We start from the raw sequence: 259,087 nt of genomic DNA on the forward strand, positions 1-259,087 counted from the left end.
TGCAGCCTTGGAGCGTTGTTTCTATAGTTAATTCACCTTTATTTTGTTTTTGCGCAATGCAGAGAGCTCGCATTCATCCACTGATTGCCCGGATTAAACCCAGACTATAAGAACGCGCACACAACTCTGCTTATCAACTCGACTTGTGATCCATAAACGAGGGCTTGCAGCCTTTTGATTCCTTTTACAGACATTGCACATTCATCTGATAATTAAACCTTGATGAATGTGTTCAAAGACATGTTTTAACACCTTTATGTTGGATTCATATCGGTGAATATTGCTGAGCTGACAAAATTCAAGATACTGTATTTTCCGGACTATAAGTCGCACCTTTTTTCATAGTTTTGGCCGGGGTGCGACTTATACTCCGGAGTGACTTTGTTGTTATTTTCACACTGGCAACCTGGCGCTCTAGACTCTAAGCGACGCAGAAGAAGAATTGCCACTTCCTCTACCTCCGGAGTTTGGGGAGCTGTTTAGAAGTGACACAGAGGAAGAAGAATTCAATGGATTTAGTAGATTTCCCCCCAAAATTTGATTTATACTCCAGTGCGACTAATATGTATATTTTTTTCTTCTCTATTATGCATTTTTTGGCTGGTGTGACTTATAGTCCGGAAAATACGGTATTCATTTCTGTCATTATACATTATTTGGCCCGATATTCTTTAAAGAGCCTTTTATTTCTTTTTAATGCACTACATGGCCTTTTACAAACAGTTTTTAATACAGCTTAGTCCAAATTCAAAAATTCAAGATTAAAATGTGTATAAGCCAAAAAAGATAAAAAACACATCAACGCATTAACACATTTTTCTGTATGATTGTACACGCAGCACATGGTTTTATCTAATGGATTTGTTTCCGACTTACATCTGGATAAACACACGCGTATGTTGACTCTTTGTTGAGTGTCACATGAAGATGGATCGCACCATATGCCTCTTCATTCAGTCTTCATCGTGTGTCTGACTCAGATTCATTACATCAGCGGCATTTCATCACAGTGTCATTATTATAACACAGATGGTCAAATATAGAGTTCATCAGCATTTTATTGTATGTACAGTGTGTAAATAATGTGTGAGAAATGATGCCAGCCACTGTGATGTGTCATCCATCTGTTTTACACAGAAGAGGTGACAGTCGTGAAGGAGGGGTATGTAATTGTGCCACATATATACATACAAATGACAGACTAAGATCACAAAATGTCATTGACTTGTAAACAGTGGTAAACAAAACAATTAGTAATAAAGAAATACAAATTGAGATCTATCCTGGGAAGTATCGCATTGAACAAAAAAAATTGCATACGGATAAATAGAGATGGAAAGAATGAAAACGTCATATCCATACGTTTATGACTGATGTGAAATTAAGACCGTTGCCATAGTGATTAACAATTTAAAGTAGAACTATGGCGATAGAGCTTTCCCTGCAAATCCCTTGTGAAAATACACGGTCAGAAAACATTCGCAAAAGCTGTATTTGATTTTTAAAAACTTTTTTCCTCCTTTATTTATCATAATAAGACAATGTTATCACATATAAAAACTTTTCACATTGGCAAATATTTAAAAAACGAGCCAGGGTGTTGTCTTCAGGTTGTGAGATTGCTCCAACCACTCTAAATTTTAGTCGCCCAGTGGATCTCAGGAGAGGTGAAATTGCTCAAAGAATGCGCGTTATTCAACAGTAACCATAGAGACCATCCATTTGTGAAGAACTACCTGCTGATTACCCGCGGGGCACCCACATCCTGAAGGAGAATGTGCACAACTGAAAGTCTCCACACTGTCTGGGAATCAAACTCCAGACCACGCTCTAACCACTTTGCCACTGTTCTACAACATTCTTTGGACTCTCCTATGCAGAACACGTTTGCATAGTCTTTTACTCTGGTCTTTTTTAGTAGTTAATCTTACTTTCTGGTGCCTGGGGTGTTCTGCGGAGAAGTGAAATGTTCAGCAGAAAAGCATAGGAGTCAGAACATTACACAAGGTTGTAGAAAGAGTCCGTTCCTCTAGGCGCTGGCTAATGCTCTGACCCGTCTGTAAATCCATCAGTGCCATTGTGCTAATGAACTGATGTATGATTTAGAACTGTCTCTGAACTCATTTCCTGCCGCTACACAAAGTGCTGACGGAGGCCCTGTGCGGTTCCCCCTAAACCCAACTGTTATTGTGGCTATAAGCTGATTTGTGTTGCTCATTCACAAACCCTGATCCAGTCTGGCTGCCAGTTGATAACTTAGGTCAATGCCTATAGAAGAACGGAGCACTACTTTTAAGGGAAAATGCTATTATCAGAACTAATGAGGCCACTGAGCCCCCTGCTTGGAACCGCCGGCACAAAGTCTCCCGTGTCAGATAAGCTTGCTTATTTGCAGCGACAACAAACTTCAATATTGGAATCAGCACAAATTCAGAAAGTCACAGTCAACAAAAACATGTGTAACTGGGATTTTGTTTTTCTGTCATTAAAATAATAACGTTTTAAATACTTCAGCAAACATCTGACGGCAAAGTAGTTAAGCTTATGCTGTGTGTCTGTGCGTCTGATTGTGCATGTGATTGTGCGTGTGTCTGTGCGTGTGATTCTGCGTGTGTCTGTGCGTGTGTCTGTTGCATGTGTCCGTGCGTGTGTCGGTGCGTGAGTTGGTGCATGTGTCTGTGCATGTGTCTGTGTCTGTGCATGTGTATGTTGCATGTGTTCGTGCATGTGTATGTTGCATGTGTTCGTGCGTGTGTCGGTGCGTGAGTTGGTGCATGTGTCTGTGCATGTGTCTGTGTCTGTGCGTGTGTCTGTTGCATGTGTCCGTGCGTGTGTCGGTGCGTGAGTTGGTGCATGTGTCTGCGCATGTGTCTGTGTCTGTGCATGTGTATGTTGCATGTGTTCGTGCATGTGTATGTTGCATGTGTTCGTGCATGTGTCCGTGCATGTGTATGTTGCATGTGTCCGTGCAAGTGTCCGTGTCTGTGCATGTGTCTGTGTCTGTGCATGTGTTCGTGCATGTGTATGTTGCATGTGTTCGTGCATGTGTCCGTGCATGTGTATGTTGCATGTGTCCGTGCAAGTGTCTGTGCATGTGTCTGTGTCTGTGCATGTGTTCGTGCATGTGTCCGTGCATGTGTCCATGCATGTGTCCGTTGCATGTGTATGTTGCATGTGTCCGTGCATGTGTCCGTACATGTGTATGTTGCATGTGTTCGTGCATGTGTCCGTGCATGTGTCTGTGTCCGTGCATGTGTCTGTGCATGTGTATGTTGCATGTGTCTGTGCATGTGTCCGTGCATGTGTCCGTACATGTGTATGTTGCATGTGTTCGTGCATGTGTCCGTGCATGTGTCTGTGTCTGTGTCCGTGCATGTGTCTGTGCATGTGTCTGTGTCCATGCATGTGTATGTTGCATGTGTCTGTGCATGTGTCCGTGCATGTGTCTGTGCATGTGATCTGGGGCTGTGGGGCTCCTGTGGTGTGACATTGTCAGGTTTAATACATATGTGAGATTAACATAGCACATGGTGACTCTAATGCATAGCCTTAGATAAAGGACACACAGGACAAACTGCTCATGGCATCAGGAAAAATCCAGTATTAAGTATTAATATTCAGTGCTTGTAGCAATAGTTTTCTCTTCTTAATTATCCACTAAAAGATGTATTTAGAGTTATTCATGCATGTTTGAGTGATCGTTATTCCGCTGTTTTCACCAACCCCTCCACATGCTCTGAAAATGTGATACCTTGAGCCTGAACCTTTATTTAACCAGCTGAAAGCCTGTTGAGATCGAGATCTCTTTTTCAAGTCAGTTATTTTGGCACAAATGAAAAGAAAAAGATCTGCAGGTTCTTTATTGTGATGTTTACAGTGGCATACAGTAAGCGGCAGCTGGAAATCAGCCCTGCCACTTTCAACTGTTGACTGCTGACTTCTGTCTTTTATTCAGTCGTTTTAGATCAATATTCAGTTTTAAAAACCTTTTGTCTGTAGCAATGCTGACCCTGTCCTGGCTTGTGTCTGCATGGATACTGTCGTCTCCACCATCGTCTGCACTTTGGATCACTGACCACCAAAGACGTGCTGGACCCAGAAGCCAGACTTTACAACAGGGCATAAAATATTAAAAACATATATAAAGAGAATGTCTATAATGTTTATTTCCAGATCAAAATAACTGTGTGTCCTCCACACTGAAAACCTTAATCCCATCGTTGAACACACATGTTTGGACACTAGATCTTGGTCACAGAAGCTGCTCCTGGTGCTCGTCCATAGGAAAACATTTAGACAGAGTTCTGTCTTCCACCAGGCTCTGCAATGACGTCCCTCTCTACTTAAAAAGGAAGTAAGTGGGTTATGTTTTTAGCTAGGTAAGTTTGCTGCAGAACAGGAACTATCTGAAAACCTGTTTTTGACTGAGTCAGACCTGATTAATGTTTGTATTAATCTTTTCCTGTATAGAAATGAAAAAATAAATACAAAATAAAAATAATTAAATGAAAATGAAACCTTCCCTTCTGCACCAGAACACATCTATAGTGCACCTTTGAGTGTATCAGATTTTTATCAGCTTGGTCTCTACACAGTATATAATTAATTAAATAACTTGTTAGATTCAATTGGATACGTGTCCTGGAGTTTGCGTTAATGGATTCAATTCAACTGCAGAACATTTGCAGGGCAAATGTCAATAAAGTCTAAAAAAATGACCCCATATGATCTGATATTGAAGCATATCCTTCAAGATGATCCGTTTTGAGAAAGGATCAGTGCTTCAATGTAAATTCAGAATTTTGGGTACTACTACTACTACTGCCACTTTACTGTATGCCATGACATACCAGTAGAATCTTCCCTTTTTCCAAACCCAGAAGCCTACAAGTTCTACACTCTGACATTTGATCAATGGCATGCTCTGGCTCAAGGGGAATATCAATACAATTGTACCGTTTTACCAGGAGTGCACGTGCAGGGTTTTCTCCCCTGGTCACCCTTGAAAAAGAGGTCTCGAACTCAATGGGTTCTTACCTGGATAATTAAACATGAATGAATAAATCAAATAAATAAAAGATATTCTCCTCACGACGAGGCATTTTCATTGACTACGTTTACATGCAGTTAATATTTAGGTTAAAGTTTATGTTACGATTTCTGAAACATTTCCATTTCATAACCTGTTTACATGCGTGAGCTCACAGAGTTACTGCTGATACAATTATCTGTATACATGGTAATTGTTAAAAAATATGGGATATCCCTATCCAAACCTTGACGTACGTTTTGTCGCACAGAGAACATCATGATGTAAATGCGCATATTTTCCCCTTTTATTCCTTTATCCAAAGATAACAACAGCAGCAGCGGCGGCGGTGGCAGCGGCGGCAGCGGAGCAGCGGCAGCAGCGGCAGCAGCGGCAGCAGCAGCAGCATCATGGTGGATAATGAAGAGTTCAGGGCCGGACTAACCAGTACTTAACACTATTCTGCTTCACATTTGTCATTAATGGAAGGCAAGTAAAGAACGTAAATGAAAATGGATCTGGAGTTGTGTCATAAGGTTATCCATGCCTCCCATTTCCACCATAGCCCCCCCAGACACTCTGGATGAAGGTACAGACTGTTCACTTATGGGACTGTTGGGTATCGCCATGTGTACAAGTCTTGTACTAAAAAGACCAAGATCCGTTGTTAATAGAACATGTGCAGAACACAAATTAATGTTCTTTTCAATGGAGATATTGAAAAAGAAAAGGGTCATTGGAGTTAACATGGCCGTGCGCAACTGTTACGTGATTGCTAATATTTTGGTCATTAAAGGGTTTTGACTGCATGTAAATGTAGTCAATGATCACCTGGTTTTCACCTACAGAACCGCCGTGATCAAAGTTAATGATGTGTGCCTTGCCGTTCCACACTATTATTTATTTTTAGCGCGTGGGTGGCAAGGTCAGCGTGTGAAATAGCACAGCTCCAGTTTGAGTGATTTACCTAATAGATAGACCGGAGATGTTGTGAATTGTAATAGCAACGTGTGTGAAAGGCTGTTGCATAACCCAGCAGTGAGGAAGCGAGACAATCTTAACTGCAGTTGCAGATAATGGCAGATGCTTTGATTGCGATGTTGATTCTTTTCACTATTCTCGCCTTTATACTGTCACCTTTACCGAACCTTCTCCATGGCAACGGTCCACACACATGCCGTAGAAACTGTCCGGTGTTATAGTCACGGGCACGTGTGAAGAGTGATTCAAAAGAGTTTGTCACTAACTCATCTAGAGCAGGGGAGTCAAATGAGAGGGTCGCATGTTTGACACCCCTGACCTAGAGCGTGCATAGCTTTGGATATTGCCCGGAGGAATAGAAGAAGGATAAAGAAGGATAGTTTTGCCCAAAGTTCATTGCCACACCTGGAGAGAACCTGTGGTTGCAGATGGAGAAGCTTGAGGGGATTGAAAGTAAATCCTAAAATAAATCACAGATATAAGATATAAGTACGGATGAAGAAGCACAATTGGTAGTGTTCACTAATGGACATAATGGCTGGTGGTCTACTCCCAACTCTCATCAGTCTGTTGCCTTGCCTCGAGTGCCTGTGAACACTGGTATATGAACGTGTGTGTGAGTGCGTGTGGTTTCTTGATGGAAAAGTCCACAATAACAGTGGAAAGAGCTACAGTGTAGATGACTAGTATCCAATTTTTGTTCTACATCACATACATCAATATCTTTCCCAAAATGCCATTGTCTAGACACGGCAATTTTGAGTTCCCATGCACTGTACAATGATCATGGGGAAAATATTTAGTTTTGGATCAAAAATATGTGTTGTATATGAGGTTGCAGGTGGTGGGTGAGACAGGGACAAAGGTTCAATTTAGAACCATCAATCGACCAAAGAAAAGGTGTAAACACATACACACCGTCAGAGTAACACATTGGAGCCCCAGCAATGAACCTATCTCCTCATTTCTTTTGTCTAGCAAGTTTTCAAGGCGCAAAAACATAGTTAGAATATAGTGCTGTAGCCACTGGTAACTGGTAACTTCTACTTCTCTAAAACTTCAGACAAACCTTGATCACAGTCGCAGTTGATTGTGTGGACCATTTTACATCTTTAAATTCCTCACGTCCTGCAGTGTGTCATCCAGCTTTCTAATCGATTTTTTTTTAAAAATAATACCGCGGACACTGGGGTCCACGCTATTAGAATAACTAGTCTCACTCACCAGTAAAAGGAGGAAAATGCACTTGAGCAAAGACAATGGCTATAATTTCACGAGGAGGGTGGAGAGCAGTGTCTACCCATTGAGCTAACCTGATTACAGGCCTTCAATGAGCATACAGTCTAATCTAAAAGCAACACCTGGAGTGCGCGGCAATGCAAAACAGACAGCATGCCAACGTCCTGGCACACCCCCGCCGTGAATGAAAATGGGCTATTCACGTCTGTCTGACCTTGGGGAGGTGTTCACGCTGCTATCCCGTCTCAGAGAAACGCACCAAATACAGTCTTTTATTACAGAGTCAGTGTGAAATTTGTAATGTATGTTAATCCTTTTGGGATTGGGACACGGAGAGCCAGGTTCTGAACGGACACAATGGCTGTTTAAAGAGGAAGACAGGGACAAGAAGAAGGACACTGAAGGAGACTATGCAAAGAATTGGTCTGCTGGTGCTGTCTTTACCTTATGTGATGTTATGTTCAAATTGACAAGGTATGAACGGAGGTTTTTGACCATTTCCTTTATTGTGTTTTATACACGTCACTGACATATGGAGGAAATAATGTAGTATAAAATGTTTTACTTTGTTTTCTGGTAAAGGGTCTGCCACATGAAAACAATGTCCACATGTCCAGGCCAAGTTTCAGATGTTTTTAACAGTATATTTTTAGCAATAAAAGCATTTCAATAAATGCAATACTAGCAATTTAATAAATACAAGTGAGATGCGTTTAAAAACATACTGTGGAACATTCTAAGTAAAGCGATGACATCTCAGGGGAGACGAGCAGAACACGCCCACCAGAAAATCTATTTTACAACTGATAACAAATATTTTTTGTGTGTGCACATGTTCAATAACAAAACCACACTGTGTCTCAAATTTAGTTTCAGGCTGAAAGACGACCCCTTCTGCCTCACATGCTCAACCGATCTTTACAGGGCCGCTCTGCTTGATAGGCCAAGCTGAGCCCATCACTGCTAAGTCTACTTGTTTTAAACTTAGCCCTTTGCTTCTCCACACAGCAGTTCAGCTCAAGCAGCGCCTCTTCCACCCCAGCACCACCTTTGCACCTCAGCACCGTATTTACTGATTTACTGTACTTAGGGTCTTCTCCAGGGGGAAGTTTACTATCATATCCTGCACTGCACCTCCTGTGTATTGCCTATCATTCCCTGCCGGTGTCGATGTGCTTTTGCAGAACAGAGTGAAGGAAACGTGGGACTTCTCCTGTCCGGTGCTGAGCTGAGAATGTGTGTTACTGAAAATGAATGTCATGGAGCAATAGACATTTTTTTGTTGTAAAACTAGATTATATTGCCATTGGGTCTCTCCAGGTTGAAATAGATGAACGTAGCTTGATTGCACCTGCTTGTCTGAGTTTGGCCTGAGATGTGGAAGGGGTGGGAATCAACATCATTAGCACTAGTCTGGCTGCCAGGCGATATGACTAGGACAGTGGTTCTCAAACTTTTTGTACACCAAGGACCATCTAAAAAGCAAAACAAAATTGTCCCTCTCTGAGTACCACCAGATACAAACCAGGTCTAAAACAGAATTATTCTAGATCTAAACTATCGCTAAAAGAGGTCTAATGTAGTACCAGTACCAGTAGACTAGTGGACCAAAAACAGAAGCAACATTGAATTAATTAAACTTAAAAAAGATAAGATAAGATATTCCTTTATTGTCCACACATGGGGAAATTTCATTGTTGCTTCCATTGTTGCAACTAATTAATGCTTTTAATTAGTTATTATCATAAACTAATAGTTGATCTAGTACTCCTTGAGATGGACTGTGCAGTACTTGTCTAAAGCAATATGAAAAATGTACTCATGACTAAATAATGCCACCCAAAAACAAACTTCATCACAATAAAATCATGCAAGAATAGAATAAAGTAGCCGTCTGCATGTGTAAAGGGGTCAGGCAGTGGCGCCAAACTGCAGCATCTCATAGGATCAGATGACTGTTGGTTCCCAGGCTCGGGCCATACTATCCTTTCCCCATGTTTCCTCGGTGATCAGCATGCTCCCTGTGCCACCGTGTCGCCAGGCCTGCCAGCAAGACTAAGTGCCCGGATACTCTGTAATCCACGGCAGCCATGATGACTTTGAGCTTGCTTCTTACCTTAGCGCTCCCTTTCACCTCAGCTGTAATACTGGAGCTGTCAGCGGGCAGAGTTATGCGCACGGCGACAAGAGGGCATTTTGTCACACCAATGAAAAGTGTGGAAAAGGAATGTGAGCAGCAGGGGACTATAAATGTGTTTTATGACAAAGCAGAGCGCAACGCCTGTACGGAGCACATGCTTTTAATTAATGATGGCCCCACCTGAACTCCAAGTGAACATCCAAGAGCATTCTGGAAATAGGCCCGTGTTTTCGTCAAATATCTTTCAAATATGAGCTAGAGATGTTTTTATATTTTGACTCAAGAGCAATAATTCTGTAAAAATGTTCAGAGAAGAAATCAATTATTATACTTATCTTTTTTATGAGAATAGATGAGAATTCAAATGATATGCTCTCTTCAATTTTTTTAAAGTTCTTTTTAAAGGTCCCATAACATGCAAAATCGACTTTTCAGAGCTTTTAACCTTCTTACATTGCTATTTGTGCTTCATATATGTACCCAGAGTGTTTTTTTGATTGATTCCCGCAGTGTTTAGCTATATTAAAGACTATGTCCTTTCCGCGAATCTCCAAACTGACGGGCGGTGGGTGCAAGTCATAACCACAGGCACACGTCACCATCCCCCCTCCCCCCTCTCCACCCCCTCCCGCCTGCTGCCTCCCGCCCCCTTCCCCCCGGCTCCGCGCTGCTCCAGGATCCCGTGTCTTCCCATACAAGCCCCGGAGTTTTTCTGCTTCGATTTACGACGAAACACGGTTCAAAGAGGCCCAAAACTTCATTAATGATATCGCACTCTTTACTATTATTACAATGGTGAAGGTTTATGTAGCAGTTGATGCAATAAAAATAAACGGAGAGAAGTTCTATCACCAGGAAAACCAGGAAATAAGAGCGCAATGGACATAAGACTAGATCTATATCTATATCTATAGATCTATATATCTATATATCTATACATCTATATATAGATCTATATATATATATATATAGATCTATAGATCTATATATCTATATAGATCTATAGATCTATAGATCTATATAGATCTATAGATCTATATAGATCTATAGATCTATAGATCTATGGATATATCTGTTCTGCGCACGCTGCAGAATTAACACCAGATTTATTTAGTCTCAAAGTAGACTCTTTCTCACTCACTCGCGGGGAGCGGCGCACCGCGGAGCTAACAGCACACAGCTGTGGGGCACACACTACGTCACGGGTGGGCGGGGCACACACGCGCTCTGAGACTACGTCACGGGTGGGCGGGGCACACACGCGCTCTGAGACTACGTCACGGGTGGGTGGGGCACACACGCGCTCTGAGACTACGTCACGGGTTGGGCGGGGGAGCCAGATCGCTCTTCGCAAGGGTGGGGGCGAATATCAAACCAAGCCGTTTGCATTTCCGGGTTGGTGAGGGGGTCCAAGGTATGAAGGTATGGGTGATATTTCTTAACTATTATATTAAGGGTGTTGCACAACCCTTATTATTATCAATTATACACTTAGGATGGACTACAAAACGTGAAAAAAGCATGTCATGGCACCTTTAATTTACAATGAGGCTGTGAAAGACAATGTGAAAAAGATGTATTACGTATTGTTATTACTTGTATTGTTTTTAACCATGCAACTTAATAAAATCAATCAAATTAATTTTACTGCCCAATGTCAGCATGCAGAAACCTCTCACAAAAAACTAAAGTTATTGATACACAGTTAAAGCTGGGGTATCCGACTATTCTTGTAAATGAGTTTCTTGCCCCAAGAGTATATTGCAAAAGCCTCACTTTGTGTTTCAGTCAGACCGCATCGAAGTATTTCATTTTTTGTAAACCTGGAGGTAAAGAGCTGGGCTTGACTGAGCTTTGGCAGTTCTCCCCAGTTTTACCTCACCGCATGAAAGCAGCTGATCTAAAGCTGGGCACGTGCCTGAAAATAAATGGATGTCAATATCAACGATGGGATGGTTTGTCTGAGCTTTTTTTGTGAGATAAAGTTATTTTTTTGAAAAATCAGATACCACAGTGACACATAAGAGCTCTATAACAATACCTTAGGAATGCATGATGGATTAATTGAACAAATAAGAGTGATATGTCAAATGAAATTCAAACAAAATCACACAAAAGGAAATGTTAGAATCAAAATGCATCCTTAGTTTTCTTTGTTTTATCATCATCGTCATCATCATCACTGCAGTCCTTTATACAAGCTACATTGGGTTATTATCATAAACTAATAGTTGAGCTAGTCCTCCTTGAGATGGACTGTGCAGTACTTGTCTAAAGCAATATGAAAAATACATTGACTCCAGGTGGAGGAAAGTGCAGGCAAACATCAAAGCCCACGCACAAAAGACTGGGAGAGCAGCTGCATGAAAGATGGATGAGGCACTTAAAACCCAGATTAAAAAAGTGTTGTGGAAAACAAAAAGGAATCTTTTATAAGTCATCAGAAGGAACACAGGGCCTCTCGTCAAATATAAATGGAGGTTTGGAGACCTGGGCTGACCAGTGGGCTACCTTTATGTTCCTGTGAAGGGCTATATGGAGGGTCATGTATAATGGAAGGAGAGTATGGGAAGAATTCCTCTTAAAACTCTTTTATTTATCTTCTTCATTTGATCTTGGCGATTTGACCATTTATATTTAAAACATAGCTCAAGATAAGACGTCACGTAGAACCACAGCTGAGCCAAGAATTCTGCAATACATCACACTTTCTACGTCTAATTATTATTACTGGTCACTGAGGTGAACATTTCTAAGACCTGGTCCTCAGCACACATATAAAGTTCCTCAGTCAAGATACAGGCCGTCTGCAACATCCCCATATTCAGCACTGACATCCATGCACAAGCTCAAGTCTGTTCATCCATTGAAGGGACAAGATCTTGACAGAACCATCTCCACCGTGTTGAGTAGAATATGTTTGTGCCAGTAGAAATGGATGGAGTGATGGAGTATAAGGAATCAAAGAATAAAATCTCTTATTTTCAATGTGTCATGTTTGAAGCCTGGCAAAGTGGCCTAGCGGGAGACCTGCTTTTGAAGATGTGCTTCTATTCTGTATTCCTTTGTCTCATAGGCGTTGGGGGTATTCCATGAAGTGAGATTAATTCTTATCTATCTATTCTAATCTTATTCATGCAATCCAAGATCATAACATTCTCAGTTCTGTTCCACCAACATGACTAACCACAGCTGGCTCTAAGTTAGCACCTTGAGATCAGGGTAAATGTCAAGATTATTATTAGCTTTGTCGCCAAGAACATCTAAAGAAACATTTAAATCAAAAAAATTGCAGTCAGTATATTATTCTCACATAATATTATGTGTGAAATCATTTTTCAGCTTGTGAATACCTGTGAAATAAACCAGTGCACTATTTTTGAAGTTTGTCACTTTTCTGGCCATTCACAGAATTTACCACACCAAATGACTAAATGAGCCCAGCAGCGCCCAAGTTAATGCTAAGACTCTGGGAACAATACAGCCCTTAAAATGACTGAGCCCAGCCACAGCATTGGTGGCTGTTGGGTTAACATACGCATAACAATGCCTCTATGTTCAAAAACAATGTTCATTAACATTTGATCTTGACATTTAAAATAATATTTTAGCTGGTATTAATTGTTCACTTTCCCATTCCTTCATTTTGCACTTAAAATGTTTGTTTATGCACAATTATGTTTCTAAGATTCTATTAATAACCCGTGAGTAATGATTGAGCATGATGTTAAGCTGCTTGAAAACATGGACGTGAGAGGTCAACAAGAGCGTGGATATTTACTCATAAGTGAAGCAGCATTGAGCATTTGTGCATGAAAGTGAATGGCAGAGGTTGTGTCAGTCCACAGCGCTCACTCCGGGGGGTGGACTCCTGCAACTGATGACCTTTAGGTGGCTTTCATACCACACAACAGGATCCCTGCACATGGGGCATGTTTCAAAAGTCAGCCTGGATTTTAAAAATGATCTACATTAATTTATACAACACTCACACATCATTTGAGTTTCCCATGCCTTAGTTGAGAAAAAACTGTGCCTATTTTGAAAATAATGTTCACCTCATTGTACCCATACATAAATATTTGTATTTGACCCATTCTTCTACATGAATCTGGCAAAAATGTCCAGTGGATGACCTATGTCTGAGTCCAAACCAAGCCATCTTCCTAAGCCCACTTTCAAACTCCTCTAAGAAAGTCAACATGAAGAGCTCAAAATAGTAATTGAATTGTTTTTGACAGAATTTCAATTTTTACATTGTGGGGATTGGGGTCCATCACTTTATATGAACCAAATCCTCAGATAAAAGATCAAAGACTAGGTCTTAGTTAAAGAAGATATGGGAAAATGTAGGTCAAGGTTTGGGTTTACGTTAAGGTTGGGTGAATGTAATGACCCCAAAAAGCATGGAAATCCAACCTACGTGTGCGTGTGTATGGAGACAGGAAGGACAGAATGAATATTAAGGAGTCATGAATGGAACTGCACAACCCATTGTCCTCACCCTGTTCTTTTAAATGTCAGCTGAGCAAAAGCCACGTGAGGATTAGACAAAAGACATGTGACAGAGGCCAATCCAAAATCTTGACATGGTACATTATAATACATTTTAAATATTGAAGACCACACAACCAACAAAGAAATATTTGCATTACCAACAGTGAGCAACATATAATTTATGTCCTGGCCATATCACCTACAGAATACTCAATGTGGGGATGTTTTCCACCAGCAGGAACTGGGAGACAGCTGAATGCAGCAGTGTACAGTTACATCCTTGATGAAAACCTGCTCGAGAGCGCTCTGGAACTCAGACTGGAACCTTAAGCACACAAGATAACAAAGGTGTTGCTACAGGACAAAGCTGTGAATTTCCTTCAGTGGCCCAGCCAGAGCACAGACTTGAATCCAATTGAACATCTCTGGAGAGATCAGAAAATGGCTGTGAACTGATGCTCACCATCCAACCTGAGGGTGCTTGAGAGGTCCTGAAAAGATGATTGAGAGAAACTACCCGAAAATAGGTGTGCCAAGCTTATAGCATAATACTCAGCAAAGGCTGTGAATACTTGTGTACAAGTTCTATTTTTGTTTTTGATTTTTAATACATTTAACTAAGGATTAACACAACTTTCTTTCATATTGTCATCATGGAGTATTGCTTGCAGAATTTTGAGGCAAATTAATTAATTTAATACATTTTTTAACATAACAAGTGATAAAAAGTGATGCAATGTGAACACTTTCCTGATGCACTGTACACTGTTGACTGGAAAGTGAGGAATGAGTTTGAACAGAACATATCAACACTGAGCTGAGACAACAATAGAAATAGGCCATTTTGATAAAATAATGCACTGATGCTGTACAGTTGCTTTGCCACACACTTAAAGTCACTATATACTGTCCGCTGACGTTCAAGTAGGTGGTCAAGCGCTGAGTTGGTGGACAAGGATGTAATGTAGAGTAGGCGACATCTGAATAACAATTGGAGCCTCTTTATAATAAAATAGACTTCACACTTCCTGCATTTAGAATATACAACAGAAAAATGCATGTGTGATCTATCGGGCCACCACGTAACAGCTGTTCTGCTACTGGGCTGGCACATTTTCTATGAGGATGAGCACAGAGTCTAACCTTTGAAACAAAGGCCTACTTGCTTTGCCTCAGGCTACATTTGCCACTTTGTTTCTTTTGTCAAAGCAGTAAGAAATCACACAAGAGAGACGTGCGCACAGATGAATAACACTGATGACAAGTCAAAACTCACAGTCTGACAGGAGCCCAGGAGCTCATAGCTTTATATTTACATTCATATTTGCATATCAAATACAAGCTGGGTTTATTTAAAAGCTCTATTTTCCAACAACACCAAATGGAGATGTCTAGCTCAATGTAGAGGAAACAGCCGCAGCACAAAAACATGTCCAAACAAACTTGAGAATAATATGCATGGTTTTATGTGTCCCATATGTGCACACAATGAGCTCAGTCAAGCTAATATTTAGCTGTTATTGCATATCTTCACATTGACAGGAAGTAATGTGTTTTTAGATTCACCAACTGCTGTTCCTTTACGCATATGTGCATATATGTATATGTATATGTATATATATAACAGACTGAGCTTGCTATAACATACATAAGCTCATCCAATGTTAAGTAGCACGTATCTGTCCATGTTTTTCATTTTGCATGACACTAGTCAATTTATTTTCTCTCATGATTTAAACATGTCAAGGTCAGACAATGGAGTTTGAAAGATTATTAAGTGCACGCGGGCAGTCAGGAAGAATTTGTTTATTTGACCTTCCTAGCTTTGATATTGATGAAGCTATATGTTATGGGCAAAGCAGGGAATCAGGCATTCTAATTCTATACCATAGATACAGAAAGGCAAATAGGAAATCAAATATTTCCCACTTTGTCCAGGCATAAACATAGCGATAATTATACAGAATAGAAGGCGTGCACGGTGGCAAAGGCGGTTAGCGCTCTTGCCCCCGAAAGGGAACAAGCGGTAGAAAATGGATGGATGGATGGAGAAGGCGCTCTATGAACTGAAACTGAAACTGTACTTTTTTGTGCTTTTGACCATTTTACAACTTTGCTCCCTCATCAAAAACATACTTGGAATTGTATTTAGCTTCATTCACGCTTGTTTCATTGATCCTGGTCAGAGTGTCAAAAACACCACTCAATTTCCCCAATGTGTGACGTCATAGTTTACCTATACCTATGACATGGCTCCAAGAGATTCTGGACTGTTTTAAGTCATTGCCAGACACATTCTGAGCAGCTCTGGTGTCTAATCCCAATCATTAACATGTTGGAGTTTCTCTCAAATATTTAATTCCCTCTGCAGTCAGTAGATGGAGCCAAAAGTCAATTCCTAGCATGAAAAATGCCAGAGCGACATTTATAAAATCACATTTTCTTTTAGATCTAAAACACGAGATGCCAAAATAAAGGTATCCAAAGGCTTATATAAAGAACAATGATAATACATATAATGCAACATGTTTCCTTTAATCCATTGATGAGAACTGACATTTTTTTCTTATTTTAACCGATCACAATAACGTGTTGTATTGCATTTGTTAAATTTCTTCCATAGCATATTGAGAAGTCCTAACTATACACGTGCTATGACATCATGCACTCGTCACACAAATCACATCTAATTGAAACCTGACAGTCTTAGTTTCCTAATTGTATACACGCATGTTAGTTACAGGAACAGAATCCTGGTGGCCATCGATCCTGTGCCAGTGTGCCGGGAGGCTGAAATGTCTTTATTGTATTTCACCTAAATAGCCCTTTCATCTTAGTTACAGTATCGACAGCGCACATGGAGAAGGGTCGTAAAGACTCACTAACCCACTTTTGTTCTAGTTTCAGCTCATTTGGCTTAAGGAGAGCATTACAGAAAGAGGTGTGTAAAACATGCCGAGTAAATGCGCTTTAAACACGTGTAATCAGAAGTATTTAGTGAGAAGACGAAGCACAGAGCCTTTTGACACTAGTGACTGCAATATATGTGTATGTCAGTTGTTCAGGGACATTCTCACATACACTTTTCTCACTATGTATGCAATACTCAAGATTAGATGACATTTTTCCAGTTTTTCAGTGCTTTCGTTGGAAAAAAGTTTAGAAAGAACCTTCCCACAGGACCTTGGAAATAAAGGATCCCAAAACAGACCAGAGGCTGAATGCATTTGGACTGTTCAGATGATTCTTGCTGCAGCTGGTGCCACATCTTCAGAGAGTAGTTAAGATCTAAAGTGATCTGTGTTTCAGATGACATCACTGTATTCTGTTGTGTTTAATATGGAGTCAAGCTGTTGGTAGTTTATTTGTTGCACCAAATGTAAGGGAACAAAAATGGGTTTTGGTGCTGGTGTGTTATTGAGCATGAACAAAAGTCAGGGGTACTATTACCTACTACAATATTCTGGAGCAGTTTAAAATGGAGCAAGTAGGCAGGTCAAATTATATGGTAAAGTTGTAACTAGCAGATTTGTTAATATCCCTGTGATTACTGAGCCTATCAACATGAAATAAAAACATGCACAAAGTGTGATTCCTTCTTTGTCAGTATAAATCAACAAAAGTAAAAAAAAAAAAAATCACAATGGCTTCAAAAAATTATGCCATTATTCCACCTCGTGATTGTTGTCAATTTAAATAACTTTGAGCGATGGCAAGTTGATTTAAAAAAGGTTCAACAAGGTTCTACATTTGTAGATTGGATATTTCTCTCAAAAACCCTGACTCGACCACAGAGTTGTATAGATCCTTGTCCTGCATCAGGAGTTGGGAATGAGAGCATAGGAGTGTTGACATGTCATTATTGATTGATTAAAACGTGGGTATCAATACTAATATGCAAATATACACTGATCAGATCTGTTGTACATTAGCTTCTGCTTCTCCTTAAATGTTTTCTCTGATCGATGCCAATGATTTGACCCTTCTCAAACATACAGACATCTTTTTCATGACCACGGGATTTGTCTTTCCACATGGTTGTTTCAGAATTAAGAAGCCGCTCACTGCATCAGTTTGGTTTAAATACTGTGTTGCAGCTGAAAGATCACCTGCTGCAGTTCTCCAGTAGGAGGAGAGGAGCTGCTGTATTTGATTAGTTGAATCCAATTAGTGACTTCTTTTTTTCTTGGACAGGCAGTGTAGATAATAACTTAGATATGTAAATAAGGCAATGCATAACTTGTATGGTCCAATTGTTTTGTGTAAAATGCACATCCACAGCAGCAGATTGAACTAATGCACATGAGTCAGTTTGTGTTTTTTAGATTTATATACGTATTTATTTTTTATTGAAAGACCCATAAGGTTAGACTAGTATTGAGTATTGGTGTCGGTATCGGTGTTGATAAAATAAACTAAATTTGGACTAAAACTGGACCAGGACTGGAACATGTATATCAGGACAAAAATGTGCTCAAACCAGGTGTTAATAGGGTTTAGTAATACACTCATAATCAAGATAAAAAAAGAAAAAAAAAAGATTGATAAGTCTTTGAAAAACTAAAGGGAAATAAATAGCATTCAGTCCCCTATTGTACACATAATAGTTCAGACTATTTGTGGACTTCTGTAAGCATCTTATATAAAAGGCAGTGGGTAGTTGGAAGAGGCAGAGGAAATTGAATTTATTTATTGCAACACATCTAAATATATCCAGGCGATGTGTTACCAAATGTGCAAGACCTATTTATGTCAGGCAACATCAGCGCATCCCACTTCCAGACACACAGTGTGGCTCGTGACTTAGGTGCACTGACACTATGTCACACACCTCTTAACCCCGCTGACATGCCGGTTTACACCTGTGCTTGGAGAACGGCTCAGGCACTGTTCACTTACTAACTTACAGTAAATCCTAAGTTAAAATTCTTTGCCTCAAGCATGCATTTTTAACAAGATTTCCTGAATATTTTACACTTCTAGGTAGAGACAAATGGTAGCAAAAAAGAGGAGAGAAATATTTTGTATGATGAAAAGCATTGTCTTCCAAATTATTTGATGATATTATTCATCCGCACAAATAGGAAACGCTCTCTTGGCCACCTTGATTATTTGCTGTGCTGTGGAATAAAACAAGGCTTGTGCAGAGTTTGGTTTCAGGTCTGTTAAGGTGTTTGAACACACATCTTGTTGGCTTATGTTTATCTTTGTCCATTGATGATTAAAGCCGTTATCAGCTTGTCCTGATTTGGCTATTGTGAGGTGCCATAACAGACCCAATGACAATGGACCAGTAACACTTGTTTTGTTTTTGTTGGTCAAGATAAAGGATGTGTTATTCACTCATTCAGCCATGCATTCAGAAAGTCCACCTTGTAGACGAAAACTGTGATGACTGGAGCTAGCTGGAACATATTTATTTATTTTTTATGAAGATTGTGTTTTTCTCAGCTCAAAAATGCAGCATGGCATTTTCACAATTTTGTCATGTCAGAGACTGCACACTCAGTCCTTGTGTAAACAGACGTCCCAGTAGAACAGAATCAGATCATTGCTTTTGAATATGAAACAAGCCTCTAAAACTGGGGCTGCATGGGATAATTGTCTGCATATAAACTCTTAACATAAATGGCATCGCTCAGCCGCCATAGGAACACAGGACAGATATGTCAGCCTCTGCCGTACAATATTAATTGCTGTTGGCAGGATAAGGGTCTGGTTCCTCCCAGCAGGCTCCAGGGCCATCTGGTCCCCAGGGGGCGACAGTGATTGAAGGAAGTAATGCTTTACAGAAAGGACATGCAGCCAAGCTTGGAGGTCTGCAGCCAGGATTCAACATTGTCTCCTTCTCTTTAGATCATTTCCTGTTTCGATGAAAGGCTGTTGTTGTCATGATGTTCTGGCTTGAAGCTTGTTATGCTGTAGTATTAGAATTATGTACGAGAAGGACAAGCCAATGGACAGCTGAAAGAGTAGGGGTCATTTTTTATATTGATGCTGTCTGTTGTATAATTAATTTATTAAGCTGTACAAAAATAACTATTGTAGCATACACTCCAAATAAAATACCTTGTGGGAGGGTTAAATGTGTTAACCACACAACAGGGGACTGTATGAGGGGTAGGACCTTATAAGTTCCTTTAACTTCAACCTACTATTTTTGAGCACCACTGTACTGTTTTCTCACATTATGTACTGTTCAGTTCTTTGAACCTGGAAACCATCTCCAGATCTTGAGCCAGGCTTGGTTGGTCAAGAGGACATTGTTTACAATAATGCCCAGGGACGTGACCAACTTTTAAGTCAAACTTGAATGGAGTAAATAAAAGACAATAAAACCAACCGTATGTGTGTGTGCTTGTGTGTAGGTGTGTAGTCGTGTGTGTGTGTGTGTGTGTGTGTGTAGTCGTGTGTGTGTGTGTGTGTAGGTGTGTGTAGGTGTGCGTGCATTTGTGTGTGAGATTTAAATGCACCAGTCAGTAATGAAATACTGTATGCATAAGTAACAGCTCAAAACTAGGCTGAACATGTATTTTTCTTATAATATTTATGGCTACTGGCAAAAATGCATAAGTTGCTTTCTATTCATAGCCCTGTCTGCTGTGTTTTTGTTAAAAGGCGAGATATCAAAATCTTTGGAGCTTTGATTTATGCAGCGCTAACACTTCAGAGAACAAAGCAGCAGTAGGAGAGCCAGAGGTTTGACGGCACAATGTATTCAGGCTCTGCGCTTGAAAAGGTCATTAATGATAGGCATGCACCCCTTCGGTTCAAACGCCGATATTCTTTCACGGGGCAGACGGACCCGCGGCGGTGCCCGCTGTGCTGCGCCCTCAGACCCTGTGGGTGCCACTGTGGAAACAAGTGCAAACACCAGCATGCACATCTGCCTTCCTCTGACCAGCCCAGAGACCAAAGACTAGCTTGGGGAACTAGGGGAGCAGGAATGCAAAGTGAGTGATGCAGCATTGTCACTGTACAATGACTGGAATGTGTGTTTGAAAAGCTTTGTAACATCCGTTGTCTTCTTAAAAGGTAATTGGGTTTAAGGTGGATCATGACTGTAAGAACTTAACCAAAAGTCTGATCATGATCAAATCAGGGTCATGGGCCTGAGCTGTGGAGCCACTGGTACTGTTATATTGTGGTTTACTGTATTGTTGGTTCTCTGATATAGATTATGCAGTTGACATCACAGTATTCAGAATCTTGTGTGTCAAAAATCGATGAGAGTCAATGGGGAGAAATGAAATTTCTGGCTCAACATTTTGAATCACAGCAGGGTCCTCACTGCCTTTGTTTGTCTTGAGACAGACCGGGAGCACGTGCAGCGTACTGACGCACTGGAGTGGCTGAAATTAGCGCAAACAAACTGGAGCCAGTGCCACTATTCATTTTGCTGCGTTGGGTCTGTAAAACAAAGCTTTTTGTGCGCCTCAAGGTCCAAAAACAGAATGAGCACTTGCTATAAACTTTAGAGTCCAAGACAGTGCCAGTTGAGGCAGAGAGGTCTCAGTGCGGGGAAAACTGACCGCCAACTAGCTCAAACCCTCTCTTTACTCCTCATCCTCACGCTCGCTCTATTATTGTGCCAGTGATAAACAGTTAAAACACCTGTTTAATCCCCTGTAAAATGGTGTTAAGGCAGTCTATAGAGTGGAAGCAGCTGTACTGCCGATGGAGCAGCAAATGTATCGCGCATTTGAACCAATAAGTGAACAAAAGGAGGGGAATTGTATTTCTAAGCCCCAAAAAAATATGTATATTTTTCAAAAATAAATTACAAGGGAGAGATTTAATCTATAATTTAGATGCGTTGAAAATTGTATGATTGTATGCCAATTAAAGGTTGAATAGAGGATTTTTGGTGACCAATAGAGTCTAATTTCCTCGTGTTCTCCCACATGTCAATCATTCTCTGTGTGCTAGTGCACACCTGCAGGCTCGTTCCGGCTCGTTCCCAGGATAGCAGCACGTTCATGCTGCACATGCATGGTTTATATGCCGGTGTGTGTTTAGCGAAGCTAGCAGCGAGTTCCTTCAGTATAGCTCTAAGCTTCGGACCGCGAAGTACAAAATAGGCTGAGGGACGACAGAGAAAGACTGTGTTCGAGCTGCTCAGAAGAGACGGAAACCTGCAGCGACGAGAGATGTGATGCGAACCGTTACACTAATAAACAAACGCTGATCTAGTAGCGGGTCTCATGCATAAGGTTAGATGGAAGGCGGCCTCTCGGAAAGAACAGGGGAGTGGGGATGAGTGTACGCATTTATATATATATATAAAAAAAAAGAACTAACAGTCGCTGATTTCTCAAATCGGAAAAAAGCCTCGCCGGGCCTGGTTTCCCATAATTTGGCTCAGAGATTTGCAATACAATGCAATGTCACAATTTACTACAGTGGTCAGACCAAGACCCCTCACCAAGGCTGTTGGTGCATTTTGGTTATGCACTTAGAAACGCTGTGGAATGTTGTCAGCTCTTTGACAATACAAACAGAACTATTTCAAGAACACTTCAGCCCTTATTCGGGTGATGCATTCCTCTGGTGGCACTGAAGATGTCGAGTATGTGAGCAAATGCTCTGCTGACAACGGAATAAAAATGAGTAGCGAGCTGGGAAAATTCCATCTTAGAGGGAGATGAGGAATCTCTCTGCAAACAAAATGGAACAATTGGCTTATTTATGTGAACAGGCAGTTGACAAAATATTTATAACTCTGTTGCATGTGTCGTACAATTTCCAGTATTCAGTAAAAAACAAAACAAAGAAATGCTCAGTTGTAAAGATGTTTCGAACCACTTCCATTTCCAGGTATAGTTTCTATTTGTAAATGTTCATGGGCCAGACAAAGTTTCAGTGTCACCCCGGTGGTAACATGGCAATTGTAAAGATGTTTCAAACAACATTAATTTTAAGTATATAATATCTATTTGTAAAGATCAATAATTACAAGGTATAGGTCAGAGACAGAGAACAAGAGACAGCTGTGAACCTGGGGCTGCTACTGTCGAAAACCACTATTTCAATTACATGAAGGCAATTGTGTTTAATCTGGAGAGCAGGTTAATGAAACTAATTAGTTTTCACGGCAGGGGCCCTCTGGCACGTCAGATAATCGCCATGGGCTCTGATAGTACCAGTCAATTTGGAGCTTACTGCAGCGGAGCAGCAAAACAAACACTTGCTTATCTCTCATGCAGCCATTACACCTGGGCTTTACATCCAGCCGAGAGCCTCCTTTCACCTTTCCCACTGTTCTTGGCCATTTACATGAGCAATCCGTCGCATTACACTCACAATATCCACTCCATTTGCATTTGACTGAGTGCTCTGCCTGGAAAGTTTAATGTTTATCTGGAGTCAAAGCAGCCCTTAAGAAGCAAAGTCTGTTATCAGCTGAAAAGTGCATCACTTCTGTGCACAAAGGCCTCCTCAGTGATTAAGTATCTGGAGAATATTCAAACTTTCTTAGTCTATGTAGAGTTGCTGAAAGAATAGTGCCATATTAATATCTTGTTTTGGAAGTCATTACCAGCCCTACACATCTCTAACCACTTCACTAAAAATGTGCTGGTCCTAGATTTAGCTCGTCCACGTTATAGATCATAGGCCCCAGGTGAATTAATATAAAAAACTGAGGCCAACAACTTAAAAAAACAACAAAAATAAACATGTATTGTGTGTGGAATAGTCTTTCAACAGAGAGCTTACAGTGGATTCAAAATAGTTTTTAGTTTACATTGTGTTTATTTAAAGTTACAGTTTAAATAAATTATCTCTAGGCACTATTGCAGTTGTATGCTACCTTATGCTATATGTCTATTTTATCATTTACATCTCTGTTATACACCAGCCTAATTATAATAACTGTATTCATGTTTTAAATGCAGTATGTCCCAGTAACATCATAACCACACACCCATTATCATATCATTAGCTCATTTAGCTTCTTAGTAAAAGTTAATAAGATAATATTAAATTCTAATTTCCATGGTAATTACAGATATGTAAACTCAAGCTCGGCTGCTAAAGCACATAATCCCCTGTCTCGGAGTTCTAAGATACAAGATAGATGTTAAAAGATACAAATACATATTGGAAATGCCACATCCCAGAATTAGAATAAGAAGCAGATGATAAAAAACATAAAAACAAATCCCCATTCACACTCAAAAAACAGAAGAGAAAGTAGACGGCAGATTTGTGGGAACTGTCCGTGGTGCTGAATAAGCCTCTCTACTTGGCTCTAAAACGTACAAAGTCAGACTGACAGCATTATTTTCAGGCAGTTTGACAGAAGAAGACTTGAAGTTAAATTGAAAAGGTCAAATCTGTGGCAGCAGACCTCTCTCACGCATTGATCTGACAGAGCATCACCTTGGGTTTCTTGCTTAAACCCACTATTGATTGACTGACCTTCATGTATATAAATGGATAAAACTGTTATAGTGTGCTATGGATTATTTTCCACTTAAATCAGTTTGTAGGAGCTTTTTAGAACAAGGGTTGCAAATCAATACCTTTAACAGCATGAAGAAGTGGTTTTGCAGTATTTATAGGTATAGTATTAATTAAAGATAAGGGATGTGACTTGTTTGGTGTTTATTGCCTAGAATGCTCTGAAGAAAGGCATCAAAAGTATTGTCTACGTTAAAATAATTACACTTTTATAAGCCTCAATACATTTGAATATATGGACAAAGAACTTTTGTTGAAAGTCTTTGTTGAAAAGTATCTTCAATGACAAGAAAATTAAAAACACTATTGTTAGTAAGACATCACCTGGTTATGAAATCTGCTTGTCAAAACCATAACATCTCTTGGGGGCACTAGAACAAAGTGTAATGTACTTTTACATGTTGGCTCCCATTTTTTGTCTGATATAGACACATAATTAAGGTGACAAAGTTATAGTCTTTTGAATGTTGAATCTAGAGGGACAGCAAACTTTGGTGGTGAAGTACACGAGCCCCAACTAGGTCAGAACTATTCCTGGTCTCTAACCATGTGTTGAAAGTTGCTCCAAAGTTCTGGCAGCGGGGGCGGGGGGGTATCAATGTGGCTGCAAATTTATCAGCTCACAGGATGGCTAAACAAACCTCTAGGTGTTTGATGCATTTTAAGCAGCATCAGAGTCCAACAGCTGGCAAGTGATCCTGTTTTCCATCCCTGGGACCGACCTGGACTCACTACAGCAGACTGATGTATCCACCGTGTGTATCTGCGTTAGAGCTGTCGGCCGTATGAGCCAGCAAGATTAAAGTGTGGGGGTAAATTTAGTCTTCTACAACTCATCCCGCGAGAGATGTGATTTAGGAAATAACTTATCATCAACTGTGACTGAAGAGAAGGGATTGATTAATGGACTCAAAAAGTGTAAGGTTTTGTCAAAATCGAATCCATTTGATCCCACAAGTATCCCCATGATTGGCTGGAGTATAGGTGGGATATAGTGTCAGAATATAGCCCTATATCAATAAATATTTGGTAAGAAAATGTGAAAAAAGCGAACTAAAAACCCTGCTCCTGGATTGAAATGTAGAACTTTTAGGGAGTCCATACTAACAGTAAAACTCGCCTACATTACCCAACAGTCATAATTAAACTAATGAAAATATAGCACAGCACCTTTATTTTGTTAAATCAATGTTTAAATAGAAAAATGTGTGTAAATTCCCTGCATTTTTCTGACAGTAGAAGTATTCTGTTTTAGAAGTCAGTGCTGCTGTCACGACCGGCTCAACATCACAACTAAAGATGAGATCACACCACATGATCGAGCTGTTACTTCCTGTATTCTATACTTTTTTTGTTGCATTTTTTCTTTTTTACCACATGTACCAACCCAAGAAAGGTTTCCATGTTTTTGATAACAAGAAAAATATGAATATGCACTATAACTCGAAGAAAATAATCAAATCAAGTAGTTTTCAATTTCCCCAAAGTTGTTCTACTTTTTGAACGATTTGTTTGTTAACAAAAATAATTATTTTGGATTTCCATAGGACAATTTGTCTTCTGCATTTGACCCATTCTTCATTACCACTGGGGCAACTGGTCAGGCAGAGGCAGAGGAGTTGCAATGCAGCATCCAGAGAGTTTCTGTGCATATTTCAGGTATGTGGGGAGACTTGTATTATACACAAACACAGGGAGAACATGCAAAATCTGCACAGAAAGGCCACTGTATACTCCCAGATCCAAGAATTCTATTATTCAAGTATGATTAGGGTTGGTGAAAGCTGGTCTTGCACAGGACATTTTGGGCGTATTTCAAGGACTTGCTTTCCTTTTATCTGCTTCTGAATAAGTGCATTTATTCTTTCCTATTTGCAGCCAATTTACGAGACAGACACAGAAACTACCCACCATCTAGTTGTATACACGCTACACCAGCATGTATTTGAAACTTGCTTTTTAAAATCTTTCCCAATCTACACTCTATGTTGGATCTACGTGTGAATTTGGGTGTGACAAAGTGGCAAATCGTCAGCTCATCACTTCACTTGAGATGTAATAAAAAGCTTCCCTTTCTTTCTTTTAGCCCTCTCACCAAGCACCGTTTAATGAGATATACTATTTAAAGTGTGCCTTTAAATGTGCTCCACCTGACTACGCCTCCGAGCCCACTTTTCCATTAGTGAAATACCTTCCTTACCATTAAAGTATAACAATATCGCCCCATTCCAGCTCAATTCACAAACGATGATCACCACAGAAGTTTTCAATATTTCCACAGGAGAATACGTCTTAAAGTTTCATGCATGGTTGGATATGCTAAGTAGGTAAAGCTTGTGCAGCGAAGAACTAAATGTCATAGAGCAACCAGCGAATCTTTTAGTTCCTTTTGAGCAATCCCTTTCTGACAGACGTTAGAGTTAATCGTAAAAAATGAGCATTTCAATCTGGCTTCTGGGTTTCCCTTCATGATGACGTTTTTGGTCCTGGCACACTAATACATTTAAAAAAAATCTGTTGTTTGTTAATTGACTGTTTCAAGCTGTATTGGATTTGTTTTTGTTTAAATTATACATTATAGTGTTGGCCAGATGTAAATCCATACTTTCTATAGACCGTTTAAAGGTTTGAAAATTAAAAAAATAAAAATGCCGGAGTGGAGGCAAAAGTGAAGTGGAAAGTGTGATTTGAATGGAGAAACCACAGAATATAACTAACTGCATGTGAAAAATGAAGGCAGCAAATTAAAACCACTTTCTCTGACAAAAATGTGACCCCACCTCATCTTTCATTGTATCCAAAGATTTATAACAACACTATTACAATTTCTTTAAAAACAGATTTTTTGTTAGAAAGACTTTAAACTGGAAATGTGTTATGATATACTTACTGTATTTTCCACATTATAAGGCGCACTTAAAAGCCTTTAATTTTCTCAAAAAATGACAGTGCGCCTTATACATGAAAAATTATCAAAAAAATACCATTCATTGCCTTATAGTGCAGAAAATACGGTAATTTTACCTCTAATCGCCTCCATTAAAGATTGAGCATTCTGGTGGTATTGAACTTTAAATCTATATCAACATGTAGAAAACACATCCTTTCTTCTAGGTCTCCAAAGCAGTCAGTGAAACTCGGTGAAGGCTGTGACGCATGGACTGGCTTCGTCTCAGCTCTTCCATTAGTCCATAAGGTGAGCTCACATCTATCATTCTGTCCTGGTTTTACATGAGAACCCAGTGGTTGGAGTAAAAAAATGAGCTGCCACTTCAGCGTCCTAAATTTCAACGCGCTCGACAGCTTGATGCCATATTTACCGTGTGAGATATAATGGTACGAGAGGTGTCCATTAGAATAGATGAAGTGCTCTTTGATCGGAGCCCTCTGCTGCTCACTACTGTCAGAGGAGCTCACGGGGGGTTTATCGGGTCACAGGGTCATGTCTCACTGGACACACTTCACTACAGAAGGCCTTGTGTGTTTGCGTGCAAGAATGAAACAAGGTATATCAAGTATGAAGAGCCCTGGATGATATTAAGCAACACATTATTACATACATACACACAACAGGTGCTTTTGCTTTGATTTTTATTATAAAAGCAGCACTTGTTTTGAGACATAAGGTCATTCATGGCTTGATGTGTGGCGGTTTTAAATGAAGCTGCAACAGGAATAAATAAAGAATGTCCTTAAAATGACGTGAAGAAAATAAGATGCTATTGATGATCAGCCAAGACCACACGGATACAAAATACTTTGCAAAGGCACTTGGTTTGCCTGCCCCGCCAGTCCCTCCTATATTCTGTACAAATACTTCAAATTCAGAACATTCAGAACAATATATATTATTTACTTCCGAGTTTAGTGCATCGCTTGTTGACTCAGCAGACGTCGGCGACATCTCTCTGTCCTCTGTGTTATTTTATTTTGTCCTCATAAACTGCCATGTTTGTTTAGACGTGAACTGACCTTGCCCTTCTCTGCTTGGTTAATCCACCTGTCAAATCAAAGGGTGTGATTGACAGGCCAATTCAATCACTGTTTGTGTCTAAACAAACATGGTGGTTTAGGAGGAAAAAGCGAAACATAAATAACATGTAGGACTGAGAAACGGAGCTGTCTTCTGCATTTGAAAGACACATGCAACTAATCTGCGGCTGTGGTTGGACCGTCCCAAGTTGGAAGAGGTTTTTGACGCCCCTGCAGCCCCTTCTGCTTAGAACAGAATGTAGAAGGGACTTTCTGGTCAGTCAAGACTTTCTGCTCTCTTTCTGGTCATGTTTCTCTTTCTCTGTGTTTGTGTTTATATGTTCTTTGACATTGTTTTCTACTAAGATATGAACTTGTAGGACATCATCTTTATTGCTTTAGAGAGAGGCAATGATTTCCAGTGCACAATGTCACCGCGGACTGTCAACAAAAACAACTCAAATGAGTAATTTGTTATTGGTGAGCGGTGGCATAAATTATGTTAGAAATAAAATGATTTTGCAGTCTTACAGTTTAGGTTTACTTGTATTGTTATCATATTGTTTTATATTGAGATTTGTTTTCAGCTTCATTTTCTACAACTAAATGTTTTTCTATGTGTAACTTAGAAACAATTGCTTGATAAATAAATAAATAAATAATGGCATGTAACATTTCTCCTGTTGAGCTTTGGTGTATCTGAGATTTAACTTTGCCAAAGCACAGCCCAGATACAACTTAGATCCTTGGCATAGTGGCATCTGATATGGCATTTTGAGGCATATATTTTGACAGGAACTAATGGAGAAAATGCCAGAATCTGTTTTTTCATGGAGGAACAATGACCTACATCCAGACAACAGCATGTGGTGCTGTCATACATAGAGAAAAAAAAAAGTTTTAAATGCCATGTTAAGGAAAGGGTCTCTTTAAGTACAATAACTGACAATTAATAAATCTTGGCTGACATTTTTTTTTGAATAATGATGAAGAAAAATAACTAGAAACTGCAATGGTTAAAAGTCATTGAAGAATAAGAAACTCAAAAATGATCTGAGAATAAAAACTAATACAAAAGTACAAAAAGTTCTAAAAGTACAGCAGCATTTTTAAAAATAGGCAAGGCAAGGCAAGGCAAGTTTATTTGTAGAGCACATTTCATACACAAGGCAATTCAAAGTGCTTCACACAGCAGGAAAAATGCATTCAAATCACAAAGAAATTACAGAAATACAATAAAATTAACTAAATTAAAAATGATCAATCCAACTGATTTTCTAAACTAATAAAATCACAAACAAAAGAGAAGAGTGCAAAGAAAAAATCCTTTCAGTCATATGCGCAGCTAAACAAAACAGTTTTTAGCTTAGATTTGAACATTGTCAGAGTAGAAGCCTGTCTCACATCTTCAGGAAGACTGTTCCAGATTTTTGCTGCATAAAACTGAAACGCAGATTCCCCATGTTTTGTCCTGACTCTGGGCACCAGCAGGAGGCCGGTCCCTGAGGTCCTCAGAGTCCGAGATGGTTCATATGGCACTAACATATCCAAGATGTACTTTGGTGCTAGGCCATGGAGAGACTTGTACACAAGCAGAGCTGCTTTAAAGTCTATTCTCTGAGCCACAGGGAGCCAGTGCAGAGACCTGAGAACAGGACTAATGTGATCATACTTCCTGGTTCTAGTCAGGACCCGAGCAGCAGCGTTCTGGATGTACTGCAGCTGTTTTACAGCTCGTTTGGAGAGGCCAGTGAGCAGGCCGTTACAGTAGTCTAATCTACTGGAGACAAACGCATGGATAAGTCTCTCTAAATCTGGTTTTGACACTATATTTTTGATTTTGGCAATGTTTTTTAGATGGTAAAAAGCTGCTGATGTTATTGATTTGACGTGGCTATTAAAGTTCAAGTCTGAGTCCATTATTACCCCCAGATTTCTAATTTGGTTTGTAGGTTTTAGAGCGAGACTCTGGAGGTGACCGCTAACACTTTCTCTTTGTTTCTGTGGGCCAAAAACGATTATTTCAGTCTTGTCTGAGTTCAGCTGGAGAAAGTTGTTTTGCATCCACACACTGATCTGTTAGATGCAGTGACAGAGTGAATATACTGGTCCATAGTCACCTGCCGATAGTGAAACATAGATCTGAGTGTCGTCTGCATAATTGTGATAGGACACATTTTCACTGCGTATCAACTGACCCAACGGCAGCATGTAGAGGTTGAACAGAAGGGGACCCAGGACTGACCCTTGGGGCACTCCACAGGTCAGGGTCATGTGGTCTGTGACACAGCTACCAATTTCAACAAAGTACTTCCTGTCTTCCAGATAGGACCTTAACCAGTTTAGGGCAGTGCCAGTGATGCCCACCCAGTCCTCTAGTCTCTGTAAGAGGATCCCATGATCGACAGTGTCAAAAGCAGCACTCAGATCTAACAGAATTAAGACTGAGGCTTTGCCCGTGTCAGTGTTCAGGCGGATGTCATTTGTCACCTTGACAAGAGCAGTCTCAGTGCTGTGATGAGGTCTAAAACCTGACTGAAAAACATCAAATGAGTTGTTTATTAAGAGGAAATCTGTGAGCTGTTGGTAAACAACCTTTTCAAGGACTTTGCCCCAAAATGGCAGATTAGAGATGGGCCGGTAATGACTCAGGACTGCGGCATCAAGACTGCTCTTCTTTAGGAGAGGCTTTATGACCGCAGTTTTCAAAGACATTGGGAATGTTCCAGATTGAAGCGACATGTTAACTATGTGAGTGAATGGTGCTAACAAACTGTTCAGCACAGACTTTAGAAATCTGGTGGGTAACACATCGAGGCAGCATGTAGATGAACTCAGACTGGTGATGATCTCATGGACAGTTTTGTCAGTTACTGGTGCAAAGTGAGTTAGCTCTAAGTGTCTTGGTGGTTTTAGGGTAATTTTTTGCATTGTGGGATTTATAGCATTTTTAATGCCCTGAACTTTGTCATTAAAGGATAATGCAAACTCATTACACTTGGATGTGGAAATGAGTTCTAACGGCAGCTGAGCTGGAGGGTTTGTTAATCTGTTTACTGTGGCAAACAGGACACGCGAGTTGTTACTGCAGCTTCCAATTATTTCAGAAAAATATCTTTCCCTAGTTCTACATAAGATTAGGTTGTACATGTTCAGCTTTTCTTTGTAAATCTCTTTTTGAACCTGGAGCTTTGACTTGCGCCATTTCCGTTCGGCCCTGCGGCACTCCCTTTTCTGTGCCCTGACCGAATCATCATTTCTCCACGGCGCCTTCTGCTTATTTTTAACCATTTTAGCCTTTATAGGGGCGATGGTGTCCAGAACATTCAAAACACTAGATGTAACAGAGTTCAACAAATCATTTACATTAGAACATGAGACATTTTCAAAGTTTATCATTTCCATAAACAGTGCACCTGTGCCATCACTTATGTGTCTCCTCTGAACAACTGCAGGACTAACCGGAGGTTTGGGAGAAACAGACAGGTCAAAGAAGACACAGAAATGATCAGACAGAGCAACATCAATCACATTAACATTTGAAATATTTACCCCCTTTGTAATTATGAGATCTAGAGTGTGTCCTTTGCTGTGGGTGGGGCCTCTCACATGCTGAGTAAGACTGAAGGTTTCAAGGACAGCATCAAGCTCTTTAGCGTTTCTGTCACAAATATTATCAACATGCACATTGAAATCACCTGTAATGACCAAACCATCAAAGTCTGTGCATATGACTGAAAGCATCTCAGTAAAATCATCAATAAAACTTTGGCAGTGCTGGGGAGGCTTGTATAAAACAATGAAGAGAATGGATGGAGACCGTTTTAGCTCCATTTTAAAGGATACATACTCAAATGATGAAAACACCCCAAAAGACAACCTGCGGGTAATTATTTCATCTCTAAAGACAGCACAGACTCCACCCCCTTTTTTGTTTTCTCGTGTTTCAGATTAAAACTTAAAGTTGGGTGGAGCAGATTCTATCAGAACAACATTTCCTGTGTTTTTGTCAAGCCATGTTTCAGTTAAAAACATAAAATCAAGATTATAAGAAGAAATAAAATTATTAATTAAGAGAGATTTGTTACATAAGGATCTGACATTTAGCACAGCAAGTTTCAGACTAGTTTCAGTGAGACTGGGCTTTATCTTTTCACAGGGAATATGAATCACATTTCTCAGATTGGGCCTGACTCGCATTTTGTTTTTCCATCTCTGTGATGATGTGACTACAGAAATAGCACTAGGGGGGGCTCTTTTTACATAGGGCCCCGGGTTGGTTTGATTTTTAATGTGACAATAAGTCCCGGCAACGCTGAGACCCAGTGCATCCTAGCTATGGGAGATACCAGGTGAAAGGCGAGGTTGGATGGGTGGTGGGGCTTTTGTAGCCAAGGAGAGTTTGGGACCAGGTGAGAGGCGAGGGGGGATGGGTGGTGGGGCTTTTGTTGGTGTAGTCGGCTTGTGCAGGGAAGACATAGCCCTTGCTATATTGGGCGTGAGTGGAGCCATCTTAATGCCTGATTTGATCAGACTTTCAAAATGGCTGGGAAGGCCCATGGTTGAGAGTGGAGATGAGAAGGAGAATGATGAATCTTTAGTGGGAGTAGATGTTGCAGGGGGAACCCAGGGCTGGTGTGAAGGCAGGGGCGATGACAGGGATGTTGTTGGGCTTGTCACAGATGGGTCCAAGGCCTTTGAAGACTGTTCCTTTGCTGGAGGCGGTGGAGGTGAATGTGGAGCAGCTGGAGCTGAATCCTTTGCTGGTGGTGGTGGAGCAGCTGCTGATGAATCCTTTGGTGGAGGCTGAGGTTGTGGTGCTTTTGATGTTGAAACATTGGCTCGGTCTCTGGCTGATGGAGCAGGAATTCTTCTCTCATTCCTCTCTTCTCTAACTATCTGCTCAGGACCCTGTCCAGGCCCAGTCCAATGCCTCAGAGCGTGGAGCAGGTTCTCTGTCAGCACCCTCACTCCACCTCTGCATAGGTGGGGGCCATTTCTCTTAAACAGGTCCTCTTGTTTCCAGAATAGATAGAAGTTCTCAATGTAGTGTAGTCCTCTCGGGGAACACTCTTTGGACAGCCATGTGTTCAGCTGAAGAAACTTGTTTATCCTCCTGTCGATGTTTGGAAGAGGTCCACTTATGAATGTTTTGATTTCCATTTTATCAAGCACGTCGAATAACTTCAAGAAGTCTTTTTTCAAAACTTCAGTCTGTTCCCGCCGCATGTCCACTGCACCCACGTGCACAATCAGCTGTTTAGCTCCTCCATGCTTAGCCATAATATTTGGAAGGAGTGACGTTATCTCAGAAACAGTGGTGCTTGGAAAAGAATGTGTGTTTATCTTTTCATGCGTCACGTGACTTATCGCGCTGTCCCCAACTAAAACAATCTGCGTGACCTTGGCTACTGGCACAGATCCTCCTCGCTGTATTTTGGCCACGTCATCTTTCCTTTTTTCATTTAATTCCATCTCTGAAAGTGGTAAAAATCTGTTGGTGAGCTGTATTTTAGGTGACTTCACGTTATCTTTGTATCGTTTAGGCTTTGCTACAAGTTTGTTCCAAGAAACAGCCTGGTCTTTCTGGTTTTTAGACAGTTTTGGAAACGACACAGAGTCACTGCGGTTTAGGTTGAAAGTAGCAGTTTTTCTTGTAAAAAGTGTGCTCTTCTTACCGTCGGTTGACACAGGAATGGTATCGTGAAGAACTTTTTCAGATTCCAAAACAAATATCCGTGTTTTCAGCTCATTAATTTCTTGTTGATATTTCCGACAGCGTTCACAGTCTTTCTCCCTTCTTCTCCCGGACATGTCGCTGGCGTCAGATATGTCGTTAAAACTGGAAAAATGTTCTTAAAATCCTTGGTTTACTTGAAAAAGTCTAAAGCAAAAATGTTTGGAAGACAAAAACTGATTAAAAATCTCCTCCCGCCTTGACTACTGCAACTCCCTCCTCACTGGCATCTCCTCCCATTCCCTCCATAGACTCCAAATGGTCCAAAACTCCGCTGCCCGCCTCCTCACCCACACCCGGTCCCGTGATCACATCACTCCCGTTCTCCGCTCTCTCCACTGGCTCCCCATCAAGCAGCGCATAAACTTTAAAATACTCCTCCTCACCTTCAAAGCTCTTCACCACCTTGCCCCCCCTACCTGTCTGACCTCCTCATCCCCCACCGCCCCAACCGAGCTCTCCGATCCTCCTCCTCTCTCACCCTGACTGCACCAACATCCCGACTCAAAACTTTTGGCGACAGAGCATTCTCCCGAACAGCACCCCGACTCTGGAACTCCCTCCCCCAACCTGTCCGCCACTCTCCCTCACTCACAACATTCAAATCCCGCCTAAAAACATACCTCTTCACCCAAGCCTATGACCTCCCCTACCCCTAGCCTCCTCTACCCCATTGCCTACACTTCCACCCCCTGTTACATCCCCATCTTTTTCTCTCTACTTCTTCTGTCTTGTTCATTTTATCTGTATATTAATGTGTTCTGTACGTGTTGTCCCCCCTGTCTGTAAATACCCCCCCCTTTTTTATTATGTTCAGCGTCTTTGGGTCACTGAAAAGCGCTATATAAATAAAAGTTATTATTATTATTATTATTATTAAAAAACAAAATAAATAAGGAAAGCAGCGATAGCAAGCGGAGCGAGCAAAAAAGCGTGTGCACTCTTCGGAAGCAGGATATAGTCCAATACAGTACTATTAAACTATAAAAGAGAACACAGAAGTAATATAAAACTCGAAAAAAGTGCATAGTACACAAAGAGGCAATACAAACCACAAAAGTTCAATCACATGTAATATTGTAAAAACATTACTAATTGCAGGAGAAAACAGAGGCTACAAAAAAGGTCAGACTACTTTTGGCCCTGGTTTTGGTCTATGTCTGGATTCTGTAATGTTTAGTTTGTTTAATATATGCCGGCACGACGATCCAGCGGCACAAACAGCAGCGCTAAGCAGCGTTGGGGAGGGGCACCCGCTGCAAAGCACTGTGGGACATGTAGGTCTAGTGATAAGAATGCTATATATTTATCAGAAATTAATAGAGATAAAATATGTTTAGAAGGCCGGATTAAAACATGCGGCATAAAGGGTTGACACATGTAATCAGTGTAAGGAGGTGTACAAATGATTCACATTTCAACCCAATCAGATGATTGGGTTGAAATTGGGTCCTGTGCGTCATAACACGATTTTTCCCAGTCTTTTACTCATCTCGTGGAGCTCTATCACTTTTCCAAATTTCAAGAACCTAGGCGAACCTAGGTGAATTAATTGACAATGTCAATTAATTCACACATCATTAGCAGGTAATGAGGAAATGTAGATTATTAAATAGGGCATAAACATAACACATTTCATGCACAGTTAATGCATCTGTTTAACAAATATATTTTAGTCACATATTACGTGAATGTCACCGTTGTTTTGAATTATAAAATATTATTTTAAAGATGTCCTACAATATCAATCTCATAATAGTGGAAAACATCCCTCAGTCGTCCAGTTGGGATTCATAGTGTAAGAATACGTTTCACAAATCCTCCATGTTGCTTCTCCCGTTCTGACAGGGTTCTGGTAACTACCTTTAATGCAGAACTTTTATTTATTGGGTGATTAGGATAAACATGTACACAAATTGCTCGCTTCCTTGGTGTTTGGTGAGAACATTCAATTAATAGTAAGCTCCTTTGTCACATCACATAAATGGAAAACTTTAGCAAATTAACCAAATTCACCACTAGAGAGTTTTTCCGTTAACAAACAGGTCTGACCTCCGTCTCTTCTGGGATATTACCTGGGGGAGAATAAGTACATGGGGTGAATGAAACAACAATTGAATAAAGTAGTGGTTTCCGGGGCTCGGGCCGTGCTCCATTGTGCCATCTGACAGTGACAGAAGCACAGAACCTTTGGTACGAGCTGGCGTCTAATATCTCACCTGCTGCTGATGACTGCGCCCTTTCTTCCCCTTTTCCCCAGATTCGATTTACAGGCCTTTAAAAATGATTCAAACTTTTATTGCACTGCTCGCTGAACAGAATTCCAACAGACATGAAATATAGGAGGAACAAGGCAGAGATATTTTATTTGAAAGTGATACTGTGTGTTATTGTCACAGCTGGTGGACAGAGTAGGGTCCAGTGTCTCATGTTTTACACGCTGTTCCATGTGTTATAGTTGCGATGAAGGACAGATCGACTCAACAATACAACATGTGATTTATTATTGGAAAAAAATGATGAAAAAAAGAAGAAGATAGAAAACAGTACCATGTTATATGTATACTTTTTTTTACCGATTTTATTTTATTTTACCAATTTACTAAACAATTCCTTCTCTTTCTGATGCTGTTCCTTTATGTAATGACATCATGGTCCAAGTCCCACAATGGAAGGAGGATGGGGACTACAAATATGTGTCGGTTGTTTTAACAGCATCGTGGGATGTGCAAATATGTGTATGAATGGGAATTTCTCCACTAAAGACTATACAAAATATAGAGTTTACATCCACTTCCCCGTCGGGAGTGGTACAGTTACATCAATGACCTGTGGACCCAGATGCTCCTCGAGTCCCTGGAGAAACGGTCTCTACTCCATTTGGAGAGCTTTAATCTGCCTGAAAGAACTTGTCCTCCTCCACTCTCTATCTCAGGGAGATCTCTCCTTCACAGTGGAACTCCTCCAGGTTTCTACTTTTTCCCAAAGAGGTTTTGTAGTTTTTCCTGGCCGAGAAGGACGGTCTAAGGACAGGGGAGTTTGGGACGTTTGTCTAAGGACACGGGATGCTGGGACATTGCCAAGTTAAATGTTGTTTAATCTGTTTTTCACTGTCGCCCCTTGAGGCAACTTCTTTTGTGATTTTGGGCGTTACATAAATACATTGAATTGAGAATTGTACAGTCAGAAGTTGTCCTGATCTCTCTGTAAATAATTTGTATTCAAAGAGACTCTACTTGATTTATTTTGTAATACTATACAAATCTGTTTTCCCTCCGGTACAGATATAATGTAAACGCATCTGTTTGGGTGAAGTTGAGACCACAGCGCATACAGAGCATTGTATTCTCAGTGTGTGAGTGCTAATGTTTGTTAGCTTCACCAAAACTCGCTGTGATCTCAGAAAGTTGTGAAAAGCGCTTCACAAACTCATCGCCCTGAATAATTAGGATGCTCAGAAGGCATTAGGTAAGTGAGTGATAAATATGGACTGCGACAAACTGTTAAAAAATGATCTGGTTCTGTTTTTCACATTTTGAACAGTAAAAATCAACCACAGCACCGTATTTTATTCTTATTCATATTTTCTTGCATTCCGTTATTTGATCATAGATTATATTTTATACTATTACTATTAATCATTGTTTTATGTTACCCTACCGTCGAAGCAAGTTCCTGCTTTGTGAATTTGGAAACGCTGAAGTGGCTGTCAAACATTTCAATATTTCCAAATTGAATAATAACCTGTCTATCTACTATTGGAATTATACTGTGCATGTACCTACTCAGCGCTTCTCATAATATTCTTTTTCCTAGTTTGTGAATCGTTCAGTTGCAATAAAGCCGCAAATAGCACTTCCAGTATCTAGTTGTTATTTTATGTGCGAGGTGACAGGGGTTGTATAAAAAGTGTGCGAATGTTCTCTAATGACATGTTGCATTATGTATATTTGGATAATTATGCGGTATTCAGAACGGGTAAATAGACTGGATAAAGTCCAAGAGAACAGAGGGTGTTCAACCTTGCTCAGGGGCAGTGCATTATATATACAGTGGGTTAGACATGCATAAATGTATAGGGGCAAAGAGGTGGAAGTAAACTGTAAACACCCTTCATTGCTCCCATTGTGGCACGAGCAGTGAGCTAATTGATTTGGTAACGTGGAAAAGCCACACACGGGACTCGCTCTTTGACCTAAATGTTACCTGGACTACTTGAGAGGTAGACGGACAAGCACGGGCGGACTGTCAACTTGCATTTCCCAGGATTGGTGTTTAGGAGCTGTGGCGAACGTGACTGAAGCTGTTTACAACCACAGAATGCTGATTAATTACAGCGTAGTCATGCAAGCGAGGGAGGGAGGAAGTGATCAGAAACGTCATTCATTTAAACATTTTAGTCCTGGACGATATTGTGTATAATATTTTTTGCTCTCGATCACAATAATATTCAAATGATTTATTTAGCAATGCATTGTCTTGTTGAGGTCCAAATGCTGCACAAAACATGACTTTATCGTCAGCTTGCACTAGATGTTTTTGTCTCTTTTTGAGGTAATCTTTGATATATATATAAATGCCTGTGATGCGTGATCAATGACAAAGGTTTATGCCCAATGCCATTATCTAAAGACAGCAAATTTAAATTGTTTATCAGATCAGGGGATTAGTGTTATTGCTTTATTATTTAATATCATTCATATATTTAATAAATTGTTGAAAATATTCAGTTGTCGTCATCTCTAAACCAAGAGTCACTCTCAATCCACGGATCTAGTCTGAGGATGTTTATTCTACTATGGGCTGCAGAAAAACAGGACATTCATAAAAACCGGGCAACACTTTCAAACAAAAAGTGGTTCATCCTAAGAACAAGATGCCAACTCTAAAACAGGCAAAGTTTATTTGTAGAGCACAATTCGTACACAAGGCAATTCAAAGTTCTTCACAGAAAAGGAAAAATGCATTGAAATCACAAAGACATGACAGAAATCACAAAATCATTTGAGACATAAATGAGAAGAGCTTTATGCACAGATAAACAGAACTGTTTTTAGCTTAATGCCTGATTTGATCAGACATTCAAGATGGTTGAATTGGTTGAATTAGACATTTCACTGGCTCGTCAGATTTGTTCTTAAAGGTGGTATGGACAATTTTTTTCAGCATTTTTTTAATCATAATTCCTCGTGGCGTGGATAAATCATTAGTCCTGCCACGTGTCAATCATAAAACGCACCTACCGCTCACCTGCAGCCGCGTCAGGTTCGTCCCCACGTTTCCGCGTGCCTAAGCGCATGGATCTATCATAATATAGTTCCCTCAGTGTACGGGTCAAAATGAAGACAGAGAAAGACAGTTCGAGCTGACGCAGAAGTGGACAGAAATCTACGGGAGACGAGCGATGCGATGCGCTCCGTTGCGCTAATAAACAAACACACGTGTGTGTTGTATCAGTCCGCACGGGGGACCTGAGTTCTCAAATCGCCGAAAAATCGTCCATTGCGCCTTTAAAACTGTAAACATTTTTCTTAAAATCATTGGATTATTTAAAAAAATATGATTCGAAATGCTTGGAAGACAAAAACTGAATAAAAAGCAAAATAAATAAGGAAAGCAGCTATAGCAAGATAGAACAAGCAGGAAAATGTCTGCACTCTTCAGAAGCAGGAGGCAAAATCAGAGCAATGTAGCGTATTCTATCCAAAGCAGTGAGGAAATGAGTAAAGAGCCTTCCATAGGTGAGACTAAACAGTCTCTGCACAGAGAAGTGTAGCTATCATCTTAAACCACAAGGACATTTTCATTGAAAAAGAAATGGAGGTTTAAGGTTCAATTTACTTGTAATATACATTACATTCAGATGGCCATTCAGATGTTGATCATCATGGAAGAGGGAGCTGCAGCCAGCTAACAATAGGATTTATATGGCCAATTACATTGCTGTTAGGGTAAGAAAGAAGATTAGTTTAAGGGGAAACTTAAAAAGTGCAAAAGTATAGATAAACAGGGCCGGCTAATAGGAGGTCTCGCCCGGTGGGCAGAGCTTACTCAGCTCACAGTGGATCTGCAGATTGAGAATGACTCTTGGATACAAGTTGAAACAATTGAATATTTTTCTAGACTGGAAAACTCTTGGACAAATGAGGGGTTACACCAATTTATAAAAATGGTAAATAAATAGACAACTTTATTTGGGACATTAACTTTATGTCCGCACTGTAGAGTGATAGTTGCTAATGAAAAATAAGTTTTCATCGAGGCAGGAATTTGTACCGTTTCAGCAAAATGAGGGCCTTTTATGGGCTCTGTTTATGCACCACTTGTGACATCCCCATTTCCTTATATTTAAATTTGGGAGAGTCACACACTTTGCACCAACTCCTTAAGGGTGTATTTTACAGCTACAAAAGAATGGTTAATTATATACTACGGCAACAATGTGAGAGAGGAAGTTACTGGAAGTGGATACGACCTGTTTTCATTAAGTGTCCGTGGTCTTGTATCTTTTCTTTTACTGTTATTATCTCTGCCGTCTTAAGACACATACAGTCTAGTCTCTTAAGGGCCTTCAACCCTGGCCACTTAAGATTCATCCCATTAAAGTCCGGGGCAGTCAATTTAGCAGCACGCTCTAATAGATAAGTCAGGAGCGGGACTTAGTGGGAGATTGGAGCTGATTATGCCCTTGTTCTGTTCATTTGCACAGACCCTGGTTAATTGACTCGGGAGCAGCGATCCATTGGACACACACTATCTTCTGCCAACCTCTGCCTGACCCAGCTCACGGCAGGGAACACGAGAGCTGCTCTTGTTTAAACAAACTGTTTGTTTTCATCTGTGCCGCGCGCATGTTTGTGTGAGTGCGAGTAATACAGTCTGCGATAACAGAGGAGAGAGAGAAAAGAGGACGCTTTGAGTGGGGTTATCCAGAGAAGATACAGTGAAGGAGGATAAGACGAGGCCAGTGCTGAAAAGAGGGCTGGATGTGGGAGATAGGGGCTGTTAAGAAATAGTAATATGTCTTCTTATGTAATGTTACAACAGGTGACGCGTTCAAACGTCACACAAGGACTATTACAAATTATGCTTGGATTAAATGGCTGTATTGCTTACTGATTATTATATATTTTAAATAGAAGTTGAAAACCATTAATAAGCCTGTTTGTTCTGGCAGTTTGTAAAGAAAGTCAAATAAATGATCACAGCGAGAGTTTTACACTGGCTGTAAAAATGAAACACGTCTTTAAGATGTTTTTTTTTCCAGACTGCTGCAGACAGTAACTGCTGAAGGTTGGAGCAGTAACATGCTTTTATGTTGCATGGATACTGTAGGCCAATGAAACTAAATATGTCTGTGACCGATCAAGGGGAAAAAAACACACTTTATCATAGGGTTTCCTGTAGATGTGTAAACCCGCAATTGTCCAGACTCCAGAAAATATACTCAATGCAACAACAATAACAATTCAATGGGGGATTTTGTCAATATTTCAATATTTCATGTTCCACAGTTTACAAAGGATCCTCTATAACTCCACACACTTTTGAAAAGCTTTAACAATCTACATGTAGACTGTTATGTTACATTATTTTCATTTTTAATTAAACAAAACTTCTTATATATAGTAGAAGTAGGTCCAGTGATGCGTAATTCAAAACTGTGTAGTGTATTTCTGCCTGATCCTTTACGTTACTGTAAATGTCATCGCAATAAAGACTTAAATGCAGGACAAACTTGCAAGAATCACTGTAAATACAACTTTGAGGGAGTTAAAAGTATTGTACCGCTTTTTAAAACCATGAAAGTAGGAAGTATGTATTTAAATATATTTCTCATTCATACATTCATTTATTTACACATTTATACATACCCAAAAGAGAAAAGTTATCTTTTTCATGGGTCCCAGTTAAAACACAACACTAAAATATAGCCGCAAGCAGCAATGATCGGCCCTCGCCACGCCGCCGCTGCCACGCCGCAAGAGGAGGGGGCGCTAACGCGCCCCAATTGTCCTTTTATTACGCCTACTGCTGAATCTGTGACGCTGTCACATCTTCTCCCCTTTGTTTTACCATCAAAAAGCAATTTTATTTTGAATTCTTGGCAAAATGTGCGGCTTTGCCGCACAGACACCGTGACTCTTTGAATAAAAATGTGGATAACTTTTGATGGTCCACCCCTGAAGATGAGTCTCACCAAATTTCAGGTTAATAGGGCTGACGCCCTAAGAGGAGTTTGTGAAAGTCTAAAGTGTAAACATGTTCTGGCGATTTCCCCATTGGAATAACATGGAAGGTTTCGGTCATCGTTACGGCAAAGCCATAACAATTATGACATGGGTCTCATTTACTTTTTTGATGGGTATGACAAAATTGAGTTGTGTGTCAAATTTCATATAATTTCGCAAAACTAAATATTTAACCTATATATAAAATCTGTAGGGGGCGCTGTGGCTCCAAATTAATTTATTTCACTTCAAGTAGGTTTAGGGCAAAGAGTTTAACACCTGATTCTAATTTGACGCAATTCGGACTTTATCTGCGCAAACGGCAGAAATGTTAAATTTGGGAGATTTCTGAAATTCTAGCTACAGTTTGCGGCTTCGCCGCACAGAGACCGTGACAGGTATCAATGTAATTTGGATAACTTTTGATGTCCCACTCCTCAGTAGCATTTTCACCAAATTTCAGCTTTTTAGGGCCAACGCCCTGGGAGGAGTTCGTAAAAGTACGACGTTTGGAAAAACTCCGAAGTCATGTTTAGCCATTTTTGAAGCAATATGGCCGACATTTGGTTGGGCGGACGGCGTTGCCGTAATAATATTTTTTACTTCTCTTGTCACCATCTACCTCTGCGCCAAATTTCATGATTCTACGATCAGATTTTTTTTGGGTCATTTCCCATCTCTCAATGCATTTTTGGTACATTTGGGGGCGCTGACGCGCCAATTTTTTTTTTATTTTAGAAAAGGGAAATAGCCAGAATGTAGAGAGGCACGATTTTTAGAGATGTGAACATTTTTGTGACTTTTCGTCAATGTTCACTGGGTGAAAAATAGGGGGGTTGGTCCCGAGAAGAAGAAAGAATAATATTCCGATGCGAAAACAATGTTTCCCATTTTTCAAATATCATAAACTATACATTTCTACCTCATGGTGTGGGTCCCTGGTCACTGACGGGTACTTTCGTTAATTTTGAGTGGGCTCCGCCCACTTTGTGTTTTTGGCCCTCTAAACAGTAATAATGTTCAATTTTTGCATTACATGCTTATATGCATGGAACATGCAAGAGATGGGGAACGTATTCATGAGGTACTTAGCGGTCGTCATCTCAATGTAAAGTGCTCGTTTAGTGCGCACTTTTGCACGGGCTTCGCCCGTTTACAACGGTAATGTTCCATTTTCCTACTACTAATTAGTATGCACGGGGCGTGCATGAGTGGAGGAGTGCGTTAGTGAGTGTTTAGAAGTGGGCGAGCGCTTCGCACTTTCGCAGCCGTGCTTCGCACGGCCTTACGAGATTAATAGGCCTCTCGCCAGCTTGTGGCGCTCGGGCCTAATAAACGACAAACACAGGATACTAAAACACAAAAATTAACCAATACATAAAAACACATTTACACATACAATATGAGATAAAATTATATAAAACAAGTGCACCGGCACTGCGGGTAGTGAAAGATAAAAATGTCCTGACATCTCAAATGGTGAATACCTGAACTGATGTGCAATAAACTTGATAAATAATCCGGCAAAAAGCCAACTATAGCCTTAAACACAAACAAAAGGCAGTGCTGTTCTCTTCTAGAATCCAATATAATTCACTGTTGCTGTAGAATGCATATATATTTTATCACCATAATCTAAAACTGAAAGAAATGTAGCCTGGATTTCAATAAGAGGAAAACATGTTTTATTTCTAAAGATGAATGACAATCTGGCTTTAAGTACGGTGTACACTGAGGATGTCCTAAAATGTACACTGTATTTAAGATTATTTGTCAGCTCTTGTATGTATTTGTATTAGTATTTGTAATGTCCAATCATTTCACCATCAAGCGCTATATTTTTTGGGTCACTAGAGTTTCTTTTGGAGAACAGCATACATTTTGTTTTATTTGAATTCATAATTTTAAGTTAACACTGTTTTTATTGGATGGAGTAAAATTCACTTGTGCACAAGAATGTGAGCTCTATTTGTCTATTTTTCGAAATTGTCAGATTTTTGTCACAAGGTTCTGCTTCAACAATTTACTCATGGATAAGTAAAACAATAGTTGAGTACTTCAGTGTATAAACAAAGTTATAGTTAGTTAAAGACACTTATATAACTCTTAAATGGCTTTCATCATGTGCAGTTAATTGTTGCAGTCGTGAACAAATTATAGTAAACTATAACCTGCCCGTTTTGACATGATCAACATCTCAGAATCCTGTAAGTGTCGTGAAGATAGAGTAACCGTTTAAAAGAGCTTATCAATGCACGTCTTGATACATGACATCCAAAGCTTGTATTCTCCTTTGAGGTTAAAGTTCAACCGGTCCTTGCAGACCAAAGCCTTGCGTAAGAAGACGTAACCATGGAGATAAAGACTGGAGTGGAGGGAGCCTGAGCATTCCTTCTGTATCATTACTCAGCTCTGGATAAACAAGCCAAACAATAACACATTGTGTACAGTGATACTGAGAAATGGCCTTGTCCATGTTCTTGTGCTGAGTCCAAATATTATTCCCCGCTACTTCTGAACACAACGCTTTCTGAACGCAACTCTCACACACTTTTCTGGATGCAGCACATTGGATTTCACTCATAAATGTTTTAGAAATGTAGCAATATTTATGACCCATCCTCTATTATGGCAAATCTATAGTGGGACCATTAGGCTTGCATTAGTGAGTGAAGTATATTTGACCTAATCCTGGTACTCAGTGAGAAGTCAATAGCTTACATTAAGGGCCGGCTAAATAAAAATATGACCCGGCCGTGTTTTTCGCGGGCGCTATTTCTGTAGCACTTCGAAAGGCTCTCTGTCTCCCGTTCTTGTTCTTTTAATTGAAACATTCATAACAAGAAAACGATTCCTCTGTGGCTTTGTCCAACTGCAGTGCTCCGACACAGAGGCCGGAGACAGACTTGGACCATAACACTATTTGCAGGAGTAAATATGTCTGAATGAAAAGTGCACTCCTCGGGACCTCGCTGTAATTGTGTCTCCGAATGACCTTCTTATGTATGCGTTATTGTAGCTGCAATTGGATTTTGCATTGTCTTATCAAGTTTGTGTGTTGACAATTGCATCAAAGCAAGGGGAAAAAAGTGCATTAGTGGCGCCACGGCAGAGTCTATAAAAACAAGCTAAAAGCCAACTCGGCATCCTACTGAGTGCACGACGGAAGATACAAAGGAAACCCTTTTTTTGTTTGTTTCAAATGCCATGGGCTGCTTTATTTGTTTAATATGCCACACAAAACAAAAGGTCAAATTTGGTCATTTACAAACAAAGGAATAAGTCTTCTATTGTTGCCCTGGTAAAAAGCCAGTAGAATAATGTGGCCATGAGCTAATGTGAGATAAAGAAATAACAACCCTTCATGTCGCGCCGTCCGGAGGGAAACGAGCACGTCACACTATCAACAACCTTTAACAACCTGTAAGTAACACACTGGGTCAACTTTTAGCTCTAAATTAATACAAGAGAATATGTAGTCAGAATTAATTGAATGCACCATTAATTAATTCATTAAAATGGCACATTTAATTAATTAAATGTACAATTCATTAATTTAAGCTTTTCTACAAGAGTGTTTTTAAGTAAGGTATCTGTTTTTTATTATTTACTTCTGTACCTACTTTTTGTTGCAACATTGAAATTTCCCCATTGTGGGACAAATAAAGGCTTATCTTATCTTATCTTAATTGTGTACACTGCGATGATACAATGAAATTCAAGCCTATAGTCTACTTTCAAAAAGAAACAAAGCAGGATGAGGGGGCAGGAGGTAGTTTGGATCACAAGAGGTGACCAATTAGAAAAAGTGGGTTAAAAAAAAGGTTTGAGAACCACTGCTGTAGACTCTACAGCTATAAATTACTTCATATGGTAAAACATAGTAGTAGTAGTAGCTGTTATTTTTGACAGCCTTTTTTGCCTTCAGATCAAAAATACATTCAAAAACTAACATTGAAAAATGCACAACATTTATTGTTTTTAGTCATGTCGAATGGTCGTTAAAATGACACACAAAATGGCAATTTTTCCATATAAATGATCAATATAGGCTGAATTGTTTTTTACCTTAAATTACAGTTTTGGACGTATCAAAGATTAGTAACAACATTGGCTTTGAAGGTTTTTTGTTTTTGTGCAAAAACAGGCCTTTTGTTTTTTTTCTCCCACTTGTTCCGTTGGTGCCATTTCCCCCCTATTGACTTCCATTATGATGATGTTTTTATTGTATAATCATTTGTGGTTTTTCCTTCACATAAGAGACCATTTAAACTCCAGCTTCTGAAAGACATTGTTTCCCCTGTATGTCTGTGGGGCTCTCTGGAGGGATGTGTATTTGATGAGCTGTGTTTAAGTGTCCTTATCTGCAGCGAGATGTGGGTGTGTGAGGGGGGCACAGAGCGGTGTTGGGGGGGCATCTCTGTGAATGTTTTGAGTGTTATTCACAGAAAGCTGGGCAAAATTTGAACAGGCCTCCATTAAACACGTTTCACTAGCAGGGACCACGCCACAATTAAGTATGAAAGAATATTTATTGATAACAACGATGGAGCTCGGCGATGAAGGTCGGCGATGGGGAGAGACGATGGAGATCGGCGATGGGTTGAGACGATGGAGATCGCCGATGGGGAGAGACGATGGAGATGGACGATGGAGATGGACGATGGAGATGGACGATGGAGATGGACAGTCAAGCGACGATTGAGCCACGATCGAGCTACGATGTAGCGACAATGCAGCGACGATCGAGCACGAGAGTTGGCTGGGTAGAGACTCAGGATAGGGGCTCTGTCTCAGGTGATCAGCCCAGCCGATTCAGAACCCCCCCTCCGTAGATGGTGATGTGATATGGTGAAGATGGTAGAGACATGGGGTGGGAGGGTGGGGTCGAGAGAGCTGAGACGACAAGATATGCTGTGAATAGGCCTTATAAATAGGGCTTCTGGGTAATTAGAGGTGTGGTTAGAGAGTGGGGCGTGTTTACTAGTGGAGTATAGGTTGAGGCGTGGTCCCGCTCCTGAACCTCAGTTAGCGATTACATCTCCAACTCCATTCATATGCACATACGCAACAACCCCAGAGACACCCTGTGTGTCCCCCTCACTCACCTACACCCCCCCAGGAAAGTAAATGCCGCCAAATACACCCCCCTGTTTAAAGGTCCAGAGGTGAAGCGTGGGGGATGAATGACAGGCCTCTGTAAAGATTCCCTCTGAATTGACAAATACTTGAATCTAATTCTGGTTAAAGCGTCACAACAGTGGAACAAGCAGCGAAATCAAACTGTTGTTAAATCCAGAGAAAAGCACAGACTTCTTCCTGCGTCTTCTCATACACAAAGCCCCTTTATGTGCAAGATTTAGAAATAACAAAATAGTCCATAAATCTGTTAACATTCCAGCCCTTAACCATTTGTCAAACGTCTTTACCTTTTAACCCTCTATTGTAAATAAATAAAAAAAAACAAGTAAGTGAAAAGTAATAATTTCAGTATGAACTATAAAATTCACACAGGAAAAGGATAGTGATCAGGAAATAAATCAACTTAATATTGGCATTACATCAATCAAAAAAATATCCACACACAAGCCTCCTTTTCAAACCACACACTCTCGCTCCTGCACAAATAAAAAGTCACAATTATAGTTGCTACTAAGCTGTCAAAAACAGTGGAGTAAAAGGGAACAGGCAGTAAATAAGGACAGATCACAAGACTCAAAAACATACAAACACTTAAACATTTCAGTGCGTGTAGACCTTTATAAGTGATGACTTTGAGGTGAAAAGTTGTATTCTTTATGTCATTATCTCTGTGTCAATATGTCAGAATGATCAAATGAGGAACACAGCTCATCGCTCTGCCTTTTTAATAACACATAATTGAACGGTTTCTCACTGCTCTATGAAGTAATTTGTCCACGGCTACAATTCAGGTCAATTAGAGATACTTTTGCCCTGCGACATTAACATTGGGATCGGTAGCAGGCAGGTTAAGTGAGCGATCCCCCCCTCTACGGCGGGTGGGAGATGAGACTTTACGGCCCACAAACAGCAAATAGATGGTGCGACTCTTCCCCCTCAATAAGTCAGGCCTGGCATGAATATAAATGGAGGGCGTTGGAGGGGGGGGAGCGGGGACCGGGCGCGCGCTGGATGGCTTTCGCACAGCGGCCTTCAAAAGCCGTGTTCCCCTCCTAATGGGTTGAGCCTGACTGAATTCAATCATGTCCCCTGATTTCTTCTGAAGAGGATGCAAATTGTCCATCAGCGCCGGCCCAGCCTTGCCCTCGCTCCTCCGTGTCTCCCGCCACACTCATTCCTCCTGATTATTTGGCCATTTTTTTTTACCACACCGCCGTTTTGTTTCCCCCCCCTGTTTCGTGCATCCTGTTTCCATACTGCGTCTACATTTACCCACATCATTTACCCACAATGTCAATCAATAATGGGGAGATATGGTTTATACTCAATTAGACGTTTTTATTTATCTGTGGATTGGAACTCATTGGAGCGTTAAAAGGTGATTGAAAGCGACATTGTTATTAATCAGAATAATGCCTCGATAAACAGTGGAAAGACAATGAAAAGAATAGAATAATCCAGTAATGGTTTTGTTTTAGTGTGAGGATGACATGTTATGATTAGAAAAGGTCAAAGCGTTTATTGGATCGGCTCGTAATGCAATCATAATTCATTGGCTTGCTTTTAAAGCAATCGCACAATGAACGTGGTGGAACGGGGAGAAACAGGGGAGAGAGAATTAGGCATATTTTCTCACTGAATGACAATTTAATCTATCTCTGGGCTTCAGGTGCATTCCGCTCCTCGTTAAAGTGAGAAAAGGTGTTTAATGCAAATTATATATTGCTAAAACAAAGAGGCTTGAAAAGGGTTTTGTGTGATGGTGTTTTTTTTTTTACTCCATCAGTCTTTGTTACACGTCAATTAAATGTTAAAACATTAAAAAGTTAGTTCAGTGACACAATAGTTCTAATAAAGTTTGAGATGTCTTGTTCACTTCAGTTCACTTCAGTCTATTAAGTTTCAGTCACATCACACATAAATATACATAAATAAACATACATATACATATACACGTTCTAAGGGACAAAAAAACAGGCAGGAGCAAAAAGCCTGTATGCTCAAATGCATCCATTTATATTCTACACGTTACCTTTTATTTTCTTATCTATCCACACCACCGATGATCAGGCTCATATAACCTCACTCATTAAACATGTTATAAAATAACTCATCCCATTTTTGTGAATAGAGAGGAAGACAAGAATATCTTGTGCTTTAAAGCTACAATTGATTGGAACAACCAGATTATAGAGCTAAGGTCCATAACCTCATTTCAACTATATAGAGTATCTCTGTATGCAGAGTTAAATGTGCTTTTGTGTTTGCACATTCTTTACATCAAACTTGAGTCCGAGCCAGGACTGGACCCAAGGCTAAACTTGGGCTGGTGTTAGGGCTATGTTCAAAATATCGATATGGCGATATATCGTCACGGATTCAGTATCGATATTTTTTTAATTAAAAAAATAAATGAAATAAAAATAAATCAAAGATTTTTGTGGCCCGTAGGCTTTAAACGAGGTGAAATAGTACTTTTGATCTGCTGTTTGTGCTGCGCTCCTCTCTCGAGAAGGAGCTGTGGACCTGATCAGAAGCTGATCTGTGCAGAAGATGCTGCTGCAGCATGTTCAGACCAGGCCAATTGTTTGGCAAGAAACATGCAATACTTTACTAGAATGTGTTCCTTATATTTCTATTTGGATCAGTTGGTTGGATGTATGAAGTTATTAGAGCAGAATGGATTTATAAATAAGTGCTTTGTGGATAAATATGAAATTTCATACATTTTCTTATTCAGACTAAAAACATTAACCATTTGGTACATTTTTAAGACCCTTTTTTCAAAAATGTATCGGGTATACGTATCGTAATGAGGGAATTGTATCGGAATATGCAAGTATCGGGATACGTATCGTATCGTGACCCCTGTATCGGGATACGTATCATATCGTGACCCCTGTGTCGGGATACGCATCGTATCGTGACCCCTGTATCGGGATACGTATCGTATCGCAAGGGTCTTGGCAATACCCAGCCCTAGCTGGTGTACAATGTGATCAAGTCCACATCAGGATTAAAATGGGTTTGAATGCAGCCTAAATGGGCTATTTTCACGTCAAACTGCTGTTTGGTAAAATGTTTTGTTTCTATATGATGATTGTGAACTTATTGTTTCAATCTCTGAAGCTCAGTGGTGTGGGCCGGGTCGTGAATAACAGGATGTGTTTGTACAGGATTGTCTTGTGGTCGTGTGTGGCTGTAATTTATTTTGTATGTTAAGCCATTTTAAGATCTTCTTGAAAAAGAGACGATGCATCTCAAAGTACCATCCTTAATGAAAAATAAAATAAATCTTACCACAAAATGCATTTACATTTAGTTTTTTGAGGTACATAGCTTTTCTAACAATGAATGTAGTGCACTTCATAGGTTTTACAAGCCACTCAAAGTGCTTCACTCTCGTCATTATTAATTCACTTTATACTCTGTATTAAGTAAGCTCAGCTGCACAGCAGAAGTCTCACAGTGAAAGTGAGACTTACATTCTTCTATCGCTGATCACTTTAAGGCTGATGCTGCTTTTGGCTGGTGGAAAAAGTATGAAAATGAGGTCCTGAATGTGGAAAAAAGCCAGTGGTTGAAAGCAATGAAGTACAATTGTAAAAATACAAAGTTAAATATTTAGGTATGTGTACTTTACTTCTTACTGTATTATTACTACCGGTATGTACTGTCTCTCTCTTCACCAACAGTTTTGCTTCACAAAATTTGAGAGCAGACATCTGTGCTAACATTTTCTAACTGAGCTGAAAAGTAGAAAGCACTTTTCATATGATTTTTAAAGTTATTTTTAGCATGTTCATGGTGAAAAGCAGCTGAAAGCAGGATTGGCTAGATAAATTAAGAAAGACCCTTTGTTGACATAAGATCAGCACAATTCTTTTTCAAAATTACCACACAAATTGCTTTAACAGTTCTCAAATTGTGTGTGAAATACTTAAATTTTTTCCCCTTAAAGTAATGTACATCTTTAAACGGCTATTACAATACTTTTACTTAACTTTAGAGTACTTCTTCCACCACAAACAAATATAGTTTAGTTAAGTTTATTTGCAATTTGCAGTAAAAAAAAAACACATTGGAAAGACAAAAAGTTATAACACACTAAAAGGACCATGAAAAAAGTCAAGTACTAGATCCTAATAGTTCAAGTGTACTTCTAGAGACGGCGAAGGGAGAAGTTTGAACATGGCGATCAGAGTCCTGAATGATTGGAAGAGCCCTGTTAAAAAGTCTGCACGTGTAAAAAGCCTCAAGAACAGGTAGATCACATACGACTATCACATACATACTAAATACTGTGGAAATGTCATTTGTTTCATGTATTCGAGTAATCACTGCATGAATGCCATATCGTTCATAAGCGCTGACAACACCGACAGAAGGACATTGTGTTTGCGCAGATATCAATTATTATGAAGTTGCATTACATCTCCAGCCTTATATTTTTTTTTGTTTTGCCTAATCAAAGTTAAATTTAAAATGATTAACCTACTGATTGATCTCCTCCATCTCTTTGCTACTGTTAGTCATCTACAACAAGATGACAAGGCCTAGTTAGATGAATGCGCTGCAATTAGCCATGATGAATCACGCGGCTCTTTAAATAATTGATTTCAAAAAGCAACATCAGTGGCATCGGCTTTCCAAAACGAGATGCGTCCATGTCAGGTGGGTGATGTATGGAGACCCGTTTGAGAGCCCATTTTACCCGGGTTCCACAGGGAGAGAGGGGAGCCTGGCGCGAGTACATGGCCAGAGGGCAGAGGCAAGGATCTCTGTTCTCTTTCCCTGTATACCGCTCTTTGTCTCGCTTCTTTTACGCAACCTGATGCATTCATTTTTTTCTACAGCGTTCCGTGCCGTAGACCATCTTTCTCCCGCACGTCTCAATCTCTTTTCGTTCGCCGCCTTCTCAATCCTGCCTCTTTCATTGCCGCATGCCTGGTAGACAATCGCTGAAAGGAAGGTGGAATTGGATGCCTCCCTCTCCGAGCTTCCCTTTGAGACTTGAAGAAGGGATTTTGTTTTGCTAGAGTGAGCCGTCACTGCTCTCCGTCTCATCATCGTCCAAAACATCAACTGTCGGTCATGGTCAGCCCGGAAGAGTTCAAAGCGATGGGCAATAAATGCACCTCTGCAACTTTCTAGAGGGCACAGATGTCTCACTGTCATAAGAGAAGTTATCCAAACTTATGTCAATCCGTCTTGTTTTGAGTGTTCCAACAATTCCAATGCTTTTATTCACGCAGCACTTTCCTGACATTTTCAGTTTGATTTAATCCATGTACTTCCATAGGTTTCTATGGGACATTATAACTCCAAAAGCCATTCTCTTAAGATGCATTTTTCTCCCATAAAGATGTATGAATCACCCCTTTAGGTTTTTACTGTTTTTCTGGTCTCGTTTAGGGGTTTTCAAGCCATTTCAAACAAATAAAGAAATACAAAATGTCTGTGCTTCTAAATGTAAACTCTTAGATGTCTCTTAATTGTGTACATGTGTTTATGATTGGTGTGATGTCATATGCTGATGGTGTTTCCGCAACTGGTTCATCTGCACTCAGTATTTTACAGTAAGTGTTTGTGCTTGTGTGTGTGTGTGTGTGTGTCTGTGTGTGTGTGTCTGTGTGTGTGTCTGTGTGTGTGTGTCTGTGTGTGTGTGTGTGTGTCTGTGTGTGTGTGTGTGTGTGTGTGTGTCTGTGTGTCTGTGTGTCTGTGTGTCTGTGTGTGTTTGAAGAAGTACTTTCTGTGAACCATTTTACACAAAGCAAGGAGTCAAGCAGGTGACGGACCCCGAAAAGTTACATTATGCAGTATGTCTATTATACAGCGATTTAAAGCTATGTCACAGTAGTGCCCAGGTTGTGATTAAATTGAGACCATTATCAGTGACACCCAGTGAGTCACTCCAGCAGATGTGTGCCCTTTACTAGAGCACTCTTTCCATCTGACTCATCCCAGATTCTATACAGAGGTGCAACTAAGGCCTGTATCGTATCAAGAAAACAAATTCTCCTTGGTGGGTGGTTGTAGTACATGCTGTTCTGTCTGATTACATGCCCTGAGGGAGAAAAAATGATATACATTAAAGTCACATCATGTTTCATTCAACTAGTCACGGCTTGCTGAGTTAGCCCACTACTATTTTTAATTTGTAGTTCAGTTCAGTCTTCTTTAAGCCAGGGATGTCAAACTCATTTTGGGCCGTGGGCTGAATTTCAACGCTCAGGCCGGGTCGTGGGCCCAGCATAACGTAAAAAATAAAATAATACAAAATATAAGAAATAAATAGCTTTATATCCTCAAGTAATGTTTATATGTGTACACTGTTGCACAAATCTGCAGCAGGAACAAGAATATTGACTGGTGATATGATTTCTGATATAAAATGCTGATATCACAAAATGCTTGAAGTTTAAGCATTTGAAATGTATACAACTGTATATGTTTTTGGAGATTTTTTATAATTAAAATCTGAACATTTCAAAAAGGTATTTGTAATAATTATTAAATAAGATAATATGTCATAAGTTATAATAGGCCCTGAATGATAAGAAAAATAAAACTTGTGACTTGGTTGATGCCATACACTGCTACAAAGTACTGCCCATGTCAGTATCCAGGTTTTTTACATTTTTATTTCAATAGCTGATATATAGTTTAGGTTTTATTGTGACCAAATTTTTTTTATTTTCTTACTTCTGGACATGTCACCCGACATTTAGCCTCGATGGGGTTTATTGGACAGATGTAAGCATGAAATGTAATGAAGATTGGGGAGAGAGATCGAAGACAATAATAACAATATTTGTAAAGATGTTTGCTTTATAACATTAACAAACCCCAATTCCAGTTCAAATGTAAGAGCATTGAGACCGTGCTCACAGCAAATCAGTTCAAAGCCAATGTTTGTCTTGGTCAGACCATGTCTTTCATTGGCCGTTCCACCTTGAGAATGCTTGATCTGGTCCAATCTTGGCCGCCCTGTAGGCTTGGGCCTGATTAGACGTGGGAATACCACTCATGGCTCTTGTGAAAACTGTTTTTGTGTCCTTTGGCAAGGACACTTCACTCTCTTTACCTTGTATGAATGTGGTGTATGTGTAATTGGTGGTGGTCGGAGGAGCCAATGGCACAGATGTGTCTGTTTCTGTTTTCCTTGTTTCCGTTGGTCAGTTGTGACTACCAGTGGCTTACCACTACCACATAAGCAATAAATGATTATTGTAAAGTAAAGGTGCTTGTGAAAGGTGCTATATAATTCAAATGCATTATTATTATTTCCTTGATGGTGTTGTCATTAATAAACTTTTACTATTGTACTGCCATAATACACCTTTAATATTGATATTAACTTAACACACGCATACTGCAGATATATATGTACACTCTTGCTTCTTCCTGTGCCATCTTTCCATGTACTCCAAGGTCGTCTCGGTATACTATATACCCATTGCACCTGTCTTGGAAGAATAACACTCTTTCCTCAGTTTCGACTAAGACCATATCAGGAAATCGGACTGATAAGAAGATCTCGGGGGAAAGCTACTGAGAGGCTGGTCCCAGAAATTCAACCTTAATAATTAATATGCATTTTTCATGTGCGTGAGGGAAAGATGCCACGCAGAGCGCTTGGTGAGCGTCGTGTGTGAGGGATAGGTTAATGCTCAACTATTTGTATTAGATTATACTCTTTTTAATACGACCATTTCATTGTCTTGTTTTCTCAGATATTTAGAACCCGACAATGGTCCATCATGCACGTGAATCTCCAGACTGCATGTTTGTAGAGAACAGGAAAAGCGTGTTGTCTCTGCTGAGAGGACACTACATTTATCAGCAGCTTTACCACACCCAAGATGTGTCACATTATTGAATAAATAATGTGCTGAACCAAACCTCACAGGTTAAAACCATCTCCTCTTATCTCCTCTTTGCTTTCTGAGTGATGGACACAGCTCGTGAGCCCCTGACAAAGCCAGGCAGTCTGGTCAAAGGTCATCGAGAGACATAATCCCCACATGAATCTCCCCCAGTGAACCTTGTGGAGGCTCAAGTAGAGTTCAGAGTGCATGTGTCCCTGCTCTGGCATTGGCTGCAGATTGTACCTTTCTATACTCAGCTTTTCCTTCACAAAGCCCACAGCTGCATAGCTTTTGGTGTTGGAATTGGTTGAGCCGTGAATGGATGTCTGAAAAGGTGCTGTTCCTCTCGCTGTCCCCCAGCCTTGTTTTTCCCACTTGCACTTTTATCGACATCCACTTCCTCTCCGTTTACGAGCAGGAAATTGAATCTTATATGTGTGTGTGAGCTGTGTTTTAAAGACAGAGCGAACTGGCACGGTGGGTGTCGGTAAAAGGGATCGTGCCCCTTTCCACAGGTGAGGAAAAGGTCAAACTGGGTCAGCAGAAGACCATCTAGCAGTTTATTTTCACCTATGTAGTTAACTTTTCAGATAGACACATAGTCTGTATGTGAGTGCTATTCAAAACTGTATTACAATTTGAAAATAACAGACAAGTGCCTCACAATTTACTCTTCGTCTTCAACATAGATTTTTTTTTTGCAATAAGATTATTATTCCATCCCTCTCACGCAAATCCTCTCAACTATACAGTTTATAATATTTGTAGAAGATGGCAACCAAAACAAAACAAATGTAACAAGAAGGGATGTAACTAACACTTTTTTAAGTAGCTGTAGTCATTATTTTTCCAATTAGATGTGAATAGTTTATTGTCATTTTGGTTTCATAATGGCACCATCTTTCTTATACAAAAAAGGTATTTCTGTATGTTTTAGTGTCTATATAATTCAGGTAAAAAAAACTACGATTATCAAAATACGACAAAACATTTTTCACTGTCAGTTAATCCTTGCAGCCATGGGCAAATACAGACAAACAAAACAACCAACGGAGATATCTGTTTTTTGCAAATGAACTCTTCAAATAATGTTTGTGACTCCAAACCAAAAACTGAGATTGTGTTCTGATGTGGTTGACTTTTGGGGCAAATCATGTGCGACACTCGTACATCTTTTGCCTTTATGGGAGGAAAAAAGAGACACTGCTACGCCTTTTTCTGCAGTACAATATATTTCACTGCTTTCACTATCTCTAATGCATGAAAACAATTTGATGTTGTTTCCGGCATGGACAGTCATTTAGAGCAACAGTAAGAAGGCACATCGCACAAACGTGAACGTTCCCAAAATGCCGTGATTGCTTTTGATGTCAAAAGGGCGCAAATCATCCACAAAATAAAAACACATTTCGACTCAACTACTAGAGAGCGACATTGCCTCTAATTTCGCTCCTTCCATCCGTTTTCTAACAGAATGCAGCGAGTCCCCTGTCTCATCAGGTTAATGGTGGAGTATTGAGCAACGCATTTCAACAGGTGCTCTCCACGGCCCACTGTCCCCGCTCCAATTACAGCTGGAGGCAGAGGACATTTTTATTGGTCCGTGAGGGGACATTTCCATGGCCGCCGCCGTCTCCCGCAGTGGAGTCATCGCGTGCTCAATTACTCCCTCATTCTGAGCCGACACGTGTCCCCCCCGGTGAAAGTGGCCAAAGAACTGAAGAATTTCTGACCCACTTCAAACACAACTTATTACCACGGTGATAAACTGTGTGTGATGGTAACATAAATTTGTTCCTGTAGCGGGCAGAGCGGTATTCAATTTTTACATTCCAGCGTTTCGTGTTTTTGTAGTTATCGTATAAAGTAACTATTGTAAAAGATGCGGAGTGAATTTAAAGTCACACTATGCAGCTTTTCCGGCTCGTTTCCATGGAGATGTTAGCGCTTCGTCGAGAATGTTCATTTAACATGTCGATCTGGCACTTAATCAAGTATTATATTGTTGTTGCAAATACAATGAAAAGCATGCATTCTGTGAAAAGACTTGCCCCTCCACAGATCTGAATTATAACTTATGTTGCATCACCTGCTTATTTAGTGCCATCTATCCCTCATAATACCGCGCAGAAAACTTTAAATGGTGAAGAAATGGTTAAACTCTCACCTGTTTTAATTGACAAAATGAAAATGGGGAGAACAAGCATGAACCGATGTTATTTAATAAAGTACGAGCTGAGGTCCATGATCCACGCACCTTCTCACTTCTCACTAACTTATCATAAAGTAAATACATTACAAGCCATTTCTTATACATAATTTATTTCAACACTGCTTGAGCTGTGTTGCTTTTTAGGAATGCCCATGTGCATGTCTTATGAATCTGAAAAAAAGAGAGGGAGAGAGAAAAAAAGCATGACATTTTGTTTATGCTGCAAGATATATTGTGCAGCCAGCGATATCGTGGGTGCATCAGCGTTCACAAAAGGCTCTGATTTGAAATCTCATAAAACGCCTTATGGAGGATAGGGGATTAGAAAAACGCATCTGTATTTCTAAACATGTTGGATTATGATCTTAAATTTTCCATATTTTGCATTGTACAGTATGGTTGATGGTACACTTCATGTTGTGTTTAGAATACCTGCACCACAAGTCTAACCAGCTGTTTTAGTATAAACAAAAACTGAGTTGGAAGTCTACCATTTAACTGAATGGTATAAAATGCTGCTTGATTCTTACGCTATGTCTGCACTAAACCCATTTAATAATGATGTTCTAGTATTGATCCATGCAGGTGTTCTGCACAGGCTGCTAAATCCTCATGCATTATGCATAGCAGCGTGCCTCAGAGGAGATTTTAGGTGCATTTAATGGGGAAAAATTGAATAATTTGGATTTTTAAATGAAGAATTATTGGGGAACTGGATGTACATGAGACTGACTTGACTTTCACAATTAGACCTATTAATTCTGGCACACACATATTCAAATATTTGCATATCGCTTGTTCCTGTGTTTTAATCCACAAAAACAATCTTCTGCTGACTTGATAAAGGCACTGAACTCGACAGGAGCAAATGTCAAGGCAGCTCCAGTGTCGCGCCATGGAATGTGAGCCGCTTGTATAGACTAATGGGACGATAATGGGCAGTTTACTGAAGGAGAGTCACACCAAAGGATGGATCACGTTTAAACTAACCTCCTTAAGGCATCTCATAAAAACAGCCAATAATAAAACATAGCCCAATTACAGAGAAGTGCGTCAAAGATTAACGGGTTTCAATTAGCTTCTTAATGGAACCGAGAAAGCAATTACAAAATGTGACACCAAAATTATTTATGTCTTGTACAGTAAAATTGCGAGTTCGTCTGTGGAGCAGAATGTCGGTCTGTGTATTCTATTGTACCAACGATAATACATTTATTATGCATTTTCCTCTCAGAACAATCCATCACACGCAATTACGGTCTTTACAATGCTCTTAATTACCGGGCACATTTCTTACATAATTCAAGGCTAACCATACATACAGTAAAATCCTATAAAAGCCATTCGTGAGCAGAAAAGCTTTGTGTTATGATCCGCTTTTCTTGCTTTTCTTGGTTGTGAACCTGTTGATCTTGTCCAGTCCAGTTTAGCATGTATATACCAGTGCAATACAGAAGAGGAGGAAATGGGTACAGAAATGGGTATTGTTGACTCGTAGTGTTCCTTAACCTTGTCTCTGAGTCTGAGATGTCACTACCTCCGAGTAAATGGTTTGCACCTCTACTGCACCCGTATGTTGGGCTCGGTTTCGAAGTCTTTGCGCCGCCGTCTTCGTGGGCTCAATTTTTCTCAGACTCGGTTTACGTTGCTCCTCCGTTGGCGTCAGAAATTCGATCAGTTAAGATTGAGTCAAGACCTGCTACATGGCGTTTTTCGTTTGCAGTACACCTCATCCAATTTGACGTACTAAATGAAGTACTCGAAGGAATGATGAGAAGTTGGGGGGGATATTATGAAGTTGGCGAAGACTGTCCTGCAGGTCAGCCTTATGGAATTATATATCCAAGCCATTGTTATTATCTAATGATAATTTCACTTAAAGTTTAAAAAATTTAATGATCTTTTCTTGAATTGGAATATACCGTATGCTAATGTAACATCTTCAGCTACATGTCGCACAGACAACGAACTGTGGTAAGTGTCTGGTATGTTAATGTAACATATTAACAGTTATTCAGATAAAAATTGCATAAAGAACATGCTAACAAGTTTACCAAAGCATCAGTATTACCCCAAATCACTAAATCCATTGAATTCTTCTTCCTCTGTGTCACTTCTAAACAACTCCACAAACTCCGGAGGTAGAGGAAGTGCAGATTTTTCTTCTGCGTCGCTTAGAGCCTAGAGTGCCCTCTTGAGGTTGCCAGTGTGAAAATAACGAATAATATCACATATAAGTGGCTCTGGAGTATAAGTCGCACCCCGGCCAAAACTATGAAAATGGAAAATACGGTAATAGACTCTTAGCACCAGCATCTTATTCATCCATGGTAGTTTTTTTTACAATGCAGCGACATCTATGCATTTCTGAGAACACAGAACACCTGTAACCAAGACGAAACGCATGCTCTGATAAATCTGATGTGAATGATGACAAGAGTTCAGCCTCCCTCCATTTCATTAATCATCCTCTTCCCTTCACCGTCCGCTGCTAAGCAAGAGTTGCCAAGGCATTTTCTTCCAAATGAATTTTCTCTCTCACTGCCCTTAATCTCAGCTTCTGTTTGCTATTTCTTCTCTCCCTAGATCTGTTTTTCCAACCTTTCAGTCTGACACAATGCTTTTCCGAGACTCGGTTTACCAATGCGGCAGCCTATCTCATTTGATGAAGAAATGCTTTGCTAGAGCGAAAACTTCTGAAATGTAAGTAGATAGAATATTCAACCCCAAAAAAATAAATCAAATGAATCAAAGATGAAAGAAACACAAAGGCGTGACAGGGGTTTAATTTTGTCCTCTTTTCACACAGCTTGCAAGTGCACATTGACGCTTGTTGGCTGCACTGAAAAAGAAGAGTTTTATTAGCTGTAAAGAAAGAATGACATAGAGTGGGGAAGGAAAATAGAGCGGTATTGGCAAGTGATGCGGCTTTACTGGCTCGCCCCGATCCAAGCTTCCGAGTTGGCCCGCGATTGGCCGGTTGATGTTGGCGCTTGGCACGACCGGCAAACGACAGCTGTTTGGAAAATGATGGAAGCCCCCGTGTAAGGGAGACGGGGAGAGGGTGACATTCTGCAGGAAATTTGGTTCGCCCGGCCGATTTGCACACATCAAAGAATTACAAAAACATTAACTTGGAGGAAAGGGAAAGGAAAGCGCAACTGGACAGATTACAAATGTTGATTGAAATTGGATGCCTTCAATCGTTCCCACTGAGGGTGTTGTTTATGAGGCTGTTTCATTTCACGGCTTCAGCTGAGTCCAATGGGGAGGATTGTTAAGGCTCCCGACAAAATGAATTTAGACCGTGAACAATAATTTGCGTGCTTACAAAAGAGAAGAAATGGTAATTACTCATAAATACTTTTAAGCCTTTTATTGGTCATATTGGAGGAAATGGTGGGTGAAATCCTCTTCGGCGACTACTTTCCCGCACATGGTACCGGCCTTAGCCCTGAACAAAATGGGTTGTATATACAATTTGCAACAACTTGATACATTATAAAAGGAGCGACTTAGGGCCAGCAGAGTGCTCCTCCTCTCATCCGAAGGTCGGCATTATGAATCCTGAAAACAACTTTAAAAAAACAAACAGTCAATCAAAAAAAAAATGGCCCACCAATGTCCAAGGGTCCACCAGTTTCCGGTGCATTTCTTACATAACAGTGGTACTATTTGCCATTTTTCACCATTTAACTTGGAGTCTCTCTTTATTTGATATGTAAATACAAATTTCAACATTTTGGATGGTTTAATTTAATGCCGAGGATCCACGAACAAAATCCACCAGTCGTCCACCGTTAAAGTAAAGTTAAAATAGTTTTGAACACCTGAATAGAGTACTGGCTATACACTACTGTGCACTTTGCTTCAACAAAACCCATTCACAAAGGCTTGATTGGTATCGAGGATCACAAGGCCACTGAGCAAATGTCAATGCATATGCCTATTCCCATATACCGGCCTCAGAGCACACAATGGAGAAAATAGACCCCACAGCCGCTCAACATACGAAAGCATAATTTGGATTGGAACCTCGTTTTGCTAGAATTCATGCCATTTATCGGCTTTCTGAGCTCTCGTTACACAAAAGGTTCTTTGCGTTATGTGACAGGATTATAACACAACCATATGAGGAGCTTTCATCTGCCCTGAGATGATGAAACCTCAGCTGAATGTACAATGCTGTTTTATCAATCATAACACAAATAGGAGAAATAAACAGACGATTGTTCAAAACTTTCCCTGTGTGCTAAAAGAGTAATAACTCTGCCATGTTTTTGAAAGCTGTACTTTTCCTTTTTTAGCTATATAAAAAAAAGTCCTGAAAGAAACACATTTAAAGCTCATGCACGCACTTTCTGAACAACTCCTTTCCTCAGAATTTAGAGCGCGATGATTCATGGAGCGATTTACTCATGTTCTCTCACTCATCCCGAGACAGCTGAAGGCTACGCGCGCGCGAGATGCCGTGAGCAGCCGGTGCACGGGGATGTGTGACAAGCCCGCCTTATTAAATCACGCAGATGATAAAGAGAGAGAGAGAGAGAGAGAGAGAGAGTTGATGCAGAGGCAGGAGTGGGCAGTCCCGCTTCCCAAAGACATGTGATCGCTCCCTCTCTTTACAGCTGGGCTACATTGTAATACACGCGCGCGCTGCCAGTTGCGCGCACCGGTCGGCTCGTTTCTCCCCTCCACCACCACCAACACCACCACCACCACCACCACACGCGCACACACAGTCACAGTCTCCGCACAGACAGGGAGCTCACACCGGTGTCAGCGGCGGCAGTGGCGCCTTCTCAATGGGGAGACACGGCCCAGGAGCGACCCATCCGCAGGAGCCGCCCGCCGCGCGCGCCGTCACCGTTAAGTGAAAAGAGCGCATCTTCTCAGCGGTGGGAATAAAGGAGGAAAAGTGACCGCGCCGTGTTGTCCCGTCAGCCCCACTCCAAAGCCCGTGGTCGTCTTAAGGAATTATTGAAAAGCTCGTTTTTTGTCCCCTTCCTTGGATGTTTTGGCTGTGAAGTGAACCCCGATTTCGGAAAAAAAAAAAATGGATGGATTTAGCGGAGAAGATTGAGAGTGCTGGAAAAGGCAAGCGGTGACTGGTGACTGTGACAGCTTATCTTCCTCCCAAGCATCAGGTAAGTGGAGACTTTTGAGGAACACCTATGGGGAGTTTAGGGGGGGAAAGGTGCGGTTTTTGCGGGATGGACATGTGTTTTAATGGCAGCGCTTTACATTACACCGGGACTCTGGCGAAGAACTACGTGCGTGCGCTTTCTGGACGTTAGATAAGTTGAAGAAAGAAAGGTTTAGATTTAGCTGGCACACAATTTGCTTCTAAATTGTGTTACTTTTTGTGTGTGCGTAATGGCGCGTCGCGTGCACGAGGTCGTTGGGGAGCGAAAGGACCTGTAACACTTGGTGCGTGATTTCTCTCACCAATTCTTTCTCCTTTGTCATTCAAATAAGTCACCGAATCCTTATCTTTTTTAATCTTATTTTTCGATCATATATTCCAGATTGCAGTTTTCTTTCACTTGGTCACGCGCATGTCCAACGCGAGGTCAGCGACAGGAAAGAGTTCGGGATGACTCTCTCCCAAAGCTGTCATCGTTGTGTCCAAATTGTAAAACTTGGATGAGTTTTGGGAGTGAAGCTTTGGCTCACATCGGAGCAAAAACATGTAAAGAAAACCCAGAGTGCTGCGTCTCGTTTGTTTTTTTACGCACAGCAGTAATGAAGCTACAAAACTGCATAAATAATCAACCGCTTAATTAAAGACGAGTCCGTCATATCCACATCACGAGACACGTAAACATTTTAATGAATCATGACTGATAGTGGATAATAAGCAGGCATGGGAATTTTCAATGCACCAATAATGATATGCTTAATTTTTGCATAATAAGTTTGATTGTCTCTGAGGGCAGCGGCCTAATCAATCTTGCATAGAGAGAAAGAGAGACAAGAAGTCAGTTTGAGGAACAAGCTTTGGAGCTAAAGTATTCAGCTTTTATCTTGTAACATTGAACTGAAGTTACGTCCCATTTTTGAATTAGGGAAGACACTGTTTTTTGTCTCATAAACAATGCATACAGAAAATAATTTGATTTCTGATAATTGTGTTAGGTGATTGTGACAGTATTGATGATTAAGGTTTTACCATTTACATTTTGACAGTGTTGATATATATATATATATATATATATATATATATATATATATATATATATATATATATATGATATATTGAAATTGTACATCTCTTCACATGTTTTATTCATCTGGTTTGATATATAACACAATTTTTCACAAGCTGGATACAAGACGTGCGCCATATGTCCACAGTGAATACATGGGAGCTGACGATTTTAAAAGCAGATATTTATTACTGCTGCTGTCACAAGACTAACGTTTCAAACTTAATTTTGATACTATGGAATTGGCTCGTTACTTGATACAGATCTTGATACCAAAATGATGATTAAGACAATAGACATAAGGCATAAGGCATCTGTATCATATGTAACATTTGCACATTATCGATGCCGTCTCTAATGCTTTCAAATTGGTTTTAAGGCTTTAAAAGACATGAACTCAGTCAATTTCCGGTCTTTCTGTAACATATTCCAAGCAAAAGGAGCTGAAGTTGACAAAGGCTTTCTTCCACAGCTATGATAGGTCCAAAGGGACAGAGAACAACAGCTGATGGTTTGATACGCGTAGCAATAGTAGCAATAGTAGCAATTCAAGAATACATTCCACTTGATCTGTGGATGTGACCTCTTTAAGACTATTTATATGTTGAATTGTTTGATGGATAAACCCCTCCATCTCTGTCCCCCGCAGTTGTCTCGTGCTATGTCGTGGTTGTTGGCCGCGTGGTTTTGCCTGGGCTGGGTGCTCCTGTGCCAGGCCACCCTCTACCAGACCATCCAGCAGCACCACGTGACCCGGCCCGGTCACACCGAGATCCTCACGCTGGGTAAGTCCGCGCTTGCCTTTTCAGTGCGCTCCGCTTGTGTTTTGGCTCGCACACCCGCTGCAGTACGTCAGAATGATTTAGCACAGTAGTCTTCCAGTAACACGGTGATTTATACCGCTCCCTGTTATTCACGATACAACTACTTGTAATTGCATTCTAGGAAATATCAAGTATGAGTCAATGGCATTCGCATTCATTTGCAGCGGTTCTTTTCTGGGCATAGATGGGCAAAGAGAGAACCCATCGACATTATGTGCAAGTATGGGATATGTTTGTGCGTGGAGAGGGATTTGTAACCCTGGATTTTGCAGGCAGACAGTTAGGAAGAATGCAAGCTGTAGGCATAAATCCCTATTACTGCTCTGTGGTAGCCAGGGGAGCTTTGATCATTGTGGCTTAGGCGGATATGACAATTACAATTCACCCTTTTTGCTCTGGAAATGTTTGGCAATTATGCTTGAAGCCGTGTGCACTGTGGGGGCAAATGGGGAACGCTATAGATGCCGAGGCGGATCTAATTCTGTGATTATGAAGAAAGCTTACCAGCATTGCTTTTGGTGTATGTGGGTTTATGGCGGGAGGAAGTCAAAGGCTTTCTTAAGCTTCTAACAATGAGCATGTTCGCATCTCTGGGAAACAGTGAGGCTTTGACTTGGAGCTAAGCACTTGTTAAACATTGATTGTATCTCTTTCTCAGTCTTTTCCGTGTTGCGTGACAGAGAGTACGGCGAAGTGCAGCTGTAGAAGATGCAGCATCTGATTGTCCAGGCTCACATTATAACATTGATAACACAAAGTAGCATGTCAGACAATTAGATTACTTTGGAGAAAAAAAAATCTTTGCTATGCTAGAAAGTTCTCAAAGTGTTCCAGTGCGGTTAATTGGAACGAGAGGGGTGAGGGATGAGCAACAGAGGGCTGTGGATGAATTTTTTAAAGGCACGCCTTCTAGTTTTGCTGTTTTGTGACTGGTTGGCAAGTCGAGCTTGGTGCCAAAGATGTACAAGGAAGTGCAAGTCTCAGTAAGTGTCTTTTGAATAATGCATCGAGTCCAAAGGGAAGAACAGAGGAATGGAAAACAGACCCCACTGCTGCTAACCATCACTCCGGGACGTATGAAGCGGCGTCACCCATGGCTACGAGGAGTATTTTAGGTTCTCCTGTCATAAGGATCAGCCGACATGTTTACCCCGTTCAGCACGTGCACATCAGAATAGCTCTTCTTCACTAAGGCCATTATGGCGGGGCGTTTTCATGGGGCCCTGGGGGAAACTGGAGCTGCGTTCAGGACACATCAGGTCTGAGAAAGCAGTAAACATAGACTCTGGATGGGATTGTATTTCAGCGTTTATCTGGATCTTTTAAGACACAATCAAATCACAGGAGGGTAATAAAGAGAGCAGAGGTGCAATTTATTTATAGTTTTTGCTATTTTAAAGATAGATAATAACAAAGCCCTTCTTTTGCGAATTTCAACTCATATCCAACTTATCTTACGTCTCAAATTTGTGAAAATATTAAGCCAATCCTGCACAGTCATTGGTGTGAGTGACCTGTGAAGGACCCTCTTCTACATCCAAGAACTGTCCCGTTTGTCTAGGTTCTAACAGCTTGATTGTTGAAAGCTTCTAAAAGTTCACACATTTCCTCACTTTAACCTACTTTAAGGGATGTGAAGATGATTAGGTTGTTTTCCATGTGATTATTCAGGTCACAATATCATCCTAAGTGCTAAAAAATATAATCGTGACCATTTTAGAAGCACTATTTCATTTTCATTAGACTTTTCTGATTTATCTGATTTCATAAAGCTGTTCACAAGGAATAGAAATATGTTTACACAATGGGTATAACATGAAATAAAATAAAGATTTCCCTTCTGTTTGGTCACATTCTCAGTACTTGTGAATAATTGTAGATAATAATAACAGTTGCCATCCCTACCTACAATATGTGGCAATAATATACCATAGTAAGTCTACATTTAAATGAGTTTCTTTTAGATATCGGTTGTGCAACATCAAATTCATCGAACTCCAAATTTGAAGATTGCTGCATTTCATATTATGAGTATAATGAAGTATCAATACTAGATTTAAGTGAAAACAACTCATAACATATCTTTCTGCAGCTCTGTGATTGTACAATTTACGGCATTTCATGTTTTAAGAGGATTAGGCAGACATCAATCTTACTGCGTGGCGTCAACCGATCTGACCAGAACAGCCTTCTTGGAATTGAAATGCTGTGATGAATATTTGAATTAGAATTGATTTTATAATTTGAGCAGCGCTCTGGTTTCATTGAGGCCAGAACGCTTAGATATAAATAGATAGAGCAATGTAGGACACGGTGAAAAAAGAAAGACATGTTTTGCTTTGGTTTTTAATGCTTTGTTGTTTTTTATAATTAGCTGCATTGGCTGTTGCAAATGGATAATAAAAAGATGTGATGGAGCATCTGGCTCACAGTAAATTAAGTTGTAAAATGTGTGATGAAGCATGGTTTTTAAAATAGAAAAGGAACTTTGAAATAATGCTTTCATTTATCCGTTCTGACACTGAAATTGATTGCACCCTAAATTGCCTCATGACAAGGCATCTAGGCATCTACCCCGGGAACGCTGAAGTGACACGCTGGGGGGGGTGGAAAGAAGAAGCGTTTCTAGTCAAACGCCCATAGTTTGTAAGAAAAGTTGTTCCGAAATAGATTTGTGTCGCCGCGGTTGGTTGCCGTGTCACCCAGCTGCCTGTCAGATGGTGCAGAAATGGTCCCATGCAGATTAACATACACTCAAGGGGGGATATACTTATTACTTTATGTGCACTAGCATCTTATTGCAATATCAGCAAATGGATTATTGCCTATATAGCATCTGCATAGATGATTATTCAGTGCTGCTGCGTTAAATGCAGCAGCATATGTCTACTTTTGCCCACCCATTCCTCCAATTAGTCAGCGTTCATCATATTCTGGGTTGGAATTACAGAAAAAAAGACTTGATTAAAAAGGATTTGAGTAGAAACCTCTTCTGTAATCTCCTAAACAAGAGTTTAACATAACTGCTGCAACAATTACTCAGCTAATTGTGACCAATCAACTATAAAAATCAACCAACTATTACACATACAAAATTATGTCTTCAAAATAAAATAACAAAACCAGTCACATTATCAAATCAAAATGTCAAAAAAGAATAAGCAATTGTGGATTTTTATGAATATTACACTTTATTTGTTAAATATGTATCCATCTACAAGCCTTCAGTTTATTGATAATCTATTTTAAAAGTCTCAGTGTACAATATAAATAATGATTTGACCAATCGAAAAAAAAAATATCCCTGATTAGTCGACTGCTAAATAATTGTTTACCCCTTGTATGAAGTTGTGTTTTTATATACAATTATAATTTTCACTTTTTGTGCAATACTTAAGTCTCAACAATATATTTTAGCACATATTATCCTGAGACATTAAAATATCATCTGAATATCGTTATGGAGATAATGCAAAAAAATATTGAGATATGAATTATTGCCAATATTGTGTTCAAAACTTGATATTAAAAATAAAACTGTGAAATAAGTAGTTAATTAGAATTTTGCCTCTGTTCCTGTTGACTATATATTCAATGATGCTGTATAATATAACATTCCCTGTATATTGCGTAGCCTTGCATCGCGTTCACTTTTCTCTGTGGCGTCAAATCGGTGCAACCAAAACTAAAAGCAGGGATTGACTTGCTTAGTCAGACAGAAGCTTCTCTCTCCCCCTTTTTGCCCCACGAGCCTCCGCTTCCTCACGTACAGCCCCCGTGCCCTCCTTGTGTCCTGCTACTGTGGCTGGATGATTGATGACGGCCTAAATTTCGGGGCCGCCAATTCGGGTCTCTCAAGGAATAATCCAGTACGCTGACAGATGAGGCGAATGCGACATGACGAGCTGCCAGACTCCGCACCTGCCCACGTAGCCGGCATAAGTCAACACGGCTCGGCGCGGGCTGGACACAAACCAGGGCATTTGTGACAGCAGACAGCACTGGACGGCACCATCCAGTCCGCACAAGCTGCTCACTGCTTCTACAGCCCTTTGTAAATATGCTCTGGCGCACAGATTACCGCCGCCCACATTTTTCAGCAAGGCAATCAATTCACAACGCCTCAGTGATCAATACTTGTCATGTAGTTGAATAACTAAAGCTTAAGATAATTTTAAGTGAGAGGAAACAGAAACAAAATGGCAGCAAGGGGTGAGATCACAGCACCAAGGCCAAAGGAAGGAATATTCCATTGTATGACATTTGTTTATCTCCATTGAGCAAAGCAGGTGACGCCACCAGGCCAAGTAAAAGGTCAGATTTGTGGTGAGGTTTCCACGCTCACTGTAGAATGCATGTTTTACCAATGTATCTTTAACAGTAAAAATCCCTTCAATGTAGTAAATTTAAGATAGATACATTCATGTAATTATGTGGAACTTATTGAATAAATGCATGCCCTGTGACTAAAGGGTTTTAATGCAAAAAGAATAAAATTGCCCAAAAATAATAGATAATAATAGGGAAGAGAATATCTGGTAAAGACATGGAAGGTGAAGGTAAAAGTGGGGCCCGTGGTCATCGGAGCACTCGGGACAGTGACCCCCAAACTGGAGGAGTGACCACAGCAGATCCTTGGAAAAACATCTGACATCTCAGTCCAGAAATGTGCAGTGATAGATTAGAAACAGTCTACCATACTCTTTGGGCCATAGAGCGCTCCTGAATAAAAGCTGCGTCTATGAAATGTACACATATAGTATATTACACAGTAGTGATGCAGCAATTGTCTTTTGAACCGGGGGTCTCATATCGCACCCGCGGTCCGCTGCTGCACTGCGGGTCTAATTAGACTAATTTCTCTGTGAATATGACTTTGATTGTAATGAAACACACAGCATTTTGAAGCTTAAGATGTAGAAAACACGACATGTATCCTGTGCTTCCACTGTCCACTGACGTCTTCTACAGTGTGTCAAACACTTGCACTTCCTGTTAGAGTGCCCCCCGGTGGCCCTTAGCTAGTAAACATTTATAAATTAGACGCTCTGTTGTATTGGCTGCAGAGTTCAAAGCATGGGGGAAAAGTAGCTGCTTAAAGTCAGAAAAATACGGTATATTCACTCCCAAAACTTCATTATATGTTTTTGATTATGTTGTCTCTTAAACAGTAAATGCTCATGATCTAAATTATACACTTTTTTGACAAATACAATCTTTGGTCAGCTAAAACTATCGACCAAACGACGACCAAACGACGTAAAGCCCACAGCCTATTGTCAAATGTTTCCCCCAATGTTCATGCTAATCTTTTATTTATCGTTTTACCTGTCCAGAAAGACCAATGGTAACAACAGGACGGTTACACATATTTCCAGGTCACTTAGGGATCATCTCAAAATGGGTTGAAGCCATTGTGGCAGTAATTGTTTTGAAATGCTAAAAAAGTCTCTCAGCAACGAGCATTAGACCAACATCAGGCGGCGGGTACGGCACGGAGCACGGGGAGTGCGTACGGGGGAGCACGGTGTACCGCGGCCCGTGCGCACGGTGCGTTGTGATCACGGCGCGCAGTGGCCCGTGCGAGGGAGCACCCGCCCCGCTCCCCACGCTGGCCACGGCGCGCCATGGACCATGTGGATTGAGTAAACAAACATGCGCAACAGGAGACATTATTTGGAGAATTCATAACTTCTACTGATAAACATACCAAAGGATGTTCAGGGACTAGAGGTGAGCAGGGTCTATCAAGCTACTATCGTTTTATCAACGCGTTAACATTTTATGTGAAGCCAGTCTTTCGTCTTTTGAGGGGGGAGGGGGTCCAGAGAGAGACGGAAAAAATTACGTCTTTTCAGCTTCAACCCATTTTGAGAAGATCCCTTACTTCATATAAGGTTGAACTACTGTAAGAAATAAACTGACTAACATACGAAAACACACAACGAAAAGGAAAAAAACAACAACCCTGTGGCTAATTTGGCCCAACTATCCATGTCTCATTAACTCGTAATGTTTAATCTCAATTGATGGGATGGCTTTTAATAAACTTGCTCAATGTGCCATGATGTTTCTATGGCCTGGAAAAGTCTTTGAGGTGGAAGCAAACATGTAATTATTGTGATTATCTGAGACGCATCACACAGTCAAACAAGAGCACAATAAGCACTAATAGAGGGGAAATTAATGGCACTTTGGAGCCTTATGTATTATGTATATAATGATGAATAATTAAACAGCTAGTGCGTGGTTTGATGAAAACTTTTAAGCGTGCAGCATCGCAAATAAAAGGACAATGTTGCAACGTGGATTAAACAAAACATTACGACCACTTGCAGGCAAATTTGGTTAAGAGTACCCAGGATTTTTCTATATCACTGTCCCTGTTACTGTTCCCTATGTTAGAAGCCAGTGAACAATTTCTAGATCATGTGGGACATTCATGGACGTTGAACAATCTCAAATAAGTGCAGAGCAGTAGCCTCAGTAGCCACGAACCTCAAATGCAGGACAATACATGACTAATTAAACATGAATCAATCAATCCATCAATCAAAATTAAAGTAGGAGTTAGTTAAGGACGAGGGAACATTGTTAAAACATGTCTGAAAGCTCATAAAAGTCAATTTGACACAATATGTCCCCTTCAAGGTAGGCGGATACTTGATTGTCTGCTTAGATAGCGCGAGGGAAACGTGTTCAGGAGCACTGCGTGACAACATCGCAGCTCCAGGGACAATTTTATAGATATTGAGCTTGATTAATGGAGCACGTGAGGATTAACCTGCACGTTTCAATCATTCCACTGCACATACTGAATAATGCACGCCAGCTAATCTTCAGGAAACGTACACCTGACAAACAAGCTGGCTCAAATTTGTAAAAAAATCTCCTCGGGAACGACGTTGGGGATGCCTCCTGCGCCCGATTGTTTGTTGTAAAGAAATATTGTATGTTTCTCTTGATCAAAATGACCTTCAGTGGAGTGGGAAACCAAAACCAATCCTTCAGAGAGATCGTGCTTTTGATTATAAAAGTTGAGACCTGGGAAGGAAGACAAATGCAAGCTGCCTTTCCAAACTTAAGTCTTTTCATTTGTTAGGTGTAGAACCATCCATCCAGTTGGAATTTACTAACATCCTTCTGCAGGTTTGTTTGTGGCTTGTTGTGATAAAATGTGAATATATGAGTATATTTCTGTGATGTATTTTATCTGCATAATAGTGATATTTTATCTGCATCATTAGTCTAAGAGAAGAACGGGTGTGTGACAGCATTTGTTTGTGAAGGGGTCGTAAAGATGGGCCAAAGGATGTTTACCCTAGGGGGGGGGGGTGATAACCCAGAGGAGTCTGGGTAATGTTTACCCAAGGCTTGATCTCTACGGAAAAATACCAAGTGCCTTGATGTGAGGCTGACCAATGAGAAATGTGACCCGCCTATTCCAGAATATCTAATAAAACCAACCAGCATGGGAAAAAACGGTGTGAGACGCGGGGGTGAGACGCAGGAGGGTCAGCCAGGCTCCTTACAACGGCCTGGCTGACACAGTCCCCGCGTTTTCTCTCAAGCTTGCCATACAAATGTCTGATGTTTCTGTGTCGTTTCATATTCTAGGTTGAATTGTGTTCTCAATGTGTTAAGGAATAGCATCGGTGTATGTCTGATTCCATGACACTTGTTTACACCCTCGTTAAACTGTGGGGACTAATTAGCCTGGGGATTGATGGCGAAAGCAAACGCACTGAAATTACAGTCGCTTGAACGAACGTTGCCTCTCGATCGAATCTTTCAAAGTTGTTAAAGAGAGAGTTGAGTTGGTTGATTACGGCTCAGGCAATTTGCCGAATGACCTTCCAGCTCTCATCCCCGTTTCATGTTACACCGTCCTACCCAGTCAAGCAGACGCATAAGAAGAAAAAGAAAAGAGAACGTTATAAAAACAATGAAATAAAATTGGCCGGCAAACTCAATGGTGTCATGGCTTTTTACCATTCATATTCATGCTCTGTTAATGGTTCAGATCTATGTCAGCACTATTAAAACAAGGTGAAATGTGTTCTCTATGGTCAGTTAAGTCAGTCTCATGGACACAATTCAATTACATTTCTTATATTTATTTATTTTTGGCTTTTTCAAGTCTTTTGCCCCAGTATACAGTCATATTGTACAGCTCTTACAGTCAAAATCAGACTGCTGTGACTCTTAGCATTTAATTATAGCTTTATTCATGTTATTTATTTATCCGTGAAACAGTAGGTTCGCTGTTGGCAGACTAATATTTTGTTAAATAAACTCTGCTCTGGCTTTGAAGGTTGTGAACAGTACTTATAAACTCATCGCTATGAATAATTACAACGCTCCAAATGCATAAAAGCGAGCAATACATCCGGACCACTGCAAACTGCTTGAAATGAACTTGAGTGAAGAGAGTATAGACATTCAGCAAAAGGTTGAGGCCAGGACCAAACCCACACTCAAGCACACTCATACTCTTATACACGGGACAGTTGTGGACATCGGGAGCGTGATCCTGATGCGTTCCTCTACTTTGACATTGTCTCTGAGGCCATAAGTGTGTGGTCATTGGCCGCTCTGTTTCTACTCCTCACCTCACCCCGTCTCCCCTCGTCTCCCCTCGTCTTCTCTTGTCTCTATCAGCCCTCAGACCATTTGTCATGGATCAGATGAGACAATTTGTCATGGATTAGTGCACTTAAATGTCTGTGCGATAGCGGAAGCAGTCAGTGGAAAAGCTTAGGAATCCTATTACACTGCGCTTTATGGCCGGCCAGAGGAAAGAGGGGGATTGAGCGTGAATTGGCACTCGTCTCCTGTTTCTTTATATTGGCCTCCACACTTAATCAGATATTCACTTAGAGGTGAGCCGCAGCACATCTACTAAGTTGTGTGGTAAATCTAGACTGGTTTGCTTTTACAAGGTTCATTGGAGTTTTTAATAGAGTTGAACCGACGGAACTGTGGAGTTTTAGTCAAGTTTTGTTTTTGTATTGGGCCCGTTTTTTTTTTATACCTCTGCCATGACCTTATGGTGTATAATGCATATTTGCCAAACTGTGCAAGATCATTCCAATCAAAATTCCTGTTTAAATGGACGCAACTAAGACTAAAAGTACCATAATTTCCTCCAAAAACGACAAAACATTCTGTATTATTCTGCATGAAAACTGCTAACCCCATAGTTTAGATCTGCACAAACATACATACATAATACATAGCTTGTCAGGTCATACTTCAATCTTCATATCAACACATTTTAAATGTGAACTTTGAACAGAATCCAATTATCAAAACACAAATCTAAGAGCGACCGCAGTTCTTGTGAGAAAAACTGCAATTACGGTAGATATTTTTTTCTCCTATCTCGTTCAGCTCTAACTACATCAAGTCATTTTTCTCTCTCCAGCCACAACCAGCGCATTTTATTCAGGCTAAACAACTAGAATAGAGTGATTATTGGCCGGTCTTTACAGTATCAGCATCTTAATCGCTCCAAGGCCGTAGGAGCGCTCGCTCCAGCCGGCCTGTGTTAAGACGTCTCATCGCGTGCAAGAGCCAGGTAATTGTGATGTGGCACAGCTTACTGCGTGGCATAATTTAAAACGTCCGTGGGGGACGAATGTTACTCATGGAGTGTTTTGTTTGCAGTGGACTGTCCTGGCGACTCATTTCCCCACTGGCTGACAAACTCCGTCTTAAGCATTTGACTAATTTACTCGGCCAACCTTTTCATTTGGCTCCCACGTAAAACAAAGCAGGCTGTTTGTCATGTAGGTGCTGGCGAGGTAATTATAATGTCATGTTGGTTTCTAAATGCAAGCGGGTGGCACAACGACAACGGATTATTGAAATTGTGCATTCTGCAATTGGCTTGACTTAATCTTTTTTAGTAAAGTCGTTCCAAGCCCCATTCGTCATTTTCGATAAGTAGTAGTAGGAGTAGTGTTTTTCGTTTCTATATTTACATTGGTTGGCCTATACATTGCATTTCAGTGTGAAGAAAGGATTTGCATGTTAGTATAGAGTGTAGCAGCAAGATTTACCAGTTCATTTGATCTATTTTTTTGAATAAACAGAGAAAAAAACAAAACAAAACAACAACTCCAGCTCCAGGCAATTTGTCAAAAATGTCAAATTCTTAATCACATATCACTTTTTGTTTGAGTCGGACCACAATTTAGATTTTATCACGATTAATGTGAACTTAATATTGTTATAGTGCATTGGTAGCTAAATTAATTTGCTTTGTTTGAAAATCTACGCTATTTTGAAATTGGTTTGAAGAGATAATTTGTCAATCATGAGTTGACGATATGACAAAAATAGCATAACGTCACAGTTGTACTCACCATAAACCCCCCAATTGCGCCACCAGGTATATTTTTTAAATCGTCTGGTGCATAAAAATGTTATGTAGCAAAAAATAAACTCACAAGTCTTGAATCAGACCTTTAAAGTTCCTTTACCTTTCCATTTTTGCTGAATTGATAGGTTACAAGGTTTATGCAGGCTTCCATTTGGTTTAAAATGTCTGCCACGTGTCAAAAAAAGACAAACAAAAAAAAAGACTGAAAATCTGTCTGCATTTTCCAGCGGCGTTGCTCTGTCAGCATGAGCACAGGTCTATTTGTCTTGTGGACCCCGCTGTGCCTCAGCCCATATTGTGTTGTTTTAACCCAGATGGCACTTCCTCCAATAATCACAGGGAGATTTCAATTTTGCTCTGTTGCTGCTCGACAATTGTGCACTTAAAGGTGTCAGTCTCTTGCACTGTTAGCCCCCAGATTGGTGACAGACTGTTGAAAATCGAGCGGCACAATTAGTATCTGTCGACTGTGCCATGTATCTTCATTTGTGGTGTAGGCAGAGCTGGTGTCAAGCTGAATGCACATGGCCGGGTGCCCTGGGGGGCCCGCTGTGTGCCAGCTCGCAGAGGATGAAGAATGAGGGGACACCCGGACATCCCTGTGGCACGCCTGACCACTCTCACTGTCTCAGGTTTACTTTGGTCTCACCTGATGCCTCTGCTGGACAGTACACTGGACAGTAACGTCTCAGTACGAACATTTTAAACTCAATTTTGATACAAAGGAATGATCTTGATACTTGATAATGATTTCATTACAACAATGATAATTCAAAAAGCTCTTTATTTAGTCTCATCCAACACAAAATAATAGTACTTTCCTTATGTTTCCATGTGTATTAGTTCTGATAAAAGCTCTATATCATTCTAAAACTAGTAATGATGCTTGCTTAAATGAGTATCTAGTTGTAATAGCAGTTTTAGTATCATTTAGCATCTGTTTTTCAAGGGCAGGGAATTGAGTTTGTACAATTTTTTTCTCAGTGATTTGGATTTTATGTCATGGCGACGCAGATGTTTTATAGATGTAATTGTTTTTTCATTGTTTTTATTGTTATTGATATTATTCGTTAATTTCACACTGCCATCCGCAAGAGGGCTCTCTAGGCTCTAAGCGACGCAGAAGAAGAATCTGCACTTCCTCTACCTCTGGAGTTTGTGGAGTTGTTTAGAAGTGACACAGAGGAAGAAGAATTCAATGGATTTAGTGATTTGGGGTAATACTGATGCTTTGGTAAACTTGTTAGCATGTTCTTTATGCTATAGTTATCTGAATAACTGTTAATATGTTACGTTAACATACCAGACACAGTCTGTGCATCATGTAGCTGAAGGTGTTAGCGTTAGCATACGTACACCTATTCACCATGTTCTCGAATCTGTTATTATTTTATATTGCATTTCAAGATTAAATGTCTGTTCTTGGTCTTAGATTTTATCAAATACATTTCCCCCAAAAATGCAACTTATACTCCAGTGCGACTTATAGTCCGGAAAATACAGTACTCACAATATCACATTTACTATACTTTGCAATAACAAACTTCTTTTTTTCATAAATTAAATGAAATGTTGCTGTTTTAATGGGTGATTCTCTTTTAAAGCTTTAAAGTTCTTCCCCTACTCAATAAATTCCTTTTATATTATGTACATTTTTGTTACACATGCTCCAAAACACCGAAGACGTTTAACTTTATGAGATAGGTTTCCATTCTTTAACTCGTCATGTGAGTCTTTGCCAGAAAGAGTTGTCAGTGAGGATATACTCCTGTGAAGCTGCAGTGTAGGATTTTCTCTCCCTCATCTCACATCCCAGAGGTTTTAAGTGAAGTAAGATACAGAGCTTTTCCAACAAAAAGACCTTTTGACCTGGCTTCTGTAAGTTTTGTGAGCAGTAAGTAGAAAGCCAGGATAAATGCCTCCATGGATGCTCCCTGAAGGCATCAGTGAAAACATGGCCCAGCACTGCACCAAACACAAGTCCTCATATACGCTTTTTTACACTGAAATGAAACCTCTCTTCTGCTTTTTCCTATGTTTGTTTGAAATCACTGTCCTGGGGGTCACGCTCATTCACTTTTGTAGCGTTTAATGGTTTCTTCTCCGCTGTTCCTGCTTGGTCATAACCTTTGTGTGCTCTGGGTGTCTCCTATAGTTCATAACTATAACGATTAGTACAGAATATCCGATTAAATACATACAAGGGTTAGGGAATACAAAAGGGATACAAGATTTCACTTCTCAAAAGGAAATATCTTGTCAAAGGCTTCAACAAATTTGAGTGTGTCATTTGCTGATAAAAAGCTACTTCCACAATAAGCAACACATATGACTAAGAAATATGATGAATCAATACTTGTCCTTTTATTCTTATAGTGCATGCACATTTCAACCTTGTAGCCAGATTTGTAAGTACTGCACCTTATAATTGAATTAACAACGTATTTGATCTTAAATGCATTTTCTGCTTTCGTTCTACACACCTAAACAAATCATTTAAACATAAATTGCAGGTATTTTACAGGCAGCGTTTGGCCTTATTCCAAACAGAATGACATTGGAGCTTTGTTGCTTTGCTTTTGTCAACATTTGTCCTTTCTGTTGAGGCATTTGGTATTCAGCTTATACTTTTGGGTAGATGTTGAGGCAGTTTTGCTGTGCTGAAAGCGGATGTTAGGTCCTTGAAGCTTAAAAGTTGAGCGTTACGTGTTTTTCTATAAGGCAGGTAGTAAAGGACTGCAAAAGTCTGGGATCAAGGGCTTTACTATGGAATGCGGAGAGAGACGTCGCGACGCTGTGATGTTTTGCGCTGCACCTCCGGCTGCCTCACTGTCTATGAGCTTTTAGTAATACATTGAGTGCAAGAGTTGTACAAAGATACAGTCGCAGTGCCTCTCAGCCTCTTAAATCAAAGGAGGGAAATATAAAGGCTGAACATGAACCCTGAATGAATATTTAATGTTCTGCAGCCTGCTTAGTTAGTCATTAAAGGTGAGTCATAGTCACCTTTTGTATGTTGTATGTTGGACTTATTGTGTTAAAATGTTGCTGGGTAAAAGTCAAGAATGAGAAAGCAGAATATTTTTTTTGCAACCTCAGTCCGCCAAAAGGGAAAATGTCACAAACGCCTCTGTTTAACTACCATCCATCCATCCATTTTCTACCGCTTGTTCCCTTTCGGGGTCGCGGGTGACTGGAGCCTATCCCAGTGACTTCGGGCCTTAGGCGGGGTACATCCTGGACAGTGGCCAACTCGTCACAGGGCCAACACAGAGACATAGACATTACAGACAGTTCACGCTCATATTCATTCACTAGGGCCAATTTTAGAGTCACCAATTTTTGCCTAACACATGCATGTCTTTGGACGGTGGGAGGAAGCCGGAGAACCCGGAGAGAACCCACGGTAACACGGGGAGAACATGCAGACTCCACCCAGAGAGATCATGTGATGTTGGTCTGGTCCGGGAATCGAACCCATGATCTCCTTCTTGGGAGGCAAGAGCACTAACCGCCTTTGCCACCGTGCACCCCTCTGTTTAACTACAATCTTTCTTATTAAAAGTGAAAGCTTCATGCGTACCAACTAGAACCATGATACTGATTTAATTATCTTCTGTCTCAACCTTCTTTCAAATGTCTGTCATAGTTGAGGCCATAACATTGTGTAACTCGCATCCAATCACCTCGACAACCATTCATTTTCCGACACACTATCTCAACCGCAGCAGCAGAACCGTCAGCTTCCTCAGCGCCTACATCTCCTCCTCTCGTGGTCATGAGGAAGAATAAAAGCGACAGTGTACGCAGTTGGGAAGAATGAATAGAAACATCCAATTTGAGACATCTTATTTATTTTGGGTCGAATTTGGAATCAGGACACATTATTTGTGTTTTTTTTGACAATTAAACACGCTCTTTAGTACCTCTGCTTTGGCAGCTTTGTATCTACTGAAAGTACTGTATATAATACTTCATATTTGTGATGCATTCCCTCATCAGGATTTGTGTTAGCACTCCATCTACTGGCAGCAGACGATTAGCTTTCCCCCGACATGCTAATGTAAGCATGTAGTTGTAACGAATGATTTGAAAGCAGGAATGCCCAGAACGACTCTGGCGATGATTATGGAGTTAAAAACAGTGCTGAAGATCTCAAAACTCACTGTATCATGTCACAAATCTGGAAAATTTGGCATCCAGTGCATTTTCAAATACTAACATATTACAATTAGAGCTATAATTGTAATGCTGATCATAATTACAATGATAGCTCACACATAAATCAGCACAAGTCAAACATTCAAACCAGCCAGACCAGATTGTGATTTTATTTTGTCTCTTCTCAATGTAACTAAACCGGGCTCTGTGCTCCTTAACCCCACTTTCAGTTGTTTACTCGAGAAATACCCCGGGGATCACACCAGACCACGGTTTCCCTCCACAGCGCGTGGCCCCTCGCCGCCATTCACTCAAGGAACGAGCACCTGGAATTAACACAAGCAGCACTTCACCTTTTGAATCGATGCAACGAGATTTGGCAGATCCGAAGGAGACAAGGAGTTCTCCAGTCGGATTACAGATGTTATCTCTGAGCCTTTCGCCTCCTTCCCCCCGCTGGTAATGCTAGTCTTGCTGGGGCTATCGGTGGCAGTGGCAGCAGACCCTCGAACCGCCTTAAAGGTTCTTGTGAACACGCTGTCGCATCCTGGGGTGAAATGGAGGTAATCTCATAAGTCCCCGCTCAATGTGGCTCTCAGCGGCTTGTAATAGATGCTCTAGAGTGAAGGCAGAGGTAGTAAAACACACGGCGCAGAGTAAGGGGTTGTAATCATACAGTTGAGACATGGTGGGATGTGTACAGTGGCAGTATTGAGGGAAGGAAGAGGGTAATGATCGTGAATGTATTGCCAATATTTAGAGCATTATAGGCAGTTGTGGAAACAGTAGTAGTCTATTTACAGTGAACAATGGTGTTTCTAGTAATAGTTGTAAATGTAGAAGTAATAGTGGTAGTATTTGCATTGGGATTAAAATTTGATTGAATAATGGTTGAGATATATTGGTAAATGCTGTACTATGAATATTAGTAGTGACGCGATGTTTGAAAATGTCAGTCTTGTTGGCTATTTTTAGTAATATGGGAGTCATAGCAATGAGTAGGTGTAATATGGATAAGCAATGTAGGTTAAGGTACACTTTGTTTGACTATACTTTAATATGTGTCCACTGCATTTGACCCGTGCTTCATTTAATTATCAGACACTTTTTGAATTTTGAATCCGTTTTTGTAGTGCACAGTGGGAACATTATTATGAATTAAGTGAGTTACATCTCTTAAAGAAGGCAATGTTCAGAAAATGCATGCAACACTTTTAGAAAAATTGTGAGGCCAACATTTTGCAACTGAGCTGAACCATTTAATTATTATAAATCATGATTAAAGCTCATCTCGGTTCCTTCTTAGGGACCCGTTCTTGTGTCTCGTCCCACCCCTCGTTCCACATCCTGGATTTGCGAAAAGTAACGGTTGTAATCGTGGTAATACTAAGATAAGATAAGATAAGATAAGATAAGATAAGATATTCCTTTATTGTCCCACATGGGGAAATTTCATTGGTGCAACGCAGGTAGATACAGAAGTAGATCCAGAAGAACAGATCACTTATAGGAAGTCTGAAAAACACTTTCAGTAGAAGATCTCCTATAAATAAATAAAAACTCCCATAGACAAATAAATACATAAATACCATTGCATGTGATCCCGACAGTAATTGCACATGAATATGTGTCACGACAGCACATAGATTGCACATGAATTTCACAGTAATTGCACATGAATTGCACATGAATTCCAACAGCAATTGCACATATGACAGAATTGCACATCAGTATTAGGTTAGGTCAGTATTGCGAGTGTTCAGTACTAACAGTTTTTGTTATAAAGTCTGACAACAGCAGGAAGGAAAGACCTACGGAACCTTTCCTTCACACATCGAGGGTGGATCAGTCTCTCACTGAAGCTGCTCTCCAGAGAGGACAGAGTGTCCTGCAGGGGGTGACACTCATGGTCCAGCATAGATGTGAATCTAGCCAGGACCCTCCTGTCCCCCACCTCCTGCACCGAGTCCAGAGCACAGCCTAGGACGGAGCTGGACTTCTTGATGACTCTGTCCAGCTTCCTCCTCTCCCTCTCTGTGATGCTGCTGCTCCAGCAGGCCACACCGTACAGGAGGGCCGATGCCACCACAGAGTCGTAGAAGGTCTTCAGAAGTGGCCCTGTCACTCCAAAAGACCTGAGTCTCCTCAGGAGGTAGAGCCGACTCTGGCTCTTCCTGTACAGTGCGTCTGTGTTATGAGTCCAGTCCAGTTATCCTATACAGTGTTGATATTTATTCCTTCCTCAATACAAATATAGAGAGACACTTTACCAACTACTCAACACAAGAGACTATGAGATGAATTGAAACACATTTCTACCTCACTCTCGAATATTGCCGTTTTTTAAATGTTTTTTTTTTAGATTTCGTGGCCTGTAGGCTTTCTTGGACAGAAGAGGAAAGGGTGACACTGCGACCCGCTGCATAAGGGCTCTTGTAAATATCATATGCTCACCAACATGCACGCGGATCACAGCATCAAACGTGTCAAAACAACTCTTCAAAGTATACAATAAAAGTGGCTGCAGGCGTATGCATAGCGGGATTAACGGCGCTAGTGCAAAAGATTTAATAACCTCAGAGTAATGACAAGTTAATCTGGTTAATCTCCCATTGTGGTCCCCGCACAGTGCTCAGCGGGCGCCTGCTCCCGCGGTTAAAGACGGATGCTTGCTCTGGGTGGTTTTCAAGCCGCCGTTGCCAGTTGGAAAAATCCAGTCATGTGTTTGAACAGTGCAAATTCTGGCGCATCACTGTCGTAGCCGGTGTCCAACCCAGGCTATCATCCATCATCGTTTACACATTACATCTTATTTCCAGGAACGCTCGCTCCCCCTTTTTTTCCGCGGTTCCAATGTTTTCTTGTAGCGCACGGTTGGATGGATTTATCTGTTGTCGACATCGTTGTGTTGCTGAGAATACGTGTGTGCAAACAATGGTGGATGGAGGTGTCGGCGAGAGGCGGCCAACCGGCTTATGGTGCCGCCACTGTCAGTTGTGCCACGCAGGACAGATGGCGCGTGTGTGATGGCGAGATGGGAGAGCGGCGGGCCAGCAGTGGTACAAACAAACCGAGTGGACATTTGGACGGTGCGGACAATGGGCGACCTTTACGACAGCCTCATAAAACATGTTGTTGTAGCCATTACATTGTTTGACTAGACATCTTTGCAGAGGTGGCAAGAAGGCTACTTTGAATAAACGGTACTGCGCGGAGTAGCTAAAGTGACATTATGTTTGGCTGTTCTTCCCCTGCATTTACATTGTTTTTCGCACCGTAAATGTTTATGTTATTTAGTTTATTCTAATTGTAAAATATATATTGATCTTTATTTAACTAGGTAAGTCTCGCTGATATTTGAAATCACTTTTTAGGCCAACAACAGTGTCTCGAATTGCCACATCCTTCTATACTATTCTATACATGTTTTTAGGCAAGAGTATGCAATATATGTCCATCAATAACACTGGCATACTTTGAGCTTGGACACAATTTATTATTTGGTTTTGATGTGACAACCTTAAGAAATGTGTTCCGAGAAAAAAATTGCCAATAACAAAAAAAAGGTGTGTTCTATAGTATTTTTTGTGGTATTTTTTCTTCTTCCTTCTGACTTTTAAAAATGTGATTCCTCCATAGTATGATATTTAAGTTTACAGGCTTGCATTCAAACAGCATATATACTCCATTCAGATACAACGTCTTTTGGACACTTGAATGAAACAGTTCAAACCGAGAGACATTTTCAGAGTGGTGATAGAGCCTTATCTGGTCACAGCAGCAAATTCATTTCTTAAAGGTTAGACATAAAGGGCGTGAATCCCCTCCTTCCTCCTCCCACTCAGCCGATTGGAGATTACACATTTCGCCCTGAGCCACAAATACAGAACAACGAACTGTCTCGGTCAGATATAAGCTTTGTGTGATCGTGTGGATTTTAACAACACTTATGCTTACATGTTGACTGATTCAATTAAAGTCTGGATAACAAAAGGAATAAAGATTTTTCCCCAGTTAGGAAAAAAATTGTGAAAAAAATGTTGAAAAATTGCTTTGACTTGGAGAAACAGGATTTTGATTGATATTCATAATAAGGAGTTATTATAATCAAGAAATCAAACAGAACAATGACCATTATAATGGCCTGACTGAAATGTTTATTAAGCTTTATAAATCTGAACTTTCAAGGAGAATAATATCCCTACACTCTGCTAATTATTAAAAATAACTGGCAAAGAGAGAGTTTTTTTTTTTTTGACGCATTTTTGGAGAGAATTCTTTTGGAAAATTGTGAAAGTGTTTTTCGTCATGTCAAAGTGCACATTATTCAGAGGGAAATTCCAACCGCTGGATAAACTGTGGCAGGCGGGAGGCAAACCATTACCATGTTTTCTGGGACTGTCCTGTTGCTCTGAGGTATTGGACTGAGATGAAAAGAGCGCCGCAGACCGTTTTTGACATCACCATTCCACTGGATTTCAGAACTATGTCAACTGCCATGGACACAATCTCTGGAGCACCTGACGGCAGGAAAAAAGGCCCTTATAAAACATGAATGACACAAATGAAAATGAAAGAAATGTGCCGACGATCAAGGACTGTGCTTAATGGACGTTCGCAAAATGGAAAAAATTACATTCAAACTCAATTTGAAAATAGACCATTTCGAAAGATTTTGGACTGGATGAGAAAGATGTGACAAACTACACGTGTAAGACATCAGGACGTGTTTGTGTGACTTGTATGTTTCCTCTGTGTTCTTTTCTGTTTAATATGATCTTGAAAAAAATCTATTTAAAAAAAGAAAGTAATGAATTGAGGCATAAATAATAAAGAAAGTAACATTACAGCACAGCAACACCAATACACCAGTCATTTCTTCACGGCATTTGACATATTCTTTTATCAGTCACTATGTTTACATGCACGCCAGGAAATATAGATAACTGCCCTTCTCCTATTCAAACAGGATGTTTCAAATACCGGGAACTACAATTGAGTTGTCACGGCTTGAATATCAAAGATTGCAGTGCGGTGCTTGCACAGTTGTGTTCTTGCTGCATGTAACAACGCAGTCCGAGAACAAAACCCGGAGCAGATAAGAGGCATTCGACAGCATGGGGTAAGAAACAGACAGGGACATATTAGCCACTGAACTAAAGCGAGCGTACTCACTCGTTTTAGATCAGTAGAGATGACACACCACGGTCCCTCTGTGTTTATCTTCATTGCAGAGAGCGAGCTACACAGTTTCTAACATGTCTGGAAATGCTCAAGTAAGTTATTGCTTATCAATGTTTGCCAGAATTGTTGTTATATGTATGATTGTTGTTTTTATTCGCAATTATAGCTGCAAAGGTGCAAAGGACACTATTAAACACGTTCGCACTTCTTGAGGTCTTACTGTCCCAACATGTCGACACAGAGACATGAAAAAGGCCGTCAGTAACTTTACTTCCTGCCTGTTCAACAAAACACAGATACTTTTGAAATTAAATATTTTTTTTGCCTTTTAATGATTTCAAAGCACTGGTTAAGGACTACCCGCAGTACCGGTGCACTTGTTTTATAGAATGTTATCTCATAGTGTATGTGCAAGTATGTCTTCATGCATTTGTTAATTTTTTAAAATGTTTTATTGTTGTTTTATCTGGATATCCTGAGTTTGTTTGTTTGTTTGTTTAATCTGTGTTGTGTACAGGGTAGCCACGATAAAGAGAACTTACCCTGTATAAATAAATTCAATAAAATGTGGTTCTTTGACCTGCTGTAGACCGGGACATTAGTGGTCTGATTAGTTTTGGGGTCATGTTTGGTTGCTTAGCACACTCGGTGATGTAAATATAGTGAGTGCAGTACATTAATGCATATTGTGGACTGTCCCTGTCTCAAATAAATAAACTGACCATAGGGACCTTTTCAAGTCTCAGGCCAGTATATTGGTATAAAGTACAAGTATGTAGTCCAAACAGTACATGTTTTAGACGGGAAACCTGGACAATTGAACCAGTCACATGGGAGAAAATTCAAACTCTACATATTAGACCATACTAGACCATACTGTGACTAAAAGGGCAGCAGCATTAGAAATGGATGTAAAGCATGGCATTTGGCAGTGCTGTCGTTGAAATAAAGAACAGTCCTCTACTTACAACGCACATACTTTGAGTTTTCGAGTACTGCCTTGGATAGCCCATTGTACATGGAGCATGGTACATTGTTGATGCTCAGTAGAAAAGTAACCGCTGGGCCTTTTAGAGTGCGAGTGTGATAAGTATCCCATTAACTACCTGATAGCATTCACTTTGTGTGGATCAGTGCGTCTTAAGTGGAGAAATGAATATTTGATGCTGCTGTTAGAGTGCTACATACACTTCCTGTGAGACCGCACTTCCACAAAGCGAGTGTGGTCTTCCCACCTTTTACTCATTTCTAGGATAATGTTTTGTTACTGTCACATGCCACTGTATTCCTTGGTCCCAAGTTTGAAAGAAAAAAAAGGTAGTGGCAACATAAAGTTTGTGGTTCTTTTATTAACAATTGCATACATTTCTGTAATCAACCCAGTGTCTCGAGGCTAGATCAAACCCTTTTGCATCCGTACAATTTGCTTGCAATATTCATTAAGTCCTCAGAACTCCAATATATTCTTTGAGAAGTATACCAAGTGTGTGTATGAAACAGAATAGATGGCAGTTTTGTCGAGCCCGAAGGGAGTTTGTTCAACATTCAGTGATTATGTCTAATTCATTATCCTATCCTATCGAAATGGAATATCATCAGCCTCATTAATAAAACAACAGTGCCGTTTGTAGTAGTCTGAACTGAAATTTGTGGGGCTTGAATAAATCAACACACAGCGATGTTATACGGAGCGTCGCCATGTTGGCACATACTGGGTACACTTTGAAAACAGCACGCCTCTTTGAGAAGAGCTCATATAACCTCCCAAACTACGTCGTTGCCATGTATTGTGTCGATCTTGCAAGCAGCTGCAGGCTCTCCAACAAAGCAATGCGTAGCTGTGTTTTCGACCATCACTCTTCACATAGTTGTAAAAGTGCCACTAAATGCTGACGGCTTCTCTGCTAAGCCCTCCGTTCACTGGAGTTGGTTGGTCTAAATCCAATTCATCAGGCCCTAATGGACTGCACAAATTGTCTTTCTACAGTCTTAACATAGGGAGTGGATGGTGTAGAAAAAAACACTGGGAACATATTGCCCATGATGTTGCGTAATATCAGAACTAAGTGAAGCATATGTCTTTTATAGGACGTTCCAGAAAAAATATAGTATGGAAGTTCTTGAGTTTAACGACACACTTTTATCTGTAGTTCAAGAAAGCCTTTCCACACATACAACAGAGCAGGGAGTCATTAACTTCAACTTCAAAACAAATGTGGACTGTGCTCTCTGGTGGTGCAGTGGTTAAGGGCATAGTACATGTGTGGGTGCTGGGCGCGGGAGTAGCTCTCTCTCCTGGTAGAGCGGTCAGATCCGCTGACCCACAGGTTGGCGTGTGATCGCAGCTGCCTCAGGTGAATACTGCCTTACCTTCAGATCAAGCATGTCCAAAGTATCGCCCTCAGACCAATTTTTGTTGGTTCCTCAAGCTTTAATTATAAGAAATTATTATGAGCAGTTTTTACTGCACAGCTCCACCATCATTACCTCGTTTTTGTGGAATACTGACCTCGTTCCAAGTCCAAATTAAGGAATTTCAGCTCAGTCAAACTTATTCTAAATATCAATGTTTGAATTACTAATTCCAGCATTTACATGTAGTTGAATCTGATTAACTCTAAGGTCTTGCTGAACCATAAAAGTTTTCTAGGCTTGATTGTATTACTAAGAGAGAAAAGATTTAAATCAGGGGTGTCAAACTCATTTCGGGCAGCGGGCTGAATACTCAGGTCAAGGGCTGAACATAATGTAAAATCTATGTGAAAAAAATTAAATAGCTTCATATAGCCTAGTAATATATATTGTTTTTCAGCACTAGGCACTCAGGAGATGCTCCCGCAAAATACTAGAAAAAATACTATGAATTGTGACTTTCCTGTTCTTAAGGGTTTTATGAAAGTAGACTTGTAAAACAAGCCCTTTGAAGCCAAGTTCAGGAAAAAATATATTGTTGTTAGCAACACACACGCACACAAACATGTAATCAATAAGTTTTTTTAATGGATCAAATTGCATTGTTTCAGCCTTTGCACAAATGAACTTGAACTTCGTCTACATCTCACATGTTTCCTTGTTCTCAGATGGGACACTGAAGTGTAGGTCACTTTCAGTTTGAACTTAGCCCAGAGTTTGCTCTTCTGAACAGTTGCGTTTAATTACACATGGGACTCACTTCTCCAGAGACCACCACGCAAGGACAAGCAGGGTCAGTCTTATAGCTTTGTCAAACGGACCATGCTTGGGAATAACATCTGATGAAAGACACGTACAACATCTCTGACGAAGGAGAAAAGTGACATTTCATTTTAAAAAGAAGACAGAATATTCCACTTATTAATCAGTTAATACATTTGTTATTTAAATGAGTGGACTCTTCCTCATCCCGTCTAGTTCGAGTCTGAGTCAGGAATAAGAGAGTGGAAGAGCTGACAAGAGTATAAGTGCCATTTGAAGCTCCATGCTGAGGCTCGTCTTCATCATTTGGGGCCTGGTACACACGCCGTCTTTTTCCCTCTGTCTTCTCAATTTCAGTTTCATCCTGGTCTTCCTCATGACCTCTCTTTTTGGTCTGTGTGGCGGGTGAAGTGCCTCGGCTCCTTTTTGCCGTCTCCTCTATGTCTTCTTCATCACACTCATCGCTGCCTCTCTTTTGGGCCCAAGGACTGGATGTAGGGGGGTGGTCAGAGTGTAATCACGGCCTCTTCCTCTCCATCTTCTCAATGTCCTCTTCATGATCCTCGTTGGGAATAGGTGAATACAGCGCAGACTTAAAGGACCACATGAAGAGCGCCTTTTAACCAGGAACAATTGTCAAGGACCTTAAACGTCTCTGTCATAACTCACACAGTACTCCAAATACAAGTGTTATTAAAACCATCAACTATTGGAATGGTCTATATTCTGGATGCGTAGCTGTCCGGTGCTGTCGCTGAAGCTTGGCCTCTGACATCACGGCATTTCCAATAAGAGACTCCTGTGGGTTCAAACGTCCACGCTCTCTGCACTCTCGGTGACCTTCCTTCACGCTCCGCACACTAGCCATCCTCTCCATCTCCCTCAAAAGCCTGTGCTCCTCCTCTCTGCTGACATAACAAAGGAGACCCACGAGTAATGATCTTTTCAAATGGCCCAACTTTAAAGGGGAAGCCAGGTGAACGTGATCTACTGTATGCTGTCCCTACTTTAATCAAGGAGAGATTTGGCTTTATTTCTTACCCTCAAATGTTCCCTCACCACTTGGGTTGTGTTGTTGAGTGTTATTTAGACTTCACTGTGACAGGAGACCTCAAGCAAAGACTAGAATAAAGGTGTCTGCTGACAAAGGAGGATTTGGAGGTCATTTAAGCAAAGGAGAGTGAAGGATGAGTCTGAGTCTTTAGTATTAACCCACAATGATGACTAAGAAACAGTTCTGTTTGAGGAAAACACAAGCACATTTAGGTATGTCTCTGTATCAAAATGAGTCCTTACTTTGAGATGGAACTTTCAGATTTATTTTAATATTCACAATTATTGACACTATTACCAAACAACGGATATCCTTACTTTGTTTCATTCCCATGGTGTCTAATACATTACAACCTTTACAAAATTAAACGTTCTGAATAATGAAGACAAAATAATGTGATGTTATTTTGTAACCTTTACTAAGGTTCTTTTTCAAGGGTGACCTGGGGCGAAATGAAAAAGTGGCAGCACACAAATGATAAAAAAAAAACATTTAGACATTTAAGAGAGACATTTAAGAGCAATTAAAACAGAATCAACTTTTAAAAACACATACAATTCTTCTCATTCTTGCTCCTCAGCAAGACCAGTTCACATAACTTAAATTCTGATTAAAAAGATTTCCAAGCTGCAGGAGCAGCTTAGTAGAAGAATCACTTCCTTAAATCTGTCATACTCGCAGTACCAACAAGCCACCTGATAGTCTTATGCACAAGAATGTTGTAACTAACTCTTAAATTTGTCCTCATTTACTTACTCATATTCCTTTCTATGGGAGATTTCAATGTATTGCATTGTATTAGTCAATTAAACAAAAGCCAGCATTGCAGTGATACATGCCCACTCGCAAGTAAGGGGTGAAAGCAGCTCTGGTTAACTGAGTTTCGGCTGTCCACCGCTGGTCAGCAATTCCTGACCGCTAAACAGAATTTAAAAAATAATGTTTGCAATCATGGCCTCGTATCCAGGCAAAGAAAGAAGTGAAAGATTCACAGTGGAGAAGATGCTGGCAATGAAACAGTGAGAAAGAACATTAATACATGACTATATTATTGAAATACAGCCTCAAAGCATGGTTTAGTTATTTCACCTCTATTTGTTTTGCACACCGCTGAATGGAGCGTATGTCACACCCATATCTTGTAAACTTGTCTCCACACTTGGGCCTGGCACCAGGACCAATGCGGGTCATTGCAGCAGTCTGGGGGTGTGCACTCCGGGATCATCTGCTTCCGCTGGCCCTTGTTGTATGGATCACGAGAGGTGTGCGTGTACTGCAAAGCGTTTTGTGCTGAACCTGGTTTAGTCTTGGTTTAGTCCAGGCAGACTGGAATAAAGCACAAATATACGCTCCATTCCCCGGGGGTGAAAGCGAGCTCTCACACTCAGCAGGCACTTGCGTCCAGTTCACCCCGTGGAATGGAGCATGTCCTCACGATGGGCTTGTCCCAATCTAACCAGAATAAACCAAGAAACGGAAAAATCGGACTTTTATTGTAATTTGTTTTGTTAATCAAAAATGAAAACAAATGTATTTCTCCTTTTTTTGTTTTTAAAATCTATAGTGTTTGTATGAATCATACACAGATGTACCATATACAGGGATTTATGCCCATGAAAGCTGTTTTGTTATGAATATCTTGTGCATACGGAGATAGTAACAGGACTCCAGGAATGGGGAGTTATGTTATGTTTTTCAGTGCACTTGGGTTGACGTTTATTAGTTACAACTTTGGCCATTGAAAGAATGCACCACGCCCTATATTTGCTTCACTCTAACTCATACTTGGGCATGATCACACCTCTAGTTTTGTGTCCCACCCCCTGCACTCTCGCGCCAATGCAAGATGTCAGCAAATGAACTCCTCAACTCCCAAGATACCGCTAAGATCAGGGGCAAAATACGGCCCATAATTACTCATACCTGACGGCTGGTACTGTTGAGTTGCAGTCCGTAGTGCCTTTGCAGGGATCACTGTGGTAAATGGTGTACAGTAGTCTATCAGAAGCAGTTTGACTCCAGGCCCCTGCACTCCTCTACAGCTCGCATCAAACACGGCAGCTCGGATCAGAAAGCCTGAACCCTCCACTGCAAAGGTTACACTCCTTTCCATTATTCATCAGCCTGCCATGCTAAGGCCAGCCAGTGTTAGGAATCAAAAGGACTGCGATTGTAAGATTGATTTAGAAAAACGCCGGCTATACCCATGGTTTTTCTTTATTCCGTCCCCTAGGGATCACTAAGTTATCTGTTCACCTTGGCAAAGTGATACTGTAGAGACGTGCTGGGCTAAAATGAGACAGTACTCCAGTCAGTTCTTTGGCGTTACAGGAAAGACGGATGCATTTGATTTGAAACGTTTTACACTGCACTAATTTTGGTTAATAGAACCTTCACATATTGAAATCAAACTTGCTGAATGAAAAAATCTGATATTGGCACTTGAACACCCGGATAAAGAAAAGTATTTTATAAGTTGTTTTACTTTTTTGTAATGTATGGAATTGAAATTGCTCACTGATTCTGCCTGCGACTCTCTACTTGTAACAAGAATCTCTGAGTTTATTTATTGCTATTTTATGTCTTTCGCTTGTATTTGTATATTGTAGTTGTATTGTTTCAGGACTAAATTGAGCATTTATTTCTTAGTTCTTATTGTTCTCTGTCAACACTTTGAAAACGGCTTGTTTATAAAATGTGCTATGTATAAATAAAGTGGATTAAGATTTAGAAGCGCACACATAATTATTCACTAATATAAACACAAGGATAAATGCTGTATGTTAAAAACGCATCCATGTCAATTAATGATAGAGGGAAGCAAAATTTACAAATGTTAGTATAACGTAACAGATTTTGAGAACAGAGTCATTATGAAGAACTTTCTGGATTATTAGTCATCAGAAGCAATTTTCCTCTTGAATTATAAAGCCTAATTTTGTTTGCTCAAAGCCGAGACTTACAATTCTAAAAATGTACGCAGTGAGTTACCATAAATGTGCTAAAAATATTAACCCCTCAGCGGAATAGAAAGTAAAGATAATTACTCTCAAATGGAGGGAAGTAAAATGTACTTGAATCACATCTAGGCAATGGATTTCAGCGTCCTGTTATTAGGCATTATTTTGACTTCTTTTCACCAATCAGAAGATATAATATTTAGTTGTAAATCGTGGGGCTAATGTTTCATCACTCAAAAGCATCTTGCGGATTTTCCCCGCGTTGAGTGTTCGCAGCCAGCGTATGCAGTGTGGTGGCGGCGCTGTACGCACACTGCACACCTGTAATCTCTGCAGACCACGCCGCCGCTCCGCAGAGCGCCGCGCTGGAGCTGGTGTCGAGGAAATGCATTTGCACTTTCACAGTACAATCCCACTACATCTGGGCCCTTGTTGTACATTCTGTTCTGTGTTTGCGTTCTTCTCAGAGCAAATATGCAGACACTTTTCTCCCTTGTTTAAGTACTTTTCCACTGGGCAAAAGACTTGGCAAGAAATACACATATCTGAACCGCAGCATTGTTTAACACCTCAATGGAAATGTGTTGTTGTAGTTTTTTGTTTTTTTGCCTTTATTTGCATATATTATTGAGGTGGGAGATGTGCACATTTAGAATATTTAATACATTGGTTACTGTTTTGTCACAATCTAATTCTTCTCTCAATACATGGGTCACAATATTTACCGTATTTTCCGGACTGTAAGTCGCACCTTTTTTCATAGTTTTGGCTGGGGTGTGACTCTATACTCTTATTCGTTATTTTCACACTGACAACGACAAGAGGGCGCTCTAGTCTCTAAGCGACGCAGAAGAAGAATCTGCACTTCCTCTACCTCCGGAGTTTGTGGAGTTGTTTAGAAGTGACACAGAGGAAGAAGAATTCAATGGATTTAGTGATTTGGGGTAAAACTGATGCTTTGGTAAACTTGTTAGCATGTTCTTTATGCTATAGTTATCTGAATAACTGTTAATATGTTACGTTAACATACCAGACACTTACCACAGTTCTGTCTGTGCCTCATGTAGCTGAAGGTGTTAGCGTTAGCATACGTACACCTATTCACCATGTTCTCTAATCTGTTATTATTTTAAATTGCATTTCAAGATGAAATGTCTGTTCTTGGATTTTATCAAATAAATGTCCCCCCAAAAATGCACTTATACTCCAGTGCTACTTATATATGTTTTTGTTCTTCTCTATTATGCATTTTTTGGCTGGTGCGTCCGAAAAAATGGTAAATGGTTTTGATTTGGTTGGGACTCAAAAGAACAAAAAAAAAAAGAATCAATCAGTCAATAAAAACTTGAGAGAGATAATGTCTTTAAATAAGATTTTTTACCACAAGTCACCACACGAGTGAATTCTACATGCCTTTATTTAATGACACGTAGAGGCCAAAAACAATTTTAGAGTATTCAAAATATCCTTTTTTTTTGTCCTTCCTGGGTCTGTTTGCATGAAATAAAAAGTCACTAAAAGAAAAAACACACCTCTGTAAAGGAGCTGTTTACCAACACCAACATGTCAAAGTTGGATCGCTACACGAGTATCCAACTGACTATATAGAAACTTGAAGGGTAATCTTGCAAAAAATAAATAATTGGGTACTTTCACTTTGCACCTCTTCCGAACCATCCGCTTTCTGGTGACCCATATAGTTGCAAATACCGAAAAAACAACAGCTAATTTCCCTCTCAACTTTCCCCTTTTAAACACAGAGTTACTGTATCAGCAGAATTAGCGCGGCGCACCTCACCACTGCTGCAGCTTGAGTGTGTCGAGGCCTCGGGGGGTTAGTGCTTTGATGTAGTGCACAATACTTTAGTGTGTATGGGGCAGCGCATACGTACGGCAAATGAGCTCGCAACGCCTCGATTAGAAATTATACCTCCGCAGACCCCCCGTTCCTACCTTTGAAACTTGCGGAGGCTTTTAGTGGTGATTAAAGGAGGAAACCCCGAGCTGGTCTGGAGTGATAGGAGGAAGCGCCTCTTTAGTTAGCGGAAACCAATACTGCGAGTGTGGATAGAGGCTAATTGTGCATGAGGGTTGGTGAGAGGAGAGCGTTAGACAAGAGGCTAAACCAAACGGTGCCGCGCGGGGCCGGAATAGCAGATTCCCCGCCGTGTCAAGCCCACACACAGCAATTAGAATCTCTCTAGAGGATAAAGTGAACTGTTATACATGTGTTCTCAAGGATATGTGTTTTATACCTTGAATTACCGGGAATGTGGCCAGCTTGGGATTTGTAATGAAAGCAATAGTATCTTCATGTGGGAGGGTTTTCAGTGTTGATGGCCGATTCCTAGCATGTTATCACATTTTAAGCTGTCTTTGTTTATGTTTCTGAATGATAAATGATAAAACAAACATAGTTTGAAGCAAAATGTTGGGTTCACAATCTGTGCTGCTGCCTCTCGGCCAGGTCAAGGAGAGTCAAAACTACTGAATTTGCATTTCCCACAATCACTTTTCTTTGAAAATTACTCTTTTTTTCTTTGAAAATCAGTTCCAAATAATTACAATGATAAACCCACATTTCCAAAAATCATGCCCAGGAAAAAATAAAGAAAAAATAAAGAAATGAAGATCTGCATTATGCAAGTTTGTATTGGAGTGATGGTTCCCAATTTAGTTGTTTTGTGTTTCTATTTATTTGAATCGTATTTGCTTAAAGCCCCACCATGTAATGTATATAGTAAAATAAAACCTATTTCTCACAAACATCACAAACCGACTCTTACTTGGGTTGGAAAAGGACCTCCTCCTGCTTGTTTCCATGGGAAAGCTGTTCCATTAGCCATAATATTACACAGTATTACATAAAATAAATCTGTGTCACTTAAAAATTCACATGTTTTTCTTTCACTGGGGAATGGTGCAAATCTAAGCTGTGTTATAGTTTATCTGATCATATTGTTTTATATCTGTAATATTATTATTGGCTTCACCTCATAATTTTCTAATGAGATCAACTTTTCAGTATTTGCCAATCTCGCCAAACTCAATGACACACTTTAGCATAACTAAAGGTTATATTTATGCATGTGGGTAGTGCTTGTGCAGCTCTGCTTGTTTAATCGATGCGCTCCTGCACTTTTTGGTGATCTCAGTCCTATGAAATATTAATAAACCCTCTCCCTTAATGATTCATAAATTGTATTCCAATAGTTGCCACTCTGCATCTCCTCACGGCTTTCCACTCGCGACAACTGGAGCAATGCCTTTTTAAACATCAGTGAGAACAGTGTCTAAAATGAAGATGACGCTATTATTTTTTAATCCGTTCTCGCATTTCTACTGGGATCGTAATGTCAGTAAACAAGAGTATTCATGAACAAATGCGCTCTCTGGGAATGTGCGTATGCCTGTGTGTGCGGTTGGCTGGGAATCATATGCGCGCTGCCAGTAGAAGTGACACCTCCGAAAAATATCAGCTTGAGATGGCGAACACAAAGCTTTATTTACTGCAACAAACTCCCACGTTATCAGCTTTTGACCCCATTTTCTCAAATAAAGATACGGTGCGAGCAGACTCTAATGTGTACTAATCTGAAAGAAACACATTCTCCGCCATCGATTGGAGAGAGGGAATCGCTGCTTAAAACAAAACCAAAGAAAATAGGATCGTCACTCCTCGGCGTGTTTATCAGCCTGGGTTGTTACAGGCAACATGGCTTTCTTTTGACCCAATACAGCTCTATATGACAGCTCCATTTATATCACAAGAGAGACTATTGAGGGAGGGGTCAAATGTCCTTGTTTACTCTTTCACATATCACTCCATTACTAAAACCAGACGGGCAGAAAGTATATAATTCTAATTTGAACCAATGAAAATGCTATTTCTTACAAATCATTGCTACATGGGGAGTAACATGAGACAACCACTATAAGAAAATGATGTTCTTGCTGCAGAAGTTGTGCATAAGATGGACATTTAATAGTGTTGAATCAAACGCTTGTGAAGAATAAACAAACTCCAGAATTGAGAAGTTTCAATGCAAAATAGAGTCTTTATTGATGAGCCAATGGAGACACTACTCCAACAAGACCTGGGCAGTTTCTGCAGAAAAAGCCGATGCTCCGAGAGTTACATGCCATTATATCCCTCTCGATTCATGAATATTGGGCACTGACACTCCCCTTTTGAGATAACCTATCCTATAGACAACTTAGTTTAAGGACACGTGTCGGTTGTTATTTCCTCTTGTTAAGTTCCACCACTGTCGACTGACCTCACCACCCCGGCTGCAGCCCCACGATATGAACTCAATGGCCCTGCTTTTCTGCAACAGTTTGTATTGTGACCTTGAGTTCAGTGCCCCTGTACTGCCCCCTGTACTGCCCCCGCACTGCCCCTGCACTGCACTGCCCCTGCGCTGCCCACGCACTGCCACTGCACTGCACTGCCCCCGCACTGCCCCTGCACTGCACTGCCCCTGCGCTGCCCACGCACTGCCACTGCACTGCACTGCCCCTGCACTGCACTGCCCCTGCACTGCACTGCCCCTGCGCTGCACCCGCACTGCCCCTGTACCGCACTGCCCCTGCGCTGCCCCCGCACTGCCCCTGCGCTGCCCCCGCACTGCCCCTGCACTGCACTGCCCCTGCACTGCCCCTGCGCTGCCCCCGCACTGCCCCTGCACTGCACTGCCCCTGCGCTGCCCCCGCACTGCCCCTCTCACTGCCCCTGCGCTGCCCCTGCGCTGCCCCTCATCACAGTCTATAACCTTTCCCTTGTGGCAGGCCCAAGGTGGCATCTTACGGGAGCTTTCAAAATGTAAGATATATATCAAGACTTGCCTACTCTGCATTGAATTTGCTCCGTTAGATATAGTAAAAGTAAAAGAAACATTGATAAACAAAACAATAACCAAATAGGCCTCTAAAGTTTCAGCATGAACTATAATGCACAATAACCCTTGTTATGTTACGCTCTTATCGTGTTATTATAATGCTTCATACATTTGTGAGGCTTTTGGAAATGCTTCATCAGTGGAACGTTGACTTGTTCATGCATAAAACATTAGAGCGCCTTCACAAAGTTCACATTTTAGGAGTTGGCGGATCTTTGTTTTAGAAAAGAGCTGCATGCAAGAGAAAATGTAGGATGTAGATTTTACTGAAATAGCAGAATGTAGAAATGTGGACCTACTATTTTGATCACTTGTGACTTGACTTGACAAAATGGATTTGGGACGACACTTGGACTTGAAACCAGGATTTGACTTGGACTTGAAGCCTTCTGACTTAAGATAACTTTATGTCTCTCCTCTTCCTCCTTCTTCTCCTCCTCCTTCTCCTCCTCCTTCTCTTGCTCTTCCTCCTTTTCCTTCTTCTCCTCCTCCTTCCCCTGCTCCTCCTCCTTCCCCTGCTCTTCCTCCTCTTCCTTCTTCTCCTCCTCCTTCCCCTGCTCCTCCTCCTTATCCTCCTCCTTATCTTCCTCCTCCTCCTGCCCCTGCTCCTCTTCCTCCTCCTCCTCTTCCTCCTTCTTCTCCTCCTCCTTCCCCTGCTCTTCCTCCTTTTCCTTCTTCTTCTCCTCCTCCTTCTCCTCTTCTTCCTTCTTCTCCTCCTCCTTCCCCTGCTCCTCCTCCTTATCCTCCTCTTCCTCCTCCTCCTGCCCCTGCTCCTCCTCCTCTTCCTCCTCCTCCTCCTCCTCAAATTCCCTTTTCTCTTTACAATCAATACTTAGATGTGACCAGGACATTTGAAAATGAAGAACCATTCACAAAAATCATATGAATGTTAAAAATGTAAGTTGTTTTCTGTTATTTGGTACAATGACGTGAAAGGACTTGAAATTCAAATAGAGGTCATGGACCCTTGACATGGACTTGACATGGACTTGATGCTAAAGACTTGAGATTTATTTTCAACTCAACAATAATGCTCACAATTGGATCACATCATATTGCCCAGCCCTGAATTTGAACTGCTAAACATTCCAAGAATAACATGCATTTCAGAACATGTTTGCAGAGATCTAAACTGCAGGGTTACATAAGAATACAGGATCTTTTGTTGTTTGCAGAGGCAATTATGTCACTTAAATAATGAACCTATAATGTGCCCCCGATGACGGCACAACTGAGACTTTTATACCTGATAATGATTCTGCACTGTTACTATGCTATTGCTACATAGCCATATTGTTATTCTGTACAATGAAGTCTTAGGTTTGGCTAGAAAACAGCTGATTGTAGATGATGATGTGCGCAAATTTGTGTGGGGGTAAAACATGTAAGAGAGGGGTCAAGCAAAGTCACAGAATTGAATGTAAAAGTGAATCCACTACTTGTGCTACATGAACCAGAAACACACTTTTCTTTTTTTCTGTTGTGTACTTTTCGACACAAACTAAAAACAACAGCATAGATTGGGCCAAAGGTTCAGTTGGAAATAGTCAATAAAGTGAGTGCAGCTGGCTCCTCAATCAGGCTGAGCTTCACAAACTACTGCAAAGGTCAGTTCCTCAGAGGACCTGCTGGAACGAGCTGCAGGAGATGTCGCCGCGGTGACAGAAAAGACCCTGTCCAACAGTGACTAATGAACATCGATCCAGCACATTATGGCCCCCACAACTTCCCGCAATCTTTCAATCTCACCACAACGAAAAGATAGCAAAAATTAGGACTATCCATTGATGAGTTTAGGTACAGAATGTGTTTTTCCTCACACTTACAAATATGAATAGGATCCTCCCACATGATGTTTTCCGCTAAGTCACCCACGTAGCCAGAGAGCGGAGGTGACGGCAGAGTTAACAACAAAGAAAGCTACTTTTACCACCAGATCTTGTGTAATATTCTATTAGATATATTTAATTGTCTTATTGTCTTTTTTTCCCTACCTAATTCAATGTTGAAGAACAATAAGTTGCCCTTGGTTAGACTGAGATAAGCAACATTTTAAAGCTACAGGGAAGATAACCTTTTGCCGACGTGTTTGCTCGATCGCTTACAGCTTTTATCAGAAATTTGATTTGCTCCTCACTTGGGTTAAAACAATTCAATTAATTTGTTATGTACCTTATCGTCAATTCATTTAGTAGACGAATAATTGTTACCTAGACTATACACGGACTCCAAAATAGGACTGCATTTTGGGGAAAAAGGTAATAGCAATTTTTGTGGAGTAGAATTCTGTTCTGAGGACCATGCATTCCAGAACAAACATGTTTCTAGAGGTCAAAACTACAAACCCAAACCCAAACTACAGGATTGTTCTTGATTAGATTAGATTAGACTTTATTGCAGAGGAAATTTGTCCTCTGCATTTGACCCATCTCCAGATCTTGAGCTCGGCTTGGTCAGGACTATCTTCGCTGGAGAAGTTCAAATAATCTCATCTTCTGGGGCCTTTTGCGATTCAAGCAAGTGATCGTTCAATCAAAAGAATAACATAAGGTAAATGAGTTTATTTTCATTAACACATATCTCCTAGAGTTTATCCAGGAAATATAAGCACGGAAAGAACATCTCGCATGTCTATTTGCTCTTTCCTCCTTGGCCTCACAGTCTTCATACGTGTTCCACTCTTACATAGATGTGATACCACAAACGCAGCATGTTCGCCTCCCTCTGCTGCCATCTTGACTGAGTGTTGTCTGAGTCGGTCTGTTTATTCACTTGCCCCGGGCTGTTCTCGCACAGGCCTCTGCACACGTTCTTTGCACACATCGCTCCCGCCGTCCCTGTCACTGCCTCCCGCCTCCGCCCGTGTCAATACGTCACATTTCGAGTGCGGCAGAAGTACACGCTCGCGATTAGGCTGATCTCTTTTATGCTATGTATAGTAGCGGATTGAAAAAGTACCAGCGGAGATGCCCTTCGTGGGAACATTTAGAGCGAATGGTGTTTTTCATCTTGTTTTTTCGGCGGAGAGAATCTGCGATATCTTAATGGTGAGGGATAGGCCGCGGCGTCGGCTCGCGCAAGACACAGGCAGCCCTCCGTCTCAGTTATCTCCTCCTGTTTGCTCAATTTCAACCGTCTGCAGTTCACACCTGTGGTCCGCTCACGACTCCGCCGGTGGCACCCGCGAGATAATAGCCAATCCCTCTCTTCCCCACTCCGAATCAGACGAAAGGACCAGGAAAGCCTTGTGCTTTGTTTAAGATTTCCAACGAACAAACCCCTGTCACCGTGGCGCCGACCCATTACAAAAGCAGACGGACTTTTATGAAAGGCCTCTTTGCTCGGCTAATAGCGCCGGAGACGAAAAAAAGAAAAGAGAAGATGTCTGTAGATGGAGGTCTAGTCATCGCAAGCATGATTTTTTGACCGCTGAATGCATCAAATCGTGCGCTACCGATGATGAAGACTATTGTGCAGTGATTACAGAGAAGTCGATAATTCAGGCGTCGCAGATAGGGCCATTACAAGGATGATTGCTCTCTAATAGGCGCGCATTGTGCGAGGATCTGACACATCAACAGCCAGTGCAATTGAACGCATTGCACTAACTAATGGTTTTATTTTTGTCCTTCGCTTTTGTGGTCCTATACTCGAAAGGCAGACTTCTTTGTGTTTGCAGAGAGAGTCAAATGGAATTATCAGACTTGTCTCGGTGCTTATAGTCAATCAGTGTCTCGCCCTCAAACGTCTGAACCGTTTCTTTCGGCTGCAATCTTTTTTAATGCTACATATGCTACGTACGGAGGGCTTGAGTGTGAAATGAGGACAAGGATTCGGCTTTGAAGCGCTCGCTGAATAGGCCACGAGGCAGACAATGGGTCCACATAGCAGACAAACAAGACTGCAAAACTTGTTGAAATTCACATAGTTCTAAAACTTGATCTCGCATTATTGTACATGATTGAGTGTATTTATTGGAGATGGTCCGATATGGTTTTTTACAGCCAATATTGCTATCAAAAATGTTTCTTGCTGTTAACCAATATTTAACAATTATCAATAATTTAATCACGCAATATTCAGTTCAGTGTACAGTTTAACTACAGTTTTTTGTAGTATTTTACTCTTACTGTGGTACTGATAGATCATTTTAGCTTTATATTTTGAGATTTTTGATAACTTTTTTCTTCTGCTGCTTGGTTAATGAAAACAATTTCCCTTGAAGATGAATAAAAGTAATTATGTTTTCCGATTTTCAATTTGATGGCAAGGCCCACAAATATGTAATGTTAACACTTTAACGTTTACCTTTTATGAAGATAAAAATAATTGTGTTTTCTCAGATAGAATATCCTTGGTTGTACTATTTGTGATAATTGTGAAGACAAACACCCACATCTTTAGCTTTTTTGCTCTTCTATTTCATGTATTCCCAAACAAATAATAGTGCTGATATACCATTCCTTTACTACTATAGCCATGGCAACGCTCTTTCAAATGCGATTCACAATACATTTTAATATAATGCATGTTTAGCCGGAAAACTTTTAAAGGAGACATAGTACTACATACACTTACTATTGAAATTGAATAAATACATAGGAATTTTACCTCTTTGCAATACTGAAACAGCTTAGAAACAACTTAATTGACTCAAGCTGTTAAGCCCCGCCTCTTCATTGTGACATTTCACCGTAACAAGCAGCAGATTTTCACTTACAAGGTTTTGTTTTTGGAAAAGTATCTGCATCTGACATTTCAGAGCCCACGTGTGTCTTTCGAGATCTTAAATCATAATTCACCATGATTAAAACTAAGGTCAGGGATGTGGGCGGGGTAGGTGCTAAGTGAAAACAGTAATTTTCTGAGCACTTGAACCTCGGTTTTAGGACAATACAGGATTACTCAAACACACTTGTAGTAAACTAATGATAAAGCACCATTTCCAACATTCATTAAAAGTTGATTTAGCATAATAATTCCCATTTAATTATATAGAGTTATATAAATTCAGACTATATATCCTCAAATCTGACAATATTTTTCAAACCCATGAACTTGAATGCAGCTTGGAAATGGATCAAAGTTATCCAGACCAGCCTGACATACAGTAACATCCCGAGGGGCTGCTCTTTCTGGTCAAAGAGTAAAAGAACCGCAGGTGAATCGTTAGAAACCCAAACCCTTAAAAACCCAGGCACAAATCGATAAGCCCGGCTGCCTATAAGGAACACTTCTACTTCCCGATTGTCGTGCTATCAACATTTCAGCGTTGATGCGATGGCGGCGGGGGAAAAACGCCTGGGGGAAAGCGCTCTGGTCCTGTCCGTCATGGGGCGAGACATTTAATCCGCCCGGGCCCCTCGGAGACCAAAACAAACACATTAGCTGCATGCTCTCAGACGCGGGTTGGTGAAAACTGCGGCACCTACGAGGCCAGACTCCACCGCGCATTAGAGCCTCGGAGATCTCATCAGGTGATATCAGAAGGGGGAACATAGTCTGTACTTTCACGCCTTCTTCCGTGTCTGTTCACTCCAAAGGAATCTAATCATAATATGTAGCTGGCTCATAATAGCTTTTAATGTCTCCCGTTTCTGCTCTACAAAGCACCCGATCATTGCTAACCTGCTTAACCCGGCACCCCCGGAAAAAGGTCTGCCAGATTAAAGATGACTTTTATCCGTCTAGTAAAACCATGTTCGCTAAATGGGAGGCTCAGGCTGCGGTGCTGTCTTTCGCCATAGGTTGCTGTCCAACTTAATGGTGCTAAATGATGAATTAAACGAGAAAAAAATTATCGGTGTGGAGTAGAGATACGAGGGCGGTCTGTGAAGTGTCTATTATTGTTATCTATCCCATGTCTATTATGGGAACTGTTTTGACTGAAGTTAGAGGTGAGCAAATCATCAAAATGTTGTGAATGTTGTTTGAAGATTCACAACATTTGAATATGGGGTTTATTAGGGACAGAATGTTTTGGCAAAAATGAACATGTTGATGTTTTTGGATTCTTTTAAAGACAATATTCAGGTTATAGTTTCACAATGCAATGGGGATGTGCCAAAATGTGGGTGTAAATGTCTTGGTTGAGTTGAACAAAAATGAAAATAAAATTAAAGTGATTTTAACGTGATGCACGAAAGGAATGAACCATCAAATTAACCAGAAAAGGGCAAACACTTCTATTCAATTTATTTTTAATCAGCGTTTTTTTTTTTTAAATTATAGACGATATACTCAATGTTCTTCAGCACAGTTTTTTAGGATTGCAAAAATATTTAGCTGACAAATTAATTATTTCTCACATATAATTTTTGTCAGTGCTTTTCATGCCTTTGTCACACTCTTTATCCCACAGACCTATTTATACCTATATACAATCACACTATTACGGTTAATTTATTTATTGGGAGTGTCTACAGAGCCCGGCCGAAACTGCCATGTCATTTTGTGCCGCGGCTCCTGAAACTGCTGGGCTATTTGACCGCGCCGCGGCTCTGCAGCCAAGGCCTTGTTTATTAGGTTGAATATGTGTGCGATTTAAATGTCATCTTTGCTTGCCCCCTTTGGCCTTAAAGTAATTGGTGTTTAAGGGGCAAGTGGAATACTTTGAGCAAGTTTGTGTTAATGGTGTTTTGACCCTAGTTTAAAGCATCTCCACTGCAGCTCTATTCATGGGCTTCAGCTTCCTGCTACTTGCACTATTTTGATGACTTTTTCTTATGCAAAACATATACAATATTGGTTTGTATTGTTAAAAAGCAAAGGGTTACTATAGGTTTTCAGTTGGAGGGTAACAATATGCAAATCTCATGATCATTATATGGTATTTATTGCGATATTTTGGCCTTAACAAGCCTTTGACGTGAATCATTACTGTCATCATAATCCAATGAATTAAGTAAACGTTCTTAATAACTCATCTTGGTCTTCTATGTAGTTCCCTCTGTTCCTTTGTTTTGTTTTCATAGATGTTTCTGCCCTAACCCTAATGACAATACAATATCCAGATATTTTGGTTATTGTTACATTCCTTGTCTGAAACCTTCTTTTTCGAACGTTTCACAAAATGGTATCTATATATATAAAACAATTTAAAACAAATAAATGAATACAGTTTTCCTGGGACAAGCTGTTGACAGACCCTCCACTATGTACATAGCGCTTTTTAATGCTGTATTAATTTTACAGTTTATTGTCGTATCCAAGGTGGTCCGTTGTAGACAGGCGCTCGGAGTAAAAGTTACTAACAGCGTGAAGAAACATGTGGTGAAATTGCACCACGTCGATGCTCGTCTTAAACATAGCAACTGTAAACACCCACAGAGCTCATAACAGGATGACACTGACGGGAGAATTGAGCATTGTCAGGGGAGAGCTGAGGGTGCTTGTTATAGACTACTGTCAACAGACTCACGTCGGAAGAAGAAGCAACGTGTAATTTATTTCTGCCAATATAGCGTATAGGCACCGGCGTTTGCCTCGTTACAACTTTGAGAGCATTTAACTTAACTTTTCTCATCCGCCAGAAGGACATTGATGCACGCTGGATACATTTGCAGCTACATTTACTTGCAGGCGGCCTTGCTGAGCTCTCTCGTGTGATTTCGATTGTTTACTCCGGGGATGTTTGCATACTTTTAAGCAAACTGTTCCAACGCCCTATTTGCAAAATCCCCCACAGCCCTCGGAGAGTACTCACCATGTCTGTCTTTTCTGTCTGCGCCTTCCAACTTACTAAGAAGAGTGTTTTCAAAGAGTGGGGGGAAACTAACAGATTTCTCCTCTGGATGTAATTATGCACGATGATGCTGGCGTTACGTTGATAGCAAGTGATTGTTCGCCCCTCGTTATCACATCGGATCGACGCAAGCCCCCACAACTGTCTCAGGGTCTGAAAACATGCTGCTGCACACATCCTGCCATCAGGCGTAATTGGCGATGTGTTCAAAGACCTTTTCCCCTTAAGGATAGCCTCATTGAAATATTTGCATGGATGAATGTCGTTTGAATTAGTCACTTTGTTCACAATCCTCCCACTCATACAAACACAAAATGTCTGCAATATTCATAAAATGTCATTAGACTAGAGTCCGGCCATTCATCATTTGCAGCTCCTAAAACTCTCAACTGACTTATGGTTAGACATTGTGCAGTGTATGAGATCTATAAATACTGCAGAAGAACTGATACGGATATTGATCACATGTTTCTTTGCTGACAATGCAGCAGCAGCAGCTCTGGATGTACCCATAGATCTCAGGTAAACTGGAGAGCAATGAAATGAATAAATATATCGTTTCGAGAATTGTGTTAACATTTCCAACTGTAATTTGATAGTAATTATTTGGTTCAATACTGATTTGGATGTCAAAATGACATTTAAAAATGCTTGTTTTCAGACAGTGAAATTGTCAACACTAATCAATAATGCTTGTTATGTTACCATGTGAGAGGAAAGATCACATGTTGTCCTGTCCATGTGTTTCTTTCAGTATTGATACAAATACTAATACAAGTTTTGGTATCGATTAGTATCAGATTTTTGATACTTTTAACAATTCCAACAGTTGTAAACAGGTTACACTTTAGCTCAAAACAACAACCAATTTGCTCCTGGCATTCACACTCATCTTATTTCTTTCAATAATATACAGGTAAACAAAAGTGTTATTAATGAATACGTTTTTAAAGGACAAATACACCCATGAGGGTAGCATGAAGCTTTTGTGACATTTGAATTTATTAGAGAGTCATGTCTTGGAAATATAATTAAGCAGCTGAACCTCCTTACACACTGTGATACTGACTTTTTCTTTCTTTTTTTGTTGTTGTCTTTGTATTTAAAAAAAAAAAAAATACTAAATCAATAGGAAATAGATTAGCCCAAATAATAAACATATGCATTTTTCCCTTTGTATCGGTCTCATCTGGCCCAGGGTCTGGTAAATTTGTCTATGTTTAAGTTAACAGTAAAAGTAAATCATCTTCTTGTTGTTGCTTTTTTGCTGCAGCTAAAAGTGCATTTTGCAGTATCCACCCATCATTTCCACTGTTTGACATCCGAGATACATTGTTTTAAACAACATTGTTTCAACATATTCAAAACCAAAACTGCTCCAAAGCGAAGCCCCCCTAAAGACAGAAAAGACAAATTTATTATTTATTAGCTGCACACCGCCCAAGGATGACACACACTTCTTTTCATTGCCCAGTGCACCCTAATCCTGGCTCCTGTGAGAGAAGGGAGCTTTAGAACGCCTCCTGTCTCGGCTGTTTCTTCTTCTGTGTCGGTTCTGTGTTGCTCTCTTAAACCCTTAAACTGGAGCACACTGTATATGCACTGAACCAAATAGCATTGTCTCCTACTCGCACTGACATGACTTATTCATGAGAATGTGAAAGGATGCATTGAGAGGGGAAGTCGAAAATATAACCAGTAGTGTATTCCTCACAAGCAGTGCAAGGCAAAGAACCCGTCTGAAGATCGCCCAGTGGACAAGACCTCACATAAGCAAGTGGGCTAATGTCCAGCTCCACACGTCAGCTAACAGCGCTGCACGTACTGCCTCTCGTGTGCTTTGCTTTAATGCTTTCACGTCATGAGAGAAGTACTATGTGTCTGTAGTTCTGACTCTGGTTTGAAAGAGTGACGGTATCTGCCTGTGTTCAGAATAGGAACGTTTTTGTAAATTGTTGATTGTGATAATTCACATTAGTCACAATATAATTAAAATAATCTTAACTATTTTAGAAGCAAAATGCAATAATTTCAATTCGTAGTCCAAAAAATATATATATTTTGCTATTTGAACTTTATTTTTGAATTCAAAATGTTTGAATTGATGAAGCTGGTCACATACTACTGGAACTACTGTTTTGTTATGAATAATGGTGAATTATAGATGTATCATGATGTTTCTTCACACAATAATTGCAACGTGTCGGTGTAATCCCTCATTCGTCCAGGCGTGTTCCATAGTAGGAAAAGCTTCAGTTGTAGTCATCTGGACTCAGTTAGTAATAATTGCAACGCTAAAAAACAATATTTATGACATCCCTAGTTCTGCGTATAAAGACAATAGTGAAGTTATTACCGGTATATGTTTCAATACCTCAAGAGCCTAATCATAATGTGGCGTTCCATGTTTAGATTTCTATAGAATAGAATATATTCCTTGTGCATTCTGACGTTCTGATTAAATCCTTATAGAACAACATTATGTCAAGCAACTTTGAGAGATCTCTATTGATCATTCAAACAACACGATGAAGCAGAGCATTTATATTTAATGGGATGATGCTTTACAAGATAAGACTCTTGACTTTGCAGAACGTGGAGTCAAGTGAGGTCTGCCTCCCAGTTCTAATATGTCAGTCTATTTGAAGATGGAGCTGAATGAAGTCATATCCAGGCATGGTGTGAGTGCGAGTGGGTGCACACAGCGCGTAATCAGTCTACACAGACGTGACGCGTACACGTGGGACGCACTCATATGACCGTGCACGTCGGCACACCTCTTTCATTTCATACTTTCATGATGAAGTGCATATGGAAATGGCACGAGTGCTATTGAGAGTATCAACATGGTGTCATAAATCCTGGGTTGCAAAGCCGACAGGATTTGACATGATTACTATCGACTGCCATTGAAGGAGAGGTGCACTAAAGTAAATCTCTCTGCTGATGATTCACACATGATATATGCCGTTTACAGCCTCTCGGCAGAGTGCTACAGTGTAAACATGGCTCTATCTGCACGGATAATGCAGAAAACAGCTTCAATGCTGTGGTTGGACGTGAGCCACCATGTTCTGCTGGTGAGAAGCACACCTGACAGCATGGCCCTATTATCCAGTGTTTAATTAGCCACAGTTCTTTGTCTGCTCTGTTATGATCTGCTCAGATATCAGAGCAAGAGCGTCCTAGGGCCTGTGAATACTACATGCCAATTGGCCCTTTTCACGATAGGCCAGACTCGTTCTGGTTGCCCTAAAAGTGCATATCTTCACTTCTCGTTCCATTCATTCTTTATGGGAATTAGCTGAGTCTTGCTCAAATAAATCAGAATGTTACAGATGGATCATCACTGGCTGCACGTTAACACTTTTTTGTACAATTAAACTTTGTCACCGGAGGAAAACTGTGTTTATGAAAGTGTTTTTGTCTCATATGGACAAACTTACAAACTTAAAATTATTGAAATTGAATGTTTTTGTGAACAGGTTAGTTCAGTTTGTGGTGTTATTTTAACATTATTTTACCATCACCAACCACTTCCCTTTATAAACGTAAGGATGTCCACAGGTGAAGTATTTATATGGTAAGTAAAGGTCTTAACATGCTGCCAGTGATTATCCATCCTTAACTCGCTCTCCGCTTTGTTTGTGTTAATTAATTATTGATTTCTTTTAGCGAGACTCGGCTAATTCCTCATAAGAACTGAATGAAACGAGAAGTGGAGCTCCACATTTTTAAGACAACCAGAACTATTGGTTTTGTGAAAAGGGCCTATACCCAAAGGGTCTCGAGACACATTATAGCACAGCCTTGAAAAGAGGAAAAGTACATCTGTTTTAATTTACTGGACCCATGAACATGAATTTAAATAAATATTCTTCCATTTAATCAGATGAATCTTCTATAACTGTTACTCTCAGATGCCAAGATGTATGTGTTGCTATGCAGCAAAGCTGATCCAATGCACAAAGGATTGAGGGTTGCCATGGCAATGGGTATTTGGACTAGCCAAGTTATGATTTATCAAAACACCCTCAAGTATATAGCCTACATAATTCTCATAATCACAGAAAACAGTCTGCAGTTGTTGCGACACACTTTATTTCGCAGAGACCTTTGTGCAGGATGTAATGACAGAAAATGACATTTTAGAAGGAGAGAGTGCAGGTTACACTCATGAGGCTGACGTGCACCACATGAATGTCTCTGATCAAGGGAAAAAAGTATCTATGCACATTGTGGGCACTGTATAATGTGCTGTAATGTGTTTGCAGCTCTGTGTGTAAATGTACAAGGGGAAGGCCTTTGGGAAAATGTCTGAATAAACAAAAATAAACTGAACTAACATATTTTCCGGACATTGGGACAAAATACAAAAGGAGACTTATTCAAAACCGACAATCAACATCAATATCATCCAGACCCGGAGATGGCGTTCAGAAAGTTTGATTCAATTTTTTAGTCAGTTAAGGATTTCACTTTTGTTTGGTCGTGGTGTCGTAATCATGAATAACTGTAAAAACCTTGACATTTCTCCTCACAATAATTGTAACTCTAAAATGTTATATAGTGACATCCCGAGTACTAACTAAACGAGTCTGACGCGTGGTTCTAATGAGTGTAACATGCATCACCGCTTGTGGATCCAGACTCAACTCAGATCCGGGAACTATGTGATCTCAAATCATTACAATCTTTTGAACCAGAAATAAAGCCGGGTGTTGGGTGCAGAGGAACGGGAGGTCAAGGGCCAAATGGTGGCTGGGGAACGGGTCAGTGATTACAGTAAGAGGCGCAGCGGCTTATCGATCTCAGGGCTCAGCGCACGAGGCAGGAGTGGCAGTGTGCAGCGCTCTTACAGACTCTCCAAGACAAAAGTGTGCTGATGCCGAGGAAATAGGAAGGAGGAAAGAGACTCAAGGCTAAGGAGAGGCCACGGACACGCCGGAATACTCTCCATGACGGGAGGAAGAGCTCTGTCACTCTTCTGTGTCAACGCTGCTTCTATCAGTGCTGGAAAGTAACAATGTACAAAAGTAAAAGTACTTAAGTGAGCCAAATTTTTAGATGTAGTAAGCTTAAGACATTCAGTTTGCAGTTTGCTCTCTCAAAACGCTTTCACATGGACAGAACAACATTGTCATTATTCTGTGCCTCAAGATGTTTTTGTTTTATCATGAATTATTAGGAATTTAATTGAATCCACTTCCATAGATTTATTTGGGACTGCTTTCTCAAGACATATATTTTTTCTTTGAGACGGCCCTTAAAGGTTCCATATCGTGCAAAATCGAAATACAGTGCTATTGGTGCCTCATATATGTGCCCAAAGTGTTTTTTTGATTGATTCCTGCAGTTCTTAGCTAAAGAACAGTCTCCATCCTTCCCCTCGGATGAGCAGACGAACGGGGACTACTCACCCTGTGAGTCACACAGCACACGGCACACTGTTTCAGCCCCTCCTCTGGAAAGCACTCTGTACCTGTAACTCTTTTTTGACATTGTTTTTCAGTTTTACTTCCTATCCCTTGATTGCAGATTGAAGTTCCGCTTGTCCTTTGTTGTTCCAGTGTCATTGTCATGTGGCCTTGTGAGTTCATTTTAGTTTTGCATTTTTATTTCAGATTTTTTATCCATTTAGGTAAAACTTTACAATCTAGTAGTGGACAAAATTTTGGCAAATTTTACAGACATATTTGTTGACATATAATTCTAATTATTAAAATTGTGAAGTTTTAACTCGGCACAATTAGGCAAAACCAAATTTGTTCACGCCAATATTCAGTAATATTTGCTTTTCTCAAATACTCAGGTTTTTGTATCTAATGTCCATGAAGCAAGAAATATAAACCTATACATTTTTCAGATTAATTTGTCCTAAATATGTAACATTTTGGCAATTTTTACACATTAAATTCCATATTCATACATGGAAATATTTCATGATGAAAAACTTGTAATCAATGTTTTCTTACATTTATGTATTTTTAAATAAATATAAGATATATTTAAGATATGTTTTTACTTTCCTCTCCAAAATAAAATTTTAAACATGTATTTTAAAACTATTACTCATATAGATGCCATACTTTTTTGCTCCTGTATCTTTCACTTAAGTAAAAAAAATGAGTACTTCTTCCATTCCAAGACTTCCAAGAATGCATAGTTTACTATGATATTTTTCACAATTTTCTGAATTCCAAAAATGTTTTAAATGAGAGAAAATTATAACTTTTACCTTGCTGAGCTTATACGGTCAAAGGATTCGGGTAATAATAGTAATTGATTACTCACTAAAATCAAGTATAAAGTCAAAGTATATCAGCCAGGCGGATTGCCCAATTACACCACGGCAATAATCCCAATAGCGGAGATTGAACCAACACTTTCAGGTTGGCAGGCAAATGTCTCTCCTGATGGATCTGTCGCGCTGAATGCGTCCCCCATCTCTGCTGTCACACTTTATCTTGTTTGTTTTTAAACACATCTCCACATTTAGCATGAAATATTTTCTAATTAGTCGAAAGTGGAGCATGATTAGCTGGTCAGACCACAGACAAACGTCCAATAATCACAGCGAGTGGGTCTTATTTCTAATCTAATTGCCTATTACACTTGACTGGTTGACAAGGATGTTGAGGCATCTCTGATGAAGCTGACAAACCCCCGAAAAAGTTGAAAGATTCAGAGAGAAGCTGTCAGCCTATAATGGAAAATGCCAAGTTTTACTGGGTCTTGCAGTAAATATTTATCAAGTCTGAGCCACTTTGTGTCCATGTTCCGCGACAACAACGCTGAGGAAAATGCCATGCTTTAAAAAAAAACATATATAAGTGTGATAGACAGGTTGACAAAGACAGAGAAGAATTAGTTGTATTTTTATTTTGTCACGGACCAGATCATTTCCTTAATATATTCAAATAATTTTAATAATTCACAATGAAGAACAATAACTTCAAAGGCGGTTAATCTGAGGTGGGCCCTCAAGTGGGTCCTTTTTGTCCACCACCTGATTAAAGGAAACTATCAAGCGCCTGTGACTTTTTAACTTAAAATTATGTGTCCCGAAATTATTGTTTTCTTTTTAAATCAAAAAAAAATTGCTTCAGCTTTTAAAGAGGAATTGTCCAAATCCATTAAATGCTCAAGCTAGTGTAAATCGTGTATCAGCCCATTCCTCGAGTATACCCGTACTTTTCAAGTTGTACACACTCCTGAATTAAAGCCACGTCAACAAAATGTACACAGAAAAAAATAATTGTACATTCACAGACCGCACCTGTCAATAAGCCACAGGTGCCCACATTATAACATGAGATATTTACACATAAATATTGTACACAATAATAGTAGTTGGATTGTAATAATTGTATTCCTATATTATATTCGATACAATAATTCATATTCCTGCTAGAGTGCCCCACAATGGCCGTTAGCCAGTAAAAATCACGCACCGTTGTGTGGGCCGCAGGGTTCAAAGTGTGGGAAAAAAGTAGCGGCTTAAAGTCCAAAAAGTACGGTAATGAATAAATCAGAGGCCAAACTATCTTAACTAGCTCAGCTTTATAAAGAGTCCAATCATTTGTTTGTGCTCCAAAGTGTTGAGAAACTGCTTCAGTTTGAATTGTGGCTCATGCGTTTTAGGAAAACTAGGCCCTCATGTTAAGGGGATTTAAAAGCGCCTATTTAATGACTTTTATATCACGGCATTATGGATTATATGGTATATTATGGATTACATGGCATATAAATTCATACATCTGATTTTACTGTAGATGTTACGTCTTTTTGGAAAGTTATGTGAGGCAGTCTTCATGTTACAGTAAAGACTAGTGACATATTTTAACATCTGTAAAGACTCTTCACTTGCTGTCTTTCTCAGGAGCGATCTTTTCCAGGGTTTTCAGTACTGAACTCTTATACCTATTTATCTGTACTCACACACGGGTAGAATCAGTCACGACCAAGGAAATAGTCAGCTAGCTTCATCCTCCCTCAAGTGTTAAAGAACTGAAATTAATTGCTTAACCTATTGCGTTTTCATGTCAGTTAGCGAAAATTATTTATTTCTCAGCCCTCCAGCGAAGAAACAGAACTGAATGTGATACCAAACAAGCCGATTACCAATGAAATAATTCCTTATTGTAAATACTATGATTTTCCCGCTGCCTCATTGAACCTTGGGAGTTAGATGGTACTTATCTTCTCCTATACTTACATACTGGTCTTTATCCTCAGTGTAAATGCATTGCTCCAGCGTCAAAGCCCAGATAGTGCGGAAATCATCGCCTCCCAAAGTAGCAAAACTCAGATGTATTCATGCCCTCTGCCAGCCCAGACATTTAGATGCAAATATAGTCAGTGCATAGTACATCTGCTGCCTTCATCCAACCCGGCTAGATATCTATGGGTGATCCAAAGTCACTCCAGGATAAGGCGGAAAGCGTAAATTAGTCAACAACAAAAAGCTGCCGTATCTACCAGTAGAATAGAAGCAATTTGTTTACATTTCTTTTCATCAACACCAAGGCCAATCGCAAGCATATCATTTTCTCATCATGAAAACTGGAACAAGCGCCGCGTACGCTTGGCACGGAGTTTACAACTTAACTTGGCGAGACAAACTATAACTGTGTGATTATCGCGGCTCCGGTGCAGCAGACAATGTTTTGGAAAGGTATAAAATATACAGATGTTAGCCAAAGGGCAGGCTCTCTGTTGCATAATGTGAATGTAATGATGTAATGGCATGTGAAGAGTGGAAAACAATCCAAACAGAGTGTGGCAGTATGGCCTGCGGGCAGACCATGCCACTTCCTATTGGCTAATCATTAGGGCCGTTGGCCAATAAAATGTTGTTCCGTTTTGTCATTCATCCTCTGACCTACGCACTTCCTGGGTCTGGGTGTTGCTCCACGTACCTCCGCTCTCCAGGTAGTAGTTGTCCCTTATGCTAATGCAATTCGATCGTGTAGTTTTACTCATAAAATGGTTTCTGTGGTTTAGTGCCGTGGCCTGTCACCTGGCGCCGCTTTGTTAACGCTCCGATGTGATCTCTGCTGACTCGGGATTGTTGTGGTCTCGCTGTCATGGCCCCACAGCGCGTGGTCCCGGGCAGCTAACGTGATGTAACCTAAACTCTCTGGAGCGGCGGTGTGCGCTGGAGCCGTTGCCTTGCCTAGCCCTGCCCTCTGTTGATATGGATGTCTGTGCCCTGTGTTGTCCAGATCCACTGGACTCTTAAAAGACTATACATCCACGCATAAAGAACTGATACGAACTGTGTTGTTACCTAAGCCTGTGTTAAAGTATTTATTAAATTAATAGCCTGTTAAATAAATTACATGTGAAACTGGAATCTGCCTCTGTATAATCAAGAACGAATCTGTGTGTCCTTTTAGTTAGTTTTCCGGGTGTAAGCCCGGTGGCGTTGTTGGTTTTATTTTCTTTATTTTTATTTAATTTAAATTAGTTTAAAACATTTATAGTACCACCAGAATGCCACATTTTGGCGTTGTTGGCAGGATCTTTGATTTTAAAAATACAGAGGCAAGGTTTCCAGTGTATATTGTTGGTGGTCCTATCCCAGTGAGCTAAATAGCCTGACTAGAGTGTTTGTACATGTGTTGGTTTAAACCTGCATTGATCGTCCGTGTTCTGTTTTTCTTTTGTTTTCAATGTGTACATTTGCATGCATTTTCATGTTTGGTTTGTTTTTTTGCTTTAGTTTAATGTACATTTTGTTTTCAATAGCCAAAACATGTTGGTCATTTGACATGGTTGCTTTATCTGACACTTGTGGAATACTTGAGCTAAGGTTTATAGTATAGCTGTGGAGCTCAAAATTGGTAACCTGTGTAATTTTATTTGTGTCGTGTTTAAGGGCAAGGCAACGGAGGAGTGGTCGTGGATTGTGGGAGTGTGTGGGTCACAGCAGCTTTGTCCAAGCGGCAAGTGCTGTGCCTGGCGGCCTCCAGTGGGTGGCTCGTACCCCCCAGCAGTGGTATGTGAGATGAGATGAAGGATGCCTCGCTTACGGTCGGCGACAAGCCAGCTACTGTTACAGTTTTGTCAGAGGGGAAGAGCCTGAGCACAGCTTTAGCAAGTATGGGACAAAGTAAATTTTTTAGGGTGTGTAACGTTCAACCACTGGGGGTCTTAAGGACACTTCATCTAGCTCCAGGAGTGAGTAGAGGATGAAGAGGCGGCTAGGAAGCTGTACCAGTTGGGGTGGATGTCTTTGTGAAGTGTTTAGGGCTGAGCAACCGTTGCCTTAAGGGAGGTAGCTCACTGCGCCCAAATGTCACCCAGGTCTGTGTGATCTGATTGAACCGGCCATGTCATTTCAGGTGCTGGCTGAGTAAAGTTGCCGTCAAGGCCCCTCATCTGTGTTGAGAGTGTAAGATGAGGTAGCTGTAGCTTACAGCTTAGGCGGTTGGAGAATCCGACTTGCGTCATTTTAAATGGTTTTAACCTTGCAGAGGTGTATCTGACAACCCTGTTCCCGTTCGGTGAGTTTAATGGTTATAGTTGACCTATGTGTACGAATTTGTATGTGTGTGAGGCCTAAATATCGTCGGGACGCCGATTAAATGTTGGGGGGATAGATGTGGCAGTATGGCCTGCGGGCAGACCATGCCACTTCCTATTGGCTAATCATTAGGGCCGTTGGCCAATAAAATGTTGTTCCGTTTTGTCATTCATCCTCTGACCTACGCACTTCCTGGGTCTGGGTGTTGCTCCACGTACCTCCGCTCTCCAGGTAGTAGTTGTCCCTTATGCTAATGCAATTCGATCGTGTAGTTTTACTCATAAAATGGTTTCTGTGGTTTAGTGCCGTGGCCTGTCACCTGGCGCCGCTTTGTTAACGCTCCGATGTGATCTCTGCTGACTCGGGATTGTTGTGGTCTCGCTGTCATGGCCCCACAGCGCGTGGTCCCGGGCAGCTAACGTGATGTAACCTAAACTCTCTGGAGCGGCGGTGTGCGCTGGAGCCGTTGCCTTGCCTAGCCCTGCCCTCTGTTGATATGGATGTCTGTGCCCTGTGTTGTCCAGATCCACTGGACTCTTAAAAGACTATACATCCACGCATAAAGAACTGATACGAACTGTGTTGTTACCTAAGCCTGTGTTAAAGTATTTATTAAATTAATAGCCTGTTAAATAAATTACATGTGAAACTGGAATCTGCCTCTGTATAATCAAGAACGAATCTGTGTGTCCTTTTAGTTAGTTTTCCGGGTGTAAGCCCGGTGGCGTTGTTGGTTTTATTTTCTTTATTTTTATTTAATTTAAATTAGTTTAAAACATTTATAGTACCACCAGAATGCCACAAGAGGAAGAGATGGAGGTTGGATATGCTGCTGCTGCTGGCTCGGTCATGCACGTTCTTAAATAGGATGGATTCTGTCAGGAGATTATTGTTCATGTTTGTTCTGTCATGATTAAAACAAATATTATTGCACTATATATTGTAGAATAAAGCACTTCTGTACTTAGTATCTATAATGAGTCATACAAGTTACTTATTTAACCCTCTACAGCTCAAATCTTATCATACTGCAAAAAATAAAATAAGAAAAATAACTGTATATCCTAGCAAATGCAAAGTAAATGTAAACATGATAAATATTGAGTTCCATTGAGTTGAACAAAGGTTGATTATAGTAATTAGCGTGACAGGTCTATAATCCCTTTCTGCCCCCGTAAGGAAACATGGCCTTTGCATTTGACCTATCCTTCAGAGTCACAGAGGCAACTTGCAACCCGCAATAAACTGTGTTTTTCCAGACATTAATTTACTAGTTTTCCTTCTAAACAACCATTTTAGACATTTTTACTTTAGATAACTTGAGTGTGAGTGGCTTTAAAGAGAGAAGAGAGTGTGTGAGGTCAGACACAGAGTTGAGGAGGAGAGAACGTCACTGCTGCTGTTACAGGAGCAACACGAGGATGACACACAAACTGGAGAGGTTCAGAGAGACAATTTAGTCTGAGAAATGATCTAAAGGAATGATCTAAGGAAAAAATATTATATATGTAATACTCGCTTAGAACATTGATATCGGTGATGGTTTGAAGGATTTGTGAGGGCCTTTCCCCATTGAAAAGATTAAATGTTTTTTATTTGATTTACGCTATTGCTATAACAATGTAGGACCATTGCCATATCAGGAAGGAATCCTTTTACTTGAAATCCCTGAGCAGCTGCTTACAGAAAAGATGTATTAATATATTGACAATGCTATTCAGACGCCTCTCCTTGAACCGACACCTTAACGTGGTGGAGGGGTTTGAGTGCCCGAATGATCCCGGGAGCTATGTTGTCGGGGGCTTCATGCCCCTGGTAGGGTCTCCCAAGGCAAACAGGTCCTAGGTGACGGGTCAGACAAAGATCGGTTCAGAAGCCCCCTATGATGACAACACGAACAAGGCAGTTTACGTCGCCCGGATCGGCGTCACCGGGGCCCCATCCTGGAGCCAGGCCTGGGATGGGTGCTCCATGGCGAGCGCCTGTTGGCCGGGTCTTACCCCACGGGGCCCGGCCGGGCACAGCCCGAAAAAGCGACGTGGGGCCGCCCTCCCGTGGGCCCACCACCCGCAGGAGGATCCATAAGGGGCCGGTGCAGAGAGATCTGGGCGGCAGTCGACGGCAGGGGCCTCGGCGACCAGATCTCCAGACACAGAGACTAACTCTGGGGACATGGAATGTCACCTCGCTGGGGGGGAAAGAGCCTGAGCTTGTGCGGGAGGTTGAGCGATACCGACTAGATATAGTCGGCCTCACCTCCACGCACAGTTTGGGCTCTGGAACCCATCTCCTCGAGAGGGGCTGGACGCTCCACTTCTCTGGTGTTGCCCGCGGGGAGAGGCGGCGGGCTGGTGTGGGCTTGCTGATAGCCCCTCAGCTCAGCCGCCACGTGTTGGAGTTTACCCCGGTGAACGAGAGGGTCGCGTCCCTCTGCCTTCGGGTGGGGGACAGGTCTCTCACTGTTGTGGCGGCCTACGGGCCGAACAGCAGTGCAGAGTACCCGGCCTTCTTGGAGTCCTTGGGAGGGGTACTGGACAGTGCACCGACCGGGGACTCCGTTGTTCTACTGGGGGACTTCAACGCCCACGTGGGCAATGACAGTGACACCTGGAGAGGGGTGATCGGGAAGAACGGCTTCCCCGATCTGAACCCGAGCGGTGTTCAGTTATTGGACTTCTGTGCTAGCCACGGATTGTCCATAACGAACACCATGTTCAAGCACAAGGGTGTTCATCAGTGCACATGGCACCAGGACACCCTAGGCCGGAGGTCAATGATCGACTTTGTTGTCGTGTCATCAGACCTCCGGCCGCGTGTCTTGGACACTCGGGTGAAGAGAGGGGCAGAGTTGTCAACCAATCACCACCTGGTGGTGAGTTGGATCCGCTGGCGGAGGAGGAAGCCGGACAGACTTGGCAGACCCAAGCGCATTGTGAGGGTCTGTTGGGAACGTCTAGTGGAGCCCTCTGTCAGTAGGGTATTCAACTCGCACCTCCGGGAGAGCTTCTCCCATGTCCCGGGGGAGGCTGGGGACATTGAGTCCGAGTGGACCATGTTCTCCGCCTCCATTGTTGATGCGGCTGCTCGGAGCTGTGGTCGCAAGGTCTCCGGTGCCTGTCGTGGCGGCAACCCCCAAACCCGGTGGTGGACACCGGAAGTAAGGGATGCCGTCAGACTGAAGAAGGAGGCCTATCAGGCCACTCTGGCTTGTAGGTCTCCGGAGGTCATCGACGGGTATCGGCAGGCCAAGCGAGTCGTGGCTCGTGCTGTCGTAGAGGCAAAAACCCGGGCCTGGGAGGAGTTCGGGGAGGCCATGGAGGAGGACTATCGTTCGGCACCAAAGAAATTCTGGCAAACCGTCCGGCGCCTCAGGAGGGGGAAGCAGTGTCTCACCAACACCGTTTACGGTGCGGGTGGAGGCCTGCTGACCTCGACTGGGGATGTCGTCGGACGGTGGAAGGAATACTTTGAGGATCTCCTTAATCCCTCAGTCACGTCTTCCGAAGAGGAAGTAGAGACCGGGGACTCGGAGGCTGGCTCATCCATCACCCAAGCTGAAGTCACTGAGGTTGTTCGCAAACTCCTCGGTGGCAGGGCTCCGGGGGTGGATGAGATCCGCCCTGAGTACCTAAAGTATCTGGATGTTGTAGGACTGTCTTGGTTGACACGTCTCTGCAACATCGCGTGGCGTTCGGGGACCGTGCCTCTGGACTGGCAGACCGGGGTGGTGGTCCCTCTGTTCAAGAAGGGGGACCGGAGGGTGTGTTCCAACTACAGAGGGATCACACTCCTCAGCCTCCCAGGTAAGGTCTATTCCAAGGTACTGGAGAGGAGAATCCGACCGATAGTCGAACCTCGGATTCAGGAGGAGCAGAGTGGTTTTCGTCCCGGTCGTGGAACACTGGACCAGCTCTATACCCTCCATCGGGTGCTCGAGGGTTCATGAGAGTTTGCCCAACCAGTCCACATGTGCTTTGTGGATCTGGAGAAGGCTTTCGACCGTGTCCCTCGGGGTGTCCTTTGGGGGGTGCTCCGGGAGTACGGGGTCCGGGGCCCTTTGCTCAGGGCTGTCCGGTCCCTGTATGACCGGAGCAGGAGCTGTGTTCGCATTGCCGGCAGTAAGTCAGACCTGTTCCCAGTGCATGTTGGACTCCGCCAGGGCTGCCCTTTGTCACCGCTTCTGTTCATAATTTTTATGGACAGAATTTCTAGGCGCAGTCGGGGGTCGGAGGGTGTCCGGTTTGGGGACCACAGGATCTCATCTCTGCTGTTTGCAGACGATGTTGTCCTGATGGCTCCATCAAACCCGGACCTGCAACATGCACTGGGACGGTTTGCAGCCGAGTGTGAAGCGGCTGGGATGAGAATCAGCACCTCCAAATCCGAGGCCATGGTTCTCGACCGGAAAAAGGTGGCTTGCCCTCTCCAGGTGGGTGGGGTGTCCTTGCCCCAAGTGGAGGAGTTCATGTATCTCGGGGTCTTGTTCACGAGTGAGGGAAGGATGGAGCGTGAGATCGACAGGCGGATCGGTGCAGCGGCTGCAGTGATGCAGTCGCTGCATCGGACTGTTGTGGTGAAGAGGGAGCTGAGCCGAAAGGCAAAGCTCTCTATTTACCGGTCGGTCTACGTTCCTACCCTCACCTATGGTCATGAGCTTTGGGTAGTGACCGAAAGAACAAGATCGCGGATACAAGCGGTCGAAATGAGTTTCCTCCGCCGTGTGGCTGGGCGCTCCCTTAGAGATAAGGTGAGGAGCTCGGCCACACGGGGGGGAGCTCGGAGTAGAGCCGCTGCTCCTCCACGTGGAGAGGAGCCAGCTGAGGTGGCTCGGGCATCTGTTCCGGATGCCTCCTGGGCGCCTCCCTCGGGAGGTGTTTCAGGCATGTCCCACCGGGAAGAGGCCCCGGGGAAGACCCAGGACACGCTGGAGAGACTATGTCTCTCGGCTGGCCTGGGAACGCCTCGGGATCCCCTCGGAGGAGTTAGAGGAAGTGTCTGGGGAGAGGAAGTCTGGGAGTCCCTGCTCAGACTGCTGCCCCCGCGACCCGGCCCCGGATAAAGCGGCAGAAGATGGATGGATGGATGGATGGCTATTCAGACGAAATGTGTTTAACATTAGTTGAGGTTTAATTATCAGAGGAATGTGAAATGTCACAAATTGCTTTAGTCTTTAATCAGTTCTTTTTATCTCATGGTACATAAACAATATACAATATTCAAATGCTGCATATCTTCAAAACAACATTCATAATATGATCTACATTTCAATATGTTGCCCACCTCAGGTGTAAAATGTTAGCACAATTGTATAGTTTTACATTTGCTGACAGTGTCACGTCCCCATCACTCAGGTTTAAACACTTAAGTTGCCAAAGAAGCTAAGGCTAATAGGATCACAGCTAAATAGGATGCCAGCTCTGTTCTTTGTGAAAAAACATTGTTCTTGCACATTTCTTAGCCAAGTTTTCAATCAAAACAATAGTAATGAGGGTTTTAGTCACAGCTGAATAATTATTTATTTTCTTTTCAGACTAACATTGTTTTATAACCTGATGTGTGTTATTTAATTTAATTTCTGCTAATCTACGGGTGCCTTTGTGCTTGGCTTTGACAGTTTAGTACTTTTTTATTCACACCTGAAGAACTTGTCAGCCTGATTTAGGTGTAACGCTTTGTTCAGACCACCAAGTCGCTTTCTGCCCAATGCTTTTTGTTATTTGGTGACTTTGGACAATGGAAACCCACAATGTAAACTTGTTGTAAATAACTGATTGGTAGAAGACATTTTAATTACACATACTTAATTATTTGACACTACATCAGGGTCAGCTTTGTTGTGCTCCTTAGCCATCAGTCAAGTCTGAAAGAGGATAATTTTCTAGTATAAGTATAGCCCAGTTCCTTGTTTTGCTTCTTTGTTCAATGTGGCATTCTATATCAGATGCATAGGAGTTGGAACAGTTGTTGGAATTGTTTCTTTTCATGATATAAAATGGTTTTGTAGACCTATTCTCCACATCAAAGTTAAAAGTTGCATTATTTAGTAATGACTGCTCATTAAATCAGCCCTGTGTAAGGAAAAAAAAAAAAAGAGTTGTAAAGGAACACAGCTACCCTGTGCTTATTTGAGAGTTTGCATTTCTGCAGGCATTTATCCCTGAGTTGAATGGTAAAAAGATGCCCTCAGATAAGTACCGGTAATAAAGTAGTGAGCAAATATCTGTCTCCTGTACTCTACGACTGTGCACTATACCAGTACTACCACTAAACTTAAAAAAGGGAATTTTGAAAACTCTAAGGACAAATACCTTCTGTGTCTTTCTGCTCCGATTTGGCACAGTTGATTGATATACAGTAACATCTGCTGGATTTGATAGCACACATTATATTCACACCATTTTAGCCATGACTTTCAGCAGCGCTAATGACTCATTGTTATTGTTTGGTCGGGACGGCGCATGTTAATGACCAGACAAGATATACTGCTATTGTCCATCCGTTCACTGTCACAAACACTCTCTCATTCATACACCAGCTTAGAGGGACACTGGAGGCAAGGTGGGTGAAGTGTCTTGCCCAAGGACACAACAACAGTATGCACAACCGCCCCCTTGTGGCACCTGGCGTTCCAGTGGTCTCCCATCCATGTACTAACCAGGTCCTGCCTAAGCTATGGTCATAAGAAGATGAGATGAGTTTAAAAGATGGTCAAATCAAAACCTCAAAAAGTATGCAAATGTTTAAACTAAATGTAACCTATAATACAATATTACAAATATAGAAAAAAGCAGAGGAAATAGTTTTTTTGAAATTATGCATTGTTTAACATGTAAAAATAAGTCCCATGTAAAATATTCAATAAGTTGGAACCATCAATGTTTTGTATTTTAAACTTCTTTCTGCTCTTTTTAATTCACTCCAATTTCATATATAATTTGTTTTCTATCAATCTTAAATGAGAAATAAAACATGGAAATCAACAAGTAATTTTTTCTTTTTCTTTTTTGTGAATATCTCTGTAAATATCGGAATAATTCACATGAACCAAAGACTGGCAACAAGCTTCTTAACTACTTTTTTTCTAGTTAGATGGTTAAATGCGCTCAATGCTTTTGGTCAGTGTGTGTGTGTGTGTATGTGTGTGTGTGTATGTGTGTAATAGTATTCTGCAATGTCCAGACCATAACCATTAAACCATACAATAACCATGTTCCTCCCGGCTGCATTGGAAACACAGGCCTGTCTGTAAATCTACCCCCCAGTGGAACCATGTGTCACATCCACACAGCATGATGACAACAGCAACGCACTGTAGGCCTGCCAAGTCACACTGTTCTCACACAAAATCATATGGAGACATTTAGAGGCTCATGTTTCCTGTCCGATGCGGGTGCGCACGTGTGTTTGAGGGGTCCTGCGTCACGGGGACAGTGCGGGGAAGTGCGCTGGCGAACGTTAGAAAGCAAAGCGGCCGTGTGAGTTTGACAAGAGGCAAACGGGATGATGAATTGTCTCGCACCTCTCGTCCCCTGCACCCCCGCTGAAGGTAGCATGAAAATCCACTGATAATCTTGTTTGTACATGCTAACGGACTGTGAGTGCAGGAGGTGGTAGTCTCCGCCCTCTTGTCACTCCACAAGCCACAACAGGGGGAAACCGAGTAGAATCTATGAGGCAGAAAGAGACCTGCTTTCGGTAGGACTGTTTAAGGACTGGATAAAATAAGTTAAGAGCTTTGAAGGACATTTTTTAGCTCTATTTATGAGCTGTGGTGGAACTGCATATGTCCAGCTTCAGCCAAGTCTCAAAGATGGTGACTTTACTCGCACAGGGAACCAAACCTGAAGACAGGTCATCACTCTGACTTTGACCACTTCTGCGTGCAACGGAAATACCACTAAAATGGCAGTATTTTATAAAATGCTGTTTCAAATTTAAAGCTGCACAAAAGTAATAACTTAATTTACTCTGGTTTACCTTTAGAGATGATTATCAGTTATCATAAGTTATCAAATCATTTAACCCATAGTATTCTAGGCCTAAGTTGAACAATTTAACTACCGTATTTTCCGGAGTATAAGTCGCACCAGCCAAAAAATGCATAATAAAGAAGAAAAAAACATATATAAGTTGTACTGGAGTATGAAATGCAGTTGCAAATGTGAAAATAACAAATAATATCACATATAAGTCGCTCCGGAGTATAAGTATAAGTATATAAGTATAAATATAAGTCGCACCCCGGCCAAAACTATGAAAAAAGGTGCAACTTATAGTCCGGAAAATACGGTACACATTTTATCCAAGAACTGCTGTTATTATTTAGTGTGAAATGGTTTCTGTCCCTGATATGTCTTGTAAGCTGTTTAGTGCCGTACTGTAAAACATTATGACCCTCCATGGAGTATGTGGCAGGAACTACCATAAAATGTAAGTAGTGCACCTTTAAAAAACGTTTCCCTATTTATGTATGAGCTTCTCCAAACAACTAAATGTGAAATGATTTGAGCGTTGACACTGCTGTTTTATCGTTGGCACATCGCTATAGCCGTTCAGATGAGGCCAGTGTTTGGGCTCCGCGATGTTCTAAAGTGAAGATAACAACACGAGGCTTCAAAAATAGCACAGAACAGAGCACACGTTGGCTAATTAAAGCACTGGCACATTCAAAGCCCAAAGTTAGGTGGTGTTCTGAAGGTGGAGATGCTCTAATTAATCAGCAGAGACCACTTACACGGCAGCTTGATGAGGCAAATGAATGTATGCATTTTATTCCGCAGAAAATATCCCCGAATGGACAATTATCAGATTTAAAATGAGCTTGGTAACAATGGAACAGCAGACCCTCGGAGTTAGGGGTCACGGACAAACGGACACAAAGATTTGACAAGTTGGAGCAATTTCACTACTTGTTGTAAAGTTATGTAAAATGTTCTCTTTTCTCCGCAACTAATGAGGTGCAATAATTGTTGGTGATTACAAAGTTCTAGTTTTTTTTTTTTACAATAGAAATAAATAGTTTCTAGATAGAGTTATTTAGCAACAGTTATGTTTTTGAAGTCCCACAAAAGAGCAGTTATTGCACAGTAGGAGTCTGGGTCCCACAGCACACCGCCATTGATTTTTTTTTAGGCATTTGACAAACGTTTGTAGCACTCTTGATGTTGTGGGTTCAGAAAGATTTCTTAACTATGATGGTATAACAGGTATTTATGTGCAAGTAAGTAAGTAAGTACGTAAGTAAGTATGTATGTGCATATCCGCTACTTCTATATCCACAAACAGTGCACTTTTAATAATATTGTGGTAAAGACATATTGGTATATCTACAGTGAAATCACAGATGTTCCCAAGTATAAACCAGCCATCTGTTTCCCTCAAAAGTATCCACATTTTGTCCGTGTCGAGCGGTGGGACCAGTGCATTTGAAGTGCAACATTAATTTCTCATGAAGTCCGTCGGCATGTATCAGCATTAAACTTTACCTCACGCCGCTCAGACGATGAGCGCTACAGGCTGGATGTGGTTAGGCACCTAAAGGTGATAAAAGGTGATATGTGAGAACATGACCGCACTCGTCTCCCCTCCTCACATCTGCAGTGTAAACTAGAATATAAAAAGGAAAGTTATACATTTGAATATCTTTGCCTGGATGCCTCTTCCTCACACATGTTTTCAGAAAGCCTTCAGTGGTTTTCCAATTACAGTGGGGAACAAAACAGCTCGGAGAGAGGCCGTGCGCATGCCGATGTATCAACTGATCTGGACTGCATATGCCATATGCCCATATTTTTCTCATTTCAACTAGATTTATTTTTATATTTTTTATTTTTTGTATTTTTTTTTGTTTTATACAGTGAGGAATGCAATGCAGTCAAAATGCACCTCGTAACGTATATAAAGTTAAAGGTTAAAGCATATCAAGTCCAAACAACAATTTTGTCCACTGTTTGTTAAATATGTCTACTTCATTTTTTTTTATTCCAGCAACTTTCTAAAAGGCTAAAAATATTAAAATGAAACTATTGAGGTAGAGGATATGAAAGATTTCTATGATTGAATTTGCAGTTGAAATGTAGTAAAAATTAACTCTTTTTCTAACCTGATTTATGACTAATGCAATTTCTGACGTTATTCACAGGTTATAATAAAATATGTTAATGTTTCATTATTCTGAAAACCATGGATATAATAAAAAGTGATACCTATGCTGCATTCCAGGCAACTGAGAGATTAATTATTTCCTGCTTGAACGTTACGAGTTCCAACCTCGGAACGCTCTAGTGGAGTTCATTCTTATGTTAACAATGTTGCCAATGGTGTTAGATTTAACTAGTTATCAAGTGTTTCCATGGTTTATGTGGTGATTAAGCGCTCAGATTTACCTTTATGATGTACCAAACGCAACATGACATGGATGAGTAATACACGATATTCTCCCCTTTCCCCCATCCACTGCTCCCTCAATAAAAGAAAAAAGAATAAAAGAAAAATACAGAACTTTTATGGTCGTTAAATACTTATCTATAACATAGACGAACAAGAAGGTCCACATTAATTTGGTCCAACGACTGCGACTAATCCCCTCTCCACACCCTGATCTCAGGTCTCACTACTGAGTTTCAATTTTAAGACAAACATTATCACTATTGTCAATTGTCCTTGTTTTAGTTTATCTCTTGTGAAATAGGAACCTCTCAACCATCTCCCAGTTCACAAGTGATATGTCTGCACTGTGGTTGATTCCACTCAGACAAGCCCTATCTGCCAATGCATTTGTTTTTTTCAATACCGCTCACCCCTTCTTAAAAATGTGTGTTTCAAGTCATGAATCATAACATTTTCTAATCTCGTGCACATTTTTTTGGCTCCACACTCTACCTGACCTTCAAGTGTTAGCAGCTGATAGCTCCCAGAGGATCTCAAATCGTTAACCAATACGTCGAGGTGAAGGGAACCTAAGACGCCGATGCGAGCGGCTAGAGCAGCAATCGGCCTGAGCAGTGCCAAGTGATGTCCCCATCCATCATGCATCACCAGCTACTTTTACTTTATGTGAGTCAAGTGGTCTTATGCAGGGCGGGCTTGAAAAGAAAAGCTAAACCCCCCCTCTCTCCATCTGTCTCAGTGCCATCAGAATCTATTAATCAGTATGTGGGGAAAAACACCCAAGAAAACACATTTACTTATTTAGTTTTATCACTCGTTCAAATAATCCAACTGGCTGCAGGGAAAAGTAGAAGTGGCTGTATTATTTTTGAGCTTTTGGCTGAAACAACTGTTAAGCTGCATTGCGGATTGGGAATTCTTAATTTATAGCAGTGGTTAATAGGAAGCACTCATATTTAAAAAGACTTGCCCAAAAGGGGGATTGAGTAAATATGTTTGTGTAAAAATCTGTTTAATTAAGATACTTTCAAGATCACTCACATTTTTCTGAAGTTTTTTAGTGTTTTGTCAAATCGATGATGTTTTATTCAGATAAGAATATTAATATATTATATATTATGTTAAATATAATATAGTATATTGTATAATAATATATTCAGATAAGAAGAAGAAGAAGAATATTTCACTGACTTTGAGACAAAAAGGCTAACTACAAAATTACAAGTTAAAAAAAATGAAATATTATTACTAAGATTAACTGAATACCAAATTATGTGCATTGCATTGATCCATACTGTTCCACTCAGAGCCTCACAGATGTGTAAATATTCAGCCAACGTGCAGTGCCCATAGGGACCTGTGGACTATCAATATGATGGATTAGCCTTTTCCTTCTGGAGGAAAAAAATAATTACTCAAAGCAATAATTACACCGAGCCCCTGCTGATCGCACAAGACTTAGCGGAGAGAGAGAGAGAAGATTTTTTTGTCCTTCATGAGAAACAATAACAGAGACGACAGATACAGACTTTAAAATGCTTTAAGTATGGTGTTAAAGCATTTTAAAGTCTGTATCTATTCTCTAAAGCCAGATGTTTTGTCTTGAGGTGTTTTCATGCTTTATATCGAAAAGTCATGCTCCTGCAATAATACACACCCTGAAATCTTATGAAACTTATGAAATCCATTTTACAAAGTTAATGAATGAATTTAGTCTGCACAGTTCAGGAAACAAGGTTGTTAAGTTACTACAAATGCAATTTGTGCCAGTTGATCATGTTCAGAGTTATGTAGCGGTATATCCAGCCTAAACGTACTGGGAGCTGGAGTTATTTTGGAGTAATACACACTTTAGCTGAAATAAACGAATTATAGTTTAATAACAAGTTTTTAGATTATTTGTATAATAATATTTATACAACTGTGTCTAATCTTACTTTGAGTGTGTGTGTGTGTGTGTGTGTGTGTGTGCGTGCGTGCGTGTGTGTGTGTGTGTGTGTGTGTGTAGGTGTGTGTTTTTCAGGTATTGAACTTAGTATTGAACTATAACATAGGTGGATCATCATTTTACATTTTGTTACTTGTAAACCACATTATTGATCTAAAACGGCTTAAAAAATTAAACAGGTCCATTGACTTCCTGTTCAAAACTCAAAACCGATAAGCCCTGCCTCTTCATAGTGACATTTCACCGTAACAAGCAGCAGATTTTTGTTGTGCCCGTAGGCTTTATTGACAGGAGAGTAGTGTGAAATGGGGGCTGGAGAGACGGGAGGACATGCAGTAAACAGTCAGAGTCAGGAATCGAGCTCATGACACTGCGGCCGGCTGCACTTGGAGCCCGGCAGACGTGTGCTCTGCCTTAACAACGTTTTGATTTCTGAAAAGTGTCTGTGGACATTTTAGACCCCTTTTCAAATAAAAGGGTACAGATAAGTGAGTTGGGATAGGGGGTAGGTGAAAACAGGGATTTTTTGAGCATTCGAGCCTCAGTGGCGGGACAAAGCAGTATAACTCAACTCTGCAAGAAATTGAGGAAATATTTTAGAGAAATGAAACATAATGACAACAAGTCCAATCATCTTGAGTTTAGGAATAGTCTTCATCCTTGCAGTCTTCATGCGCCCTTCTTTTCTACTTCTCCCTCCTTCTGAGGGGGTGATACAAAGCCTCTCACAGAAGCTCCATAATGGCCGTCCAAATGCAAAGGTTGCCTGTGCACAAAGGGATAAATAAAGATGTATTTAATTCCATTCAATATTATGATCTTGTCACAGACTATTTAGAGAAAGCCGTCAGGGCAGAGCAACACATTCAGCAGTTTATTCATCTCTGTAATGGGAGAGAAATGGAGTGATTATAACTTCACGTCTGGGGTTGGTCCTCACGGTTTTGTTGTGCTGTGTTGCTATGTAACTTTTCTGGCAGAAGACCTGATTTTTTTCCATAGGGATTTTATTGCTTCACCTAATTGTACCCAGACGGTTGTATAATACATCTTCAACACATTCAATTACTGATCTTTAAGCAATATAAAGCAATGAGGCCTCGGCATGTGTTCATATAGTTTATTTATATCATAGTTGTTTAAAGGAGCTCCTCTAGCTATGCGTCCTTTTTTGTGGTGAAGGCCTTTGGAGTTGTTCTTAAAGTCGGTTCATAGTGAAGTGAGGAGATCCATCATGTCAGTGCAGGGGTAAAAACAACACAGGAGAAGAGGTCAAATGGGAGCGCAGTGCACATCACAAGAAACAATGGCTGTTGAATTATTGAGTCTTTCCTGTCCCACCAGCCATTTGTCCCAGGACTAATGGGTTTCTCTAAAAGGCAGACCGGGGTGAGAGAGTTGTTTTTTTTTTTACAGTGAACAACAAACGCAAGCTAATATGCTTCATTCCTTGAAGATTGACAAAAAGTCAACACACTATTAGCGGACAAAAGGGATTTAGGATTTGTTTCAGGACGTTTTTAGATTATTCTTCTGTGGTGAGTAATAATAGTTGGTACTTAGGTAAAAATACAGATACTGGAGTAAAACAATTACTCAAGTAAAACTATCACATAAAAATAAAGTAAAAGTATGTGTTTTTTGCAGATTTGTATTATTAAAAAGTTAAATATCGCATTTAGATTTAGATTCTCTCTAATTTAAATCTTTATGAAGAATTGTCTTGATTTTCATTACATTTCTCAATGTTCCAAGATAATCGTTTGCCCAAAGCTGGGACTTGAACTCATAATCCATAAATTACAATAAACATGGTATGATCCCCTTAAGCCATACAGAGCATACTTTTCAGCCATTTTGAAAAATATACAGTAGAAAGTACAGATGCTTAAGTTGGTAAGTAAAAGTAGAAAGTATCCACTGTAATTGCACTTAGATTGCTAAATATTTTTGCTTAAGTACAGTACTTCAATGTTGTACTTTGTTATTTTCCATACGTACTGCACTGCACCATTTGATACCCACGAGTTTTGCAATTTTTTTGTCTCCTACTGTTTTTATAGTGACACTGCCTCATAGCGTAGTCTTGTATGTGAAATGATCCATCCATTGAAACGATATCTTACATAGAATAACATGAATACCACCGTTTACACATTCAGACTTCCCCATCTGAACACTTTTGGAAACCATTGTCATTTTGTTAATCCAGGATGAGTCACTGTTTTGACCCCTGCCCAGTTCTGTATATGAGCACAGCAGCAGAGGCAATTTGAGCGCGCACTTGCCGATATATACGGAGCAGAAGCATTGACTGAGCATCTGTCTGACTGCTGTGCATGTGTCTGCTCGCTCCTTCGATTAATCCACACTTCCTGCAGCTGCCCGGGCTGTAGCTCCCATCGCGCTGCCATCCGTCAATACCAACACGCCGCACACAAAGTTGCACACGTCTGTATAGACAAGTGTCACGCTGCTGGGGACTGCCCCCTGTGGCTTGGGCTGGGTGGGCCGTACATCCAAACACGAGTTCAAGAACTTGTGCTGTCAGCTGGCAGTCAACTCTCAGCAGGTGAGGTGTCCACACAGAAGAGAAGTCATGGGCCAATAAGCAACGCAGTGGGACATTCAGGGGGAAAATAAATGCACTGGCCTTGGACTCTGCCTTGTGCTGCCTGCCTTTACTCACCATGCAAGTGTCTAAGATCCAATTGATTTGATCTGGTTGACTATTGCTTTTAAATTTGCCAGATGCAATGTTTACTTCATAGGACCGATATATAAATACTGTTCATATGACTTTAACGCTGTATTGGAAACAAATTGGTGTAATCCCTCATTTGTCCAGGAGTGTTCCATTGTAGTAGAGTCATTATCAATCTGTGGATCAAGTCTGGGACCTCAGATATTTATCCCACTCCGGGTAGTTTACACGTGTATAAGTCGCACCCCGTCCAAACAATGTAAAAACGTATAGACTTATAGATCCGGAAAATATGGTAATTAAGTTTTAAAACACGGCAACCCAAACCGTAATCGCATGAACCCTAATCTCTTACGAACTTCCTTCCTTCACTTGCACCTTAGCTTCGACACGTTGTGAAAAGTGGCACGCCGTGGGCTGCAAACGTCTCCTCCGCGCGCCGCCGAACCGCTCTAAATGTGCCTCACAAAATCTGCAGCTGTTGTCCCATTCACCGTGCATGTTGGGCGTGAGAGCTGTCAGGTCACTCAAATCAACACTGTTTCGTTCCCTCCTTTTGCTGCTCATCTGAATTGCTGCAACGGTAATATCTGCCAGCGAGCCATGTTTTCAAATGGAAAAATAAGCCTTTAAATCTACGTGGGATGAATTTTGCACAGTTTTGACAAGAAGTGGAATAAAAACGTGGAACAGCTTGAGTCAGTAGGCTGGATAAAGTTTGGTTTATTCTGTGTGACCTTGAATGGGCTGATGGCGGCTGCTGCTGTTTAAAAGAAGTCCCGCTGTTCTATGTGAATGGAGTCTATTTAGTTGGTCAATGCATAAAAGTTTGATTGAAGGGCAAATATTGGGGGTATAATGTCTCAAACGTGCATTACTCCTATTGGGTTTTTGTCTTCATGGAGATGTCTAAGTTTAACTAATTACAAGCAATCTACCTGAAAATAATACCATCCATGTCCAGCAACTACGAAACTATGAACATTGGAAAACAAGGAGGTAATTACATGTTAATGAGAAAAAAATGCTTTCAAATGTGTTGTCGCATTTGCAAGTTTAGTGCTGTGTGTAGTGATGTATTTAAATTATGTTTCTTTTGGGACAACCTGCATTTTCTCGTGTTGAAAAGAATCAAAATATAATGTATGAATATGCATTATTTTCTATGAGACTTGAAGCTTATTTCAGTGCAACCTTGGAGAATCAATTCAAGAAGTTCAAATGTTGTGGCATTAAATAAATTATAGCATTGTTAGAACATACATATATTCATAATACATCTGTGCCAATGTATATCATAGTGGCTAATCCGAGCTGCACGGTTTTATATTCTGTACAATCTTGCCTTTGAACTCATCAATGTACAACCAATTTACAAGCTCCTTTGGTCTATAAATGCACGAACAAAATTGTGATAATTTTTTTACTTAACATCTTAAATCTACTCTGTAACATAAATGATTAAGTTTAGCTGTAAATTGAGTTATGAGCAACTCTGGCATTGAAAGCTAATTTAATAGGCGATCACAATGTATATTTTATTACATATTATACACTATTCATAGGAAAGAAATGCTTTGAGGATGGGAGCCAAGAGTGAGTGTGGAGCAGGACTTTGAAGGAACTCTTCTTCGAAAGCGCACATCTCAGCTGACTGATCTGTTTCACACACCATTTAACGGAGCACAACCTCTGGAAACATTAGTCAGGCTTTACCCCGGCATATTGAAAGTTTGGGTTCGTCCGCATTAACACAGGATGGCTAACTTCCGCCATCTCTCCACACGCACTATCTCTCCACCAGAGTTGAACAATTACCAGGCTTGTGTTCTTGTGAATATGTGTCACATTACATTTCCTCTGACACGGAGGAAGCAGCGAGACATGGACAGGAACGCTGTAGGGATTAATGTTGAGCTCAAGAGCCCATTTCTTCAAGGCATTAGCTGCCTGCTGGAGCGCTCATGGCCTGACAGGGGACTAAGGCAGAGTGTGCAGAAGTCGTTTGGGAGTGGGGCGGGTTATTTCTGGACCTATGGAAGTGTGGAGTCCACCAAGCTCACACGGAGACACTAGTAGGCGAGGTCTCAAGGGCATCGGCACAGCTGCATTACCATTCGGGACATACTTTGGGTCTGTCCATGATAAGCCTGCTACACTTTTATTAATAGAGCTGGTATTGAACTAGCAACACCTCAGGGACCGGCCTCCTGCTGGTGCCCAGAGTCAGGACTAAACATGGACCGGCCTCCTGCTGGTGCCCAGAGTCAGGACTAAACATGGACCGGCCTCCTGCTGGTGCCAGAGTCAGGACTAAACATGGAGCGGCCTCCTGCTGGTGCCAGAGTCAGGACTAAACATGGACCGGCCTCCTGCTGGTCCCAGAGTCAGGACTAAACATGGAGCGGCCTCCTGCTGGTGCCAGAGTCAGGACTAAACATGGAGCGGCCTCCTGCTGGTCCCAGAGTCAGGACTAAACATGGAGCGGCCTCCTGCTGGTCCCAGAGTCAGGACTAAACATGGAGCGGCCTCCTGCTGGTCCCAGAGTCAGGACTAAACATGGAGCGGCCTCCTGCTGGTGCCAGAGTCAGGACTAAACATGTGGAATCTGTGTTTCAGTTTTATGCAGCTAAAATCCAGAACAGTCTTCCTGAAGATGAGAAACAGCCCTCTTCTCTGGCAATGTTCAAATCCAGGCTAAAATAATTGTGTTTAGCAGCGCATGACTGAAAGGATCTTATCTGTACTTTTTGTTCAGTGTCTTTGATCTGTCTTTGATGCAAGATTTTCCTGTTGTGTAAAGCTCTTTTTGTGTGCAAATTGTGCTCTACAAATAAATTTGCCTTGCCTTCCAGATTTATCTCCTACTTCCTCTCACTGTCTGAAAATCATGTACCCCAGTGAGAGAAGTTTGATTTTGTTTCTAAATGATAGATGACCAATGAGCTCCTCCATTTCCTATGCGTCACTGAAATACACAAAGAATTTGACTTCAGACGCAGTGGAAAAGGTGGTGACCAGACTGAGACCTTTACAGAATATACAGAATATACAGAATATACAGAATATACAGAATACACAGAATACACAGAATACACAGAATATACAGAATATACAGAATATACAGAATATACAGAATACACAGAATACACAGAATACACAGAATATACAGAATATACAGAATATACAGAATATACAGAATAATACAGAATATACAGAATATACAGAATACACAGAATACACAGAATACACAGAATATACAGAATATACAGAGAGAACCCATCTGGACCCCACGCAATCAATAAGCAACACTTAATGTTATTTGGGGTTTAAACGTCCTTATTTCAGTTTTTGTGTTTGCATCTTTTCAAAGTCATCCGCAGCATGCCAGCCCTAACTCAGGGACCAATTTAACTTTCATTACAAAGTGAAATTTTAATAAATGGGACAAGACATATTGTCAACTTGGCCCAGGGGCAGCTAAACTTAGAGGCAAATGAGAGCTTGATAAATGATGCAGAGAGGCGGCCTGCTACATCGCCACACGGGCGTCTCGCTTGTATGTAAATATGTTTGGCCTAAAGGTTGGCTGCGTTCAGAGGGACGGGGCTTTGAAAACACGCCGCAGGATTTCAGATTGGTGTTTTAACGCTGTGACCTTTGAGTGAGTTGGATGGGCGCAGACAGCCGTGCGGACTCTGATGAATAGCGTGGGTCTTGTCCCAGCTGGGAGAACAGATGCCAGGAGAAGAAACAGAATATGTTTTTTCTCTCTTCCAGCTCTGCTTACTATTTTTTTCCGTCTTCTTTCCTGCAACTTCTAATCTCGCATTAGAGATACAGAACTGGGAGGGGGGCACGAGGCGGAGTCTGGCGAGATGACACACTATTAACTCTCCTGGCGTTAATCTTAATGCCTCATGCTAGCGGGCGATACACAATCCATTTTAATGCAATTAGCTCGTGCCAGGAAAGATGAGTTATTCAATGGGAACATAATTGCATCCTCAAGTTTTTACAGTGGGGATGTAATTACTTTTATACGTGGTTTAACACATGGCACCGCTGACACGTGCAATAGCCGTTTGTGTGCAGCGAAAAGGCAGTCGTGCACGCCGCTACACCGCCGTATGGAATTAAGGTGACGCGCAATACATCATACAACCTGATTGGAAAGTCGAAGAGTGGAATCGCCCGTGATCACGTTTGATCAGGGAAAGGATTAGCAAACACGAGCGCGCTAAATCAAGATTCTGATGGGGAAGTTTGGGATGAAATACCTTGGCTGTACTTGCTGTTCGAAAAGCAGCTTTGTAGTTAAATATACTCGTTTGATATTTGGAAAAGCAAACACAAGTCATGCTTTTTTCTTTCTGGCTCGCAATAAAAGCAGGGATAAAAATAACTACACCATAAATATCCTCATCGTCTGTGGTACTTGCTCTACACAATGCTCACTATTTATAGTTTGTATGCGTCATGTTATAGAGTAATTAAGGCAAATAAACAACGGTGTAGCAAAAAAGTACTCAAGTAAAAGTAGCACATAAGTAAAGGTTTTGAAGTTCCAGTTTAGCAATATACTTTCAGAGTAAAAAGTAATAGTATTTCACATAGATTTAGTGTTAAAGCGGGAATTTAAAGGTGTTGATTTTGTTCTTCCAGGGAATTTTTTTATGTATCTATTTTCATTTGTTCAAAGCTGGGACTTGATCTGTTATGCACAATGTCACCATTAATATGATACAAATAATACCTTAATTCATACAAAAGTACTTTTACTTTTCACTTCAGTTAAAAATGTAGTGCATTAGAAAGTACAGATACTTGTTCTCAAATGTAGTGGAGTAAAAGTAAAGTGTATACACTGTAAAAATGACTACAGTAATGTACAGATTTAAAAGAGCAGTACAGCTAAATTTAATCATTTTACTTTGTACTTTCCACCAGTGCAAATTAACTGTAACTTCAGATTCAAATGTCTCAAGCATGCAGGTCAACCAATTTATTCATGCACATTGTATTGAGGAATTAATTTAATGAACAGTCAAAACAGTCAAAAATCCTTGAGTATTTAATCCCGATACATTAGCATAAAACGCAAAAGGCCTTGAGAGACCACTACTTAACCCCTGGTGTCACTATAACAGCTCTGAATACAATGTGACAATGAGGTGTGGAATAAATCTGACATGTTACCACAGCAACACTCTCTCTCACTTTATAAATAATGGAGGTGATGTAGAGCCAACACTGGGCATAATCTGGAGTGGCCACAGGGCACCCACGGGCCTGTTGGGCACACGTCGATGTCCGCCCACAACTGTCCAAAGTACTCTTGGACTCACCAAGGCTCTTTCACTGCTCATGACACTGCTCAGGATGAACACAAGATTGAGGATGAATTATTTCAAACACAGGACTCAGGATTTTTACATTTATTTTAATGTATATGTGTTTGGTGTTATTAGCGCATGATATTTTGTCGTATATAATATATACTCGAATTGACGTTGTAATGGGTGTGTACAGTAGAGCTAGACTGGGTATCGGCCTTCATTCTCCAGCACAAGCCAATGTTATGTTTGCTGCCTAAAGAATATACAAAGCTTTATTCTAACACTTTAATTGGAAGACATTACGGCTCTATTAGCTAAAATGAGCCACAGGGTTCTGTTCTTAGCCCACTCCTATATCTTTTATACCTACTCCCTCTTGGCCAGATAATCCAGCAGTTTAGTGATGTTTCCTATCATCTGTCTACCGCTGATCTGCCGCTGTACAGCTCGTTTAAATCCTCTGAGGCCCACAAAAAGAGCTCCTTAACCAGCTGTCTGTCTCAAATAAAGACCCTCATTGTTGCACCAGATACTGCTATCCCCAGCATCAAACAGCACTTAGGTGACATGGGCGTTTCTGCAAAAACTCAAATCAGAAATGTTGGGCGTTTTTTTCAGTTGTGCCACATCTCAAAACGAATTAGTGCTATAGCGTCTAAAAGAAAACTCGAGATAATGATCCATGCTTTTGTCTCGTCGTGGTTAGACTGCTGCAACAGCCTCTTCACCGGCCTCAGCAGGAGAGAGCTCGCACTTCTGCAGTATGTCCAAAAATCGGCTGTTATAGGCCCACATCTACATTCTGCTGTGTTATGTATCGTGTACACTTCAAAATCTTGGCACTACATAAACAAGCTCCCGTGTAAAGAGCTGATCTTCGTAACTAACTCCCTCTCTTCCTGCATTCTGTAGATTCTGTGGATGTCTTTTAAAAGCATCTAAGACGATCTTTTTTCAGCCTTCTAGTTTTAAAATTTCACCGCATCTTGTATATTTTATTGTATTCAACTGTTGTTGTTTTTTTTACAACTGTGTGAAGCACTTTGTGACTATATTTCTGTGGAAAGCACTATACAAATACAGTTTACTCCCTTTCATAATGCAAAGAGGAGCACAAAACAGGACTGCACTGTTCTAAGGCAGTGGTGGAAGAATTGCTCAATTTAGTTAAATGTAGTGATGTTGATAAAGAATTCCGCACATCTTCAGAAGTGAGTGAAAAATGTCTTAACTGTCCTTGTCATTTTTTTTATATATTTTGGTATTATCAAGCAGGGAAGTTGTCACCATAAACCGCCATTTCAACAGGTCTCAAATAATAAAAAGGTACTTCTATATTTTTCAGTCCAACAGATGTAGTAGAAAGTACTAATACTTTTCCTCAAATTTATTTTATTATTTTTATTAATATGTTTGTATTGAAAAATTAAAAACAGCCCAATCAAAAATGTTAACAATTTAAAATAAAAGGAAAAGGTATCCACCGAAAAATGTACGTAAATACTTTTACTTTTGTACTTTGTTAAGTCCCGCTACTGATTAGTAACATCTGTCTGCACTTGTGCTCTTAATTCATTTATTTCATGAAAGGAATGAAATAATTGATTCAATAGACTATATTTTACAAAATGTGCTTATAATGATAAACGCAGTCTGGCCACCACTTAACTTGATTTGAATATGACCCTCAGAGGAAAAATAATTGCCCCCCTCCGCGCTAGTTATGGGTTTGTGGTTAAAACAGGGCTGTGGGGAAAACTATTTTTCACCCAACATATTTGATTTCTTTCAATCATAACCTCTCCCAAATCGTCTCCCAAAATAAAAAAAACAATAACCTTCTAGATTGATGTTTCGGCCCCTGTTAAAATATCTCCCCTTTCTGTTTGAGTGAGTACTTTATCACTTTCTGTCTAGAGGCCCAGTGGTTTGTAAGGTCACGAGCCCATTGCCCCTCCTCTGCACCTCGGTCCTCTGTGTCATCTGCACCACCAGCATGTCCACTCTCTCTCTGACCTCTCCCACGTCACAGGCAAAGCGCTGACAAGCATCTTTTTAAAGCCAACTAAACATATTCCCTGAGTCGTCTTGGGACTTTGGAGGACTCTGCCCCCACAGCGCGGCGCGAGACGTAACCTTGGCAGCGGCGCAAAGAGTCCGTTCTTTCGTTCTGGTCGCGTGTACGGACAGCTGTCGCGGTGTATCGCCTCGGAGGCCCGCAGTGTTTGAGGGGGTGAGGACTAAATCTGTTTATATGAAAGACCTTGAGCGCAGCATGACACATCGTTGCTTACCTGCGAGCCTCGAGCTGCACGACGTGTCCACCCCCGCCCAGCCCTGACCCCCGTCCACTCGGTCAGTTATTATGTGCGACTGGAGACATTTGGCTTCTGTCGGCTCGCACATACACAAACATCCGCGCGGTTTACATTCGGCAACACTGCCTTCGAGCCAAATAAGGAGGGAAAACAAAGAGACATCTCGACAGCGATGAAATAACTGAATACACAGGGCATTTTGCTGGTCCCAGGTTAAATTCCCATGGAGCCAGGTGACTTTGCATGTTCTCCCCATGCCCGGTTCGGGTTTTCTCCAGGTACTCCATAAGCTCATACCCTTCAGAGTTTAGAGCAAACACAGCAAAAGCAAAAACAGAAGGAATAGAGCAGCGTAATCGTCCAAATAATGATATGAGCTGATGATATTTCAGTATGTTTTAGTTCAAAGTATTGCACAAAAAGTAGACGTCTATCAACTTCTTGCAACACTTCGATCTGCTCAAGGCAACTTTGAAAATAAATAAAAATACAATATGCTCTGATAATGATTGTTTTTGTTCTTTTGAATGCTGTTGAATGAATTGCATATTACAGCGATGATTGTAACTCATTTCGATAATATTGTGATTGTTGTTTTGAAGACGTGCAATATTTGAATAGTAAGTACATCACTTAAAGTACAACATGCTCGAAGAAGAGTGTATTGAAAATATTCAAAATCTTTATATTCAAATGATATAAGGTTCATATCTGGCTGTGTGATTCATTTTACTGACATTTCACATTTGACCGACACCTAAGCCAACTAATACATGTAAAGAAATGTTTTAACAAATGTCTGTATATGATTTATTGTATTGTTTAAAGCTCATATCATATCATATCATCTCCTCAACCTGACACATTATTTATTCTGTTTAACTCAACTTAATGGCGATGGTAAGATCCAGAGCATTAACTGACACGGGGCTGTGTATGTGTGTGTGTGTGTGTGTGTGTGTGTGTGTGTGTGTAATACTATTCTGCAATGTCCAGACCATAACCTGCTGTCCGAATGAATATCCCTGACATGGAGCTTTTTTATAGCGGACTGGACTTCAGAGAATAGGGAGAGTCGCGGAGTGGATTTGTTTTTGGTGTGGTACCTCCAGGCTACGGCCGCGCTATGTGACATCCATTTTATAGCCTTGGCACTACACTATTTACACTTCCATTCCAGCACACTGTATAGTGAAGTACCACACTTTTTCACAGACCACTCGTTCAAACGTTGACTTATTTGACTTTTGCAGGGATGACCCATTGACCTTGAAATTAGCCCCACATGATTATATTTGTAACCTAGAAAAACATACATTTGTGAAGTATCAACTTGAATTGTTATTTCATTGAATATAGCCCCATTGAATGTTGCAAATTACTTTTAATCTGATTATATAGACCATATTAAAATCTGTGAACAAAAACATTAAAATGCTTCTGAATGGAGGCAAAACGTCAAACATAATGCAATTTCAATGAGAAACTGAGATATGAAGGTGATTTTCTCGAGCCTTTTGCAGGGGGCGGGGCCAGGGCGCTGTTTTGCTACCATGCCGACCTTAACACGAGTTTAAAGACACTGGATTTGGCCGCTGGAGGCTGGAGTGGGATGGTGCCAGTCCATATATGGTGATAGTGTGTGAACCAGTGACTGTTTCAGAAGCACCTCCTGTGGGAGATGTTTGCGGTCTTGCCTCATATCCAGGAAATGAAAGACACGAGCAATAAAATAGTTTGATTTCCTGTTTTTTAATGAGTTCCCAACATTATAAAATTATTGAAGTACAGCCTTTTCTTCTACTTTTAGGTCGTGTCCCCAGTTGTTGTGTTTTGTGGAGAAAAAAGAAAGAAAAAGAAATACAGCCTTGGATCATTGTTTCTTTATTTAATTCACCTTTATCTGTTTTACACAACGCAGAGTATGTCCTCAAGATGGGCTTGTGCCACTTTTACCGGACCTAAGCTGACCACAGATCAGTCTGACCGTATGTGCGGATCTCGTCTTGGGCTGTCCAGTCTGTGCCAGTTTTACACAGACTGGAACATGGATTTTGGCCGAATGTGATGTGACAGTGAGGATTAGATTTTCCAAATAGACCTTCCTCTGAGTCTGCAGGTCCAGTCTGGCCCAGACCCCGCAGTGACATGTGTCCAACCAGACCCCGCAGTGACATGTGTCCAACGCAGCGCAAGGAGCGTCAAAGGCCAATTCATACTTCATATGAAGCAAGAAGTTTGTTTACCTATAGGGTACGAGAACAAGAACAAAGTGTGTTTGGGCTCTGGCATTCATACTTCAGAAGAAGCACCACAGCTTGGCGGAGCGCGGATGTAAGAGGCTTTTTCAGCATTTTATAACCCGTCCAAACCTGCCCCGCAATGAAATGAGAATTTCATGTCCCGGCCCAACCCGACCTGTGGGTCAAAACCCAAGCCGCGCATCACTAGTACCGTGTGGGCGTGTCCTGTATCAGGCGAGACAGAGGGAAGTTTACCCTCATCTGCACCGCTCTCTCCTCCAATATAAAACCCACACAGGTTAATATTGGTCATTTACGCTTGAGGAAATATCAAAAAATCATAAACACTCCCAATCTATAACTAATACTAGGTTTGAAGTTTATTAGTTATGATTCTGGCCAGACCACGCCCTCAGCTTGCTTTACTCCACCTCATATTTTGGCATAATCACGCCTCTTGTCTAGAATTCCACCCCCTGCGATGTCATCAATCGCGCCGACTGTAAGGTGTGAAGAGATGAGCTCCTCTGCACCCATGGTAACGCTTCCTCCGGGGGCAAAAACTGGGAGGAGAAGGTCCTTGAAGAGCCCATCCAGTCCAAGCCTGTGGGGGTAGAACATGACATTTATTACAGCTAATTTAGTTTGCTTTGTTTTGGTTTGAAGTTCTTTGGGTAATCACTGTCACTGTATTCTGTTTAGTTATTATAATTTGTCATATTATTACTTTGTTTAAGTCATTTTTTTGTTTTTCTGAAGTGTAATGTCTCACCCTTGTGTTCATTTCCTTTTTTGTAAACTCCTCTTAATTTGTCGAGTGTGATGTTTTGTTTCTGTTTAAGTTATGGTTTATTTGGGCTCAGATATTATTGAAATAATTTTTGAGCCTTTGTTGAATTAGTTGTCAAACCTGTTGTCCCCTGCCTTATGTTTGGTCCTCTTCACAAATGTATATTGAAAATGCAAAATTTGACACTGGACCAAATAGTGCTTTTTCATGTATTTTTAAATAATAATTGTATTTATTTCCTGGTTCTCTCCTGGTCATGTTAATTGTTTTGCATTTTTCTGTTCTGTGTTTTAATATTTAAAAACTGGATCTTCAAAAAAGAACAAACGAACAAACTTATTGTAAATTCTTAAAATGATTTAGATGGTGCTTAAATTGTGAGTTGTGGTTGTCCAAAAGTGAGCTCTGTGTAGCTGTGTTAAAACCATGATTACGTTGGCCTTTTCTGAACACATGGCTCAGATGCAGGTGTTACTTTTATAAGGTGAGATATAATCATGCATAATAATGATTTAGCTATTAACAGCGTCTCCAGGGAGATGTGTCCCCTCCGTGACTGCCACCGGAGCATGTTCATGTTGTAATATAAGATTCTGTTGAAGCACTGACCCCTGGCCCTATTCGCCATCAATTTTTAATTAACAAGCTGCACATTTTCTGTTCACGAGTATTAAAATCAATGGGACATGTTCCAGAAGAAAAATAACTCGCATTCCCACATTCTCGACACAATAATCTTTATACAGGTATGGCTTTAATAAAAAATAAGATGCTTTCGTCAATTGCGTTGTACACAGCATGACATATTTAAGTTTTCAGTCAGTTTGATGAAATGTGTACAATTAAACTCATATAATTATCACATCTTTCACAATTCATCAAATCTTTGCTTGTTTCATACTATATGCACTCTTTAATTATGACATCAAAATAACTTATTTATTACCAGTAATTACAAAATTGAAGTGTTTGCAGAAAGTGTTTTGGCTGTCAACAAGCCACGGCTCAATAGTTCAGTCATTTACTATAAATCAGATCATAAATTGGTTTTGATCATATGTTTCTGTGCAGACAATTTGTGTTTTACTTTGACATGTTGAATTAATATTAAGACGTGTCAAATCAGAGCTCTAGAAGAGGCACATGACATTAAATAATCAAAAATAACAGTTTTCTAAAGGGCTGTGCACATTGACCTCTGCAGCTGGACGCCTCCATCAGGGCTGACCCGGAACCACAGCTCTGACAGCTTTTCTGTCATTAGAACATCTCCTGGTGAAGATGGATGACACGACTCTCCAGTGCCCTGTGTTCTACCTCTGCCATACCTCTGTTCTGTGCCAACTGCAGCTGACCCCTGACCTCTACACAGGACTTAACATCATGTTAAATACATGACAGTAACTTAAACAAAGTTACATTCTGCAAGATGCACTTGACCTTGTTCATTGTTATTTGGATTGCAATATTTATCCCAATTTAATTTAACAAAGACTACAATTATTCAACTACAACATATATCATATTATTAAGTAACAATAAGTGCATACCCTGAAGTTTACAAACACACACTGAATGCATGGAATTTTTTCTATTCATTTTGCAGCTCTAAACACAGTTTTCTCACAAACGTTAAAGTTTGTGTTTGAAATATTAACTTTGCACAGCATCCTCCTGTTCAAACATGCATTGCTAATCTAATTGCAAGTGCAATGCTTGTCAGGGAAAACACAGTTTGAGGTTTTAGTCTTAATTGTTACAGAAATATTGTGGCTCCAGTAGCAGTAAAAGAGCTCGAAAGAAGCAGGTCGTTGGTGGAGCAAAACGAGTTCATAATGAGACTAACAAGACAAATGAGTTGATGTGTTTTTGGGGATCTCTAAATGGAATGTCAGCAAAAAATAAATGCTACAGTTTGCTGAGCTGGCAGTGCAATAAAGCAAATCAATACTTGATTGGTAATCTATAATTCTCAGCTGTGTGTGTTACTAGTGCTGCCACCAACAACTGCATGCGATCTACACAATAGTAGGAGGTTGTCTCAAATCCTCTTTTATGGGAACAGAATTGAAAGAACACTGTCATTTTACGTACGCAAGCCTGAACCGAACAGACTTTTCTGAACATTTTGTTGGGGGATAATCGAATTCCATTTGAAACTACCCCGCAAGCAAAGGATGAACATTACACTTACACAGAAAGCCACTACACCGAATTGATTGGATTTCACAAAATACACCATTTTAAAATGTCACACGTGTAACACTTTTTTTTCTTCATGTTTTGCTCCTGCTACCGGGATGTGTTGTTTTACCCGAGCGCTTTATGATGTGGTAATTGCAAGGAGCCCCGGATAATAACAGTTTGGAAGAGGCTGTTAAAGTCAAAACACATGTTCTTTTGTCTCCGTCGGCAGATCTCTCACTGAGGCGTCTTCTTCTTCTCTCACCCGTTCCTCCTGCCGCGTTGTTTTCACACTTTTATCACTGGTGTCTCTGAGGATTCGGTGTTCATGGGCACGGTAAGATTGCCTCTAAACGGACCACTGCTCTCTTATGGTTGGAGATGGAGTAGCCATTATTCAAGGGCCGGGCACCTCGTAGCCTGCTTGGTTACCCAACCCCGGCTGAGTGACGCTGAGCCCGAGCGGTGGAGGATGTTCAGGAGAGCAGAGATGGCAGGACAGGAGGTGATGGTGGGGAATGCGGGATGAGGGAAGCGTCCGGGAGGTGCTTTTTTTTTCTTTTGGCGCTGAGTTTGGTGGAGATGTACCGAGAACTGTCTGGCGGCTGTCAATAAAGATGTGCGGTGGATGAACTGTGTGCACCTCGGGAAACGCACCAAACTGGAGACGAGATGCTTTAAGCAAGTCGGAACATCCCGAGTCGTTACAGTCCGGCGAATTCACGACGCCGGAGTTTGCTTCTGAGATCATATCCGGTTCCTCAGTACAATGAAGTGGAATTAATATACCACACACGTTCTCCGATGTATCTCATCAAAATGTACTCCCTATTAACTTATTCATTTATAGAGCTGGCTTCACTCATCACCCATATGTCGCTGGACAGAAGGAAAAGACAGGGCAAAAATTAGACAACTTAAAGGAATTACCGTATTTTCCAGACTATAATTTGCACCAGAGTATAAGTCAAATCTTTTGAGGGAAATGTATTTGATAAAATCCAGGACCAAGAACAGATATTTACTTTATTTACTCTTAAAATGCAATTTAAAATAATAACAGATTAGGGAACATGGTGAATAGGTGTACGTATGCTAACGTAACACCTTCAGCTACATGACGTAACATATTAACAGTTATTCAGATAACTATAGCATAAAGAACATGCTAACAAGTTTACCAAAGCATCAGTTTTTCCCCCAAATTACTAAATCCATTGAATTCTTCTTCCTCTGTGTCACTTCCAAACAACTCCACAAACTCCGAAGGTAAAGGAAGTGCAGATTCTTCTGCGTCGCTTAGAGCCTAGAGCGCCCTCTTGTGGTTGTCAGTGTGAAAATAACGAAAAATATCACATATAAGTTGCTCTGGAATATAAGTCGCACCCCGGCCAAACTATGAAAAAAGGTGCCACTTTAAGGTGGGACTGCGATAGTCCTGAAAATACGGTATGTGTAAGATTTGTGAAAATTTCATAAGACATGCCCCGAGATATGAGGAAAACATGTTCAAATCAAATCCCTGAGTCACGATTGGTGCAGTGTTGGGCTTTAGGTAGTGACCATTCAGATCAGAGAGAGGACACATAGGTTTAAACACACTGGATTTCAGCTTCTAAACAGGCAAATGAAAGACTCGTGAGGCTCATTTTGCTTTCAGATTGGACAATCATCTCGACACCCAAAACACCAAATTATAACAACATCATAATTATAAAAAACTTGACCTATTTGTGTCCCCAGATATTTGTTTTGATTTGTTCAAATTAAAGATTGCTTTTAATGATTTGTAACACTGACATATTATTAATTACAAAAACAGTGGACACAGTTGATGATGTTGTAATTTGATGTTTTGCTTCTACTACCATGTACCCTATAATTACTTGATGATGATTATAATAAATCCTAATGTGGCAATAGACACCAGACATGTTGAAAGCCAATTTGATTTACTAAAGTGGAAAAAGTTTGATTTGCTAATTGTCCATGTTTTAATGTTATCACTGTGTAGCAACAAGCACACCATGTTGATAGCAGCCTGTGCCTTCACGCTTTCACTGAGGAGTTCTTCACTTTCTCTCACGATGCTTTCCTCTTATAGGTTAATTGAATTTACTGACCACTGAAGATCATTCAAAACTGTATTTAATCATCTCCACACGGCGAAAACAAACCAGCAAAAGCAATATCCCAGCGCTTGTAGTTTATGTAGTTTATGTAGTGTACCTTTTGCTCTCTTTAAACATGTTTTAGAGTTGAGAGTCTATATTACAAAGATATGTATTGCTGTAACTTTCGAAAAGGGACACAGTCTATTCTGCTCTCATACCTACCATCGATCAGCCCGGCGCGTGACAGCAGGAAATGACATTATATTACTCGCCCCTCGCTAATGTTGTTAGCGGATATTGTTTGGAGGCGAAGTGTGGACTTGTCCAATGTGGTTAGACCCTATGATGAATTTGCCCAGTTGTTTGGAGACTGTTAACCGACTTGAATGATTGACCCGGACCCAGAGCCTTCCTGTGTTATTCCTCTAATGACGGCACGCTGGTCATTTTCAGTATGGCTTCAGGCAGGTCAGGTTTACTTAGCAAAGTTAAACTAAATGGACGTTCTGGTTTATTTGTGTTGTTCTTGTTGTTTTTTTCTTCTTCCACGGTGTAATCCAACCTGTTTGCGCTGTTTTTGACCTTCTCAAAGCAGTTTGTTGACATGAGCGAAAGGAAAGCTTACTTTAGCCCTACGACATTAATGTTTTTTGATAAGCAATGCCAGTAATCTTCTTTTTACTGACTTTATTATAGAAATGGCTGACTGGTAATTACACAGAAATGGTTATAAATATGTCAAGAAACTTTTAATTAATTCATGGTGTTAGAATTTCTTCTATTTTAGTCTTGTTTTTTTGTGGCAAGTATCAGTACTATAGCCTGTAACATCCTAGCTCCTATGGATTCCAGAACATCACCGTATTTTCCGGACTATAAGCTGCACCGCAGTATAAGTCGCACCAGCCAAAAAATGCATAATAGAGAAGAAAAAAGTATATATAAGTTGCACTGGAGTATGAAATGCGGTTGCAAGTGTGAAATTAACAAATAATATCACATATAAGTCGCTCTGGAATATAAGTATAAGTATATAGTATAAATATAAGTATAAGTCGCACCCCAGCCAAAACTATGAAAAATGGTGCAACTTACAGTCTGGAAAATACAGTATTTGGCTGTCTGCTGTAACCCTGTTTTCCTATATTCACTCGACCAGTCTTATATGTTGTTTGTGAAAGCATTCTAATAATGTTGCGTACAAGATAGAAACTGTTGTAAATGTATATTTTTATCTATCTACCTACAGCATCATGACATTATAGTATTTTTCCTCCAGCGTTGGGTGAGGACAAACAACTATTCTTTCTCTGTGCTGCACAAATGGTACTATTCCCCTCTTCAGAGAATTATATGCATATAAAAAGATGTCCTTACTTTCACCGGAACTATTTTCTGTCTGGAAAAAGTCATTATCTTCACTGTGCACTGTCAATACAACCTCCAGATATCGAGTTGCCTGCGTTCGCCTCACTCACTTGTCCATTCCTTAGCCTGTCTTTGATTTTCTATGTGGGCCTGCTTACCTTTGACCTTCTCCTACACACTGTCCGTCCACACAAGCATGAACCACACGTGAAGGTTTTGGTCTGCCCACTGACTCCAAGCGAGGCACACATGCTGCTATGGACTCCAGGCACGTGCCGGCAGCCTACACAACAAGCTGCACTCTGAATGTTTGCATGTAGCATATCATACATACGAGCCGTCCGTTTCCCTTTATAGTTCTGGTTTATGTGATTGGATTATTTTGGGTTTAACGTGACGGACAGTGGTGTGTTGATGTTCAAATTTGCGCACTGTGGACACTGCCGCTGTAGCAGAAGAGAGAGATCAGTATGTGTGAGCTCCTCTGTCTCCTGCTGCTGGCACATCACGAGTTGATTTTCACTGTACGTGCGGTGTGGCTCTTTCCGTGCGTCAGGATCATTAGGACATGCACGTGCGTTTTGCCAAAAGCGCCGCCCTAAACACGGGCTGTTTTGGCTCAGTTCCGCTGGCCCATGGCTGCTTTGGCCGCGCTCTCATTTTTATTCCCTGTTTGACAATCAAGTAAATGTTTGTATCAATATTTAGGGGTAAATCATGTACCGGTAGGCTATAATAAAGGAATATCTTATCTTATCTTATTTAAATATGGTGAATTATTAAATTAAGCATGTTAGGCCTACATTTTACACATGGGCCAATAATACCTTGTTCCAGGTCTTTGTTCTCAGCACCCCCCAACCAAAATATGTTCCCACGGCTATACATTAAACGTATCAGTCTGCAATACAAAACACCTATAATTGAATAAATGCAAGCTCGATAAGTTTGGTGAAATATAGCAAAACATTTACATCACAATTTAGATTTCATCGCAATTTACCCGGCCAGCAGTAGCTCAGAGGCAGAGTGCTTGGTTCGAATCCCGCTCTCGACCTTGTTAGAGCGGTCAGATCCACTGGCCCACGGGAAATGTAGATATCTTTTGTCTGTGTCCGACATATATTTTATCCTTTCAAAGTCAGTTCTCTCCCTCTCTGTTTCAATTCATTAGGACTTCATTTGAATTTGTGATACATAGGATTCTGCATTGTTAAATTGAATCATTTGGTTTCCTTGTATTTCATGCAAACTGAAACGTGCATGTGAAATACATATTGCGAGAGGCTTGTAAAATCTAGCTTTAGGACATTTTTGCATTTACAACTGCATAAACAGCTGTAGAGCTTGTCGCTGCAGATTATGGCTACTTTACAGTGTGGAGAAGGGAGAACTCATGAATACTTAAATAGTGTCTGTCGAGAATGATGTAATTGTGATGTAAACCGCTGAAAGACATTAGTTACCACTTCATTATATTTTATTTTTCATTCGAACACTTTTATTGTCTTTAATGGCCATGGATTAATGTGTGCATCTCTTAGAATACATGTTTCAACTAAAATCATTGGGCAGTTAAAGGTCGCTTCAACACTAGCGGCTCATGTCTTATTCTAACCAATGGTTTTTAGGACAATAATGATATCCAGGGTAAGAAAGGCAGGTACTTGAGCAGTAGCTATATACTATGTTATAAAAGCACCTCTTTAGGCAGTTGTAAAAGCAGCAACGTTTTGAAGAAATAAAATGCTTGGAATACATTAACACCTCAAGCAGTCTCTTGAAGTGCCTTTAATGAGAACACATTTGCAAAGCCAGAGGAATAGAACTATGTATTAGATCACCTTATCTAATTTTTTTATTTCATTGTCGCCCTCCCTTAAACAACTTAATTTATCCAGAAATGGCAAAAAAATTACAAAAAATATATTTTCCAGACAAGTTATGGACTAATTGCTCAATAAATAAAATATTTTTTGGGGCTCACTATATATTGTATATACATGTTTTTGCACTAGAGGATACTTCTTTTTCCATATTTTTTGAAACATTTTAGCTGTAAAGAGTTGAATATAATGAAGCTCTGGCCTAAGCCTAACAGGTGCATGATGAGCAGCAGTGTAGTGTAAACTGAGCTGCTTTAACAATTTCTGCAATTAATAATGATAATCGGTGCTCCTGACAGTTTGCCATCGGAAGCTCGGTGGGTCAAATATGCAGACAATAATGGTTCTGAGTTTGATAAGACTAATCTTCAAGCTTTGCAAAGGATAATAATGTATATACAAATATGAAGACAGAAGTGGAGTCATTTATAGTCCTGACTAACAAAAGTATTTAGCCTACTTAGTTAGCTTACCTCTGTGAGAGGTGTTAGACTACTGACTAGAGTTCACTACTGACTTCAATACCTGCATGCAAAATAAACACACAAAAGGTTACATTTTGAAAAGCGTAATTCTTGCCTGATCATACAACAGAAAGAGCTAACTGTGTAATAAACTGATAATGATAAACCATTAGTACATTTTTAGACAACTATCCAAAACATTCAAACACACATTCTTAAAAATTGTAATTCAAACCTTTGAATAAATGTTTAATTTGCTGACCAACGCTTGCTTAGACAACACTAATGAATCCCACTGCAGAGGCAGCATCATTCAAACTGGACTTGTTCAGAAAGTGACTTTAGGTGCCAACTCAACTGAGCATGTCCGTATTCAAAATGAAGGTTACACAGATATTATGCGTAAACTTAAGCGGAAAGGTGTTAGTGAAGATACATGTTCATAATACTGCTGAAGTAAAGTTAACAGACTCTGTGCTCTTTAGGGTTACTAAACCATTGTGAGTAAAGGTAAATCAACTATTCCAAGTAAGGTGAACATTATTGCACATATTGTGTTCAAAAGTAAAGGTTACTAATGTTTAACTAATATGATGGACAGTTTGAGAAGTATTATGTAAGGGATTTTATTAACTCAGATTCATATTTGTATTTACAGTATTCTGCTCTCTCCTCCTCATTTTGACGCTTGTCTCGTTTTTGGCTGGAGAAGGTTCCCTCTTTTTGGCCTGACCACGGCATTGCACAGCCTCTTGGGTCTCCTCAGCCAGCAGTAGACGTTTTACCGTTTTGTCGTTGGCATATGCAGCTGATAACTCCATTCCTTCTGCCCATAAGTGACCAGAATGAGCGTACACGCCTTGGATAAATTTGAATGTGTCTGAACCCAAATTGACATACTTGAAGAGTTAAATTTGATGCCAGTAAGCCATGATGTGTTCATGCCATCTTTCCCAGGGAAGGACTGTTTAAATTCCTCTCCTGGATTCCAACCAGGTGTCAAACTTCAGTTTTGACAACACCAGCCCATACATGATGCTGGGTCTCTGTCGGGGCAATGGCACCAGGACAATACAATGTCTGTACTCTTGGGAACATTGCGTGCGTTCTAACAGTTTTTTCCAAGCTGCTTTGCTGTCATTCTTCTCCAAAGAATAAAGTCTAAAGTCTAAAACGTACAAAGACAGTAGGGGGCGGTAATGTAACACTTGGATACAAACCGCCATAAAACACCAAAGAAGAAGAAGAAGAAGACAAAGGGGGCTGACGTCATCCGTCGGCGTGGTGATGCAGAAATTCTTATGAAGTGCTTGGGATGGAACGCCAGAAGACTCGGTTACCATGGAAATCCGCCATGTTCGTTGCCGGTGTGCTATACCTGCATAGAGAAATAATTAGATAAAATAATGTACAAAAAATCAAGTTTAACCTGGAAAAAACATTTATCAATCTATAGTGTTCAATTGTGTTAAGAAATCCTAAGTACATTAAAGGCGCAATGGACGATTTTTCGGCGATTTGAGAACTTAGGTGGAAGTGCGCATGCGCACTCCCCCGTGTGGACTGATACAACACACACATGTGTTTGTTTATTAGCAAGACGGATCGCATCGCATCTCTCATCTCCCGTAGATTTCCGTCTCTTATGAGACAGCCCGAACTGTCTTTCTCCGTCTTCATTTTGTCCCGTACACTGAGGGAACTATATTATGATAGATCCACACGCTTAGACACGCGGAACCGTGCTGCTCTCGGGGGACGAGCCGCACGAGGCTGCAGGTGAGCGGTAGGTGCGTTTTATGATTGATACGTGGCAGGACTAATTGGCAGTCTACGCCACGAGGAAATAAGACTCAAATTTGGGCCAAAAAAATCCTCCATTCAACCTTTAAGTTGCATCTTCTAAGGTATATTTACAATATAACCAATACAAATAGTCTATACTATTACAAAGATACAAAAAAAAAAAAGAAAAATTACTAAAGGGAAATAAGTAATAGTTTAGCCCCGGGCTTTCTCTGGTCCACCCCCCTAAGAGGATAGAAAAAAATATCAATTTATATACAAATAATACAAATTAACTTTACTGTTTGTCTGTAGCTGAAAACACATCATTCACATGCATTATGTCATTGCAAATATTTCTTTCTTTACAGTAGACCTATGTTTAAAAAAAGTTTTACCATCTTCCTAAAAGGTCTTCAATATTATCGCAATATTTTCTGTAATATATCACATTCAAAAAGTTTATAGTGACAGTTTTATTCACACACCAATCAGTGTCTGTTGTTCCACTCGAATATCTTTCAATATCCGATCTAAGTTGACAGCATTGTTTTGCAGCAAAGAGGTGTTAAAGCGTTTTATTTTTCCCGCATGTTTGTTGCACATTCAGCGCACCGGCCCCATCCCACCACCGGGGACACTCTCACACTCAATACAGCCAATTAGAGGAGGAAGCGTTTAGTAATTCATGCAACATTTGAGGCACCGCAATGGATCTCCCTTTCAACCCACGCTCCGCTTGCTATCGCTCACACCTCCTCGCAGCGTCAGTGCGTGTCAGCGGCAAATGAGGAGAGGGCTTCATCATGTTCGAGTCCATTTAACAGCAAGTGCGCCACAGTTCAAGCTACGATCCAAAGCACGTCCCAGTGAGGTCTTGGCTTAAGTCTCGGCTGGTTGCATTAGTGTGAGTTAGGGATGTCACGATTATTACGTTCATTGATGATCAGGTCACAATAAGGACTAAAAATGAAGCGAAATTAAGTTATTTCAATTCAATATATTCTCAAAAAATGTATGTAAAGTGCTTGTAATGTGGCTGTTTTATCCCCAAATCCACTTTATTTATATAGAATGTTATATATGCAGTATTCCAAAGTGCTAAATAGACGCAAAACAATAAATACAAGAGATATTGTAATAAGTGCTCAATAAGATTTTAATCATCCTAAAAAATAAATCCAGTAGAATCAAATGAAAGCGAAACCATAAAATACTGTAGCAATGAACAAGTAAAATAATCTAAAATCATAAACAATAAAATCATAATAACTTCACAACAATAATGTACTATTAGATTGAAAGAAAATTAAGGATTGAACTGAAATGTGTCAATAATCATGAATAAACTTTATATTGTGATTTTCACTATAGGAAATGAATGTATGAATTATGAAAGTTTGAATGAAATGCAACCAAAATGGTTGGATAATCAAATGAGGTGGGCACAACCTGGTCATTTAATGCTTACAGTCAAAAAACGTCAAAAAACAGTTGTGTCATCAAGAGTGTATAAAAGAAGTGTTGTAACTCCACACAAAATGACAACTCTGTCTATTTCCTGTATCACGGGCGACTGCTTTTCCCATCACCTTATACTGAGAATGTCGGAGCAGTTCCTGAGGTCAGCAGGAGGCATGAGCACAGTGTCTGTCTGTGTCTGTTTGTATCCCCATTTGACCGTTTCCATAGTCGCAATGATGTGACCGTATGCAGTAATAGCTGTGTGTGTTTTACAACTTCCTGTGAGTTTATTTTGTTTATTTATTCTTTTCTTCACAAACTGCAACTTGATGGATGTAACATTGAGGTATTACATTAAGAATGAACATTTCCTATAGACACGTAGACAATGAAACTGTTGCAGAGTCAAACATGTACGCACAAAACCTGTCACAGCTTCATCCTTCGTATTTACCCGCCCCATCATCTTCTCACTATCAATCAACCATCAATCTTCATTTATAAAGCGCTTTACTTATGCATTTTTCTCTCTCTTTCGCTCTTCTTTTTTTTCTTTTACGGTATAGCGTAAAATACTTTGAAGACGTACAACTGTAGTGGTAAATGCACATTTTCAGTTGGCTGTTAACCGCGATTAAAAGTAACACAACAACAAAAACAACAACAACAACAACAACAACAACAACAACAACAACAAGCAGCATTGTCCACAATCCTCTTTCCACATTTTCAGTTTAGGAGTGATTGGTTCCTTCCACATTTTCAAAATTACCTGGTCCAGTACCTCTCTCAACACAGGTTTGCCCTGATAAGGCCCTTGTCCCCGGTCCTCAAGTAGACACAGACTCGGGGAGGTTATCTTCATCAATCAAAATACCGTTGCACTGCAGTATAAGTCGCATTTTTAGGGAAATGTATTTGATAAAATTTTAAATAATAACAGATTAGAGAACATGGTGAATAGGTGTACGTATGCTAACGCTAACACCTTCAGCTACATGACGCACAGACAGAACTGTGGTAAGTGTCTGGTATGTTAACGTAACATATTAACAGTTATTCAGATAACTATAGCATAAAGAACATGCTAACAAGTTTACCAAAGCATCAGTATTACCCCAAATCACTTCCTCGGTGTCACTTCTAAACAACTCCACAAACTCCAGAGGTAGAGGAAGTGCCCTCTTGCAATTGCCAGTGTGAAAATAACGAATAATATCACATATAAGTCGCACCCTGGCCAAAACTATGAAAAAAGGTGCAACTTATAGTCCGGAAAATACGATATGTTTCTTTGTACATTACCATAAGCCCATGTGGGACAGGAGGGTCCTGGCTAGATTCACATCTATGCTTGACCATGAGTCTCACCCCCTGCAGGACACTCTGTCCGCTCTGGAGAGCAGCTTCAGTGAGAGACTGATCCACCCTCGATGTGTGAAGGAAAGGTTTCACAGGTCTTTCCTTCCTGCTGCTGTCAGACTTTATAACAAACGCTGTTAGTCCTGAACACTCGCAATACTGACCTAACCATGTGCAATTCTGTCATATGTGCAATTGCTGTTGGAATTCATGTGCAATTCATGTGCAATTACTGTGAAATTCATGTGCAATCTATGTGCTGTCGTGACACATATTCATGTGCAATTACTGTCGGGATCACATGCAATGGTATTCATGTATTTATTTATTTATTTATTTGTCTATGGGAGTTTTTATTTATTTATAGGAGATCTTCTACTGAAAATGTTTTTCAGACTTCCTATAAGTGATCTGTTCTTCTGTATCTACCTCTGTATCTACCTGCGTTGCACCAATGAAATTTCCCCATGTGGGACAATAAAGGAATATCTTATCTTATCTTATACTCTTCAGACGCACCCATAACGCTCGGTGTTTCCTCTAAAGCGCCCCAAAAACAATGTAGTCCATAAGCACCCTATATCTGTCACCAGCCGAGGGGAACCGAGCATGAGATTACAACAGGACTGCCCTTGTCAAAGCAGTTTGGGTTCACCTTAAGGACACGGCAAACGAGTCAGCGAGACACTCCCACTGAGAGATTCATTTAAATGCAGCTTTCTCATCTGGTTTGTATTCCTAACCATACATTCTAACCCGCTATTTATTTATTTTTCTAATAAATTACAGCTTTGAATCTTGTAATTAGCCCACAGAAATAGTCCTCTCCCCAGAGACGCTCACAGTTGTTATATTTATTATTATCGTCATTAGTGTTATCAGCCTGTCTGTACGTGAATATCAGAGTGCAAATAAGGCCTTTGTGATTAGTGTGAACTCATCAGCTTATATTTAATACATCGATTGACAACAGCAACCCCTGCACTAAAGAACTGACCACTTGATAATTTCTGTCCATTATTTGCAGAAGCCCACTGCTTGATGTTTTACACCCCTGGCTTGATGGGAGTTCACTATTCATACAGAAAAGTACTAGAAATTGTTTATTTATGTTTAAAAACATTAAAAAATCCTCCTCCTTTCTGCTGTTCTTAATTGAAATCCAATAAAATAATGAATTGCTTTATAAAAATATTGGTTGAATTGCAGTGGTTGAATGACAATGTGTAAAACATAATTTAACAAAGACTTTTTGGTACCCTGAATGTCTTTTTGAAGGTATTTTTGTTCACAATTCTACAAAACAATATAATTTCTATCTCCAGGTAAAACATGCGCTTTTGAGGAGAAGAAACAGAGCCACGTTGTACTTGGATTGCCTGTCCTTACACACTTACTAACGCCAAATGCTGAGAGGAAAGCCCCCTGCTGAGCTCCATCTATTGACTACCATTCTCAAGAGAGTGTGGGCCAATGTAGAATAAGCAATTTTGCGGATACAACCTAGTTTCCACTTCAGACACAGGGCCCTTTTCCAAACCGCTTCCCCCTCCCTCTTCTTACGCAGTCATTTTGTGCATTTCCGTGAAGGAGCTGCCACATTAAGTTCGGCTCCAAACAGAACAAGCAGTAAGGAGAAGCGAGTCAGCGCTGAAGCAGACTTAACAGGTGTGCACAAAACTGTTGAGGTTATTTCAAGGTTATTTACACTTTTTAGATGCATTAAGAGATAAGTGCAGCATTGACTTTGTACATAACATATGCAATGGAACAAGGTGCATTTATTAGTTCGGAAAAATACCAATCTTACGTACAATATAAAACTTTAATATTGGCAGCATGGGCTGTGCTTTCATGGTAAAGAGAGGGGATGAGGGGAGTGTGCTCCACGCTCTCAAAGGAAGAAAAGACCTCCCCGACTGTGTAGTGGAAGTGGGAGGGGGAACTGCTTTGGAAAAGGGCCCAAGTTCTCTGTTTTCTATTAAAGTCAGAGCCTTTTGTAATATTCTCAAGTTCAACATGCAAATCTGATAGAGGGATTGGTTTTGACATCCGTCTGAGCAGCAATAAAAGAGCAAAAGAGAATCATGTAGTGGAAATTATGTTTGGGAAATAGCTCAAGCAATAGCAAAGGCAATGTGTCACGGCCTCATTAATTATTGTGCCAGCGCCTGCTTTTGTTTCTGTTCTTTGCACGTCATGAAGTTTATTATTAAAAGTAATGTTAATGTGGCATAATGTTTGTAAAATGTCACTCTCTGTGAAGTGCCTTAGGGATACAATTAAACCATATGATTCACCTTCCTAAACTTTCTATTGTGTAGAATCATTCACCTACCTTTTTCCACTCTTCCATTTTTACTTCTGACTGCTACTGACCCACACTTCGGTTTGTGTTGGCATTTCTGGCAAAGCAGTAATTCTATTAATTTCAATGTCAATTGTTCATGTGCACCGACATGTCAATACTGCACCCTTTCTCTGGGAGGCATGAAAATGGCTTTTTAGTCTGTGTAGAACGTATTTACTGTTGAGATCAGCGGCTCTTTGCAGAATGCAACAGTAAAAAGGGCTACAATTAATGTCAGTGGCCATGGAAACCTCCTGGAGACTGGTACAGCTTAAAATATAGACATTGTATTGTGTTCTTTGGAGTAAAGCTTTCCTTTCACATGTAACGCTTGAACCTTATTCTTGCAACAGAGAGACATTTTATCAGGTAAAAATAGCTAACAGATTGCACTTCTATAATTGAATGATGGCAGTATTTCAGATGGAGGGCTGGGGTCTATGTTACTCTATGAGATTCACTGTTTTTGCAATATAAAAACTTGTGATCCACAAATGTTGAACCTCATCATGATTTGTTTGAGATGATTGATATGAGTATCACTCTGAATTGAGTTTTACACAATATCAATCTGGACATGCTCTTTGCGAAAGCAGTCAGGAAAATATATTCTGCCCGGATGTAGTTTGTGTTAGAAATATTGCATGAATTCATCTGGCACAGTCACATCTGAAGCTATTGTGAAGAAAAAGAAGAATGTAATTGTAAATGTCCATTTGTTTATTTACTGTCAGAGAAGATGTTTAACTTTTTGCCAGTTTTTGTTTCATATGGATAGGCCCAGTAATTATAGAGAAATGCTTGTTGTGATGTCACATGACCACAACCTGTTGTCAGCACAGTGACACTATTAGCAACATGAGACTAACAGATAAATGCTGCCTACATTCAACAGCACTATGATATTACGCATTATTCTAACTCAAATTCTGATTCTGAAATTACATATCACATGTTGTATTGCTTTCTACAATGAATATATGAATGTTTTAATGTATGTATATATATATATATATATATATATATATATATATATATATATATATATATATATATATATTTTTTTTTTATTTTTTTTTTTTTATTTTTTTTTTTTTCAACTGTCACCTCACCCTCTGCGGGTCGTCCCGTTTCAAGCTCGGGTCCTCTACCAGAGGCCCCTGGGAGCTTGAGGGTTCTGCGCAGTATCTTTGCTGTTCATAGCACTGCACTTTTCCAATATCTATATCTATATATATATACAAATAATACGGTCTAAAACACCAAACTACTGAGACAGTTCTAATTCATCATTCAGCCCAGTGTTGAAGAAAAGCAATAAAAGAGTGTGAAAGGGTCAAGCATTTGTATAGAGCTTGTATCTGCGCTCAGAACTCCAGGATCCCCATATTCAGATGAGGACTAAACCGGGACTGAACCTGAAGCTGAACCTCGAGTAGACCAAGACCTAACCCTAACCCTAACCCTAAACCCTGACTGAACGAGTGTTTATCAGGACTAAACTGTGCTGTACAATGTGCTATCATTCCCAGACTTTGTTTCAGCTTTATGGCACAATTTCCTATGAAATGTTTAGATGGCCAGAGTGTTTCATGTCCTGCTGCAATATTATTTAACCCCTTGTGCTGGGGGCCTATTTTTCCTAAAACACCAGATTAAAAAGAGCCCCAATTCAAACTGAAGCTGTTTCTGAACCTGACATAGGATCTTTAAGTTTTATCTGTGATAAATAAGAACTACTCACTATTTGCCACTTCCTTAGTACGCCTCTTTATGAAGGAACGACTAAATACTGTCTCATCTTAATAAGCATCTGAGATTTCATGAGAGGTCAAAGGGCACAGTTTAATTAAACTGCAGCATATACTTAATTTTCAATTATAATGGCTGTGGGGAGTTCACCTTGGGGAAGGACATGTAGGAGACAAGCAGACAGAGGCCTTTGCAACCTCCTCAGCAGTCATTTGAAACTGTGTGTGTTTGCAGTGGATTTGCATGGAGCCGGAGTATAATGAAGCTCTTCTGTTTGGAGAACCTTTTTAGTCAAGGACTCGGAGGACGAAGGTCATGTGACTGGGCTGAAAGAACAAGGAAGGATTTCCAATGGTACAAGAAGCTGACTTGAGTAGAGATCCTGCCACGGCAGTTTTGATAACAAGAAAAGATTAATCGAAAGATAAAACATAATTTCAAAGTTTGTAGATTTTGTAATAAAAGATGCTTCCTCAGAAAAGAGAAGCATCGACAATAATTCAATGATGTACATAAGAACAACAATGTGATCTTAGGACTAGATTACGTCTGTGAAAGTATTGTCAAAATCCAATCATACATTTTACACTGTCAAATATTTTATCTTGTTGTTAAGCTCAATTATCGGTCATTAAAACTGATTCTGATGCATATGTCAATTTGAAGTAGGAATATTGTAGCATTAAGATGGATTCCTCTAAGGCTGAAAAATACATCTGGAATTTTGCTCATTATTGAAGTTATGTGAAGAGGAGCCGTGCATGTGCCTTGACACTGGCGCATGGCTGACATTTCCTTTGAGTTACCGAGCGATCCTCTTGTGCTCATCCAAGTCCTTGTATTACAATAACAGACAGAGATAAGTGGGAGGAAGAATAAAATGGTAACACTATTGATTGCCTTTGCTCTGCCCCCACTTTAAGGCCAAGATTAAGAGCTTTTTGAGACGTTTTTATCCTGAACTCTGTGTGGTAAATACTGCTCACTAATCAATGTGAGCCTTTTTTCCTGAGTTTAATGATGTACCAAACCACCACGGTCCAACCTCGTGCACACGCTTATGCCAGTTAAGTGATTCTATTCATAGCCTTCCTCCCATCCGCAATATGACCTAACACAAATCAAAATACTATGTTACACTGCCATAGTATTTGCATTCCATGTTGATCGTGATACAGCTTATTCCATTGTCTTTTTTTTTTTTTAAATGGGATGTAATTTAATCGTTGAATAAAGGCATAACGAGGAGAACATAATTGCACAGATCAAAGAAATAGATACTTTTGTGGAAATATAAAAGGCATTCACTGTGATTCATCATATTTATAATTGTGTAGCTAACAGATTTATATTAAACAAAGCCTGCTGATGACATCTCACGATATTCTCCTGTTCTCGCATCACATCTAAGAACAGTAATGAGACGAGAGATGAGACACAGCAGCAAGTGGTCACTCAGTGAAAATAATACTTTTAATGATGCGGCATGGACAATCTGGAATCAATTATCCCCTGAAACCTCTAAGGACAACATGGAAGCAAAAGCAGAGCATTGGCTGTCAAATGTTGCCAGTTGATTGGGAATAATACGTTTGTGAGTGCCAAAATTCACTCTGTAGGTGGACAAACTACATCTATTATGCTATCGATACCCTTTATCTTTAAACATGTACAGTATAGTCTAAGTTAAATACAAGCGTAACATTTTACAGCTAATCAAACCTGAGCATTGAGGTTAAATAGCATAATATTTGATGGGTTTCGCAGTTACAATATTAACAACAAACTATTTTAAACTAAATGACTGGCGAACTAAAGCTAAAATTGACTGTTACATTTTTAACCGTTTCTGGCGTTTTAAAGCCACAAGATGAGACAAAAACGTGATAGTTTCTATGTATTTTTTGGCCTCTAGGCTTTAATAGACAGATCAGCGTGAAATGGGGATGAGAGAAAAGGGAGGACATGCAGTAAACTGGGGTTCAAACTCACGCCATTGCAGCCGGCTGAACATGGAGAATGGCATGTGTGCTGCTGCCTTCACCACTAAGCCACTGGGCAGCACAAAAGGGCAATAGTTTCTAAAATGCTATTATGGAACTGTTTTTTGTTTTTTATCCTGTATATCCAAACTGCCTGATGCCTGAAAACATTACATTACATTAATACATAAATAAGCCAGGTTCCTTGGTTGCGCTGTTAAAAAGTAACAAAGACAATGTTTAGACTCCTAACACACCCGTTCCATGTGGCTAATACCTGTTTTAAAGTAAATATCTTTGTGGATTTCCTGAGTGTAGCTTCGTGTGGACGGGGTCTAAATGATGCAATATAGTCACGCTAACAACTGACTCAAATTTGGCAAATTACTCCAATTGGGGAATGACATGATGATTTGGTCAATATTGGTCAATGGCAGAAAACAAATTGAATGGTTCAAGGAAGTATATAAAATGTGTCTAGTTGACATAGCGGTATGAATAATTACAAAGCGAGTCTACTTAGAAATGCTATAGAACTGCTGTAATGTGATGCAATAGATTATCCTTCAGATGGAGGTGAGCGTCACATCTTCTCCCCTTTGTTTTACCATTGGAAAAGCAATTTTATTTTGAATTCTTGGCAAAATGTGCGGCTTTGCCGCACAGACACCGTGACTCTTTGAATAAAAATGTGGATAACTTTTGATGGTCCACCCCTGAAGATGAGTCTCACCAAATCTCAGGTTAATAGGGTTAACGCCCTGGGAGGAGTTCGTGAAAGTCTAAAGTGTAAACATGTTCTGGCGATTTCCCCATTGGAATAACATGGGAGGTTTCGGTCATCGCTACGGCAAAGCCATAACAATTATGACATGGGTCTCATTGACTTTGGGGATGCCTAAATTGAGTTGTGTGTCAAATTTCATAAAATTTCGCAAAACTAAACATTTAACCTCCATATAAAATCTGTAGGGGGCGCTGTGGTGCCAAATTAATTTATTTCACTTCAAGTACGTTTAGGGCAAAGAGTTTAACAACTGATTCTAATTTGACGCAATTCGGACTTTATCTGCGCAAACGGCAGAAATGTTAAATTTGGGAGATTTCTGAAATTCTAGCTACAGTTTGCGGCTTCGCCGCACAGAGACCGTGAGAGGTATCAATGTAATTTGAATCAAATGAAATCAAATCAATTTATTTTTGTAAGGCCCAAAATCACAACAACAGTTGCCTCTGAGGGCCACAGGGAGAAATGAATCAACAATGTCTGTGGTGGCGATGAAGTCAGACAATGAATAACTTTTGATGTCCCACTCCTCAGTAGCATTTTCACCAAATTTCAGCTTTTTAGGGCCAACGCCCTGGGAGGAGTTCGTAAAAGTACGACGTTTGGAAAAACTCCCGAGTCATGCTTAGCCATTTTTGAAGCAATATGGCCGACATGTGGTTGGGCGGACGGTGTTGCCGTAACAATATTTTTTACTTCTCTTGTCACCATCTACCTCTGCGCCAAATTTCATGATTCTACGATCAGATTTTTTTTGGGTCATTTCCTATCTCTCAATGCATTTTTGGTACATTTGGGGGCGCTGACGTGCCAATTTTTTTTTTATTTTAGAAAAGGGAAATAGCCAGAATGTAGAGAGGCACGATTTTTAGAGGTGTGCAAATTTTGTTACTTTTTGTCAATGTTCACTGGGTGAAAAATAGGGGGGTTGGTCCCGAAAAGAAAGAAAGAAAGAAAGAAGAAAGAATAATATTCCGATGCGAAAACAATGTTTCCCATTTTTCAAATATCATAAACTATACATTTTCGGAAAGCGCTCGCGCTTTCCTACCTCATGGTGTGGGTCCCTGGTCACTGACGGGTACTTTCGTTAATTTTGAGTGGGCTCCGCCCACTTTGTGTTTTTGGCCCTCTATACAGTAATAATGTTCATTTTTTGCATTACATGCTTATATGCACGGAACATGCAAGAGATGGGGAACGTATTGGTGAGCTACTTAGGGCAAATGAGTGCTTTATAAGGGGATGACGACCGCGAAGTGCTCGTTTAGTGCGCACTTTTGCACGGGCTTCGCCCGTTTACAACGGTAATGTTCCATTTTCCTACTACTAATTAGTATGCACGGGTGCACGGTGGCAAAGGCGGTTAGCGCTCTTGCCTCCCAAGAAGGAGATCATGGGTTCAGTTCCCGGACCAGACCAACATCACATGATCTCTCTGGGTGGAGTTTGCATGTCCTCCCCGTGTTACCGTGGGTTCTCTCCGGGTTCTCCGGCTTCCTCCCACCGTCCAAAGACATGCATGTGTTAGGTAAAAATTGGTAACTCTAAAAAATTGGCCCTAGTGAATGAATGTGGGAGTGAACTGTCTGTAATGTCTCTGTGTTGGCCCTGCGACAAGTTGGCCACTGTCCAGGATGTTTCCCGCCTAAGGCCCGAAGTCACTGGGATATGCTCCAGTCACCCGCGACCCCGAAAGGGAACAAGCGGTAGAAAATGGATGGATGGATAATTAGTATGCACGGGGCGTGCGTGAGTGCGTTAGTGAGTGTTTGGAAGTGGGCGAGCGCTTCGCGCTCGATTTGCACTATGTGCGCACTTTCGCAGCCGTGCTTCGCACGGCCTTACGAGGTTAATAGGCCTCTCGCCAGCTTGTGGCGCTCGGGCCTAATAAGGGCATGCAAAATGAAATGTGTAGAATATAAGTACCATATTTTCTGGAGTATAAGTCGCACCGGAGTATAAATTGCACCAGCCAAAAAATGCATAATAGAGAAGAAAAAAACATATATAAGTTGCATTGGAGTATGAAATGCGGTTGCAAGTGTGAAAATAACAAATGATATCACATATAAGACGCTCCGGAGTATAAGTTAAAGTATATAAGTATAAATATATCGCACCTTTTTTCATAGTTATGGCCGGGGTGCGACTTATAGTCTTAAAAGCACGGTAATTTAAATACTGCATAATATATATGCAAGTCAAGTATTAATACATTAAAATTAAATGCTATATCTGATCATCTCACTCTTCATTCATTCATTAAATTTGTTTTTTGTGTTTGTGGAAAAAAAATAACCTTGTGAAACTGAAAATAATCTGGTGGACGGTATGTCAGCTCGTCTCCTTGGAGATGGTGTTGCTTTGTCTGAAATGTTCCAGAGTATGGCATTAAATGTTGATTGCCAGAATGGTTGGCTGGGTGGCTGCCTGTAGCAAAAATAATTTCCTGTTGAGGATGAATAAAGTAATTCTGACTCTGACTAATAATACGTGGACTCCATCGAGGCAGGGACAGGTCATTCTAAAAGGATGGACTTTTAAAATGCAATCCTGATTGCCACAAAATGATTAGCCACTTATCTCAATCGAGTTGAATGCCCTACTGCAGGAATATTTTAGGCAAAGCTGATGGACAGGTGTCACACTGTCCATCAGAAACGTTACGCATGCAGTGCACCCTTTTATCATTTATTACTTTAGATTCGTTAAATTTGTTAATCTCCTCATATGAATTTATTGAACTTCTCAAATCAACATATACAATTACATTTCCAACAAATCAATCAAAATCTTGCATCCAGACTTCCTCAGACTCAACACGCACATCCATTTGCGCGCCTCTGTCCACTGCTGTCATAAGGATGTGCACACACAGGGGATAAATCACTTCCTGGCCGGCTTATTAGGAGAAATGAGAGAATCTATCATGCTGACAGACGGCCGGTGCGAGGCGCTCACTGCGGTTTATCTGCTCGAGGACTGACTGATTCATTAGCGGCGATGTTGCATTGGATCGGGCCCGCGACGTATGCAGCGTGTCACTGTAAATGTTGAGTGCGCCGTTAAAAGTGGACATTCCGCGTAGCTCCGCACATGAACACCGTCGTGCGTGCGCTTCTCATTACCTGGACGGTAGTGGGCCGCAGCAGCACTCCCGGCCTCATTACTTCATGCATATGGCTTCTACGATCACACGGAATTAGGAAGTGCGTTTTGACAGGGCTTTGTTCTGGCTAAACACCGACTCGAGGCGAAGCAAAACTCCAAGGAACGGTACGGTGTTTGTGTAGCTCTTTTCTGTCACAGTTTGGGGTGTCATTAAAAAAACAGCGAGGACTAAATTAATTGATGTATTGGCTGGTTTGGATCTGGTTGGAGTTGAAATTGTTGAGGTATGTTCTGCAATGAAACAAAAAAATTATATTTTTGATAAAAACACGACACACGAATTACATAAGAAAGAATAAACAATGTGTGATTTTTACATTCATTATCTAGACGTTTTCAGTCACCGTATTACAACCTTCATTTGGTTCATAATTGACTAAAAAGGTCTCAATGTATACACTAGAAATAAAATTGTGCCTATTCAACTAAATAAAAATAATAATTGCTGACTAATGAACGACCAAAATAATCCCTAGTGCAGCCTTATATTACATGTTACTGTAATTAGAGCTGTACAAATCCAGTTTTTCTGGTACTGACTCTATTTAGTGACTAAAAATACAATTTATTTCCACAAAATATACATAATTTGTGACATAAATTATCCAAATGTGTTATATAACTGTTATTTATCCCTCAAGTACCTATAAGTAGTACAAGGTTCAAACATCGTGAGACGTTGTTACCCAGTAAAAAGCCTATCAACTTATAGGCCCAAACTGGATATCAGCTGAACCAATATCACGGAACTGATGAGTAGTCCATCATTTCCCCCCCTTTTTTTTCTGAATGCATCCCCGATATGAATAGTAATGATACAATATTAATTTAGAACATGAAAGTCAAACTGTTCCTTGGCTGTGCAATGTTGCAGTTACATGACTGAAATCAAGCCTGTGGAGGAGGACTAACCCAGAAACAGACTAGTTTATCACATAAAAACATTCTCTACACAGAAAACGAAATAAGAAATTGCCAGTTCTCCAAGAAAAGCTGTAATGATGAGGTCAGCACGAGAGCAGATTCGACGGCAAGCAGAAAAAAGCCTTTGTGTGATGAGTTCCACAAAGACACAGAGTTTGGTGAGCTTTGGCCAGGACCTGTTCCATCTGTCCTCACTCGCTCTTGTTTCTTGCTCTTGTCAGTATCGATGACTGATAATTAAATGGCTGTGGTCCAGGCCTGCGTGTTATTATTTTCAAAAGTAACATTTGAATGGTGTTGTGTCATTTTACAAACTTAGGAAACACATAGTCCTCAAAGTTTAATGGAAAAGTTTACAGCCTTTAGTCGTTTAGTCAATTAATTGATAAATGAAGTCTTAGTCAACCACATTTTTTTTTTTATTAGTTGACTCATTATTTTATTGGGATTATAAATATTCATATCGGCCACAGCAAAAAGGAGAGGACTTGGAGTCAGTTGGTTTGAGATTTGGGAATTGTGAGTTTATTCTGCTGCTTTACAGATAAATACACCGTTCACCAGTGGTTTTCTGTAAAACATATTTGTAATTCTGTGATCTCCTGTGATGTAGTGGTGTTGTCAATGCATTTTGGGTCAAATATGTGGTCTGATCATTGAGATTCTTATGTTGACCTCTTTTAATTGACTTGATCAAAGCACAGAGCGTGTCTTTAGTCGATCAAGAATTTCTTTAAACCTGGAAACTATCCCTTTAAGTCTAGGGTACCTGACTTTTTTTGTACATTTTGACAACTGTGAGACTGCTGCACACTGTCTGCAAGTAATAATAAAGTATTCTCTTCCTATTCAAACCAGAAGTAAGAGCCAAAAGCCTTGCTCTGATTTGCCGGGCTTGGGTGGTCCACATAGTTTAATTTCAATGTCTGAAGTTCTGTCAAAAGCTCTTCTAAAACTGCACACACCTACAGTGAATGCATGTGGTTAATAATGATGTGCCAAAGGCTTTGTGAGAGCCAGGAACTTAACTCCTTTCGCGAGGTGAAAATCAGGCACCCCATCTTTAAAAACATATGACATTTTCAGGATTATTTTTATTATCCCCATTCTCCAGCTGAGCTCAATAAGAGGCAAAGGTGTGGCGCCTCCACACAGTGACGCTCTTGAATAGAAGGAAGTACTGTATTTTCCGGACTATAAGTCACACCTTTTTTCATAGTTTTGGCAGGGTGCGACTTGTACTTATATTAATACTTATATACTTATACTCCGAATGTGATATTATTTGTTATTTTCACACTTGCAACTGCATTTCATACTCCAGGTCAACTTAAATATGTTTTTTTCTTCTCTATTATGCATTTTTTGGCTGGTGCGACTTATAGTCCGGAAAATACGGTAGGCCTTGTAAGACAAATTTTAGTGGGGGGGTACAGCAAACTTCTGTAGGCTGACTCATCCTGGTGAGTAGGCCCCATCCTTCTGCTCATCCGAGGAGAAAGATAGAGACTCTTCTCTAGCTACAGACTGCAGGAATCGATTTTGCATGATATGGACCCTTTAAAGGCGGTATGGACGATTTTTCGGCGATTTGAGAACGCAGGCGGAAGTCCGCATGCGCACTCCCCCGTGCGGACTGATACAACACACACGTGCATTTGTTTATTAGCGCAACGGAGCGCATCGCTCGTCTCCCGTAGATTTCTGTCCACTTCTGCGTCAGCTCGAACTGTCTTTCTCCGTCTTCATTTTGCCCCGTACACTGAGGGAACTATATTATGATAGATCCATGCGCTTAGGCACGCGGAAACATGGGGACGAACCGCACGCGGCTGCAGGTGAGCGGTAGGTGCATTTTATGATTGATACGTGGCAGGACAAATGATTTATCCACGCCACGAGGAAATATGATAAAAAAATTGCTGAAAAAAATCGTCCATACCACCTTTAAGTCCCACTGAGATGTAGCATCTCTTTTTCAGGGGGGGAGCCTATTGTACATGTTTTTAGTGGAAGTGGAAGGTGAAATCAGAGTACCTGGAGGGAACCTAGTCAGACACAGGGCTTTTAAGTATGCAATTAGAATTACAGTAGTTTAGGTAGTAAAATATGGGGTGGCATTTACCAACTTATATAAAGATCTGTGGTTCAGTCCCAGCTGATGGGAGTGTCATTGTACATTACAAGTCACCTTTTGCCTAATGCGTAAATGTGATAGGCGAACATGATGGTGCTGTTTGGCAGGCCCTATTTTGTCTGTCTCCCCCAGGGCAGCTGTGGCTTCACAAATACCTCACCACCATCAAGTGTAAGTTGTGAACAAATAAAGACTGCAATAATACTTTGAGAGGCTTGTCAATCGTGTACAGTTGTAAGCATTCAAAGTACATAAAGTTGTTCTACCTGATTTTACACTTTTACTAACTTTTACTTTAGTAACAGATTTGCTCAGTAAAAATACCTGTGTCACGGTGGAAATGTGCAAATAATTGAAGCTGTCCTGTTTTCTGTAGCACACGTTCCACTAACTGCTGGGGATTGAGTCTCTTGTCATTGCGATCACCCATCTGTTGCTGAGCCTTGAGAGCTGCTCCCTAATTTGATTTGTGTGCCTCAAACAGCTGGCAAATGCAGTTATTGTGTTTTCCTCTGTTTAGAGTGCACGTGTGGTGACAGATCTAAGCAATAATGTACAAATTAATGTAGAATTGATCCTGTGATTAAATTAGTCAAAAAGCACACAAGCAATGAGGTACAAACGGAGAAGAGGAACAGTGCTGTGCAGTACTGGGCATTAGTTATTATGAAGTGGGATTTGCAGTGTGGGGATTGTGGGGCTCTCTTCTGGAAGTTGAATGGAAATTGTATCTATTGCTAGAGAACGTTGGGAGTTGAAATCCCTGATAGGCCTGGAAGCTGTTCAACAGATTAACTGGTCTTTGGAAGAGACAATCCACCTTGTCTGTTTCTTTTTGGAGTTGTCACAGCGAGCCAGTTGCATTGTGATTAGGTGTGTATTGAGTGTTTTTTCCAGTGACAATAAAATAGTACTTGCTCGAGTTAATTATGGAACCGGCAAATTTATGGTGAGCAAAATGTTTTCTCAGTACTTTCAGTTACTTTACTAAATAAGATATACAGTACTTCTGCAACCCAGTGGTCGAACGACTTGTTTTTCCCCAGCCTCAAGTCTGAATCAACCTAGAGCATTATTTTTCACCTTGCAAATTATGTCAGTGAATGTGTAAATGTGTCAGTGTCTTCTTTACTTGCATCAAAAACTGGTTATTATCTGATGTCTGGATCTTAACAAATATTTAAGGGATGTAATCATAATCATAGGGACCACAATCGCAAAGAAATAAGATGCATTTGCTGTTTACATGACCAGGGTGTACCCCGCCAAAGGCCCAAAGTGACTGGGATAGGCTCCAAACACCTGCAACCTCAAACGGGAACAAGCGCTAGAGGAAGAATGAATGTCATAATCTTTTCACTCCAAATTGTTTGATCATATTTTGAACAGGATGTAACGAGTCACTGTGTCTGGCTCTTTGGATGTTGCAATAGTGGTCATTTTGGGGCCTATTCTGACATCTGCTCAGGGCTTTTCAACATGTCAATTTGTTACATTAAATAACTGTATGACATGGCCCGTGTAATCCCTCATTCGTCAAAGAGAGTTCCATTGTACAATAAGATTCAGTTGTAGGGGAATGTGATTTTTTTGTGTGTGACTAAGGCCCTAGTATGATGAGATACACGGGAAGAAAAACACGTTAACACATACTGTGTTTTGAGCCCACTAAAACACTGACAACTGTGTAATCTGTGGCGAGTTTAAAGCAGTTGTTTCATGGAATTGAGTTTACGCTTCTCCCTCCAAACAATACACCAGACATCCACACTCACTATTCCCCTGCACACTCCTGACATTCCCCTAACAGGCAAAAGACCGTAGTGAGAAACATGAAAGTGACTCATTTGAGCCAGGTGAGAACACTGTGGTACCGACTGACTGTCTGTCTGTCTAACTAACAAGCAGCTTCATCAGGGTGAGGAATGAGCTGCCAAGGTGTCTCCACTCAGGCCAACTTTGGAGATGCTGGATGGGTGAATGAGAAGATAGTTGGAACAGCTCAGTGCAGGGGGTATGTGTGGGCATTTGAGTTTGATCTGGTGGTCCATTAAAACCTGGAGACACATTAAAAATTGGAAATAAAAAACTAAACGAGTATGTGGCTGATAATCCAAACTTCACATACTTGGAGATATTCTGATTTATAAAACCCTGCGTACGCACTCCAGCAGGTAATTTCCTCCTCACGGATCATCCTCAAGTCCGCCGCACATCACGCTTCCTCCACTTCTCCATTTCACCATGTAAGGACAATGCAAAGTGAGAGTGAAAGAGATTTACCTAAACATGAGACATAATGAGTGGGTTTGAATGACACATGGTGACCAAGAGGGAGGGGCAATCTTACGAATGTTTTGTTTCACATGATGTACGTGCACATGAAAGTTTGAGCTTGTGTGTGTGTGTGTGTGTGTGTGTGTGCGTGCATGAGGGAACAGCGGTGTGTGTGTGGGCGAAGGGGCCCTGTGATGTGTGTGTGGGGGCAGAGCTTACGGTCCATGCCTACGACAGCAGTGTTTTGATGGATATAATATTATTGCTTTACATAAACCTCATCTACAGCTTCTGTTCTAAATAAAACAAAATGAGCCGGCACCTTGCACATTCCCGTGCATGTGTGCGTAACATGCATACAAAACACCCTCCTAATTCCCTTCACAAGCAGTTGTGATGAAATAAGTAATGGTAAAGAGAGCTCAATGTACACTAAACACAAACTTCCTCACGCTGGCTCCTTCTCTCCTCTCTGAGCGCAGATCACCTTCTGCCTCGTCTCTGAAAACTCTGTACACAAGGTGCAGAGTTTGTGGACACAACCGCACAATCCCACGTCAAGTGGTGTTTTTTATAAACCGCAACCTTAATGTTAAAATGTTATTTTTGGGCCCCATTTTGTACATACGCACCGTTTTTAAATGAGAACCCTCGGTAATAGTGGGAATGATGGGTAATAAGCCAGTGCAAAGATCTTATGGATTTTATTTAGGCTTGGACTGGGTCTAGATCTGGTTTATTGCTGGTTTTACAATGACACAACATTCTATAGGCCTGTAACATGTAATAGTGTTTAAGAGCAGGTAAAGTGACTATTGTCAAGTTTCCTGATAGCAATATTCAAACAATCAGTCCATGACAATATGTCAGTGCAACAGAAATGTGTTAAAACATATCTTTAAATTAATTAGTCAGGGTTTAATTATCAAATTAAAACTCATCTGTCAGATGAATCACAACGGCTGAAATATCAGCTTGTGCTTTTATTTGAAACTTTTTTTTTTACTCGGCTCCTTTTATACGACTTCAAAACAACATTCACCATGGGGGGAGGTATTTATTTGAAAAATACCAAGTACTATTATGGAGAGGAGTGTCTGCAGAGCCGCGGCGCTCGGCCAAAAAGTGATGCTATTAACAGTAGTGGCCCATTTGATCTGTACATAGTGGTCCAAGAAGTGTGTACTATCTAATGCCCATTGTGTTTTAATAAAAATATGTTCTGTAATAGCCAGCAGAGTCCATTTGGTGCAAATACTTGTAGCAGCAGCGTTCGCCTCCCTCTGTGTCTGGGTGCATTAGTATGCGTCTTGAGTGCAGTCACACTTTGATGTGCAGCCCCATGATTTCACAGTCCACTCTGGTGCCACAGATCACATTTGGAGGTATGTAGAAGCAAGACTGATGAGGAGAACGGCCACTCATTTCACCCCCTCTTCAGCCTGTCACTCACGCCACAAGATATCGCCTACAGCTCCTTCAAATGTCAAACTTGTGATGCTTTTTACTGATAGATTTTTTTGTTTTTTGTTTTTTTGTGTGATACTTTTATTTACACCAGACTAGATATTTATAGGTACAGGTCATTACAATAAGTACAACCCATGTAACAAAAATTAGGGATGGCGATATATCGGAAATGGGTAATTGCTCAAAAAGAGATATCTAGTGTAATCTCCCAAACAAAGGTATAATAAAGGAGTAATTCTGCACTTGATGGTTAGAACATGAAAGTCAAACTGTTACATGACTGAAAGTCCTTTCATGTTTTTGTGTGATACTTGAACCTCAACCAGGACATTTACAGGCACATTTGATCACATCCCTGATGCGCTGTTAAAATATTGTTATAATGCAACATTATGCAACAAAAAATAGATATTTATTTTTGTAACAATCACCCACACCCAACACTGTAACCCTAATAACTAACTACAGTATGTTTAATAACTAAATGTTACTACAGCTGAACGACATCAGAGTTAAAGAAACCATGAGGTTTATTTCCCGAGATGTTTGTTAAGCTATAACATATGTAGACCATTATTGCACATTTTCTTCATTGTTAACTGTGATGTTGATCCAAAACGGTTTATTAACAGAAACAAATCCATTGAGTTAAAAACTGCAGACCTGATTCTCTGCAGTTAGATCCGCCTCTTCATTGGCATTTCATTTAATCAATAATAAACTTTATGCATAAATACTCTCTGTCTATAAGCCTTAAGTCACCATATCTCAACCTTTATTTAAAAATGTGTCTAAAAGTGGAAACTAAATAATCATGCGAAGAGTTGACTAACCGAGAAAAAACTAAAACAAATTGCTCACTTGTCGACTACAAAAATAATCATTAGTTGCAGCCATAGCACAAACTCTCAAAAATAAATTGGTGAAAAACTATAAATTCCACTGTATCATAGATCTTGCCACAGTTAAAATCAGTTTGATATGGGCAGCTAGCACTAGAACACAGAACCCATATTTACAATAGTTTTGTCTCGTATTCCTGCCGGCAACGCTACTTGTTATTGTACTATCATGTGAAGTTATTATCATTCAATTTGTCTGAGAGGTTCATCTGAAGAATATGCAAAGGAAGATGACTGAATAAGCCATCAAATAAGTCATTTTACTAAGGGCTCCTGCCGCAAATCTTTATCAAGCAAGAGCTGCATGGCCGACCTTGAGAAGCAGCGCAGCCACAAGTTCAAAACCAAGTCCCGATTCTAATCTTTATAATTAATGGGTGCGAGACTAGTGTCATTCATTACAGAGCATATTTAATCTTGTTGATAGAGGAGAGTTTGGGCGACTAAATAGCGACATATTTCAATTCCCGACTGATTCCCCCGAGCAGAGTGCTGCCTTGGAAGATGAAGCAATCAATCTCTAAAGTAAAAAGAGTGAAGGTTCGAGCTTTCAGTGAGAGATGTTCTTAGCGGTAATAAAATGTTGAATAGAGAACACAGGAAAGTGAAAACTGTCTGATTGAAATATTGTGAGGGAACATGAGGCAGATGCACCACAACATAGTCAGTGTTTAGCGCAAAATAAACCCAGATCTGAACATATTGAGAAGTTTTGTTGTGTACCGCAATAAACTTGTCAATCAATTCCATAACGAAGCGTCTCAGTTGCGCCGCGGTGGGAAATCAGGCTTCATATTTCATGGCTCTGAAATACAAACACTGCTATCCCACTTGTGTCGCCTCATCAAGATGTTATCTCAGGCTTAAAAGCTTATCAAGCCTTCAGTAATGATATTGAGTGACTGGCTGCTGTGGCTGCTGTGTTTTGATGGATATTGCGGTGAGTAATCCGACGCCAAATTGTGTTCCAGTTCTCATATTGTTCTGATTTTAGACTCGGCAAATAACGGCGCTCCCCCATCTTCTCGGAGCGGCCCCTCAACGCGCCCGCCGCACAGCTCCGCCACAGTCATTTGTCATAGATATAATTCCTTCCCAAAGGTAAAGGGAATAGACTGGAAAGCAATCTCCTAGCCTGGTAACACAGAAAGGTACTGGCGCTCTCTGGTGTTGCCTCGGTTCAAATTGTGTAACATTTATCTCTTGCTGGTTGATTGAAGCAGGGTTAAGTACCAGGTTACACTCATTTCACATGCTGACTCAATTTTAATTAAGATTGTATGGTTTTGATATGATTGTTAGATTGTTGTATAAAGGTCAATGTTGGTTTTCATGAATGAGAATATTGTGTATGTACTAAACTGTCACTACTAGGCCTACAAAAGCAGTTATAGAGATTTAATCTGACTAGTAAGAATACAGAATTAGACAGGTCAAATGCAACAGTAAAGTGATTTATTTGAGTCATTGTACAAGTTTTACAATGAGATTATTTAGATGATATGTAGTTAGAGGTGGCCAAGATATTGAAATTTAGATCATTTATGTATATTTTGTTTGAAGATTATGCAAAATGTTAATATCAAATATATTGTTAATAGTTAAAATGCTAAAATAAAATAAAGGATATAAGTTGATATTTCTGCACTTTTGTTATTTTAGAGACATTACACATTGGTTTGATGATAAAACTTTTTTAATAGACATTTTTTTTCAAGTCTCAAATAGACGGCAACAATCTGATTCAGGTGGTCTCGCCCTCAGACTTCTGGCATATAAGAAAACCAATAACATTATTACTTCTTCACACTCATATAAATAAAGAATACATGCTCGAAAAGGAATGGGTAACTTAACTTTCTGCCGGATTGACATAATATTGTCTAACTTTATAATTATCTGGATATAAAATCTATTCTATTCCAAGATCAACTTGATTTACACACACACACGCCCGCACGCACGCCCGCACGCACGCACGCACACACACACACACACACACACACACACACACACACACACACACACAAACACTTACAGACACCTACACACACAAACACACACACACATACACACACACACACACACACACACACAAACACTTACAGACACCTACACACACAAACACACACACACATACACACACACACATACACACACACACACACACACACACAAACACTTACAGACACCTACACACACACACACAAATACACACACATACACAAACACACACACACATACACACACACACACACACACACACAAACACACCATGCCGAGAAGACATTTAGAACCGTTTTTTAAATGTTTTTTCTTTTTCTAGTCCCCATAGCTGTTAAGCTGCATCCACTCTCTGTGTCTAATGATGTCAAGTCTAGACTCATCATTACACCTTGTTTAGCAGATGAATGAGGAAACGGACCAGCCTGTTCAGCATTGTTAAATAAAAGCTGAGTGTTAAGTGTATTGATTTCTTTCATTATTACTATTATTGATCCTCAAGGGGAGATCAATTTTCTGAATTGTGATCAATAGCCTATAACAGAACATAGGTGCATGGGGAAAAAAACAGAACATGATAATGTAAAAATGAAGTGGTAAAACAAATATATCTAAATTCTTCAGAAATATATCCAAATAAGCCTGTTTTCCCATCACTTCTGCTGCTGAAGCTTGGCTGAATTCACGGTGTCTTTTAGTGGCCCCTACTGGCCGCTGAGCAATACTGCGCAGGAAGCATGTTTTTTCTTTTCCCACAGCTGCTCAGTCTGTGGCCGTGTTTAGAAGCTCGTTCATGCTCCGCTCTCTAACATGAGCTTTTAGAACCAGAGTGAACAGCAGCTTCTTTTTTAGAGGTCTGCACATGCTCTGAGGACCACACAGCCTCAAACACATGGATCTATGCTCAAGCCACGCTCAAACCTGTGTGGGAATGAAGGATGTTTGCCGGTTCTGCAAACAGCACAGTATGATGTTGACCTAAGACGTGTCGTGGCCTTGTGTCAATCCCATGTGAAACAGGTAGTGTTTGACAGCCACACTGAATGTGTGAACAGTGCCACAGGCTCTCACTGACCGCTCATTATTTGCTCCAGATGCTCCAGGCTAACGTCAGTCCTGATGATTACCACTGACTTCACCTTGACATTGCTTAGGTTTATCTACGGATTATTACATCAAGTGATCATATGGGAATGTGGCCAAGTTCTGCAAGAATGGGTCTACACTCCTTAAAATTGAGCTGTGTATTTAAAGTGACGCAGGTTGGCATGTGCTGTGTATGTGTTGATGTGCAGTGTTTAATATACTTCCCAGCATCTTAGTATTGCATTTGTGTCTTTCAAACTATGGCAAACAATGATTTAATAGAATAAACTGATGCCATGCATGAAAAGTATGTTCAATTTATGAAGGGGATCTATTGTATACCACTCAATTTCAATTCAGTTCAATTTATTTTTGTAACGTCTGAAATCACAATTGTAGTTGCCTCGAAGAGCAAAAATGAAAGCAGATTAAACAATGTTGGGACTTTAGCAAAAGTCCCAACATCCCCTGTCCTTAGAACCTCCTTCGCAACAAGGAAAAACTACAAAGCCTCTTTGGTAAAAAGTAGAAACCTCCAGGAGTTCCACAGTGACGGAGAGATCTGACTTCCTCTGATGGGCATTGGAATTATAAAAGATGTATGTTGACCATTGTAGAAAGGAGAAAGGAGTGATGTAGCTGGAGTTTTTGGGGTGAATCAAGAGTTTAATATATCTTTTTACAACTGAAAACATAATTTACTTGTCTCTGTAGCTCTGTAGCTATTATCTTGGGAGTGCAGTTTTGATCAGACGCACAAAATATGCACAACAGGTAAAATCCAGCTATGGTAGTTCTGACCCTAGCCTGCCATAAAGACCTGGAGTTGGATCCACGGCGCTGCTTCTGAGGAGATGCCCCCACGGCATTAAACAGTGGGTCAAATGCAGAGGGCAAATTTCCCTACAGGGACAATAAAGTGTACTTTGGATGCATAGTCAAATTAAAAATAGTTTTAGAGCTTAGGTCGATTAATCGATGCACCGTGCATGTTTTTAGTTGACCAATCATTAACTCTTTAGTTGACAGTTGATGAAATAAAACATTACATTTACTGGGCAAAGCTTCATTAACTAACACTGTATTTGAGTTGTTTAAAAAGTGAACAAAAGACTAATATTCATCTTTATAGCTATTCCCTATGCAGGCTGCCATAATGAACTTCATACGGAGGATAACTTTATTAACACTCTGCACAGTGGACTTGCATACCGCGTGGCCACACTGCAGACAGTGGGCAGATCATTTCCACAACAAAGTGCGCTTTCTTTACATACAGCACACTGCTGTGGGATTTTGTGTGCATCTATAATCTGATGATAAGTGCCTCCTAATGCATTATGTATATCAGATAATGCACTGTGTATGATCCAGTCTGACTCAGACTGAACCCAAACCACTCATCTAGAGCCTCACTCTGGGTAAATATGTCACCTAATATGCAGCTAACTTTACTTTTAGCCATTTCCCACTTTTTTCTACCTTGAAGAGGTGAAAGCTCTGGTCATTTTCCAAGGCTCACAGCATACAATTGTTTTCTCCTCGAGAGCCCACATGCTGAAAGCTGCTCTGGAGCTGTGCTAAAGGCTGCTTTGTGTTTCTGAATGGACATTTTAGTGCCTCATTTTGACACCACATTCTCATTTAGGCCGAGCACTGACCTGTGTCATATGGGCATTGGATAGAGGTCATGCAGCTCCAACTGTGCTAAAGGGTGCACTAAAAGAGCACAGCATCATAGATACACCTGCAAGCTCTCATGTACTGGGTTGTAATGGCACAGAAGAGCTCCCACTTCAGCAAAGACAACCTGTGAGAAAGTGAGCCACAGACTTTATCTAACGCTGTTTACGACCTTCCATATTTCACTTTTGTTGCTTTGCAGTCACTATTTCTGGACTCGGCCCGCTGTCATGTGTACAAGATAAGCAGCACAAGGGTGAAGGGACACAAGCCTTTACTGCGGCATTATTTTTCGATCCCATATTTAAATTCAATGTACCCCTCACTGTGCTTTTAAAAGAATAGTGTCATTTGCGCACCTCAACAAGCACAGAACTGGGTTAGATCTTGCATATGTTTAACATAATGGTTCCTTTTGTCCATTCGTCTGGAGGCTATAACTTTTTAATGTTGTTCTAAAAAGTCTGTAAAAGTAGCAATGGAATAAGTAAATAAGTAAAAGTTCTATTGTAAATGATAATTACGTAGACAGGACATAATTGCCACAACTTGTTACTTGAATACAGTACTTCAGCTCCTTTTGTAGCATTTTTTTTTACTATACACAATATACTTGACATGTACTTTAAAATAACATTCACAATATCTAAATTTCAATATACTGCGCACCTCTAATACCTCTAATATGCCAACAGGTACTGAAACAATCAAAACTAGATATTCATTTGAACAGGCATCAATACTAAAAAGAAAAAACACATCAACAGGACAAGATTGGTCATTTCCTGAATTGCTTAAGGATGCGTTCACATTTGTACAAGTCTGGTACCCTTTTGAGCCCAGTCTAATTCTGATGTAGACTTGATTTTTTTCCCGATCTAGTCCAGGTTCAATCCCAATTTAATGAGGTGTATGTACAAAGGTGAATGCATCCTACGACTAGTCAAATACTTCCTTATTGTGCCAACCCACTACACCTACCGTATCTTTTTCAACCATCAACCAAACTGGAGGACTGTTTTTTTTTTTTTTTAATCCATCTATTTCATTGCCTGTGAAATAGCAGGTAATGAAAGGCAGTAGTGACGTTGAAGCTATAATATCTGTGAACAGCAGTAGTGTGCCTGGACTTGGCCCTGGCTATGCACTGACTGTTGTGTGTGCCAGGGCATTACAGAGGCCATCTTAATCCGGTTTGTCACATGGCTCCCCTCAGACCGGCCTCATTTCATGCTGCTGAACTGCTATTGATACGGGCCCAGGAGAGGAAACTCTTACAGGTGATTAAGAATCGACCCGTCCATCTTCTATTTGTACTAATGGAATTATCTGTTCTTGTTGTAGAGGCCATTCCAGCCACTGTCTCTTTGGGGTCTTCAGAAACTTACACAGTTGTAATTTATCTAAAAAGACTTGACACAATGCTATAGAGACTGTAAATAGCCTGAAATAAGTGAATTGATTAATCAATAAACTAATTTGATATTTAGATAAATGTCATATAATGTGGTAAAGTTTCATAACATTGTCATATTCATCGACCTTTCCCGTTCCAAACAACTAATATTGAATGAATCACCAGAGATCACAATTTGACACTTCAATCATTCTCAAAATCTGTGTGTAACGTTTTTGCACAATTTTAAATGAGTACTGAAGTACATTTTTAGGTATTTTTAGATTTTTGTATGTGAAAAGTTCAGTTGTCTCACTGCTGATTACGCAGTGAGACAACAATGCTTTATTATTTCTCATAAGTAATCAAGAGCCAGTATTCTATGTGTGAAACAACGTTAAACTGAGACAACAGCCGAGAGGAAAAAAACACCATTAATTTGTCTGACTCATATAAGTCTGGGTCCTGGGCTCTGAGTCAGCGCTGTATTCTGGTATCTTCCCCCACTGTAGTTCTCCTCCCTTGTTCACATTATCTTGGTCTGCTTGGGGGTGCTATCTGTGGTCACTCTGTTTGTCTGGTCCACTTACTGCGCTTGCTGCTGCCGCCGCCTGGGGAGAGAAAGTGAGAAGCATCCATGTAAGGGTCAGCCTGAAAGCAGCCTGCAGCCCTGGAAGAGGTCACCAAAAGCACGTACACTCCAACGTTCTACAGGCCGCTGCTGTGACCTGTGACCGATGGCAAAATCTACTGACCAACTGACATGAGGGTCAAAGATCGCAGGATAAAACAAACAAGGGGTTAACAATGGTCCAGATTAACCCGGCTTGTTATGGGCTGAGATGTATAGCACAACATAAAGCTCCCAGCGCTGGCATCGGCCCCGCTTCTTTAAACGTGTTAAGTGTGGAGTCTGCTGCTATCCATCCTGCTCCGGGCTACCTTTTATTATTCATCGGCTTCACTTGGAGGAGAGCTTTTCACAGTGAGAATAAGTGGCCACAACTCCAGCCCTAGTGGACAATTTACTCTCAAGGCCAGAAATGTGTCAGGGCACGATCAGGACAGGGGAAAAGGATTCAGATTGTTAGAATGCTGCACTCCAGATGAAAAAAGTGTGTGTAGAACTGAATGCAAGGATCTGCCGAGGGGGGAAATGTCAACATTTTGAGTGTTGTTTTGAGGATATGCCAAAATCTGAAAATGTAGTGTATAATAAAAAAAAATTGTAGAAAAAGCTTCAGTTGTAGTCATCTGGACTCAGTTAGAGAAAAATAGACATTTCGACTCTCATCCAAGAGTCATTGTCAATAAAAGAATTTAGATCGAGAACTCCGATATTAATACTGTTCTGTGGTAAGACCCGCCCATTGGGTGGAGCCTTCCTGAAGTAGAAAGAGTTGCTTGTTTCAACAGAAACTCCCCCCTTGTATCTACCGAGCTAGCCTATTCAGAATTTTAATGGGCTATTAGAATCCTCTTTGTCTTTGTGAGACCCTGGCTCAACCACCCTGAGTACCTGATTAACATCTAAATGCCCTGGTCCTGGTCCTCTACCTTTCCAGGGGTTCAGTATACTATTATAGATACCAGGAAGATTGAATCTTAGCCCTCCATTTCTGTTTAAAGAAGGTCTTTCTTTTTTAACAAAAATAGCTTCCTTGACTCCTCTTTCAAACCATCTTTTCTCCCTGCTTAAAACCTTCACCTCACCGTCTTCAAACGAGTGATTAGATGCTTCAAGATGGAGATGCACGGCACTCTGAGGTCCTGAACTAGTATTTCTTCTGTGCTGATAGAGTCTCTTGTGTAGAGGCTGTTTCGTCTCACCTATGTAACAAACACCCTTCCTTCTCTGTTCAGTTTCCCTTTTGTCCTGCTTCTAGGGAAACTGAACAGAGAAGGAAGGGTGTTTCTATCCCTTATGTGTCTGGCCTGTCGGAAAAACTGCAGAAATTTTTTAGACAACACAAAGTCCCTGTTTATTTTAAACCAGGAAACACTTTAAGACAAAAACTGGTTCATCCTAAGGACAAGTTGCCGACTCAAAAACAGAGCAATGTAGTTTATTCGATCCAATGCAGTGAAGAAAGCTGTAAAGAACGTTACATAGGTGAGACGAAACAGCCTCTACACAAGAGGCTTTATCAGCACAGAAGAAATACAAGTTCAGGACCTCAGAGTGCCGTGCATCTCCATCTTGAAGCCTCTAATCACTCGTTTGAAGACGGTGAGGTGAAGGTTTTAAGCAGGGAGAAAAGATGGTTTGAAAGAGGAGTCAAGGAAGCTATTTTTGTTAAAAAAGAAAGACCTTCTTTAAACAGAAATGGAGGGCTAAGATTCAATCTTCCTGGTATCTATAATGGTATACTGAACCCCTGGAAAGGTAGAGGACCAGGCCCAGGACATTTAGATGCTAATCAGGTACTCAGGGTGGTTGAGCCAGGGTCTCACAAAGACAAAGAGGATTCTAATAGTCCATTAAAATTCTGAATAGGCTAGCTCGGTAGATACAAGGAGGGAGTTTCTGTTGAAACAAACAACTCTTTCTACTTCAGGAAGGCTCCTCCCAATGGGCGGGTCTTACCACAGAACAGTATTAATATCGGAGTTCTCGATCTAAATTCTTTTATTGACAATGACTCTTGGATGAGAGTCGAAACGTCTATTTTTTTCTAACTGAGTCCAGATGACTACAACTGAAGCTTTTTATACTATGGAACACGCCTGGACGAATGAGGGATTACACCGAAATAAAAAAAAATGCAACAAAAAGAGCTGATTATTGACTTTCAAATAAGTACCGTACATTTTCCTTATTTGTCTGACATCAACAAATACATGATTTAACACATTTCGGTTGGATTGACATAATATCATTGTCGGGACACGTGGAAAACATGGAATTGAGACTGAAAATAAGACAACTCAATGCAATATAAATATAGTAAGTACCGTGGTAACGATACTAAAATGTCAAACTCGATTTCAATTTAAAAAAGTTTGATACTAAATACTGATTTCAATACAGCAAATAGACACAAATCAATGTACTTGATATCATATTTTAGTAGCTAGACTTTTCCTACTCTCGTCAACCCTACTACGTTTACATGAATCATTATCAAATATAAATTGAAATCTGGCTCCAAGATAACCGTGATATACATGTTTGTGGCGTATCGCCCATCTGACATGAATACTTGTACGCAGAAAGGTAAAACTGCAGTTGAATGACTTTGGATATTCTGGGTGGAAGTGACCATATAACGGTTGTTCTCATTGTCAGAAATTGCTAGATGGAGTGCGATGAGCGGCAATCTATGAATTCATTTGTCGTGTGTTGGTAAATAAATGAAGCGCAGTTCAACAGAGAAAAGCACTTCATAGATATCTGCTAGGGTATAGAGGTACTTCATATGGCACTAACTCTAAAACACTCCCCATTTTCCTCCATTTCGTCCGTTTCCATCACACATTTCACAGCAGCCGCTCATTAGCCGACTCTAATTGGCCGTTGGGCTAAGCTGAAAACAATGAAGCATCGATTTTCTTAAACATAATCACCTCATCCAGTCAGTTAATGGCTGCTGTCACTGTGGGCCACCGAAAGAAAAATGGCCAGCCAGTGGTCCCTCGGATGCCCTTCACCTCCCCTCACTAAAGGCTGGAGTACACAACCACCCACTCCATCTTAGCGGCTTGGTTTAACCCCTTTAGCAGCCTGACAGACTGAGCACTGCATCCATCACAGGCTATACTCTGTCTCAAGCTCCCGCCACACAATACCGCGCAGCAATGCACACGTAAATATTCAGTTCATTAAGGTAGGAAATAATTGGGACTCATGTATACATACAAACATACAGTATTTGCTGTAATTTACCAGCTATGGGAAGCATCTTTTTTACCTGGTTGAAATGATAGTCAAGGTCCAAGTGGCTATTTACGGAGTGTCTGCCTTAAGTCATTCACACTACCCTGCACTTTCCAGATGGCTCAGATTCATCTCGCCCGGCTCTAATAGTAAAAGTGCAGTCAGCCTGAGACTGTTGATGAGCTCAATCACGAGGACTTGCTCCTGAACAAATCATCAAAAGTTACAGTAAGGACAGATCATCGCTCCTGATAAGCTCTCCTGTTATAGAAGTCAGGCTCTTCAAAGTCAAGTTTTGCATTTTGGTCACTTAGCTCTTGGACATTTTATAAAATACTGAGGGATAAACAGTGACTTATATATAGGGGAAAACATATGCGGTGCACCACTGTGATAGTGTTTCAGTAAAACTTCAGCTGGAGTGGACAGAAATAAAGTGCCTCTTTAATTATTTAGTATCTCGGAGAAAAGTTTGCACATCAGAAGTCACCTCAACCTGAAAGCCAGTCTGTAGATCAGGAGGCTGTGAAATATTCACAAAGTAACACATTGTGGAGTTTGTGTGTTTTTGCCCTCTCCGGAGATCTTTTCTCACTTGTGCAGTCTCTCTTTTATAGTATTCTGCTGAGGAAAATCTTAACACAGGCAGCGAGAGAGTGACATTAATACCACCTGGCAGCTCAGTCCAGCAGGACTGCAAATGTTTGCCTTTTAATCCAGGCATTTGCGGCCTTGGTCAGCCTGCCACAGACACTGATAGGAATGGGAGAAGGAAAGTGTTGTCAAACTAGTCTGCTGCTTGAAACTTACAGGTGTAATATGGTGCGAGTCTGCCATGATATTGTCCTCATGAGTGAATAAGATGGATGGTAATACGGTCTCTGTATTTGCATTTTGAAGAGCATGTAAACCCTGTGACTGTACATCTCTTGTCTCCCATCTCCAGCTCTGTCCTGGGATGAGCTCCAGTTGAATTGTTGGACATTGTTGTGGGTTGCGGTGGCTGTCAAGAGAAGATAAAGAGTTTTTTCCTGAGGCGTGAGGAGAGAGGGGAGCAGTGATGGAGGGTCTTTGTGCTGCTGCTCTGCTGGCTGCATTAGCCCTACTCTTTATAATTGTGTGAAGGGGGCACTTCCAGTGGCTTGCTCATTACTCATTGGCACGGCCGGCCGCTGGCAGCAGACACACCTTGTCCTCTAGCACTGCCTTGCACTGCAGGATGTCCCGCAGTTCTGTTCCCCTCCCCTTCCCCAGAGCTCTATTCCTATTGTTATTTTGACCCATTGCCGCCATCTGCACATATCACCTTTTCTTCTCCCAGAATTTATTTTGACATGCTCCTTTGTCAGACTGACTCCTATTGTACAGCACAGGCTGTGACTAATGTCACCTTTGCTCTGGAGCTAATGTAGTGGTGGACTGTAGCCTCGGATGGCAAAGCACTGAGGGAACTTGGGCAATTTAAGTACGGTAAATGCAGCTGCCATGAACAAAATGAACAAGACAAAAGTCTAGAGCGGTGATAACCAAACACAAGTGGACAGATAGCTGATTGGTATGGAGCGAGGACCGTCAGTTTGAGAGGCAATTAGACCATATAATTGAGATTCCTTGAGGGCCAATTTGTTACACACACTTACAGTGAAAGTACTTAGTGAATGATCAGAATGCTGCTCCCTAATATGTCCTTGTATTGAATTACGTCTTCTGTTTATATTTTACTTCAGCAACATGCTGAACATACCTGCAGTAAATGAGAAGCTCTCCAGCTCTAACCTTGTGTCTGTTTCTGTGTGTGCAGAGGGAGGCACGTGTGAGGTGATCGCCGCTCACCGGTGCTGTAACAAGAACCGCATTGAGGAGCGCTCACAGACAGTGAAATGCTCCTGTTTACCTGGGAAAGTGGCCGGGACAACACGCAACAAACCCTCCTGTGTGGATGGTAAGGACACAATATAATCATTTCATAACAATGCAAATATGGATGTTGTTTAACAACGTCGATGATCATGAAAATGAAACAAAATGCATTGACAAATTCAATGAAATGTATGTGCTGTGGCTTTTAATGCAATAAAACGTTCTAGAATTTGATGACGTCAAAATTAATGATGTAATTGAATCATATCATTATCTGTTTGGGATTGGCTCCACAATATTAATCTCATGTTTTAAAGTCATTTCAACTGACAACAATCACACATATGAAGTTGAATAATGGCACCACTGAAGCCATTCATCCATCCATCTTCTTACGTTCATCCGGGGCACTAAAGCTATAGTGAAATAATTATTTCACATTTTCAGGTTTATTTATTTATGCTGATGGAGAAGACTGTGACCTTTGTGGCAATTTTTGTTTCAAGTGGAAAGGCCCAGTAAAGTCCTAAACCAGGTCAACAAATCAGCATCTGACAGTTCAAGAGCAAATTTACCATAGATTTCTGACCTGCTCCAGCTCAATTTTAAACGTTGGCTTCCCTGTAGTTTAGACCTACAAACATGTTCTGGGATTCATGGATATTAGTTTATCTGTTCGTATTTCAGTTTCCTCTCAAATCTTAATGCTCCTGGAGTTGTTTATAATGTGCACTTGAAAAATTGTGCTGCCCTATCTTTTTATTCATTTATTATTATTATAAACTTGAGTCGCTTCATCTTTTAGAAAGCATATGCATTGTTATAGTAGAGAATGCACCCTATGACACACTTCACCATCTATGGTGCACATTACATTCAATTGAATTGAAGTTTGAAAAAACAACAAAAATAAATAAATAAATGTAGCACTTACACAGTAACTAACAATAACAGCAGCATCTTTAGTACATCTTAGTGCACCAGAAAGATTCACAATCAGTCGGTTGCAGAAGGAGATTCTAAGACCATTTTCACTGCGACCGGCATATTAAAACAAAATAATATACTTATTGAATAGGAAAAAGGTCTCAAAATGTTGCATGGAACAGGAAATTGAAGCCCATTAATAGAATTCAAGTTTACATGCTGTAGTTGTCGGGCCTAAAGGGGGAACTGTTGGGAGGATTCAGTCGAGCTTGTGCACACCTGAGCAAGTAGCACATAGCCCACGGCACCTGAGGCCGATGGAAATTAGGAAAAACTAATAAACAGCAGTCGTGAAAGCTCCGGGCAAATGCATCTGAATAACCTGGCCGTGGAAGACAATCAGGAGGAGACAGTTCAGTTGGCAGGGAATAGAAAACCGAGAGTCACAAGTCTACTTCAGTCTACCGCAGTCAGGGCCCTTCACTTCAGCAAGCTCATTTACAGCTCCTCTATCTCTCACCTGCACCTCCAGCTCACATCAAAGTCAGAATTACACTCAAATATCTTCATTAGCAAGGACGGGACATGAAGGGCCAGACAGCCTGCTCAGTGGGTTTCAGAAGCCTGGTTAGTCACAGCTGACAGTCAAAAAAGGAGAACGGAATATAAATTAGACGCGAGCCAAAAGGATGACACCCGAGTACTGATTCGATGAAAAATTACTCGGAAAGTCTGTGCAACTTTTTCCTTTTTTTTCTCGACAGCTGAATTTTCGGGCCTTGATATATTGTGTTGGAGAAACTGATGTTCTCTGGTTTTATACGGCTGTTGAATGAAACATTTGCAGACTCCGACCTTGAATAAAACTCAGCATTTTGTACTCTGAAAAGAGAAGCAGACAGCCAGACAGATAGAGTCTATTATTTGTCTAAGGATGACTAGGAGTGACTCTGTAATTACGTTGATAGAACATGCCTGGCTATTCAAATGGAAACAGTGAATCAACTTCAAGTACTTGCATTTTCTGTTAATCAGCAACTAATCTTGCTTGCAGGATGTATGCTAGTCTCGGAACGGAAATATGACACTGTAATTAAATCAAAATGGGAAAATTTCATCACAAAGTGCTACTTTTACAATATCCTCTATGGGCAGTGGTGGAAGAAGGACTCCATCTGGTTTTACCTTTTACTTATTTCTCACCATTGTCTAGAATGGGAAATAGGAAATAATTGGGTAATATTAAGTATTTAAGCATTTGAATCCTTAATATTGTATTTTCTTAATTTGCTAAAATATTCACTTTAGTTCCAGCTTCAAGCCAAAATAAAACTTGTTTTGAGTAAAGCTTTGTGTATCCCATAAACACAGCTAATATCATATGCCAATCAAAAAAGGAAAATAACAAAATGCTGTATATACCATTGAACAGAAAACTGAGAAAAAAAATAATAAAAATCCTTGAAAATACATTTGGATACTGACAGCTTTTGCAAAAATAGCAAATATAACAGGCAACATATTATCATTTTGATTGCACTACCAAGGCAAACACATCACAGAATCCTGCATTGTCATGGCTGGTGAAGGACTGATGCATAGGTGTCAAATGGCTTTTTGTGTGGATGGTTAACACTTCATGCCTCTGTGCCCCTCCCTCGCGGCGATGCACCCGAGCTGTTAGTATATTGATTAACAAGCGCTTATGGAGGCACCGCTGATGAAAATGGAAATGACAAGTTAGTGGGAATCAGCAAGATGACACAGCTACTATTTAAGATAAGGCACAATGCAACACTTGTTGTTCCCCCATTTGTGACATTGTGTGATTTTCCTGCATAATAGTGATTAAACACAAAAACCAGCATGGGATACATGGACAAATGACAGAATAAATAAATAATGGTGTAATCACTCTTCAACGTGGCATCTATAATTAAAAGATTGGAAATTAATGCGTGGTTTTTTTTTTAATATGGAAATTGGAATTTTGATCTAGTATTTTTTTGGTGAAGCAACCCTACGGGCCGCTGTGGTGAGGGATTATAGACTTTTGGAGTCATCCGCGCGTCCCCTCAGCAGCAGCGGCCTGGCCCAGATGGAGCGCTCTCCCCAGGTCCTGCTTTATTAATGTTCCATCCAGATGAGGAACGATCCTCCTGCACTGCTCATCCCATCGCCCCCTGGGGGACACCTACTGCCACTGTGCCATACACAGGTTACGCTCTCACACAAATATACATTCAGAAAAAGGACCAAGGCTTTTGTGAAAAGTGAAGTGTATCTTTAGAGGTCACTCAGTTTGGACAGCCAATCAGAGCACTTTCATCTTCAGCCTTATATTTGCAGAAGAAAGCATCCCCCGCATGTGCTGCATTATGGATCATTAACATCAAACCAACATCAAAGCGGCAGCCGGAGCTTTATTGTTGGATGTTTACAATGATGTGAATGAGGCCACACAGGAACGATTCTGATCCGACTGGTGAGCATTTTGGATGGTATTAATACAGAGGGATATGACAACAGTGCACGGCCGCTTGGGTCTCATGTCAGCTTATCCCTGTGGCGGGAATTGATTATTAGTTTTGACAAAGAGAACTATGTCCTAATTATGTCAGGGCCAACAAGACTCTTAGTGAAGAACATGCTTTTTTACAAGTCAAAGCTCCTATCTGTGCACTCCGGCCAGCTTTATCACATGAGCTAAGATTAGGCATGATCGCTCCACTGCGTCCGTGAAAAGCTTGCTGCAGTTTACTTATGCATAGTCACACTACAGGGCAGATATGTACTCATTTATCCTATATGCAGATGCTGTAATGCACACATGCTACAATTTGTATCTGCATATATTCGCTGTAGACACTCGCAGATGGGAGGCTGAGGATCACTGATGGGGAATGAACCCTTCTGTCTGGCTGCAGGCGGGTATCGGCGAGCATGACAGGTTGTCATGGTACATTTGAGATACATCCACAGGGAAATGCACATGGATTTACAATGGAAGGGTGACTAAGCATATTCAAGGTTCAAAGTCAATGTTGCATGCAGTCGGAATCTAATACAATACAGATGCAAAACAGGGATTCCTATTTTGCAGTATTTACTCTAGATAAAGTCATGGGTTTGGGCTGAGGTCTACTACAAATTGCCAAATATAAGGAGTACAATTCAGCAGTGAATTCAATTGAAAGTAGTTTGTTTTCAATGTCCTTTTTTGTAGAACACTCACTGCATCTCTCTCATGCCCAGCTGAATAGTTTGGGTTCACATACAAAAAACAACAACTGTTAGTTACCAACAGATAGATAATTTAGATATAACATTTATAATTACAAAGTTTCCTAATCACCACTGTAACTTCCACAGCTCGAAAAAGGCTTTAAAACAACTCTTGGGGCGCTTCAAACAGGATATTTATCTGCAGATTACTGGCAAAAGAGAAACATGGCACACCCGGAGCTGTAGCCAGCTATTGCAGCGTGGCAGAGCGCCCCCGTGTACGTTGACCTTTCTCTACCTTAATCCGTCCGACTGACTTTTACCTCACTTCAGTTGTTATTATTGTTAATTCAAATAGAGGACTAGAGACAAGTCTTGTCATTTGTGTAAAATGTTAGAAAATGTAAAAAGTTTATGTGTACCAACAAGTCAACAATGCACTCTTTCTCTCCGAGGCTTGAAAGTGGCTTTGTAGTCTGAATATAACTTATTTGCTGTTGAGATCGGCAGCCCTATGCAAAATGAAGGATGATAATGCAGCACCCGAGGCGACTTCCTACATAAGGTCAATACAACTCAAATGCAAATGCATCAGAAACAAGCTTGGGGCAGAATGTTAAACCATATAGGAGAAAACAAAAACATGTCATAATTATCACCACCAGGACAGATACGAAGAAGAACTTGCAATCCCATAAGCCTCCTGGGCGCTGAGCTTTGAGTTTGTGGAAAACTTACAGATAATGATCGTGAAAAGGTTTTTTGGCTTCCTCTGCTGCCACATCCCATGGAGCTCATGCTGAAGCTGTTAATAGACCGCCAACTTTTGAACTTCCTGCAGAGTCCTGACCCCAGAATGGAGTGGAAGGGTCACTTCTGTATTTCTTCTTAGAATGGGAAGAAGTGCTGCCAGTGAAAGTGAAAGAATAGATCAGAAAAGTTTGTAGGAGATATTGTGAGGTTTTTCATTCCATTTTAAGCTAACATAAAACCAATAACATCTCTGAATTAATTTCACTTTTGAACACCAGACAGCACGCTTTTGGTTGTGTTCGGGTCACCCACTGTATGATGATGAGGGATCCACCCATACCACATGTGGCCTTTCTGAAGTCATGCTCCCTCACTGTAAACTGTAAAAGTAGCTGAAAAATATGTTAAATCCTCAATACCAGTTGATTAGAAAACCAAACATTGGGTTCTGAACAGTCAAATGTGTGCCTTCTCCATTAAGGATTAACAGTAATGACTCTGTGAATGTGACCCCATGGTTCAAGGGGCCCTTTCTCTGTCCAGCTAATTGCACTCTTGCTTCATTTGCTTCATGCTCCCCTGACCCTGCCGTTACTCCAGCTCCATCACACAAGTATCACGTATCTTAGCCTCATTAGGAAAATCAGTTTTATTTAATCAAAAGATCTACACCTTTGCCAAAGCCATGGAGGTCGCTTCAATAATAGAATGTTTACCTCCTGATTTGGCAGTTAGTAGTATGCTGATTAGCCAAGCTTGGAAATTGTGCCCACTGGCCATTGAACCCGAATGTGCAGGTCAATGGTATTATAATAAATGCAACTGAATTTACATACATTAAATAATTTGTTTACATTTTTGCTGTTATTTTTTAGGCTGTGGCTACAGAGCCGCTGCACGGTCAAATAGCCCAGCAGTTTCAGGAGCCCCGGCACGGCCATATAGCATCATGGCTAACCCTAACCTTAACCCTAACCCTAACCCTAACCCTGGCCCTAACCCTAACCTTAACCCTAACTCTGGCCCTAACCCTAACACTAACCTTAACCTTAACCCTAACCCTAACCCTGGCCCTAACCCTAACCTTAACCCTAACTCTGGCCCTAACCCTAACCCTGGCCCTAACCCTAACCCTAACCCTAACCTTAACCTTAACCTTAACCTTAACCCTAACCCTAACCCTAACCCTGGCCCTAACCTTAACCTTAACCTTAACCTTAACCCTAACCCTAACCCTAACCCTAACCCTAACCTTAACCTTAACCTTAACCTTAACCTTAACCTTAACCTTAACCCTAACCCTAACCCTAACCCTAACCCTAACCCTAACCCTAACCCTAACCCTAACCCTAACCCTAACCCTAACCCTAAACCTAAACCTAACCCTAACCCTAACCCTAACCCTAACCCTAACCCTAACCCTAACCTTAACCTTAACCTTAACCCTAACCCTGGCCCTAACCCGGCGCGGTCAAATAGCCCAGCAGTTTCAGGAGCCGCGGTACGAAATAGCCTAGCAGTTTCGCCCGCGTGCCGCGGCTATATAGACACTCTGTATTTTTTGATATATAATTTCATAGTTACAAATAGGCTATTTGCAATGAAATTCGAGGGAGGCAGAGCTCCTGTACAATGTCAGTTGTCAACCCAACTTTGAGATAATCATTCATACTCGCTCAGCTTACATTTGACTATTTACCATGCCGCCAGAATCTGACACTTATTATACATTTTATTGTGAACATGTTTTTGACGTTCATATGGGCATATATGGATGTTGCATGAAAGTTTTTATTCACAGTGATTAACACAATTACAAAGCAGTTTGTAAATGAAGGAAAACACTTGAATTCACTTTGTCTTATACATTGTTTTTTAGCCTTCACGGCACACGATTTGGGTAAAAATAATTCTGTGTCACACACCACTTAATATTGAAATATGACCAAATCACATGTATATGATGTGGCAAGTGTTGTCCATGTTATCTTGTTTAAATTTGGCAATGGTGACGCTTTTGCTTTCTTTTTTTGGACCAGTTTGGACCAGTTTAGGACACTTCAAAATGGTAAATTAATCAATTATATCCATGTGTAAATCCATGAACTCAAATCAGATTTTTTTGGGGGGGTCAAATAGATACCTTTCCTCTACTAAATATGTATAACTTTATAAATAAATCTTTCTGAATGATGAAGTTATGTTAAACTCCAAGATTGGGTTTGTTTTTGGGAATATAGATCTACAGCTTATGAAATTTATTGTGACTGATTCAATGATTACTCTTGAACATGGATCATCTTTTATGCATGTTTGCAAACCTATTCACCAAAATACATCGTGTTTTATACTATGTAAAGTTGTAGTTTAAAAGCCTCACTGGACCCAGACCCACATATTAACATTTTGCCGCAGCTAGAAATCAATTGTCTCGCTCATCTGTGAAGGTGTTGCACATCCTGCTACCTGGCAACGATGTGTCAGTAGTTCAGTCCATCACAGAGCAGCCCTCCGCCGATCTGACAGATGCACTTGTAAGAGGTCCTCCGGTTCGTGTTTTCCAATCAATTCAGATCCCAAGACAGGCTTGTTTGTCCGTCAAAACTAAAAGATTCACGCCTGCTTACAAGAACTCAGACATTCTCCCTCCCTCCGTCTCCCGATTAGACCGAGACCATCTGTTGTTCTGACAGAAAACACTACAGTATATGGGACCATGCGAGCCTTTTTGGTTAATTGGTGTTGGAGCGTGGAACTGTGTTGGAGTCCAGTTCTCTTGTAGCAGATGGACAGGAAAATTAACAATGTGCCCAAAGGGGGGAGCGAGGGTGGCGGTCAGTCGTCGCGCGGACCAAAAGCAGGTGAAAGTCTGCTGGTGTGAGCACAAAGGTTGTACCCTCTAGGCTGAGGAAGAGGAGGGATACACATGGAGGTCGGCAGAGAGTGATGTATGTGTTTGTCTCCAGAGATGACCTACGCTATGTTTCCTAGTCCTATACCTCCTATAGCGCAAGTTGTCACACAGTCCCGGGATGCACTACCAAACTCACCAAACTAACCTTAAAACAAACCACGTAGGCTGCAATTTTCAAACTTTATCAGCATTCAACAGGTTTGTGCATTATTTTTGCGCACCGGGATGTACAAATGATTGAGGGCAGAAGAAAGACAACACTTTTACGGGATTTACAAAGCGCCAGATTGACAGGAGAAGTATTTCTGCAACTAAACGGACTGGTAGTGACTCAAACCTCACGTTAATTAGACTACAAATACTTTTTTGCGACGATTATAGTAGAATTTATTGGGAATGATTTAACCTTTCTCTCATAACGATTTAGTTGTATTGAGGTTGTGTGTTAGTGATTGGTCTATTTCATTAGGCAAGAGCTTGGTTTGAAGAGAAACAATCCTGAATGCTTTTTTGCATAATACTGTATGCATAATAGATAAATTATACAAAATATAAATAAAATCACAAACTATAGTGAGTTGCTCCAATGTCCTTCCCCAGTCTCGTCCCCTTTTATACAACATTGTCCTGTCCAATAAAGCCCATGGACCAAAATGTCCTTTGAAAAACAAAAGGTTAAACGAAACAAAAACTAATCATTTACAAGTGTTTATTACATTGACATCAGAGCCACCGCATTAGTTGTAGCACATGTTTTTTCACAATTGTATCATTTTAATTGCCAACATCAGCAGAGGCTATTTAACATGGCTTTATAATAAAACACCTCCAGGGACACATTTTGATAATATTAGAAGGTGAAAATGTAATCAACTTTCCAGATTCTGCAGGGTTATTCTCTTTAAAAGCATCCTTGGGTCAGGTAAGGCTCGCTAATGTTTAGTCTGGTTAGTTTTGATTTAATGACAAGATAAAGATAAACTCCAAATGCCAAAAAATCTGGTTTGTTTTTCCTGGGATTAAGAATTGTTGTTTAATGTATATTTTAACTATACCAGTTTTCTATTAGTAAAACTGGAAAATTACATAAATTAAGATAAACTTACAGTTCTAACATGCTGTTTTGAGCATCTGTTCCATACATATGGAGAACGTGCTCCAAAGTAAGCCGTAGTATATGATTAATAATGGCCATGACACAAAGATACAGTCCAATTACTCTACATATAGTATATACCACAACCCACCTACAGCTGCTGCAGTTTAATTTCAACTACATAAACAAATATGAAGTTTTATTGGCCAATCCACATAATACAACACATAATCACACTGCCACTTGCAATTTTTTTAGAACTTTTTTTCAATTAAGCTGCAATTATAGGTTTTGACAGCCCTCTTTGGATTCTGATTACCGGTAAATTTGGCCAAAGAAGCAAAATCAGAAAATCAAGCTTTTAAAAGTTACTCTTATAGTTATTTTTATGATGTTATATGCCTTCACTCGAATTGCCATCTTTTCCCCTGCACGCATTTTTACACTTGATCTCGCTATAAAAGAAAAACGCCATTACATTTTGCGAGGAGCAAATCTTTTGGTATGTTGGCGTATAATTCCTACATTGCCAACCTTGTGAGCTCTCTTCTTCATTCCATTTGTCAATCCATGGCAGCTGACATACTTTTACTATTGTTTCCAGCGCCTGTATTTATCTTTCTTTGGCTGACTATATTTATGCACATGATCAAGGGCTTTTGTTCCCGGATTTTTAATTGAGTCAAACGCATTGTGGCAGTCGCGGAGAGACTAACCTACATCATCCATGGCCCTTGTTAAATTCTGCTTTATGTGGCCCATTTATTTTGAGCCATTTAGCCTTCAGATAATTGGTGGTTCGTGGCAGACTTCCACACACGTGTTAGTTTGTTTTTGTCGTAACATATCTGCAGTTTTGAGGTTGTGTGATATCACGGATGTCTCCAGCTCTTCGTTAATAGACTTGTATATCTGACACAAAGCAGAGCAGCAGGTTTAATACCAGAAAAGTGGTTTGTTGTGGCTTTTGCCTCCAGCTTCTATTTAGAGAGTTTTTGCTTTGTGTGCGTTCCTGTTATCAATTTGGAATGAGTTTGGAGCGTTCGCTGTGGTATAGACATTTGAAAGGAAACGGGAACTAACTCCTTTGAGCGACCTTTTGTGTTGTTTTTATAGTACATATTCCGTAGTATAATGGAAGGCCTATATTTGTCCTGAAAAGTGAAATACCAAGTTAATTCAGGTGCATTCATGTGCATTTCATGAGGTAAAATATTCCTGTGAAAATCTATGACAACTTTCTAGATTTCTGCATTTTTTAGGATAATAGTCCACTAATGTTGTCATATTTTTGTACTTTTGTAAAATGTAGACTGTGCAAGGGCTATTTAAAAGTGGGCATATTGCGCTACTACTTTAATGAGCTCTAAACCTGTCACAACTTTGTTCCCTCATCATTAGGTTTTGTCATACTTTTTGGAGGCTTGGACTATCATATCATATATCACTGATCTTTTTAAGAGCTGAAATTCATGTCTGTGTGGAGCATGAAATAACCTTGAATCATTAATCGAAATCTTCTGTAAAACTGTCTGTAGCCTTTGCCAACAGGTTGAAATACTAAACCTGCGGTTCTGAACTTTTTTTCTTGTATAAGCTTTGGGTGAGAGTGTATATACAGTTTTGTCAGGGCAGTTTTCTTCGTTTCTCCGGCTGAATAAGCAGCTGTGACATTGTGAACATGTTGAAATGTGCGCCTGTGAATTGCAGTTGCAGGTATCGGTTCCAGCTTCCTATTTCCTCCTTTCACAGTTTCAAAATCAGGTGCAAAAGAAGATCTCTGCAGTCAGTGGTGGATGGAGTACTCACATTTGTAGTAAAGGTACAGCTAACAGAGCAAAAAATACTTTAAAAAGTAAAAGCACCACATCTCCACAATCTACGCAAGTAAAAGCATTGAAGTGCTCATTGAAAATTGACTGTCTGGGTAGAGTAAAAGTAGTTCACACATATGTTTAAACGTGTATAAGAGTCAAACGCAGGGATCTTGATAAAGAATTGTGCGGATTTTCAGTCAACAATATCAAAAAGTCAAATCCTTCAGGCAAGTTTTCTGTATAAATGTGCTTAAAAAGTACTTCTCAGTCCAATTAAAGCTGTAGTGGGATACAATTACAGTTACCGGCTCTGTAGTAGGTAAAAGTAAAAGTATTCAATATTATTTGTGTGTTATTATTTAGTGCAGGCATGTCCAAACTAGGGCCCGGGGGCCAAATGCGGCCCTCAAACCAATTTTTGTTGGCCCTCCAGCTTCCTGCTATGTCGGCCCAAACAACAAAAACTAGTACTTTTTACTGTGAAATTGGGAAAATTCAGGCATGTTAATATTATACCAACCTAATATTAATAGTCTAGGTCTAAATTAAAGGTGTGGAGACTCATTGCGATTACGCCAAATGCAAAATTTCTAATGATTCACTTTGACATTCAACAAATTCGACATTGTCAAGTTGTTTGTGGCCCTCTGCCCCGTTTAAGTTTCAAAATGCGGCCCTTGGTGAAAAAAGTTTGGACACCCCTGATTTAGTGTTTATATAGCAACCAAGCCATAATACAATAAAAAGTACAGATAGATAAAAAATTACTTCAGCACAGACCTTTTACTTTTGCAATGTGTTACTTTCCACCACTGTGTGCATCATTACAGTGCAGAATGCCAATACTGACCTTTTGTGATCCGACTTACTGTAAGAAAAGAATCAAAGAGGATGAACTACTTATTGCATATTTAGTGGCGAGTGTGCGCTGTAGAGAAGATTGGTGGAGAGGGTAATTAGTGGAAATGGTAAACAGCCACAGGGAAGCCAAAGGGCGACTCTACAGCTGGTTAACGAACGAAAATAACAGAAATATCAGGAATCTGTAGCAGCCCCTTTATGCATCCTTGCTCTTGTCTGTCCGGTCCACTCCGCAGTCGCAGTGAGATGACGCCACTTTGGCCCAAATCGACCCGGCTGGACCTGTAACCTAGCAACACACATTTTAAGGGGCGAAAAACCTCACCTGAGTTTGAGAAAGTGCCATAAAACAACTTCTAGCACCCAGTGATTTGACCTTCTCTTGATAAAAGGAAAGACGCTCTTTGGAGATTTGTGCAAAGGGAGAAAAAAAAGAAAAGAGAAAAGAAAAATCCACACTGTCGGCTTTTAAAAAATTCAGCTGGGGAACGAGGCGTCTTATCACCTAGAAATTGTGTTGAACTTTCCGCATTCTCTATCAGAAGCGGCGACTAGAACACTGTAAATAATGAAATGTCTTTTAAATGCCAAGGTTAATAATTGTAACGGAGTATGCATTTGTTTGATTTACAGCGCAGCCATTTCAGTTAAACACTGTTGTAGAGTCTGACATTTAGAATACATATAGACACAAAATTGCTGACATAATGAAGCAGGCAGTAAAACAGGTTCGCAAAATGGCTTATTGGTAGAGCTGCAGCACTTATGCATGGACTCTACAGCCTGCTTTAGAGTCACAGGCACAAGCTTTTGCTCCGGATGTTTGCAAAAGTGTCTCTCCCACTCTAAAGACGAATAATGGCAATACAATTATGGATTTTAGAGAATTAGAGAAAAAAGGTGTCAATATTTAAGTTAAAAGCAATACGTTCCTTTGCAATGTTGCTCGAAGAAAACAAGAAGGTTCCTCAAGTCTTAGCAATACCTGTTTTATTCTGGTGGCTAAATGTCTTCTGTGTACGTCTTCAATCTTCAACAAAACCGTGTGACATAGGCCCATGTTGACAAAGATAAACCAGCAAATATAGGGACAATAAATATGTTTGTTTGTTTGTATATTGCTGGAAAAATGTATATAGCAATTTAGCTTTGATCAAAAATTGAAATTGTCCTGCCTGTAGACTTGAAATATTTCTGATCTATGCAATTATTCTACATTCTACATATGTTCTTTTTATCAGCAGCCTTGGACAAAACTGACTAAAGTGTTCAATTGAATAAATTGGTTTTATGGTAATAAGCACATGTAATCATGAAGTCTCGCTTGGGTTGCATTATTATGTCATAAATGTCATAAATAGACAGAAAGATTCCACCCTGAGTCTCCACAGCTCAGCATCAGCCTCGTGCTTATGACAAGTTAGACGGCACATTTCATTCAAACGTAGTGAACATGATTATATCTGTAATTTAATGGAATGCCTATTTGTCCCCATTTTGACTATAATAATTGGACTTTTGGTTGGACATGAGCAGCAGATGTGACACAACTCCAGTCCACAACTGTTACCTAGCAACCATATTGTGAACAAAAACCCACACAAATTACACAATAGTTATGCTTTGACCAATAATAATAATACCTGAAAACACCTTTGCGTTATTAAATGATAGTTTAAAGTGCCACTGACAGTTTGGACAACTGATTGAGCTAAAATGCAGCTAAGATAAATACTTTAAGAATTTTGCTGAAAATTATGAAAATCACAGAATAGCACATTTCTTTAGGTTTATAATTTCCCTTCCTGTTTGTAATTGGATTTACATCACACTAGGAAATTACCCAGAAAACACCGGGCAAAAACTCTTTCAAATAAGAAAATATGACGACCTTTATGTTGTTGAATTAATGTTTAGGGCATCAGAAAAGTAGTTTCATGTCATTTTCTACAGATTTTTCAAAATTGTCTCCACAAATTCCTGCTTAATTGGTGTAAAACTATAATTTATACGTACAACAGGTATAAACACACCAAATAAAGTCAACATTAGAAAATCATAATGTCATTTGCACTTTAATTCAGAACGTCGCTTATGGACGACACAAAGAGTGGGATTTAGTTTTAGAACTTAGCTGTAGTTCATTTAATTTTCTTTATTGTTTTTCACACTTTCCTTGCAAACTGCCACTTGTATAAATACTCACCACATACATTATCACTCCAAACAAAGTAATAGTTATCAAAATATGAGAACCTGTCATAGGTACTTTAAGAATGTCTCTCATTGTTGGATAAATGTGCAATTTGTTTTAATGCTTGAATAGCTATAGAGGTTATACTCCTACATTCTTTTATAAGAAAAATGCTAATCAACATTCCGACAGAGAGCAGAATTATGCACTGCACTACTGATAACCTGTGTTCCTTTGCTTTTTCTGCCTATTTTTTTGTCCGTGGAAACATTGTTGGTCTTGAATTAACTGAATGGAGTTTCTCAGTTTTAGTTTTACTTGTGTTTTGAGCTCTTACGGTAGAAAATGGCATTACTCACGATTGCCCTTCATACGTTTATGCCACTCACTGGTAAAAGCCAAAATGTCACCTGCATAATCTCTATTGTGCTGTAAGGCAAGACATTGGACTAATCTTCCCTCCAGTGTCTTATCTATACGGTCCGTGTGTCTGGTTTTATCTTCTACAATGTGTCCAACCTTGTGTTATCTCTTTTTAAATAGCCAAACTCGGTATTTCCTTCTCTTCTTGGCTCTGATGACCTGTGTTGCTCTGTCCCTAGCGTCCATTGTAATTGGAAAATGGTGGTGTGAGATGGAGCCGTGTCTGGAGGGAGAGGAGTGCAAGACTCTGCCTGACAACTCGGGATGGATGTGCTCCTCTGGGAACAAAATCAAGACCACGAGGGTGAGCGCTAACTCACTCTCTCACAGCAAACACAGAGATCACACTGCGCCTTACGTAGCACACAGCACACACATGCGCACGCCTCACACGGCTCTCTTCAGTGAACACGAGCTTCTGGCTGCTGTCCATGTGCGTTTACAGGCACATGCTGCTACAGTCTCTTCATCAGTGCTACTGTGTTGTTAGGGAGATGGATTAACACGGTGTATGAATCAATCTTTTCTTTTTAAAACACATCAATCACAATGCAACATGGACAATAGTTAAGGGGGTATCATTACATTTCAGTCTGAAGAGGTCGACTTTTTTTCGTCATACTTCTGTGTCACTTACCTCTCAGACACATGCATTTAAGTCCAGAATTTTAAATGGATAATATCAATAAATAAATAAATATAGATAAATGAATATTAAAAGCCCAGCAACCCAGTAGTATGACACATTATCAATAGGGCAGATTATAGTATGCAGTTATGTGCTGATTTGTCCTCATTTAAAATACAACATATAAATTCATTATGTAATTTTAATAGTAAATCAGAGGTTGAAACTGTCCATCAAGATAAATCATCATAATTAAGTTTAGCCTACTGTATGATGGGAAAGAGTGTGTTGATCGTATTGAATATCCATATAGAGCATAACGTGTCATTGAGAAAGTATTTGACCAACTACTGCTATATACACCCACTGACCACATACTTTACCTCCAAAATGACTCACGTTACAACTTCAAATTATATTTTCTCCAAACTTAAACGGCTGAAGTCACTTAACCAGTGCCAGTGACATGCCACATACCAGGGCCTACTTTGTCAAGCGTTTGCTCATGTGCAAAAGCAAAAATACACACTTTACCTGAAACGCTTTTGGCTTGACTCTTACTTGTATTTTGCAGCAGCTTTCCGCTCCATCAAACTGTACTTTTATGCTTTTACTGTGTCTTTTTAAGTCTTGAGACCCAAACGTTCTGTCATTGCGTCTCTGTTCATGTCCCGTTATCCTGGTTCATATTCTCTGTGCCAGACTCAGCAGCACTGGTTCCTGTTAAAGGTTGCCACATGTCCATCTGCCCCAAAGCATCATGTCGATTCAAACGCAGCGCAGATTTGGCTCTGGATGTGCATCTGGAGATGGAGGAGGATGCTGTGCCTCCTCCATTGGCATACAATCTCTCCATCTCCTTTTATCTAGCCTTTTTGAGGAGCAAATTTGACTTTTTTTTTTCTATGTGGCTGTTGGCTGCTCTAATACACACTGAAGCATGTTAGTTTGTACTCACAATGTAGCCCGAGGATTGATAAATCAGGCCTTTTAATCAACAGAGCAGTCTGATATTGCTTGGTTTAGGGGAAAGTTATTTTATTTCCTGTTGTACTTTTGAAAAATCTAAGCATTATAAAGCAGTAATTCACCGAGCCTCTCATCGGTGAAACAATAACGAGAGCCGACTGTTGAGCCTCCCGAGAGAGCAGAGTGTGCAGAGAAGAGGAGAGCACAAACAGGTGGGCTGAGCCTGGGGCCTCTCCCTGCACTAAAGCTAACACCCTCTTGTCCTGCTCCTCGCTAAACCCATTCTCAGCGCGGCTCCATCAGATTGAAACCACTTCTCAATCCGTCAGCGACAAGCCGATGGTCGGATTGTGTTTATTTAATAGACTGTTCCTTTATTGCCCGCCTCCTAACTCTGTGCGGGACTGTCAGCTTGAGTTGACCGGTGGTTGCAAAACACTTTCTACCACTGCTCCACCCCAATCTTCTTTTCAATAATCTTAAACTAAGGAAAAATCCAAATAAACCATTGACGTATAGATGGACACTTTGAAATAAAAACAGCCCATGCAAGTTTGCTGCCAACAATTCAGGCTTCTTAGAGTATTTTGTTGCATTTAATTGCGCCGTTGCTGGGCCTTCTCAGTCAACCACAGGCCGTAAATTAACAGAGAGAAGTTGGTGAAATGGGCGTTTTCCAGCCTGCCCAGGTAAGGAGCAGAACTTGACATACTAAAGAATGCATCTCTAATTCGCATCTCAGTCCTTTGCACAACTTAGAATCTCACTGCTATATAATTAATGTAGGGAGGGGGGTAAAATTGATTAAATTGTATAGTTGGGGAGGGGCTGAAGCTGCTTTACTGCCCAATACACACATGTCCTTTTCTCTTGACCCTCTCTTTGCAGAACACCCAGCCATACTCCCCTTTTTAGCTTCTGGAAGCAAAATGCAGAGGATGCGTCAACAGAAATTGAGCTGCATTCTTGCTTCTGTAAAGGTTAGTCTTTCTCAAACTGTTTTCCTGTCTCTGTCTCACAGTCACATGACCGTGCCCACTTGTTAAATGTGTGTCGAGAGACCAGCTTGGGACCAGCTCTTGTTCAATGACTTCTCATTAACCTGAACACTCAGTGCAAAGTAATGGAGAGTGTGTTTACATGTTGTGCATGATTAGGCAGACGTGACCCTAATGCCAAGCGCTCTGCTGCCCATTATAAACTTGTGTCAGGTGAATATGAAGTAGAGTTTAATAGACATGTTTTAATGAAAATTATAAACGTTTATTTATTATTCACATGAGGGAATACATTGTTTACAGCATTACCAGCATTAGCAGCTAGCTTCTTGAGACACAGTTTTGACCCTTGACCTCTTTGAAAAATGTGCATAGACACCACAAGCCTCTAATCACTCCCTTGGGGCTAAGACATAGTTTTATACATCAGAACTGTACATCACTTAAAAGGTACATCATGTAACTTTTCTGGTCTGGTCTAATTGCATTTATTCATTTATATGTGTTTTTATGACTACAAAAGATATTTAGAAAAATATACATTTTTGCTGTGACACATTTTAATTGTAAGTTAACCTGGTTGTCCACATAAAGATACTTAAGTTTAATGCCATATTGTGGAACATTTCAGGCTAAAAGCTAAAACATGTCTTTGGTCACAAACAGGTGATGAACCCATCCATAAAAGTTACATTGAGCACCTTTAACAAATTAATATACTTCGCACCATCTTACACTTATTATGTTTTACATTTATGATGAATGCAATTAAAATCAATGAGTGCTATTATATCATAAAATCATGTAAGGGAAAGAAAAGAAATAAGAAAGTCCTGCCCAAGCATGGTTTGTTTTGTAATACCACAGCTTATATAAAGTTAAGATCACAAACAAAACCTAATTATGAGTTGTTCCATTTGCATTGCAATCAAAAACAAAACAAAGACACATTTATTTCATTAGCATTACTTGTTGAAGTAGTAATTCATTTGTTTATTTGCTTAATTCAAGTATTGGGTCCTTTACAGAGTGAGCTTGATGATCATCTTTCATGTATGACAAGGCATTTTTCAGCTCAGTCGCTAAAATTCGTCAGAATCGCTCTCAAACGCAGCTCCCCGTGTTCACCTACATCAAATATTCCTCAAGCGGCAGATTCAGCGTGTCTGGCTTCACCTTCGTAACAAACTCTATCGTTGCCACACCTGATCTGATAGCCTAGTGTGTGTGTCTGTGTGTGTGTGTGTGTGTGTGCGTGCGTGCGTGTGTGTGCTTGCCTGTGTGTCGTGACCAGTCCGCTCTGCTCTCCTCTGATCCACCATCTTTTGTTCCCCGTCCTGTTCTGTGCTATCAGCTCCAGTGTGTTTTTTTGATTACCGCGGCGACAGCAGTGCAGTGCCAATCCCATTAGGCTGTATAATCTGTGACTTGCTTTCAGAAATCCTCTCTCATGTGCTACTACTTACACCGCTGCGTTTGATGTATCTAGCATGTGTGTGTGTTTGCCCAGAACTCTTCCCTTTGGGTTTCCGTGTCTTATCAGTAGCCACTTGATATCCTGACCCCTCCTTTCCCCTTCCCCTTGAGACTGTCCACGATGCAGCTATCAGGACACTTTCTCGCCCGCAGCGCACATGAAAGCCTCGTCCGTCCCCCTATTCGGCTCGGTTTTAATCACCGTCTCGCATTCGCCTGACTCCGGGGCCAGAACGGTCACGTTTGCTTTTGGTTTCGGAAAGCCAGAGAGCCCGCATCACGGCACGTTTGCTCACAGCTTTCCCCCCCGATCGCACGCAGGTTTTGTTTTGCTCTGAAAAGTGTCAGTCAGACAGGCAGCGGTAGGTTTACAAAGGTGCTTAATCATTTCAATTGACTTTATCAGTTAAGCAATAAGGAGGAATTTAAGAAAAAGTAGTAGTTTTCTATGTCTATCAGGAGTTTCAGTGAATGAGAATCAATAATTAAGTGTATTATAAGGACAATACAAACCAAATGATTAATTCACGATTCGCATTTTATACATTTTACCTTCAGATTGGATTTTTCTGTTCTTAATAATGTCAGAATATGGCTATTATTATAGTTTTTGCTCCATTGCATTTCATAAATCACATGTTAGGCTACAATCAGACAAGATAGTCACTCTTTTTACTTTTTTCCTCTCCCTTTTCTTGTTTAAAGTAGCAACAGGTATAAATGCAACACATGCAGACTTTCTTTATTTTACTTGGCGTGCGTAGTGAGAAACAGCAGCCTGACGCCGTTCTTTCTTGTTTTTTGCTTTCTTTTGTCTTTCAGAGAGGGAGTCCTTCATTGGCTGTACTGTAGCAGAGCACAAGTCAGGCCCTTATGTTTGTGGAGGTCCCAGTGAGAGCAGATTCCAAAAAACCCATCCTAAAGCTGCATTAGCCGCTCTTGTCTCTGTAGAACACTGTGCTAAAATACTGTAGTACAATTTTTTCATTTTTTGTTACGATGCAAGACACTGCAGGGGGTAAAGGATGTCGCTGTAACACAATTTGTGAGGGGGCTCGGTTGAGACAAGACAGAGACAGGGTCCATGGGAATTAAATGTATAATGTAATAAAGTGGTGTTGTTCAGTTCACAATTTTTAATAATTTATTTTAGCATATATTTTTGCTCTCGTTGTTATACTTCATTTTAGAATTATGGCTTCAAAAGTAGTGCAACTTGACCCTTCTAGTCAGTTCATTACAAACAAAAGGAAAGGTTCAGAATCAGAATCAGAAATGGTTTAAGCCAATTAACAAAATTCACAAACATAGGAACTTGTTACACTGAATCGGTGCAGCATAAAACAATTAACACAATAATATAGAAGATATATAGAATTAAAAAGGGCCTGCATTGAAGAAAAACGATTTAAATGTACTATAAAATAAAAAAAATACGCTTACTATGTACACAAAATGTACAGTTAAATGTACAGATGTAGTGCAGAAAGTGAACAGTGCAGTGAGTGGTTGATTAAAATATAAGTTATTGCGTTAATGTGCAAATCAGCCAGAATCTCAAAGGTGCATTATGTCACTTTTCTGGTAGAGTGCCTGGAAATGTTATTATTATTTATACGTATGCAAATAAATGTACCTTTATCCATGGAGACAAGCAGGTTATGCCACCAGATTAAATTACATATCAGATCTGTGGAAGGTGAGCCGCTCTCAGAAATGAAGCCTGCGTAAATTCAGCCTGGAAGACCTAACTCCACCCATCTACGTCAAGGCCACCATGGAAGGACCCCTCTCCCCAGCGCCATCATCGCACTCAAGCGGGCACCCGCCTGTTCGTCTGCGAGAGTCACATCCCTCACTTCACCATGGACTCTCCCAGGTTTCTGCGCTTATCCCAAAGAGGTTATGCAGTTTTTCCTGACCAAAGAAGTAGGGTGAAAGGTCAGGGGGCGTCTGTACCATGGCCCTCGCACCTGCTCCTCATCCCCAATCAACGCTCCCAGTGACTCCTCCCCGCTCCCAATCAGCGCCCAGGCGGTCGCATTTAAGCGCTCAGGCAGATGGCTCGGCCGCTCAAACCGTACTGCGACCCACCACCTCCCCAGCTCCTCCTCTACATTCCCCTCATCATCTACCACCACCAGTCTCCAGGCTCTGGGGAGACATCTAATACAAATAGATCATGGAGTGGCCATGATTGCAACGTCTTCCGCCGGGGTCTGAGCGCCAAATAACTCGCAAATAAAGCTTGCTAAACAGTCCATTCTCGTGGTCTCTTTGTCTCTCCAGGGTGAAATAATGTTTTTCAAGATATTTCATCAATACAAACGAAAAAATACAAAGATATAAACAGAAAGATAAAATAATGAATAACCATAGTATACATTATAATTAAAAGCCATAGCATATCCATAGACACCAGAGAGGTTACATAGTGCACCTTTGATATGAGCCTTTCCATACACAATATTATTACTTACTTTTTTCTTTCAACACTAGCAACGAGGAAACAAAGGAAAGAAGTAATGGAGCAGGGGTTTAAACTCCAGGTACTTTTTCTTGAACTATAGCCAGATAAGACTTGTAGGTGTCCAGAGAGCTGCCCCTCAGTTATTCAGCAGGAGTGAGGACCATGTTTCAAATAAATAGCACTCAGTGACAGGAAGTAGCTGTATCTGAGAGACCATTTCAGAGCAAAAGTGACCTGCATTACACTTGTCATCCACTGATTCATCTGAAGGAGGCACACTCCGATCCAGCCCTAACTTCTGTAAATAATGTGTAAAAGATTTATCTGAGATTCTTTCTCATACTCGACTATGGACAATGACACAAGTGTAAATAAATGTTTTTGACCAGTTCCTGAGAGAGCTCTTTTCCCAACCTGTGCAAAGATCCATTTTACAGAAATAAATAGAAGGAAAACAAAGTTTCTGAGGACCACATGATCGCCCCAGTAATTCCTAATTATGAATACACATATTTTGTTTAAAGGTGCCATAACATGCTTTTTTCACATTTCTTAGTCTATCCTAAGTGTATAATTGATAATAATAAAGGTTGTGCAACACCCTTAACATAATAGTTAAGAAATATCACCCAGACCTTGGACCCCCTCACCAACCCGGAAATGCAGACGGCTTGGTTTGATATTCGCCCCCACCCTTGCGAAGAGCGATCTGGTTCCCCCGCCCAACCCGTGACGTAGTCTCAGAGCGCGTGTGTGCCCCGCCCACCCGTGACGTAGTCTCAGAGCGCGTGTGTGCCCCGCCCACCATGACGTAGTCTCAGAGCGCGTGTGTGCCCTGCCCACCCGTGACGTAGTCTCAGAGAGCGTGTGTGCCCCGCCCACCCGTGACGTAGTCTCAGAGCGCGTGTGTGCCCCGCCCACCATGACGTAGTCTCAGAGCGCGTGTGTGCCCCGCCCACCATGACGTAGTCTCAGAGCGCGTGTGTGCCCCGCCCACCATGACGTAGTCTCAGAGCGCGTGTGTGCCCCGCCCACCATGACGTAGTCTCAGAGCGCGTGTGTGCCCCGCCCACCCGTGACGTAGTCTCAGAGCGCGTGTGTGCCCCGCCCACCATGACGTAGTCTCAGAGCGTGTGTGTGCCCCGCCCACCCGTGACGTAGTCTCAGAGAGCGTGTATGCCCCGCCCACCCGTGACGTAGTCTCAGAGAGCGTGTGTGCCCCGCCCACCCGTGACGTAGTCTCAGAGCGCCTGTGTGCCCCGCCCACCATGACGTAGTCTCAGAGAGCGTGTGTGCCCCGCCCACCCGTGACGTAGTCTCAGAGCGCGTGTGTGCCCCGCCCACCATGACGTAGTCTCAGAGAGCGTGTGTGCCCCGCCCACCCGTGACGTAGTCTCAGAGTGCGTGTGTGCCCCGCCCACCATGACGTAGTCTCAGAGAGCGTGTGTGCCCCGCCCACCCGTGACGTAGTCTCAGAGAGCGTGTGTGCCCCGCCCACCCGTGACGTAGTCTCAGAGAGCGTGTGTGCCCCGCCCACCATGACGTAGTCTCAGAGCGCGTGTGTGCCCCGCCCACCATGACGTAGTCTCAGAGTGCGTGTGTGCCCCGCCCACCATGACGTAGTCTCAGAGAGCGTGTGTGCCCCGCCCACCCGTGACGTAGTCTCAGAGAGCGTGTGTGCCCCGCTCACCCGTGACGTAGTCTCAGAGAGCGTGTGTGCCCCGCCCACCCGTGACGTAGTCTCAGAGAGCGTGTGTGCCCCGCCCACCCGTGACGTAGTCTCAGAGAGCGTGTGTGCCCCGCCCACCCGTGACGTAGCCCCACAGCTGTCTGCTCCGCGCTGCGCCGCTCCTGCCGCGCGAGCGAGTGACAAACGATAGAACTTCAGATCAACACTACTTTGTGCCTAAATAATCCTAGGCGGAAGGGGGAGGCGGGTGGAGAGGGGGGAGGGGGGGGATGATGACGCGTGCCTGTGGTTATGACGCGGTCCTGTGGACACCCCCCATCAGTTTGGAGATTCGAGGAAAGGAGATAGTCTGTAATATAGCTAAACACTGCGGGAATCAATCAAAAAAACACTCTGGGTACATATATGAAGCACAAATAGCAATGTAAGAAGGTTAAAAGCTCTGAAAAGTCGATTTTTCATATTATGGGACCTTTAAGGTGGAAATCTCCTTAATATCAAATAAATATTGAGGCTTGAATCAGGATATGGCACATCCCAACAGAAAGAAAGAGCAACATGAGGCTGAAAAAGAGTTATTTCTAATAATATATTTTTAAAACGTCTGTTGTTTTTTTATGCACACTATCAAGTTATAGTTATAATGTAGAGTCAACTTTTCCAAACAAGACCGGTTTATAATAAGATATTCCTTTATTGTCCCACATGGGGAAATTTCATATTTCATATATAATCAAGCATCAAAACAACACAGATGAGTGCTGGCACTGTGAGGGTCTAAGGACAGGGGACCCTGGGACATCGCCAAGTCCCTATAAACATTGTTTAATCCGTTTTCACTGTTGCCCTCCGAGGAAACTGCTGTTGTGATTTTGGGCGTTACAAAAATAAATGGAATTGAATTGATTGGTGAAGCCACAAGAATGTTCTGGCCTGCAGATGGCTGTCTGAGAACGCAATTATATTGTATTTATGTATTTGTTTGACAGGGACAATGCAATAATACATAGCTGCAAGCAGAACATGCAGCTGTTACGACGCATAGCTAGTGCTAATTCTAATGCTGATTCTTCACTTACTGTCGCCCTCAGAGGCAACCGTTGTTGTGATTTTGGGCGTTCAAAAATAAATTGAATTGAATTGAAATTGAACTACAAACATCTCTGCACATGAATGTAATGTAAAAGTAAATTGTACAAACAAGGCACCGGTAAATTCAAATGTAATCTTTTGGATTCCCACAATTCACCCAAACCCTGTTTAACAACACGGGGGTCCACAGCACACAGCTGAACGGAGCCTAATGCTTTGAGCCAAATAAATAACTTAAAAATAAAAACCTTCTTGACCCTGGTCCAACTTTGGTGATGTGTTGCTGTCATTTTCTTATTGTCATTTTTAAAGTTACATCTTGAATCAAAATGTTGGCCTCCATATTCATTTAATGCCACAAAATCGGATGGTTTAATAAGGAATTAACATTCTGATAATGTAGTCACCTGCAAGTGTTACTGAATGAGTCATGTGTTCTTCGCAACCTTCCAATATCAATTAAATATTTTTGGACGTACCGCGTTGTGTGGAGTTGTTTATTGTCGGGGTCTGTTCTTAAAGGCTGTTCTGAGGAGCTTCTGACACACAATGATTGATTATTTCAGCTCAAACACACGAGAAAGAGGAATAAGGGGAGATTGTGTTTGCTCTATATCTTCCTGCTAAAGCAATTGTCCTTGGCTTCGTTTACTAAGCGAAGTCTGAGTAAATTGCGATTTAATGCAGTCTGCAAATTAGAATGCCGGCTCTTTAGTTGGCAGCACGAATAAGAGGCGGGGAATCCTTCAGAAAATCTGCCTCTACCTGCAGCACTGCTCATTTGGACAGACAAAAAAGGAAAAGAACAAGTCAATTTAGTTCCATATATTTGCATACAAGTCCCTCATTCCAACTAACAAACCTCCGGGTAAATTGTGTCCTGGGCAGAATTGCATGTTCTCATTCTGCAAAGGTCATTCTACTCTGCAACACCGTGAATGTAGTCACTGATGATTCTTGCAAATATATGAAACACACACAATCAGGGAGGACAACAGTGGTTACAAATTGCATTGTCACTTCACTTGAAAACTATTATCCAAGTGGTCACATAAGCAGACTGTCATATTTGAAGCATTGTCACTGTTTTTGATTATTGTGATGGACATCCTTATCAATAAAACAAGTCAATATTTGGTGATAATTGACAGTATACTGCTAGAGGAAGCATATTTTAGGTAAATTAGGGGTACTCGGAGTGTGGGACAAAGCTTAGTGGGTACTCTTAGGTTGGGAAACAATTAACTAATAATGTAGCCTCTATATGTCAAGATACTAACATTTCAAACTTGATTCTGATGCCATAGAATAATAAATTATTTTATTACATTTTATTTATTTATTTATTTATGTTTCCCGTGCATAAGAACACTGGTAGGTCTGGTGCTCAATACCGATTTCGATACCACAATGATACTTTTTAGACAATCACATCAAATCAAAATGTTTGATCTTCTCGGAACCGTTTTAAATTATCTTGAGCTTTATAAGAACTAGAAGAGGAGCTCATGAATAATTTGTATGTGTGTGTTGAAAATGACCATGGTCTGTAGTCTAAATTATTATTATTATTTTAAACTATCATTGTGCCATGGTAATCGTTAATCGAGTATCGAGCCCATTCCTCAGTATCGAAACTGAGTTGGACATATTAGTACTGCGACAACACTAATGCGATCTTATGCTAGTCCTGATAAAAGATCCTTCTAAAACCGTTGAATATTTGAGATTTGTCTTTGTATGGATACTACAATTTCAATGAATATCTAATTGCCAATGCTTTTGACAAGCCTCTACCTGATATAGAGAGTAGTAAGTAAGAGACTAATATTATTGCTATAGCAGTGACTGTCACACACAGAGACACAGGCTTTCTCTTGTAAACTTGTAAACTTCAGATATTTCATTTCACAAGTGATGAAGAACAAACGCTTAGCCACATTCGCCGCATTCACAACTGTCAGAGGGCAAAAAGGGTGGATTAGTTTAACTGCAGTAGACATGGTTTTATCGAGCTACAGGATGCTGAAAAGCAGGACATTCAATAGCTGTCTCAAGGTTGCACAATGTTCTATTGAAATGTGTCCAGGCTGCAGCTCAGGCTGAATAAGAGTCCCTGAACCACAGTCGCAAAGAGAGCGCTCATTCTCCAAATAAACGAATGCTGCAATCACTGGTGTGCTCACTGGAAAGATTTTATACTGTAAAATGGGGGGCAAAAAATTATACACAATATGAAAACGCAACTGCGATGCTTTGCACTGTGTTTCTCTGTAAAAACACATTTCCATTTGCTGTTCTGCACATGTAAGCTGTCTGGTTTTAGAAGCAAGCACATCCACAGTTCAAACAGGCTCCTTTTTGTGCCTAACAAAGCATTCCCCCCGGGGTGTAATCCTCGCAAACGTAAACTCTCTTGTTCCTTCTAAGCATATATATGTTTTCTCTCCTCCTTCTCTTCTTCCTCCTCCCATGTTTTGCAGATAAATCCCAGGACCTAACAGAGAGTGCCCGTCATCCCATCCCTCATCCTTCGCCTCCTCCTCAGACTATACCACACCCACGGCTACAGCAGCAGCGGACTGGATTACCTGGGATCGCAGAGAGGACATCCACCCTGTGTAAAAAAAATAAAATAAAAAAAAGAAGCTCTGCTCGCTTGGTGCCAAGGATTTGACTGCAGAATAATCCCGGGGTTTGTTGAACGAGTGTCATGTTGGAGACTAAAACAGCTGTGGCCAAACCCTCCTGTTTCCCTCTTGTTTCCGTGTCCAACTCCCACGAACTGAAGCCGCTTTACAAGGGTTATTTATAGGTTCTTAAAACGTTATCAGAAGCCCAGTCTTTTTACTACACTGTCAAGACATTTCTATTGGATGGCTTTACGGAACGGATCGTTAAAAAGTGGGATGACAATGACACTGACCACTGACGAGAGACTATGAAGACTTTAAACGTGTACGCCAGGCCATTCAGAAAAACGATGGACATTTCTGTTTGAATTGTGGGCATGTCGGATGTAAATTCATCAGCATATTTTCTTTCCGTAAAACATTGTGTAAATATACATATAGAAATACATTATGTGTAATGACAGAAGCGAGCTATTAAAGATTCTATAGGACAATGGACAGAGTGCGGACGTGCTGAGGCTGTACCAGAAGAGTGAGGCGGATCGTACAGCGGCGTTTGAGAGGGTCAATGCGCTCAAATGAATGCTTTGGTTTTGCTATAACGCTGAACGCACAACATCTTTGAAGAGGAGCCAATGCATCTCACCGTTTTTACTTTACCGTTATGGGTTCTGAAGATTTTCCGATGATTTTGTTTCGGTTTTTGGTCAAATTTACTCGACACCATCTATTGGACATTTCAATCAAACGCTCCCAGTTTGACGTGCGGCTCCGGCTGTCACCGCGTATACAGTAGCTGGTGCACAACATTCTGCATGGCAACGGAAATTGGTTCAGTTGTAACGAAAGTGTGATCGCAAATGTCAAAATGTCCACTTCTATGAAAACAAGTCCATGTGGCTCTTTGAGAAATTTTGCAACACAGTAATAAAACATTCGGAATTATAGGGTTAGCGACGTGAAAGAAACATCAATGTCACCATTCCAAAATATTAGTCACTATGTCATTCTTAATGCCTAGGCCTGTCACCATAACGATTGAAATGCGATGTACTGCGAGAGAAAGTAAACGGTAATATTGAAACAACTTTATGTCAATGACACAGAAGTAGAATTATATGAAAACCATATGGCAGAAGTGGTAGATAATATTTTTTTTTTTTTTTAAACTTTCCTTGGAAATGTTGTCTACAATGGATTACTTCTGTACAAATTAGAGTTTACACTGACTAAGAACCATATTGTCAAGAAAATATGAGGTACAATAATTAAATAAATAGCACAATATAGCACACATTGAAATCACTGTACTTATTCAACTTTTTACAGCTCAAATGTTTAAAGTTCCTCAGAAATGCAAAGAATCAGTTTGCTCGAAACATAATGAGCCTCCAAAAATACTGTTCCGGTATTGAAATCTTGAACGATAAGTCGATATTATTGTGACAGGCCTATTAATGCCAACACGTGTCAACAGTGAAGGCAAATCTATCCGTGCAGTTTAATCCAGGTAATCTTTAAAACGTTCCCTTCCAGCGATACACAAACAATGTATTGTGTGTACATGAGCTCGAGGACACCATATCATCAGTAGGAGAGCACTCGTTTCCAAATTGCATATTTTTCTTCTGAATGATGATACATTGGCGCACCACAAGAGGAATCAAACGCATTGAAGTGGACATTAGATCTGCCGAACAAGGTGTAAGCATTGCCTGAAATGTAACCGCCGCAGACTGGTAGAAACAGATTTGGACACATACTGAACGCGTAACCCTCCAGAGACCCGGGTTACGCACTCCAAATGACTGCAATAGAGTAGTAGTCACAGTGGATACCGTAGATTTGAGGACATTACGGACAGCCTTATGAGAAATAAAGATGGCTTTCTATCATGTTCTGCCTTCTGCTCCTTCATATGTGCTGCTATTTTGACACGTTTTCCTCTCATGACTATTTGATGTGCTGTAATGTGTGGGCGGGAGATCTTGTCGGGGTTTCATTTATGATATGTTAACATTGTGAGTAGAGTTTTTGCTTGAGTAAACAGGCAATCAACAGCGCAGAGGGTGAAAATGACTTACAGGCCCCCCCACAAATACCCCCCACACACACACATACACATCCCCAACAAATCAGTTATGCTTCATTTCGACTATTCCCTTGGTGCCCGACTGGATTTATCAGCATTGCACATTCAATTCATTCATGCAATTAGAATAAAGATTTCCAATACGCTGCCAGGCAAAATTCCAGATGATTTTCAATATGAGTTCTTCTTTCCATCCTGCCGTTATGAGGTGCACCGACTCCCAGTGGACTCGCCGCAAGAACATTCATCATTTAGGATTTTGGCGAGTTTCACGTGCCCGTGTTTTTCTGAGAAGCTATAAAACAGACACATGCATCAATCTCCCAGCAGTGTTGCCAAATTCAAGAACAAATATGCAAACTGAGCTTTCTCTCTCCCCCCCCGCCCTGTCTCAATGAGCCACCGCTGCCTTTGTTTTCACTGAGCTAATTGGCTTTATTTGTGTGAGGCAAAATGAGTGAGGTGCAATCAATGGGTTTCTTGGAGTCAAAAGAAGTGTTTTCTCAACCAGATATATATATATATATAAATGGACTGTTGAATTATATAAATAGCAGTCTGGCCAAAGTGTTTTATTGACATATGTATTCTAACCAATAATGGATCAGATTACTACACTGCTGCACATAACAGTCTTTAGAAGCGTCTCAAAAGTCCTTTACAATTGTCCATTATTCAGTCACACATGGTAGGTACCGTGTTTTCCGTACTATAAGGCGCAAAAACAAAACAGATAAGTCAGTCAGTTGATCAGACGGTCAGTCAGTCAATGCAGTTTGCGCAGAAAGGGTCCATCTTTTCTTCGAGATATTAATTAATCCATATACAAGGCACACTGGATTATAAGGCGCACTGTCAATTTTTGAGAAAATGAAAGGCTTTTAAGTGCGCCTTATAGTCCGAAAAATATGGTAAGCTGCTTTAACCTGCCCTGGGGCTGACTGACAGACAGTGTTGGTCAAACCTGATAATCTGATGACTGTAGTCTCTCTGATCCAATGTGGCCTAATAGAGGGGGATGAACTCGTTCTGAAGCACTCTTGAGGCATAAGGGGGTTTTAGGAAAAGATTGGCTTCCACAGTTAGAAACACTTTGCCCGATCCCCCTGTACACCTTACCTAAATAATAAGCACTTTGTATTCAAAAGTTACCGAGCAACACACCACCTCTGCTCACTTCACCCAACCGTTCAGGGATCACCATGGAAACCAACCAAGTGACCCAAATACACTAACATGGCTCCCACCCGGACTGCTGACGCTCTCTAAAAGTGATGTAACTGTTACTTTGATTACGTCATTTAAAAAAGTAGTTATAAAACCATGATATCGTCCCACTCATCAAACTTCCTATTATCAACCCTAATTTAAAATAAACATGCAGTCTAAAATAGCTTGTATTTGTTTTGGTTCACAGCTGATTTGCCACCGAAAGATGACGTTGCATGCTAGAAACTGTAATCTAGTAGCCACATTGTAAAGTAATGACATTATAATATTTAGTCACTGCCAACACTGCTGATTGAGATGTGGCGATACGTTCCAACCAACCCATCAGAAACAGTGGGCTATTGAATGAAATGCCAAGGGACCCTTAGATCTTGAGCCAAGATCTTAGACAGGATTATCTAGTTGAAGTGTTAGCCTGGTGTGCACATTTCAGGTTTTATAATCCAAAGTCATACATTTTATATAACAACATTATGATAAAAAATTTACACCAGGAGTCATGACGGAAGGTTGGGGATCACTGAATGTAACAAATGCAGAATACAGTCTGCTGCGCTGATGCTCACCATTCCCACCACAGTGCACCGCAAAGATTATCCTTAAATTCATTGCATGTTTAGTAAAATCAAGGGAATCCGCCAGCCCGCCCAGCTCTTCTGAGTTTAAAGAAGATCTCTGCTTAAGAGGTGCTCGGGGATCAGAGGAGCTTTTCCCCATTCCCTTTCATGCACGCACTCTCTCTGTACGTGGAAGCGACGGCGCCGTGGTGCGCTGCGGGCTCCGGGAGAGGTTTAGCCTGTCGTAGAATGGATGCTAGTTTAAACAGGTCCCTCCACGTGCAGTCTCCGAAGGGACACATCCATCACGCGGAGTCGGACCCACAAAGCAGCGCACATGTCCACGTCACATCGGACCCGTCAACCACTGACAAGGACAAACTGTGTACACCCGAGACACGGCGCTCTCTGTGCAATGAGAGGGCTGCGGTGACGTGCCCACAACCTTAAGAGTCCCAGATGCGAAATGAACGTGCTTTGTGAGGACGTCGCATTGACTTTTGTTCATTTCCTGCGTGACCGATCCAAACCTTATTCAAACATGGCCCAACATTAACCCATGCAGAGATGTATATCTATTATTCAGTCCAAATGTGATGAATACCTACATTTGGTTGTAGTCCACATGTGCTACACTGCATTCACCTCATTTACTAAACGTGTTCTAATCATTTCTGCACTCAAATTTCATACGCGACTAACCAACTTTGATTTTTCATCTCTAAATCCTTCTACTTATATATTCTAAAGATAAACATACAAAGACAAGGATGCCCAAGAATAAGAGCCTTTAAGAGGAGAGGCTATGATTATCATGACGTATTATCATGACTGAGCGAGCTGAAAAATGTAATTCTACGTTAAAAAATTCACATGTGAGAAAGTGAATCAGCTAATCTGACACCATGTCCTTTTTATTTTAAATACCAAATTTGAAAATATATAATTCACTTTATCAAGCCATTTCGTAATTCAGTAGCATAATTGAAGACAAGATGAAGATGAATGTAACCAAAATAACATGTATATGATTTTCCGACCTGTAATGTCACAACTTCTCTGCCATATTCTTTAATTATTAGCATGGCTCCCTTTCATTTACAGAAAGGGCGCCGCGTAAGTGCAGTCATTACGGGCGTGAGTCACTGAGAATGTCATCTTTACAATGCCTGACTGCCTGACCCAGACAGCTAAGAGCATTTTCAACCTATTACCGACACTAAACTTGCTCTCGCTGATTGTGGCTGATTATAATCATTATCAGACAAGCTGGGTTTTTCAGTAGGCTTTTGTGTTATGACACATCAGATCAGGGTGGTCTATGAGAAAATGGACCCAGTCAGTACAATGAGTAGTTGATGAACACTGAGGTAGCATATGTTTTCAGGTTTTCTATGCATTAAAAGTGTTGGCTTCATATCACCCTTCAAAACTGAAAGAAATGAGTGTACGGTGTATTTGTGCAAGTCAGAAGCAGCGACAACAATGCACGCTGCCAAAACACCCTGGACATGGACAAATTGGATACATGTTTTACTAAGCCCGTGAAAAACCTTCTACCAAAAGTTTAACTCCCTGTGAGAAAAGGTTCTGGGACGGGCGACCACTGTGAATATCGACCGCCAAACAGGATGGCAGTGGCTCTAGAGCACACTGTTGTTGTGTCCTTTGGCAAGACACTTACCAAGCGCTATGGATGTTCTGTGTGCACGCCGTGTCTGTTGTGGTGCTACTATTACTCCTCGTGTCATGACAGTGTTGAATGGCATCATCACAAATACATAAATATGCAAGGCAGAGTTTCTTGAGTGAAAGAGCTCAATGAAGGTCAGACCAGCAGCCAGCGGGAGCCCCCTGACGCTGCCAGTATTTGTAACAAATGAACACATACTCTTGACGACTATGCAATACATCACTGCGCCGGTCCCAGGATGCAGCAGCCCGTCCTGCTCCCGGCTCCACTGTCAGCCAAAGGGCTCGCTGCTCCGTGATTGTCAGCAAGCTCCGGCGTCATCTTTTATTTTGGTTCATCGTTTTCACAGCAGAGACTCACAAACCAAACTTTTCAAGGGTCAAACTGTAGAATCTGTCTTGCCTGTGGGGAATAGTTGTTATTTGTTATAACAATCTAAATCTACATTTTCAGAAAGCTTTGGGGCTTCATTAACTCAACCACAGTCATATTATGTCCTCCTGCAAACTGTTTGATTAACATTAAGAGCTGTAAACTGCCATTCATCTTACACAAGTTCACTAGAAGTTAATGTGTCTTGCCCAATGACTCAATGGCAGTATGCATTAGCTCATTGTCACCCTTATAACTGTATCATACACAAACCTAACCATTCCTGTAGTGAACAAATCAGACGTTTTAAGCCTGGGAGATTATCTATTGTTTGCCCGATGCAGTGCAGAGGCACAGCATGGCCTTCTGGCAGCGAGCCAAAGCTGCCCACACATTCACAGTTTGTTGCAACAAACTTAGCTCAAGTTTGAACAAATAAAAGCATTTTTTTTTGCCCACACACTGACCTTAAACTTCTGCCATGTCATTGGCAGCACATCTCCCTGTCAGAATATACCTGTCTATCTGACACCAATCAATATTTATTTCAGCCTGAAGCCATAGCATTTCAAACACAGGCAGATAATATGCTTATTCTTGTTTGTTCAGCATTCTTATCTTTTATATTACTGTATTTGTGTCTGTATTTTTTATTTCTTTATATTATGGTGTAAGGTTTCAAAGTTGTTGTTTTTTTTCCCATAATATAACGCAAGACATTTTGACTTCCATCCAAAAAGTAATATTTGATCTAAAGTAAAAGAATTAGCTTGGACAAACAAAACAACAAAAACAAAAAACGTTGACAGGATGAATAATTTTGAAACATTTCCTACCATGGACCACTCCTGGATGAATGTGGGATTAAATCATAATTTTCTATAATGTTAATTATTTTTGTTTTTTTTACTCAATCAAAAAACAGAATGAAAAGACAAAAACAAAAATATTAATTTAAAGAAAATCAGTATGGCATTTGTCCCCTTTTAATTCTTTCCCATTTGTCCCAAATGTCCGGCCAATATGTCCCTTTTCAATCTCACTGCAAAAGTTATTCTTTCCAGTTCATAAACGTCCAATGGTATTTCAGTCCAGTCCTTGATAGTTCTAATATGCTTTAAGTAAAATAATATGTTTGAACCACTTTCATCATCTCAATGTGACTAAGGCTAGACAATTTGTTCATTATTTATACAAACAAACTGAAAAATAAAGAGTCATGGTCAGATTTGGCTTAGTAAAATATTGCAACATCTTAGTGTCTCATTCTTCCCATTTAAATATTTCTTGACCAAAACCTCCATAGGCCGTATTTAATAGTGCCAAAGTATTGCGTGATGGATTGAGGACAGCTCCATTAGCACAGGTTAATAATAAAGCCGAGCATGTCTACCGGCGTCTCAGGCCCGAAAAAAAAAGTTGAAGATGAGAAGCCCAAGGGCGTCACATGAAGGACAGCGTGTCTGAAGTGAAGCAAGAGGACACAGCGTCACTCGAAGGCCCCGGGCTCATTCTCATTCCACGCAATACACCGGAGCGTAAGTGTGGATATGACTGAACACTGCTTGTCTTTCGTGTGCCCGGACAGATTCTTTAGGCGAATTTAGGCCTTGTCTTATATGCAAAGCTTAAATGCAAAACAGAAGAGGGAAAAAATAAACAGTGCACCCTAGAATGTTTAGAAAATCAGCATAGCCTAGCAACAAGCAGAGCGGCCCGGAGGCATGCAAAAGGGCAGAACACACTCTTTATCTCGGCAGCTGCATAGGCGCGTTGGAAGCAGGATTGAAACGTTAACATGAGCATGGTGCAGAAATCAATTTGTGTGTTATTCCCTGGGCAGATTCACGCTATGACTGTCCAGGGAGGGCATTTCTATTTTGTGTTGCCTTCCCCTCCTCCTCCTCCCCCCCAAGCTATCATCCCAAATAGAATAGTGTCTGTGTCTCCAGGCAATGGCCATTGATCCACATTGGAAGCCAGACACTACAGCCTCTGCTATCAGCACAATGCATTGGATTTGTCCAAATGGGATGGAAGCGTTGAGATGGGCTACAGAGCGTGCGCCTATACACCTGGATTTGACAAAGGTGGACAATTAACTCAATTTCTTTTCCATTTATCAGAAAAAACATACCTGGAGTTGTGTGTTGTGCTTTCCCAGAGGTGAATAAGATTGATTTTTAAGACATTGAAACAGCTTGAGACAAATTACTTTTATATATTGTCCCCTCAGGATTGTAACTGATATTTTTGTCAACATTTAATTATTCATAAATTCTTGTTCCTGGTTCACTTCTGTATACTATATCGACATTTAGAGTTGAATGCAATTTTGGGGATTGTATGTGCAAAACCGGCGTTTTAAGGTTCCACCTCCCTGAACCAATCAGAGCATAGAATACATTTCAAATTCATATATTTTAAATGCTTTGGAATGTTGACATCCCATCTTCGTCACTGTTACAATTTGTTTAATAAAAATGGCTTTATTGGACAGGACAGAGCAGCGTTAAATGGGAATGAGCGCGGGAAGGACATGCACAGAACCTTATAATTCTAATGGGATGAAGTAGTTCCACAGTAAGTTTCCTACAGTAAAACTAGGGAACTCTTAAGACGACTTTATCCATGCATTTCCCTGTAGCTCTGTGAGTATTTTAAGTATTTAAACCTAAATATACGCGTAAAGGCATTCCCAGTCTGTGTCATGATTCAGCTCCCGCGCCTCCTCGATTCAGTCCATGTGCACTCAGCCAGATAATCTCTTTTTTCATTTCAGCACCTCCACAATTGCCTTCTTAGCACAAATAATGAGAGTGGCAGCACAGCACTGTGAGCCTATCCATGAGCTAATACCAAATGCGTTGATCATTTGGCTGATTCATAATTTTCCACTTCCCAGAAGCACACTTCAGAGCCGCAGTCAGACATTTGTTTTGCTACAAAATAAATTCTCACGCGCTGATATAAATGGAATAAATAGAATGAAATATTATTCTGATTGAAGATTGAAACGATTGGTTAAATAAATGGTTTTATAGAAAAATCCCTAATTATTTACGTCAATGCCAGATACTAAAATATTACCTTTTACATATATCGGTATTTACCTTTTCATAAGTAACACTCAAAGTAGTTGGTAGAGGCTCAACTACAATGCAAAATATGAAATAGATGAAATATCATAAAGTATATACATTAACAAAATAATTGTTTAGCTTGATTCAATATCAGACTTTTTGTAATTCTAAGTTTGATTGGTAGCTCATGGCCACCATAATTATATAAGTGTAGCTGGAAAAGTGTCGGTGTAATCCCTCATTCGTCCAGGCGTGTTCCATAGTAGAAAAAGCTTCAGTTGTAGTCATCTGGACTCAGTTTGAAAAAATAGACGTTTCGACTCTCATCCAAGAGTCATTGTCAATAACAGAATTTAGGTCGAGAACTCCGATATTAATACTGTTCTGTGGTAAGACCCGCCCATTGGGAGGAGCCTTCCTGAAGTAGAAAGAGTTGTTTGTTTCAACAGAAACTCCCCTTTGTATCTACCGAGCTAGCCTATTCAGAATCTTAATGGGCTATTAGAAACCTCTTTGTCTTTGTGAGACCCTGGCTCGACCACCCTGAGTACCTGATTAGCATCTGAATGTCCTTTACCTTTCCAGGGGTTCAGAATCCCATTATAAATAACAGGAAGATGAAACCTAAGCCCTCCATTTCTGTTTAAAGAAGGTCTTTCTTTTTTAACAAAAATAGCTTCCTTGACTCCTCTTTCAAACCATCTTTTCTCCCTGCTTAAAACCTTCACCTCACCGTCTTCAAACGAGTGATTAGAGGCTTCAAGATGGAGATGCACGGCGCTCTGAGGTCCTGAACTTGTATTTCTTCTGTGCTGATAAAGCCTCTTGTGTAGAGGCTGTTTCGTCTCACCTATGTAACGTTCTTTACAACTTTCTTCACTGCATTGGATCGAATAAACTACATTGCTCTGTTTTTGACAGCAACTTGTCCTTTGGGTGAACCAGTTTTTGTCTTAAAGTGTTTCCTGGTTTAAAATAAACAGGGACTTCGTGTTGTCTAAAAATTCTCTGCAATTTTTCCGACAGGCCAGACACATAAGGGATAGAGACACCCTTCCTTCTCTGTTCAGTTTCCCTTTTGTCCTGCTTCTTGGTTCTCTTCACTGTGTTGAGAGCCCAAGCGGGGTAACCACAGGCTGAGAGGGCATTTCGGACATGTTTTTCCTCTTTCTTCTTGCCCTCTGAGCTGGTGGGCACACCTTGAGCTCTGTGTTGTAAGGTTCTGATCACCCCCAGCTTGTGCTGTAGTGGGTGGTTGGAGCCAAAGAGCAGATACTGGTCCGTGTGTGTAGGTTTCCTATATACTTCTATTTGGAGTTTCCCGTCCTCTCCTCTGATCGTGGAACAATCAAGAAAGGCCAAGCGATTCTCCTTAGCGTCTTCTCTTGTAAACCTAATATGTGGGTCCACCGCATTGATGTGATCAGAGAAGGTTTCCAGCTCTTGTTTCTTGATTGTTACAAAAGTATCATCGACATAGCGGAGCCACAGTTTTGGGGCTATGCCTGAGAATGAGGACAGTGCCTTCTTCTCAAAGTGCTCCATGTACAGGTTGGCCACTATGGGAGAGACGGGCGAGCCCATGGCACAGCCATGAATCTGTCTGTAAAATTGTCCCCGGAATTGAAAGTAAGTGGTGTTCAGACAGATGTCCAACAGTTTACATATGTGTTCAGGTGTCAGTTTGGTCCTTTCCTGTAGGGTGGTGTCTTCCTGCAGTCTGATCCTCACTGCTGCTACTGCATCAGAGGTCGGGATGCAGGTGAACAGGGACACAACATCATATGAAACCATGAGGTCATCTGGGTCGAGTTGGAGATGTTTCACTTTATCCACAAAGTTGTGCGTGTTTTCCACATGATGTTCCGAATTCCCCACAAGCGGAGCCAATATAGTTGTTAAATGCTTGGCCACATTGTAGGTGATGGAATCTGTGCTGCACACTATGGGTCTGAGTGGAACTCGAATCTGTAGCCAGGAAACTAGCAGACAACAGGAATCACTTGAGGTTCAATCTTAGATGCAGACAGAACAACATGATCCCGAAGAGCCTGCAGATCAAATCACCGGTCAGAGGACACAGAGCAGAGAAGATTTGGAGAAGGAGCCTTATGCAGATGCTCAGTGAAAGGATCCAGGAAAACAACGTCAGAATTGATAAATTGAAAGGCAGAACAGGAACTTTACAGGAGAAATTAACCAGCATACTCCCTGAAGAAGCTTTCAAAAGAGTGCTGGATTTTACACAGACAGCACAAGAAGCACAGCACAGGAAGAGCAAAGAACGCCAAATCAAGAAGTTCAACATTCTTTTGAACAAAAAGAATGCAGGTGAGGTCGAGCTAGACATTAGGACTGAGACAGACAAATTAGCGACCAGCAAAAACAATTGGATTAAGAACCTATCAGATCGTGTTCTGACACAGGCAGAAAAGGAGGTGCTCTCTAAAGGGCTCAACTTTTCTGTCACCTCTAAACACATCCCTACAGAGGACTACATCACAGCCACTGAAACTGCAATTAGGAACAACAAAATGACTGAATCGGAGGCTACAGACCTGAGGTTACGTGTCACAGCGACCCTGAAGAGTGCCAAACCACCGCCTTCAAATATCACAGCTGAAGAGAGAAAAGCACTTTCAGCACTGGAAAAAGATCATAGCATCAACATCCTCCCAGCAGACAAGGGACGTTGCACTGTGATTCTCAACGCAGCTGATTACGAAGCCAAAGTCCACACCCTCCTCGAGGACACGACCACATACGAGCGCTTGAAAAGAGATCCGACCAGTGGCTACAAGAAGAAAGTGATAGACTGTTTACAAAGGCTGGAAAAAGAGGAAGTGATAGACCGGCCTCTGTATTACAGACTGTATCCTGGTGAAGCCATGCCTTGCATTTATGGCCTTCCAAAAATACACAAAAAGGAGGTTCCACTCAGACCCATAGTGTGCAGCACAGATTCCATCACCTACAATGTGGCCAAGCATTTAACAACTATATTGGCTCCGCTTGTGGGGAATTCGGAACATCATGTGGAAAACACGCACAACTTTGTGGATAAAGTGAAACATCTCCAACTCGACCCAGATGACCTCATGGTTTCATATGATGTTGTGTCCCTGTTCACCTGCATCCCGACCTCTGATGCAGTAGCAGCAGTGAGGATCAGACTGCAGGAAGACACCACCCTACAGGAAAGGACCAAACTGACACCTGAACACATATGTAAACTGTTGGACATCTGTCTGAACACCACTTACTTTCAATTCCGGGGACAATTTTACAGACAGATTCATGGCTGTGCCATGGGCTCGCCCGTCTCTCCCATAGTGGCCAACCTGTACATGGAGCACTTTGAGAAGAAGGCACTGTCCTCATTCTCAGGCATAGCCCCAAAACTGTGGCTCCGCTATGTCGATGATACTTTTGTAACAATCAAGAAACAAGAGCTGGAAACCTTCTCTGATCACATCAATGCTGTGGACCCACATATTAGGTTTACAAGAGAAGACGCTAAGGAGAATCGCTTGGCCTTTCTTGATTGTTCCACGATCAGAGGAGAGGACGGGAAACTCCAAATAGAAGTATATAGGAAACCTACACACACGGACCAGTATCTGCTCTTTGGCTCCAACCACCCACTACAGCACAAGCTGGGGGTGATCAGAACCTTACAACACAGAGCTCAAGGTGTGCCCACCAGCTCAGAGGGCAAGAAGAAAGAGGAAAAACATGTCCGAAATGCCCTCTCATCCTGTGGTTACCCCGCTTGGGCTCTCAACAGAGTGAAGAGAACCAAGAAGCAGGACAAAAGGGAAACTGAACAGAGAAGGAAGGGTGTCTCTATCCCTTATGTGTCTGGCCTGTCGGAAAAATTGCAGAGAATTTTTAGACAACACGAAGTCCCTGTTTATTTTAAACCAGGAAACACTTTAAGACAAAAACTGGTTCACCCAAAGGACAAGTTGCCGACTCAAAAACAGAGCAATGTAGTTTATTCGATCCAATGCAGTGAAGAAAGTTGTAAAGAACGTTACATAGGTGAGACGAAACAGCCTCTACACAAGAGGCTTTATCAGCACAGAAGAAATACAAGTTCAGGACCTCAGAGCGCCGTGCATCTCCATCTTGAAGCCTCTAATCACTCGTTTGAAGACGGTGAGGTGAAGGTTTTAAGCAGGGAGAAAAGATGGTTTGAAAGAGGAGTCAAGGAAGCTATTTTTGTTAAAAAAGAAAGACCTTCTTTAAACAGAAATGGAGGGCTTAGGTTTCATCTTCCTGTTATTTATAATGGGATTCTGAACCCCTGGAAAGGTAAAGGACATTCAGATGCTAATCAGGTACTCAGGGTGGTCGAGCCAGGGTCTCACAAAGACAAAGAGGTTTCTAATAGCCCATTAAGATTCTGAATAGGCTAGCTCGGTAGATACAAAGGGGAGTTTCTGTTGAAACAAACAACTCTTTCTACTTCAGGAAGGCTCCTCCCAATGGGCGGGTCTTACCACAGAACAGTATTAATATCGGAGTTCTCGACCTAAATTCTGTTATTGACAATGACTCTTGGATGAGAGTCGTAACGTCTATTTTTTCAAACTGAGTCCAGATGACTACAACTGAAGCTTTTTCTACTATGTAGCTGGAAAAGTAGGCCTGATTAAACTATAATCGTTCTCTGACTGATTTTAATAAAAAACATTGCAATAAATTTAAAAAAGCATATTATAATAACTGACCCTTGCATCTGTGAATGCATAAACTAATTGAAATAATGTGTGTATCCTGCTTGAGTGAATTGGGAGTCAACAGCTGCATAATGAGACGGGACGATTCTGAGGCCTAATACAAGATGTAATTAAGGAAATTAAAGAGGTGTCAGCCCCCTCTCACTGGCTGCTCCGCCCGATGATTAATCACAGCCCAGGCTAATCTGATTTGTGACAAGGAAAGGGTTGCTTCGCCAAGTCAGTTAGGAGCAGCCGACTCGACAGCATATGACATTAATAAAACATGAAGAGAGGCGGCCCAGGAAGGAACAGAGATCTACTTGTGATCCAGAGGGAATGATGAGAAAAGAAGATTGGCTAGTACTGCAGAACTTTGTGAGTGGAGACAGACAAATGTGTTTCAATAATTCAATATGTGTAATCTTCAAAATGTTGTCCAAGCCACTGAGCAATTGGTTTTAAACAGTGACGTGCATTCAGGAGAGCCAGGGGAGGCAGTGCCTCACCTGTCAATCTTGGGGGGGAACGAAAAACGAAATAAATTAATTATAGAATATAATAAATATTAACATTTGTCATCTGGTATGTATTATAAACACCCTTTCCGTTTGAATCCAAAATCAAACAATATTTTTTCACATAAGAATGTCAAAATGTTCAGATGTTTGCCGTTCAGATACAGGAAGGAGGCAGCACCTGCTCTGCCTCTCAGAGCACACACACACTCCTCACAAACTGAGCTGGTGCAATGCAAATGATGTGTCGCTCTCTCCCTCAGTTTATAACAAATAAAACACCCTGACGATGTGCTCTGTGCTTCCATATCCTAAATAATGTATGAAATGTATTTCTGAAACGTGTTTTAGGCTCACAGATTCATTATAAAACCGCAGTAAAAGTACACTTTGCGAGGCATCAGTATGTGTGCCTCATGGAAGAGGGCGCTCCTGAGCCCGGCCGTGTGTGGACAGGTGCGATATCTTCTTCGTTATTATTTTGTATGTAGAATCTGGACAATATGGACGATTACATTTCCAAGTTAAAACGTTTCGCAAATCTGGATTTTCAATCAAAGCAAGCGGTTATAACTAAAGGAAGGCCTACACCGGAGTTGAACGGGTGGCTTCAGACAGGACTGATATCTCTACAGACGCTTCATTTACACAATACTTAACCTAGAGACAGTTAGTGACACGGCCTACGGTTCAAGATTTCCTGGGATCGACTCCTGCTAGTACCGAAATGCATTTAGTTTTTAACTTTTTAAACTTATAGATTGTTCAGTCTAGTTTGTTTTGGGATGAGTTATGTCAGTCAGAGATGAACGGAGGCAATGGTTCTTTAATATTTTTGACACATCAGTGATCAGATTAAAGTCAGGTTTGATCATTTTGGTGAGCGAGCTTTCCTTGGTTTAAACTTTAGTGGATTGCACAAAATGTTGTGAAATGTCCCAACATTTTGATGACACAAAACTGCAGAGCCTGTCAAAATATGCAAGGTTTTTGACTTAGCATGGCTCCCTTTCATTTACACAAAGTGCGCGGCGTAAGTGCAGTCATTACGGGCGTGAGTCACTGAGAAGCACACAAACGGTGAGGAATTAACGCAAGTCTCCTGCACAGCTTCTCCTCTTTCTGGTCCAGAACGACCTGTTCAAGGTGCTCTTTTGGGTTCATTCGGGTTTGTAAATCTGACTCTGAAATAGTCGGTGCCTCACTAGCCCTGAAACTCACCGCACGTCACTGGTTTTAATTTGTTTCAAATGTTTCTGGCCATCTCAACCTTCAAGGCGCTCAGTAGCTCTTTTCACACTCGACAGTGACCAATTGATAACTTCGAACAAACAATTTTATAAATGTATTTGTTATTTTCAATAACATATGAGAGAACACCAATATTTGAACAGCTAAACTAATACAAGAAGACCATACCATAGCAGTTTGTTAGCACCACTCACTCACATAGTAAACATGTCGCTTCAATCTGGAACATTCCCAATGTCTTTGAAAACTGCGGTCATAAAGCTTCTCCTTAAGAAGAGCAGTCTTGATGCCGCAGTACTGAGTCATTACCGAACCATCTCAAACCTGCCATTTTTGGGCCAATTTTTTGAACCGGTCAATCCTGGGACTCCTTCTGTTCAACCTCTACATGTTGTCCTTAGGTCAGTCGATACGCAACAGTGGAGTGTTCGATCACAACTAGTATGCAGGGAACACTTCGGTCTATGTTTCACTGACGAAGGTAAATACCAGTGGATTCACTCTGTCACTGCATCCAACAGATCAGTGTGTGTCTTTGTCCCACAGAAACAAAGAGAAAGTGTCACCTCCAGTCTGCCGCTCTGAAGCCTACAAAGTAAGTACAAAATCTGGATCTGGGGATAATAACCCTAAATAACTTTAACTTCAGACACATCAAATCCAAAACACCAATGGCTTTTTAACATAAAATCAAAGGTTTAGTGTCGTAACTGGACTTGGAGAGACTTATCCATGCATTTATCTCCACTAAGTTAGACCACCGTAACAGACTGAGAAAAATGCAGTCTAACATAAAAAATTGAAATCCAACTATTTACCGTAACGAGAATATTGAAATATAAAGTGGGAAAATGAAGGGTAATAAAATGAGACACAACTCTGTTTGCAAGCAAAACTATACCACAAAAAGGAATATGTATATGCCATATGTAGTGGCTATGACTATGATTCATACTATTTCATTTATGATACTCATAAATCATACAGAGGTTTTTCACCCTTTTTGTTGAAAATCAAACACCTAAACCGGACAATGAATGCACTCATTGATCACAGATGTGTTGCTTGAATCCATTTTGTATTGTGCTGCCTGGTAGTCCTCTAAGCACATATGCCAGGCTCAGCACGGCCAGGCTCTGCTCCGTGAGATTAATTAATTATTTGCTGAATGTTCTCCCTTCATGCTGCACTATCCGGTCTAATAGAGCCCACTTAATTTGTCTCCACAGGAACGACTTGTTATAACGTTATGGTGATCAATTGTCTCCATAAGACTGACAGCTTTAGTGGCGTACTGTTGCACAAAGGTACCCATGGCAGCCAAACATGCGGAAATACTGGTCGTGTCCGTATTCCCGCTGCGGCGATGTCAATCAGGTGTTCGCCCGGCTCACCGAAAATAAACCCAGTCCGACACAATCCGTACCGCTGGCCTTACGCGACACAGGCGACATAGCAGTGTCCGCCTCTGACAGCGTGTGAGTGATGAGCCGCAGCACACAAATGCAACACTGATGGACATAATGAAGCGTATTGACCAGACAAGATGAGAGGGTGAGAAAGTGTGTACACATATCCTGGAAAGAGAGGAGGATTTGCAGGCCCAGCTGTCAGACACGTCCTATGCAGCTTCTGTGTGGAGGTGTAAATAGCTGCCAGCTCTGGGGCTTGACTCGTGTCAAGGCCTGCCTGTTGCTATAGAGTTGGCCTTGGAGTGGATGTCCTGCTGACAGTTTGCTGGCTGGGTCTCCTCATATGGGAGGTATTTAGTTTGCACATTGTAACAGTGTTGGTCAACAATGCAGTTCATCAACAGGTGCTGTTAAAGAGCTTTGAATTCTGTCAAAATATTTTTAAGCGTGAAGACGTTTCGCCACTCAAAATGCAGTAGAGAATAATGGATTTCAGAGGTAGAGTAATATTTAACCACAGTGAGAAGAAGGCAGGCCACTTTCCCAGGCCAAAGGTGGCACGCTGGAGTGATGTGATGGTCCTCCTGCAGCTCAAGCTTCTCTGCAGGACAGGTTCAGAATTTGTTCGTGCATGATCCTGTTGCTGCATCTCAAAGCATCCGAAACACTTTTTTTGCACAGGCAGTTGTCCAGTCACACACAGTTACAGCTTCAGATAAACCTTTACAGACTAACACTGACCTTACGAGTGGAACCAACAACTGGACAAAATATGAGATTCATTTGTCTAGTTTTCCATGCATGTGGCTCTCAATGAAAAGACCTTTAGCCTCCAGGATGTGAGCTTTCAAAGAGGAGGCGCTTTCGTGTTTAGTTGATCTGCACAGTTTTTCACTGGGAGATTTGTGAAGTCATGAGAAGTGAAGGACAACAACAAACATTATATTGAAAACCTGTTTACATGACTTAAACTATAACAAGACTACTGACTTTACAGCACAAAGTGAAAGGCATTGGAGGCATTAGTAGACTTTGTCCTTAGTTTAGCCACATAATATCTGAGATACTTGCCTATTCCCGTCATATCAACATCCAAAATGTAAAATATAAATAAAAAGCGACTTATGATGGACTGATATATACGTTTACAGTGTCTGTGATCATTGCACTTGTGGCATTTGTTTCGCAGAGTTTGGCTCACTCCGCTGCCATCAGCTGGCCGGAAATGACATTGCAACATTGTCCAAAAATAATTATTCATATTTATTTTGAATATGCTAGCACAAACAACAACATGCACAGCGCAAAACAGCACAAACAAATTGAACTTTTTACAGCGCAAATGACGCACCAACGATTATCATTTTGATTGTAAAATAATTGTTATTATCTCAAAAAGTAGAGCAGCGCAAACTAACCTTTTTGAAGCATAAACGATTGACATTCAATTTCGCAAAGGTTCACCACCTCCAATGAACAATGTGAGGCTTGCATCATACTACTTCAACAGTTGATCACAGTTTTTTTTTTTTTATTTGTTCTACCTCTTCTAATCATCTCTTTTTATCTACAAAACACCCTATTACAATTATTTTGCCATTCTAGTTAGTATTATCCTTAAGCTTTTATTTTGAAGGCCAGCGATATTTGCTTGCAGCTTCCTTAATTTAAGCATGTTCCTCCAAGTTGAAGAATTAAATTAGAAAATGGCGCTTCTCAACTTGAACAGGCAAAAACGAATTATACTTTGTAAACGGACCCCAGTGCGCTGTGAAATGTGATTTCTGTGGCTGTAAGAGGTGTTGTGTGCCTGGCAGCATCTGCTGGTGTTGGCCTTTTATGAAGACCCTCACCTCTTGCCATATTGTGCATTAGTAAGATGCCATTGTTGCTCTAGAAACTGCTGTACATTAACCTTGGATAAACATATATAGTCAATCAAATCTATTGCACAGATTGGCAGGATAATTAAATCAAATCAAATCAATTTATTTTTGTAAGGCCCAAAATCACAACAACAGTTGCCTCTGAGGGCCACAGGGAGAAATGAATCAACAATGTCTGTGGTGGCGATGGAGTCAGACAATGTCTGTGGTGGCGAGGGACGATGTCCCAGGGTCCTCTGTCCTTAGACTCTCCTTCTCGGCCAGGAAAAACTACAAAAAAACCCTCTTTGGGAAAAAAGCGTAGAAACCTGGAGGAGTTCCAGTGAAGGAGGGATCCGACTCTCACAGACGGACAGACGAACACGAGGAGACTGGAGCTGGACCCACTCTTCAGGCAGATGAGGGACCGTCTCAGTCGAGCTGGACCCACTCTTCAGGCAGATGAGGGACCGACTGAGGCGAACTGGACCCACTCTTCAGGCAGATGAGGGACCGTCTGAGGCGAGCTGGACCCACTCTTCAGGCAGATGAGGGACCGTCTGAGGCGAGCTGGACCCACTCTTCAGGCAGATGAGGGACCGTCCACACAGGGCAGGGACCACTTCACCAGGGGAGGGGCATCTGGGTCCACAGGTCCTCAGGAGTCAGAGAAAGAAAAGAAGGCGGTGAACAGTTTGCAAGTGGAATCAAAAAATAAAAATTGTTTGATAGCATAAGTAGTCAGAAGAAGAAGAGGATAGTGCTCAAGCTGTCATACTTCCCCCAGCATAGTTACTCCTAGGGCAGCGTAGCTAAAGCTGTGGGTTTATGTTTCTGTTCCTAACTAGTCTGACCATAAGCGATTTCGAAGAGGAACGTTTTAAGCCTGGACTTAAATGAAGAGACTGTGTCAGCATATTTAACATGGGTCGGGAGCTGATTCCATAACACAGGAGCTTGGTAGCTAAACGCTCTACCTCCTACAGTACTTTTAGAGACTCTTGGCACCACCAGAAGGCCGGCATTCTGAGAGCGAAGAGCTCTGTTTGGATGCTATGGTTCTATAGCATCTTTGAGGTAGGATGGGGCCATGTCATTTATGGCTTTGTAGGTCAAGAGTAGAATTTTGAATTTGATTCTAGACTCGACGGGGAGCCAGTGAAGAGACTTCAGCACCGGCGTAATGTGCTCTCTTCTTTTTGTTCCTGTTAGTAATCTTGCTGCTGCATTTTGAACCAGTTGAAAGCTTTTTATGGAGCTTTTAGGACACGCTGCAAGCAGGGAGTTACAGTAGTCTAATCTAGTCGTTACAAATGCATGGATAAGTTTTTCGGCATCACTTTTAGGCAGAATTCTTCTGATTTTAGCTATGTTGCGCAAATGGAAATAGGCTGTTTTACAAGCTTGATTTATATGAGCTTTAAATGAGAGCTCCTGGTCAAATAAGACTCCAAGGTTTCTTACAGTAGAACTGGAGGCTACACTGACATTGTCCAGTGTGGCTATCTGCTCAGATAGAGAGTCTCGTAGATGCTTAGGGCCAAGCACAATGACCTCGGTTTTTTCAGGGTTAAGAAGCAGGTAGTTTAGTGTCATCCAGGTTTTTATCTCCTTCACACAAGTACTAAGTCTGTCTACTTGATCGCTCTGATCAGGTTTCATTGATAAATACAGAGTGTCATCTGCATAGCAGTGGAAGTTAATGTCATGCTTTCTGATAATGTTGCCTAATGGCAGCATATAAAGAGTAAACAGAATTGGACCGAGTACCGAACCCTGTGGCACACCGTAAATTACTTTAGAGCTTGGTGAGGAGCTCTTGTTTACATTAACAAATTGGAACCTATCAGATAGATAGGATTTAAACCAGCTGAGGGCTGTTCCTCCAACACCTACATCACATTCCAACCTCTGCAGTAGAATGTTGTGGTCAATGGTGTCAAACACTGCGCTGAGGTCCAACAGAACCAGGATTGAGACCAGTCCATCGTCAGCGGCTAATAACAAATCATTTGTGACTTTAACTAGTGCAGTTTCAGTGCTGTGGTGGGCTCTGAACCCTGACTGGAAAACTTCAAATAAGTTATTGTCCTGCAGGTGGCGACAAAGCTGTTTTACTACAACTTTTTCAAGGATTTTAGAGACGAAGGGAAGATTTGAAATAGGTCTGTAGTTTACCAATAGGTCGGGATCTAGATTAGGCTTTTTCAGAAGAGGTTTAATGACTGCATGTTTGAAGGACTGTGGAACATAGCCACTTTCGAGTGAAGTATTTATTATATTAAGAATAGGGTCTATAATTAGGGGAAGAATGTCTTTGAGGAGTCTGCTTGGAATGGGGTCTAGGACACAAGTTGAGCTTTTAGAGGACATAATGGCTGAAGTTATCTCTGCTTGATCAACAGCTGTGAACCTTTCTAAGCTTACAGGTGGATTTATATGGGACGTTAGATTTACAGCTTGGGCTAGTTCAGGGCTAATAGCGGGGGTAATTTCATCTAATTTATCTCTGATTGTTTTTATTTTATTGTTAAAAAATAGGAGGAAATCATCAGAGCTAAGTGTAGCTGGGATTGAGGGCTCTACTGCACTGTGACAGTTTGTTAGCCTAGCTACAGTGCTGAAAAGGAATTTAGTGTTACTTTTGTTGACTTCTATTAGATTTGAATAATATCTGGTTTGGGCCTTACGCAGAGCCTGCTTATAGGACAGCAGGCAACTTTTCCATGCTTTTAGGGATTCTTCTGTGTGAGAGCGACGAAATAATCCCTCTAACTTTCTAACTCTTTGTTTATGTGAACGCAGTTCTTGGTTGTACCAGGAGGAGGCGCGCTTTGGCCTAATGACCTTCTGTTTTAACGGCGCTACAACGTCAAGAGCAGACTTCAGAGAATTCATGGTCAAGTCGACAAATTGATCACTTAAACTGGGACTAAAGCTGTTCTCAGCAGGATCACATGACATGTCACTGAATATTGGCTCTATTATTTCTTTGAATTTTGAGATAGATTTTTCAGATATTGTCCTTTTCATTATAACTTTATTGTGTGGGACTGGATGATCTTTAAGAATAAACTGAAAGGTAATTACGAAATGATCTGACAATATAGGGTTTTGAGGGAGGACAATGAGGTCACTAATCTCTGTTCCATACGTTAGGACAAGATCCAGAGTGTTCTTGTGAGTGTGAGTCGGTTTATTTACATTCTGAGTGAAACCAATTAACACTCTGCAAATACGTACGTCAAATCCTGTTTGTTCGCACTTGCCGGGTTATTTTAGTACTTTTACTTTGTGTTCAAGCATATAATTGGTCCTTATTTTACAAGGCTGAGAATGATGGGGGAAATGGGAGCCACTTGATCCAGACTATAGAAAATATGCTTCTAATCCCAGACATTCTAGCTGCGTGAGGAGAGAGTTAAGACCCTTGGTGTTATGCAAAATTGCAAAATGTTTGCACTATTTGTTTTATTGCATTTTCTCCTAAAGCCAACCGCTACAACAAAACTAAACTAAACCAAAGCTTACAATTATGTAAAGAGTGAATATGTTGGACACTAATGTAGATCATTAGCCATCTCTAGCATATAAGCTCACTTTCTCAAGTTCCTCCCCAAAACTCACCCCAAGGACTTTGCACCATCTTACATCATATAATAGGACATCTTTACCAGTCCACTCGAGGTTTATCCAAGGACACACATCCACATGTTTGGGAGACAGACTAGAATTCAGTCAGACAAAGGATATAATAAGAGAAGAGAAGAGAAGAGCACATTTATCTATCCCACAAAAACAGATAACTTACTTAAAAATAATATTTAAATCTGGTATAAATATAAGTAGAGCAAAATATTTAAATAGAAATAATAGAACAATTATACACTCTTAGTTACAGTAAGTGGTTGATATATGGACAGAAAATAATGCACCAGGAATGATTGACACGATTGTTAAACATGATTATAACTGTATTGTACATGATTGTGAAGCTGAATGACGCATGTTCAGGGCTAACAGTGTTCATTGTAAAGTCTGACAGCAGCAGGAAGGAAAGACTTGTTTAGCCAGGACCCTTCTGTCCCCCACCTCACCAGATACTCCACAAAATGCGAAATGACCACTCAACACTGGATAAGGTCTTATTTGAGTGAACGGCATCAGTGTTTTTGGGTGAACACCATTATGTCCCTGTTTGAAGCCACATCACTGTGAGTGCCCCAAGGGTCCATTCTTGGATTCATTCTAGTGTATTTCCCTATTGTATGCACTGATGTAGAACTGTATGCCGACGACACAGTGCTCTTCACTTATGGGAAAAACTAATTGGAGTTTACGGAAAAATGTATACGGAATAATGTATAAGGGAAACGGAAAAGGTTAGAAATTGGCTTCAGAATACTTGCCTTAGTTTAAACTTAGATAAAACTCTCTCAATGTTCTTTTTAAAGAAATTTAAATGCTTCCAAGCACCTACAATTTTAGTAAATAGACAGAAAATCAAATGTAAATGATTTTTGCTTAATGCGCCTTAAATATGAAAAATGATGGGAAATAGACTATTCATTGACAGTGCGCCTTATAATCCAGTGTGGAAAATACGATAAATATTTATGTCTTATAATTTACTTACTTCAAAATCTTGTTGACCATTGTGGCCTCAAATACCCTCCTTCGATACAGTCTAACAAGCTGGTTCCAGGCGTGTAAAACCTCTCTAAAATCAATTAAAACATTGTATGAAAGGACACCAAAAAACCATGATAAAAAGAGTCGCATTTGTACCATCATCCCTGACCCTATCCTATTGTTACCAAATATAAAATGCAAAAATGTGAGAGTCTCAACTTCCCTAGTTTTTATTACTTACATAAACGGTACATACATTACTTACAGAAACGGCAATGAACTGCTCATTGTTTTCCCGACTTGACAACTGGAACACAGAAACTTGGACAAGTCACTGAACTGAACGCAACATTCCAAACAAAAAAAACTAAAAAAACAGTCTTGTTTACGTTTAAATAATACATTAAGCGTTGATGGCTGGATACACCCAAACAAAACTAAAACGCACACATTCACAGAGGTAGGATTTTCTTCTCTTAGGAGCACAGAGGAGCAGGAATAGGTTTTCATGTGCTGGACGACCTTGTGTTATGCTCAGGTGTTAGACCAAATCCAGGAAGGATGAATGTGGGCGCAGAGCTGTCTCCAGGGCCCAGCGCTTCTGAAAACATCCTCCTGACAAGATGGATATGCCACCCACAAGGCAACGCTTCTCTGTATGCTGCTGTTCAGAGTGTGCCAGTCCGGCAGGCTCAACACTGCAGCATTCAAAAGCACATGTTATATAGGAAAGAGCATTTGCACAAATCCTACCAGCAACTTTGTCAGTTATCAAGCCCACATTTCAGCAAAGTCAATGTTTTAGGCAGGGAAATATTACAAAAAAAACATCAGTCGGTAGAAATAAACACACTGACACTGGCAGCACTGAAAACAAACCATAATAATTAGTCACCATTGTCTTCCACTCAAATTGGAATTGAACATCTGTTTTGCTGAATAATTTGAAAGTCTTTTTAAATGTGTTTTGGAGTCCATTTGCAGAATACTTTGAGAGTTTACCTAGCCTTTTTAAATGTGCTTTTGGGTCCATTGTCATTGCTTAGTGATCTGTTCTGTTGTCATTGTTCAGTTCAAAAATAAAGTTGTAAGTTAACAGACCCAAGATGGTTTGAAGGATCTATTTCTCCTTCATTAAAGCTCGGACAATATCTACTCCAATAGTAATACCCCATTAGCCAGTGACATGTGTTCTTTAGCTACAAGTATATTAACTGTTCAATTATTGGCTCATTGTTTCTTTCTAATTACAGAGGCAGATTACTGAAACGCTATTTGATTCCTCTAACTCAGACAAACATCTTAAAACTAATATTCCCTGCCAAATGTGCTGCTCCATTCTATGACCAGCCTAAACATACTTAATATAAATTGGTGTGCCCAAGAAGTCAGTTACACACCATTCATAGCTCACACCTTTCAGGTATGGGAGATAACTTTCAGATTCATTGTAAAAACACACATTATACATACACATTTTTAATATTCCATGTATCATATTATGCATGTACAGAAACTACATATGTATCTATGCATACTTAACATTAACATTAAATTTTTCTTTTGTATAGTACTTAATAATCCTAGTGCAAGTAGTGCAATGTTGTTTCTGTAATAAATATGCAACTTAAAAGATAAGATAAGATAATCCTTTATCGTCCACACATGGGGAAATTTCATTGTTGCAACGCAGGTAGATACAGAGGTAGATACAGAGGAAAAGAGCAGATAACTTATAGGAAGTTTGAAAAACACTCTCAATAGAAGATCTCTTATAAACAAAAACTCCTATAGACAAAACCTCCCATTTCCGATCAAGGGATGGAGGGGAAAAATAATAAAGATAAAAATAAATAAATAAATGGGGTCAGGGTTATATAACTGCAAATTGAATTATTATCACTTGAATACACATAAGAATATATACCAGTATATATTCACCGTATTCTGTACTCCCGCTTGAGCGCCACCATATGACGTAATCCTTCTTACGGTTGTATTTGTTTGCATAGAGCTGCTTACGTTGAGAGAAAATACATTCATTTTGAAACCTCATACCTCAAAACACAGACCTGTCCCTGATTAAGGACTGTAGCAATTGTTGAAATGTTTCACGATACTGAGAGACTTTCTCCCCGACAGGAAGGTCCTATGAGCTACAAAGTCCTCTGTCAGTGGATGTGTTTGTCATTGATCTGCTGTCCCCTGTCATTTTTGATCTCTTTTCCTCCCCAAGCAGACAATAGGATGCTACGTGGTTTAGCTGCTAACTGTGAGCTTGTTTGGGTGAGCGCCACAGCCCTGATGGAGCCTCGTTGTATGAACATAGCTCTTGTTAATGAGTCAGGCTACGGCCAGTTAGGGAAATGAAGCAGATGCTTAATTTTGCCTTTCTCCTCTCTGCAGTGGATTGGCTGACTTTGGGATATTACACTAAAATGTGTGCTCTGAAGTGACAATTTTTTCTCTCATTAACACAGTGTCAAGAAGGAATCAAAGCCAGTAAAAGCCTTTTCCCCTCGAGGAGACAAGAGCAGGGACAGCTTTGCTCTCTGCTGTGCGCCATGAAACCATCATTCTGTCAAACTGGTCCAGAATATTCAAAGTGCATCAATGTTTCAGTTGAAATTATGTTTGATATAAGAGTAAATTAGGAATGGGAGAGGATGAAAATGCCATCTTCAATCATGCCAATTGAATCATATGTTTGTTTGTTTTTTGAGTTGATTGTAGAAAATGTAGGCAAATACTTCATTGTGTATGTACTAGTCTCTTTAGCCAGATAAAATGTTTCAGTTTAAAGTTTAAAGAGTGAATAGGCTTTGCCACTCATTTAAGTTGAGTTCCTCTGACAGAGATCTGATAATTCACTGGCAACGATTACATGTCCTCTCAAAATGTCCTTTATTTTAAAGGATTTCAATTATTTTCCTTTAGATTATCTGATTTTTGAGTTAAAAATATATTAATATAATATGTTAAAGAGAAAATTATTTATCATTCCTTTCTGATCATGATCTCTCTTTTTACTCACATCGGATTTTGCATTGCATTTCATTTAAATGTCCAGAAATCTCATCATAATCCGATTTTGGTGTCTTATATTTGACTAACTCAACAGTCGTTTACATTGAAGAATATCTGTTCTAAGTCTATTGACGCCTGAGTCATATTTACCATATTTTTTTTAATGGTTTATCTAACTCCTTTTAACATAGTCTGATTAGTAATATTGTTGTCTTTGTTCTGGTTTAGGCCTGAGGATGGAATTGTACCTTTGACCCACAGTTCTGTTTGGAGATGACTTGTCTTTCCTGGGCAGCTCTGGTGATGTTGGTACATGCTACAAACCCACCTGCAGCACCTGGAATACAGAGGATTACTCCATTGTGCCCTTCTCTTTACTTTTCTAGATAATATTGATGAGTAAACGGTGTGTTCATTTGGAAAACCACAATTGCAGACACAATCGCAAACTCCAACCACTAACTAATTGGGTCAAATCATGATGAATATTTAAACAAATGTAACGTGTAAGTGATGATGTCATAAATCTACTACAAATTTCAGCTCCATTTACTATAATGGAATTTTGTGTCATGGAATTAGACATACACCGATGCTATTCCGTAACACATCGAGAACACAATTCAACTTAGAATATTAAACGACACAGAAACATCAGACATTTGTGTGGCATGCATGGGAGAAAACGCGGGGACTGTGTCAGCCAGGCCGTTGTAAGGAGCCTGGCTGACCCTCCTGCGTCTCACCCCCGCGTCTCACACCGTTTTTTCCCATGCTGGTTGGTTTTATTAGATATTCTGGAATAGGCGGGTCACATTTCTCATTGGTCAGCCTCACATCAAGGCACTTGGTATTTTTCCGTAGAGATAAAGCCTGCAAGGGGGGGTGCAACTCCCCCCCCCTCTGGGGCAACATCCTTTGGCCCATCTTTACGACCCCTTCACAAACAAATGCTATCACACACCCGTTCTTCTCTTAGACTAATGATGCAGATAAAATATCACTATTATGCAGATAAAATACATCACAGAAATATACTCATATATTCACATTTTATCACATTTCCCTCCTGTTTATCAAAGCATTAGTCTACTGTCTCATACGCCAAACACATTATTCTTTTCAGTTTTCAACATGTCTTTCATATTGGTGTTAAAATGACACTTTTGCACTTAAAAAGTGATGCACATTTCTCAACATTGAACACATTTCTTTTCTCTCGGCCCACAACATTTCTACAGCATTACTGTCCTAAATTTTGAGTCAGATTGGTCAATCTCTGTAATTTGACAAACAGACAATTTATCTTGTCTATAATTTTGTGCAGTGTGATGGGAAATATAGAAGTACAAGCGGAAAGCCCTTAAACCCGCTGCTCTCTGGTCAGTCACTTTGACTCGTCAGGGACCTCTCTGGACACCCCAATAGAATCAAATACGTAGTATCAGGTGCTACTGGGACCAGACTGTCCACTAACCTCTCGACCTTGACCCTGCGGTATGGTTCTGGGTGATGCTGGTCTTTGTTATGACCATGGCTGGCCACAAAAGGGATACATAGACACAACGTCCCACAAGTGTCCCCACACCACCATACGTCCTCGCTTGGTTTCTTAAGAGACCTTCTTCCGCTGCTCGCTTCGGTCACACCTATGACACATATGAACTGGTACATTTCCCATCTCAATTCATAATCTCATTATCATTACATGTAGTTATGTTGTAGCAGATAAAAAAGGCTCTCTTAGTTAGTGCAAACAACGGTGGCAACAATATGCCATTGTGTTTTTTCAGCTACTGTCATGTCAATTGTACATTGTACATTTCACATTACACATTTCATAACCTTTCATGTTGATCACTTATTTTCTTCCCTTTATTTTAGGTCTGTGTATGTTTCATTTCCCGGTTTACACAGTTGTGTATGTTGATCGATTGTCCCGATTGTCCCGATTGTCCCGATTGTCCCGATTGTCCCGATTGTATAATACAGGTGTTCAGCACCCATATTACCGTCATCACTTGATGATGATAACTCGTTGATTCTTTTTCACAGAGTATGGTACTCTGCGCACCGTAGCCTCTGGCTCTCGTTCATCGTAGCAGAGTATCGTACTCTACCGTAGACTCTGGACAAAACTCATACAAACGAAGTCCTGCGTCTGCGATGTTATGGATCTACCGCTGTGTTGTCCAGACATTTATCTCACTTTCCCATGAGAGCACCCATGTTCTCGTCCCTCCAATGGTCGGTGTGAGGACGACACGGTGTGGCTCCGTCCACTTTGCTCGTCCACCTGGCTCGTTTCTGTAAACACCACATCTCCAACACGTTCTGCTGTGGTGATAAACAAAGTATTTTTGACAGTTCAGTGTATTTCAAACAGTTTTCTTGTTTACAATTTTTTTTTTTAGTAATTATTGATTCGGAATATTTGTTTATACGTACATCCCCCCTTTTGATAAATGGCCTTGCCCATTTCTCAAACTTCTACATTTAAACAAAATTCAATAATCCAGATAGTTTACAACGTTCACTAATCCAAGATGTAATCAAGGAAGAGATGGAATTGCGTCTGTCACTCCACTCCGCAATGTCACCTCTTGACCTTTCACAGTTCAGTGGTCACATCCCTGGCTGAGCCCCTCCTTCCACAGCGCTGGGCCCCCACCCTGTGTGTCAATCAGTCTGTGTGTAATCTTACACTTCCCAAATCTGTAACTTGTAAATCTGTTTTACCACCATTTGTTTCAAACTCTAAATGTTTCAATCCACGTGTGCGCGCGTATGTATGTATGTATGTATCTGTGTGTGTGTGTGTGTGTGTGTGGGTGCGTCAAATACATCAAACAATAATAATTATCTCAATAATTCCCCCGTTGAGCTGGCCATAAGGGTCAGTTCACAACTTTGAATTCTTCACATAATTAACAATTTCACATCTCCTCTGTTGGTGTGGCCTGAATAAAGTCACACATCTAATGTAATATGTGCTAATCTTCTATATGTGCTTCAGGTGAGTTTCAAACTCAATCTCTCACACCTACTCATGTGGTGCTTTACAAACATTGTGTATTAGTTTGTTCTAGCAAGTCTATATGTGTATAACAATCAAAATGATTCTAAACCTTCCCCTTGTCCATAGGGCACATCATTTTATCAACCTGTTTTCCCCTTGTTGCCTACTTTCCTGTCTTTCCTTTGTCACGCATCTTCCTCTCTGTCTTCCCCTCTGTCTTTGTCTGTCTTCCTCTCTGTCTCTCTCTGTCTTCCTCTCGTAACGGAGGAAACACCCATTTCCAAATTTCTAAACCTGCTTTTTCTTTCTCTCTTTCCCTTACTCTTACCCTCACTTGTAACCTGCTTTTACTTTCTCTTTGCTGCTGATATAACAACAGATGCTGCATCCCCTGGGATTCCCCTGTTATCCTTTATAATATCCCTCTCATTCTGCTTCTAAACTCATGCATTGATTACCCATCCCCCTGTTTAGTTTTCACTATCTTTAGGTAATCTGCGGGTCTCGTAAAATTTATTCTTCTGCATTACACTCCTCCCCCCGGGTCCGTCCTGACTCCGTCCTGAGTCCTGTAATGTTAAGTTCCTGTTATCACTGGTTTTCATAACTTCTATAGCGTCTAAATTTAGATGATATTGTCTTATTTAAATCTCCACAATCCTTCAGGTATTTACTTTAGAATGTCAAATTCTTTCCCTGTTAATTTTAACTTTTCCTATTACCCATCAATCAACCCCCCCTGAGGTGTTGCTGTTGATACGCAAAGATAACAACATCTGCTCCATCCTGAGTCCTCCAGATTCTTTGCCAGTCAATAGCCCCTTATCTCTGGCTATCTTTTATGACTTGGTGTCCTGTTGTCTTTAGTTAATGACCTATTCATGTCTTTCCTGGGAGGACATTGGCACATCACTCTTTAACTTATTCCCTCACTTACGTCTACATCATAATACGAGGTTTCCTCATGATAATACAAATAAATAAGTTACTGATATAACTTTTCCTATCACTTTACTTACTACTCATTCTACTCCTATGTCCAAAAACATCAGTAGTCACTCATTTGCCCACATTATCACTTCCAGGCCTGTGCCTGCATTTGATTCTAAATTAACACTTCTGTCTTTTCGTCCTGTACTTTCATCTAGTCATGCATTATGGTTACATAATAAGTCCAAAAGATAATTTTGTCAAGTCCAAAAATAAAACAAAACAAAATGTGGCTTTGTTTGGTGCACACAAAAAACACGATACCGTAAAAACAGAACTTTTGTCTTCTATGTCGGGGACAGGAAGTGTCCTGTCTGTGATCACATTCCCCAAAAAAATTGGCCATCTATAAAAATCTGAATTCATCTTCATCTCTTATCAAGTTTAGTAAAATCTTTATAATTGACTGTTGTCAATCAAACAAAACCCTTAAATTTGTTCTACAGAGCTCTCAAATACTAATATTTAAAACCAGCTGAGTTTAGCTTTACTTATTTCATCAGTTCAGAGCGTCCTCTGAGCTGCTTTCTTCCCATTCTCCTGCCTTGTTGACCCCCCTTATCTCCCCCTCTCTGCCACGTCATCTGAGCATGCTGGAAGTCTCCCTCCAAAATCCTCTTATGACTTTTCCTTTGTCTTTTTACAGTTTGGGGTGATAATTCTGGCATTATGTGGTCTCAGTCATCTGAGAGAAATGCTACTTGCTTTACAGTCACGGTTAATGTCAAGCTTCTAGAGAAAATTCCTTATTAGATACCTCCGGACATAAACGTGGTGTTTAAGATTCACCCGTGACTGCAAATTTTAGATCTCTCAGAATAACGCCTTGTGACCCTTGTATGATTAATTGTGATTCACACTTGTTAGTTAATCACTTATTAATCCTCATTCACACATTCATACTTCTCTCTTACTTACTTCGCTCGTGCACAGCGCTTACATTCACACATATTTCCTCAGTAATATTAAACTGGGTATTTCCTCAGTAATACCTAAACTGGGTATTTCCTCAGTAATACCTAAACTGCGTATTTCCTCAGTAATATGAAACTGGGTATTTCCTCAGTAATACCTAACTGCCTTGCTTTATGTGAGAAACTTATCTCGTCCATAGGCCTACAATATTTTTCCAGTAAATATCAAACTAATGCATAAAAACGTTTTATGGCTAACTCTTTTTCACACACAAAATTTTTGTCTGACCTTCTTCGTCGCCTGTGTTCTCCTGCTGCTTCGAAACGACACGCTCTCCTCGCGGAGACTGAGGTGCGATGGGCGGCCACGGGAAAAGTGGACTTCCTTTAGCTGTGCACAGACTTCACCGATTCACCCGTCAATCTCCGCGAAGGGGCTGCTTGTCGTCCGGCTCAATAGGACCAGAAAATGTCATGGAATTAGACATACACCGATGCTATTCCGTAACACATCGAGAACACAATTCAACCTAGAATATGAAACGACACAGAAACATCAGACATTTGTATGGCAAGCTTGGGAGAAAACGCGGGGACTGTGTCAGCCAGGCCGTTGTAAGGAGCCTGGCTGACCCTCCTGCGTCTCACCCCCTCGTCTCACCCCGTTTTTTCCCATGCTGGTTGGTTTTATTAGATATTCTGGAATAGGCGGGTCACATTTCTCATTGGTCAGCCTCACATCAAGGCACTTGGTATTTTTCCGTAGAGATAAAGCCTGCAAGGGGGGGTGCAACTCCCCCCCCCCTCTGGGGCAACATCCTTTGGCCCATCTTTACGACCCCTTCACAAACAAATGCTGTCACACACCCGTTCTTCTCTTAGACTAATGATGCAGATAAAATATCACTATTATGCAGATAAAATACATCACAGAAATATACTCATATATTCACATTTTATCACATTTTGGCAGATGAATGAATACTTGGGCTGGATTTGGTATAACTCCTAAAGTCTATGTTTGCTCTTGTAGTTGTTGAACAGTGGGTAACAGAGCAGCTCTTCCACATTAAAATTAATGGATTGGTTTCCCACAGAGCTCCGTTAGGTGGATAAGATGGTGATTATGAGAGGTTTTCAAAGCATAGTATAATTCACATTGTTGTAACATTAAGATTTATTCCACAACTACAATCTTTACATCCCAAGTATCCTTGCCGAAGGGGAAAAAACATTTGCAAACATTTTATGCACATACTAACATGATGCCAACTCTTGAGGGCAAGACAAGTTTATTTGTAGAGCACAATTCGTGCACAGGCAATTCAAAGTGCTTCACATAACAGGAAAAATACATTAAAATCACAAAGAAATTAGAGAAATCACAAAACCGTTTAAGACCTAAAAGGAAAAAATAAAACAGTTTTTAGCTTAGATTTGAACAGGACTAATGTGATGGTACTTCCTGGTTCTAGTCAGGACCCGAGCAGCAGCGTTCTGGATGTACTGCAGCTGTTTTTAGTGAGCAGGCCGTTACAGTAGTCTAATCTACTGGAGACAAACGCATGGATAAGTCTCTCCAAGTCTGGTTTAGACACTATACTTTTGATTTTGGCTATGTTTTTAGATGGTAAAAAGCTGCTGATGTTATTGATTTGACGTGGCTGTTAAAATTCAAGTCTGAGTCCATTATTACCCCAGATTTCAAACTTGATTTGAAGGTTTTAGAGCGAGACTCTGGAGGTGACTGCTAACACTTTCTCTTTGTGTCTGTGGACCAAAGACGATGATTTCAGTTTTGTCTGAGTTCAGCTGGAGAAGGTTACTTTGCATCCACACACTGCTCCGTTGGATGCAGTGACAATGCACCGGAGCTGCCCTTGAGTCGCTGTGCTGGGATTTTCTGCTTGTGTAACATCTAAAGACAGTCAAAGGTCACGCCACAGAGGAACACGAGGGCCACAGATGCTCTGCCCAGCCACACTGTCATCTCACTATCGGGCCATGATCCCCCCCCACAACAGTCGCACATACAAAAAAGGTAAGTCAGCGGTGAGTCCGGCGGAGGGCAAAGCAGGTGGTCAGATGTCCACTTCCCCTCCGCTAATATCAACCTGGATCAGTGCCAGGGTTAAACGCGTAGAGGCCGCATCACATCTGTCAGCAGCGCCGCTCTGAGTAAGCTGGGGAAACTAGCTCTATTAAGCGTCAGACCAACCACTAAAAAAAATACTCCGCTGGCAAAACCCAACAGCTGGTCGACACATCTGTCATTTAATTTGGGGGTTTCACTTGATCTGGGGGAAGTGTGCAAAAATGCAGAGTGATTAGTCAGCAGCTGTCCAGATTGTGGTCAGCGCTTCCACGCGGAAAACATGGACCGCTGTGTAAATAAGTCATACATTACCGGTGGCTGAGAGCAGAGGGAGGCGGCGTGGGCTACATACGCCAAGTGCATTTATCATTAGCAAGGGCTCGAACTGTAAACAGGCCACAGCACCAAGTCTAATCACATTTGGGTCCACAGAGCTTATAATAGAGCAAAAACATAATCAACCATTTTTTTTTCTCTCTCTCTCACATTGATTGATTTTCAAATTGTGATTGTATTTATTTTAAGAACTATAAATGGCTAATAAAATGTGTTCTACAGTCTGAAATCTGTTCCAAAACCACATGATCATTGACAATTACATAAACTCGCAATCTCGATCTTGATTAATTGCCCAGCACTGTAGCTTATAATGTGATTACCAAGAGCAGGCTTTTACTTAAGTTTAATTAAATAGAAGAGGAAGGACCACCCATACATTTAGGCGGTTAATTTGGTCCTTTTGGTTTTAAGTTTTTATGAATGGGACAAATGAATCTTTCCAACTCTTCCACATGTGTGAAACAATCCTCAGAATCCACGGACCAGCCGGGGCGGGGTCTGTCTGGTGGGCGTGTCACAATCATGTCAACAAACAAATGCTGATAAAGATGCATCACAATACGAGCTGTCATTGGTGGTCAAAACATGCCAAGGTGTACAAGAAGTAAGGACAACTGATGTAAGAGAGAGCTAAAGAGCAGTCTGGCAATTCTGTATTTGTATGGATTTCTTGTCAGCAGCTCTCTCCTTGCAATACATTGTAACAGTAGTGATAAATTGTTATCGCCTGGTTTTGCCAAAACACAGGCCAATTAGATACAATAAATATGTCCTATGGTGTCAAGAATGCCCCATTGTCTCTGTGAGGTGTCCCTCATGTGCCAGTCTCCACAGCAGTGAGTATTGTTGAAGCTCTCCGTGTCAGTGACAGGCCTGTGTGCTGTTGCAGCTCTGATCTGCAGTTCAAGCAGGTGACGGCAGGACCAGCGGCTCAGTGCTTCTGACAGAATGTGAGGCCGTGGACTTCATCACACTGGAGAGAGTGGCTAATGATCTGAGTGTCAGTGATGGGCAGCACCATGTTCTGATTAACACTGACAGCCCGATGACAGCAGAGCTCAATGTGAAAATGGCAAGACACAAGCTCCAGATTCCTACATTTATCTGTAAATATAGTCATAAAATAAGTGAAGGGTGCATAATGAGAAATGAGTCCCAAAGTGGATTATAAAGTGAATTCTGTAATTTAACATGTGTATGACAATTACATGTCTTTGAATATTTTAGGTGTCACTTGAAAGCAAATGACTTTTTACTCCACATACCAAAGTAACTACGTACCTTCTTTTACACACACGCATCATCATTTGCTGTTAAAAAGAGCAAAAGTGTTCCTTACAATGATGTGGAAACACAGTCATTTAGTTTTGATAAAAAAGCACCATCAACCTCTACAAAGTAATCACATACAGTGCCTTTATCCTTTTTAGTTTGTGACCCTTCTTTCCCTGGCCCTAATACACCCTCAACACAACAATATGTCATGGGATGGATGTAATTGTAATAATGCAATTTGGTTTGGAGGTGGACTGAGGGAATATTTGGACGCAACCCCAACACTATGACAGGCTAATGATTTAGCATGGCCACTGGCTATTGTGAGAAGCGGCGCTCTCAATGCTACGGAGCTAATTTCCTCTGATGATGGTCTTAACGCGCTGTCTTTGTGTCAGCACAGAGGAGCGCACGGCCATCAGGACGACTGCACAGTGATGTAACCCACCCACCCTCTGCCAAGCAAACACATGTCTCCTGTCTGCGAGGAGCCGCGGCGCCACACTCACTTACTCCAAAACACTGCTTATTTGAAGTAAAGATAAAGCGAATCCCCAAGCAAGACCAAATCACAAACAAGGACTCATCTCTATTCAGCTCCTCCAGACTCTGAGGAAAGCAAACAGAGCGGTTGCCAAAAGGAGGTGAAGCATTAGTACAGCCATCATTGAAAGCAAAAGGCGACGCTGGAGCGAGTCTCACACTGAGCAGTAGTGTTATTGCTTTGAATGGAGTCAGATACAGCAATATACTAAATATGCAATGTTGGTGATGCATTCAGGGGGGATAAGCTAAGCCTGGACTTTATCGGGCCTAAATTAAGGTTAAACCAGGGCAAAAAGGAGACAAAACTATAGAAAAGGTAGTCCTGAATAATGAGGGAAAAGTTCTTTTATTTTTTTATTTATAAAACAACTGTAAAGGGCCCCACATAGGATACACCATGGTTCACGTGCCACAGTTTGAAATTAACTCATAAGCAACTACAAATGTTGTGAAGCCCTAGGTTGTGTTGTGTCCCAGAAAGAAAGTTTTTTTCCCATATGTTTTTTAGAAATTACAAATATTAAGAGTTCATAAGGGCACAAAAGAGCCTATAAACTAAAACTATAAGCTATAAACCAAACTGTGTGACATCCGATCCTGTGTTTTTGTCTGTGTTTTCCCTGGTTCAGCTCTTCTGCTCCAGTTCGTGTTTTGCTCCCTGCCCTTTTCTCCCGCTCTCTGCAGCTGCCCTTCATTTCCTAGTTAGTCTATGGGAGGGTATATATGCTCCCTCTCTCCCTTCATTCCCTAGTTAGTCCATGGGAGGGTATATATGCTCCCTCTCTCCCTTCATTCCCTAGTTAGTCCATGGGAGGGTATATATGCTCCCTCTCTCCCTTCATTCCCTAGTTAGTCTATGGGAGGGTATATATGCTCCCTTCATTCCCTAGTTAGTCTATGGGAGGGTATATATGCTCCCTCTCTCCCTTCATTCCCTAGTTAGTCCATGGGAGGGTATATATGCTCCCTCTCTCCCTTCATTCCCTAGTTAGTCCATGGGAGGGTATATATGCTCCCTCTCTCCCTTCATTCCCTAGTTAGTCTATGGGAGGGTATATATGCTCCCTTCATTCCCTAGTTAGTCTATGGGAGTGTATATATGCTCCCTCGCTCCCTTCATTCCCTAGTTAGTCTATGGGAGGCTATATATGCTCCCTCTCTCCCTTCATTCCCTAGTTAGTCTATGGGAGGGTATATATGCTCCCTCTCTCCCTTCATTCCCTAGTTAGTCTATGGGAGGGTATATATGCTCCCTCGCTCCCTTCATTCCCTAGTTTGTCTATGGGAGGGTTTATATGCTCCCTCGCTCCCTTCATTCCCTAGTTAGTCTATGGGAGGGTATATATGCTCCCTCTCTCCCTTCATTTCCTAGTTAGTCTATGGGAGGCTATATATGCTCCCTCTCTCCCTTCATTCCCTAGTTAGTCTATGGGAGGGTATATATGCTCCCTCTCTCCCTTCATTCCCTAGTTAGTCTATGGGAGGGTATATATGCTCCCTCGCTCCCTTCATTCCCTAGTTTGTCTATGGGAGGGTTTATATGCTCCCTCGCTCCCTTCATTCCCTAGTTAGTCTATGGGAGGGTATATATGCTCCCTCTCTCCCTTCATTTCCTAGTTAGTCTATGGGAGGGTATATATGCTCCCTCTCTCCCTTCATTTCCTAGTCAGTCTATGGGAGGGTATATGTGCTCCCACTCTCCCTTCATTCCCTAGTTAGTCTATGGGAGGGTATATATGCTCCCTCGCTCCCTTCATTCCCTAGTTAGTCTATGGGAGGGTATATATGCTCCCTCTCTCCCTTCATTCCCTAGTTAGTCTATGGGAGGGTATATATGCTCCCTCTCTCCCTTCATTCCCTAGTTTGTCTATGGGAGGGTATATATGCTCCCTCTCTCCCTTCATTCCCTAGTTAGTCTATGGGAGGGTATATATGCTCCCTTCATTCCCTAGCTAGTCTATGGGAGGGTATATATGCTCCCTTCATTCCCTAGTTAGTCTATGGGAGGGTATATATGCTCCCTCTCTCCCTTCATTTCCTAGTTAGTCTATGGGAGGGTATATATGCTCCCTCTCGCCCTTCATTTCCTAGTTAGTCTATGGGAGGGTATATATGCTCCCTCTCTCCCTTCATTCCCTAGTTAGTCTATGGGAGGGTATATATGCTCCCTTCATTTCCTAGTTAGTCTATGGGAGGGTATATATGCTCCCTCTCTCCCTTCATTCCCTAGTTAGTCTATGGGAGGGTATATATGCTCCCTCTCTCCCTTCATTCCCTAGTTAGTCTATGGGAGGGTATATATGCTCCCTCTCTCCCTTCATTCCCTAGTTAGTCTATGGGAGGGTATATATGCTCCCTCTCTCCCTTCATTCCCTAGTTAGTCTACGGGAGGGTATATATGCTCCCTCTCTCCCTTCATTCCCTAGTTAGTCTATGGGAGGGTATATATGCTCCCTCTCTCCCTTCATTTCCTAGTCAGTCTATGGGAGGGTATATATGCTCCCACTCTCCCTTCATTCCCTAGTTAGTCTATGGGAGGGTATATATGCTCCCTCTCTCCCTTCATTTCCTAGTTAGTCTATGGGAGGGTATATATGCTCCCTCTCTCCCTTCATTTCCTAGTTAGTCTATGGGAGGGTATATATGCTCCCTCTCTCCCTTCATTCCCTAGTTAGTCCATGGGAGGGTATATATGCTCCCTCTCTCCCTTCATTCCCTAGTTAGTCTATGGGAGGGTATATATGCTCCCTCTCTCCCTTCATTCCCTAGTTAGTCTATGGGAGGGTATATATGCTCCCTCTCTCCCTTCATTCCCTAGTTAGTCTATGGGAGGGTATAAATGCTCCCTCTCTCCCTTCATTCCCTAGTTAGTCCATGGGAGGGTATATATGCTCCCTCTCTCCCTTCATTCCCTAGTTAGTCTATGGGAGGGTATATATGCTCCCTCTCTCCCTTCATTCCCTAGTTAGTCTATGGGAGGGTATATATGCTCCCTCTCTCCCTTCATTTCCAAGTCAGTCTATGGGAGGGTATATATGCTCCCTCTCTCCCTTCATTCCCTAGTTAGTCTACGGGAGGGTATATATGCTCCCTCGCTCCCTTCATTCCCTAGTTAGTCTATGGGAGGGTATATATGCTCCCTCTCCCTTCATTCCCTAGTTGGTCCATGGGAGGGTATATATGCTCCCTCTCTCCCTTCATTCCCTAGTTTGTCTATGGGAGGGTATACATGCTCCCTCTCTCCCTTCATTCCCTAGTTAGTCTATGGGAGGGTATATATGCTCCCTTCATTCCCTAGTTAGTCTATGGGAGGGTATATATGCTCCCTTCATTCCCTAGTTAGTCTATGGGAGGGTATATATGCTCCCTCTCTCCCTTCGTTTACTAGTTAGTCTATGGGAGGGTATATATGCTCCCTCTCTCCCTTCATTTCCTAGTCAGTCTATGGGAGGGTATATATGCTCCCTCTCTCCCTTCATTCCCTAGTTAGTCTATGGGAGTGTATATATGCTCCCTCGCTCCCTTCATTCCCTAGTTAGTCTATGGGAGGCTATATATGCTCCCTCTCTCCCTTCATTCCCTAGTTAGTCTATGGGAGGGTATATATGCTCCCTCTCTCCCTTCATTCCCTAGTTAGTCTATGGGAGGGTATATATGCTCCCTCGCTCCCTTCATTCCCTAGTTTGTCTATGGGAGGGTTTATATGCTCCCTCGCTCCCTTCATTCCCTAGTTAGTCTATGGGAGGGTATATATGCTCCCTCTCTCCCTTCATTTCCTAGTCAGTCTATGGGAGGGTATATGTGCTCCCACTCTCCCTTCATTCCCTAGTTAGTCTATGGGAGGGTATATATGCTCCCTCGCTCCCTTCATTCCATAGTTAGTCTATGGGAGGGTATATATGCTCCCTCTCTCCCTTCATTCCCTAGTTAGTCTATGGGAGGGTATATATGCTCCCTCTCTCCCTTCATTCCCTAGTTAGTCTATGGGAGGGTATATATGCTCCCTCGCTCCCTTCATTCCCTAGTTTGTCTATGGGAGGGTTTATATGCTCCCTCGCTCCCTTCATTCCCTAGTTAGTCTATGGGAGGGTATATATGCTCCCTCTCTCCCTTCATTTCCTAGTCAGTCTATGGGAGGGTATATGTGCTCCCACTCTCCCTTCATTCCCTAGTTAGTCTATGGGAGGGTATATATGCTCCCTCGCTCCCTTCATTCCCTAGTTAGTCTATGGGAGGGTATATATGCTCCCTCTCTCCCTTCATTCCCTAGTTAGTCTATGGGAGGGTATATATGCTCCCTCTCTCCCTTCATTCCCTAGTTTGTCTATGGGAGGGTATATATGCTCCTTCTCTCCCTTCATTCCCTAGTTAGTCTATGGGAGGGTATATATGCTCCCTTCATTCCCTAGCTAGTCTATGGGAGGGTATATATGCTCCCTTAATTCCCTAGTTAGTCTATGGGAGGGTATATATGCTCCCTCTCTCCCTTCATTTCCTAGTTAGTCTATGGGAGGGTATATATGCTCCCTCTCGCCCTTCATTTCCTAGTTAGTCTATGGGAGGGTATATATGCTCCCTCTCTCCCTTCATTCCCTAGTTAGTCTATGGGAGGGTATATATGCTCCCTTCATTTCCTAGTTAGTCTATGGTAGGGTATATATGCTCCCTTTCTCCCTTCATTCCCTAGTTAGTCTATGGGAGGGTATATATGCTCCCTCGCTCCCTTCATTCCCTAGTTAGTCTATGGGAGGGTATATATGCTCCCTCTCTCCCTTCATTCCCTAGTTAGTCTATGGGAGGGTATATATGCTCCCTCTCTCCCTTCATTTCCTAGTTAGTCTATGGGAGGGTATATATGCTCCCTCTCTCCCTTCATTCCCTAGTTAGTCTATGGGAGGGTATATATGCTCCCTTCATTTCCTAGTTAGTCTATGGGAGGGTATATATGCTCCCTCTCTCCCTTCATTCCCTAGTTAGTCTATGGGAGGGTATATATGCTCCCTCTCTCCCTTCATTCCCTAGTTAGTCTATGGGAGGGTATATATGCTCCCTCTCTCCCTTCATTTCCTAGTTAGTCTATGGGAGGGTATATATGCTCCCTCTCTCCCTTCATTTCCTAGTTAGTCTGTGGGAGGGTATATATGCTCCCACTTTCCCTTCATTCCCTAGTTAGTCTATGGGAGAATATATATGCTCCCTCGCTTCCTTCATTCCCTAGTTAGTCTATGGGAGGGTATATATACTCCCTCTCTCCCTTCATTCCCTAGTTAGTGGGAGGGTATATATGCTCCCTCTCTCCCTTCATTCCCTAGTTTGTCTATGGGAGGGTATATATGCTCCCTCGCTCCCTTCATTCCCTAGTTAGTCTATGGGAGAGTATATATGCTCCCTCGCTCCCTTCATTCCCTAGTTAGTCTATGGGAGGGTATATACGCTCCCTCTCTCCCTTCATTCCCTAGTTAGTCTATGGGAGGTTATATATGCTCCCTCTCTCCCTTCATTCCCTAGTTAGTCTATGGGAGGGTATATATGCTCCCTCGCTCCCTTCATTCCCTAGTTAGTCTATGGGAGGGTATATATGCTCCCTCTCTCCCTTCATTCCCTAGCTAGTCTATGGAAGGGTATTTATGCTCCCTCGCTCCCTTCATTCCCTAGTTAGTCTATGGGAGGGTATATATGCTCCCTCTCTCCCTTCATTTCCTAGTTAGTCTATGGGAGGGTATATATGCTCCCTCTCTCCCTTCATTTCCTAGTCAGTCTATGGGAGGGTATATATGCTCCCTTGCTCCCTTCATTCCCTAGTTAGTCTATGGGAGGGTATATACGCTCCCTCTCTCCCTTCATTTCCTAGTTAGTCAATGGGAGGGTATATATGCTCCCACTCTCCCTTCATTCCCTAGTTATTCTATGGGAGGGTATATATGCTCCCTCGCTCCCTTCATTCCCTAGTTAGTCAATGGGAGGGTATATATGCTCCCTCGCTCCCTTCATTCCCTAGTTAGTCTATGGGATGGTATATATGCTCCCTCTCTCCCTTCATTCCCTAGTTAGTCTATGGGAGGGTATATATGCTCCCTCTCTCCCTTCATTTCCTAGTTAGTCTATGGGAGGGTATATATGCTCCCTCTCTCCCTTCATTCCCTAGTTAGTCTATGGAAGGGTATATATGCTCCCTTCATTCCCTAGTTAGTCTATGGGAGGGTATATATGCTCCCTTGCTCCCTTCATTTCCTAGTTAGTCTATGGGAGGGTATATATGCTCCCTCTCTCCCTTCATTCCCTATTTAGTCTCTGGGAGGGTATGTATGCTCCCTCTCTCCCTTCATTCCCTAGTTAGTCTATGGGAGGGTATATATGCTCCCTCTCTCCCTTCATTCCCTAGTTAGTCTATGGGAGGGTATATATGCTCCCACTCTCCCTTCATTCCCTAGTTAGTCTATGGGAGGGTATATATGCATGAATGACTAGTTTACTTTACTTCACCTTGAAGTGATCACTGTTGAGCTCCAGCAACATCCTCAAAGTCTCAAGAGTGTTGAGTAACTGCCGGTCATTTGTTTATGCAACGTCTCAAAAGCAAAGTTTACTATGACCTTCACATAAAGGGGCTTCTGTGTGGAATAGTTTGTGCTTTTCCTGTAAGAATGATGAATCTTGTATGTATTGCAGAAAAGTGTGGAAATGACTTGTTCTGTTAAAACATTTCACCAGACGAAACTTGGATGCAGACCAAAAACATGTCAGATTCACAACTGTGTTGTGAATCTGGTAAAGGAAGATTTATGACTGCAGCTGTAATTATGCTTTGTGTTGTGTTTTGGTGGCGTCTGAAAGTAATTTTATGTTGAGATACAACATGATGTGTTTTTTTGTGTTTTCCTCGTGATGTTTGGCATGATTGCAGAGCCCTCCCATCACACACAGAGGTAAACAAGAAAAAATGGGATGTTGCTGGTTGTAAAGCTGAGAATCTGTGGGACAGAGGCTGAAAAATGGGAAGCTGAGGTTAGCACCAGAAATGTGGCTCTCTGCCCTCAGAATCAATGCCCTGAAACCCCCCAAAGACAGATCCTCTTACAGCCTATCAATTATTCAGCCAACCTCTTTTGTACAATCACTCCTGTTTACAAGGACTCCCTGGCCAAGCCCCCTCACCTTGCAGCTGTGCATGTTGATTACGCACTGATTTAACACTATTCTCCTGCTCCTCGTGCAGTTATTATCTGAGGTGACGAGGCATCTGTCACTTTTTGGCATTGAGCTATAGTCATGTTGAGGAAACCATTTTAAAGTGGGAGGTGAAGTGAAAAAGGGAACGATGAGGAGGTCCTCGGAGGGGAGTGAGACGGAGAGGAAGGTTGGAGAAGCGAGTGAATGAAAGATTTGTAAGGGGCAGAACTGAGGCTGAGCGTGGAGTGGGAGTGTGAAGGACCAAGGAAGGGAAAGGACAAGAGCTTGAAATGGTGGAAAGTTAGGTTATGTGGCGGATATTCATGATTTTAGTCAAATATAAAGCTAGGCGCACTATGTACAGTAACTTTCTGGAGGTGGAAAGTCATGGAAATAGAATGTTTAAAACCATACATACAAACACTCTTCATGGAGATACTGTAGATTTGTTTTATGCCGTACCGTTGACTATTATAAAGCTAACATTCTCAGTAGGACGAGACCCTTCTCACATGCTTTTGTTTTAGAAGAAATTTAAGCTGTTCTGGCGCTTTAAAGTTCCAGAAGTGAGAGGATTGAAGCGAAGTGAGAATGGGAGCGCAAACAGGAAAACAGAACATGAAATGTGGAAAGTGGGGTAAGAAAGGATTGAGTGTGTGAAAATGAGCGATGAGTAGGAGGGGCACGAGGGAGGCTGAGGCGGGTGAGAGATAGTGATGAAAAGTAAGGGAGATAGTTTCATAAGGGTGAGGGGAGAGTGAGAGGAGAATGAGTGAGCTCGAGAGTTTACAAAGGGTGGCACAAGGACAAGAGTGCGAGAGGAGTGAGAAGGTAATCTGTTAAACTACTCTTGTATTGTCTGACGGTTGAGAGGCTGGCAATCGGTGCCATCGGACCACCACCAATCACCCACTCACACACCACAGTCATACCAGGCTAGGTGGGAGAAGTGTCTTGCTTAAGAACACAACTCTTCATTAGACAAACTACTATTAACCATGCACAACCTTGCTTAGCTTCCGAGATCAGGTGAAATAGTGCATTCTCAAGCTGGTAAATGTAATGTATTTGAGAGTTGTGTATAGACTAATGTATTTCAATTCTGCTCAAAACCAAGCTACACTGTTTGTTTCCTTCCCCGACTGTCAGACTGAGTGTGTCTGGGCTTATTTTCATGTTGTAAATATCCCGAGGAGCTGCAGCAGCTGTGGAACTAATGGTTTGTGTATTTGATCCTCCTTGTTCTGTCTCACGGCTGACTCCATACTTCACCTGCCAAGAAAATTTATGAGGACACTGTTTCCCCTCCCAACACTCCAGACGGGCACACTCAAAAATAAGACGTTCATTTAGAATCAAGGGTGCTCAGACTATTCTAAAAAAGAAAAAAATACACTTAACACTTCACACTTGCTTGCAGCTTGATCTAAACTCGTTTGACACGTTGTAGTTATATCACATTCATATATGCGTTCTGATTGCAAGGAGCATGACAATTATAGTTCATGACAAACTACTTTTCTTTTTTTAGAAACAGACTTATACTAGTTACTGCCGGAATGACCGTGTTCCTCACTGAACGCCCGGGGCCATAGTTATAAGTAAGTGCTGTGCTGCGTCCAGTGTCATGACAATAATGCTTTTGCCTCAGTCGGAAATTACATCCGAGCCACTGCCTTGCCTTACAATAGAGTGAACACTGAAATGCATATTATTGGTGGGATCGCTACACACAATGTTATCGCACATCCTTTTCAAAAAACATGTATTCTGAAAGACACATCACATGAAGTTGTCACATTTATTCAAGCCACTTTCATAATAGATATAGTTACCTCTCAATAGCCATCTACACAATATGCAATAACATGGGCTCCCAGTATGGAATAATGATAACATAAGAAGCTTATTGTATCCAACACACGCACACACAGACACACACAGACACACACACACACACACTTCAGGGTTTCTTTTATCAGCACAGCTCACATTGGACAAGACGCCATCGCAGCCAAGACCGCGAGGCTATATGGCCATGCTAATGTTGGCCGCTAGTTCAACAAAAGCGCAGGTCAATGGAGCCTCCAGTGGCTAATTGCTTGTGTGAGATAAGTGGGTTTGACGACGCAGCGAGGAGCGGCTCGGCGGGAGGAAAGAGCCGCTAATGAATCCTCCGCTCGCTGCAGCGTCGATATCACAAGCTGCAGGCCCGTCTCAAAATTAATATCGCAATTGTGGCTTTCTTTGGACTGGCTTTATTGAATGTTAATTACCGGTGTCGTGGGATTGGTCACATTCCATTTAACGCAGCCAGAAGGGGCGGTGATTTGTCTGAGACTCGGAACCATCGACAACCAGCGTCGTCATAGAAGACGGCGGTACTTTTGGTTTTAGTTTTGTGTTTTCTCAACAGAAACGTGTAAAGTTTGAGTTCAGAACGGTGAGAGAGAAGAGTTTAAATTGCATCCTAACATCTAAACAGACCTAAACTGATTTGTTTGTCAAAGAGAGATTGTAAGATTATATCAATGAAATGTCGGTAATGCTTTAAAAAATATGTTTCTTTAATAAGGCTATAAGTACTAGTTATTTGTTTACAAGCACATTATTACCAGCATTTGTAGATAGCTTATACATGTTGATGAAAATGGTGTACGTTAACTAACTATGTTGTTTGTAAGAGCATTAACAAGCTGCTTAGTAAAACGTTTTAATAAAGTGATTACATTAAAGTAAAGTTCATAGAGAAACTTTTTTTTATTTAAGTTTATCGAAATCTCTACTTAAAAAAAAAACACACAAACATGATTGTTATGATTACCGTATTTTCCAGACTAAGTCGCACCTTTTTCATAGTTTTGGCCGGGGTGCGACTTATACTTATATTTTTACTTATATACTTATGTACTTACTTATACTCCCGAGCGACTTATATGTGATATTATTTATTTTCACACTTGCAATCACATTTCATAATCCAGTGCAACCTATATATGTTTTTTCTTCTCTATTATGCATTTTTTGGTTGGCGACTTATACTCCGATGCCATTTATAGTCCGGAAAATATTATGTTTTAACTAATGAGTTGTAATGCTTCTTAATAATTTTGGCTGGACAAATGTAAATCAAGGCACTGTATGTAGCCAAACTAATAACACTTTCAGAGCCCAACGTGTCAATAACAGTGAAGGGAAGTGTGTTCAAAAATAATGATTTCTCCCCTTTGAATATTGCATTCCTGGGGGCATTCTTACTGAGGGAATGCAATACAATAAACCAAGCTCAACGACATCTTTTGTGCCGTTCTGACTAATAATGTGTCACGGATATTGAGCAGCCGATTTTATTGAAGCCCGTTGGTTTGAAGTTGATTTGTCCTCCGCAAAGTGACAGAGACACGACGGCACACTGGCACCGATAAGACTGATTCCATCTCCTTCATCAGCTAATCTGCTCCTCACTTACATCGAATCAATGTCACGAGCCACAGCCTGTTTCTGCGCAGTGACAAAGCTCTCCTCCTCTTAAGAGCTGACTCAAGTTGTCTGACTTCATCTGAACATTACGATTCTCGCTGAACACAGACCCTACCCTTTATTTCCCAGAATCGGACTCACGGCTAATGCACGAATTGGACTTGGCAAAGAAACGATACATAAGCCGAGGTAATCGTGTTATATCCTTTTATTTGAATCTCTCACATCAACCGCTTCATGTGATGATTACCGTAGAACTGGCCTTATGGAAGCTCAGTGGAAAACCTATAAAATACACCATAATATACATTAAATACTCCACCACTGATTTCCATAAGATGATCTTTCTTTGAACAGTTGGAGAATGCAAGAGAAGAGAAGCCATGGGACATTGGACACTGGTTACAGAGAACTGAATGTAACAATTTCAATAACTGAGGAATTATAGGTCACTTTTGCAGCTCGGCCTGCCAGAAAACCTGTCACGTTTTGATTGGTCAGTCTGGAATTGCTTCATATGTTTTAATTTTCTCCTAAGCTTTACTGGACCAGTCAGTGTCTTGGTCTTGGGATAAAGCGTTGTTATTAGGTAAGAATTTAGACAGGGATGTTTTTTACAACACAAGAAGGTGTCTTTTTGGTAGTTTATAAGACTTAATGCTTAAAAAACACTTTAAATACTCCCTCTCACTGGCAATTTACGCGCCTCTTGTGATTAGCGTGTGTGGTGCAGCCGTTTCCGTCGCGCTGCTTGTTTGCCTCGATGGGTGCTGCCTCGTGGGCCCTCTGCAACAGCTAACCCACAGAGATCAAAGCATTTAGTCTGCAATGGGCCATCCCCTGCTGATGTTTAGACTGTCTGCGGAAGTGGAGCGCCCAGTAAATACATTTCCCTCATTATTATCAAAGACAGCGGGAGTCAGAGTATTCGAGGAGTTTTTAACGCAGCGAAATAGAGCCTCATATGAACCACTACATCAGCACGCTCGCTAACATCTCATTAGAGGAAGAGTGAGAAGTGCTCAGGGAGTGTTTGGTCTTTTCAAGCTGATGGGGGTGAAGAAGGGCACTTTTCCTAAAATGTTTGCGCGCAATTTCCTCTCGGATAAACATGGAAGAGGAGTGCGGCTGTGTATTTCTTTGCCTGCCGTCTGCACATTGGCGGGACAAGAAAGTTAGATCTACAGCGGTAAAATTCATCCACCGGGGAGCAGAGCAACGCAAATTGTCTTCAAATATTGATTCTGCCGCGGTGAGGCATGTAGGACGAAAAGAGAGAAGGGGCCCAGGCTCATCTATAAGCCCAGAAATCTCAGGAGGGACACCAAAGAGGACAGCGGAGGAGGGACTTTAAGGACACGTAGCTTATATCACTTTAAGTTGTACTTACAGTAGATACAAACAAGTTTTAAAATGTGTTGACATTTAGAAAACATTCAAATGCTTGTGTTTCTTGTACTATGTTTTTGATGGACGTCGAGATACAGTTTCATGTTCATGTCTGTTACATTACACTCATACATACAGTATATTCAAAGAGGAGTCAGCAGTGGTGGAATGTACTGAAGTAAAATGTTCAGCTATCTGTACTGTACTGTACTTTTACTGCACTACAGTTTTATACTGGACTGTTCTTTAAGATTTGAGACCCTGGTGACAAACTGTCTGAAGGTTTGTGAGTTAAAAACAAAAATATACAAATAATAATTATTGATTGAAGTTATCAATTCAGCCCTTTCCTTTGACCAAAAATTAGCAGATCTCGTTATCCACTGTATCACCACATCTGACGCTTAAATAGTTTGAATAATAGTATAAATATCTTTTTTTACTCTAAAAGTACATTTTCTTCAGCTACTTACAGTTACTAGCTACTTACAATACTTTAACCAAAGTCGATTTTTGTGTGTGATCTGTACGTTTGTTTAAGTAACACATTTCCCCACCACTGTGAATCAGACATTCAATTCAAATAGTTTCTGAGTAAATAGCAGTGTTCTATCAAGATTTTACTCTTCCTTCACTTCAGCTCAACGTTTGTAATGAATTTCAATATGTCCTCAGTGAGTAATCGAAGTTTTAAAGAAGTGCAGCGGTTGAAAAATGTCATCATATTTCTTACTTTCTAAATGGACCAAAGCTGCACCGCGGCTGCTCAAGGAAAGAGGCCATTGTGTTGAGACTGGCCTAACTGCATTGCTGCACTGTAGGCCTAAAAATATTCCTTGTCAGTGTTCCCGAGAGGAGCCCAGTGCTATCCGGGCCTCTCTGTAATGAGAGAGCTGAGGCGCCTGCACTGGTAGCCCGGCTGTCCCCCTGGCTCCCTCCGGCTCAGAGCTCAGCACTGGAGCCGCTGCAGATTTATCATAGCTCAAAAAGCAGCACGTCTGGAGGCGCAGACCCTCATTCTGCGAGGAGCTGCCCCCAGCGGCCTAACCCTCAGGCACACTCACACATCACACAGGCAGACACAGACAGTTAGGAAAGAGGTGGTTCACTTGTGTTAGATCATCATGGAAAAAACTGATTTGGAAAGGCTAAAAGAAAAGATGAGTGACACGGCATCTTAGATAGATAATGTGATGAAGACGAGACTCAAAGATGGTTTGTCTGTGAGTGTATACAGACATGCAAGAACACACAAAGGTCCTTCAAGTTAAATCTCTACAGCTGAATGTAAAAGCTGCACACGCTGTAGTGACGTCAGGGACATTTCTCCGTTTTTGTTCATGGAAATTGTTTTAACTATAAATAAACACAGACACATTTTTCACAAGATGATGTTTCGAAGTGTTTGTTTTATGCAAGCCATTCCAGACTAAGCATGCCAATGAGTCAAAAAATAGAAACTTATGAAGTTCCAAGCACACGACCAAAAGTTATTGAATGCACAGAATTCATTTAAAGCTTTTCTGCATCACACAAGAAAAAATAATCTGCAAATCGGAGATGAAAGTGGCATTAAAAGTGACTTATAAGACCCAAAAGAGCAAAGAAAAAGAGACTATTTAATATTTGCTGTTAACCTTTTGAGAAAAACAAATACATTCCTTTCATTCAAGTACACCTTTACAAATATTCAATGAGCTTACAAAATATTCACTACTACCAGATTAGAGAAATAAGATACCTTTGAAACGCTAAAGACGGCTCTTGGAAGTACGCCATCTTTTATATGATTGGTATTGTGTTGGAAAATAAGGACGAGCAGAATAGTGGGAAAGGGATGAGATAATTGAGAGATGTTTGGGGAGCCGCGTTATTGTACTCTGCTCAGTAATGATCGAGCTCTGTAGGAAAAATAACATGTTGAACCACCATTATCTGCGGCAATTACTCGTTTTTCAGCCCGGCATTGATGTGGAGGCGTCTGTGAGGAAGTCAATGGGAGTTGCGCGCACATAAACATACTGTATTGATGTGAGGAAAGTTAAAACACTGTATGTACTGATTTGGAAGCAGCTGGTGACGGGAGATTAATTCAGAACTACCGGTACTTCTATCCATGTGGCAGATTTTATGTATTAAAAACCATGAACACATTATTGGGACTTGATCAAAGTGTTGCCATGTTGGAGACAGCGCTGTAGAGCTGCATTCAAGTCGAAATCTCAATTTGGACAGTCACAATTAGGAAATCGATAATGCAATAAATATGGACAAAAACGTTCTCAATGTTTCGTTTTCTGTATTATATTGATTATATTCAGACAATGCATTAGGGATGTTCTAAAATGTGCCTTAAACGCATGAATAAATGGACTATAAAATTAACAATAGTGCAGAAATATCACTTTATACCTGTGTTTTGCAGATTACACTAGATATTTCTGCTTCTTTTTGAGGTACATTTCTAATATTCTAATTTTGCCATATCTCCAAAACAACAACAACAACTGCAGTATTTGTGTTTAAATATATCTTGCACCTTGAACTATGAATAAATAGGCAATATATTCCTCTGCAACATATAC

General features: G+C 40.8%; 1 protein-coding gene across 3 annotated transcripts; it reads left to right on the forward strand.

Moving 5' to 3' along the window:
- Window positions 1–62,537: 62,537 nt before the first annotated feature.
- LOC140365315 (chemokine-like protein TAFA-1) lies at window positions 62,538–209,405 on the forward strand. Of its 3 annotated transcripts, none has more exons than XM_072451675.1 (6): window positions 62,538–62,662; window positions 64,374–64,509; window positions 182,605–182,745; window positions 197,053–197,177; window positions 199,359–199,450; window positions 208,680–209,405. In XM_072451675.1, the coding sequence occupies exons 2-5, from the start codon at window positions 64,386–64,388 to the stop codon at window positions 199,383–199,385; spliced, it is 417 nt and encodes a 138-aa protein (XP_072307776.1). In that variant the 5' UTR covers window positions 62,538–62,662; window positions 64,374–64,385; the 3' UTR covers window positions 199,386–199,450; window positions 208,680–209,405. The 3 variants fall into 3 exon arrangements, with proteins under 3 accessions (XP_072307776.1, XP_072307777.1, XP_072307778.1); XM_072451676.1 differs by lacking the exon at window positions 208,680–209,405 and adding an exon at window positions 201,767–201,843; XM_072451677.1 differs by lacking the exon at window positions 199,359–199,450.
- Window positions 209,406–259,087: the final 49,682 nt, after the last annotated feature.

The sequence above is a fragment of the Eucyclogobius newberryi genome, unplaced genomic scaffold, assembly GCF_026437365.1.
Source record: "Eucyclogobius newberryi isolate DKJ021-1_F unplaced genomic scaffold, fEucNew1.0.hap1 SCAF_19, whole genome shotgun sequence".
Lineage (NCBI taxonomy): Eukaryota > Metazoa > Chordata > Actinopteri > Gobiiformes > Gobiidae > Eucyclogobius > Eucyclogobius newberryi.

What these genes read in the sequence shown, in the direction of transcription:
- LOC140365315 (XM_072451675.1), top strand. Translation starts at nt 64,386, where the DNA reads ATGTCGTGGTTGTTGGCCGCGTGGTTTTGCCTGGGCTGGGTGCTCCTG. An exon ending in CACCGAGATCCTCACGCTGG is followed by an intron (nt 64,510 to 182,604) that starts GTAAGTCCGCGC and finishes CTGTGTGTGCAG; the next exon opens with AGGGAGGCACGTGTGAGGTG. An exon ending in CAAACCCTCCTGTGTGGATG is followed by an intron (nt 182,746 to 197,052) that starts GTAAGGACACAA and finishes CTCTGTCCCTAG; the next exon opens with CGTCCATTGTAATTGGAAAA.